This window comes from Jaculus jaculus, chromosome 16, assembly GCF_020740685.1.
Source record: "Jaculus jaculus isolate mJacJac1 chromosome 16, mJacJac1.mat.Y.cur, whole genome shotgun sequence".
In the NCBI taxonomy this organism is placed as follows: Eukaryota; Metazoa; Chordata; class Mammalia; order Rodentia; family Dipodidae; genus Jaculus; species Jaculus jaculus.
In genome coordinates this window covers 36,499,906-36,788,263 of record NC_059117.1, presented here as the reverse complement: position 1 = coordinate 36,788,263, position 288,358 = coordinate 36,499,906, and the positions used below count along the sequence as shown (strand labels likewise).

At 41.0% G+C, this 288,358-nt stretch overlaps 2 protein-coding genes and 1 pseudogene across 6 annotated transcripts; 1 reads left to right on the top strand and 2 right to left on the bottom strand.

The window, feature by feature from the left end:
• Positions 1 to 79,329: 79,329 nt before the first annotated feature.
• LOC101604325 lies at positions 79,330 to 82,234 on the top strand (annotated as a pseudogene).
• Positions 82,235 to 119,114: 36,880 nt separating this feature from the next.
• Positions 119,115 to 226,225, bottom strand: Stk31 (serine/threonine kinase 31). The gene is made up of 24 exons (XM_045135938.1): positions 226,176 to 226,225; positions 222,522 to 222,568; positions 222,390 to 222,442; positions 217,459 to 217,557; positions 205,547 to 205,621; positions 202,848 to 203,006; positions 201,424 to 201,782; positions 197,579 to 197,753; positions 194,415 to 194,530; positions 188,414 to 188,573; positions 183,640 to 183,762; positions 162,375 to 162,554; positions 161,567 to 161,683; positions 160,498 to 160,617; positions 159,068 to 159,199; positions 157,228 to 157,329; positions 155,080 to 155,160; positions 151,924 to 152,049; positions 151,188 to 151,313; positions 150,956 to 151,042; positions 149,754 to 149,903; positions 136,259 to 136,381; positions 121,711 to 121,779; positions 119,115 to 119,348 (listed from the first exon to the last, which is right to left on the bottom strand). The coding sequence occupies exons 1-24, from the start codon at positions 226,223 to 226,225 to the stop codon at positions 119,115 to 119,117; spliced, it is 3,063 nt and encodes a 1,020-aa protein (XP_044991873.1).
• A 3,591-nt stretch (positions 226,226 to 229,816) lies between these two features.
• On the bottom strand, positions 229,817 to 266,170 carry Fam221a (family with sequence similarity 221 member A). 5 transcript variants are annotated; one of them, XM_045135940.1, is made up of 7 exons: positions 266,088 to 266,170; positions 262,334 to 262,507; positions 257,269 to 257,459; positions 247,769 to 247,975; positions 242,335 to 242,442; positions 238,600 to 238,682; positions 229,817 to 229,841 (listed from the first exon to the last, which is right to left on the bottom strand). In XM_045135940.1, the coding sequence occupies exons 1-7, from the start codon at positions 266,150 to 266,152 to the stop codon at positions 229,833 to 229,835; spliced, it is 837 nt and encodes a 278-aa protein (XP_044991875.1). In that variant the 5' UTR covers positions 266,153 to 266,170; the 3' UTR covers positions 229,817 to 229,832. The 5 variants fall into 5 exon arrangements, with proteins under 5 accessions (XP_044991875.1, XP_004652866.2, XP_044991874.1 ...); XM_004652809.2 differs by lacking the exon at positions 229,817 to 229,841 and adding an exon at positions 235,347 to 235,561; XM_045135939.1 differs by lacking the exon at positions 229,817 to 229,841 and adding an exon at positions 235,347 to 235,561 and having other exon boundaries at positions 238,600 to 238,679.
• Between the last annotated feature and the right edge of the window lie 22,188 nt (positions 266,171 to 288,358).

Genomic DNA, 288,358 nt, shown 5'->3' with positions numbered 1-288,358 from the left:
AGACAATCCTCCCTACTATTTATTTAACATCAAACTATAAATCACCTTGACATGTCATTAGTGGACCAGTGTGCCTCGTTTTATTTCTCCATCGTAATTTGTCCCTATTCTTTTTTTTTTTAATTTTTTTTTTTTTTATTGGAGAGCGACAGACACAGAGAGAAAGACAGATAGAGGGAGAGAGAGAGAATGGGTGCGCCAGGGTTTCCAGCCTCTGCAAACGAACTCCAGATGCGTGCGCCCCCTTGTGCATCTGGCTAACGTGGGACCTGGGAAAGCGAGCCTCGAACCAGGGTCCTTAGGCTTCACAGGCAAGCGCTTAACCGCTAAGCCATCTCTCCAGCCCAATTTGTCCCTATTCTTATGTCACTCTTGACAAAGAAGACTGTAGTTCTCTCACACCATCTCGTTTTAAGGGATTCTATCTCACTCTCATCTCATTTCATTGTTACAGGCATCATTTAGAAGCTGTGTTTCTGTTGTTCTAAAAATAATCTATACAATAATATTCCTGTTACTAGATTTAAATTGTGGCACTGTCTCAATTCTGGTACCAATTACGCACGATGATGCAGAAAATTCTTTGAGAGTCATCTTTGCAGTTGCTGAACTCACCTCTTCTGTGCAAATGTGTGTACATACATGTGCATCTTTCACATCACACCTGTCTGACTACAGCTTCTTTCCCAAACTATCTTACACATCCTAGAAACATCCTTTTGTCACTTGTTCCTCTATTATTGAATACCTTAAATGTTTTTCCTTTAGCTATCAGATAAACCACAAACTCATTACCATCATACTTCACTCTTCTTCAAAATCAGATGGTAATCTACCTACGAATCCTTTCTAATTAAGCTAGTCTGCTCAGACTCCTTTATGCTTTTCTCTACCCTGAGCTTCTGCTCCTTGCCTAGAATACCTCCACTTCCCTTACTTGTCTGAATCCAGTCCTGAGTCCAAGGCCACATAAGGCCCTGGGCCCCATGAAACACAGTCTTCTCCCCACTCTCCATCACCAGCTCCACCACTCACTTAGCATGTGTCACAGCCTAGTATACCAGATTTCTTTTTCTCTGAGAACTAAATGACTTACTCAGCTTGTACTAAGTGCTCAAACAAACACATCTGGTAACAGATTGTTCATGTCATGATAGAGACATTGGGCATCTGACCATCCTAACCACAGAGGATGGCTTTTGAGCCACTATCACAACAAAGGTTCAAGGACCTCATGGCTGAACTTCCTCCCAGTAGCTGTGCAGGCAAAACTAACACATCCCACTCCTGGCTGAGCTGTTCACTTCATCTGACCACTGACCAGGCAGCTGGTGCTGACTGGTTGAGGCCTGAAGACAATGAACACAGTGCACATAACCTTAATTCAGGAGACTGTATTTAATCTAAAAAAGCAACTTCCATTTACTGTGAAACTGTATACAAATGGTAAATAATTGTGTTTTCATCATATGTCTGTATTACAGATACTACACCAATGAACTGGGAAATGGCTTAGCGGTTAGAGTCTTTGACTCTGAAGCCAAAGGACACCGGTTCGAACCCCCAGGATGCACGCAAGCCCAAGACACAGATACTACACCAAGAACTTCACAAACATTATTGACTTAATTCACATTGGCAGTCATTATGAGATGAGTCCACTTCTACAGGGAAGGAAACCAAGCTTCACAGAGGTCAGTTTGCTTAGCAGCACACGTATAGAAAATGTCATTTCAATGTCAAATTTCATACTATAGCTCACTTCATAATATTGCTTCTCAACTGTAGTTTGGTCTTCCTCTTCTCTCCCTTCCCAGAGAATTTATATCCCTGAAAAGACTTACAAGCTAATAGAGTCTTGCTTTATGTCACATGGCCTGACCAGAGGGCTGGGAATGAAGAGCTTCCCTGCAGGGTCACAACCACGCTCTCTAGTGGCACTTTCAACCCCATGCACTGGTGATCTGGAACTGAGGCACTTTACAGCCGCAGCATTGTGGAGACTCTCCGCGTTCTCTTCCCCTGTCTTTGTGTGGACATGAGTGATGGTGTTATGTTGGGAAAGTGTGGAACATATAGGAAGAGGATTGCCTGGCCCTGTAAGCGAGAACTTAGTAAAAGATTCATGTCTGCAGCAGTTTTAACCCAGGACATTGCTTGATTCCTATGGCTTAGAGTTGTCTGTGTAGCCAATAAAAATTGTTATGGGCCTACCAGGCCATTTCAGCCTCCTGATTCTTTTTCTTCTTATTATTATTATTTTCATCAAAGGACCTCAGAGACTGTCCATCCAGGTGTATTTTATAAGGCTGAGAAGAGAGGACTCCTGCTAGCTGTAAAAGAAATACAACCAAAGAATGATGTTTGTCCCAAGGCTGGCCCATGTGTCAGACTCCATGGGGTCTGTAATTTCACAACTCTCCATGCTTCCTGTGCTGCATGACAGTTGTGCTGATAATGAAACATGTAAACTCTGCACCCTCAGTGGTTTCTTGACCCTAGTGGCTTCTTTAGTTCTCCATGTTTTTTATGCAGATGGAATTTCTTCTAACCTCCTTGAAAGTTGCTTCCTCCTTTGGGTCACCAGTTGCTTTTAGGTTCACCCGAGTCCCCAGAGTGGGACTGTAGTACACATGAAAACTGCAAACAAACTCAGCGGGACTTCCTCACTTGGGTGAACAAATCACCCAACATTTCACTGACAGACACCTGGAAGGCCCATCTCCAGGATCACTGTCCTAACCAGGTTGCAGGACTTCATTATAGATGTCTTGGTGCTGACACTTAAGGTAAAGTGTGACTGGAAGGTGTCGCCTCTGCATCTACAGTGTGGGAGTTATATTGCCAGTCACCCATCTCCGACGGACAGAGTGAAGATTAACAAGGCACTCTTGGTAATTGGTCTCAGAGTTTAAAATGACAGTGAAGGGATAGAAAAAAATATTTCAGCAAACTCTTGTCATATACAAAATAAAATCTTAAATAAAATCTTCCAGGGGCTGGAGAGATTGTCTCCACAGTTAGGAATGCTTCCCACATAAGTAGAAGTACCTGAGACCACCTGAGTTCCACACAACAGCCTGGCATGGCCACACATGTCTGTGGCTCCTGTTCTGTTCTCTAGAGATCAGAGAATTGCTGGAGCTCATGAAAACAGCAAGTCCCAGAATTACTAAGAGTCTCCATCTCAAGGAAACACATGGATGAGCCATGAAGGAGGGATACTTGACATTGTCCTCCGGCCTCCCATGACTATATGGGATATACATATCTGCACACACATGCACACACCACCACACAACACACAGCACCTACTGGACACACGCACACATGCATTCACACACACACACACAAAAATCTTCTATAAGTCTAGGTCCTGAACTAGTTAAATCTTAAAACCCACTGGGCTTAGGAGAGCTGAATTCCTGAACAATTATCTAAATGTCCTAAGGCTATTTCCATGACAGTAATGGTAATAGTGCCCCTGGTGTCTGTCATTTTATATATTATTTCTCATTTCTTTCTTTCTTCCTTATCAAATTGGCCAGGGTTGATTTCATTATCAGTTTATTTTCTTACACAGTGTTGAAGTGCTTTGAACCATGACCAGGCCTTTGCAAACATCCGCCTCCCTTCACTGAACCCCTTTCATATACGGAAACACAGATGAAGCTTAAGGATGTCACATTAAGCAAAATAAATTAGGAACAGAAGGATAAAACACTGCCTGACTCCAATTATATGAGTTGTCAATAACGGTCAAGCTCGTAGAAGCAGAAAGATGAATGCTAGTTACCAGGGCAGAGGGAAGAGGGCAAGCTGTTGCCCAAAGGGTATAAAGTTTCAGGAATGCTAGATGAATAAGTGTAGAGATCTGCTGAACAACATTATGCCTGCAATTATCAATAACTGACTACCCTTAAGAATCTGTTCAGGATAGATTTCATGTTAATTGTTCTTACCAGAATTTTTTTTAAAGAGAACAGCCTGAGGCATAAAGCTAATAGTTAATCATAGCCGCAGATTTTATCTTTCCTCCTATAACCGTGGATAAACTGCATATTCCCATTTAAGAGTGGCTCCTCCCCCTATATCCTTGGCCTCCTCACTCCTCACTCCAGCCATTGTCATCTTTTTTTCTTTTCTCACACTGTTAATTTCTTCTTCCCAGTGGCGCATTTCCTAAGGATGTACCTAAGCTGCTATGGTGTCCTTAGGGTTTGAGTGTGCCTCTAAAGGTTCACATGCTGGAAGCTTGAGCCACAGTGTGGCAGTGTTGAGCTGGTGGCACCTTTAAGTGAAGTGTGGCTATTTCTCTGGGGAAACCACCCTTGGAAGAGATTTATGCAGTTATCACAGGACCACAGTTAAATCCTGCAACAAGTGAGTTGTTAGGAAAAGAATGGCCTGATCCCAGAATTCTTGGCTTCATTCTGGCCAAGCAATCTCTTCCGCCTGTGCCCCTGCCATTGTGACACCATGTGCCATGATGTTTTCACCAGAAGTCACATTGAGGAAGCCACCAATCACAGACTCTAACGTGGTGTACTAAACAACACTCTTGCTTTTAGAAAGTACTAACTTCAGTTATTTCGTAGTAGTAGCAGAACTGGACTAAAATATATCCCACTGCCATCCAAGCTTTGAAACAAAGAAAGCCCTCCCTTGATCCCCACAATCTTCTTTTAGCCATGACCTTGTTCTGCTAATTTTCATAGAAACATCCTTATAAAGGTTCTGAGCTTGTCTTCACTTTCTTTCAGCCCGCTCTCTGCTTAGCACACTTCAGTGTGGGTTTTATAATTTAAGTATGGTCTGATTTAAGTTTTATTAGTGATTTATTTTATACTTTTCAGTTTGATTTGCCTAGAATGGGGGATCATCACCACTCTGTGGTTTTCACAAAGCTCCACTAGAGATTCTGAGGAAAACATGGCATTCCAGCCAGGTGTGGTGGCACACGCCTTTAACCTCAGCACTCAAGAAACAGAGGTAGGAGGATTGCTGTGTGTTCAAGACCACCCAGAGACAACATAGTGAATTCTAGGTCAGCCTGGGCCAGAGTGAGAACCTACCTCAAAAAAACAAAAAACAGACATTCCACAATTCTTTCTGGTGTTATGGATTGCCAAACATTCCAATCCTGTATCTATCCAACAACACATTTGAAGGGCTGGAGAGAAGGTTCAGTGGTTAAGGCACTTGCCTACAAAGCCTAAGGAACTGGGTTCTATTCCCCAGTGCCAACGTAAAACCAGATGCACAATGTGGCACATGTGTCTGAAGTTCATTTACAGTAGCTAAAGGCCCTGGCATGCCCATTCTCCCTCCCTCCCTCTCTCTCTCTCTCTCTCTCCCTCTCCCTCTCAAATCAACCAATCCTTAATTGAGCTGGAGAGATTGCTTAGTGGTTAAGGCACTTGCCTGCAAAGTCAAAGGACCCTCGTTCAATTCCCCAGGACCCACGTAAGGCAGATACACAAGGTGACACATATATCTGGAGTTCCTTTACAGTGTCTGAAGGCCCTGGCATGCCCATATTCTCTCTCTCTCTCTCTCTCTCTCTCTCTCTCTCTCTCTCTCTCTCTCTCCCTCTCCCTCTCAAATCAACCAATCCTTAATTGAGCTGGAGAGATTGCTTAGTGGTTAAGGCACTTGCCTGCAAAGTCAAAGGACCCTCGTTCGATTCCCCAGGACCCACGTAAGGCAGATACACAAGGTGACACATATATCTGGAGTTCCTTTACAGTGTCTGAAGGCCCTGGCACGCCCATATTCTCTCTCTCTCCCTCTTTCTATCTCTCTCTCTCTCTCTCTCTCCCTCTCCCTCTCAAATCAACCAATCCTTAATTGAGCTGGAGAGATTGCTTAGTGGTTAAGGCACTTGCCTGCAAAGTCAAAGGACCCTCGTTCGATTCCCCAGGACCCATGTAAGGCAGATACACAAGGTGACACATATATCTGGAGTTCCTTTACAGTGTCTGAAGGCCCTGGCACGCCCATATTCTCTCTCTCTCCCTCTTTCTATCTCTCTCTCTCAAATAAATTAAATTTTAAAAAGATTAAAATCAATAAGTAAAATGTTTTATAAAAAAGAATATATTTTGGGCTGGAGAGATGGCTTAGTGGTTAAGCGCTTGCCTGTGAAGCCTAAGGACCCCGGTTCGAGGCTCGGTTCCCCAGGTCCCATGTTAGCCGGATGCACAAGGGGGCGCACGCGTCTGGAGTTCGTTTGCAGTGGCTGGAAGCCCTGGTGTGCCCATTCTCTCCCTCTCCCTCTATCTGTCTTTCTCTCTGTGTCTGTCGCTCTCAAATAAATAATTTTTTTAAAAAAAGAATATATTTGAATAGGTGTTGATTACAAATAATGATCACTAAGGAGAGGAGACAGCTGGCTCACTGTTTGCACTGGGGTGTAGTGCATCTCAGCCAGTTCAGGGGTGATCTCAGATTCCCAACAGGTTCATTGTTCAGAAAAAGGCTATGTTTAACTGCTTAAGACACACAGTGTCTGTGGAGTCTAGAAAATTCCCTATGCTTTCTTGCCACCATATTGCATTTGTATGAAATAGGAAAAATAGAAGAACCATCTTCCTTATCATATTGTTGAATAAAAGTATACTTATATTTTATACCATTCTCTAGAGAGTAAAAATATTTAGTATGTAGCACTTAAGAAAAGGTTAATAATTCTTATCCTTCATGAGTTTCAATAGGATATATCAAATCGTAGATTTCTGATTGCTTGCCTACAATGTAAGAAGTTTCATTTTATTTATTTACTTACTTTTGAATACTTGATTTTTTGAAACAGTATCTTACTCTGTAGCCTAGGTTGGCCTTGGCCTCATGGCAATTCTCCCACCTCCCTAGAGCTGGGATTATAGACATGTGCCACCACACCCAGCTTCACTCTTTATATTCGCTTATTTTCTTAAATAAGGGATTTTCTTCTATCACAACTTACATCTCCAATGGCATCTGCCTGAATCAGTCATGTATTCATCTATCAAAATGTACCATTCGTGGGCTAGATCCTTGCAGGCACTTTTCTGTATTTCCTACCTTCCCTCACCATTTTCAGTGATTTGCCAGGTAATCTGGGAAGTTCCTCTTCCATGTTAGTCTTAGGTATTTGCAGTGTTCTAAAGAAACATCAGCAGAAATTCTAGAGAACTCCCCCTCAGGACCCGTTGTTTGGACCAGAGGTAAAAGTGCAGTGGAGAGAAGCGGCGCCCGCTTTCCGACCTGAAGCCCTCCGTCACCAGCTTCCATGGTGAGGGAAAAGAGGTCCCACTCTTTAAAAGCACATGCCTTTAATCCTAGCACTCGGGAGGCAAAGGTAGGAGGATCGCCGAGATTTCAAGGCCACCCTGAGACTACAGAGTAAATTCAGACTGAACTAGCATGAGACCCTACCTCAAAAAACAAAACAAAACAAAAAAGCATCTCAAGACCACTGTTCTCCCTTGCTTATCTTGTTTTCTCTGCTGGTGAACTTGTTCTTTTCTACCTTCAGTATGGATTTTCATTTGTCTTTGCTTAAGCTTCTTCGGTACATTAATAAAAACTGTCAAGCACACTTTTCTCCTAGTTCCTATAGCAAATCTGATTTATGTTTCATGTTTCCCTCCTGTGTCTTGAAAACATCACTTCTCTTCTTCAGCGCTGTATGTAATATTTTTTTCAGCTAGATCCTTCTCCTTAATGAAGAAATATCCATGCCTCATACCACAGGATAGACTTGTAGTTGTGTTCTCCATAACCTATTTACTGACCCTTGTACAACTGGGGGAGTCATGCTCAGTTCTTCATAGATGGATGGACATGGGTCCTTGACCAAACCAAATGTGGGGTCCACCCAGTGATCCTCTGGTCATGAGGAAGAAATGTGGTTCCCAGAGATACTTAAGCCTTCTGTGGAGCATGCTCTTTGAAGGAAACAGTGATGACAGGAAAATGCTTACTTCTTAACATCAGTAGTCCTGAGAATTCTCAACTGTATCCTCCATTCCCTCCATCTCTAGGCATATTACATATGCAAACTTCAGCCTTAAAGGAAAGGCTGCTACTCAAAACAGAGACACCGCACCCACCCTCCTGTTTTGTGACTGATTTTGCACATACTCTACATTGCACATACATCTATCTACCTGTCATATGTGACCCAGCTATAAAATTCCACAGTATCCTCCAAATTTTTGTAGCATGGGTCCCCTCATCTAAAAACTTTTCCTCATTCAGTCAGAATAATCTCTACTATTTTTCTCCAAGGGCACACATCTGCTTGGTTTCTTAGTCTAAATGTCTGTCTCCCCTGTTAGACTGTCACTTGAAGCCAACAGACTCAACACCTAGCCGTGGATAACCACTGTGAAAGGCCATGGAACAGAGACACATTCTAGCCAACTCCAGAAGCAGTTTTTGTTCACACAGAAGTTGATGCCTGACTCTTCAGTTTCTAGCACTTTCATGGGGAAGACCCAGGAGAGGTAAAGGAAGGGGTCACCTCCAGGGACTGCCTGTGATGGTGTGCTAATGTAGGAGACAGAGCATCAGGAAGGAGGCAGCGGAATTCCTCAGAGACCATGGGAAATGGTCAGTTCTCAAGCCTTGGGTTTTAGAGCCATTTGATCATGATCAATTTAAGGCAAGGGACAGTGCTGAACATATGTACCCCTAAAATCAGGGGTGGGCATCGCACTTCACAAGAATATAGCTGCTCAGTGACTCAAACGACTATATTAACCATCTGTTTTCATGGGTGCTTAGCAAGTATTTGGAGGAAGTCCAGTCAGGATAAGTCAGATTGTAACATTTTTTCTTAAGACTTCAAACAGAAGGCTAATAGTACAGCTTTCATTAAAAGGCCATCTGGGCTGGGAGTGGTGGTGCACGCCTTTAATTCCAGCACTCAGGAGGCAGAGGTAGGAGGATCTCTGTGAGTTTGAGGCCACCATGAGATTCCATAGTGAATTTCAGGTCAGCCTGGACTAGAGTGAGACCCTTCCTAAAAAAAAAAAAAAAAAAGGCCATCTGAAGCCCTTTAGCACTAGCTCATGAACTATGTAAACTAGAAATTGAAAAATATGGTTGTTTTTGTTGTTGTTACTTTTCACATTAAAGTCCTTGCCAGTTAACCCTGGCTAACCAGCCAGTGCTTCAAATAGGAAAAATTCCAGATATGATATATGGCTATGGTGGTTTGAGTGTCAGGTGTCCCCCATTGCCTCATGTGTGTTGAATACTTGCACCCCAGCTGCTGGCAGTGTGGGAAGTGGAGACTTGTTGGGTGAGGTGGATTGCTGGGGGTGGACCTTGCCAATTCAAACTCAGCTCACTCTCTTACTGTTCTCTGCCCACTTCCATGGCAAGAAGTGATGCCCCGCCTCTGCACCACCATCCTTTCCTGCCATGATGAAACTTCCCCTCAAGAATATAAGCCAGAAGAAGCCCTTTCCTCTCACCATCTGTCTGTGGTCAGGTGCTTTGTCCCAGTAACACAAAGGTAACTCCAACAGGGACCCTGACTCTAAACCACTAGCCATCCAAATATTTCTAACCCAGTTCTCACTAAAGGCAAGATTTTACTATGAATATAGATCAAATTTATCCACATAAAAATCATTCTGTATGTTATTAATGTTCCATGTCATTTTTGAGAGCTTGTGAATTCATACTACAAATGCATCCATGCAGGACAAAGAGTAGAAACAAGGCTGACATTTATTAGTAGATCCTAACATGGTGCCAGTCCTGATCTTGCTTGGCCCAGCCCCACCCAATCAGCTTTTCTTACTACAGCTAGTTTAGGTCTGCTTTTCTTAATGATTAAGGTAGGGTCTTACTCTAGCCCAAGCTGACCTGGAACTCACCCTATAGTCCCAGGTTAGCCTCAAACTCACAGTGACCCTCCTACCTCTGCCTTCCAAGTACGAAGTCATGCCCAACCATGTATTTTCTAATCCTTGGTACACCCTGGTGATACTTGAAGCTCTGCTCAGCTTCCCTCTGGGTCCCTGGACTGGTTTTCATACTCTTGGAGGATGCCCTTAGAGATCTTTTCTTACTTCCTGAGGTTTTCTCTCATCCACGGCCCCCACAGACCAAGGAAGACTTACTTAAGGTGTATAAGAAAAGCAAAAGTCACTATCCTGCCCCACTTCCTTCTTACCACGAAGAAGCCAAACTCTCTAGCTGTCAGAGCTTCTAATGAAAGGGAGAGAGTCGTTGGTGGAGGGGTGGGGAGAGACTAAAATCATCAATGGGTAAGCTGGAGACTCAGGAGAGTTGATAATATACTGTAAGGTGTCCCCCAAAATCCAGCAGACTCAAAACAAAAGAAGAGCCAGTTGCTTTCCTCTGGGGGTAGGAAAAGTTGCTGCTCCAGCTCAAGGCAGTCAGGTAGGAGACTCATGAGTAAGCCAATCTGTTTATTCTATTCATTCCTAATAGGACAAGGGCCCACCCACGTTAGAGAAGGCCTCCTGCGTCCCTCAATCTGTCCATTCAACTGTCAATCTCATCCAAAACACCTTCTAGCCACACCCAAAATAATGTCTGACCCTGTCAGGCTGATACATCCAGTTACCCATCATAGAATTTATTGTCTCAGTTCAGGGAAAATACTGTACAAAGAGCCCTGTTTCCACTGACCCCTTCCCTAGTCCACCTTTCCTCAGAAAGCCAAACTCAAATAACATGACTGACACTCCACTTTCATCTTCACTTAGTAACCATGCCTCTTAAGTGGATTAAAACCCACAGTGAAGAATATTTTACACAGTTACGAAATCCCCACAAGCTATCTTCTTCCAAGCCCAAAAAGACAAATCACATCGTGCTCCATAACTTATATCGCTTTAATGTTTGCTTGGAAATAAGAAGATGTGGACTGAGTATGAGGTATGATACTAGATAGGCAAAACAAGAGGGGAACAAGAGATGATGAGAACCAGGGAAAGAACAAAAGGAAATGCAGTGTTAAAGCAGAAAGAAGGCTAAGTCAAGGTGGAAACAAGGGGACAGAGGTAAGGGGCAAGAGGAAAGGAAGGGAAACAAGAAAATCTGTTGGAACACACCATAATCAAACCTAATTCTTTGTATGACAATAACCAAAAAACTTAAAGATATGTATTTTTTCCAAGTTTTCTTTTTGTGAGGCAAGCCCAACAGACTGGCCTTTTTTTTTTTTTTTTTTTTTCATACAAGAGAGCAAGAGCGAGACAGAGAGAGAGAGAAAAGTGACATGCCGGGTCCTCCAGCCGACAATCAAACTCCAGCACTGCACCCCCTTGTGCACATGTGCGACCTTGTGCACTTGCATTGCCTTGTGCGTCTGGCTTGCATGGGATCTGAAGAGTTGAGCATGGGTCCTTAGCCTTCCCAGGCAAGCTTAACTGCTAAGTCATCTCTCCAGCCCTCCAAGTTTTGTTTTTTTTTTTTTTTTAATTCCTTCTTCTTTTCTATTTTGGGAACTCAAAGGAAAGCTTCCCTATTTTCTGACTTTCTCCTGATTTCCAGCCCAGTTTGCAACTTCTCCATCCATCCATGGCCCAGTGCAAATCCAGAATGTTTTCTGCAACTACAGTAAAGACAGACACCTGAACTCTGAATGGACTCTAGTGAGATTTCATGTCTGCCATTTTGCTTTTTAACCTGAGTTTAAAAGTAGACACTGGCTCCCACTTAATAGTTTTCTGTGCTAAAATGAGACTGATACCATAAAATATCTCTATGGCTTCAGGCACTGAATATATTCTCATTTCCCTTCAAAACCTTTAAAAAAGAAACTTAGACAAGCTAATGTGATAGAATGAAAATGCTCTACTTAATATTCTCACCTGAAGTCTCTAATCTGAATTAATTAGTCAATCCTGTAGGCTTAACTTCCTGTTTTCAGGAAATAAAATGGGCTAGAGAAACAAGTTAAATGATCCATGAGGAAACAGTCAAATCCAAAATCTGCAGGACAATCAAGGAGGATTCTTCAAAGAGCAGAGCTTCTGAAACACTAATAAGAAATAACAACCAAATGTGACTTGTGAGTTTAGCCTGAAACTTAGTTCAAAAAATGGAGGTGTGGGAGAGAATGATATGAAGGAGGTGGAGGAAGGAGCAGCTACAGGCTCGTCTATAGATTTTGTTTCAGAACAGCAATGGAAGTATAAGTCTAAGCTATAGCTTAATAATATTACAAAATTACTGTTTGCTTCCTAAAGATAACTGTAAAAATAAAATTCTTATTCTGAGGACTAATATAAAGACACATTTAGAGATGACATGTTATAAATCTGGTCAAACAACATTCCAAATTTATGCCAAACAGCATAGAAAGAGAAAGCAAATGTAACCAAATGTTAGTCAGCAATTGTTGGATCAATTCAAAACATTCTTTCAAAACATTCTTTCTTTCTTTTTTTTTTTTTTTTTTTTTTTTTTTTGAGGTAGGGTTTCACTTTAGCCCTCTAGCCCAGGCTGACCTGAAACTCACTATGTAGTCTCAGGGTGACCTCGAACTCATAGAGATCCTACCTACCTCTGCCTCCCAAGTGCTGAGATTAAAGGCATGCGCCACCACGCCCAGCCAAAACATTATTTCTTAAATTAAAAAATAAGTATTATTTATTTATTTTCAAGCAGAGGTAAACAGAAAGAGAGAGAGAATGGGCATGTCAGGGCCACTAGCCTTTGCAAATGAACTCCAAATGTATGCACCATGGTGCATCTGGCTTTGCGTGAGTACTAGGGAATTGAACTAGGGTTGTTAGGCTTTACAGGCAAACTCCTTGACCACTGACCCATCTCTCCAGCCTCATTTTTTAAATTTTTGTATGTTTACAAATTTTTATAATAAAAAGATGGGAAAATACTTGGGAGTCTAGGTTTTGTCTAGTTTTATCTAGTTTTGAATGCTCTGGCCTGTTACATTAATACATTAAACAAATCAGAGTTTAGCAGAATAGTGAGCTATAATAGCCCAAATACATGGTGTTTCCACACTCCACTCTAGGAAGCATCAGACATTTGTTCACTGTGGTCCTCCTTGGTCCATATCACACTGCTTCTACCCACTTCCCAGCTCTGACAGGACCTACCCCTACACCAGGAGTTGCTTGCTCCTATGCCTGAGTCCTCAGTGAATCTCCAGCCCTCTTCTGAGCGGAGACTCTCTCATTCATTTTTGACAGTCTCACAGCTTTGTTCATAATCAGAAGCAATAACCAGCTGTGAGAGACAGATCAATAGTATGTCTCCTCTCTTCAAATATCTTTAAGCACCAACTTCAAACAAGAACAGTGGCTCATTAGGACTTGGTAATATAATTTAGTCCCTTTCCAGAACTTTTGAATATGAAATTTATGAAGATCCTCATTTCAGAACCAACCCAGTGTTCCACTCTCTCTATCACCACCTTATCTATTTCTGTGGCCGCCTGGGGAATGGAGAGAGCAGAGCAGGGAACCTTGGAGGACATGTCATGACCCATGTTTTATGTTACTCCAGCTTTTCCATGTGGTCTGTCACATCCACAAACTGCCTCAGAGCAGTTTTACAAAGCGCAATCTCTATTAAAAATTTCACATTTGTCAGCCTTTTCCACTGTGTCATGGACCTACTCAGTTTGAAAAGAAATGTGGAAATTTATTTCCCTTGAGTCCCCAGAGGTGATTCTGTGAACACTGCCCAGCTCAGTAAGCACTTATTCTGGGTGATCACTCATGCACTGACACACATATATACCCACCACACACACTTTCCTCTTGGGTTGATTCTATTTGTTTTCCCCTTCCCAGCCCCATACTCCCTTCCTATCTCAGTTTTTTAAAAATATTTCATTTATATTTATTTATTTAAGAGAGAGAAGAAGAGCCAGATATGAGAGAGAGGATGGGCATGCCAGGGCCTCCAGCCACCATAAACAAACTCCAGACGTATGTGCCACCTTGTGCATCTGGCTGGTGTGTTCTGGGAAATTGAACCAGGGTCCTTAAGCTTTGCAGGCAAGTGCCTAAACCACTAAGCCATCTCTCCAGCCCACCTGGCTGAGTCACCCTACTTTGCCCATATTCAACATCACATCCCCTTATATACATGTATTTTGTTGACCTGTTGATTCAAAGTGAGTATATCATGGCAGGTTGGACTTAGGTACATGTGTACATTTGGTAGATTTTCTCATGTGTCTGTTCTTCTTCCAGGAACCTAGAACGTCTCACTCCAGCCTTCTTCACTCTTTAAAGCTAAGCAGGTCTCAAACACCCCTTTTCTATCCCAGGGAGGGAGGGAGAAAGAGAGAGAGTGTGTGTAAAACCTATCAACAGCCTTGCCAAACTGACGTTCTCCAGCACCGATACACTGGTTTTTGAGACCCAAGGGCCTCTCCCAATAGGACACAATCCCAGCTCTCTATTTCATTGTCATTATACAGGTGACACATGAACATAATTTCATCATAAAATAATAATAATAAATAAAACAGTACGGATAAGTTAGAGCTACAACAACTTATTCCTAGAGTCCCTCTCAGGAGTAACCAATAACAAATAAGTTTGGTGAACATTTTATCACATCTCTTTGCACTGACAGATAGCTAGTTAAATAAGCAGTTTTCCAGCTGGGATGATGGGATTTGGTTCCTTAAGTTACAATTGGTAATGTCAGAAGATGATTTTGGATGTCACTATTTGGAAGTAATACTAGCACCTATTGTGTAGAGGCCAGAGATGATGCTGAACGTCCTACAGTGCACAGAATAGCCCCTCCTACTCTAAGAGATATTTTCTCCAAATTATCAGTACTTCTATAGTTGAGAAGCCCTAAGTTCAACTCCATAAAATTGCCAATCACTGACCAATTTTGACCTTAAAAAAAAACAAGGCACACGCCTTTAATCACCCCAGCACTCTGGAGGCAGAGGTAGGAGGGTCACCGTGAGTTCGGGGTCACCCTGAGAATATAGATGAATTCCAGGTCAGCTTGGACTACAGTGAGACCCTACCTTGAAAAAAAAAAGGACAATTTCAGTCCTTTTAATGCCTTAAATCCCAGCATTTTGGAGGCAGAGGTAGGAAGATCACTGTGAGTTCGAGACCAGCCTTGAGCTACAGCGTGCCAGGTCAGCCTAGGCTAATGCGAGATCCTATCTCAAAAAGAAAAAACACAATAAAAAGGCTATTTCATATGGCACAGCCAAGTGTAATCTGGGCATGCATGGAAATATGATTTTTTTGTGGCTATCTTGAGTAAAGTATTCCTTGCGTCAGTGTCTGGTCTTCGATGACAGTCTATGACGGGATGGCTGCAAACCCTCCGTGTCAGGAGCCCGCGCTCCATGCCACCCTCTTCTAGCGGTTTTACGGTGTTTCCACTGAGAAACCTCCACGTGGCCCTTGGGCCACTCCCTGTTAGAGGATGCTGCCCACTTCCGGTACCCCACTGGCAGGCGCCAGGCGGCAAAGAGCAAGCACGCCTGACCCTTTATCCCGACGCCAGGCAGGCCTCTTTGGGGGCTGACGTTTGGGTCTCTGCGGAAGAGCTCGTACTTTGAGGCAGGTACGGAGTCCCGCTCTCCTGATGCGCTGCCTCTGTGTGCATCTTCAAGCACGGGTTGTGTATCAGTTGCCTTCTCATTACTGGGACAAAATACCCTTCCAGAAACAATTCTGGGTTTATTTCAGCTTACTGGTCCAAAAGGTAGAATCCAATGTGGCTGGGAAACCGTGGCAGGAGCAGGAAACCAGGGTCTCATTGCTACATGGACAGGGAGGAAACAAAGGGAAAGCAGCTAACAGGGCCTGACTGTAACACATAACGTCTATCCCCAGTGACACACTTCCTCCGGTAAGACCTCATCTCCTAACGGTTCCACATCCTTCCAGAACAGCACAACCGTCCGGGATTAGGCATTCAAACACATGAGCCGATGGAGGACATTTTAAATGCAAACCACCCCTGGGCTGGAGAGATGGCTTAGCGGTTAAGCGCTTGCCTGTGAAGCCTAAGGACCCCGGTTGGAGGCTCGCTTTCCCAGGTCCCACGTTAGCCAGATGCACAAGGTGGCGCACGCGTCTGGAGTTCGTTTGCAGAGGCTGGAAGCCCTGGCGCGCCCATTCTCTCTCTCTCTCCCTCTATCTGTCTTTCTCTCTGTGTCTGTCGCTCTCAAATAAATAAATAAATAAAAATTTTAAAAAAATAAAATAAAATAAATGCAAACCACCCCAGGCTGTCCCATAACTGCCTGCTATTCTGCACAGCAGAGGGCACCATTTACCACAGAGCAGTGCAAGCTCTGAAAACTCAGTGGTTAGATTTCCGACTGTGCTTTTCTCCAGGCGCACAGCAAGGGATGTACACCACTTGTCTGATAGACAGGCTCTCCTGGAGCTGCTGGGAGTTCCGTCACATTTCTTTGAAACCTACTCAAATATGGACAAAACAAATTCTGCAATCAAAACCCCCAGATATTTTCTGAGCGTGCATCCAAAGAAATCCAGTAGAAGAAACCTTTTCTTTTTCTAAATGGTTTAAGGGCTTTAATTATTGTGGAAACCTCAGGTACATTAATCTGAAACAAAAAAATAAAAGACACACCTCCCCACATGTTCCAGGAAAATAGCATATTGTCATCTGAAAGAGTAATTTATTTTCACATAATTGGCTCTATAAAGGGCATCTTCAGTGTCTAATTCCCTAAATAACTTGGGGCCCACTGTTGCCAGCACTGACCCCACAGGGGAAGGAGAGCTGTAATTAATTGACTCATTTATGATTAATGCAGCCCAGCTTTCCTTTACTGACACTCTCCGAAGAGAAAATTGCCTCACCCTCTGACTCTATTTCCAAGGAACCAATTCATTTAAAATAAATAAAGAAATCTGGATGACAAGCCAAAGAGAGTTGTTAATGAAAAAAAACCCCTGAGACCACACCTTCCCTGTGTGCCCCTGTCCATCTCAGGAACACGTGGGAGATAAGAAATTTGCTTGGCTCCCAGCAGTCGGCCCTTGACACATACTAGTAAATGCCTGGTTTTTAGGTGGATTTTTGGTTTGGTTTGGTTTTTAGATTCTTGATTTATTTAACCCATGTGGTATCTAAGGAGGTAAATAGGAATGGAAGAGGAAGGAGAAGGAGACAAAAAGGAAATTAAAAACAAATGCAAAAGCATTTTGTGTGGCTCTTCCTTACCTCTCTGCAGCATCACAACTGTCTTGGATCTACCCAGTCAATACATTTCAATGGAGGAAGACTGATGGAACATAATTTGCCAACAGCTGTTTTTCTGTACATTCGTGGTATTGAGCGAGCATATTGGGTCTGTGGGGAGGCAGTGTGTGTGCGTGGTGTGCATATGCACGTGCAGATATGCCGACAGGCTCATGGATATCAGAAGATAATAACAAGTGTCCTTCCTCTGATCCTCACTGAAGTATCTACTTGAGACAGAATCTCTCTCTCTCCCTCCCTCCCTCTCTCTCTGTCTGTCTGAATGTGGAACTAGGGTTTACATGAGCTCACACAATTCTATGGTCTCTGCTTCCTACCAAAGTGAGGTTATAAAGATATGTGGTCATGCGCTGCTATTTACATGAATCCTGGGGAACTGAACCCAAGAAGACCCTGGCCCTCTCAGGCCCTCATGCTTGCAGCAAGTGCTCTTATCTCCAAGCCATTTCCCCAGCCCTTTCTATATTTTTTTGACTGCTATTTGAGTACAGATTCATGCTAGGAAGTGACTTGAGAACCCAAACAGAGTTCTTTATCCATTGCCATTTTTTTTATTGTAAATCTCATTTTTGTTGTTTATTTATATGAGAGCAACAGACAGACAGAGAGAAAAAGAGGCAGACAGAGAGAGAGAGAGAGAGAGAGAGAGAATGGGAGCATCAGAGCCTCCAGCCACTGCAAATGAACTCTGAATGCATATGCCACCTTGTACATCTGGCTTACATGGGTACTGGGGAATGAAGCCTTGAACTGGGGTCCTTGGGCTTCATAGGCAAGCACTCAACCACTAAGCCATCTCTCCAGCCCCTCCATCATCATTTTTAAGCAAATCTGTATGCAAAGCACTCCCTCATCCCCCTCCCTTTATTCTTGGGTTTTTGTTTTGTTTTGTTTTGTTTTGTTTTTAATTACAACTAAGTCATCCTGTGTTCCCTCTTCGCTTTGTCTTACTAGATAATCAAATCCATATTTAGAAAATTGTGCTGCCCATACCTCCCACGCATGATTTATATTCCCCAGTTGCAAGTTATCTTATTCCAAGTGGATGACACTGGTTTCTTTAGCAGGGCCCCCTAACAAAGCCCCTGGACAGCCTGCTTTTCTGCTTTCAACTCTGTCTTTCTCAGGTTTCTGATGGTTAAGTTGCACTTTTAGCTTTAATGACTTCCTTCCACATCCTGGACCATCCTAACACAATCACAGGATTCTAGAAGCAACAGATTGGATTGCCCATGTAAAGGTTATTGTTGGGGCCTTTCAGGATCCCCTACAATAATGATTATCTCCAAGTGAATAGTGCATGCCTGCAGTAACCATTGAGGACCACATCAGTGGACAGTATCTTGGTCAGTTCCAGTTTGCTAGGATGAACATCCAAATCAGACACGCTTTATGGGAGAAAGGGATTTATTATTACAGATGCAGGAGAAGTTTCATCAATGGTGAAAGAAGCTGCTTACTTCTGTACATCTATACAGCAAGCAAAACGGCAGCACCAGCACACAGGTGAGAGCCCAGACCTGCTCTCTACACCCTTAGGCTGGAGTCAGATCCGCCCCCAGTGACACCTTCCAGCCGCACTCCAGGATCCATCCCCAGTGACACCTCCGCAAGCCAGGCTGCTGGAGTTCCAAGTTCCAAGTTTAATAAAACACCTGAATCTATGGGGAACATACATTCAAAAACCACCATAGACAGATAATCCACAGCCTCTTTTAAGGAACATATTTTGAATGTAGGGATCCATTTTCATTAACCCCACCAATGGCACAAATACATTAATCATTAGTCATGAAATCAGTAATTTTTAATGATGATTGAGTAAAACGAAAATTCTAACATGCATTTTGAGAAACAGAGGAAGGAAAGTGATCAGACGTGAGCTGTACCTCTGCACATATTTCTAAACAGATGAGGTTGTGAAAACCCACTCGACCAGGCTCCAAGGGTCCTTATGTGCTTACCTTGGAAAATCTCCAGGACTCACAGTTTCAAAGATCTGGACTCCCAGTAGATGCTTTAAACTGATGGCAAAGCCACTGTCATCTTTCCATAATAAAACCTTGGCAGGCTGCCCAGGAGAATCACCAATGGAGCTTTTAACAAATATAAACTTTTAATTCTCAAGAGAATCTGACTTTGCCTGAGCTGAGGTCAGGCACCTGTATTAGGTGAAGCCTCTGGACATTCTCATGGTTATCAGGACTAAGGTCTTTGAGGCCCTCTACTACTATTAATGGTCAGGCATGCTGTTTATTCTCTCTTCTCCACCTGTCCTGGGGCCTAGCCTCTCGAGTTCCTTTTGACAATGCCTTCTGTGGAGTCCTTCCAAAATCACCTTCCCAATAGTTTTTCCAATCGGTAAATAATGAACTTTTGCACGGGAAGCACTGAGCAGATTGCGGACAAAGCGAGATTTTGCATCTAATATTGGAAATTTATTTAGCACACGGTGTGCTGAAATAAAGGATTTTAAGATCACCTTATCTGGCTTTCAGCTGCTATGAGCACAGTTGGCCATGCAGTTTTATATTCCTCTATTTAACTGTGTGTAAAGTTAATAGGTAGATGCAGGGCTGGGGTTGAGGTGGTTCAACTCTGAACTCAATATCCAACTTCTAAAGAAAAGAGCAATTTTCATCTCTAAGATTGCAAAAATCCAATTAAGTATCACTTTCCCCTGCTGTTAGATAGACTCAGACCCTGGAAGTCATGTTAACCAACACCGCATGTACATCCAGAAGAAGCGCCTGCCCCTTCTACGGAAATCACACCCCAGCCAGCAATTAAGCAGAAAGTGTAAGAATATTAATGCAGACCCCCCTGGCTTTTGGTTGTCAAACAAAATAATATGGAAGGCAGGGGGTGATGAGGCCCAGACAATAATTTAAAAAAGAAATATGCCCCATTATTCTGGTTATTTTTTTTTTTCTCAAAGAGGAAGTGTACACCGTCAGCACATCTATCACATAGATACTTTGCCACAGCTGCATCTCAGGGGACCCACTGCCCCAGCCCGGGTGCCTCTCCACGGTGATTGAGATGTGTGCTTCTCTGGGCTTTGGGAGCTGCTGACAGACAGTTCTGCCACCAACAAAGTGCGAGCAGCCAAAGGCAGATGCTCAAGTTAGACGGTGCCCCAGGCAATGCTGGGCTCTGCACTCCATCTGCGACCTATCCAGACTAGGAAGCAGGGTGTTGAATTAAACAGCTTCCAGACCCACAGGAACCCGCCGCTTGATTTCATCACCGCCTTTCCTTTAAGAGATGGGGATGAAAGGGCTTGGCCGAGATGCACCACCTTTGTCTGCCTGTCCTGTCAGGCCCAAGCTGTCAAACACCAACAAGATCCTCGGAGATCTCTTTTCTCCTGTGACTGCGGTCAAACAGCCCTGGTTTTCTTTCTGCTCCCAAAGGTGGGTCTGGCTCCTCTCGCTCTGGGTACTAGGAAACAAAGCATGTGGCAGGCAGAACTGTGTGCCCCCAAAGTTCAGGGGTTGAAGCTCTTAACCTCCAACAACCGCAAAACATGACTGTTTTGGAGGCAGGGTCTTTAAGGAGATGATTGCATTAAAGTGAGGCCACCTAGGTCCTAACCCAAACTGACGGGCGCCCTTAGAAGAGGAGGTAATTCACATATGCAAAACAGGCGTGGGGGAGGGGGGCACGGAGAACACAGTGAGAAAGCAGCCCTCTGTCCACAAACCAGGGAGAATGGCCTGCAGTCGCCTACCCACAGCTCTGACTTCCAGTCTCCATAACCGTGAAGGAAGTGCCACTGCATAAAGCTACCAAGTTGATGCTACTGTGTGGTGACATTCCCAGCAAATGAACACAGGGGGCCAGCCTTTTATCATAATGGAATATTGTATGAACATGCAAACTCAAGAACACCATTTTGTTTGTGTTGAGGAAGACTGAGAACTGTCCAGCACAGCCATTAGTCCTCCATAGCCAACAGCACTGCATGAGCAGACTCAACCACCCAGGGCACTGAATATATTCAGGGGGAAAAAAATACATCTGGGGCTGGAGAGATGGCTCAGCAGTTAAGGCACTTGCCTGTGAAGCCTAAGGACCTAGGTTCAATTCTCCAGTACCCACATATGCCAGATGTACAAGGTGGCACGTGCATCTGGAGTTCATTTGCACATCTATATTCATTCTCTCTCCTTCTCCCTCTCTCTCTCTCAAATAAATAAATAAATAATTTAAAAAATACATTTGCGGGCTGGAGAGATGGCTTAGCGGTTAAGCGCTTGCCTGTGAAGCCTAAGGACCCCGGTTCAAGGCCCAGTTCCCCAGGTCCCACATTAGCCAGATGCACAAGGAGGCGCACACGTCTGGAGTTCGTTTGCAGAGGCTGGAAGCCCTGGCGCGACCATTCTCTCCCTCTCCCTCTATCTGTCTTTCTGTGTCTGTCGCTCTCAAATAAATAAATAAAAAATGAACAAAAAAATATTTAAAAAAATACATTTGCATTAAACATGTACAAGGTTTTTTTGCCTTATCTATAACCACCATCTACAGAGCATTTACATTTTACAGGGTGGTATGAGCACTCGAGGGATGATTTAAAGTATACAGGAGGATGTGTATAATTTGTACATAAATACTGTGTCACCATTTGATACAAGAGACTTGAGCCTGCAGAGATTTGTGAATTCTCGGGATTCTAAACTATTCCTTGGCAGATATGGGTTGGCTTTCCTATACAAACTACATTGTGTTTTAACATCTAAGCTACATCTCACTGCAACCACTCTGAGGAGGGGATCATGGGACACCTTCTTAGCCCCCCACCAGCTCCAATGGAGCCTTGACCTGGTCTGTCAAGGGCTGTCATGCTCTTAAGGTTGGATCCTTCAGGGTCTGTTGAACACCCAGAAGCGCTTTTCAAGGCTTGCTGGGATTCCATACATATTTATGAGCAGGTATGTCTCAAGAGGTCATTGAGGGAAGACCAGCTCTCCTCAGTAGTGGTTGCCGTGCGATGTAGCTGATGATATCTTGGCGCGTTGAGGTGAATCCTAAGAGTCTGTGATCACCCTTGCTCAAGAGCCACTTTGGGATGTGGGCGCCTGCGTTGTCAAGCCAGCATTGTGGAGTACGAACCTACAGCGTGCAGGAATGTGCCCAGGAGGTCTGAGGGAGAAGCCACCCAGAGTCAAGCCTGTCCAGACCCTATCTGCTGAAGGGTCTCACTTCTCAGACCCTCAGGTCAGTATGGTAACACTAAAAGTTTCTCACAAACTTTATTATCTAGTAGGACAAGGTGTAGGGGATAAGAGGCATCATCTAATTCAAACTTGTTAATATTTACCAAGAAGAAAATACATACCAGACAAGCATAAGTTCTAGAAGACCTTTGCCCCAGTGGCAAAAAGGGATGAGGCAGCAGGGGCAAGGAGAGAATCCTATATCAGTTCACAGAGAACATCACCGCCTTTATGCTCCCAAAATATTGCTTCATTAAATTCACACATACAAAAACTTCCCCTAGTGACTTTCACTGTTGTAAGTCACAAGACCAAGAACTCACTAGGTCACCATCTGGTCCAGTGTCCTGCCTATCCTAGTCTATGCAGAATGCTGAAACTAAAGAGCATAGGCCAGGCATGGTGGTGCAGGCCTATAACCACAACATTTGGAATACAACAGCAAAAGGATCTCAAGTTCAAGGCCTACCAAGATTACATGGCAAGACTCTGTCTTTAAAAAAAACTAAAGAGAAAAAAAACATAAAGAACATAATATTAACAACACAAATTAATTATTCATGTTTGGGAGACTGAGAAGTCCAAAACTGGCAGAGCTTGTGTCTAGTAAGTGCTACTTTGTGGTTCATATTTTCTCACTGTGTCCTCGTGTGGGGAAAGGTGAACTCCCCCTTTTATAAGGGTACTGGCCCTATGTATGAAGGTTCTACTTCATGTTCACTTTCCCAAGCCTCCACTCCTAATACTACCATCATGGGACAGCTAGGATTTCAACACTTGAAAGAAGGGAGAAGGGCAAATACAGATTTTCAGACCATTGCATTTCATTTCACCTATGGCCCCCCAAATTCATGTTCACACATGCAAAAAAAAAAAAAAACATTCATTTCATCCCAAGAGTTCTAAATTATTCCAGCATCAATTTTAAAAACTAAGTCCAAAGTCTAATCTAAATATCATATAAGTGAGATTTGGGTAAGAGTGCTGAAGCAAGTTTCTCTCCAGCTGGGAACATGTGAAAGCAAGCACATAAGTGCTTCCGAACCATGATGTTGGGGTAGAAAGAGGATAGATCTTTCCATTTCAAAAAGGAAAAACAGGGAAGATGAAAAGAGGAAGTTCTCATATGTGTCTGAAATCCAGCAGGACAATAAATATTCCATCTTAACGTTCAATATTCTAGTTTCCAGGCCCACTGGGATGAAGGTCCTACCTTCTAGATGCTGGGGTTACAAGCACATACAAGTGAGCATGTGCTCTGCTGGGCAAGGCTCCATGAGGCCCCACACCCATGACTTTTCTGGGAAAGGCCCACACCACGACTCTCACGGCTCCAGTCCTGGATCTGCAGCTCTCTGTAGCTGTAACTGGATGCTAGTGGTTCTTCTTTTCCAGGATCTCATAATGACCCTGCTGCCACAGCTCCACTGAACACCATTCTTATCAGGGCTCTTTGCCTGGGTGTCATGGCACTTGGGAACATTCTTTGAAATCTAGGTTTTTTTCCTTTTGTGCTTTCTACCAACATGCTCTTCATGACATAAGGCATTCTCTCAAGTATTCCTCCTTCCCAATCCCTCACAAAATTGTCCTTAATGCTGTTTGCTTCAATGTAGGTTTTTTTTTTTTCCTCAAATGTATTTCCAAACTTATCCTCAGCCTGTTACCCATTTCTCAAGATAATTCCACATGTTTAGCTCTTTGGTATAAGAATACTCCTACTTCTCAGTACCAATTTATAGTCTCAATCCATTAGGGCTACTATAACAAATCACCATTAGCTGAGCAGTTAATAAACAACAGAAAAGTATCGTTCATAGTTATGGAGGCTGAAAAGTCCAAGATTAAGTCACAACAGATTCAGTGTCTGGTGAGGACCAAACTTTCTGGTTCCTAGGCGATGTCTTCACACTGTGTCCTCAAATGGTAGAAAGGGCCAATGTGCTCCTGCTTTGTAAGGGTAGAGCCCTCCTGACATCGCCACCTCCAGAAGGCCTCTAGTTCTAACGCCATCACCCTGTGGGGGAGGACTTCAATACATGGATTTAAAAGGGACATCCAGGCTTAGATGAGGGCATTGTCATTAACATTCCCAACCAGGTCTCTTTCCTGAGCTCCTCCAGGTCCTCAAGCTGCCAAGTGGATTCTCAACTTCATTACCAATGTCAACTAAAGTACTTCTATTGCTCAATTTTCTTTTTTTTTTTTAAAGATGAGCATGATGATGCGCACCTTTAATTTTTTTTTTGTATTTGAGAGCAACAGACACAGAGAGAAAGACAGATAGAGGGAGAAAGAGAAAATGGGCGCGCCAGGGCTTCCAGCCTCTGCAAACGAACTCCAGACGCGTGCGCCCCCTTGCACATCTGGCTAACGTGGGATCTGGGGAACCGAGCCTCGAACCGGGGTCCTTAGGCTTCACAGGCAAACGCTTAACCGCTAAGCCATCTCTCCAGCCCTATTGCTCAATTTTCTACACCAAATCGCATTAAAATTTAAGTTGGTCTTGTTTTTTACAATAATTTCTCCCTTTTTCTTGCATCCCAACTTTAACTGCAAATATTACTACTCTTGGTTTTAGTCAATCTCTCTGTCGCTTCTAAGTTTCAGTTTTCAGTTCTAAACTCTACAATAATGCCTACTCCTTAAGTGAGAGGAAAACAAACTTCTAAAAACATGGAAGAGGTCCTAGCCAACGAGTCCTTGTGACTCACATTCAAGTACTTGAGCTGCATTTTGCAGATCTCAAAAGTTGGCTTTTCTGTATTCAAGGTGTGATGGTGAATCATTGTTGTCAACTCAACTGGATTTGGAATTCCTTGTAGACATACCTCTGGCATAACTGTGAAAACATTTCTAGAGAGGTTCCACTAAGAAAGATACACCCTAACTGCAGATGGCACCATCCCATGGATTGAGGGTCCAGATTAAATTTAAAAAAGGGGAAAAGGCTGGGTGTGGTGTTACACACCTTTAAGCCCAGTACTTGGGAGGCATAACTAGGAGGATCACTATGAGTTCAAGGTCAGCCTGGGACTACAGAGAGAGTTCTAGGACAGCATGGGCTAGAGTGAGACCCTACCTCAAAATTAAAAAGGGGGTATCCAGGTGAGCACTGGCATCACCTTTCTTGCTTCCACGTGACCGCAGTCCCATGCTTTCCTACCCTGTCAAACTAGACCCTCAAACTGTGAGTCAAAGTAGCTGCTTTGTTCCTCCAGATTGCTTTCTTGAGTATTTTGTGAGAGCAATGAGAAAAGTAACCCACATACGAAGAATCCTTAATGTGGGGCTGTGGTCCTTTTCCATCCTTCTCAGAAACCCATTTTTCTGGGAACACTTTATCTGGAGTTGTTAGGGTTTATATTTCAAATGTTCACAAAAACCTCTATGCTTAAGACTTGGTCACCAGCTTGTGATGCTCTTAGAAAGTGGCAGAACCTTAGGAGGTGAATCCCAAGAGAAGAAAAGGTCTCTGGGAGTGTGCCCTTGAAGGTGACACTGGGTCAGCAGCCCCTTCCTCTCTTTCTTTGCTTCTGAACTGACACGAAATGAACATCTCTGCTCCTCCACTGGCCTGCCGCAATACACTGTCTCCCCATGGGCCAAACACCAATGGAGCCAGCTGACCATGAACTTAAATCTCCAAAGCCATAAGCCAAAATAAGTCTTTCCCTTCTAAGGCTTAGGTACTATTACAGAAGAGGTGGCAGGAAGAATGTAAAGAGCCAAAGGAAGGGGAAGAGTGCTCACAATACTATCTTCCAGATACAAAGTGGCCTTGACATTCATAACCTCAGAGTGGCTGATGCTACCTACACAAGACATGCATAATAAGAGGGAGGGAAATGATGACATCAAAATAGAAGAGCAAGGAGTTAGAAAGATGGGATTCAGTACAGAAGGACTCAGGAAGAAGATAAAAGAAGGTGGTAGGGGCTGGAGAAATGGCTTAGCGGTTAAGACTCTTACTTGCCAAGCTTAAGAACCCACATTCAATTCTCCAGATTCCATGGGAGCCAGATGTACAAGATGAAGCAAGCACAAGGTCACACTTACCAACTAGATGTCGCAAGCATCTGGAGTGCAATTGCAGTGGCAAAGGCCCTGGCACACTAATTTTCTCTCTCTGTCTCTCTTGGTCTCTATCTCTAAAATTTAAAAAAAAATTCTTTTTTAAAGAAAAAGAGAGGGTGGTGGGAGGGACTTATAATCACATTATATTGTCTATATTTATGGAAGTTATCAATAAAAAGTGAAAAATAACATAAATCTTTCCTTCTTGTCTGAGGCAATTTACTAGAGCAATGGACAGCTGATAATCGTCCACAAGACATAAGTTCCTTGAGAAACTGCTTGACTGGATTAGAATTTCTTTTTATTTAAGTTCTGTTTGTTTGCTGTGGAATCACAGGGTGACATCTGGCTCCTCATCACTTCACAGTTTCATCATTACTGACACATGCTCTGATGGCAATAAGAGAGATGTCTATACAAACTGTCACACAACACTCTCTCATCATTCACTTGATCTGATTTATTTCTTCCTCTCTTTGCAAGGATCCTGAAAAGACTTTTCAGAGTTACGTGGCTTTTTCCTAACAGATGTGTCTTCCATGTCTGAAGCTCTCTGTCCTTGATTCCCCACCCAAATCCATCTTTCATCTCAAGCCAAAACTGCATCACCCATAGCATTCCTTGTCACTGTTTTATATATATATATATATTTTTTTTTTAATTTAGTGAACTTTATCATGTAGTGCTGAGACATACAGAAGGACCCACCTCTCTCTAAAGACAAATACCGAGGAGTTACTCTTTGTTTTTTAGTAGCATTTTGATTTGATTTTTTTAATATAAAAAAGTTGTACTCAGCCGGGTGTGGTGGCTCACGCCTTTAATCCCAGCACTCAGGAGGCAGAGGTAGGAGGATCACCGTGAGTGCAAGGCCACCCTGAGAGTACATAGTTAATTCTAGATCAGCCTGGACCAAAGTGACACCCTACCTAGAAAAAACAAGAAAAAAAAAGTTGTACTCTTAGACATCCCCTCACACCAGCCCCAAATCTGCTGAGGGTCTTCTTCGGTGGGGTTACTTGGATTCATTGTGGGAACCAAGAGACCTCAGTCAGTCTCCATGGGGAGGGCAGGGAATACCATGTCTCAGGCTGTTCCCACCCACCCTTTCACCCTTATACTCTTTTCACCCTGTCTTCCATAATGTTCCCTGAGCAAGGAAAGATAGGGATCTGATTTAGTGTTGTTTTCTCTGTAGCCTCTGGATCTCTGTTTATTTATTTATTACTACTTATTTGAGAGAGAGAGGCAGATAAAGAGGGAGAATGTAGCCAGTGGTGCATGCCTTTAATCCCAGCACTTGGGAGGCAGAGGTAGGAGGATTTCCATGAACTCGAGGCCAGTCTGAGACTACAAAGTGAATTCCAGGTCAGCCTGGGCTAGAGTGAGACCCTACCTTGAAAAAGAAAAAAAGAGAGAGAGAGAGAGAATGGGCACACCAAGGCCTCTAGCCACTGCAAACGAACTCCATTTGCATGCACCACCTTGTGCATCTGGCTTTATGTGGGTACTAGGGAATTGAACCTGGATCCTTTGGCTTTTCAAGCAAGTGCCTTAACCACTAAGCTATCTCTCCAGCCCTGAATCTCTGTTTTGATGAAGTCTGAGTGACCACAGTGTCTGTCACCATCTCCCTGGAACTAACTGGTTTTCAGACCAGCCTTGAGAGCAGTTTTCATGTCACTGTTTCCTCTGTAGTGACTTCTGGCCCTGGACAGATGAGATAGAGGTGACCCATCTCATGGTAGACAGTCAGCTCTGCATTCTTGATGAACTGATATATCCTGATTCTCCACAGTATTATCCAGCATCTGCAAGATAGAACAGTTTCTCCAACCAAAAGTGAGAGCAGTTTGAGTTAAGCCTAGTTATTAGAGAGACTTATTGATATATATGTCCACTCTTCTTAAAGCACAGTGGAGGTTTTCTCTGGAGTCATAGATTGCCTGTCCTAGGGAATCTGGCTTGGTTCTAAGAGCCAGAGAAGAGTTCTTCCCCCACTAAGTGAGTCTTATTTCCAATTTGTGAGCAGTTGGTTACCAGCATCGGCTATGTGTGCTACTATTGCACAAGTGCATACTTCTTGCTCAGCTGGTTGATTTTGTGTCTGGCAATATCTCCTGCTCATTCAATCTGTTGGTAACCATTATTCTTGAGCCGCTCTCATTGCACTTTCCAACACTATGTGGGATAGATGGGAGGGAACAGGATTCCCTCTCAGTTCTAGCATGGTCAAGCCCTCTTAAATACTATCAAGTGTGTTATTGTTTAACCAAGTTTGGTGCATACCTGTAATACCAGTACTTGGGAGACTAAACCAGAGGATTATGAATTTGAAGTCAGTCTGGGCTACATAGCACAATCTAGGTTATCTAGGGGAATAAAGTCAATGCTAATAATAGTTCTATAAGAAAAAAAGAAAAGAAAACTTCATTTGGGCTGGAGAGATGGCTTAGCAGTTAAGGCACATACCTGTGAACCCTAAGGACCCAGGTTCAATTCTCCAGGTCCCATGTAAGCCAGATGTACATGGTGGTACATGCATCTGGAGTTTGTTTGCAGTGGCTGGAGGCCCTGGCTCTCGCTCGCGCTCACTCTCTCTCTCTCTCTCTGTCTCAAATAAATAATAAAAATAATATCTTTTAAAAAAATGTTAAAACCTCATTTATAAATTCCTATCAACATGATGTTTAAAATAATGGATTTCATTATAACATTCCTGAGCATATAGCTAATGCATTTTAACTATATTCAGACAACCATTACGTTTTATTTTTTAATATTTGTTTATTTGACGGAGAAAAAGAGAGAGAGAGTGAGAGAAGGGGTGTGCCGGGGCCTCCAGCCACTGCAAATGAACTCCAGATGTGTGCACCCCTTGTGCATCTGGCTAATGTGGGTCCTGGGGAGTCAAACTTGGATCCTTTGGCCTTGCAGGCAAATACCTTAACTGCCAAACCATCCCTCCAGAACCCCCCCCCCACTACCTTTTCTTATTCTCCCGCCCCACCCACCAACTGGTCCTTCTCCCTTGCCAAACTACCTTTCCACTTTCATCTTTTTTTGTTAAATCTAGATTCTCTATGACAGAAAATATGTGGTATGCATCTTCCTACCCCATTTGTAATAGCTGTCCTCAGCAGGGTTGAGGAGGTGGAAAAGCATTTGCCTGTGACTCATCAGAAAGCTTGTGATTGACAGAAAGCATGCTGTGCCTAGTGAGGCTTCTGTTTGATCCTTCTGTGAGGCTTGCAGCCAGTATAACTGGAAACCATGATTATGCACAAGTGCTCCCTGCCCCTCTTCTGGGTAAAAAGCCCGTTGTTTTCCACTCTTGCAGGGTTAGTCTGGGAGGTTTTGCCCTTAAGTACTACCACCTGATGTCCAACATTAGGCCCAATAAGGGTTTCTTCTGAATGGAATCTTTGTGGCTTTTGTTCTCTGTCATAGATAGAACGGGATAGGCTGGTTGCACAAAAATCAGTTGAGACTCCAGGTTTCCATCAGTGGCATCTAGAGCAATAAGGCTCTGGTTTTGAAGGCACAGAACCTCTAGTACATAGTCTCACATCACTGGGATGAACCTCCAGACCAGACACAGTTTATGGGAGGAAGAAGGGATTTATTGAATCTTACAGATCCAGAGGAAGTTCAGTAATGGCAGAAGAAGTTGAGTGCCCTTCCACAGATCCAAGCAGACAGAAAAGCCTCCATCAACACCCTAAGCAAGCACAATTCAGGAAGTCAGGCAGAGCTCAAAAAATCTGCATATTGTTAGCTTGAAATTCCAGATCTGTCCCCAAACACCTTAGAGCTGGACCTAAGGATCCACCCACTATGACACCCCCTCCAGCCACATGGCTGGAAACCCAAGAAACTAAGAAAACTCCAGAATCTTATTGGAGAACATCCATTAAAACTACCACAGAGCCATAAGCTTCTGGATTTGGAAACTATACTTACAAGCTTCTGGAACTCAGACCCTCAACACTAAAAGAGTTGTCATTGGCCCATCTGTGATTCCTCTCTGGACAGAGCCCCAGCCATCTGTGACAGTAGGAACAGCTATTCTATTTATCTGAGAGATAAAGTCTTTAGCCTGATTTTCCTAAACATTGCCCAGTTGTAATAATTGAGACAAATGGTATTGAAAAATGGAAGAAGTACCGTGTGATCATTCTAGATTGAGCAACTGAGGCTCTCAAAAGGGAACTCACTTCCCATGTTAGTGAAGCCAAATTTCAAATCCAGGCAGAGGTGGCCAAACCTGCACTCTGCACCCCCAAGCCTGAATGCTGTGCCCAGGGAGAAGGGATGTTTATGTGATCAGATCAATATGAGCCTAGAAACTGTCTAAACATAATGATATAACTTTCACTCAAAGTGATCCCAGGGAGGCAGACTGGATGGGACCCGGACAAAGGAACTGCATGGAGCTTTGTGGAAAAAGAATGTACAGACAGAAAATGGGTTGTTACATCTGCTTGTTGTTTATTTTTAAAGTCCTAAAGAAAAACATCAATGTGCAGCCAGGGCTGCTGCAAAGAGATGCTCAGCCCCAGACCCACAAGTGCGTCTGAACAGGGATGTGGGAGGCTATGGTGGAAATACATGCAGATGCTTCTGTGCTGGCCTGAGGGTACTTCAGACCGGGTCTGACTACTGTACTACTGGCTCAGAAATAAACAGGGCTGCTGTGAGAGTCCCCAGAAATCAAAACAAGGAGCAAAAGATGAGTATACCAAGTACTCTGAAAAGCATGTACCATGTGCTATCTCAACATAGACATACCTCTTCAGAGCAGTCATTTCATACTAACTATGAATGTTACTGTCCCCAAATTGAGGTGTAATTACCTAAGCTCAATTTGGTGATTTGATTCAGGTGTCCCCCATAAACTTATATGTGCTGAATGCCAGGCCTCCAGCTGGTGGCAGTTTGGGAATTGGATCCTCCTGGAGGCATTGTTTTGTTGGGGGCGGGCTTATGAGTGTTTTAGCCAGCTTCCCCCTGCCAGTGTTTGGCACACTCTCCCGCTGCTGTTGTCCACCTGATGTTGGCCAGGAGGTGATGTCCACCCTCTGCTCATGCCGTCGTTTTTTGCCGCCATCATGGAGCTTCCCTTTGGGATTGTAAGCCAAAATAAACACTTTCTCCCACAAGCTGCTCTTGGTCTGGTGTTTTCTGCCAGCAACATGAAGCTGATTGAAACGCTCACACAGAAATAGAAGAAATGGGGCTGGAAAGGTGGCTTAGTGGTTAAAGCACTTGCCTGTGAGACCTAAGGACCCATGTTCTACTCTCCAGGTCCCACGTAAGTGACACAAGTGTGGTAGGCCGCACATGCACACAGGATGGTGCACACATCTGGAGCTCGGCTGCAGTGGCTGGAGACCCTGGCATGCCAGTGTTCTCTCTCTCTCTCTCACACACACACATCTCATAAAAAATACAAAAACAAAACAAAAGAAAGAGAAGAAATTAATATGAAGTCAACGTGGTTCCCCCCACCCCAGTACTGAGGATTGAACCAAAGCCTTGACCATGCTGTGTAAGCATTCTAACACCCAGCTCCATCCTCAGCCCTGTGCCTGTTTTTTTACACCATGAGTACTATAGCTTTTGAGGGAAATTAGTGCATCAATAGTTTTATGAAAAGTTTTGCACCTCAGTCTGGGCATGTTGGTGCATGACAGTAAGTTCAGCCCTTGGCAGGTAGAGGAGAGAGCATCAGTTCAAGGTTAGCCTCAACTATATAGTGGATTCAAATTCAAAGCCAGCCTGAGATACAAGACACCCTTCCTCAAAAAAAAAAAAAAAAAAAAAAAAAAAAAAAAAAGCAAATAAAATGCAAAGGTTTTCATCTTTGACATGACTTTTACAATCATCTGTACTCCACCATCTACTCCACATCAGTCCAATTTTGGGGTTTTTTGGGGGGGATTATAAGTCATATGAGCTTGGTCTGACTGCACATTAATCACCCATAGAAAGGAGCACAGACCCTGAGCTGTTTCCCAGATACTGTGGAATTGTCTGAAACAAAGCAAGTTTAGGGGCTCAAGATTCCCCATCTCTTTGCCACAATTACACAGATAAAAACAATGTCAACACGTGCCATAGCACCTTATTTCAGTAGGACTGAACATCCTGACATTCCAGCACCCACTAAGAGCATGAGCTCTGGAGTCTGGTTGAATTCTGTGTCTTAGTTCCCTAAATTGTGAAGTCACATTGAGAAGAAAAGTTACCCCAGCAGAAAGACGAAGAGCCACAGTGACTGAGTGGGCTTCCGTCCTTGCTCTGCACCAGAGCCATATGATCAGAGAGAGACCTCCGCCTCTCCGCACTCCCACTTCCTGCCAATGCAAGGAGGGCAATCAGAAGAAAGCTGCCCTCTGCATTGACTGTGAGGACCAACCAAGAGAAAACTCCAAGGGGAATGCAAATAGCAGTTCTTATTTTTACACAAGCCTCTATTTCATTCTGCCTTTCCTGATCCCGTTCATTTCCAGTGACTGTACGGCAGCCAACAGAATTGCACTGCCTCATTTTGGGGGAAGCAGAGATCCAGAGCCTCTGACTACCCTTGTCACTGTCAAAACAAAAGAGTGCCTTTGGCAGCGTTTCAGCCCTGTGGTGTGTGCTGAGCCCAGGAACCTGGCAAGCCACAGCCATCTGGGCATGCCCCTGCGGTGACTGCTGAACTCTGTAGCTTTTAAATAGAAACACACGCAGCTCTGCCCAGACGATCAGGCTGCCAGCATGCTCATGGATATAACTCTGTGACACTTGAGAGTTTCGAAATGTCAAATTTCTACAGCTCTCTGAATCCAAGAGAAACTGCGCTTAACATTCACCACCAAGTACACACAAGAAGTTCAATCTCCATTACTATAGCGACACCCTCCTTCCCTCCACTGGTCTCACGAGCTTCCTGCATTGTTCGAGGACCATGCACAGGCTGTGGGCCTCAATGCAAAGTAACCCCAGTTCCCCCAAAGCTGCCATCAACACTGCCTTCTGCTCTGGGTGAACTCAGAGCACCACCCCCCAGCCCGGGTGTCAAACATAACCCCATGGACTCAGCACTGTGAACAAGCTTTGCTCTCAAGCACCTGTGTGGAATGACACATGCATTTGAAAGAGGATAAAGTATTGGTCCACCAAGATGTTCAGAAGCCATTTAATTGAGACTGAATTTTTTCAGTTGTCACACACCTAGAGCTTTTTATCTATTTAGGTGGCATGGTGGTTTGATTCAGGTGTTCCCCCATAAACTTAGGTGTTCTGAATGCTACATTCCCAGCTGATGGAGATTTGGGGATTAACACCTCCAGGAGGCAGTGTATTGTTGGGGGAGGGCTTATGGATGTTATAGCCAGCTTCCCCTTGCCAGTGTTTGGCACACTTTCCTATTCCTGTTGTCCACCTTATGTGGGCCAGGAAGTGAGGTCCACCCTCTGCTCATGCCATTGTTTTCTCCTGCCATCATGGAATTTCCTCTGGAGCCTATAAGCCAAAATAAGCCTCTTTTTTTCTCACAAGCTGCTCTTGGTTAGGTGATTTTTACCAGCAATGTGAACATGATTGCAACAGTAAAGTGGTACCGAGGAGTGGGATTACTGCTAGACCCCTGACTGTGTGGTTTTGGCCTTTTGGAGCTGATTTTCAAGAGGAATGTGGAAGGATTTGAAACGTTGGCCTAAGAGATGCCTTGCAGTGCTGTAAGTACAGTTTGATGGACTATTCTGGTCAGAGTTGAAAGGCCTGACTGCAGTAAGAACTATGGACTGTGAGGTTTGACTTATGAGGGTGAGAAAGAGCTTTGCTTAGACTGGGCTAGCAGTTTGTGTGGGAAGCTTGCTGTTATGCCCGTATCCTGAGAAGTTGTGCAGGGTTGCTTTGCACAGAAATGGACTGGTGTGAATGAGGGATATGGCACAGAAAGAAAAATCTTTGGGTTAATTGTTGCCTATTCAGCTGCAATTGAGAGATTACAACCTTTGAGATTGGGCCAGCTGACCTGCACTGGGGCAACAAGAAGAATGTAGACTCTTTTAAAGAGGCCTGAGTGCTCAAGGAGTGTCCTATTCTTCAAAGTCTGCTTTATTCCCCTGTGGATTAACAAATTGGCATCCTGGTATTGTGGAGCATAAGAAATGCAGTAAAGAGAGGGTCATTGAGTTTGCAACACGGTCTTGTGTTTTAGAAATGGCCATGGGCAGTGTGAAGCAGGTTTGCTGGTTGCCTGTATGGAGACCCCCTGGGGCCATGAGGATGACCCTTGGTTGCAGTGGAGACCCAGTAGAGATGCCGGGAACACAGGCTGGATGCCAAGGAGAGCTGCCGGCCCTGATGAAGTTTTCCAGGACTGTAAGTAGCCTAGCTGGAGAGGCAGAATTAGAACTCCAGAGAGTTGTTGCTGGTTAGAATTAATGGACTTGGAGATTTGTCACTGGCTAGAGTTGTTAGACTTGAAGCTACAGAGTTTGATGTTTGCCCTGGTTGTTTTAAATCTTGTATTGGTTGAGTATTTCTTTGCAATGCCCTATGCCATCTTTTGCAGTATGAATGTTTATTTTGTGTCATTATGGATGTTTTGGGGATTTTTTTTATCATGGCTCAGTTAAAAGACTGTGGACTATGGGATGTTTGAACATCATTGAAATTGATAAAAACTATGGGGACTTTTAAAGTTGGACTGAATGCATTGTATTTTACATCTTGTATGTTTATCAGTTTATGGGGGCCAGGGGCAGAATGTGGTGGTTTGAGTCAAGTGTCCCCCATAAACTTAGGTGTTCTAAATGCTAGGTTCCCAGCTGATGGAGACTTGGGAATTAACACCTCCACAAGGTAGTGTATTGTTGGGGGAGGGCTTATGGGTGTTATATCAGTTTCCCCTTACCAGTGTTTGGCAGACTCTCCTGTTCCTGTTGTCTACCTTATGTGGGCCAGAGGGTGATGTCCACCCTCTGCTCATGCCATCATTTTCCCCTGCCATCATGGAGTTTCCTCTCAAGGCTGTAAGCCAAAATAAACCTCTTTTTTCCCAGAAACTGCTCTTGGTTGGGTGATTTCTACCAGCAATGTGAACCTGACTGTAACAGGTAGTGTAGAGATCACCTTAAAGTGTGAAAACAGTTTCCCTAATATCCCTGAACTGACAAGAAAGTAATCTTTCCAGATTTAAAGATCATAATTACATTGGTCTAAAATGGAAATTTAAGTTATATGCAAGTCTCCTATCTCCTTGTATTACTCTCTGAGCCATCTTCCCTAAGTGGTGACCATGTCAACCCCCTACTTTAAAGTCTCAATAGACTTTCACACTATTAGCAGAAAATTGAGATCCTTTCCACAGGTCGCCCTCTTGCTAACTTCATCTCTGATTGCTTCCCTAACCAAGTGCCAAACATTGCTCTACACATTCTGGTTTCCTTTGCTGTTCCACCAACCTAGGCACTCTCCGGCCCCAGGGCCTTTGTCCTTACTATTTCTACTGCCTGAAATGCTTTTCCTGTAAGTGGCTGCATGCTTTCTATTTTATTTCCATCAGGTCTCAAGCCTCCTTCACCCCTCTTCCTAAAATATCAACCAAAGCACACATACAGATGCATGTGTGCACATACGTGTGCATGCGTGCACACACAAACACACTTGGCATTTATCACTGACTAATATTACATATCTTATGCACTGTGCCTTGTTTGTTACCAGGCATGATGGTGCATTCCTATAAAAGATATGTAGCTTTTTTTTTTTTTTTGTTCACTACTGTCTACTGTCTACCACAGCTCCTAGCAGATAGCAGTTACTCAACAAATAGTAAATGAGAGGCTGGAGAGATGTCTCAGAGGGTAAAGGTACTTGCTTGCAAAGCCCTATGGCCTGGGTTTGATTTGCCAGTAATCACATAAAGCCAGAAGCACAAAGACAGCCATGTGTTTTGGATTCATGGCATGCCTATACTCTCCCTCTTTCTCTCTCTCCCTCTCCCTCCCCCCCCCTCTGTCTGTCTGCCTTTCTCTCTCAAATAAATAAATAAAGCTGATTTTTAAAATAAATAGTAGGAGAGATGTGGTTAAGTGCTTACCTGTGAAGCCTAAGGACTCTGGTTCAAGGCTCGATTCTCTAGGACCCATGTTAGCCAGATGCACAAGGGGGCACATGCATCTGGAGTTTGTTTGCAGTGGCTAGAGGCCCTGGTACACCCATTCTCGCTTTCTATCTGCCTCTTTCTCTGTCCGCCACTCTCAAATAAATAAACAAAAAAATAGTAAGGGGGACCTAGGAACACGGCTTAGCATGTCTGTGAAGCCTAAGGACTCACATTCGACTCTCCAGGTCCTGTGTAAGCCAGGCTCACAGTGACACAAGGATGGAAGGTCTCTCATGTGCACAAGAAGGTGCACACATCTGGAGTTCAATTGCAGTGGCTAGAGGCCCTGCTGTGCCTGTTCTCTCTCTCTCTCTCTCCCCCCTCTCTCTCCCCCTCTTGCTCTCTCTCTGACTCTCTCTCAAATAAATAAATAAAACTACAATATATTTTAAAAATTAGTAAAGGGGGCTGGAGAGATGGCTTAGAAGTTAAGGCACTTGCCTGAGAAGCCTAAGGACTTGGGTTTAATCCCCCAGAACCCAAGCAAGCCAGATACACATGGAGTTGCATGCATCTGGAGTTTGTTTGTACTGGGTAGAGGCCCTGGAGTGCCCATTCTCTCTCTCCCAAATTAACTAATTAATTACTTTTAAAAAATAGTAATGAAGGCTTTCATTTGACTGCCTCCTCAGTCAGGTCTTAAACACCACCTTCTCTAGAAAGTCTTGCCCTTCATGTCTAGTTAAAGCAGATGCGCAGCTTCCCCCCATGCTCTCTATTCGTTCAGCACTTACAGTACTTGCTTTGTACTGTCTGCCTGCTTATAGATGTTTTAATTTAATTTAATTTTTTTTTTATTTTAGAGATAGCAAGAGAGAGGCACGCCAGGGTCTCAGTCACCACAATCAAACTCCAGACGCTTGTGCCACCTAGGGGGCATGCACAACTTTATGTTTGCCCCACCTTTCTGCGCCTGGCTTACATGGGATCTGGAGAGTCGAACATGGGTCCTCAGGCTTTGCAGGCAAGTGGTTTAGGCCCTTGTCTGCAAAGCCTAAGGACCCATGTTTGACCCCCCAGATCCCACATAAACCAGACACAAGGGGATACAAGTGCCAGGACGTACATGCACACAGGTGGTGCACATGTCTGGAGCTCCATTGCAATGGCTAGAGGCCCTGGCTCACCAATTCTCTCCCTCCCTCTCTCTCTCTCTCTCTCTATCTATCTATCTCTCATTAAAAAAAAAAAAAACAGTTCAACTCTGAACTGGGTAGAAAATATATACATTTAAAAAAAGATTCTAGAGCTAGTACTAACCTAGTAGGATAGTCAGTGATGTGACTTTTAATTCAAGGTATGACATGCCAAAAGCAAAGAGACTTAAGGGCAATAGCAGGTCACTCCATGTGCCTAATGACAACCAATGAGATATGTATGTATGTATGTATGTATGTATATATGTATGTATGTATGTGTGTGTGTGTATATGTATATGGCCTGGCCTCTCTAGTGGGGGAAAAATGCCTTATTAAACCAAATGCCCAAGGTTGGTTGGGGAATTAAGTTATGGTAGTCTTCCTCATCTGCAGTCTTACCTTCTGTGTTTTCAGTTATCTGGTGATTAGTTGTGATCTGAACATAGCAAATGGAAAATTCTAGAAATAAACAATTCATAAGTAAATTCCATGTAACCCTAAGTATAAGATTGAGATCTCATGCTATAGATATGCACTAGTCCCAACCAGGATGTGAAGGTCTCCTGGTCTAGCATATTGACACTTAATATACTACCTTTTAATTAGTCATTTAGTAGTCATCTTGGTTCTTACACTGTCACAGTATTAAAGTATTCATGTTAAAGTGACCTTTATTTTATTTAATTATGGCCCCAAAGCACAAGACTAATGATAGTGGCAATTTTAATACTCCAAATAGAAAACAAAGGGTTTCCTTTAAGTAAAAGAAAAAGGTCTTAAATTAATAAGTAAAAAGAAAAGAAAAGAAAAAATCATGCATTTGAAGTTATATAATACATTAAGAACAAATCCTCTACCCATAAAATCAGTATCTCAAATTACAAAAGCCATACTGAACCTAAGTGATTAGTAGTATAGGAAAAGCATGAATTTTGTATATGTGTGTAGTATATATAGGGGTCAGTGAAATCTATGACTTCTGGCATCCACACTGAGTGTATTTGAATGTACTCAACATGGATAAGGGGGAGCTACTGGATACCAGCTACTATATAGCGAGTCAATAATAAGGAAGAGCCCTGTGCCTGGTCCATCATCTGTAGTATGAGGGTAGTCATTGTAAGTAGTTGTTCAGATGGCCTTCAGTTCAAGTCACCAATTTTGTTATTATGATCTGTGATCTCACTTAATCCTCAAAATAGTTCTGTGAGGTAGATATGGTGAGCACTCCACTATGTACATAAACAAACCAAGTTTCAGGAGTGTGAAGCATTCTCCCAAGATCATTGGGGGATAGTGTGCCATGATGCAGACTAGGCCCATTTAGCTCCAATGCCTCATTTCTAATCTCCAGGCAACAAGTTTGCAGGAAGTTAGCACAACAGATGGGCTGCTTCTTTCCCTGGGGTTTAGGAAACAACTTCCAAGGCAAAACAACTAATCGCTTTGGTAGGCCTCCAATTATCCTGCCAATACTGTCAACTTGTACTAAGAGACAGGGTCTAGAGAAACACCATTAACAGAAAAAGGCCTACTTTATAGTTAGAGGGTAGACTTGCCAAAAATCAAATCTCTCCAGCCCACTATAGCATATGGTCCTGCGGAGCCCAAGTCCAAAACCACATCCATATGGCTCATTTTTCAAACCTGCCCACACCTAGGAGCACTGTTGGCCAACAGACAACATGAATGGGAGCATATCTCTTCCTCGTTATGTGACACTGGGTAAATGACTTGACTTGAACTTTGTTTTCGTCATGTGTTTAGTGAGTTAATAGTCTACTGCTCTTCGTGTCAATAATGGCTGCCATATAGGATTTACTATCGACTGGGAATAGCTCTACAGGTAGCGTTCATTTCCTCCATCCCATGCCCCCATGGGAACTATTATTGTCCCTATTTTACAGATCAGTAAATGAGAAGTCAAATAGCTAGGAATGACAGCACTGAGACTCAAACCCAAGCATTCTGAGAATGACTCACCACCAAACCACACAGCTTCCCCATGAAGTGAAGATTAAATGAGATGATGTGCGCACAGCCTGGCGGCACAGGAAGTGCTTAGCTAGTACTCTGCCATTATTTTATTATAGTTATCGTTAGCTAAACATTGAAGGAGATGGTGGCATTTAAAATAAAAGCATAGCAGCACAACTCCAGAGAGTAGACTTCCAACCTGCTTAGAACTATCTTCTTAAAAAGAAAAAGAAAAAGAAAAAGAAAAGAAACTATTTACAAGACAGGATCTTAAAACTCACCCTAGGGGGGTGGTGCCTTTTTAAACACCCCATTTATGCAAGCAGTTCAGTCAGTGCCAAGGGAGCTGAGAGGTTCTACAGATCAGCTGCTAAGGGAATTCCCCATGAAAGTTCCCTCACCATTTGGACACCATCTTCAGGGGACCATCAGTGCACCCATCCTGAGGTCCCTGCCATCATAGAAAAAAAAATCTTTGAGAGATTGATGCATCCTTTTGTAAAAGAGAAGAAAATAAAACTAATTAGAAAAGTCTCACAATGCAAGGGGAAGCCTACTTGCTAATGCTAAACACAATCAGTAAAGGTAAGACATGGCTGGGGGCTGAGTGGAGTTTCTGATGCTCATCCCACAGAGAGCCCTCTGCAAAGGTAATGACATCATCTCAGAGGAATTTTCCCTGATGACCTCCATCACACAATACAATCCCAGATTATCATCTCTATAACTCATTCCTTGTCTACCCACACACCCATAGCACCTCTGTGTGGAACAGCAAGTGTCTCAGTAAGTTTGGGATGTTAGACTATGATTGACCAGGAGAATCAATAAGCCATGGGAATTGTTTCTCATGGTTCTGAAGGTTGAGAAATCCAAGACCAAAACATTGGCAGAGTCCTGGTGAGGGGCGTGTTTCCCAGAGTTCCTACTTGGCCCTCTTCTCTCCCTCAAGACGAGTACAAAGGAGCTCTCAGAGGTTTTTTAGGGTATAATCTCTACCACCTAATACTATCACATTGGAGATTAGGATTTCAGTATATGAATTATGAGGACATAGGCATTTCATCTATAGTAGCAAGAATTCATCTTATTTATTAAAATATTACCACCACCAGGATATTCAACAAATGTTGTTTGAATAAAAGGGAAAATTATTTACCTCTCCCCATATCCTTGAAAATCATTTAGAGGTATCCGGTTGGACCACTGTCATTTCAAATGCTCGGTACTCCTAGGTGGTCAGTAGCTGCCATATTGAAACAGCCTAGCTCTAACCTAAACTCCCAAGAGCATCTCTCTTTTTTATCTGTGAAAAGCTTACTCTATGCCCCTTGCTGTTCCCTCTGCCATGACCACGCCATGACTTCTTCCTCAAGAGGCACCTTCTCATTGTTCAGGTCCCAAGCTTGCCTTGTGAGTTACCTATCTGTTACAAATCGTTATTATCCATTAACATAGAACCACAGGGCCCCAGTGTCATATATAGTGTCTGACATATTGTGGTCATCAGTTGGCATTGTGAATAAATGAATGAATGCATTGAATCCCAGCTCTTCCCTTCTTTGCACCTACCCTCCTACTGGATGCAAACAGACTCTACCAAGAGCAGACGATCTGGAGAATGTGAATCATCTTGAGTCCCCGTTGCTTTTGTGCAGGGTTTTAATCATTCTTTGGCCATAAATTCCTTTGAAAGTCTGTGGTATCTGTGGAACCCTCCTCAAAATAATGTTTGCAATGCCTAAAATAAAATCATAGAAGCTGCTTAATTATGTGTAATTTGTTCTTAAAATCATGGCATGCTGATAGGATGCTTCTCGTAACACATAAAGTAACAGAGTCTAGCAATGAGTCTAATAACCCCAAATTCTGTAGTAGTGGTGACAATACATGATGATAATCCAGACATCTATCAAACTATGGGATATGGGAACATTGTTAAATCTCATGAATGGTAATTTGACGTGCTGCTAACGGACTCTTTGAAGGAAATGCTACACTTCATCAAGAAACATAAGAGGTTCACCCAAGAAAGTTCACAGGTACCCTTGGATTCTGTCCTTCTTGGGATGCCTAAACTCTAGGTTAAGAATGCCTTCTCTAATGTAAGAATCTACCTTCTCAACTTTGCTATTTTTCTTTTATTTAATTTTTATTTTACTTTATTTTCTTTAATTTTTTTAAATTTTTTTATTTATTTGAGAGCGACAGACACAGAAAGAAAGACAGAGAGAGAGAGAGAGAGAGGAGAGAGAGAATGGGCGCACCAGGGCTTCCAGCCTCTGCAAACAAACTCCAGATGTGTGCACCCCCTTGTGCATCTGGCTAACGTGGGACCTGGGGAACCAAGCCTTGAACCGGGGTCCTTAGGCTTCACAGGCAAGCGCTTAACCACTAAGCCATCTCTCCAGCCCTAATTTTTTATTTTTATTTATTTATTTGAGAGGGAAAGAGGCAGAGAGAGAAAGCATCTGGCTTATGTGGGTCCTAAGGAATCGAACCTGGGTCCTTTGGCTTTGCAGACAAGTGCCTTAATCACTAAGCCATTTCTCCAGCCCAACTTTGCTATTTGTCTACTCACAGTAAAAGTCTGAGAGTAGAAGTAGAAGATGCCTCCATATTCCTTTCCAATTGCAGTCTGATATGGGATGATACCTTAAAAATATAGACTTTCAGGTTGAACAGACGGCTTAGTGGTTAACATGCTTGCCTGAAAAGCCTAAAGACACATGTTCAACTCCCCAGACCCCACATAAGCCAGACACACAAGGTGATACAAGCATGCAAGGTGGCACACAGGTCTGGAGTTTGATTGCAGTGGCTGGAGGCCCTAGCATGCCAATTCTCTCTCCCTCTCCCTCTCCCTCTCTCTCTCTCTCTCTCTCTCTCTCTCTCTCTCCCTCTCCACACAATATGTGTGTGTGTGTATATATATATATTTTTTTTTTCTACCCAGGCATCATTCATATTTGTCAAAAGCATGAGCTTCTATCCTTTCCTCTCTGAACCACAGTTGCCTCTCCTATAAGATGAGTACACAAGAGAAGTATAACAAGGTAAGAAATAATCATCAGGGCTGGAGAGATGGCTTAGTGATTAAGGAAGGCACTTATCTGCAAAGCCTAAAGACCCATGTTAGTTAGATCTCTCCAGACCCCACGTAAGCCAGACACACAAAGGTGAGGCAAGTGCAAGGTCACACATGCCACTAGGTGACACAAGTGTATGGAGTTCGATTTCAGTGGCTGAGGCCCTGGCACACCAATTCTGTCTCTGTTTCTCTCTCTCTCTCCCTCTTGCTCTCTCTAAAATAAAAATAAAAAAATTAGCCAAGCATAATGGCATATGCCTTTAACCCCAGCACTTTGGAGGCAGAGGTAGAAGGATTGCTGTGCATTTTAGGCCACCCTGAGATTACACAGTGAATTCCAGGTCAGCTTGGACTAGAGTGAGACCCTACTTTGAAAAACAAACAAAAAAAAAATTTTTTTTAAAGAAATAATAATGAGCTTACCCAAAGCTGGGAGCCACATATTCATGTCCTGGGTTCACCCAGTGTTACTGCTGCTTCTACTGGCCCATCCCTATCTCGACCCCTTTTTCTAATTACAGCACCAGCATCCACCAGGTCATCTACACTGAAGTCCCCAGTATTGTCTACTGTTAGCATCTACTACCTTTGCTCGGCCCTTGGTTCCTTCCTCGACTCGTTGGCTCAGGCCAGCCTTCAGGCACTAATGAGTTGGAGTTACCCAGGTGTGAACCAGAGTCCTGAAAATCTATAGACAGGGGGGGGGGCTGGTGGAGCTGTCCTCCCCTTCAGGGCTTCACGGTAATACTAGACAAGCCTCTCTGACAGCGCCACAGTGAAGACCAAGTGAACGCATCCTTTTGTGTGATGGCTGTTGGTTATCTTCCTCAGACATTTCTTCAAGTGAAAGTAAATTACTAAGGAAGCCATTCAGAAATAGCAAACACTGTGAGAGAGGAAAACAGAGCAAGAAAGCAAGCTTTGTCACCAAATGTTCATTTTATTCCTTTCTTGGCTTTGTTTTCCAGCCACAAACCTCCAGTCAAATAATCACACTTGAAAAGATGAGACTTCCCAAGAACATGATAAGACATGCCCCATCTCACTCACCCACCGCAACAGCCTTCAGCTCTTCCTCATCCCACTCACTGCAATATCCATCACCTATTAATAACATTACCCAGCCACTGCAACAGCCTTCAGCTCTGGGTCGCCTCACTCAGCAACTCTACAACAGCTCATCACTGCCGACCTCACTCTTCATCTCTACATCATCTCACTAACCCACTGCGAGACCCTTCAGCTCTATGTCCTGTCATTCGCCCGCTGCAACCTCCTTCAGCTCACCCTCAACTCACTAACACACCGCAACATCTTTCAGTTCTACATCCTCTCACTCACCCACTGCAACCTCCTTCTGCTCTACGCCATCTCACTAACTCCCTGCAACCTCCTTGGGCTCTGCATGTTCTCACTCACCTGCTGCGACACCATTAAGACTCTCTGACGTCGTTGTGTCCTGGTGCAACTCATTTCCATCTTGGTTTCCGTGGGTATGTGTTCTATTACCTGGCATTGGAAAGCATGGGATTTTCAAGCCACACTTTTACCAAATTTTTTTATTTAATTTTTTTTATATTAATTAGTTTTGTATTCAGCAAATACAGTCAGTTTGAAACCATTATTAGGCTCATCCATGACCTACCCCCTCCCCATTGACCCCTCCTTGTTGAGGTATATGGGTTGTGCGTTGTGGACTTAGCCTGCAGTTATGGGTAAGATAAATGTCTCTGCATATCATGACCCAACATGTGGCTCTGACATTCCTTCCGCCCCCTCTTCTGCAAAATTTCCCTGAGCCATGTTGGGTTCATTTTTGGTCCGCTTCAGTGCTGAGGTGTTGGGGGCCTCTGAGGCTCTGGCTCTCTGATTTGGTAGGAGTTGATTTTTCTCTGTGTTGGTCTCCTTCCCCCTTGTGCTAGTATCTGGTTCATCAGGAAAAGAGCACCCTTGCTTGTTTTGCCAATTTTTCTTAGTTTCAGCTGGGGCCCTTCTGAGGTATGATGAGGTGGCTCTCTCCTTAGGATCTACATCTATCTGAAAAAGAGAAGCAGATTCTCCAATGGAGAGTAAGTTAGCACCAGGGCAAATGAGATAACCCTTCCTTTTTTATAGAGCATTTGATAGGTATAGGCCCTCTTGTAGCCCATGATTGATGGTAGCTTGATATTGGAGAGTGGGCTTATGTTTGGATATGGTTCTGACTTGTTTCCCAGCTCCAGCTATGGGTCCCATATCACTGAGGGGATCAGCTAGCCAAATCAAGAGCAGTTGGTTCCCTACCATGGCTGTGTGCCACTATTGCACTTGTATAGGCATCACAACAGGTTATTTGCTGCTAAGTAGGTTAGACCATGAGTTGCTTGTCAGATATTGGTCATTTTCCCCCAGTCGCCCATGTAGCACCTTCTGGCACTAGATGCGCTGACTGTCTGGGGACTGACTCTCTTCTAGCTTCCAGCCATGCCATTCTATTTTACATGTCAAATGCATATGGTGTCTTCAGCAGTAGGGTCTTACCACTAACCTTTGGTGGGTCATCAAGTACTCTGATAGAAATCTGTCTGTCTTCTAGGAAACCTTGTAGGTCTCTCTGATCAAACGCTCATTGTGGATGATAGCCCCATGCTGGTACTGGGAGTTACAGGCCAGTGCCCACTAAGAAAATGAGGAAAAAGATGGCTAATAGAGAGAAGAGAGAGGGAGAGGGAGGGAGGGAAGATGTAGAAGATTAAGGTTAGCCTTGATCCTACCCTCTCCAGTGTCTTGTGGTTCAGGTGTTCCCTGTAAGGGCCTGGTGAAGGTTCAGCCATTTGGCCTGCCTTTTAGGAAGTAGAATTTTATGGTGCCATTGCCGTTTGAGTCTAGATTTGCGTTTCCCACCCCTTCAATGCCCTCCCTTCCCTCCCCAAATTTTTATCTCAACTTAAGTACTATAAACACTGATTCACAATAGCCAATAAATGTAAGCAACACAAATATCTATCGATGTTTATTGATCCATAAACAAAATATGCCCTTTATATACATCATATAATATTCAGACATTGAAAGGAATGCAATTCAGATGCCTGGTTGAACGTTGAGAATGTTACTCTAAGTGAAATAATCCAAATATAGCAGCTGAGCATGCTATGATTCCATTTATATGAACACTTAAAGTGACAATTGCCGAGGCAGAAAGTGGAGTAGAGTTTAACAGGGATGAGGGGAGGGGAGAATACTGTGGGTACAGTTTCTGCTCATGATTATGAAACAGACTGGTGATGGTTATACAATAGAGTACACATAACTGCTGTCACTGAGTGTAGACTTAAATGGCAAAAATGTTAAATACTATCTTACAAAATGTCTCATAGGACTCCTAAGATTTTCTGGAGGGGAGTGAAAAAGAAGAAAAGAGCTTGAAACCAAACTCCCAAAGAGACTGGGTGGCTTCACTAGGGGAAGCTGTATATAGTATCTCAGCACCACCCAGGTGACTCTGTCCACTTCATTACTTTGACCAATACCTATAAATAAATTCTGGAAGTTCTCCCTCTTTTCCTGTTCCACACCCACAAGTGAAAGACAAACACAAATTTAAAGATCACCAGGAATCCAGTGCGAAACTCAAGCCTATGCAATTCACCAACTCTTCACCAACACCTAGCATTGGCACTGGCCATGGTGAGGGTATCTTCAATTTTTATATTTTGGGGGATTTTAGAATTAAATGATAATGCGGCAGCCCCACTCAATCTCAATAGGTACAGAAATTTCCACTGACACTCAGAAAATGACACATTACAGATGTGATGGCTGAAGCAATCATCTCTTTGTTACTCTGAAATGGCCCCACAACATATTTTAGCCAATTCTTAACAGCTCAAGGGAAATGAGGCTGTCATCTCATTGTTTCATCTCCTTTATCTGAGTAGCTGCCTGAATTCTGGATCTTCCCTTTGTCCACAGAAATAGAATGTGGCTGGAGAAGTTATATATAACAAGAACGAATGCAAAAAAATTTCATAAAACTGCCTGAATCTTCTCTGTTGCTAACACCTCTTCATTCCTCTTCAGATTATAGCCCTTAGATCCACATCGTAGTTTCACCCAGGCGGCCCACCCTGTCAAGACGTACAGCAATATCTATGGCTCCTCTCAGACCCACTGAGTCAGAATCTCGGCTGTACCCCTGCCCTAGGTGATTCCTGCATTCTTTTCCTGTCACTGCTGTAACAGGTTGCTACAGACTTGGTGGGAGTTCAACCCCTGCAGCTCTGGAGGTAAGGTATCCAAGGTCTGGCTCACTAAGCCTGAATCAGCCTATTGGTCAAGCCGTGCTCTCTGATTTGGCTTGAAGGGAGAAGCTGTTCTTTCCGGCCGCCAGACTCCAAGGGCTGCTGAGGCCCCATGGCTGTGGCCAGCCTCTGCCCTCAGCCTCACCACATCTCTCCCCATCCCAAGATGGCCCTCTGCTCTCTCATATTAGTGAAAGCATTCAGGGCTCATGTGATTAATCCAAAATGATCTCCTTATGGGGGTCTTTAAATCACATCAGCAAAGACCCTTTTTAAATAAAGTAATGTTACAGGCTCCAGAGATTAGAAGGGGTGATCTTCCCAGGACTCATGTTTTTGCCTATCTTGGCCCTCCCTCTAAAGGAAAAGGAAGCTTGCTTTCACATGCCAATCAGGCTGTAAGCAGACCATGTAAATAACTCCATCTCCAAGTATAAATTTTACCAAAAAACTGTCCCTCAAGACCCCTTTCAACAAATTAGCACTAGAAGCCAGCCATGGTGGTGCACACCTTTACTCCCGCACATGGGAGGCTGAGGTAGGAGAATTTCTGTGAGTTCAAGACCAGCCTGAGACTACATAGTGAATTCCAGGTCAACCTGGGCTAGAGTGAGACCCTTCCTGGAAAAAAAAAAAAAAATTAGCACTAGAGGTTCAGACTGCTCTGTGAAGCAAGGCCCACTTGCTATAAAGTTTTGTCCCACCAGTGACTCATAGACATGGTTCCTTCCCGGGAGTGCCTAACATTCTGATTTCTGAGCCTTACCCCACACATGCCCATTTAAGTCACCAAGGAAGGGTTTAGGGATCTGTATCTTTAAAAAGCAGTTAGTTCAGTGATTCTAACCATCAGCCACATTTCAGAAACTTAGAACAATTCTCCTCCCCCAGTGTACATTGAAATAATTTAGAGATATTTAAAAACAATACTCAAGCCGGGCGTGGTGGCGCACGCCGTTAATCCTAGCACTCGGGAGGCAGAGGTAGGAGGATCGCCGAGAGTTCGAGGCCACCCTGAGACTACATAGTGAATTCCAGGTCAGCCTGAGCCAGAGTGAGACCCTACCTCAAAAAAACCAAAAAAAATAAAAAATAAAAATAAAAACAATACTCAGACCGAGATCCACCCAGACTAATCTAATCGGGGTGGTTATTTACCAAAGCTCCTCAGTGATTCTAATGAACAGCCAGGCCTGAGAACTTCTGCATTAGCCTCTCTGCTCAGTGAAGTGAGGGAAAGGGGATTCCACAGAGCCAGGTCAGCCACCCACTAAACTAAGTCCATCCAGGCTCCTGCCCTGTTCAGAGTGGTGCTGAAGAGCCTCTCTTCATAGGACAAGCCTGCCTGTGAAGCAGGAGGCAATTACAAAAGTGCTGTGGGAGATCAGCTTCTAAGGAGTTCCACCCCAGCTGTGAGAGCCCATACTCAGACTACATCACCGCCCCTGAGCCTCTGTAAAAGAATACAGACATGCCTGAGAGATCATGTCACCCACCCCAAAGCCCATCCTGCTTTCTGGGGAGGAACTTACTTTTTTTTCCTACTCCACCTCCCTCACTAATCTCCATCAGCACTCACACATTTTTGGGGGGAAGGGGGGCAGCCCCATAAAGGTAATAAAGAAAAATGCCTAATGTATTTAATAAATTGAAATATTCATTATTTCTGTGGCTTTAAGTATTGAAAGATTTACATCTTTGATCTTTCTCACAGTGATTTATTGCTCAGCCAGAGATGGAGAAAGAACAAGTCAACAGTTCTGTGAAAAAAAAAACATAATAAGGGTCGGGGTACCAGCCGAGAAAGGGGCTGCTCAGAGGAGCAATGCTTGCTGGAAAGCCACATGATCTGTAGCTCCCTCTTCTGCATATATGATTCTGAGACTATGCAAGCTCTTCTTCAGCTCTGCAAGTTGTAGCTAATTGAGAGCAATGGAAAATAACCCTTGTCTCTGGGCAAGCAAATTCTGTCCTACCAGAAAAGATTCAAATTACTCTCTTTCCCACTCTATAGCAAACAGATTAACTTTACTCTATATAAATTTATGCTTTTTACTTATTACAAGCAGAAAGAGATAGAGGAGAGACAGACAGAGGGCATGGGCACACCAAGGCCTCCAGCTACTGCAAATGAACTCCAGACACATGCACCACTTTGTGCATAGGGCTTTATGTGGATATTTGGGAATTGAATATGGGTCATCAGGCTTTGCAAACAAGTGCCTTTAACTACTGAGCCATCTCTCCAGCCCAATTTTATGCTTTTTAATTTGTTTTTTTCTGAACCAGTTATGACATCACAACAAAATAATCAATGTATTATTTTTGAATTAATTATTATTTTGTTTGTTTGTTTGCTTCTTGGTTTTACGAGATAGGGTCCCACTCTAGCGCTGGAATTCATCTGTAGTCTCAGGGTGGCCTCAGACTCACAGAGATCCTCCTACGTCTGCCTCCTAAGTGCTGGGATTAAAGGCATGCATCACCACGCCTGGCTAATTATTATTTTTAAATACTTTTAAAAATACCCAATGTTTCCTGCCTATCTTTTTTTAAAAATTTTTTCAATTTATTTGAAAGAGCAAGAGAGAAAGAGGCAGAGAGGGAGGTTAGAGAATGGGCACAACAGGGCCTCCAGCCACTGCAAATGAACTCCAAACACATGCGCCACCTTGTGCCTCTGGCTTCTGGGGAATCCAACCAAGGTCCTTTGGCTTTGCAGGCAAGTGCCTTAACCACTAAGCCATCTCTCCATCCCTCCTGCCCTTATATCTTTAAATCATACTTGTCTGACAAAATTCACAACTCAGATGAATTCTCTATCTGTCTGTCTCTTTCTTTCTGTCTGTCTGTCTGTCTCTCTCTCAAATAAATAAATAAAAATATGTTTAAGCCGGGCATGGTAGTGCATGCCTTTAATCCCAGCACTCGGGAGGCAGAGGTAGGAGGATCACTGTGAGTTCGAGGCCACCCTGAAACTACATAGTGAATTCCAGGTCAGCCTGGGCCCAAGTGAAACCCTACCTCAAAAAACCAAAAAATATATTAAAAAAAAAAACACATAATCTAGAAGGTGGTGGGAACATTCAGTCAATAGCAATCATGTGAAGCAGGAGATAAAATCCTGTAATCATAATGCTTGGGCTGAGAAGATGACAGATGCAGTCCAAAGAGAAGAGAAAGCTCATTAGGTTAGGTATCTAGGAAAAGCTCATGAAAATGGTGCCAAGATATGAAAGCAGAAGATCTCAGCTATAAGTGCATGCTGGGTAAAGAGGTAAAAGCCAGAAAGTGCAGGAAAAAATCCTACCCTGTTAGTCATGAGCTAGCAAGAAGCCACTACATGGAAGGTTTGTTAGAAGTCTACTGGGAGAAATCTCCTGGAACATGGGAATACCTTCAAATACAGGAATCCTCTTCCTACAGTGCTTCAATATATTTGTAACTTACTTGTAATGTGTTTGCTCCCCTAAGGCTTCATGTGTTGAAATTTACTCCTCTTTGTGAAGCATTAAGGGAGAGGACATAACAGACACCAGTGAAATTGGAAGACACATCAGGGCATATTTCCAAAACCTCTATTCCACAGAATTGGATAACCCAGAAGAAATGGATGAATTCCTAGACACATGCCACCTACCAAAAGTAAATCCAGAGCAGATAAATCTCCTGAACAAACTTATTACATCCATCAAGAATGAAAATGCAGAGACTTCAGGGTAAGATGGCAACATAGTAGCCATACTAAAGCAACCTAGGGAGATAAAGTAGAAAAATAGCAAAATACAATTTTCTGCTGAAAACTGAAGGTGTATAAGGAATTATCAGCCACAGCAGAGAAGCAGGAAAGACCCAGAGCTTCCAGAAAGCCAGAAACCAGTCAGAATCCCATTGAGGCCCCAGCGGCTCCAGTCTGTGGACATGCACCCACCCACATGGCCCAGCACAGAGCTGCAGGAGAAGCCATGTGAAGGGATTTTCCACTCACACCAGCCTCCTCACAAAGCCAAAGGGGAAGACAGCAGGGTCCAGCCAAGCAGCTGTTGAAAGAGAACAAAAACAGAACCAACTGAGTAGCTCTGATACAACTCCAGGCATCCTGCACAGCCTCCCTTCCCACAACCGCCAGTGCAACAAACTGCAAGAGAACTCACCCTCCCCCTGGGCACACAGCATCCAGCACAGCTGATCAGAACACCAGGTCCAGTGGCCCAAGCAGCCTAACCAAGTCCACAGTGCAACAGAGAGGGATAAAGGTAGGCAATCAGCATAGATAAGATTAGAAGCCATCCCAAAAGGTATCAGGGTCCACTTAGACAAAGTCAAGTACATAGGCCTGCACTTGAAGTGCTAATCTCTCTTTCCATGTCAAAGCAGGTTATATGTTAGATTTGATTCATGCATTCTTGGTCAGCTTTACCATTATCAAATAAGCTGTATTTTGGTATTGACTATTGTTGCCTTTGACATTTCCTAATTTATAGTGCCTTTGTCTTTTTCTTCTGTCATTATTGGGGGCAGGGTCTCACTTGGACCCAGGCTAACCTGGAACCTATTTCAGACCAGAAATCTCAGCCTCCCAGGTGCCAGGAATAAGGGTGTGGGGCAAAATATACCCTTAAAGATTTTGGCTTTATTACATTATCTGTTTGTTTTAATCCTCACTATTGCATTAATACTCTGTGCTGGCTTGATTGAATGAGTATATTGCTCAGTTGAATTTTAAAATTTGCCAGTAATTTGCTCTACCCAGCCTACTAGAATACTTGCATAGCAGACACACTTAACACCTAAAGTCACTTCTGCTGTTACTCTGGAAGTAATATAAAAGCCATATCTGGCAGCTAAAACTCCTACCCTGAAGCTATACAAAGTTGGATTTACATAGCTAAGAACACTGCAGATATTAGAAAACCCAAGCATTAAGTTAAATCAAGATGTAAAAATCTCTACATTGTAATACAAGCAACACACAAAACCAAGACAATACAATCCCTCCAAAAATTATAAATCTATCAGAAATGATCTCCAGTGGGACTGATTTAGATGAAGTGCCTGACAATTTTTTAAATGATTATGTGTGTGTGTGTGTGTGTGTGTGTGTGTGTGTGTGTGTGTATAATATGTATGTGTGTGTGTGTGTGTGTGTGTGTGTATATCTCCAAAGAAATCAAAGAATAAATAAAGGAAATCAAAGAAGAAAATAAACTGAATGAATCCCAAGAAAATACAGGAAACCCAACTTAATGAAATAAGGAGGTCAATACAAGACCTGAATAATGAAATAGAAATAATGAAAAAATACCAATCTGAAATACTAGAAACAAAAAAGAGAGTAAGTCAAATAGAAAACTCTGTAGAAAGTCTCACCAGTAAAATGTATCAAGGACAGGACAGAATTTCTAAACTAGAAGACCAGGTGGCAGATCTAATACAGTCATTATAACAGAGAGAAAGGTAAACTAATTAGAAGGCATGAATGGGAATTTCAAGACACTATGAAGAGATCAAACATAAAAATTCAGGTTATAGTAGAAGGAGAAGAATTTCATTCCAAAGGCATAGTAGGTATTTTTCAATAAAATCATAAAAGAAAATTTCTCCCAAATAGTGAAAGTGATGCCAATCCAGATAAAGGAAGCCTTTAGAACACCAAACAGACAAAAATCAGGAAAGAACCTTTCACTGCCATACTGTAATTAAACCACAAAACACACAAACCAAAGAAAATATATTGAAAGCAATTAGAGAGAAAATTAAAGTCCCATATAAAGGCAAGTTCCTCAGGAAAATAGCAGATTACTCAACATAAACTTTAAAAGCCAGAAGAGTTTGGAATGATGTAGTCAAAGTTCTGAAAGACAACAACTGTCAACCAAGATTACTTTACCCAGCAAAGCTATCCACCCAGGTAGATGGAGGAATAAGGACATTACATAACAAAAACAGGCTAAAAGAATATATGACAACCAAACCAACTCTATAGAAAATATTTGAAGTAGCCAGGCGTGGCAATGCATGCCTTTAATCACACCACTCAAGAGACAGAGGTAGGTGGCTTGCTGTGATTTTGAGGTCACACTGAGACTACATAGTGAAGTCAAGGTCAGCCAGGGCTAGAGAGCAAGACACTACCTCAAAAAAGTTAAAAAAAAAAAAAAAAAGAAATACTTGAATAGATCCTTCATGCTGAAGAGAAAGAAAAGCACACACATGAGGAAACAGAAAAAAAATAAACCATATTCAAATAATAGTTAATACAAGAGAGTAAAGGATAAACAGGAAGAACTACAAAACAAGAAGAATGACAAGAATAATTGCCAATGGACACAATAGTGGTATGTCTGTTATGGGGGAAACCAACTGCTCTCTAATTTAACTGGAAACCCACTCTATGGGAGGGAATATATGCCTGGTACTGAAAACCTCTCTTCAGCCGCCCCCCCCCATTTTTTAATCCAGTAGTTTGAGAGTTTAAGGTCTTATATTGAGGTCTTTAATCCATTTGGAGTTGACTTTTATGCATGGTGAGAGGAGTGGGCCTAATTTCATTTTCTACATATGGTTGTTCAATTTTTCCAGCACCATTTGCTGAAGATGCTATCTTTTCTCCAGTGTATGTTGTTGGCTCCTTTGTCAAAGATCAAGTAGCTGTAGTTACTTGAACAAAGGGCTGGGTCTTCATTTCTGTTCCATTGATCTACATGTCTGTTTTTTTTATAGCAGTACCATGCTTTTTTTTTTTTTTTTTTTTTACTATGACTTTGCAGTATAGCTTTAGATTGGGTATGGTGATACCTCCAGAGGTGTTTCTTTTGCTGAGTATATTTTTGCATATTTGTAGTCTTCTGCCATTCGATATAAATTTTGAGATTATTTTTTCTATCTCTGTAGAGAATGATGCTGGGACTTTTATTGGTATTGCATTGAACCCCATAGGTCTCTGATCAATAGCTCAATGTGGGTTGCAGCCAACTTCTGGTACTTGGAGTTACAAACCAGGGCAAAATATTTTAGGGTTAGGCTTTATTCCACCTGTAGTAGTTTGAATGAATGTCCCCCAATCCATTCTGGAGTTTTATTCAAGCTTGTGATGATGTCACTGTAGGCGAAGCCTACCCCGGGTCAAAGCTCGACTCCCCAGTACCCACGGAAGCCAGATGCACAAGGTGGTGCATGCATCTGGAGTTCATTTGCAGTGGCTGGAGGCCCTGGTGCGCCCATTTCCTCTCCCCAACCCCCAATCCACTCAAAAAATGTGACAGAAATCTTCAGACACAAAATGGCCTCACAATACCTGGTACTGCCTACATAAGACCCTCATAATGGGAGGAAAAGATGATGACATCAAAATTGAAAAGAGAATTTGAGAAGTGGAGAGAATATCATGGAGAATGGATTCATGAAGAGGAAAGTGTGGGGGGGATTATCATGGTCTATTGTCTATAATTATGGAACTTGTCAATAAAAACAAAGGTTAAAAAATGGGGCAAAGTCAGGGCTCTTGGTTTCCCACCAGGAATGGATAATAAGACCCTATTGCTGAAGACTCCACATGCCTGGGATGCAAGGTCACCAAGAAATCAAACTGGGGCTGAGCTGAAAACCTCCTCTGTGTAGGCCAGCTGACAGAAAGCTGGGAAAAGCTGCATTGCATGCAGCCCTATAGGAGACAGAAGCCATCAGTGGTGAAAACAGTAAACACTGTAAGCCTCAAGTTTGGCCAGGCAGGCCAAATTAGCCAATGGACTGAAAACCTAATCAAAAGCCTATGGAGGGGGAGGTCATGAGAATTAGGAGTATAACTCCTACTCTTGTCTGGCTAAATGCATATATTATGCCTAACAAACTGCCCTGTAAACACTTTACTTAATGTTAATACTCATATTAATACTATTCTCACTTTTGGTTAGAGAAACTTCTCTTTTTAGATGGTGGTGACCCAAAAGGCACCATAGTGCTGAGAAGATGTGACAGAAGAATGTTCAGCACTGAGACATCTCTATCACACCTTCCAAGGTTCCTGGTCCATTTTGGAAGAGGTGGCAGAAAGAATGTAAAGATGAAGGAAGTGTAGGAGTGCTTACAATGCAATCATCCAGACAGAAATTGGCCTCACATATCCATGACCTTGCAGTGCCCAGCACAACCTTCACAAGACCCTCATAATAGGAGGAAAAGATGATAACATCAAAATAAAAGAGTGACTAATGGAGAGAAGGAGGGGATATAATGGAGTGTGGATTTGTGAAGGGGAAAGTGGGGGAGGGGAGGGAATTATCATGGTTTATTGTCTATAAGTATGGAAGCTGTCAATAAAAGAAAAAAAATTTAAGTCTAAAAATGAGGCAAAGAATTGAATAGGGAATCCTCAAAGGTAAAAAATACAAATGACTAATACTTACCTAAGAAAATATTCAGCATCCTTAACCATCAGAAAAATGGAAATTAAAATAACTATGAGATTCCACTTTACTCCAGAAAGGATGGAAATCATTAAAAAATCAAACTGTGGGGCTGGAGAGATGGCTTAGCGGTTAAGCGCTTACCTGTGAAGCCTAAGGACCCTGGTTCAAGGCTCAATTCCCCAGGACCCACGTTAGCCAGATGCACAAGGAGGCACACGCGTCTGGAGTTCATTTGCAGTGGCTGGAGGCCCTGGTGTGCCCATTCTCTCTCTCTCTCTCTCTCTCTCTCTCTCTCCCTCCCTCCCTCCTTCTCCCTCTTTCTCTCTGTCTGTTGCTCTCAAATAAATAAATAAATAAAATAAATTTAAAAAATCAAACAGCAATAAATGTTGGCACAGTTGTGGAGAAAGTGGAACCCTCATTCACTGCTGGTGGGAGTGCATACTTATACAACCACTATGGAAATCAACAAGGAGACTCCTGAAATAGATGAAAACAGAGCTACAAATGACCCAGCATTCCTTTATTGGGCATCTATCCTAAAGGCTACACTCTTCACTGCAGAGATATTTGCTCAAAAAATGTTTATAGCTGCTCAGTTCACAATAGCTAAAATCTGGAGTCAACCCAGATGCCCATCGTTTGATGACTGGATAATGAAGAAGTGATACATATGCACAATGGAATTATATTCAGCAGTAAGGAAAAATGACACAATGTAATTTGAAGGGAAATGGATGGACTTGGAACAGATCATTCTAAGCAAACTCACACTGCACAGAAAGACAAATGCTGCATGGTCTCTCTCATCTGTGGTTCCTAAATTGGAAAGTGTGAGTTGCAGACATACCTGACAGATAAGAGGGATGGAAGTGTTTGGTGGGGAGGGGAAAAGAAGGGTAGGGGAAGATATACACAAAACATAATCCAAAATGAATTGATACCATAGAAACCTTCCTCCTGGATAGCAGACTAAAAGATAGAAACCTCAAAGGCGGGCTGAAGAGATGGCTTAGCAGTTAAGCACTCGCCTGTGAGGCCTAAGGACCCCGGTTCGAGGCTTGATTCCCCAGGACCCACATTAGCCAGATGCACAAGGGGGCACATACATCTGGAGTTTGTTTGCAGTGGCTGGAGGCCCTGGCGCACCCATTCTCTCCCTCTCTCTCTCTCTCTCTCTCTCTCTCACTGTTTCTCTGTCACTCTCAAATAAATAAAAATAAACAAAAAAAATTTAGAATAAAAAAAGAAGCCTCAATAGGAGCATGGAAGGATTGTCTGGTAAGAAGTTCCCTGAAGAGGGTGGTATCACAATCAGCTCATGTTGCTGGGATGAACTTCCAAATCAGACACAGTTTATAGGTGGAACAGAATTTATTTGAAGTTTACAGATCCAGGGGAAGTTCCATGATGGCAGAAGAAACGGGCCCCCTTCCACAGGTCCCTATGCAGAGAGAAATACCACCAGCTGTACCACAAAGCAAGCCCACTCCAAGAACCCCAGCCAGAGCTCAAGTATTCTGCATGCCTTTGACTGGAATTCCAGATCTGCCCCCAAACACCAAAGATGCCTTAGGGATGGACCCTAGGATCCACCTACAGTGACATCATCACAAGCTTAAATAAAACTCCAGAATGGATTGGGGGACATTCATTCAAACTACCACAGGTGGAATAAAGCCTAACCCTAAAATATTTTGCCCTGGTTTGTAACTCCAAGTACCAGAAGTTGGCTGCAACCCACATTGAGCTATTGATCAGAGACCTATGGGGTTCACCAAACAAGATTGTCAAAGCACTTGATTACCCACCTGAGGTGAAAGGAAAGACCCTACTGCCTTCAGTGGAGTGGGGCAAAGAGGAGGGAATTGATGGTACCAACATATGAGATGACAATACAAATTTTCTACTTAATAAAAAAGAAAACAATTCATATGATTAAAATCACTTCTGAGTATTAATTTTATATGACTCTTTTTGCATTTTGGGATGATGCAGGAGCAATGGATGTTCTGTACAGATGAGGCCCTCCTAAGCTAATGAAGCCCAAGAACATCTTAAAAGCACAATTTAACTAGATGCTCTGAGGGTTTTCTCAGCAACCTGGAGCTCAGTGTCATTAAAAGGGAAATGGAAGCCGAGCATGGTGGTTCACACCTTTAATCCCAGCACTCGGGAGGCAGAGGCAGGAGGATTGCTGAGAGTTCAAGGCTACCCTGGGAGTACATAGCAAATTTCAGGTCAGCCTAAGCTAGAGTGACACCCTACCTCAAAAATCCAAAAATAAAATAAAATAAAAGGGGAATGGAATGTCAATGTCCTGCATAGAGAGCAGCGTTAGGAAGGAACCAAGAGCATTCAAGCAGCAACACTGTGAGCCCAGGTGGAACACAGCTTCTTGCCATATTAGTCTGTGATGTGGAAAATGAATTACAGGGGAAACTGTGGAAGATACACTGGTTTGGTAGACTACTAGAAAAATCCAGAAGCCAAAATAAAAATGGTAGCTTTCATGGGGCAGTGAGAGAGAGGAGTGACTGTATCAGAGATTATTTTAGAAGGAGAATTAATCCGACTTAATAATGGATCAAATGCAGGAGAAAACTAGATGGAAGAAATTGAGAGTAGCTCTGTTTTTTGGAACAACTAGAGAGGGGAGCAGTGGCATTTATTGAAAAGGAAGGAAAGTGGGGCTGAATCCACAGCAGTGTTTTGAGCTCTGAGAGATGAGCTTTCTTCTAACACCAAATACATGTCATGCTTTCCAAATCACATCTCCAAGTGTCCAACCGCAGCTAAGTGTCCTATGATTGAATCCAATTCTGACATAACAACCTGGACTCTGACTCCATTGATTTAAGGGCTTTAATCCCAAGAGATTACCTCCACTTCAGATGTAAGTCATAAGTGATATGTCACCAATATTTCTATTGAATTGGCTATAAATCAGGGATTCCCATGACTGGCTATCCACGGATTCAATAATTTGCTAGAATGGCTCCAAGAACTCAAAGACACTTTACTTACATTTTTTCGATTATTATAAAGGACACAAATGGTCCAATAAAAGGGCATATAGAGTGAGGTCTAAAAGGATCTTCTTCCCACCATGCAGTCAGGTCTGCCATCCTCCTGGTACATGGATACTTTCACCCATTAAACTCTAGAATTCAGGGGATTTTATGAAAGTTTCACTGGGTAAGTTTGACATTAAATCACTAGTCACTGGTAATTAACCCATCTCTAGGCCTTATGTATACTCTATAAGCTAGATGTATAGAAAAATGTTCTAAACTTCTAACCAAGGCTTGGTCTTTCTCAGGACCAGCCCCATCCTAAAATTACCCAGGGACCTACCAACAGTCATACATCAGAACAGAGATGTTCTAAAACCACTGTGACCCAAGACACTGTAAGGGTTTGAAGAGCTCTGTGCCAGGAGCCAAAAACAAAGACCAAGTATCTTTTAAGGATATCATAGACACATAACCTGCAGAAGTTGTCCCCACATCTCTTCAAACAGGCCATTGCATTTGAATCTGGGGCGCAGAGTGTACCTAGGGGTGTGATTCAAATGTTGTCTTTGCCACTATTGAACTTCTTTGACAGATGGGTATGTAACCCCCCTTGATCTTAGCTGCTTTGTCTCTCAAATGCATGTACGAATTGACTTTTAGACTCTGTGAAAATAAAGAGAGAGCAAGTAAAGCCACCCTTTGTTCAACAAATGTCTATTAAGTCCCTGCTGTGTGCCAGAAAAATGGGGACAAAAGCATCAGACAAAAGAAACAAAAATCTAGACTTTAGAAATCAACAAGCCACCGGATAAGACAGAAAAAAAATGCAAATGAGGGAAATATATGCTTTACAGCTAATGGGAAGGGTGATCAAAACATCCAGGAGGAAAGAAAAATGGGACATGTTGTCATCTTAAGTAGAATGGCCAAAGAAAGCTTTACTAAGCCATCAGCACACAAGCAGAGGCAAGGTGCAGGAGACACCATGCTGTAAAAATTACCAACCAGGTAGTAAGAATATATGTATATATGTAAATATGTATATATGTGTATGTGTATACATATATATATGTATGTATGTATGTATGTATGTATTGGTTTTTCAAGATAGGGTCTCACTGTAGCTCAGGCTGACCTGGAATTCACTATGTAGTCTCAGGCCTTGAACTCACAGCAATCCTCCTACCTCTGCCTCCCAAGTGCTGGGATTAAAGGCGTGCGCCACCATGCCTGGCTCTAGTAAAAATATTTAGAGCAAAACTCCCTGGGGTGGAAGTATCTTGGCTGTGTGTCAGATCCAGCAATGAGGCCCAGTGTGGCCAGAGATGAGCTCTGCTGCATGGTTTTTCCCGGGAGATGTGCACAAGTATGTATTCATATTAATATGCATTCATGAGATAGGCCACTGACAACAGGCCAAGAAGCTATTCCACCTAGGTCTAGCTTGGCTCATGAGTTTATTGGGGTCACTTAAAAGATCATGGGTGACTCTTGAGCAGCAGTATTACAAAAAGCCCACCTTAAAAATGAATTAAGCTGAGTGTGGTGGGGCACACCTTTAATCCCAGCACTGAGGAGGCAAAGGTAGGAGGATTGCCATGAGTTCAAGGCCACCCTGAGACTCCATAGTGAATTCCAGCTCAGTCCGGGCTAGAACAAGACCCTACCTTGAAAAACCAAAAAGAAATAAATCAAACAAATGAAATAAAAATGGATGGCAACTTGTCACAGCTGCATTCCTGGTGCTCCCAACTAGCTTGCGGGCAGCTCTGCCTCTCCCCTGCAACTGTCATACTGCATATGTAACTCCAGGAATTGTGCAAATCTCACAAGTTTACTAATTTTTATTTGAGAGACAGAACAAGAATGGGTGTGCTAAGACCTCCTACCACTGTGAACAAGCTCTGGATACATGTACTCTGCTGCGCATCTGGCATCACGTGGACACTGGGAGGGCACCGTTGGCCACAAGCCATCTCCCCAGCCCAAAGTCTTACCAGCTTTGAAGGTTTCTTTGTGAGCCTCTTTCTCTCCTCCAAGAGGGAATGTTTCAATTCAGAGAAAATAGCTACAGAGCACCTGCTGAGAAGTGAGACTCACGATCGCAGTGGTGCCCATGGTCAAGATGGCTGTATCCCATGTAGCTATATCCAGTGCCTCTGCTTTTCGGATACACGTTGTTTTAACTCACCAACTTCATGCATATTTTGTTAGTGAGTTAGTAACTCTTTTCATTATTTATTTATTTGAGAGCGACAGACAGAGAGAGAAAGAGTGGGAGAGAGATAGAGAATGGGCGTGCCAGGGCCTCCAGCCACTGCAAAGGAACTCCAGATGAGTGCGCCCCCTTGTGCATCTGGCTAACGTGGGTCCTAGGGAGTCGAGCCTCGGACCGGGGTGCTTAGGCTTCACAGGCAAGTGCTTAACTGTTAAGCCATCTCTCCAGCCCTTCATGCATATTTTTATAAATAATCCATTAGTAGAAAAGTCTAGAATACTTTTGAACTGTTATTCCTGTCCCCCAACCAAGTGCTTCAGATATGGGAGAGTCCTTGTCAGCTAGAACTTTACCACATATGCATGTACACACACACACACACACACACACACATAAATCATAACTCATCCTACTTGCTGAAATATTTGTCTCTTTTCTGAAGTTTCCTCATCTCACAGTGGATTAAATAATTTTATTTTGTTTTTATTAAGGAGCACTAATTTTGGGGGAGTTACTTTAAACATAGAAATTTAGAATGAAACTTAGCTTTTCTGAAATCTTTCAACAAGGATACTGTTTCTATTAGCTGCATCAATAGTTGACCTAACCCTAGACAGAATGAATGTATACACCTAAAGGCATTAGCAACACATTTTCTCTGCTTATTACAAACATCTGCTGTCCCAAAGAATGTAATTAAAGGAGAAAGCTTCTAGAAGGCCAGAAATGCATGTGGAGAAAGAGTTAAAAAAAAAAACAAAAAAAAAAAAACCAGAATCAGCCTTCATAATTGCTCTATAAGTAGAGCAGAGGCACTCCTGGAGGAAATGATCACCATCCATGAACACTCACATCCGTATGTTCTATGCTAAAACCTTCACCTATCGAAGCAAATCAAGTTAAACTTTCACAGTACCCTGCAAGGTAGATATCTGCCCCACGTTGCCAATGAAAGAAATTCTGTCTGAGAGGGGTTAAGTCATTGACCCAATATCACACTGCTACTAAGGGACAGAGCGAAACTTTGAGCCCAGATCAGCCAGTTCTAAAAGCAGCACACACTGTTTGTGCAACAACTACCCTCACCCTGAGAGTCAAGCAAGTTCCTTTTGCAGAAATAGAAGGCTTGTCCTCACCGGTGGTCATGAAAAGCTAGAGCTGAATACCTGCCCCTATTGTGCCCTGTCCCCAGAAAGTTAAGGAGAGGCATGCTAAGGGTCTGGCTCATTGCACAGGAGAAAATGGACAGACAAATCAGACTTTAGTCCAAAACACTTAAGCCTTTCCCTACGAATTAGCTGCGGGTGCTCCATGTTGATGACTGAGACCAATTCTAATGCTCTTGACAGATGGGAACGTATGGTGCCAGCCAAAATGAATCAGTGTGTCGCAGCAGCAAGGTTCATGGATAAGATTTAGGAAATGTTGTCAAACAATGATTGTGATATTAGTGGAGGAACAGAGCTAGAAATTAACATAAGTCAATCGTAACATATTTTGGTAAACCCTTTATTTGATGGCCTTTGCCACAGCTATGCTTTCTAGATAAAGAAATAGAGTGTTAAGGCTTGGGTGTGAAATGTCCCTCACAGATTCATGCAATGAAACGCATAGACCCAGCTGGTCGTGCTGCTTTAGGAGGCTTGGAACCATGGGGGCAGGAGGCCCAGGTGTCATTAGTGAGTCACTATGGATGGAACAGCCCCACTTCCAGCCCAAACAAGCTCTTTTTGTCCTGTACACCAAGATGTGAATAAGCCAGGCTACACTTCCAGCACTGGGGGCCCAGCCTCATCAGCTGCCAAGTGCTCCCTGCCATGGAACTGTGAGTCAAACGTAACCTCTTCTCCCTTAAGTTGCTTCTGTCATGTATTTTTGTCACAGTGATAAGAAAAGCAATTAACAGAAAATTAGCTTTAAAAATGTGGTCATTGTTGCGGTAAGCCTGACCACATGGTCTAGAGAGCTGGCTTGTAGGAAGAATGTGGGAAAGTTTGGAGCCACAGACTAGACAAATAATTGAATACCACCAGAAGAGAAATGGAGCCAGACTGCTGGGGGATCGGAAGACCAGACTTTAAAAATGCAATATTGACAGCCCAACTCATAGGTTTCAGAGAACAAGGACTTTGGGGGGAATTAGGTGAGAGGCCATTCATGTTTATGTTCTGCCCATGTCCTGAATATCTTAGTGAGGCTGAAATCAAAAGTAGATTAATTTGTTCGGCACAGGAACTTTCGAAGCAGCCAAACATCCAGGCTGTGGCATGGTTACTGCTCACTGCTCTAAGAGTTTAGTGAGAATTGGTGGTGGGGGGATGTAGAGGAGGAACATGTGAAAATGGGCAGGTTGGTAAAGAAAGTATGAAAACATTTCAAGATGTATACAAGGTAGGCTCAGACAAAGCAGCTTTAATTGTTATAACCTGGTGCCATTGAAGAGAAACCCAGCACTGGTTACTGGAACAACAGGAAAGGTGCTTGAGGGTAACCCACAAAAGCTCCAGGGTGTAAAAGCAAAAATCAATTTGAAAAACTTTCCGTAAATAATACCTGAGAAGATGGAGGCACCAGGGTCCCCTGTTCAAGCAGACGTGTCCAGAGAAGTGCAAACCCCTGCCTAGTTCAGCAGTCTCCAGGGTCCCCTGTTCAAACAGAGCCACCCAGGAAAGAGTAAACACCTGCCTCATTCAGTTTTGTGGGTGCTTTGAGACCACTGCAGCTATAGTAAAAGAAGGGCATGCAGCCCTGCACGCTGGCAAGAGAAATTGGCGTCACCCATGCAATGCAGGTTTTGCAGGCCTGCCGCATACAAGATGCATGGAGTCATGGAGGCTTGCACCAAGATTGCAGGAGAAGCCAGAGAAGGTCAGCAGGGTCCATCAGATTTCCTGTCTGGAGCTCCTGGGTGAGCTGGGAGAGTGAAGCCTAATTGCCATGAAGCCCCAGGACTGTGGAGATCTCCAGTACGTGGGATGTCTGCTGAGGAACGCTACAGGCATCAGGTAGATATGACCCAAGAGACACAGCATGTGCTGGAGGTGACAAAGCTATAAGGGTCCAGATATCCAAGCCCATTGGAGCCCAGATAATACCACTCCAGATGCTGACCACATTCAAACCATTGTACTTCATACCAACCAAAAATACTCAGCTCTCGTGCCCACCTAAAGACAACCTTCACGGTTTACTAAGGGCACTTAACTTCAAAGAGAAGCAGCTTAGCTTCTGGTTGCATGAAACCTTTCTGCTCACTCCAGAATAGTTCCCTGCCTTTATCTTTACATAAGCAGAAGGCCTATTGAAGTGTGGCTTCTGTTGTTAAAGAAGGAATCTGCCCTTCAAAGTCAAGGCTGACTTCCATCTCTGGGAAAACAGAAAAGCTGCTGGTAATTTTAAGTAGCTATTTCCCATCTCTACCCCAGCCTCTGCTTCCAGCCTTCAAGGTTTCAAAACATGCTAAGGGTTCTATCTAGTCCCCCTGCATAAGTTCTATTTTTATCTCAAAACAGAGAACAGACAAACATTTCCCTGCTCCCTTCTGACATTGACTGAATCTATGGTTCTGACAATAGTTTTTCTACTCCACTGTATAAGGAGGATAAGAACTTATGTTGGCAAGAGTGTCTCATGAATTCCACCACAGAGTCTCGTTTTCGAAGGAAAAAATATCTGAAGGACACCAACCTTATAGACACATGCAGAATCTTTGAGATAAGAGCATGTGTAAATTTGAAACACTTATTTTACCTTAACTATTTCTATTTACTTGTGAGCAGAAAGAGAGAGCGAGCAAGCATGGGCTCACCAAATCCTCTTTCTGCTACAAACAAACTCCAGACACATGTACCACTTTGTGCATCTGGCTTTACATAGGTAGTAGAAAATTCGAACCCAGGCAGTCAGGTTTTGCAAGCAAGCAATTTTAGCCATTGAACCATCTCCCCAGCCTCTGAAACAGTAATTATGATGTACCTTATCTTAGTCCATTTTGGCTGCTATAAGAAAATAGACTGGGTAATTTATAAATAACAGAAATTTATTGTTTACAATTCTTGGAAGTCCAGGATCAATACACCAGTAGATGCAATGTCTAGGAAGGTCATGTCCCTCATAATTGCACTTTCTCTGCCTCTTTGCAAGGTGGAAAAGATTAATAAGGCCCCTTGGGCCTCTTTCATAAGAGTTCTAATCCCTAATCACCTCCTCAAGGCCCCACCTCTAAGAACTAGTGCATTACAGATTAGGTCTCAACATGAACTTGAGGAAAACACAAACGTTTGGACCAAAACACCCTTCCACTTTCAACCACCAACCCCGAATAAGAATACACTCTTTGGGCTGGAGGAATGGTTTAGCAGTTAAGGCATTTGCCTGCAAAGCCAAAGAACCCAGGTTTGATTCCACAGGAGTCACATTAGCCAGATGCACAAAGGAGGTCATGCATATGGAATTCGTCTATAGTGGCTGGAGGCCCTGGCATGCCCATTCTCTCTCTCTCTCTCTCTCTCTCTCTCTCTCTCTCTCTCTCTCTCTGCCCTTTTCTCTGTCAAATAAATAGATTAAAAAATTAAAAAGAATACACTCTTTGAGGGCTGGTGAGAGACTGTTTAGTGGTTAAACATTTGCCTGCAAAGCCAAGGGACCCAGGTTCAACTTCCCCAATACCCATGTAAGCCAGATGCACAAGGCGGCACATGCATCTGGAGATCGTTTGCAGTGGCTGGAGCCCCTGGCACACTCATTCTCCCTCTTTCTCTCTCTCTCTCTCTCTCTCTCAAATAAATAAATAAAATTATTTTTTAAAAATTTAAAGAGGGTCTGGAGGGATGGTTTAGCAGTTAAGGTATTTGCCTGCAAAGCCAAAAGACCCAGGTTCAATTCCCCAGGACCCACGTTAGCCAGATGCGCAAGAGGGCGCACGCATCTGGAGTTCATTTGCAGTAGCTGGAGGCCCTGGCATTCCCATCCTCTCTCCTTCTTTCTCTGTCAAATAAATAAATAAATATAAATAAAAATATTTTTTAAATGACAAAGAATACACTCTTTGGGGTCTAGACAGATGGCTTAGCAGTTAAGGCACTTGCCTGCAAAGCAAAAGAACCCTAGGACCCACGAAATGCGCAAGATGGCGTGTGTGTCTGGAGTTCTTTTGCAGTGGCTAAAGGTCCTGGTGCACCCATCCTGTATCTACCTCTTTCTCTCTCTCTCTCAAATAAAATAAATAAAGTACTTTAAAAAAATACACTCTGAAAACTTGCCTACTCTTTTTTAAATTGTTATTCAATTTAGTTACATGTATTTGTTTTAAACCTGGGTGTTCCTGTTAAATTAATGTTGGCTTTCACTTTTTTCTTTTGTATTCTCTGTTCAAATTGTTACTATCTAAAGTTTGAGAAGAGCAAAATAAATAAATAAATAAACAAACAAACAATGCTCATTGCTGTAGAATGGAACTTATATCTGTAAAGGGCAGAAATATTGCCTCCAGCCACAGTAAGCTATGATTCCTGCTACAGTCTCCTTAGCTCTCCACAGTTTTGGGGGCCTCACCTTGTGTTGTAAGGTGAGGCATCGTTATGCCATATAGGAAGTTCACTGACCCCTCTTTATATGGTCTACACAACCTTCAGTCATAACCATGCATAGCCTAGTGGAGGGAGAATATGAAAACTGTACAGATTCAGCCTCTGGCTGTTATCTGGATGCCAGCTACAACAAAACCCCACTTTCCTGAAATATTACATTCCAAAAGACTGTGCTGAAATGTCAGTCTTCAGAATAAACACCTTCCAGTGTCTTTTTTGATGAGTTAGGAGTTAGCATAGGTACCCAAAGGTCTTGCCTTGTCTTATCCTACTAAGAGAAAGCAGCTACGTTGAATCATGGGGAGGGAGAAGAAAAATCCCTCAGTTCTCAAATTAAGTTAGTCGCTGGCATCGTAGCGGTGTTCACTTCTGACAGCCTTGATAGACAAGCATTTTAGGGGAGACTATGGAAAGGAAATCCACTGCCATTTGGCACTTTTCATGCCTAGCATCCTCAAAAACCCCATCCTTATTCTGCACACGGCACTTCCTGCTGCTTTGTTCTTTATTTAGTTCTCTTTAAAGTTCAGCAGCATTCTAATTTTTTCTCAAATTCTCCAAACTTCTAAACCACTCCATACGTGACAGAATTTTGAATCAACGCTCAAGTTCTCCAAACACGAAGCCTCACGTCACAGCTGCAAGCACAGCCAGTAGCTTTGGTCAGGTACCCTTTTCCTCTGGCTGTCATCGGAATGAGAACTGATCCCAGAGCCAGTCTACTGAAGCCACCAGGGTCACTGGGTGTAATGGCACACACCTATAATCGCAGTTCTTGGCAGACATAGCAATATAGAGGACCACTGGTTCTAGGCCAATCCTAAATACATAGCAAGATCCTGTCTCAAAAGAAAAAAAAAAAAAATGCCAAGAAGTCTAAGATCTACAAGAAGCCTCCCACAACCACTTCACAGGGTTGATGCAATGATGTGGAAATTTAACAGCTGCCATCATTTCAAATTATTTATATTTATTAGAGTGACTGAACACAACAAAAGGTCTGGCATTGCTTGTCTAAACTAAACATTCTTATCACTATGCACAGCAAGCACACTTCTTTAGGGTAGAAATAAAAGGCCATAATGGGCTGGAGAGATGGCTTAGCAGTTAAGCGCTTGCCTGTGAAGCCTAAGGACCCCGGTTCGAGACTCGGTTCCCCAGGTCCCACGTTAGCCAGATGCACAAGGGGGCGCACGCGTCTGGAGTTCGTTTGCAGAGGCTGGAAGCCCTGGCGCGCCCCATTCTCTCTTCCTCTATCTGTCTTTCTCTCTGTGTCTAAATAAATTAAAAAAAAATTTTTAAAAAAGGCCATAGTGATAACCTTTAAGTGAAACCTGAGATACTTTTAGGATATGAATGGGACTTCCTCATGTACCTACAGCTGGGGACTGGCTATCTAAGCAGTGATATCTCTCCAGAGGCTCAAAGTGTAAGCTCAGGAGCTGGAGAGATGGCTCAGTGGTTAAAGGCACTTCTTATAAAACCTGCTGGCCTAAGTTCATTTCCCCAGTACTCACACAAAGCCAGATGCACAAAGTGGTACATGCTTCTGGAGTTCATTTGCAGTAGCAGGAGACCCTGGCACATCCATCCTTCATCCCCCATGTGTTGTGTGTGTGTGTGTGTCCTTGCAAATAAATAAATAAAATATTTAAAAACAAAAGTCCAAGCTCATGGCAGGGACACAAATATGTGCCTCTGCCAAAGGAGCAAATAGCATGGTACTTTGAAGTTTCAGATATTATCACTGTTGGATACCAATATAGATCATCTTACATACTATTTCTAGTTCCCAAACCAAATGGTTGTAACTCTCCTATATATTGAAATTAAGTAGTCCTAAGTATTAGTTTCAGCTATAGTTTTATGTCTAAGCAGATTAGGCAGCTCTGTCCATGCTGGACTTGGTTGAGTATAGTTCCAGAAGACATTCCTTTGATTTCCCTCTCCAGCTGGCTGGAGTTTCACATATGGGAGCTAGGCAAATTCTTATATATTTTCCAAATAAAATGTAATGCTTTCTTTCACTGGACACTAGCAGCTCTTGTAGTCTGGCAAGACAAGGTACTAAAACCAGATCTAGATTTTAGAATTTCAATTCCCACAAGCATGGGGAACTCTACCCTACATTATATCATTTCCTTCTTTTAAACAGAAGTACTGGTATGACCTATCTTGTCCTGCTCATAAGAGGCCTAAAAGGAGATAAAAGAGTTCTTGTGGTTCCTTCCCAGGTCTGCAACACCTCACAGAGGTTCTGACTAATGCTGTTTCCTTTCTAGGATTTCCTAATGGAATGAAGGGTGTGGGCTAGGGATAGAAAGAAAGGGTTTCCCAATGTCAAGCTCTGTTCCCATGATATGAGTTCCCTACTCTGAACCACCAAAAACTTACACTTGATCCAATTTCTCTTCTTGGTGATATATGAGAAAAGAAAGGAAATTATTTTAAAAAGAAGAAAAAATTGCAGGTCAGCAGGTTGACATGAAAGCATTGCAGCTGGAGGTGTGGCCCGGTGGCAGAATGCTTGTCTAGCATGTGTGAGGCCCGTGGGGGGAAATCCTGGCACTGCAAAAGCATTCCACGTCCTATGTGAAAGAACAGCTTTGAAAGAAAACAAAATGAATATTGATGCAACCAATCCATAGCTACACAACAGGACTCCAAAGCAAAGGTGTAGATTTCTCAAGATTCCCTGAGGCCTATTATTTCACTTCTATACTTGTACCTCACAACAGAAGTCCCCAGCAGGAAGAACCAGTCACCTGGAGGCACCACTCCCTCAGTTTTCAAATACTCACGTACCTGCATGTACTACGGCAGGAAGGCATCCCATGTGCTAGACATCCTAGGCCCGACCTCCAGAGCCAGAGCAGGAGTGAGAACCAAGTCAAGGTACAAACATGGTGCCATGGTGCCTCTTTCCAAAACGCATTTTACTCAGACTAATAGGGATAAACAAAGTGAAAAATGAGAAGTGGGTTAAAACATAATTTGGTATCAAAACAAAATTGAGTAGCTCAACTGAGGTGGTAGAACATAGCACAGAGGAGGCTCTCCACCCGACCCCTTGTATCACCACCAAAAATATCCAAGTTGAACACATTATGAGGCTTAATGTGATTTAATAATTTGTGTATGTGTGGTGTGTGCATATGCAGTAGGTTTATATGTGGGTGGACACGTATGTGCAGGTACACATTCATGTGTGTGCTTATGCTTATGGAAGCCAGAGGTCCACACCTGGTGTCTTCCTCAGTGCTGGGATCAAAGGTACCAGCCACCACACCCAGCTTTTATATGGATGCTGGGGATGTGAAGTTGGGACCTGATGCTTGCACAGCAAGTTTGTTACCTACTAAGTCATCTCCTCAGCCACCTAATGCAATTTTTTCAAATTAAAGGAAAAAACTTCAGCATTTGGGAGGCCAACGCAGAAACTGTCACTGAGTTCAAGGCCAGCCTAGGCCACAGTGTAAAACTCTGTCTCAAAAAAAAAAAAAAAAAAAAAAAAAAAAAAAAAAAAAAAAAACCAGCTGGAGGGATGGTTCAGCAATTAAGGCACTTGCCTGCAAAACCTAAGGACCCAGGTTTGATTTCCCAGTATTCACGTAAGCCCAACGTACAGTAGCGTGCACATCTGGAGTTCATTTGCAGTGACTAGAGGCCCTGGCATGCCCATTCATTCTCTCTCTCTCTTGTTCTTTCTTTCTCTCAAATAAATAAAAATATTTTTTTTTAAATCTGGGTCTGGGAAGATAGCCCAGTAGTGGTTCAAGAGGCTTGCTTACAAAGCCTGCCAGACTAGGTTCAATCCTCCAGTTCCTAAGTAAAGCCAATTGCAAAAAGTGATGTATGCATCTGGACTTCATTTGCAGTGACATTCCCATGTTCTCTCTCTCTCTCTCTCTCTCTCTCTCCTCACAAATAAATAAAAATATAAAGAGAAATATAAAAATTCTTTTTATATATGTGCGGTATGCATGTGTGTTTGTGTCTTGTGTGCTTGCTTGTGGATGCTGGAAGTTGATATCAGATGTCTTCCTCAATCACTCTCCACCTTTCTTATTAGACAGGATTTCTCATCAAGTCCCAAGCTCACCATTTCATCTAGTAGAACTAGCCAAGTTATGCCAGCTGCCTCTACGTCCTCCTGGATGTTCATGGGATTGGGGGTCCAACTTCAGGTCCTCATGCCTGGGGAGCAAGTGCTCCCCCAAGTGAGCATCTCCACAGCTCCCCGAAAAACTTCATTAAACATGAGTTGGGCCACAAGGCAGTTTTAGGATCTGGCCTCAGTTCTCATTGCTCTTAACCCCAACTGGACTAGTAGGCCATTCTACTGTGCCTTGGGGTAGTTTTCCGGTGGAAAACTGTAAGAAGCACTGAATACTGTTGCAGTCAGGTTCACATTGCTGGTAGAAATCACCCAACCTAGAGCAGCCTGTGAGAAAAAGAGGTTTATTTTGGCTTACAGGCTCGAGGGGAAGCTCCATGATGGTAGGGGGAAATGATGGCATGAGAAGAGGGTGGACATCAGCCCTTGGCCAACATCAGGTGGACAATAACATCAGGAGAGTGTGCCAAACACCAGCATGGGGAAACTGGCTATAACACCCATAAGCCCGCCTCCAACAATACATGCCCTTCAGGAGACATTAATTCCCAAATCTCCATCACTTGGGAATCTAGCACCTAGAACACCTAAGTTAATGGGGGAACAGCTGAATCAAACCACCACAAATACCAATAGCTTTTCATAAATGCGGAAGGCTGAAACAAGAGATGTTTGTGTGTTGGGTTAAATATATAAAAAGTCCAACTCACCAAACATAGCTACAGTCTATTCCCGGCACACTACTAACCCGGTTCCTCCCTGCCAACACACCTGGCGAGAAGGAACCCGCACACAAACCCCCACCACCTGCAAGCACGCTCGTCATCAGAGCTTCGCGCGCTGACAACAGTGTGCATTACCCACAGACACATCCTTCTGTTTCTGGCATCACTGCACCCGGCACGTCTAAGGATATTAAGATAAGTGTGATTATCCCTCCCTAGAGAAATTCACAGGCAGGTGAGGGCTCTACATATCAATTCCAAATGACTTTGTAATGTGATCAAAGCATTTATATAGCCTCAGAGTGCTACAGGAGCAGAGAGAGAAAAGGGATTCCCTGCTCCTCTAGGGAAGGGTGGTTGAGGAAGATATCACAGAGGAAGCAGCGTTCAGGTCCACTCTCAGGATCTGTCTAGTATGGATGTTCTCTGGACACTTCCTAACCCTCATGGCTCCTTCCCCACACTCTTTCCATGTCCCGAACCAAGTTCCCCTGTTGCCTGCCTCCCACTTGCAGCCCAAAGACACTTTCTTATTTGAAAACTTATTTTATCATGACACCAAACATTTGTTGAATAAGTCTTGTGAAAGTTTGCCCCTGCAGGACTCTTAGAAAGAATCATATTTTATGACTCCTACATTACCCACTGAGGACCAAAGAAGACAGGGCCCTGGCCCGAGTCACAGATGCTTCTAGGCTGGGTCAGTCTATCTGTCCACTGTACCTAGGCCCCTCTGTTATGAAGCTGCCCAGCTGCCAGTATTTACTGTGCCTTTCTTAGAAGCTGAGTGTTGGCCTCAGTGTGGCTAATAACATGATCAAGAAGAGGCCTATTTCTTTTTTATTTATTTATTTATGCTTTTCTAATTTCCTAGCTTTTCAAAATGATCTCCTCGGCCCTGATCCTATAACGCAGGGGCTCCTCCTCAGCAGAGTCATGAAGGCCTCAGTGGGTGCCTGTGGGGTAGCGGGGGACCATGCCTCATAGTGTTTCTACCCACTCTGTGGCTCTTGCAATCTTTCTGTCCCCTCTTCCGCAATGTTCCCTGAGCCATGGCAGGCCTGTTGGCAGTCTGATTTAGTGTTGAGTTCTCTGTAGCCTCTGGAATTTTGCTTTCACAGGTTGTGATTGATCACCATCACCCAGGAGCTGGTTTTCAGGCTAGCATGTCACATTCATGTCGCAGCTTCCCCCTTCAATTTCTCCTGGGCTCTGGCAGATGAGGTAAAGGTGGCACATCTTATCGTAGGCAGTCAACTATCTTCTTGCCTTATCGATGGATCTTAGTTCTTCTCCAGTTTCTCTACCATCTGTAAAATAAAACTGATTCTTGGGCTGGAGAGATGGCTTAGCAGTTAAGCGCTTGCCTGTGAAGCCTAAGGACCCCGGTTCGAGGCTTGGTTCCCCAGGTCCCACGTTAGCCAGATGCACAAGGGGGCGCACATGTCTGGAGTTCGTTTGCAGAGGCTGGAAGCCCTGGCGCGCCCATTCTCTCTCTCCCCCTCTATCTGACTTTCTCTCTGTGTCTGTCGCTCTCAAATAAATAAATAAATAATTTTTAAAAAATAAAATAAAACTGATTCTTCAAGCAAGAGTGAGAGTAGCTTGGGTCAAGGGGGGGTGGGTGTGCAAAGTTATTTGAGAGACATTTTGGTGTGCAAGCCCACTCTTCCTCTCCAGAGAGCAGTGGGGGCTTCTCTCTGAAGTCTGAGTTTATAGGCCATAGAATTCTGACTTGGTTTCCAGTAGCAGATATGAGTTCTCTCCCAGTGAGTGGGCCTCATGTCCAATCAGAGAACAGTTACTTACCTGCAGAGGCTGTGTGCCACTATTGCACAAGTGGGTACTTCTTGTCCGGCAGGTTGATTTCATAGACTGCACGCTCATTCATGCAGTTGGTGACCATTGTCCTCCAGCAGCTCCCACAGGGTTTTCCAGCACTATGAGGGCTAAGAGGACCATTACTTGATAACGGACTTATGGGTTTGAATACATTTTCCTTCCACTTTTGCATGTTTGAAAATCATTTTAGTCTGAACATTTATTATTTATAAAATGGAAATTGCATTATTTATTTGTCTATGTATTGATTTCTACTGAAAAAAGCATAAATAAGAACATTTAACTTGGGAGGCAGAGGTAGGAGAATCGCCGTGAGTTCAAGGCCACCCTGAGACTACAGAGTTAATTCCAGGTCAGCCTGGACCAGAGTGAGACCCTACCTCAAAAAACCAAAAAAAAAAAGAAAAAAAAAAGAATATTTAAATCATATAGGACATACATGAGAAAGCAGTGGAGAAACCCAAATTCAGAGATAGCCAAGAGGAGGGAACAGGAGGAAGAAAAGAGCAGAAGGAAACATGAAGCAAGGCAGCTTGGAGGCAAATGTCACACAACCCAGTCTCAATGTCCTCCAAAATTTGAAAGGTCTAGAAACTGTTTGCCCCTCCCCAGCCCCACCATTAAAAAAAAAAAAAAAAAAAAAATCTGATCTAAATGCAGGCAGCTCAACTGCAAACCACACCTGGGAAATATCAGTGACATGAGGAACTCAAGGCCAGCCCTGGAGAAGGGGCTCTGAGTTCCCAATGCTCGCACGGTGACCAGGAAGGCAGCTGACAGGAGACATGCATGGCCTGCAGTAGACAGAGATCTTTCACTGTATCCCAGGCGTTGTCATTTAGGGGCATGGCTGCAGAGTTGACCTAAGCATTGTCTGCCCCACCTGCACCCCAAGACCCAGAGCAAGATTAACACTGCCAGTCTTGCAGAGCTGGGTTGTAAGTCAAAACCAAAGTAAGGTGTCATAAACCAATCAGCCTGGGGGCATGGGGGAGGGGAAATATAAAATCGTCTGCCTCTGGTCACTTCCCTGCTCTCCATGGCATGTCCTGAGGCTCACAGGAGGCAGCCTCTCCATGACTTCCTGCCACTTTGTCCCAGTGCACTTCTCAGCGAGAGGTTGTCACAGCTCCCTGCGGAATTCTCTTCCTCCTATCAGGCTGTAAGAAGTCATCTCAAGCTACCCATCAGCAGAAAACGCCATTTGACATTTTCAACTCCTCTTTGATTTCCACTCTAGTTCTGTGAGGTCTTTTTTCAAAATTCATGCGAGTTCATTAAATGTTCCTCGGCCTATTAAAAGTTGAAAAGGGGAAAAAAAAAATCAGTAAAGGGAGCAGGCTGCATCGTTGATTCTTCCTCTGGCTGCCACTTCAAAGAGCCGAGGGATGTGGTCTTCCTCACCGGTTTCCCGGAGACTGGTTATCCTAAAGAAAAAGGATTTTATTTAAGGTGGAAAGAAAAATAAATAAAAGCCAGTACACAGACCAATTTATGTTTCTAGGAAGTGGTAAATGCCAGGCCCTGGGTGCAGATAAGATTATCTGAAGCGGAAAGCGGGCAAGTCAACCTCTCTCCCAAGCCACTTGCAATATTCCATTTGCAGATAAAGAACTGCTGGTCACAGAGGACCTCACCTTATACCCCTGCAAAACGGAGAGTCACTAGTGACACTGACTGCAGGTGACAGGGTATAGGTGACATTCCAGGAAGCGAGTTGAGAGGAAAAGAAAGCTTTATGTCCTTAGACACGCTGGCAGGGGTACTACAGCTGGTAGAACAGCCAACCAGGGCTGGGGAGGGAAGGCCAGCTCCCTGGACCTACGCTCTGCAGACTGCTGCTGCTCCAAGCCCCCAGGCTGTGGGGGGGGGGGGTGAGGGCGGAGGTCACAATGGGTCTCCTGAGCCCCCTTCCTTGAGATGATGTGTGTAGGAAAGAAGACATATCACTGGAAGGAGGGTCAGAACACATGGTCACCTGTCCTCTCCTCTGCCATCAGTCACAGAGGTTTCTAGAAACTTTTTTTTTTTTTTTTTTTGGCTTCAAAGGTGAAATAGATCCTTCACAAGCCCTGAGAAAATAAACCTGAGCCATTAAGGCTGCTGGTGAACTAGAGCTTATGGGGACCTTCCGTACTGTCATTCTGCATGCTCTGCGGTCCCACACAGGAAGGGCATCTCTTCCTCCGGTTCCCAGTGACTCTCTCCCTAATCATAACTGCTCCTAGCCTCCCTTGGGTTCTTGTTTTCTGATGCTCCTGCTGCGTGTCCTTCCCTCCCCCATCTCTCAGTGATGCTGAACAGGAAAGTAACAATGTGAATAAACCTCAGGGCCATGCTGTTTCCCCAAGAAGTAGCTGTCCCCGGGGAGAGAGGGCAGGGTATGATGCCTGCCCAGCATCGTTTCACAAATGGACCTGTGTTGACTCAAAGTGGCTCAGTGTCTGAAATCTGCCATTAGTCATGATTTCTCCAGGGGGACATAGCCAAATGTGCCCTTTATAAAACAAAATAAAATTCCTCAGCTAGAGAACACTTAAGGTAGTTGCTGAGTGATGCAGCTTATCTCCCAGTTATGCTGGGTGACTACGTGAGGATTCAGCAGAGGGCTAAGCAAGGAAATACTGAGAATTTCTGCTGCAATGGGGGAGACCTCCCAGCCCGCCAGTGCTGGTGCCCAGAGATCCGTGCGAGGGAGCTGGGAGGATCCTTTCCACAGTGTGAACATTTCGCAAGTCTTGTAGTGAATTACCGCACTAAACTCCTCAGCCTTGCACACCCACGGCCCCTCATTTCTGGCCTTTGGCTCCCAGCCTTCGAGGAAAACATCATTCCCCTAGCCATTCCCTCTCTGCTTGCCTTCTTCCTTTTACTTCCAGTTGACAACCCCCCACCCCTTTGACAGATCCAGGATGAATTATACTGTCAAGTACATCAGACGATGCGTCATCACAATTGGATTTCAGGGGAAAAAAATGTGTGTAAATAACATTTCCTGTGTTTCCACTGAGCTTATTAAAGCCCAGACTTAAAAAAAAAAATCTGATTTATTGATCCGTGTGTCTGCGTGTACGTGTTCGTGTGAGCATGACACACATGTGGAGACAGAGCACATTATTCAGGTCAGTCCTCGTCTGCCTCCCTCACTTGAGTCAGCGTGTCTCACTCTGGACTCTAGCTCTGCCCTTCTTTGCTGTGCTTCCAGTAAATTCTTCTGTCCTGACTGCCTATCTTGCCATCAGTGTCAGCATGTTGGGATTATAGAAGTCTGCCAAGGTTTCGTGCTTTTTATATGGGGTCTGGATATTGAACCTGAGTACTCTAGCCATATCCCCGGCCCCAAAGCCTAGATTTTTTTTTTAAGTGTGAAAACATGGCAGACAGTAAGTCTATAGGAACTTGCTGGCAGCATCTAATGAATCAAGAGACCATGGAAAGAGGGAATCTTGAGGCTGTTGGACTTGGGAGTTCAAAACAATTGGACTCAAATATTGGTTCTGTCCCTTAAAAGCTAAGCAACTTTGGACAAGTTGTTGGATCTTTCTCAGCTTCTGTTTTCTCATCTCTAAAATGGGAGTCATATCTCTGTTACACTTATACTAAATGAAGCAATAAGTAATCTAAACTGAGCCTCCTGGAACCTTGCTCAGAAGGGTGACTTACTGTGTGAGTTTCTCAGGCTATAGTAAGATGAAATCATGCCTGGTAAAAGGTACAAAATCAAGTGAAAATCCCCAGTCAGACGCTCTGTATCACGCTAGTAGGGCAGTTTCCTCCACCTTGAAACATTTCATCCTGGAGGAAAGTTCACTAAGGCTGGGGATACTGAGGAGGTCCACAAGTCTAGAAAAGCTGAAACTTATAAGTCTGCACGACCTCTCTCTACGGACAGATACAGAGTAAACAGAGAGAGGCTCTCGGAGCCCGAGCTGCCTGCCAGTCTTGAAGTGTGTTTCCCAGACGCAGTTTCCATGAGTTGTCACCTACGCTGGGGTGGGTTTGTCGGTGTTGCAGCGCTTTTGAGTCACCTATGGGACTCATGTAAGCCACCTCCCATCCCACTCTGTAAGTAACCCCATTAAATTCACTGGCTCACCCAAACGGGTTTCAGAGCAATTGTGCTTTTGTCCATGCCCTGTCTGAGGTGAATGGACATGAGTTCTCCTCAAGGAAGAAGTTTCACATGACACACACCTCTTGCTATCTTTATTTCTAGAAAGGTCTACTCGAGTGGTTGAAACCAACTACAAATCACCTTCTCTCTGAAGCCACATATGATCCATCTTCCCCTCTTATGAGTCATTCATTCAAAAATAGTAATTAAATGCCCCATTAGACAATGACAGTGAAATGGTGAGGAAAGAGTTATGAGCCTGCCCCCCAGGATTAATTACATATTTATAGATGTGCCTCCTCCTTTAGACACCAGAGGCAGGGCAAAGTGTCATTCATCTCAAGTTTGGCATGCAGGTGCCAAACAAAAACATTAAGTGCATGAAGGGAATGAGTGGTTGATTTCAAAACTTTATAAAAGTCATGTTTTTCTAAGAAGGACAAATCAGGTCTAGCTTAATGAGAATTTTTACTTTTAAAAGCTAGGCATGTTGGGTGTGGTGGTGCACGCCTTTAATCCTAGCACTTGGGAGGCAGAGGTAGGAGAATCACTGTGAGTTCAAGGCCACCCTAAGACTACATAGTGAATTGCCAGGTCAGCCTTGACTAGAGTGAAACCCTACCTTGGGAGTGGGCGGGGGAGGAAGCTAGGCACATTAACATGCTTACTATTCATACATCTACTGTCTTATGCTGTGGAGGCTGCCATAACAAAACACTACACACTGGATGGATTAGACTACAGGACTTTCTCACCACATTGAAGGCCAAGAAATCCCAAATCCAAGTGTTCTGCCCCCTTGGTTTACCAGTAGTGGGTTCTCTTACCAATTCAGACAGCACCATTCTCAATGTTTCTTCTTACTGTGGAGAGAGGATGATCTGTATCTCTCCTTTTTTTAAGGACACTAATTTCATCATTAGTAAGTACTAGTCCTCTGTCATCTCATCTGAATTTAATTATCTTCCAAAGATCCAGTATCCAAACACTATCACAATGGAAGCTAGGGCTTTATATGAGTTTGAGTGGACTCAAGCTGCCATTCCACAGCATAATCATTAATTACCCAATAAACAAACTAGAAACTTCTAGGGAAGTTTTTTACTTTTTTCTTCAATGATTACATTGCTTGAAATAAATCAGAAAAGAAAGTTCTGGGGTGTGTGTGTGTTGGAGGGGGGTTGATTCAGATACTCTGCATAAACTTAGGTATTCTGAAGGCTAAGTTTCCAGCTGACAGTGATTTAGGAATTAACACCTCCTAGAGGCAGCATATTGTTGGGGGTGGCCTTATGGGTGTTACAGCCACTGTCCTCTTGCCAGTGTTTGTCACACTCTCCTGCTGTTGTTGTACACCTGATGTTAGCCAGAAGGTGATGTCCACCCTCTGCTCATGCCATCATTTTCCCCTGCCATCATGGAGCTTCCCCTCAAGTCTGTAAACCAAAATAAACCTTTATTCCCAAAAGCTGTTCTTTGGTTGGGTGTTTTCTATCAGCAATGTAAACCTGATTCCAACAGTAAAGTTGGTGCAGAGAAGTTGGAATCATTGCTACTAGGAACCTGCCTGTGTGACTTTTGGCCCTTTGAAGCTGATTTTCAAGAGAAATGTGGACAGATTTGAAACTCTGGCCTGAGATACACCCTGCAGTGCTGTAGGTACATGTCCTGAGAACTTGTGCAGGGTTGTACTGCATAGAAATGGACTGGTGTGAGCAAAGGGATATGGCACAAGAAGAAATTACATTTTTGGGCTGAAACTTCTGCCCATTCTGATGCAATGGTTTGAGAGATTACAACCACTGAGATTGGGCTGGCTGACCTGCACTGGGAAAACAGGAAGAATGCAGACTCTTTGGAAAGGGTCTGAATGGTGAAGGAGTGTCCTGTTCTTCAAAGTTAGCTTTATTCCCCCTGGATTAACAAGTTAGAAGGCCATCTGCTATTATGGAGTATAACAAATGCAGGAAAGAGAGAGTCATTGAATTTGCAACATGGTTGTGTATTTTGGAAGTGGCCATGGGCAGTGTAAAGCCGGCTTGTTGGATTACCTGCATGGAGACCCCATGGAGTCATGAGGATAAACCATGGAGACCCAGTGGAGATGCTAGGACTATGGGATGACTGCCGAGGAGAGCTGCCAGCACCAGATGAAGTTTCTGGGACCGTGAGTAGCCTCTCTGGGGGAATGGAATTGGAACTCCAGAGACTTGTCGTTGGTTAGAATTATCAGACTTGGAGATTTGTCACTGATTAGAGTTGTTGGACTTGGACCTAGAGTTTTATGTCTGCCCAGGTTAAATCTTGTATTGGTTGACTATTTCTTTGCTATGCCCAATGTCATCTTTTGAAAGTGCAAATGTTTACTCTGTGCCATTATGGTTTTTTTTTGAGAGGGGTAGTATTATGGCTCAATTAAAAGATCTTGGACTATGGGAATGTCTGAATATCTGACTGATTAAAAACTATGGGGACTTTTAAAGTAGGATGAATGCATTGCATTTTACATCATGTATGGTTATCAGTTTATAGGGGCCAAGGGCAAAATATGGTGGTTTGATTGAGGTGTCCCCCATAAACGTAGGTATTCTGAATGCTAGATTCCCAGATGATTTGGGAATTAACACCTCCTGGAGTCAGTGTATTGTTGGGGGCGGGCTTATGAGTTATTATAGCCAGCTTCCTCTTGCCAGTGTTTGGCACACTCTCCCTTTACTGTTGCCCATCTGATGTTGGCCAGGAGGTGATGTCCACCCTCTGCTTATGCTGTCATTTTCCCCTGCCATCATGGAGTTTCCCTTCAATTCTGTAAGCTAAAATAAACCCTTTTTCTCCACAAACTGCTCTTGGTCAGGTGTTTTCTGCCAACAATGCAAACCTGAATGCAACGGGGTGGGGGGCAGGGAGGGAGAATGTTTCATGGAAAAAAAAAGTCAGAGACAGGAATGGTAGATCCTAACACTAACTCTGCAACAAACAATGTTGAGCTTTTGGTTTACTTCCCTTCCTTATTTCAAAAGGGGAGGCACTGGTCAGAATAACCCTTGGGCTCCTCTCCATTTCTACCACACCAGTATTCCTCATGCTCATAAACTACTGCTGGCATTGTGTGTGTGTGTGTGTGTGTGCGTGCGTGTGTGCGCGTGTGTGTGTTTTAATTTGAGGGTCCATATTGTCACCTTTCCTCAACTGCCCTGATACAGACTGATCAGAATCATGCAAACAGAATTCATAGTTGTCACTCACAGCTGCCCCATTCCCAGAGTGAAGCAATTGTCCTCCCTCTGTTGCCCCCTCTGCCACCGCTTCTGTCCTTTCCAACTTGTGTGGGCAGCTCTCTGATGAAAGCTCACAGAATGCAAGCAATCTGCACTCACCTTACTTAATGAAAAGATGAAGACAGAAACCAAATTCAAGCTCTTTTAGAGGGCACCGTGAGCTTGGAAAAAATGCTTCACATACACCAGAGAAGCTCCCAGAGCCTACAGACATGTATATTTGAGACTACTATGGGGCAGGAAGGTGAGCCTCGAAACTAAATAATGTATTTCTCACTTTTAAAAAAGACCAAGGCCAGTGCAGTGCCACTGTTAATATGCTGTGTGTTTTCTACTTCGAATTCTGCAACTGTGTGATTGTAGTCAAGATGATGTGCCTACAGAACCCTCAAAGAACACAGCCCCTGGTTGTATTAAATGTGATGTTGCCAGTTCAGATTTCTTCCCTGTGTTTCTTGCAGATAGCTTTGATCTCAACTGGGGTTTGAATAGAGGTAGACTAGTAATAAAATGTTTAAAAAAAAAAGACTCCTCTCTTCCCCTGCTGTTTTCTATTAGCAGTGCATTGTGTTTTATTATTTTCCAATGTTTACTTAAAAGGGCTCATAAATGTTCACTGGGGAACTACACTAGCAAGAATGGTGACCACAAAATAACAAATTGTTGAAGATTAGGCACGTGAACAGAAAAAGTACACCGAAGCCTGTTCAGGTGCATGCACGCAGCCCAGCCCCCATCCTCTGCGTATACCGGGAACTATATAAAGAAAACTTTATTCTCTTTTGCTCTTACCTCTACTTGTTTCCTTCTTGCTGGCAAATGGTAAACCTGCACTTATAAGTGGAAACTGTGGAGTCAATGTTCTTTACCACCTGGCTGACCCACGGCCAGAGTCTCCACATTCCTGGCCTTCTACAATTCTCTCTCCACAAAAAAAGGGCAGTTTTTAGTTATTTATTTACTTATTTGAGAGGGAAAGATGCAGAGAGTGAAAGAGAATAGACTACCAAGGACTTCAGCTGCTGCAAATGAACTCCAGATATGTGTGCCACCTTGTGTATCTGGTTTACATGGGTCCTGGGGAATCAAACCTTGGTCCTTTGGCTTTGCAGGCAAGCACCTTAACCACTAAGCCATTTCTCCAGATCGAAAGGTAGTTTTAATTCCAGCTTACAGGCAAGAAAACTGAGAGGTTAAACAACTTCTCTAAGTTCACTCAGTAGGGTTATGACAGACACTCAGTTCTAACCTCACAGCTGTTTCTTATTTTAAAAATTTATTTATTTGGCCTTCCTCAGAGGCTGCCAAGGTGCTCGGTTCTTCCGAGGAAGCTAAGGCTTCCTTGGGGTGAGACCCTCACTTCACCCGGTGGCCAGCACCACGTCAGGCAGTCCGCACCTTGGCCTCCATCCCTGAGCTCGCCTGCATCTACTCGGCCCTCGTCCTGCATGACAGTGAAGTGACCGTCTCGGGGGATAAGATCAATGCCCTCGTTAAAGCAACTGGTGTGAGCATTGAACCTTTCTGGCCTAGCTTGTTTGCAAAGGCCCCGGCCAATGTCAACATTGGAAGCCTCATCTGCAACGTAGAGACTGGTGGCCCGCTCCCACAGCTGGTACTGCGCCCACAGGAGGCCCTGCCCCTGCTGCCGCTGCTGCTGCCCCAGCTGAGGAGAAGAAAGTGGAAGCAAAGAAAGAAAGAGTTTGAGGAGTCTGATGATGACGTGGGCTTTGGTCTTTTTGACTAAACCTCTAGTGTGTTGAAGTTTGTTGTTGATCAAAAAATGTATATATTTATTTGCAAGGATAGAGAGAAGAGGAACAGATAGAATGGGCACACCAAGGCCTCCATCCACTGCAAACTAACTCCAGGTGAACGCACCACTTTGAGTAGCCGTCTTTACGTGAATACTGGGGAATCAAACCTGGGTCATTGGGCTTTGCAGGCAAGCACCTTAACCAGTGAGACATCTCTCCAGCCCCAGTTGTTTCTCCTTCTAAACGTGGAGCACTGGTGACAGCACAGACACTGAGAGGTGAGGAAACATCCCTTGCTAGATTCTGATTTCTGTAACCCCCAAATTTCATATGTTGAAGCTCCAACCTCCAATGTACTTATATGTAGAGATTGGGCTTTTGTGGAGGCAGTTCCGGTTAAATGAAGTTATAGGGTGTGGCCCTGCTCCAATAGGATTAGTGTCCTCAACATGAAGAAACACCAGAGAGTTTATGTTCTCTCTCCCCCTACATAAACACAAAGAATAGGTCACAGGAGCGCAGAGAAATGAAGACCATTAGCAAGCAGAAAGATAGTTTTCAGCAGGGGGAAAACCAGACAGACCATTGATCAACCATTGATCATCAGCTTCTGGCTTCCAGAACTGCAAGAAAATTAACTCCTGTTAAGCCATTCATGTGCAGTAATTTGTTCGGCAGTCTGAGACCCTCCCTATCCAGTCAACCGCTCACCTTTCTAAGCACATCATCTCTTCCCACTGGCTGCACTGCCCTGGCTGCACACTGTCCTGCTACCAACATGGTCTTCCTAAGACAAACCTTACCCCATTCTCACTGAAATACCCCAGTCATTCCTTAGCTGTCACTAATTAATTTACTGTCATTAAGTGTTTAAGCAGTTGGTGGGGGTGGGCAATCAAACCAGAAAAGATGTAAAACCCAAACTCCTGCTGTCTTCCGTCTGCTAAAGGAGGGCTCAGGTCATAGACCTAGGGGTGGCTTTGTTCCTGATCTGTGCCACTCAGGTAAATTTGTGAGAAAAGTAGCTCCTATAGTATTAAAACCATTTTACGGGGATACATTATGTAACCCAGCCTATCTACAACTGGCTTATGAGCGACTCTAATGAGTAACACTCTGGATTCTCTTCCCTCAGAAGTTTATAAATAGTGAATAGCAGAACTATAACAAGACACCAATAACAAATGGCCAGTGTGATGCTCCATGGAGAGAGTGATGTAGCTGAGCTATAAAACACAAGTGATGCAAAGACCATTGACTATAATCAAATGGTTAAAAAAAGAAGAGTAAAATGCTCCTGAGGGCACCATCCACCTTGAAGCATAGGTGGTGTTTGATGGACCCTTCACAGAAATACTAAACTATGATTACTCTGTTCTTTTATTTAAAAAAAAAAAGGCAGAAAATAAGAATAACCACAGTAGTGTTTTGAAGAGCCAGAGGATAAGATGAGGAGTGCTGTAGAATGCCGTCTGATAGACATAACATAGGTGTTGCATTTATGACCTCATAGTGACTGTCATTACCTCCAAAAGACCTGTACAATATTAGCCTATCAACGTTCCATCAAGGATGATGGGGCGGGCCTGAGGCCCCATCACCCCCTGAGGAGTTGTTGGCAGTGAATGGTGGCTGAGGGAACACAGAACATTTTCTGAAGTTACATAGCCACTGGGAAGTTGTGTATGCTGATAAATCACCCCCTACCCATTCCCATTCAGGCAACCCTAATTAAACTCAAAGAGCCACACAAAGACACACATACAAAAAAAAAAAAAAAAAAAAAAGGAGAAGAATAGCTCATTAGGAAAAAGAAAGTGATGCAGGACTTAGGGGCTCAGAGGGCTGCCCCAATGTATGAACCTCAAGTTTTGGGTTTTGTCCTACCTTTACCAAAGAAGTGATAAAGATGGATTCAAATGATAAATCATAAATTATTAAGTTTATTTAGGAAGAAATCACAAATTGTGGAATTAAGGAAACACTCTCATGCAAAATCACTGCATAGTTTATAAGGTTTGTTTAAAAGAAATTGAGGTCTTCGAGGGGAAAAACTGGAGTAGAGCCGCAAACAAGAACTTAAGAGAAACTGGGGCTTTTTAAGACAGGTTAGAGTAAAACTGTGGGCACGTGGGAAGTATAATCTAGGAGGTTGTATAGGGAAACTTGGGAAAAATACTCATATGGTAGATTCAGAAACTAGAGGAAAATCATGCATGTAATCAAAGAGAGAAGGTACCCCAAGCTATAAAGCAAAGACAGGCAGGAAAGACAACCAAACCAACAAACAGTCTTGCACTATCCTCCCACACCAGCCAGGCTGCGCAAGGGGGAAGCCAGACTTGTGCATATCCTTGTGGCCTGAATGAACAGAGCAGAGCCAGAAAAGCAGAGCTGAGCTGACCAGAGGAGAGGCAGTCGGGCTCCATGAGACAAGAAGGCGGCAGGAGCCTTTATAGGCAAGGGGAAAACCGGATTGATTGGTTGGTGGATTTAGAGGGCCAGCCCATCCAGGACTGTCTAGGTAGCATGCTAGACTGGGCAGCAGGGGGCGCCGTAGATCAGTCTAGATTAGACACGAAATTCATTTTTGTGTCAGGGTGAAATGGCATGTTGGGTGGTTGCTCTTGCTTCTCTCTGGGCCTCAATCTCTAACTAAAACTCCCGATATAGAAAGCTAGCTTTCTCCTATCCTTCAAGAGGATTAAGTGGAGAGTAAAGAAAGAGAGAACAAGTAATGGGAAGGGATTGTGATCAAATACAGTTTACACATGTATAAAATTGTCAATAAAAATTAAAATTTAGGCCAAAGCCTGCTGACTAGTATTTGCTTCCCCAGTACCCACATAAAACCAGATACACAAAGTAACCTATGCATCTGTAGTTCATCTGTGGTGGCAAAAGGCCCCAATGTGGCCATATCCTCTCTCTCTCTCTCACTCATAAACAAATATTTTTGATGAAGTGTTTAAAAGCAGTGTTTTGTTTCTTGAGCCATGGTCTCACTGTATAGCGAAGGATCTCCTAGAACTCACAATATTTCTGCCTGAGCAACCCAGTCCTGTGATAACAGGCATACCACAACCATGTTTTGTCTACATTTGAACAGATGGAGAATATTTGGCAAAGGACTTTATCGCATCTTATTTAAGCCAGTCATTTTGTGCTAGGCATTATCACTCTGAGATGCAGAGAATTTCAGTAATTTGCCCAAAGTAACCCAGCTGATCAAAGTCAGGCCTAAAAGATTCAGAAGTTCCCATCTTGCACACCAGAACACATATTGTCTCTCTTGCCATATTCACTGCTCTGTTGTGGATTGAACTGCCAAGTGCCAAGTGAGGAACCTAATTCCTATTTATAACGTTGTTTCTACAGGAAGAATAAGTAGCCCGTGTCCTGTGTGGGAATCTTTAAAACCCAGTCCATTCATTCCTTTGGGTTTTCCTTTGATAAAATTGCTCCTTCTTAGTGTCTATTTATTGGAAGTGCTGAGGAATGAACCCAAGACCTTGCATATGGTAAGCAAGTGCCATATGCCTGAGCCATATCTCCAACCCTTTGCTAATTCAGCTAAGACCCACTTACCACCATGCAAATTAAGATGAAAGGTTCTATGAGGATTTGTTGTATTTTTGCTAATTTTTCATGTGTTATTACCCTCCACTTTGACTCCTGTTTTGAGTAGGTCCTTATAATTTTCTAATATTTAGAGGAGCCAGTCTATTTTATAGAAACAACATATCTTTGTCATTTGTATATCATATCCAGTGGGAAAAAAAGGCATTTTCTTCCTATTGGCAGAAGTTTCTCCTCCAAAACTGCTAGACACACAGAAAGTACCTAAAAATTTACCAGTGAATAGATGCACAAATTAATGAATGTGGAATGTAGCTTACAGAAAAGACCACTAGGTTTTGGCAAATCCACTTGCCTGAGGAAATTTTGAAAATTAATTCACTCAATGAGCAGTTTGCCAATGTTATGGTAAAGCTAAAGCAAATTAGTGAATTGATCATCTGACAAATTAATCATTTGGTAAACTGGCGTTAGTAAACTGATTATAAGGTAAATTGATCATTTGAAAAAAATCCGTCATTGTTTTGAAAGCCTTTTTTGAGCAACAGCAGACTTGCATTCTGACGGCAAGCATCTAGCCTAGGCTGCCTGTGTGGCAGTGTCTCTGATTATGTGTCAAAATCCATCTGTTCAAGTTCTTCTTGCCTCCACCTAGGTGACCCTTCTCTTTCCTTTCTCATGTCCCTCCACTCCTCTGGCTTCTCCTGTCATGACAAATCTCCCTTTTTCTTAACTCTGGTTTATGTCTCTATCATTCCTGTCAGGTCTATAGCTCAGGGCACAAAATATTGAATATTTATGTGCTTTCTGCTGTCACCACTTCTCACCCTAGTTCTACCCTCAGCTACCTTCCACATCATAGATTATTTGGGACAAACAATTGTGGAAAAAGGAAAAATGCATATTTCAATATAAAATAATGCATTATCTAGAGGAGCTCCCTCAGGTCATCTGATTCAACCTTTCAATGTTGAATGCTGTGTGCATCTGGCACACTTTCAGATCAGCTGTTTCTAGCTCTCGCCATTATCTTTGAATTGTTTTACAACCATGTATGTGTTTCCTTTGAATTCTCTTTGGACAAGTCATAACATCTGCCAATTTCTCTCACTGAATGAATTAAATTAAATCTTCAACACATGTTCATTTTCATATTTGCAAGAGAATTGTGATTCCACTCCTTTTTATTTAAAAAAAAACTTATTTTTAACACATTCCTTTTGCTATAGCTTCATTGCAATGCACTGTTATTTACCAGAGAAATGGGAGCACCTAGGTGCTATTACCATGGTCTTGAAATGCTATTAAAAGTTATTGTAGGGGTGGAGAGATGGCTAAGTAGTCAAGGTGCTTGCTTGCAATGCCTAGCAACCTGGATTCAATTCCCCAGTACCCATGTAAAGCCAGATGCCTAAAGTGATGCATGTGTCTGGAGTTCATTTGCAGTGGCTACAGGCCCTGGTGCACCCATTCTCTCTCTCCCCTTGCAAATAAATATTTTTAAAAGCTATTGGTCTTGGACCAATTAATCTTAGAGCTCATGTTTTTTTTTATTTTTTCTTACTTATTATATTAGTAAGATGTGTGTTTGCAAATAGTTGAACTGGGAGCTATTCTAATAATTTTGTGACACACAACTTAATATATAAATTCACCTATTCAAATATAAAACTCACTGGTTTTTAGCATGGTCACAGAGTTGTACAATCGTCACCAGAGCCAATTTTAGAAGGTTTTCATCACCTCCAAAATAAAATTCATTCCAAATAATCCCTTTGTGATTTATTTATGCCCAGCCTCTGGAAAGAGCTAATTTACTTTCTGTCTATGGATTTGTTGTATGGCGTTTTTCCTCTGAGCCTAACACAATGCCATCTTGGAGTAGAGAATGCTTTGGCCAGGTAGCCATGGCAACATTGGAGTAGAACAATACAGTGACAGCCAGGTCTGTGGCATGGTGAAAGGGCTCATGACACTGGCTAGTAGAAAGAAAAGGGGTCATAAGGACCCTCAATTAGGAGTCTGACTATTGTTTCCTCCTGCACTCCCACCAGCTGCAAGTGATTTGGGGAGATGCTAATTATCTAGGAGGTGGAAGGTTCACAAGAAGGACACCTCCATGATGCAGCTTCCATGAGGTCACCAGCCAGGACCGAGTGGCACTTTACAGGGATGCACCTGCCTTTGAGTCACCCACACTCCTCTAAGTAACCCCTCACCCATGCTCTATAAGTAACCCCAATAAACTCATTGTTTCACCAAAATTAGATTTTGGTGTAATCTTTACTTTGGTTTGTCACCTGTGCCCTATCTAGTGTGAATACATCTAGGTGTGTTCCTGCCTCCTGGGATGGGGGAAGGGGAAGAGATTGTTCACCAGGGTATTTTTGTTATAGATATATAAACTAAATCATACACTATGTGGGCTTTTGTAACCAGTTTCTTTCACTTAGCATGATTTTAAGGTTATCAAACAGCTCTTCATTTTTTTGGTGGGGGGGAGTTTCAAGGTAGGTTCTCATTCCAGCCCAAGCTGATCTGGAATTCACTATGTAGTGTCAGGGTGGCCTCAAACTTTTGCAGCTTCTCCTACCTCTGCATCCCAAGTGCTGGGATTAAAGGTGTGTACCACCATACTCAGCCAAGTTCATTTCTTTTCATAACCAAATTATATTCCATTGTGTGGACATACCAGATTCACTTATCCATTAATGGACATTTCCATATCTTAGCTATTATGAATAATGCTGATATAAACATCCATACACAAATTCTTCTGCATGTGTTTTTATCCATCTTGGGTATATACCTTCAGCTAAACTATACAACACCTGTACATTTAAGCACTGTTAAGAACTGTAAGACTGTTTCTAAGGCTTCTGTTTACTTTATATTTGTACCACAAAAAAATATAAGAGTTCTAATTTCTCCCTATCTTTGCCATCAATTGTAATGATCTTTTTAAAAAAGTTTTTATTTTATTTATATGAGATAGAGAAAGAGGAAGATGAAGAGAGAAAATGGGCATGCCAGGGCCTTCAGCTGCTGCAAATGAACTAGAGGTGTATGTGCCACCTTGTGCAACTGGCTCACGTGGGTCCTGGGGAATTAGACCTGAGTCCTTTGGCTTCGTAGGCAAATGCCTTAATCACTAAGCCATCTCTCCTGCCCAGTGATCTGCCTTTTTGATTGTAGACATTTTGGTAGGTTTGTCATGACTTACACTTTCTAGTTTACATGACCAACTTAAATTTTTGTGACTGTTATTTTACTTATGGCCACAATTTAAAAAAATATGCTTTCCAAATTCTTTGAAAGCGAAAAGCCCTGAAGGAAGAATGCTGGAGGAAGTCCCTATTTCCTAAGTTCAGCACACAGAGGTTGATACAGCTCTGGTCCAAGGCCAGACTTCATCTCAAGCTGGTAGATCTTGGCAGCATCAATAACATGGCACTGGTTTTGGAAGAATGAAGATGCAAGGTTGAGGTCAGAGAGTATTGCACCAGCATCCCAGAGAGCCAATGAGGTCACTATATGAAGCTGTGAAGGTGAGCCCTCAGTTGCAATGGAAACTTCAATATATTAACAATGCCACAACCAAACATGGAACATCAATCAGCCAAGAAAAGTTGTGGGTTCAGGGCAGATCTGGCCCACAACAGAGGCTACAGGGAGCACACCTGTAGTGTGGAGCTACCTAAGTCTTTTTTTTTTTTTTTTTTTAAGGCATCACTATTGTAGCTGCTTCTAAATTTCTGTGGAAACACATCTAGCTAAGCAGATTAATTGGCTGGCTATTTGTTTACAAACAGAGAGAGACACAGCAAAATAGACACAGAGAGGCTGGGTATGCCAGGGCCTCTAGCTACGAAAAACAAACTCCAGATGCATGTGCCACTTTGTGCATCTGGCTTTACGGGGTCACTGGGAAGTTGAGCTCCGTTAGGCTTTGTTGGCAAGTGCCTTAACCACTGAACCATCTCTTCAGCCCTCCTTCAGCCCTTTTAAGCCCAAAGGATTTCATCATGAGTCCCAGATACCAGGCACAGAGCAGCATGATTCAGTATTTTCTCTGCTGGGTTTCAGTCTTGGTTTCATCCAATCTTTCCTTGATATGTCCCTATTCCTCCATTTTGGAATAGAAATGTTCATTCTGTGCCATTATATGATGGGACTATGGAATTTGTATTTTGATGTAGAAACTCACAGAGAAGAGATTGCCTGAGCCTCAAGGGACATTGCACTTACACTTTTGAGTAGTATTTTGAGTGATACAGACTGGGGACTTTTGTTGGGCTGAATGTATTTTGTATTATGAAATGGCCAGAAGCCTTTGGGGCAATGGGGTGGAAGGTTATGGCTTGAAAGTGTTGAGTGTCAAGTTAATAAGGGGTGGACTTCTGATAATTAATCCCTGGTTGTCAATTTAACAGGTTTTAGAATCAACATGGAAACAAATCTCTAGTCATGTCTATCAGGGATTTTCTCAACAGGGTGAGGTGAGAAGACCTATCTCTAACTGTGAAGTACCAACCCCTGAGCTGTGGTGGCTGTTAGAATGTATAAACAGGAGAAAGCTAGCTGAAACATTCAGCACTCATCTCTCTCTCTCTCTCTCTCACACACACACACACACACACACACACACACCTTCCTTCCTTCCTGCTGTTGTGATAATGTGATGTTGGCTTCCTGCTCCTCCCATGCTTTCCCTGCCATAGTGGATTTCCCCTCAAAACCATGAGCCTACTACATAATATATTTCTAGTGAAGTAAAGCCACTCCCAACCAGCAATGTATGCTGTGATTGTCAAGGGGACTTGTTGCAGGACTTCCAAAGATATAAAATCTGAAGTCCAGTTGCTTATATAAAATCATAGATAGTTTGCATCGGAAATAAAAAAGAAACACTTTAAGCTAAAATAAACCCTTTCCTCCCATAAGCTGCTTCTGTGCTGATATTTTGTTCCAGTAGTAAGAAGTTAACTAAACCCCTTGTTCCTGGATCACTTCCAAACTCCATCCATTGCTCACCATTCCATCCTTTGTAGACATCTTTAATGATATCATACTCAGATTGATTGGGCCCTCACATTCAAAATCAGATTTTTATTATTTTTTACTTATAATAAATTTCAAGGTAAATTTTCTTCCTTATCTCTTTATTTTAAAACTTATTTTACTTATTGACAATTTTCATTCATGCCAGGGTCTTGCTATAGCCTTGGCTAGCCTCGTTCTTTCTGCGTTACCCTGATATAGTAAAGAACTCATGGCAATCTTCCCATGTCAGCCTCCTGAGTACTAGGTTAGAGACATGACTCACCATAAGCAGCCCTTGAAGGCCATTTATCTTTATTTTTATTTATTTACTTGCAAGGAGAGAAACAGAGAAAAGAGAAACAGGCACAGAGAGAGAATGGGTGCACCAGAGCCTCTAGCAACTGCAAACCAACTCCTGATGCATGCAACACTTTGTGCATCTGGCTTTACATGGGTAATGGGGAATCAAATGTAGGTCATTAGGCTTTTCAGGCAAGCACCTTAACTGCTAAGCCAGCTGTCCAGCCCTGTAAGGCCATTTTAAAGGTTTATACAGAATGTATTATAATACAAAAATATCTATTTATTTAATTTTAACCAGAAAAAGTTATAGGTATGATGTAATAAATGTTTCAAAGCTTGTGCTTGGAATAAAAACGGAAAAGAAAATACTGAAATATAACAATATTTTTAGCTCCTCTTAGATATATTTTCTCCATTTCAGGTTTTTCTGAAAAATGAGAAAGTCAAAGGTATACTTTTAAACTTCTCATTGATAAAGTTGTAAAAAGCAACTCATAAATAAATTTTCTGTGTTGATTGAGTCAGAATCATAACATTGTCAAAAATTCTACCTAGAAAGCTGGACATGATAGCTCACACCTTTAATCCCAGCACTCAGGAGACAGAGGTAGGAGGATCGCTGTGAGTTCAAGGCTACCCTGAGACTACATAGTGAATTTGACAGCCTGGACTAGAGAGAAACTCTACTTCAAAAAAAAAAAAAAATCTACCTACAGGCACATGCCTTTAATCCCAGCACTTGGGAGGCAGAGGTAGGAGGATCACCATAAGTTCAAGGCAACCCTAGGACTAAATAGTGAATTTCAGGTCATCCTGGACTACAGTTAAACCCTATCTTGAAACACCAAAAATAAAAATAAGGCTAGAGAGATGGCTTAGTGGTTAAGGCACTTACCTGCAAAGCCTAAGGACTCAGGTTCAATTCCTCAGGACCCACATAAGCCAGATGACCAAAGTGGCACATGCATCTGGAATTTGTTTGCAGTGGCTAGAGGCCCTAGAGTGCCAATTGTTTCTCTCTCTCTCTCTTTATCTGCCTCTTTCTGTCTCAAATAAGTAAATAAAGTTAAAATAGTTTTTAAAATTCTACCTAGGAGTTAACTCTCAATTTCTAAGATGCCATGGTCTTCAAAAGCCTCAGCTTCCCAGTTACCAGAAGTCAATGACCTCTAGTCTTCTTCCAAAATACCAATTGGTCTCCTTACTCTTTACTGTATTGGTTATGTTAATAAAGGCCACAGCTCATTAGTGTACCAAACCCCTCACAGTGAGCAGCCATGCGTACAAAACCTATCCTTGCTACAAGACATCAGGAGACATACTATTATCATAATGCAAATTAGACCTATGGGTGATATGAGAGATTCAAAAAGATACAACTTGCTATAAATAAGATACAAAAGATATGATGCCAGCACTTGGGAGACTGAGATAGGAGGATCCCCATGAGTTCAAGGCCAGCCTGGAGCTATAGAGTGAGTTCTAGGTCAGCTTGAGCTAGAGTGGGACCCTGCCTCAGAAGAATAAACAAAGAGATATGATTAAGTATCTACCTAGTGACAAAAATAATAGTTCATAATTTGCTAGAACATGTGGTAACTACCTGCTTTGAGTATGTAGATAGGCATGAGTATGTATAAGGTAGACAAACTGTCAATAGTCTCAAACTGAAAAAAAAATATGGTAAGTATGATATATATTTTCTACTTTCATAAACTTTTATTTAACTAGATCATCTTCTAAATTCCTTGAATGATCTGTTAAAAATTCCTTTCAAGCCGGGAATAGTGGTACACACCTTTAATCCCAGCACTCAAGAGGCAGAAGTAGGAGGATCCCGTGAGTTCAAGGCAACCCTAAGACTATAGAGTGAATTCTAGGTCAGACCCTACCTCAAAAAAAAACAGTGTATGACAAGCACAAGCAGTTGGGGATCACCTGGGTTAACACTTCCTTTTAACCTCACATACAGCAACCCTCTGTCAGTAACAACATTTCCCTTTTACTCAAATTCTGAAAGTGAGGAGTGAAAGAGAATACTAACTTCCAATGATTATGTCAGTTTTCTCTTACATTGGTGTTGAGTTAATTAGTTCACGTGAGTCTCTTACTCAAACCAGAAGTGGCAATTTTGTATTCTATATTAAATTTACTTACTAGCACTAGAGAAATGGCCTAGTAATGGATTTAACCTGAAAAAAAACAAAAACCCTTCATTTGGAAACTACTTTTATTAAATAGACTATATCACCTACAATTTTAGCTTTTTGAAAAATTAAACATGCACAGAAATTTACATTTCCCAATGTGAGAAATTAATATTTTCTCAAATATATAGTAAATGCCAGGAGTTCAAGAAAATGTTCATTATACCTAAAAAGCCACAGTTTCTAATGAACTACAGTAGTCAAGTAATACATGGCTTTATATCTCAGATAAAAATCCTTGTTTTGGACACAGAAACTATCCTTCCACACCATTTTAAGAAGCAGAAGAAATGGTCTACCTTTTAATCCTCCCAATAATGTAAGGGCAGTGAACAAGTTCATACAAAAAGAGTGGTGTTGTGCTTCATTGTGGACTCCTTTAACAAGATAGAAAGCCTCAGGGAGGTTTGATAATTCCAAAATCAATTCACTATTTCTGGGAAGATACCACTTGAGTATTAGTGGTACTTAGAAAGTAATTCTCATCTACTTTTGTTACAGACATGTATTGCCTAACAATCACAGCGAAGACTTTCTAGGACAAAGATTCATGAGTCTTAAGGCCTACCATACCTATCCTCATCCACCACATAATTTCAACTACGATAAAGGTGGTCCTTGGCAAGAACCTAGTATTTCATGTCTCATTCTCCTTCATCCTGCACATTTGATGAATAACTGTTGCACATTACTGGGTTATTGTGAAGATTAGATGAGATATCATAGGTGAAATACCTAGTATTCAGCCTACCTTAGGACTCAATCCTACAGCCTTTAATTAGATAATCAAGAACATTTATGGACTTAATAAAGTTGTAACACAAATAGAGGTAAGATTTGAAATCCATAGAGGTTAGGACAGTTAAAATCAAGGTGCCTTAGCTGGGTGTGGTGGTGCACACCTTTAATCCCAGCACTCTGGAGGCAGAAGTAGGAGGATTGCTGTGAGTTGGAGTCCACCCTGAGACTACATAGTGAATTCCAGGTCAGCCTGGGCTATAGATAGACGCCACCTCGAAAAAAAAAAAAAAAATCAAGTTGCCTTGTCCTCAACTCCATCACAGAGAAAAAACAAGGCAACAAAAGAAAAACTGAATTCTAAACAAAGAGATGGGGGGGGGGGTCCCTCAACATCCTTCAGCTCCAGGACCTGAAGCTACCATTGCCGTGAGCCTGTTCTTATCCAGTGAGAATTGTCTTCCCCACCTACTGCCTTGTGACTATAGCTACTATTGCAAAGTCCAAGTTTCATCCATGTCTATCTGTTAAGAGCTAGGTAAGGGTTCTGTGTCCTGTAGCTCTAAGAATGTGGATATTACCCCAATACCACAACTACTGGCTCCAGAGTGACTTAGAGACATTCAGACCCACACCCTGTAGTTACAGGTTCACAGATGCCAGAGCCACGAGCCACAGCACCACACGTGTTCAACCCATGGGATCTACTCAGACTCTATGCCCTACACATGCAGGAGCAACCACATAACACCACAATTCCAAATGCTGTCTGGATGTGTTCTGAGGGACTTAGGGAAAGGTGTTGAACAGCCCACAGACCAAAAACCCTGATGCAACTGGTTTTATCCCTTGGGACCTGAAAGTGTTGACATCTGGGTCTCTTCCCACCAGGAAAGTGTCCTCCAGTGCGATAAGCCACAATGCCATCTGCAGTCATCCGCATAGGATTTAGTTAAGGTCCATTCTACAGTCTATAACCTCAAGTTCATGATTAATAGTACCACAGATGCCAGTATCACTTATGCTCATCCCATGGGAGCTGGTCCCAATCCAACCTGTGACTGCTGGACTTTGAATTCTGATACCACCAGTGCAAGCATCTTTAGCATTCATCCCAAGGGCCCTGGAGAAGCTTTCCTTCACATTCTGTGGCTTGGGGACCACTGTTGATAGTGTCCCAATAATTACAGCCAACTATTCTTGCCCTAAGAGACCCGAGAGCAGTTTTTTTCACATCCTGTACTACCAAAATTGTGGCAGCTGATATCAGTACCTTTGTCACAGAACTCTATAGAACCTAAGTATATGCACTTTTGGAATTCAGGTATCCACCATAAAATATAGAAATGTCTTCATAAATCACTAAAGTTTAGAAGCATAAGACACTCAAAGATACTGTTGACAATTAAAAATTAAGAAATCTCAGAGACTACAATTTTGAATTTCCTTATAACCAAAACCAAAGCACCTACCCAACTGATATCATATAGCCCATCTAAACAACAAGCAAATCTTTTTCCATAACACTGGAGTCAAATGCTATACAAGATAAGGATATATCAAGTAGGGACATAAGAAATATGAAACAAGACATCTCAAAAAGAAAATAATAATTCTCTACAAATAGACTTAAAATTGAATAAAATTGCTAAAATGCATGAAAATAGGAAAAAAATAATTACACTCAGTAAATAAGATGCAAGAGAATACAGATAGACAATACAAATAAATAAAAACAATGCAGGAAATGAGCTAGAAATTCACCAGTCATAAAAACTATTTTTTAAAATGACCAATCAGAAATCTTGGAGCTAAAACTTCCAAAATAGACTGCAACAAGCAAGCAAGAGAATTTCTGAATGAAAATAGGTCTTTCAAGTTAACCTCATCAGAAAAAGAAAGGAATTTTAAAAAGAATGAAGAAAGCACATGATCTTTATGGAACATCATTAAGTACACAAATATTATAAGAAATCCAGAATGTGAAGAAAAGGAGAAAAGCTTTAAGAACCTATTTTCATAAAATTATACCCAAAATCTTCCCAAGCCTTCAAGTAGGTATACACTCCCAGGTACAAGAAGTCGATATAGGGCTGGAGAGATAGCCTAGCGGTTAAGCACTTGCCTGTGAAGCCTAAGGACCCCAGTTCAAGGCTCAATTCCCCAGGACCCACATTAGCCAGATGCCCAAGGGGGCACATGCGTCTGGAGTTTGTTTGCAGTGGCTGGAGGCCCTGGTGCGCCCATTCTCTCTGTCTCTCTGTGTCTCTCTCTCTCTCTCTCATCTGCCTTTCTGTCTGTCACTCTCAAATAAAAATAAACAATTTTTTTTAAAAAGAAGTAGGTATACACTCCCAGGTACAAGAAGTTCAAAGGACTCCTATAGTGGAGTCAATCAAAGTAGAGTTCAACCAAGGTACATAATAATAAAAATATCAACAATACAATAACATAATGTTAAAACTAGCAAGAAAATAGCACCAAGTCACATGTAAAGAAATACACATTGGACTTACAGCAAATTTTTCAACAGGAAAAAATAAAAGAATACATGATACAGTAAGATTGCTGAAAGAAAATCATACTCAGTAAAATTATCCATCAAGAATAAAAGAAGAAGCCAGACATGGTGGTTCACACCTTTAATCCCAGCACTTGGGAGGCAGAGGTAGGAAGATCACTGTGAGTTCGAGGCCACTCTGCAACTAGAGTTAATTCCAGGTCAGTCTGAGCTACAGTAAAACCCTCCCTCAAAAAAAAAAAAAAATTATATAAATAAATAACACAAACGAAAACCCCAAAATCAGGAATAGCTATACTCACATTGCAGCAGCTACTTTCTCATTGCTGGGCCAAAACACTTGACCAGCAGCAGCTCATGGGGGAAAAAAATAAGTGCTTATTTCAGGTTACAGTTTTGAGGGTGTGGCAGTTTGAATGTGATGTGTCCCCCATAGCCTTATGTGTGTGTGAATAATTCTCATACTTGATCCCCACCTGGTGGATGGAGCCTTTGGAAGGCAGAGGTGTGGGATGAGGTGTGTTACTGGTGCATTACTGGGAGTATCCCTTGGGGATTTTATCATTCACACCTCTTGCCAGTGTGAGCTCAGCTCACCCTCTCTACTACCTTATGATATATGACAATGTGAGTTAGCTTCTTGCTCATGCCATATGTTCCCTACCCTAAGGAAAATTCCCCTCAGAACTATAAGCTGAAACAATCCCTTTCCTTCCATCAGCTGCTTCTGATTGGGTGCTCTGTTCCAGCAACAAGAGTGTAACTGCTATAGAGCGGAAGGTGCGTCATGGTGGGAAAGCATAGCAGGAGCAGACTGCTGGACATCACATCTTCACAAATACAGGGAGAAAATAGTAAGAGTAAGCTGTTGTGAATACCCAGTGAGACTAGACTAATAAAGCTCAAGGCCTGCCCCTAGTGACACATTTCCTCCATCAAGGTTCCACCATCTGGGAATTAAGTATAAGGCTTGATCACAAATACATAGGAAAAGTTATTAAGGGACATTTGAAATTCAAGCCACCATATTCAACCCATGGCTCCCAATAGACTCATGATGCAAAATGCATGCAGTCTGACTTTTAAAATCTTCATAGTCTTTTCCAGTTCCAATATTGCTCAAAAGTACAAAATTTCACCTGAGACTCAATGCTCTTACCTGTGAACCCTGCAAAATCAAAACACAAGGTGCCAACACACAGTGGCACAGAGAAAACATTCTAATTACAAAAAGGGGGTAGGGTCATAGCAAGGAAAGAATGGACCAATGCCAGATCATAAATCTACAAGGAAAATATTAAATCTTACAGCTCCATGCCTGGCACCTGGGACTGGCGATTAAAGCCTCTGAGCTTCAAGAGTATTGTGCAACTCCACCTCTTCAGCTGAGCTGCTTCCTTCCTGGGCAAAATTCACCCTGAGCCAGTAGCTTTATTTGACCAGCCGTCCCATAGTCCTGGAATCTCCAACATCCTAGGGTTTCCACTGCAACCTAGAGTTCATCTTCACAGCTCCATGCTATTGGTCTCTATTCAGGCACTATGACCCTGCTTCACACTGCCTAACTTCAATGGCCATCTTCAGAACCATGTTGGAGTCCAATAACCCTCTGTTTCCTGAATTTGTCACACTTCCAAAACCAATACCAAATGGATGGTACTGTCAAATTTGTTTATTCAAGGGTGTGGGGGGGAATTGCATGGAAATTAAGCTTGAATTTGAGGAGCAGGAAATGTTTTCAGCATTCTTCCTTAAGGCCCCTTCCTTTCAAAAGAACCAGTGCTCCTATTGTCCTAATGCAGAGAAACTGGCCCATCAACAATGGTAGTAATTTTTCAAACAACTGTAGCTAAAACAGCTATGGTCTCTGGGCCTGGAACTTAAAATCCATCCACATTACATTTTTCTAATCTTTCTGCTCTGTATTTTCCTCTACCAAACGTATCAGTCCGTCACCTCTAAATTCAAATCTGTCCAAGTTCTCAAGACACAGGCAGAACAGAACATAGTCAGGCTCCTTGCCAGAATATTACATAAACTGCTTCTAGCCAAGTTCCCGACAAAGTTTTTTTTTCCCCTCTCTTCAATCTCACAATACAAGTCTCTAGTCCACACTTTTCTCTGCAGATTGGTCTTTCAAACTCTCATAAGAATGGCCAAACAACCTATGCTTATAGCACTGTAAAACTCCTCTACTCCAAAATTCCAAATCTTCCCATATTCCTCCTGCAAATAAATTCCAAAAAAAAACTAAAACCCAGGCTTATTGCAGTAATGATTCCTCTTCTCAGTACCAATTTTCTGTATGAGTTATCTTCTCATTGTTAGCACAAAACATCCGAGTAGAAGCACCTTATGGAAGCAAAGAATTTATTTTGTGCTTAGAGATTTAAGAAGTTTCATTGTGGCAGAGACAGCATGGCAGGAATAGATAGCTGGGCATTGCCACTTCGTAACAGCAGAGAGAAATTATCAAGAATGAGCTGCTATGAACAGCCAGTGGGGCTGGGTTATAACACCCCAAGACCTACCCCTACTGCCAGACTTCCTTAGGCAAGGATCCACATCCCAAAGGCTCCTGCAGCTGGGGATTAAGTATAAGACATAATCATAAGCACATGAGGCTATTGGGAACATTTTACATTCATACAACTACACATATTCAATAAACCAAACTTCTAAAGCAAAAACTATTAGATGCAGAGGACTATTACATATTGGAAAAAGGGAGAATTTAGCAAGAAGATCTATTTTACATATGTGTACCCAACATGGTACCACTTAAACCTATAATTCTTCTTAAGTGCTCAAAAAACAATGAAATAAAAGGAACACTTATAAACTCTTTTATGAAGAGTCTCCTCAATACCAAAACTAGACAAAGACAGAATAACAATAATAAATTATGGACCTATATTCCTGTGGAACATATGCAAAAAGTCTTCAAAAGGATACTGGCAAACCATATAGTGGCATGTCTAATTGGACTGGAGGCCTGCTCTGCTACAGGGAATATATTCCTGATACTAAAAACCTATGACAAGAGAGGTCATGAGCTCTAGTGGCATAATGTCTGCTGGTATCTAGCTAAATGGATATATTATGCTCACCAAATTGCCTGGGGAACACTTCTTCAATGTTCATACTCATATATTAATGCTACTCTCACTTTTGGTTAGAGAAGCTTCTCTTTTCAGATGGCAGTGACCTTGGGATGACTCAAAAGGCACCACAGTGCTGAGAAGAAGTGACAGAAGAGTGCTCACTGAAACATCTCTATCACACCTTCCAAGGCTCAGGGACCATTGCATAAGAGGTGGTAGAAAGAAAGAGCTAAAGGAAGGACTCTTTATAACGCACTCTCCCAGACACAAAATAGCCTAGCTATCCATGACCTGACTGGCACTACCTACATAAGACCAATATAATAGGAGGAAAAGATGGTAACATCAAAATAAAAGAGAAACTGATTGAGAAGGGGAGATGATATGATGGATAGTGTAGTTGTAAAGGGAAAACTGAAGGTGGAGGGAATTATCACGGTTTATTGTCTATAATGATGGAATTTTTCAAGAATAAAATAAATTAGAAAAAAGATACTAGCAAACCAAATTCAGTTACACATCACTAGCGGTGGATCTGAATTCTAGCCCAAGGTGTAGAAGAGCAAGTCTGTGCTCTGAAGGGGGTGGGGGAGGATGCTGGTGTTGGTGTTTTGCTTGCTGCAGGATTTTCTCTCTGCTTGGATCTATGAAAGTAAACAGCCGGTTTTTGTTGTTGTTGTTGTTTGTTTGTGGTAGGGTCTCACTGTAGCCCAGGCTGTCCTGGAATTTACTATGTAGTCTCAGGGTGGCCTCAAACACACAGCAATCCTCCTAACTCTGCTTCTCAAGTGCTGGGATTAAAGGCATGGGCCACCATGCCCAGTAAACAGTTTCTTTAGCCATTGATGGAACTTCTCCCTGTATCTGTAAGCTGAAATAAATTCTATTATACCCATAAATAAACTGTATGGTTGGATGTTCATCCCATCATTGTGGAGCTCTCTACTACATATATACATCACATATACATACATTCACACAGATATACATATACATGCATGCAATATATGTAATTTGCTACATATAAGGTATAGGTAATTTAATATAGGTAAGTTGCTACATGCAAGCATGTATTGCATGCATGTAGCAAATCACCAAATAATATAACCCATAAAGGTGTACAAATACTATCTTACTTTAAAAGATTGATTTAAGAGACTGGGGAGATGGCTTAGTGGCTAAAGTGCTTGATTGCAATCCTAATGATCCAAGTTCAATTCCCCAGCAGTCACATAAAACCAGATGCAAAGTTACTCACAGGTTTGTAATCCCAATACACTTATAGAAATGGAAGACAGAGCCAGGAGAATCCAGAAGCTCATGGGTCAGTTGCATGGACAACCACACAGTGGCAATAAATAAATAAATAAATAAATAAATAAATAAATAAATAAATAGGGGAGCTCTTGTCTCACACAAGTGGATGGAGAGGACAAACACTCCAAGGTTGTCCTCAGACCTCCACCCATGCACCATGGCATGCATGTGCCCATACACATCATATACACGCCCATACAAACACACATGGCATTGCTACACTATTGTTAAAATGTTTAAATAGAATACACTAGGACTGGGCTCAGCAGTTAAAAGCACTTACTGCCAAGCCTGTCAACCTGGGTTCAGTCCCACCATACCCATGTAAAGCCAGATGCACTAAGTGGCACATATGTCTTGAGTGTGTTTGCAGCAGCAAGAGGCCCTGGTGCACCCATATTCACTCATTCTCAAATTAATAAAGTAGATTAAACTAATAGCCAAAGTACATTTTGGTTTGGTTTGGTTTGGTGGTACTGAAGAACAAACCTAGGGCTGGAGAGATTGCTTAGTGGTTAAGGTGCTTCCCTGTGAAGCCTAAGGACTCAGGTTCGATTCCCCAGGACCAACATAAGCCAGATGCACAAGGTAGCACATGAGTCTGGAGTTTGTTTACAGTGGCTAGAGGCCCTAGCATGCCCATTATCTCCCTCTTTCTCTCTCTGCAAATAAATAAATAAATAAATATCTTTTTTAAAAAATGATCAAACCTAGTCCTTGAGCTTGCTGGGTATACTACCACTGAGCTGTATATCCTTGGCCACAGAAGTCCTTTTTCTTTCTTTCTGTCAAGCTGACCTCAAACTCACCATGATCCTCCTACCTCAGCCTCCCGAGTGCTAGGATTAAAGGTGTGTACCATTTCGCCTGGAAGAGAGAAAGAGAGAATGGGTGCATAAGGGCCTCCAGCTGTGAACACCAGATGCATGTGCCACTTTGTGTGTCTGGCTTTACATGAGTACTGGGGAATCAAACTCTGGTCATTAGGCTTTACAGGGAGACACCTGAACTGCTGAGCCATCTCTCCTGCCCAAAGTCCATTCTTTTGGGGTTTGTTTTGTTGTTGTTGTTTTTTGATTTTTGTTTTGAGATAGGGTCTCACTCTAGCCCAGGCTGACCTGGAAACCAAATTCCATTCTTAAATCAACAATATATTAGAGTCTGAGGGCTTACTGAATTGAGCAAAAACCATCCATGACTATTCAGGCCTAGGTTTCTTCCTCTGAATGTGCTAATATCAATGTTGTGACACTGCATCCCTTCTCAACCTACAAAAATTCAATGACATTTGTCAAGCTAATTAGTAATCAATTTCATAATCCTATAAGCGTGACTTTAAACAAATTATGAAACAGGGAAAAGAAGTGATTATTTAATGTGGATAAGCCTGTTTATTTTGGAATCTTTGGAAAGATTTTGTAACAGCTCATAAGAAATTACCTAGGTTTTTCTATTAAAACCAAGTGTCATCATTTATCTACTACAGTGAAGCTTATGTGAGGGCTGAAAGGATGTAGTAGAAATAAAATTCTGTGAATCATAAATCATATGGCAGATGATGATGCAAGCCATGACTCAGGCATCATGACACAACTGTGCTTGCATTTTTCATACGCAGCTTATCATAGCAATTGAAATTTGGAGATATCAGTTGATTGCCCTAAATGGAGCTGGTATCAGATAAGAATGAATCATGATGCTCAAGGAAAAGCAAACAAATGTCAAAGCATTAAAACCTGGAAACTATGAAGCCCTGATGGAGCTTTTTCAAGAAATATTTTATGTTCCCAGGATATCTGTTATAACCAGCAATTTTATTCCTTCTGCAGTAATTTTCACTATACTAACTAGAAATCAAAAAAAAAAAAAAAGATGGAAGGCAAATAGAAGAGAAGAAGTGAGGAAAGAGTACAGAAGCATGAGGGAAATGATAAATCATGGAAGACAGGTTCACAACATGGGTATCACACATCTTAGAAGGAAATCAAGGGCATAAAAAGCTTTCAGAGTCACAGCCCTTCGAGCTACAGGACATGATTCCTCCTTGTCAGCAAGTTGCACTTGGAATACTACATGTAAAAATAGAGCACAATAATAAAACAGAAATCTTATGTCAATAATTCTTGAGCTAATTTTTGTGGTCAAATTTCTCTGGAATTTCCTTTCTATAAAACAAGTCCTGAAAGCAATGGCACTACTCTTTGTTCTTGTCATCTCTCCTAGTGAAACTTTCTATCAAATAGTTATTCTTCTTCATAACTAAAAGCAAAAAGTAATTCTTGTAGGACCTACTTTAAAACCGTGAAATTGGTTTAAAGTTAAGGCTATACCACTGAAAGAAAATAACAAAAGAAGCAGTCTTAAGATTTACCAATTGTTACAAAACAGCCTTGCAGCTGGGTGTGGTAGCACCTGGGAGGCAGAGGTAGGAGTATCACCAAGTTCAAAACCACCCTGAGACTACATAGTGAATTTTAGGTCAGGCTGGGCTAGAGTGAAACCCTACCTAAAAAAAAAAAAAAAAAAGCCTTGCATAGAAGTTTCAAACTATTCATCCCACTTGTTTATTCAAACAAATTTTAACTGACTAAATGCCTGTGGTAAATGCAGTATCAAAACTATGGAGTTTAAATTTATACTAATAATATAGTAACATTAATAAAATTACTTGCAATGAGTTTTGGGTATAGAAAAAAGTGTATTTCCATGTCCATCACTGACCTAAATCTTTCTGAAAGTTCTTTAAATCATTACAGCCACTAACGTAAATATATCTACCATGTAACTTAAAACTTTTTAACTTGAAGGCTATGTAATAAGAAAGTAAAGTTTATGAAAAACTATGGTAGAGACTGAACAATAAAGAAATATAAATAGGGGCTGGAGAGATGGCGTAGCAGTTAAGCGCTTGCCTGTGAAGCCTATGGACCCTGGTTCGAGGCTCGGTTCCCCAGGTCCCACGTTAGCCAGATACACAAGGGGGCGCACGCGTCTGGAGTTCGTTTGCAGAGGCTGGAAGCCCTGGCGTGCCCATTCTCTCTCTCTCCCTCTACCTGTCTTTCTCTCTGTGTCTGTCGCTCTCAAATAAATAAATAAAATTAAAAAAAAAAAAGAAATATAAAAAGTATATAAGTCCTTGAATCTTTCAAAGCAGTTTTTTATTCTGGACCAGGGATATTGTAATTACTTTAGATGTTAATGATGGGCCAATTTACTGTGTTCCTTCTCACTCAAATAAGTAAAATGAGTCTCATTTCATTCAGAAGCTGACCTTTAAAACATTCATTTCCAGGATCCATCACAGGATGCTATGAGTCTGGAGCTACACCTGGTGGCCACATTGAAACTTACAGGAACCATTCCAGACATCATTTTTATATTTTTTATTCACAACTTCCATACATATTGACAGTATACCATGACCCTTCCCACCACGCTTTCTTCCTCCCTCTTAAGTCCCCCTCCAATAAATGCTTTCATCTTTCCAACTAGTCTATCTTCTATTTCAATATTACCATTTTTCCCTTCTATTTTGAAGGTCTTGTGTAGTTCGAGATCACGAATATCAAAACCATTTTAGGAGCTGCAGGAAAAGCCAGGTGAGGGGATTTTCCACTTACACCAGAGCTCTCCACAAACTCAAGAAACGTGAAGGGAGAGCGGCAGTGAACAACGGAGGAGCAGATCACAAGGTAGAAGAACGTGTGGAAGAGCGAGAGAACTAGAGCAGCATCGGCAGCCTCCCCTCTCCCCCCGCCAGTGCCCAGTTCCAACAACGGAGCAGCGGTCCAGGGACTCAGTCACACCAACTTGAACCAACAGCAGGACCCAAGCAGGAGCATAAATAACTGGGATTACACCAGGGAAGGTTCACACCTGGTCAAACTGACTTGGAACCCTCAACAGATTAGAAATCTTAACCTCCTTGTTGTCAGGATTAAGGGTGTGGGTGGGGCACCACACACCCTAAGGGACAGTTAAAGGATCTGGTTATCATAATACCTACTCTTGGATAAATACTCTGAGCTGTTTTTCCTTGAAAGTGTACATTGCTTAGTTAAATTTTAGAATCTGCCTGTGTTTTGTCCCACTCAGCCTACTTGAATACTCTCATAGCAGGCAAACCCAACACCTAGTGTCACTTTTGTAGATACTCTGGGAGTTTTGAGAGCCACACCTAATGCCTTAAGCTCCTACCCTGAAGTTATATAACATCAGATTGTCTGATACATCTAATAATACTAGAAAATCCAATCATTAAATAATCCAGGATGCAAAAATATATACATAACACAAGAAACACCAAAAATCAAGACAATATAAATCCACCAAAAGTATTAATGTATCAGAAATGACCTCCAGTGAGAATGAGTTAGAGGAAATGCCTGAGAAAGATTTCAAAACAATGATTATAAATCTGTTCAAAGAAGTCAAAGAAGAAATCAAAGGAATGAAAGAGGAAATCAAAGGAATCAAAGAAAACACAGAATACCAATTTAATGAAATAAAGAGGTCAATACTAGACATAAATAAGGAAACAGAAATAATAAAGAAAAACTAGTCAGAATTACTAGCAATGAAGAACACAGTTAATGAAATAAAAAACTCTGTAGAAAATCTCACCAGTAGAATGAAGGAGAGGACAGAATATCTAAGCTAGAAGACCAGGTGGCAGATCTAATACAGTCCAACAAAGAGAAAGACAAACTAATAGAAAAGTATGAGTAGGAATTTCAAGATATTCCGGACACGATGAAAAGATCAAACATAAGAATTTAGGGTATAATAGAAGGAGAAGAATTTCACTTCAAAGGCATAGTAGGCCTCTTCAACAAAATCATAGAAGAAAACTTCCCCCACATTGGGAAAGAGGTGCCAATGCACATACAGGAATCCTTTAGAACACCAGCCAGCCAAAAACTGGAAAGAACCTCTCCTTGCCATATTATAATCAAACTACCAAACACACAAACCAAAACCACTTTTATATCTGGGAAACAGTATTGTCAGCATGCTTCCCCTTCCTTTGGCTCTTACATTCTTTCCATCTCCTTGGCAACACTCCCTGCAGCATGGTATGATAAAGATGTGACGTTTATTGCTGAAAAATCCACCATCAATTCTCAGCACTTTGGTGAGTTTTAAGTTACCCCAGTTTCTCTAACCAAAAATGAGAGTATCATTAATATATGGACATAAACAGGAATATTAGAGGGTAGTTTGGTAGGTATAAAATATCCAATTAGTCAGACAACAATTTTTCTCCCTAGGGCTTATGACATCACAAGCTTTTCATTGTGTTTTCAGTATCAGGTATGAATTCCCTCTTGTGGAGTGGGTCTCAAGTCCAATCAGAAAGCAGTTATTTTCCTCCATAACAGACATGCCACCATTGCACCAGTTGGTACATCTGGCCTAGCCAGCCAATCATAGAGCATGAAGAGTCGACTACTAGTTAACATCATTAATGACTTTTCCTCTCAATAGACCACATAGGTCTTTTTGGCATCCTGGTAATAGTTAACAGGTAAGAGGCTTCCAGCTCACCTCCAGCTTGATTTCTCCATGTTCTCTGTGTTGTATATTTTCATACTGTTGAGTTCTTTGTCTACTGACCATGAAAAACTAAGTGCATGGACAATGAGGCATGAGTGAGGCAAAAGAAATGCATTGAGGAAAAGGTGGGAAAGACCCAAAGTGTTAGGGCAACTGTGCTAGTACCTCAGCTGGTATCCAAAGAAGAAAAACGAAGCAGGAAAATACAGTTGGACTTCCTGAGTTAGCACTCAGAAAAGGAGGCAGGCTCCATGATGATCTGTGAGCTGCACTGAGAGAAGGGCTTCCAGGGCTGTAGCATATCATCTCATTAAGAGGATATTTATTCCTCCCCTTCTTTAGCATGTGCTGGGTAAAGGGTGATCTCTTGACCAGATGAGTGACAGAGTCCATTCAGTACTAGAAGACCTTACTGCTCTGGTCAGGAGGAAGTGGGTCACCCCTTTTTTATTAATATATTATTTTTAATTTTTATAATTATTAATGTTATTATTATATTATACTTATACATGTTATATTTATGTTAGAATTATTAATATTATTTTATTATATATTATTTAATATTAATATTGAATTATCACTTTTAATAATTATTATTATTACCAGGGAAACAGGAGCTGGGGAAGTCCATCCTTCAAGCCTAATGTCTGTCTACCAACATTTCTCTCTTGAGAATTAAAACTTTAAAAATCAGTTAGGATGGCTGGAGGGATGCTTAGAAGTTAAGGCGTTTGCCTGAAAAGCCTAAGGACCCAGGTTCAATTCCCCAGGACCCATGTTAGCCAGATGCACAAGGGGGTGCACGCATCTGGAGTGGCCATTCTCTGTCAAATAAGTTAATAATAAATAAAAATAAAATATTAAAATCAGTTAGGAGATGGGCATTGATTCAATCTAGTTAATTCAGGCTAGAGTGGGGTATAGAGGGGTTTTCAGACTCATGTTGACTTTCAAGCCTTGGAGGACAATCAAAGGGACCCAGATAGATGGAGTGACTGTTATAGGACCATCTGAAGATGGATAGACTGTAAAGAATAGGAGATATATGGTATCGGGACTATAAAAGTTGGACTGAATGCATTTTGCATCATGAGAGTGATCCAAGCAGGGTTCAATATATACAAAACAATAAATGTGATTTTGCATAGCAACAGAATAAAGAACAAAAGCCATATGGTCAGCCACTCAATAGATGCAGAAAAGGTCCTCTGATAAAATCCAGTATCTCTTCATGATAAAAATGCTAAACAAACCATGTATAAAAATGTGTCTTGCCAGGCATGGTGGCACATGCCTTTAATCCCAGCACTTGGGAGGCAGAGGTAGGAGGATCGCCGTGAGTTTGAGGCCACCCTGAGACTGAATTCCAGGTCAGCCTGAGCTAGAGTGAGACTCTACCTTGAAAAACCAAAAAAAAAAAAAAAAAAGTGTCTCAACTAAAAACCCATTTATAGTAACACATTTTAAGTCAACAGTTAACATACTGAATGAGGAAATGCTGAACACTTTCTAACTAAGATCCGAAGTAAAATAAACATCCACTTTCACCACTTTTACTCAACACAGACCAATCAAGCAAGAGAAAGAAATAAAGCATATATAACTTTAAAAAGATATCAAACTTAGGCTGGAGAGATGGTTCAGTGTTTAAGGTGCTTGCCTTCAAAGCCTAAGGACCCAGGTTCCATTCTCAAGACCCATGTAAGCCAGATGCACAAGGGGGTGCATGTGTCTGGAGTTCATTTGCAGTGGCTAGATGACCTGGCATACCCATTCTATCTGCCTCTCTCTCACTCTCTGTCAAAAAGGATAAATAAAATAGTGAATACCAGGTCAGCCAGAGCTAGAGTGAGACCCTACCATGAAAAACAAAACAAAGAAAAAAAGTTATCAAACTATCACTGTTTGTGGATGACCTGATTTTACATGCAGAAAAGCCAAAAAATTATTAGCATCAATTAATTCAAGAAGGATGTGAGATACAAAGTCAACATACAAAATGAGTATCCCTACTCTATCGGCCAATAGCAAATTTCCTGAAAAAAAAAAAGACTCAAGAAAGCAACTCCATTCACAATAGCCATCAAAATATAAATCTCTGAAAATTAATTTAACAAAAGGTTACAAAAATCTCTACAATTAAATCTACTGATGTTGGGAGCTATGAACCAAACCTCGGCCATGTTAACAGAGACTGCCATATAGCAAGTTAAGTGTTTACTTCCTCACCTGATACTCAACTACCAGAAACAAAGACTGCCATATAGCAAGTTAACTTTCTACTTCCTCACCTAATATTCAACTACCAGAAACAATGGGATCATACACCTGGCCAAACACTCCCCCATCCTGCTGGTAGCTAATGAAGAAACAAAGACATTGCAGTTTAACCAGTAACTCTGTGATCTTTGCCCTAACTATGTCCCCTTCCCCCATAACTCCTTGCCCTGACCACGTCCCCTTCCCCCTAAACCCTACATAAACCTGCATGTAAGAATAAACTCTCGAGGACGTGACAAACACCTAGCATGGTCTCCTTCTTGTGTCTGTTTGCCTTTCACCCAGGTTAGCTTCTCCCTGAGTCCTTGTTCAACTCCCCGCTGGCCGGGGCATACTAAACATATATGAAAGAAATTTGACTTCTTATGTGAAAGTTATTAAAGATGTTAAAGAACTGGAAGAATCAATAGTTAAAATATTCAGGGCTGGGCTGGAGAGATGGCTTAGCAGTTAAGGCACTTGCCTGCTACACCAAAGGACCCAGGCTTGATTACCCAGGACCCACATAAGCCAGATGCACAAGGTGGTACATGCATCTGGAGTTCATTTGCAGGGCTGGAGGCCACGTGTGCCATTCTCTCTATCTGCCTCTTTCTCTCCTTCTCTCTCTCTCTCTCACTCACTCAAATAAATGAATAAATAATTTAAAAGAATATCCAGGCCTGGAGAGATGGCTCAGTGGTTAAAGCGTTTGCCTGCAAAGCATAAGAACCAGAGTTCAATTCCCCTGTACCCACATAGTGCCAGATGTACAAAGCGGCACATGCATCTGGAATTTGTTTGCAGTGGCTGGAGACCCTAGCGCACACTCATTCTGTCTGCCTCTTTCTCTATCTCACTCAAATAAATTATTTTTTAAAAATATCCTTACTATTCAAAGTAATTGGTAGGTTTAGCACAATTCATGACAAAATACCAGTGTTATTTACAGATGCTGTGGTTTGAATGCAAAATGTCTCCTCATAGACCCATGTGTTTGAATACTTGTTGCCTAGCTAGTGGCACTGTTTTGGCAAGATGCAGAATCCTCAGGAGGTATAACCTCTCTGAAGGAAATGGGTCACTGGGGTGGACCTTGAGATTTCATAGCCAGTCTCATTTCCAGTTCATCCTCTGCTTCCTGCCTAACAATATGATGGGATTCTGCCACACCCTTCCTGCCAGGATCAACTGTACCCTCTGCATTTATAAGCCAAAATAAGCCCCTCTCTTTGTTAAGCTGCTTCTTCACAGCGTGAAAAAAAGCAACTGATAGACAAAAGCAGACAAAGTAAAATGTATATGGAACCACAAAAATAGAATAGTTAAAGCCCTCTAAATCAAAAAGAACAAAATTGGAAGTGTCACCCAACTTCAAAGCATACTATAAAGCTTTAGTAATCCAAATAGCACAATATTGCCATAAAAAGACACATAAAACAATGGAACAGAATATACAGCCTAGAAGTAGACAAAACTATAGTAAACTCATTCTCAACAAAATTGCTAAGATCAGGTATTGGAGAAAGAACAGTAATTTCAATATTTTGGAATAGAATAGTGAGTATTTACATGCAAGATTTAAACTAGACCCATATCTCTCACCAGTTACAAAAATAAATTGAAAAAACTGGGTTAAAGATTTATAAATATAAGACCTAAAACTATGAGAAAAATGCAGAAAATAACTCAGTTTACTGGAATGGGTAAAGATTTTTAAGGGGAAGACAAATCTCAAAAGCACAGGAAATAAAAGGAAAAGTTAACAAATAAAATTAGCCCAAATTAAAAATCTGCACATCAAAGAAAATAATAGAGAGACAATCTATACAACGAGAGAAAATACTTCCAACTTGTATCTGATTAGATGTTAATGTACAAGTCGCCACTAGTATATGAAAAAAATGTTGAGCATCACACTAACCTAACCACAGAAATCCAAGGCTAATCCACAATGAGTTATCATCTCACTGTAATAAAAATGGACATTATTAAAAAATATATACTGAAGACAAACACTAGCAAGGAGGTAGGGAAAAGGGAATCCTTTATGGAAAATAGTGCAGAAGTTCAAGAAATTAAAAATATAATTGTCATATGATAAATCAGTCTCACTAAGTATATATCCAAAGGAAATAAAATCTGTATGTCAAAGATACATCTGCACTCCCAAGTTCATTGATTGCACCATTACTCACAATAGCAAAGAAATAGGAACAATTTGTCTTATCAACCAATGAATGGATAAACAAAATGTGATACACACAAACACAGTGAAATATTATTCAGCCATAAAAAGAATGAAATTCTGCGGCTTTTAAAAATATTTTATTTATTTGAGAGAAAGAGAATATGAGCATGCCAGGGCCTCATGACACTACAAATAAAAACTCCAGGCAGGGGACTTCCGGTTAAGATGGCGGCATAGGCACCACGCCAAAGCAGCCTAGGGGGGAAAAAGACCAAAAAAACTCAGCAAAATACACACTTTTACTAAAAAGTGAGGTGTATAAGAAATTGAGGCGGCAGCGGAGAAGTAGAAGAGTTCCAGAGCATCCAGAGCCTGCACAGGCGGGAACAGCGGCTCCGGGGCGGCTCGGCCACCCGCCGCAGCCGCGGAGCGGCAGAAAGCCGCCGGACTCTCGGCTCGAGCCGCAGGACAAGCCAGGTGCGGGATTTTCCCCCCACACCGCGCTCTCCGCAACTCGGGAAACGTGAGGGGAGAGCGGCAGCGAGCACCGGAGGGAAGAGCAGACCGCGAGGTAGAAGCACACGTGGAACAGCGATACAACCAGAGCAGCCCCGGTTCCCTCCCCTCCCCCACCACCTGAACCCAGCTCCAGCGAACACAGCAGCGGCCCGGGACCCGGCCACGCCAACTTGGGCTGACAGCGGGACCCAAGCAGGAGCAGAGTTCGGCAGCAACTTCAGCGGCTCCAGCACCGGTACCAGTGGCCTCAGCAGCAGCGGACCCAGGAGCGGCAGCGGCGGCAGATCCCGCAGCAGCGGCTTCGGGGCAGCAGCAGCGGCTCAGTTTGCCCCGTAGGAAAAGCAAGTGCCCAGCTCCAGAAATCAGAACAGCAGCCCGACGACCCAGGCAGCAACTTGACTGAGACCACAATCACCCAAGATAACTGGGACTGCACCAGGGAAGGGTCTCACTTGGTCACAAGCTGACTTGGATACCTCAACAGACCAGAAATATAAACCTCTTTGTTGATAGAGGATCTGGTCATTATAATAACTACTTTGCATACATACTCGGGGCTGTTTTTGATTGAATGTGTACAGTGTTTAGTTAAATTTTAGAATCTACCAGTATTTTATTCCACTCAGCCTGCTTGAATACTCCTATAGCAGGGAAACTCAACCCCTAAGAACATCTTTGTAGATACTCTGAGAGTCTTAAGAGCCACACCTAATACCTTAAGGTCCTACCCTGAAAATATATTACATCAAATCAATTGATACAGCTAAGAATACACAGCTAGCTAGAAAATCCAAGCATTAACTTAATCCAAGATGCAAAAATATATACATTATAACACAAGAAACACTAAAAAGCAAGACGATATAAATCCACCTAAAAGTATTAATGCATCAGAAATGTCCTCCAGTGAGAAAGAGTTAGAGGAAATGCCTGAGAAAGAGTTCAAAAGAATAATTATAAATATGTTCAAAGAGGTCAAAGAACACATGAAAACAATCAAAGAAGAAATCAAAGAGGAAATCAAAGGAATCAAAGAAGAGGCAGGACACCAATTTAATGAAATAAAGAAGGCAATACAAGACATAAATAGGGAAATAGAAATAATAAAGAAAAACCAGTCAGAATTACTAGCAATGAAGAACACAGTTAATGAAATAAAAAACTCTGTAGAAAATCTCACCAGTAGGATGGATGAGGGAGAGGACAGAATATCTAAGCTAGAAGATCAGGTGGCAGACCTAATGCAGTCCAACAAAGAGAAAGACAAACTTATAGAAAAGTATGAGTGGGAATTTCAAGATATTCGGGACACTATGAAAAGATCCAATATAAGAATTCAGGGCATAGTAGAAGGAGAAGAACTCCACTCCAGAGGCATAGTAGGCATCTTCAACAAAATCATAGAGGAAAATTTCCCCCAAATTGGGAAAGAGGTGCCAATACAGGTACAAGAAGCCTTTAGAACCCCAGCCAGACAAAACCCAGAAAGAACCTCTCCTCGCCATATTATAATCAAACTTCCAAACACACACACCAAAGAAAAAATATTGAAAGCAGTTAGAGAGAAAAATCAAGTTACCTACAAAAGCAAGCCCATCAGGATTACAGCAGATTATTCAACACAAACTTTTAAAGCCAGAAGGGCTTGGAGTGATATATTCCAAGTTCTGAAAGATAACAACTGTCAACCAAGGTTACTTTATCCTGCAAAGTTATCCATTCAAATAGATGGAGAAATAAAGACATTCCATGACAAAAGCAGGTTAAAGGAGTATTTGAAGACAAAACCAGCTCTACAGAAAATACTTGATAGAATCCTCCATGCTGAACAAAAGGAAAAGCACACATATAAGGAACCTAGAAAAAACAAGCTATACTCAAATACCAGTTAACAGAAGAGAGCACAGGTAGAACCAGAAACACACACACACACAAAAAAATGGCAAACATAAATACACACCTTTCAATAATATCTCTTAATATCAACGGTCTCAATGCCCCAACGAAAAGACATAGATTTGCAGACTGGGTTAAAAAGCAGGATCCTACAATTTGTTGTCTCCAAGAAACTCACCTTTCTACAAAGGATAGACATTATCTTAGGGTGAAAGGTTGGAAGACGGTGTTTCAAGCAAATGGGCCTAGAAAACAAGCAGGGGTTGCTATCCTAATATCAGACAGGGTAGACGTTAGTCCGACATTGGTCAAGAAAGATAAGGAAGGTCACTTTATATTGATTAAGGGCACACTCCAACAGGAGGACATTACAATCCTAAACATATATGCACCTAACATGGGGGCTCCCAAATTCGTCAAACAAACACTATTAGAACTAAGGTCACAGATAACACCAAACACAGTGGTGGTGGGTGACTTTAACACCCCACTCTCATCAATTGACAGGTCATCCAGGGAAAGAATAAACAGAGAGGCATCTGGACTAAATGAGGTCATAGAAGGAATGGACCTAACAGATATATACAGGACATTTCATCCAAAGGCTGCAGAATATACATTCTTTTCAGCAGCACATGGAACATTCTCTAAAATAGACCATATATTAGGACACAAAGCAAATCTTAACAAATTCAGGAAAATTGAAATAATTCCTTGCATTCTATCTGACCACAATGGAATTAAACTACAAATCAGTAGCAAGAAAGGCTATAGAGCATACACAAAATCATGGAAACTAAACAATACACTACTAAATGATGAGTGGGTCAATGAAGAAATCAAAAAGGAAATCAAAAAATTTATAGAGTCAAATGATAATGAGAACACAACATACCAAAATCTCTGGGACACAATGAAGGCAGTTCTAAGAGGTAAATTTATAGCCTTAAGTGCCTATATTAAGAAATTAGAAAGGTCGCAAGTAAACGACCTAATGCTTCACCTTAAAGCCTTGGAAAAAGAAGAACAAGGCAAACCAAAAAGTAGTAGACGGGAAGAAATAATAAAGATTAGGGCAGAAATTAATGAAATAGAAACAAAAAGAACAATCCAAAGAATTAATGAAACAAAGAGTTGGTTCTTTGAAAGGATAAACAAGATTGATAAACCCTTAGCAAATCTGACCAAAAGAAAGAGAGAAGAGACACAAATTAATAAAATCAGAGATGAACAAGGTAACATCACAACAGATTCCAGAGAAATTCAAAAAATCATAGGGACATACTATAAAAGCATATACTCCACAAAGTATGAAAATCTGAAAGAAATGGATGATTTCCTTGATCTATATGACCTACCTAAATTAAATCAAAATGAGATTAATCACTTAAATAGACCTATAACAAACATGGAGATCCGAGCAGTTATCAATAATCTCCCAACTAAAAAAAGTCCAGGCCCGGATGGATTCACTGCTGAATTTTACCAGACTTTTAAGGAAGAGCTAACACCATTGCTTCTTAAGCTTTTCCAGGAAATAGAAAAAGAAGGAATTCTACCAAACTCCTTCTATGAGGCCAGCATCACCCTGATACCAAAACCAGGCAAAGATAGAACAAAAAAAGAAAATTACAGACCAATCTCCCTCATGAACATAGATGCAAAAATTCTCAACAAAATATTGGCAAACAGAATACAAGAGTATATCAAAAAGATCATTCACCCTGACCAAGTAGGCTTTATCCCAGAGATGCAGGGATGGTTCAACATACGCAAATCTATAAATGTAATACATTACATAAATGGGTTGAAGGACAAAAATCACATGATCATCTCATTAGATGCAGAGAAAGCATTTGACAAAATCCAACATCCCTTCATGATAAAAGTCCTACAGAGACTGGGAATAGAAGGAACATATCTCAATATAATAAAGGCTATTTATGACAAGCCTACAGCCAACATATTACTAAATGGGGAAAAACTGGAAGCTTTTCCACTAAAATCAGGAACAAGACAAAGGTGTCCACTGTCTCCACTTCTATTTAATATAGTTTTGGAAGTCTTAGCCATAGCAATAAGGCAAGAGACACACATAAAAGGGATACAAATTGGAAAGGAAGAAATCAAGTTATCATTATTTGCAGATGACATGATTCTATACATAAAGGACCCTAAAGACTCTACTAGCAAGCTGTTAGAGCTGATCAAAACCTACAGCAATGTAGCAGGATACAAAATAAATACACAGAAATCAGTAGCCTTCGTATATGCTAACAACAAACACACAGAGGATGAAATCAGAGAATCACTCCCATTCACAATTGCATCAAAAAAAATAAAATACCTTGGAATAAACCTAACCAAGGAAGTAAAGAATCTATACAATGAGAACTTTAAAACACTCAAGCGAGAAATTGCATAAGACACTAGAAAGTGGAGAAACATCCCTTGTTCCTGGCTTGGAAGAATCAATATCGTGAAAATGGCAATCTTACCAAAAGCAATCTACACATTTAATGCAATCCCTATCAAAATTCCAAAGGCTTTCTTCATGGAAATAGAAAAAACAACCCAAAAATTCATCTGGAATCACAAAAAACCTCGAATATCTAAAATAATACTGAGCAACAAAAAAGAGGCTGGTGGTATCACCATACCTGATTTTAACCTATACTACAGAGCCATAGTAACAAAAACAGCATGGTACTGGCACAAAAACAGACATGTAGATCAGTGGAACAGAATAGAGGACCCAGATGTAAGCCCAAGTAGCTATAGCCACCTGATATTCGATAAAAATGCCAAAAATACTCATTGGAGAAGAGACAGCCTCTTCAGCAAATGGTGTTTTGAAAACTGGATAAATATCTGCAGAAGGATGAAAATAGATTCTTCTCTCTCGCCATGCACAACAATTAAGTCCAAATGGATTAAAGACCTTAACATCAGACCGGAAATTTGAAACTGCTAGAGGAAAAAGTAGGGGAAACCCTTCAACATATTGGTCTTGGCAAAGACTTTCTGAATACAACCCCAACTGCTCAGGCAATAAAACCACAGATTAACCACTGGGACCTAATGAAATTACAAAGATTTTGCACCGCAAAGGACACAGTGAAAAAAGCAAAGAGGCAACCTACAGAATGGGAAAAAAATCTTCGCCAGCTATATATCTGATAGAGGATTAATATCTAGGATATACAAAGAACTCAAAAAGTTAACCAATAAGGAATCAAACAAGCCAATCAAAAAATGGGCTAAGGAGCTAAATAGAGAGTTCTCAAAGGAAGAAATACGAATGGCATATAAGCACCTAAAAAAATGTTCTACGTCACTAGTCATCAGGGAAATGCAGATTAAAACTACATTGAGATTCCATCTCACTCCTGTCAGATTGGCCACCATCATGAAAACAAATGATCATAAATGTTGGCGGGGATGTGGAAAAAAAGGAACCCTTCTGCACTGCTGGTGGGAATGCAATCTGGTCCAGCCATTGTGGAAAACAGTGTGGAGGTTCCTAAAGCAGCTAGAGATTGATCTACCATATGACCCAGCTATAGCACTCCTAGGCATATATCCAAAGGACTCATCTCATTTCCTTAGAAGTACATGCTCAACCATGTTTATTGCTGCTCAATTTATAATAGCTGGGAAATGGAACCAGCCTAGATGTCCCTCAACAGATGAGTGGATAATGAAGATGTGGTACATTTATACAATGGAGTTCTACTCAGCGGTAAAGAAAAATGAAGTTATGAAATTTGCAGAAAAATGGATGGACCTGGAAAGTATTATACTAAGTCAGGTAACCCAGGCCCAGAAAGCCAAGCGCCACATGTTCTCTCTCATATGGGGATCCTAGCTACAGATGACTGGGCTTCTGTGTGAGAATGAAAATACTTAGTAGCAGAGGCCAGTAAGTTGAAAAGGAGACATAAAGGGTGGAGAAAGGAAGGGAGGAGGCTACTTAATAGGTTGATATTGTATATATGTAATTACAATGATTGTAATGGGGAGGTAATATGATTGAGAATGGAATTTCAAACGGGAAAGTGTGGGGGTGGGGAGGGAGGGAATTACCATGGGATATATTTTATAATCATGGAAAATGTTAATAAAAATTAAAAAAAAAAAACTCCAGGCACATGTACCACATTGTGTATGTGGCTTTAGATGAGTATTAGAGAATAGAACCTGAGCCAACATGCTGTGTAAGCAAGTGCCTTTAGCTGCTGAGCCATCTCCTCAGCTCAAATCCTGATGTTTCTGAGAACATAGACGGAACTAAAGATAATTATGGGAAGGAAAAGAAGCCAGGCACAGAAAGGCAAGTACTGCATGATCTTGCTCACTGTGGAAACTAAAACAGCTGATCTCACAGACATTCGAGTCAAAGAGTGGTTACCAAAACCTAGAAGAGTAGGAAGAGTAGAAGGGATGGGAAAGATTCATAAACACATGCTATTGCCATTAGGAGTAAGTACCACTGTGCTCTAGGATGACTACAGACAATAATAATGACTGTACATAAAATGAAATGTAAATGTTTGAGCAGATAAATTTTTTTAACTAAGTTAAACCTTATACAATGTATACAAATATGAAAACATTATGTGGTACTTTATTAATATGTGTAATTCTTTTTTTTTTTCTAGTCCTGGAGACTATACCCAGGGCCTTGTGTGTGTAAGGCAAGAAATCTTATCACTGAGCTATATCCCTAATCCTATTTTTCTGTCTTATGTCAATAATGAAAGAATAAATTTAAAACAACTTGATGCTGGAGAGATGTCTCAGAAGTTAAGGGTTCTTCCTTTATAAGCACAAGGGCCTAAGAGACCCAAGAATGGCCATAGCTCATGAGAAAAATAGCAAGCTCAAGAAGGTATCAGTCAGAGACTCTAGCTCAAGTAACAATGGGTGAAAGAGCAAATCCCACTCCAGCCAGCGCAGGTGAGCACACTGCACTGCAAGTGAGCACGTGGGTGCTGCATGGAAACATGCATATGCATACACCCCCCCCACACATACACACAGTAATCACAAACTTCAAAAACAATGTGTTAGTATGTTAACTAAGGTATCATCTCCTCCAAGTGGTACATTTTCTATGACACCACTCCTCCTCAGAACAAGTACCCCTTCGGAATAATCCCAGGAAGCCCAGAACTATGTTGCATTATGAAGATTTGTTTTTATATCTGAGCTTTTCAAGCTGTGGGCCTCATTGGTGCAAGGATTATGCTTTAATTTATCTTTATATTGCTGGATACAAAGTAGATGGATACTATCATTTGTTGAATAAAATCATCAGCCTTCATCACCAGCAGGCAACATACCAAAAACTAATTTGGACTAGTGTCTAGCAACTTAATCATCTGTCCTATAGTAATACAGTCCTTTTACTTAATTCTTATAAGGATAGTAAGAAATTCCTTCCATAATAACTCTAAGTTGAACAATAATCCAAACTATATGAACAATTTTCAAGGCATAACCAAACATTTTTTATTTTTCACAACCTGAATACAAAGATGCAATCCAAATAGCTTCAGATCACTTAAAGATGTATCTACTAACCAAACGAAACGTTTTTAAAAGAACAGTTACAATAGAATACTGATTTATCTATCAATCAATGTCAGCTTGATCACTTCTTGTCTTTTCTTTATATTTATCCAAGCTCTCCATCTTGAGCTCATCTTCTTTGTTAGATTGAGAATATTCATATTCAGCTTCCTTTTCTGGGTTTGGATTTGATTTTCCCTTTGCTAGCATGAAACATTCAGCATTCAAAACTTGCTCAGCAGTCATTGAGCTTCTACAATATATCAAGCTACAGAGGAGGGATTTGACATTATCATCCTGCAAGCAAAAAGAAATATTAAAAAATAAGCTCAAAATAAAAACTAATAAATGAGGGACAAACCTGGAATAACACAGTATCTGACTCAAAAACTTTTTTAGTTACTGATAACAGCTAACCTCAAAGTTTTCCATTCAGAAATTTTTTTGAGACAAGCCCAACAGACAGGCCTTATATTTATTTTTGATGCTAGAGAGCAAAAGTGAGAGAGAGAGAACTGGCATGCCAGTACCTCCAGCCACTGTACTTGAACTCTAGATGCATGCACCACCTTGTGCACATGTGCAACCTTGCACACTTGTGTCACCTATGTGAGTCTGGCTTATACCTGGAGAGTTGAACATGGGTCCTTAGGCTTTGTAGCCAAGTGCCTTAACCACTAAGACATTTCTCTTGTCCTGTTTAGATTGTTAAAGATTCCTATACCAAGTTCATGTACATTTCATTGAAAAGGGATCCCTCCTCTAATAAGAGAATTGATTTTATAAGGGAAAGTAATGTAAAAGCAAAGATAGTAACAGCTGAAATATCTCAAAAACAAGTGAAATTCCAACAAAGGACATTTTCTTATTTCTTTTATGGGGGCTGGGTCAGAGTTTCACATTATGAAAAATATACATCACTTCTATTCAGCATTATACGAAAGACTCTAGCCACTTGGACAGGAAAATAAAAGGTATCCAGGGCTAGAGCGATTTCTCAGTGGGTAAAGCCTTTTGACACACAAGCCTGATGACACCAGTTAGATCCCCAGAACCCACATAAAGTCAAAGGATGGGGAAGAGTATTTTGGAATGCTATCTTCCAGACCCAAAGTATATCCACTGTCTTCATGACTCAAAGTGGCTGCTGTTATCTGCAAAACATTGGACCCCATCAACATTTTGTCACAGATAATGGCTAACAGGAACTATTAAGATATCAAAGTAATACAGGAACTAGTAGGAAAAAGGGGTTTCAATGAAAGGGGTTGAGAGACAAAAGAAGGTAATGAGAGGGGATTATGAGCAAAATACATTATGCAAATTACAAAAAAATATCAAAAAAGGAGTTTTCTCTAAAAGTTGGTATCAATAGGGCTGGGGAAACTGCTTAGTTGGTTAAAGGTGCTTTTTGTTCTATTCCCCAGAACCCATGTTATGCCGTATGTACCAAGTAGTGCATCCAGTTGGAGTTCACTTGGAGTAACAAGTGCACCCAACCCATTCACTCTTTCTCTGAAATAAATTAGTAAAAATATTTTTATAAGTTGACATGAAATTGTATAGAATAGTCTCCAAAACAGGTAAAGTCCCCAAAACAGATAAAGCGAAACTGGAGAAAAATGGAAGGGAAGAAACCCAAAGCCCTTTATATAGTGTTTACAATAACATAATTCTGGTATATGTATCCCTATGTTCTTCATGCTTTATTTAGAGATCTCATTTATTTGTTAGTATTTCTAAATTATTAATTTCATTTTCAATACTGCAATGCTTAAAAAGCCTAAGCACCTAGCTCCTGGGAGAGAATAAGTACTCAAAATATGTTGGCTAAAAAGATATATAAATGACAAGGCAATCTCAACGATGTTGATGAGTTGTACCAAAAAAGATAGTTAGGTACTTACAAAAAAACTAATAGTCATACATTAATTTTAATACAGATGACTTTGGAACATACAGTAGACACTATTTCCTGATTATTTAAATGACTTATATGATTTGTAGTGAACACACACACACAAACAGTAACATTAAATTAATTATCTGGCCTGGATATGACAGACATCACATCTGTGAGAAGGCATACCAAGTTGAGGCTAAAACCCTGAGCACCTGAATTTTCAATACTTCTTTATTTCTAACACTAGCTTTAATTCTTATGAAAATTAGAGGTCAGGCTGGAGAGATGGCTTAGCAGTTAAGGTACTTGCCTGCAAAGCCTAAGGACCCATGTTTGACTCCAGATCCCACATAAGCCAGATGCACAAGTGAGGTAAGTGCATGGTCGCACAATCCCACCAGGTGGCACAAGCATCTGGAGTTTGATTGCAGTGGCTGAGGCCCTAGTGCACCAATTCTCTCTCCTCTCTCTCTCTCTCTTTAATGTAAAACAAATTAGAACCAGGCGTGGTGACGCACACCTTTAATCCCAGCACTCTGGAGGTAGAGGTAGGAGGATCACTGTGAGTTCAAGGCCACCCTGAGACTACAGAATTAATTCCTGGTCAGCCTGAGCCAGACTGAGATCCTACCTCAGAAAAACCAAAAAATTAAAAAATAATAATAATAATAATAAATTAGAGGTCATTTTCAGTCAAGTACTCTAATTTGTATTATTATATCCTTCAAACCAATAAATGGCAAAAAGGAAGCTTACCAAATGAAATTGACCCACTTTTGGAATTCCATCTTCATTTGTCTCAAACTCCTGATTTTGAACATAAAGCTGTGAAGAAAGGTAAGAGTAAGAATACTCCCAAGGTATCAAATACTAATGCTATGTTAAGGGACATATTTGGAAATCTAATTGAGTAAGAAAAAGCTCATTTAAGAAAGCACATTAGAGGATGGAGAGATTGCTTAGTGGTTAAAGTGCTTGTCTGCAGAGCTGAAGGACCCAGGTTCAATTCCCCAATAACCACGTTAGGCTGATACACAAGGTGGCACATGCATGTGGAATTCATTTGTAAGGGATGGAGGTCCTGCCATGCTTGCTTGCTCGTGCCCCCCCCCCTCAAGTAAATTAATTAATTAAAATATTTTTAGGGCTGGAGAGATAGCTTAGCGGTTGAGCGCTTGCCTATGAAGCCCAAGGACCCCGGTTCAAGGCTCGATTCCCCAGGACCCACATTAGCCAGATGCACAAGGGGGCACATGCGTCTGGAGTTCGTTTGCAGTGGCAGGAGGCCCTGGCGTGCCCATTCTCTCTCTATATCTGCCTTCCCCTCTCTGTCTGTTTGTCACTCTCAAATAAATAAATGAAAAATAAACAAAAAAATTAAAAAATATATTTTTAAAAAGAAAGCACATTAGAAAATAAGGGATTCAGTGGAGGGGGGATTCAAAAGGAGGGAAAAGGAGGGTGGGCGGGGATTATTATTACAGTATATTGTCTATATTTACAAAGGTCATTAGTAAAGTTTTTTTAAAGAAAGTACATTAGTTCTTACAGGACAAAAGTACATTGATAATAAATACTTTCTCACTATCAAAGGGCTTCCAAGGCCCCTAAAATATCACAGAGTACATACTATAAACACTTTAATGCTTACTTCTGAAGAAAACATGCTAGAACTTAGTAATCTATATTGGTTTCATCAATACTAGGTACAATATTAGGTACCAAGAAAATGAATCAGACAAGTTTTGTTTGTCCTACTCTAACGCCTAACTTCTGTTTATAAAATTTAAGCTAAGGGGCTACAGAGATGGCTTAGAGGTTAAGGTGCTCACCTGCAAAGCCTAAGGACCCAGGTTTGATTCCCCAGTACCCACATAAGCCAGATGCACAGGTGGTGCATGCACCTGAAGTTCGTTTGCAGTGGCTGGAAGCCTGGGTGCACCCATTCTCTCTATCTGCCTCTTTCTCTCTCTCAAATAAATAAACAAAAATATTTTTTTTAAAATTTAAGCTAAACTTCAAGAAACATTACATACAGTGAATTTCTTGCAAAGGCATTATGAGTCCAATGTATTTCACCCAACCCTAACATTCATCAATCAATAACCACACTCTTATCCTAGGCACAAACCCAAATTTTTCATTTTTGAGACAAACCATGTGCTGTTCATAGTTCCATTAAAAAAAAAGTCCCCTGCTGAATTGACAGCTTGATGTCCCCAAGGCCCTCTACAAACCACACTTTCAGGAAGCTCTAAGCAAGTATCACAGTGCTATATGCTGAAAGCTGGCAAGCTTGTCTTTAGGGAAGAAACTGAAGCAGAAACTTGTGGTATTCAGTGAGGTGGAAACCTAGTCAGAAATAGTCTGCAAGGAACACAGACAAGTGGCATGACCAGCAATGGGAAAGATAGACCAAGGTCAGGGCCAGCATTCAGGTGGACTCCTGAAGAACAACCTGTAGGAGTGACCAACACCTGTGACCTGACCTGACACAACACAACCACAGGAGTGATAGGGATCTGGGAGAAGGACAACAAACTGAGGCTAAAAGCAGCAATCAGGAAAACTGCATTCAGACTCTTACTCCCACCAAGCTCTCTCTTTCACATTTATTCCTCCTTTATTTATACCTTTTTTCTCTACTCTTTCCTATTTCGTATTCCTTTTGATAAGCCTTTCCCAGAGAACACAGGCTGTCCTAGTTTGTAGGGCTACCATGTCTCATACTCTGAGAGCTGGCACTCGCTTTGGGTTGTCTGACTGCATTCTTTTTTACCTCTCTTTTCTTTCTTTCTTTCCTTTAGCCAAAACAATCTCATCCTTACTTGTCCCTACTGTTCCCCTTCTATTTACTTTTCCTCCTCTATTCATCCCTATCATTTGCCTTACACTATGTCTTCCCTTTTCATTCATCCTCACAGTAGCTAATATATTACTGCACATCATGCACTCATTTCCTAACATGATTCAAGTTTAAAGGATATTAGTATATGTTCACAGTGGGCCTATGTGTTAATAGTGACTGTTTCTGCGGATAGTATTCTACTTTCAAGGAGTCCTGGAGACTAGGTCTGGTATCCAGAACACTAGCCAGAAAGAATGACACTGCAACAGCATGGTACTGGCTCAAAAACATAGACATGCAGATCAATGAAACAGAACAGAGAACACAAGAAACTCATGCAGCTACAGCCAAAATTAACATTAGAGAAAAGAAAGCCTCTTCAACAAATGATGGTATCATGCAGGAGAATGAAACTATAATCCCTTATCTCTCACCTTGTACAAATATCAACTCCAAATGGATTAAACCAAGACCTGAAACTCTAATAAAACTACTTGAGGAAAAAGTAAGGAAAAACATTTCAAGATATAGGCAGAGGAAAGCCTCTCTGGATAGGACTCCAGTCACTCAGGAAATACATCAATCAACAAATGTGATCGTGTGAAATTAAAAAGCTGTCTGTACAGCAAAGAAAACAGTTAATCAAGTTAAGACACAGCCTACAGAACAGGAGAAATGCTTCTTAAGTTATACATTTGACAGAGGATTAAGATCTAGACTACAAAAAGACCTCAAACAGCAAGAAATCAAACAAATGAATAAAAATAGGCTACTGAAATAAAGACACAGTTAAAAAGACAAAAACAGGTCTGGAGATATGGCTCAGGAGTTAAGGCGGTTGCCTGCAAAGCCTAACAAGCCAGGTACGATCCCCCAGTATCCACATAAGCCAGATGCACAAAGTGGTACATGCCTCTGGAGTTTTTTTGCAGTGGATGGAGGCCTTGGCATACATGTACTCTATCTATCTCTTGGTTTGCAAATAAATACAATTTTTAAAAATATGGAAAGCATCTGGCCAGTAAACACATTTGAAAACCACTACTCAATCTTACTAGTCATCCTGCATTTAGATTACATATCACTAAAAAACAACAACAAATGCTGGTGTGGATCAAAGAGAACCTTTATACACTGCTAGTGGGAATGCAAACTAGTACAGCTCTTGTTGAAATCAGTATGGGGTCCTAAAAAACTAAAATCTGTATCTTCTATGAGACTCTGCTATACCATTTACCCAAAGGACTCTAACATATCATAGATATATGCATATCAATGTTTACTATCCAACAACACAGTAATGAATAAAGAAAATGTCACACACACACACACACACAGAGTTATGTAACAAGTTTCATGTATAGTATACACAATGAAATTTTATTTATTTATTTGCAAGAAGAAACAGGGTGGTTGGGGGGAGAGAATAGGAACACCAGGGCCTTTTGCTGCTACAAATGAATGCCAGTGACATGTGCTACCTTTTGTGCTTCTGGCTTTACGTGGGTATTGGGGAATTGAACCCACACCAACAGACTTTGCAACCAAGTGCCTTTAACCCCTGAACCATCTCCCTAGCCCAGTAATTTAAAAATCTGTGTGTGGGGGGGGTATGTATAATCTGGTGTGTGTATGGTATAGTGTATGCACATACATGTATGTGCACATGAATGTGCACTAGGGCCAAAGGAGATGCCGGGTGTCTTCTACTGCTTGTCTACATGTTTCCTTCAAAATTATTGAACTTTAGAATAGGTTAACAGAATTTTCTGATTAGAGAGAAAAAAAAAAGACTGGAAAAAATAAATACAGCCCTCTAAATGTTTAAGCTTATGCTCATAGATTAGTACTACTCTCTACCTGGTCAGAAAAACCTCTTTGTGTAGTTGGCAGCAGTTACTGCAATGACTCATAAACTGCTCATCAAAGTGCTAAGAATAAGTTACTGTTGAGGGTTAAGCTCCTGAATGAAATGTTAATATCACCCCTTCAAAGGTCAGGGGCTTCGAAGAAGAGGGAGCAGAAAGAATTTAAGAGCCAGAGGATGGGAAGGAGTACTGTGGAACACAGGCTTCTGGAATAACACAACACTGCACTCATGAATTCAGTAGCTGCGGTGACCTACATAAGACTGGGCCCATCAACATTCCGTCATGAATGGCATATGAGTTCATGAGATTTCATCACTCCCTGTGGAGCTACTGGAGGTAATTAATGGCTTCTGGAGGAGGATTAGACATTTTCTTCAGTGGTACAGTCACTGACTGGTAAACTGTCCATGTTCTAGTAAACTAAGTAACTCCAATTAAACTCCGGGCAGGGGGGAGGCACTAGATACAAAAGTAGGAGGGAGGGTGGCTGGAAAGAAGAAAGGGTTCAAACTTCCAGGTAAAATGACACAACAGCCACACCAAAGCAGCCTGGGTGGAAAATAAGCAGAAAAACAGCAAAGTACACTCTTCTGACTAAAAGTGAAAGCAAGACAAACAGGAGACTCAGATCTTCTAGAGAGGAGGAAACCCCCCAAGTCTGTGCAGCCAGCCACCAGGCCAGCACAGGGCTGCAGGAGCAGAAACCAGGTGGAGGGATTTTCCACTCACATCAGCCTCCTCCTAAAGGCAAGAAACCTGAAGTGGAAGACAGCAGAGACCAGCTGAGCAGTTCCAATACAATTCTAGGCAACTTGCACAGCTTCCCATCCCCCAACTGTCAGGGCCCTGAACCTCCGGAGAACTCAATCACCCCATGGCATCCAGCACAGGCTACCAGAACACCAGACCCAAAGCACAACACAGAGGGATCAAGGTGGGCACTCAGCATTGGTGAGAATGGAAGCCGTTCAAAAAAAATAACACAGGGTCTACTTAGACAAAGGCAGGTACGTAGGCCTGCACTGGAAGTGCTAATCTCTTTCCATGTCAGGCAAGTTATGTTACATATTCTTTATTGGCCTTACCATTCTCAAATAAACTGTACTTTAGTGTTAACTATTGTTGCCTTTGTTTCCTGATTTATAGGACCTTTGTCTTTTTCTCCTGTCATTATTGGGGACAGGGTCTGACTTGTCCCTAGGCTGACTTGGAAATCTCAACCCCCTGCCCTCAGTTGACAGGATTAAGGGTGTGGGGCAACACACACCCTTAGGGACTTTGGTTTTATTAGATCATCTGTTTGTTTTAATCCCCACTCTTGCATAAATACTCTATCCTGGTTTTGATTGAATGTGTATACTGCTCAGTTAAATTTTAGAATTTGCCAGTAAACTGTTCCACCCAGCCTACTAGGATACTTGAATATCAGGCAAACTCAACACCTAGGGTCATTTCTGCTGTTTCTCTTGGAGTGTAAGAGGTACACATGGCACCTTAAACTCCTACCCTGAAGGTGAATAAAGTCAGATTGACATGGCGAAGAACACTGCAGACAATTGGAAAACCCAAGCATCAAATTAACTCAATACACAAAAATCTCTACATTATAATACAAGAAACAACAACAAAAAAAGACAATACAATCCTACCCAAAATTATAAATCCATCAGAAATGACCTCCAGTGAGACTGTTTTAGATGAAATAGCTGATAAAGATTTCAAAAACAAAAAGATTACATCATGTCCGAAAAAAAATCAAAGAATAAAATGAATCGAAGAAGGAAGGAAACAAATCAAAAAAGAAAACAAACTCCTGAAGAACAAAGGAAACCAACTTAAATAAGGAGGTCAATACAAGAGATGAGAAAGGAAACAGAAATAATGAAAAAATATCAATCAGAAATACTAGAAATGCAAAACAGAGTAAGTCAAGTAGAAAACCCTATAGAAAATCTCACCAGTAGAATGGATCAGGGAGATGACACAGTATCTACACTAAAAGACTAAGTGGCAGATCTAATACAGTCCAACAAAGAGAAAGAAAAACTAATAGGAAGGCATGGATGGGAATTTCAAGACATTTGGGATACTATGAAGGGATCAAACTAAGAATTCGGGGAATAGTAGAAGAATTTCACTCCAAAGGCATAGCAGGTATTTTCAACAAATTCATAGAAGAAAACTTCCCCCAAATACAGAAAGTGATTCCAATACAGATAGTGGAAGCCTTTAGAACAAATGCCAGACAGACAAAATCAGGAAAGAACCTTTCACCATATTATAAACTGCAAAAACTACATATAAGCTACAAAACACACAAACCAGGGAAAATATATTGAAAGCAGTTAGAGAGAAAAATTAAGTCACATACAAAGGTAAGCCTATCAGGATAACAGCAGGTTACTCAACACAAATTTTAAAAGCCAGAAGGGCTTGGAATGATATATTCCAAGTTCTGAAAGGTAATAGATATAAATCAAAACTACTTTATCCAGCAAAGCTATTGTGATGGTCAAGTTTTGTGTCAACTTGATCCGTTTACAAATCAACACCAAGAAAAACTATAGAGCATGCACAAAATTGTAGAGACTAAACAATACAGTACTAAACGATGAATGTGTCAATGAAAAAAATCAAGAAGAAAATCAAGCCAAGCGTGGTGTGTACACCTTTAATCCCAGCACTCAGGAGGAAGTGTAGGAGAGTTGCCATGAGTTTGAGGCCATCCTGAGAAGACTACATAGTGAAATCCAGGTCAACCTGTACAACAGTGAGACCCTACCTCAAAAAAAAAAAAGGAAATCAAAAAATTTAGACTCAAATGATAATGAGAATACAAAATCTTTGGGACACAATGAAGGCAGTCCTATCAGGGAAATGGAAAGGACACATGTGAACAACTTAATGTATTACTTTAAAACCTTGGGGAAGAAAAGAACAAAGCAAACCAAAAATCAGGAGACAGGAAGAAATAATAAAGATTAGGGCAGAAATTAATGAAATAGAAACAAAAAAAAATGAATAATCAAAACAATAAACAAGATTGATAAAACCTTAGCAAATCTGACCAAAAGAAAGAGAGAAAAGGCAAAAATTAATAATATTGTAGGTGAAAAGGGCATCAGTACAACAGATACCAAAGTAATTCAGAAAGTCATAAGGACATACTTTAAGAATACATACTCCAGTTAAGTTTGAAAATCTGAAAGAAATGGATGATTTTCTTGATTTATATGCCCTACCAAAATTAAATCAAAATAAGATTAACTACTTTGGGCTGGAGAGATGGGTTAGTGATTAAGGCACATACCTGCAAAGACAAAGGACCTAGGTTCGACTCTCCAGGACCCATGTAAGCCAGATGCACAAGCAGGCGCATGCATCTGGAGTTCATTTGCAGTGGCTGGAGACCCTGGCATGCCCATTCTCTCTCTCTACCTGCCTATTTCTCTCTCTCTCTCTCTCTCAAATAAATAAATAATAAAATAAAAAAGATTAAGTACTTAAACAGACCTATATAATAAGTATAGAGATCCAAGTATAAAATCTCTCCCAACTAAAATAAAAGTCCAGCCCCAGATGGATAGATGGCAAGTTTTACCAGACTTTCACAGAAAAAATACCAATGCTTCTCAAACTTGTCCATAAAATAGAAGAGGAAGGAAATCTACCAAACTCCTTCCATGAAGCCAGCATCACTCTGATATCAAAACCAGACAAAAACAGAACAAAAAAAAAAGTTACAGACCAATCTCCCTCATGAACATAGATACAAAAATTCTCAACAAAATACTGGCAAACACAAAACAAAAATATATCAAAAGATCATTCACTCGGACCAAGTAGGCTCTATCCCAGAGATGCACGGATGGTTCAACATATGCAATCGATAAATGTAATCCATTATATAAATGAACTGAAGACTGACAAAAATCACATGATCATCTCAATAGATGCAGAAGGAGCACTTAACAAAAATCAAACATCTTTTCAATATAAAAGTCCTAAAGAAACTGGGAATAGAAGGAACATGTCTCAATATAATAAAGGCTATTTATGACAAACCTACAACCAACATGCTAAGTGGGGAAAAATTTGAAGCTTTTCCACTAAAATCAGGAACAAGACAAGGGTATCCACTGTCCCAACTTTTAGTTAATATAGCACTGGAAGTGTCAGTTATGGCAATAAGGCAAGAAACACTCATAAAAGGGACACATATTGGAAAGAAGAGATGAAATTATCATTATTTGCAGATGATATGATTTTATATATAAAGAATCCTTAAGACTCTACCAGCAAACTGTTACAGCTGATTTTAAACACCTAGCAATGTAGCAGGATACAAAATAAACACAGAAATCAGTAGCCTTCCTATATGCTAACAAAAATGCTGAGGATAAAATCAGGTAATCATTCCCATTCACAATTGCGTAAAAAAAAGAAAAAAATAAGTACCTTGGAATAAACATAACCAAGCAGTGAAGGATCTCTCTATCTACAAAAAAAAAAAAAAAAAAAAAAGCTTATTTTATTTTACTTATTTGAGGGGGGGCTGCAGGGGAAGAGAGAGAGAGAGAGAGAATGGGCAAACCAGGGCCTCTAACTACTGCAAACAAACTCCAGACTCATGTACCACCTTGTACATCTGGTTTACGTGGGGAACTGAACCAAGGTTCTTTGGCTTTACAGGCAAATGCCTCAACTGCTAAGGCACCTCTCCAGCCCATACAATGAAAACTTTAAAACACTCAAGTGAGAAATTGCATAAGAGAGTAGGAAATGGAAAGACATTACATGTTCTTGGATTGAAAGCATCAATATTGTGAAAATGTTAATCTTACAGAAAGCAATCTACACATTTGATGCAATTGCCATCAAAATTTCAATTGCAGGACTTGAAGGATGGCTTAGTGGTAAGGCATTTGCCTGCAAAGCCAAAGGACCCTGGTTCAATTCCCCAGGACCCACATCAGCCAGATGCACAAGTGCGCACGTGTGTCCGGAGTTTGTTTGCAGTGGCTGGAGGCCCTGGTGCACCCATTCTCATCCTCCCCGTCTCTCCCCCACCCCTTCCTCTCCCTCTTTCTGTCAAATAAATAAATAAAAATATTTTTTAAGTTCCAAATGTATTCTTCACAGAAATTGAAATTGTCAAAAATATAAAGAAAAGACCAGGTGTAATGGCACGTGCCTTTAATCCTAGCACTTGGGAGGCACAGGTAGGAGAATCACCATGAGGTCAAGGCCACTCTGAGTCCAGATCAGCCTGGGCTAGAGTGAGACACTACCTAAAAAAAAAAAAAAAAAAAAAAAAACTCATCAGAAGGTATAAGAAAAGGTCATTGCATACTAAATAAGGGGGAAAATCCATCAAGATAACCTAACAATGCCTCTGGATAAAATAGTCAACTGTGAGCAATAAAAGGGCATAATAGGGCTGGAGAGATGGCGTAGCAGTTAAGCGCTTGCCTGTGAAGCCTAAGGACCCCGGTTCGAGGCTCGGTTCCCCAGGTCCCACGTTAGCCAGATGCACAAGGGGGTGCATGCGTCTGGAGTTCGTTTGCAGTGGCTGGAAGCCCTGGCGCGCCCATTCTCTCTCTCTCTCCCTCTACGTGTCTTTCTCTCTGTGTCTGTAGCTCTCAAATAAATAAATAAAAATGAACAAAAAAATATTTTTAAAAGGGCATAATAAGAAAGGCTAGACACAAGGGCTAAAATTAGCTCAGCTTGTTTGCAAAGCCTAAGGGCCCAAGTTCAATTCCCCATGTAGATTCAGATGCACAAAGTGGTGGGTACATGCATCTGGAGTATGTTTGTGGTAGTAAGAGACCCTGATGTGCCCATGTTTGTGTTAGCACTCACTTGCTTTCTCTACCCTCTCTTTCTCTCGAATTAAATATTTTAAAAATATATAAAAACTAAAAGAGAAATCAAAGCTAGACTTTCTTCTAAAGACAGGAAGGGAGGAAAAACTTTGGAAATCCATTAAGAAGTGAAAGGTTATGTTAAAACAGCAAAGAAAAGTTGGAACACATGGAGAAGCAAGCTGAACATAGCTTCAGAACCTCTTCCAAAAGGTAAGCCAGGCAAGAAAAGGGCAGTCCGATGCTCAGGATAAGCCTCAAGTCCAGTTGTGGGTTTTGGTGAGGGCAACTCCCACTAGTGGATGAGTCAGTAGTAGAAAAAAAATCCTATTATGTCATACTTAAAAGCCTTGAAGATGCAGCCAGGTGCAACCTTGAGAGTTTCTTTCTTCTTCATCCCTCTACTTTATTTTATATTGTTTTGTTGTTGTTCTTTCTCCTTACATTTAATCTGGTTTTGTTTGTGACCTTTATTATACTTAGAAAATCTTTGTGGAATTGTTGTTCCACTTATATTACTTTCATTAATAAATATGAATTCTGAGCAGGGCGTGGTGGTGCACACCTTTAATCCCAGCACTTGGCAGGCAGAGGTAGGAGGATTGCCTTGAATTCAAGGCCACCCTGAGACTATATAGTTAATTCTAGCTCAGCCTGGACTGTAGTGAGACCCTACCTCAAAAAACCAAAAAATATAATGTTTAAATCTGTTTGCAACATATCTTAGCCAATACCTGGTATGATCAGTCATTTTAATTTGGGGCATTTTGAGAGTACTTCGTCCCAGGTTGGCCTCAACTCATGTTGATTCTCCCACCTCTGTCACCCAAGTCATAGGATTAAAGGCATGTATCACCATAGCTACCTATCCATTTTTTAATTGAGCTGTCTTCTTAGTATTGAGTCATTAAAGTTCTCAAAGTATATAAATTTTTTGTCAGACACAATGATTTCAAGTATTTTTCCCAGTCAGCTTACATTTCATTTTTGTAAATAATGTCTTTTGAAGATAAAACTTACATGTTTCCTTTTCTTTTTTTGTATTTTGTTACTGTTTTTGAGATAGATTATCATACAGTAGTCTAGGCTGATCTAGAACTCTGGATAAAGCTCAGGCCTCTAATTTGAGATGCCTCTCCTGCCTCAGGCTCCTAAGTGCTGGTGGGATTACGGGTGTGAGCCATGCTTCCAATTTAAATTTATAATTTTTGATTTTAATGAAACCCAAATTAGTGATTTTTTTTCAGTTGATGCTTTTTATTAATTTTTTGTTTATTTTTATTTATTTATTTGAGAGAGGCAGACACAGAAAGAGGCAGAGAGAGAAAGAGAGAGAGAGAGGGAGAGGGAGAGGGAGAAAAAGGGCACGCCAGGGCGTCCAGCCACTGTAAATGAACTCCAGATGCATGAGACCCCTTGTGCATCTGGCTTACATGGGGCCTGGGGTATTGAGCCTCAAACCGGGGTCCTTACACGTACTTCAAAGGCAAGCTCTTAACCACTAAGCCATCTCTCCAGCCCCTCAGTTGATGATTTTTGATTCTATTTAAATAATATTTTCTAAATTCAATATAAGTAAAGACTTCCTCCTGCATTTTTTTCTTAAAGCTTTAGAAACTTTAGTTTCACATTTTATTATAAAATACATCTATGGCTTAGCAGTTAAGGTATTTGACTGCAAAGCCTAAGGAACCTGGTTCGATTCCTCAGGACCCATAAGCCAGATGCACAAAGGGGAGCATGCATTTGTTTGCAGTGGCTACAGGCCCTGGAGTGCCCATTCTCTCTTTCTCAAATAAATAAATAAACTTTAAAATACATTTCTAGTATGTATCAGTTTATTCTTTGTATATGGATATCCAGCTGTTCCAGTATCTCTTTAACTCAAATAATTGCTTCATCAAATATCAATTGACCATACATATGTCAATATATTTCTACTAATTTCCATATAATTCAAAAGGATAAAAGTGGATAATTTACCGGAGTATCTAACCTTTTGAATTGCAATGTTACACTGTCATCTACAAATGTGCTGACCACATTTCATAGCTTTCCTGAGATGTTTGCAGCCTGTCAGCCACAGATTCAACACACCTGAATCTGATTTCAAGACTTAATTAAAAAAAAAAAAACAGAAAAGTTTTTTGCATAAATTCCTTGTAGTTTCCTATGTGTAGGTCTTATATAACTTTTATTAACCTTGCCAAAAATTCCATACATTGATACTTTTGTGATTTTTAAATTTCCTATTTTCCACTAATATATAAAACATAATTATAATGAAATTAAAACAGCTACTTTGCTAATGCACACTAGTTCTAGTAGTTTTTAATGTACATTCCTAAAAACACTGTCCACAGGTCTGGGGAGATGGCTCAGGGGATAAAGGCACTTGCTTGCAAAGCCTGCCAATTGAGGTTTATGTTGGTCCCAGCACCAACACAAAGCCAGATACACAACATGGTACATACATCTGGAATTTTTTTTTTTTTTTTTTTGCAGCCTCAAGAGGTTCGGAGATGCCCATTCTACTAACCCCTCTCTCAAATAAGCAAATATATGTATTAAAAATATTCTACATAATTAACCATGTCACCTACAAATAAAGTCAGCTTTATTTCTTCACTTTTACACTGTTTGACTTTTATTTCTTTTTGTCCATTTGTACTGGATAGACCAGAAATAAGCAAACTATCGTCTCTGTACCATATATTAATGGCACTACTTAATTTTTATGAACTCTACAATTCAAGGATGGTCTTTGTGTTTTCAAACATTTAAAAGAAAATTAAAGAAATACTATTTAAGTATACTTGACAAAAACATAAAATTCAAATTTTAATACCTATAAACTGCTATTGAAACAGAGTTATAGTCATTCATTTATATATGTATATGGCTGCTTTTATGCTGCAGCAATAGAATTCAGTCCAGTCCTTGCAACACATATACTATATTATGCACAGAGCCCAAAAATAGTTACCAGCTGTCCCTTTATAGGAAAGGTTTGTAGCCAGGTGTGGTGGTGCATGCCTTTAATCCCAGCACTCAACTCAGGAGGCAAAGGTAATAAGATTGCTGAGAGTTTGAGGCAAACCTGGGAGTACATAGTGAATTTCATGTCAGCCTGGGCTAGAGCATAACCCTACCCAGAAAAAGCAAAGAGAGACAGAGAGAGATTGAGAGAGAGAGGGCTGGAGAGATGGCTTAGCGGTTAAGTGCTTGCCTATGAAGCCTAAGGACCCCGATTCAAAGCTCAATTCCCCAGGACCCACATTAGCCAGATGCCCAAGGGGGTACACGTGTCTGGAGTTCGTTTGCAGTGGCTGGAAGCCCTGGTGCACCCACTCTCTCTCTCATTCTCTGCCTGCCTCCCTCGCCCCTCTCTCTCTGTCACTCTCAAATAAACAAATAAAAAATAAACAAAAAAAACTTTTTTAGAGAGAGAGAGGGAGGAAGGGAGGGAGGTAGTTCTAGAAAGAAGGGAAGAAGGAAGGGAAGAAGGAAGGGAAGGAGGGAGGGAGGGAAAGAAAAGATAATGTATGTTTGTAAATTTCAGTGTCACGAGTGCAATACCTTCCAGTGAGTTGTTGGTCATTCGACTACTGCTAAGGCTCTTGGCTGCCTACCAGATCTAATACTGACATGTCTGTTATGGGGGAAGACAACTGCTCCTTGACTGGATTTGAGGCACATTTCTTGGGAGCAAAGTCATGACTGGTACTGAAAACTTGGGGAGGTCATAAGCCCTATGGGGTAAACTACTACGGTTGTCTAGCTAAATGGGTATATTATGCCCACCAAACTGCCCACTAAATACTTATTTTATGCCCATAAATAAATGTTACTCTCATTTTTGGTTAGAGAAGCTTCTCTTTTCAGATGGTGAAGACTAATGAGAAGACAAACTCACCAAAATGATAAAGTGCAGTGTTCAGCACTAACACTCCAAGGCCCAGGGACTATTGTGGAAGACATGGTTTAAAAAAAATGTATTATAGCCAAAGGAAGGAAAGGGGTGCTTTGCAATACTGACTTCCAGATATCAATCAGTCATGATATTCATAAGCTTAGTGGCTGATGCTATTACCTACACAAGACATGCATAATAGAAGAGGGGAAAACGATGACATCAAATAATAGGAGAGAGACTAGTTGGAAAGAAGGGATTCACTGAAGAAGGAATGTAAGGAAAAAGGGAAGGGATTATAATCATAGTATATTATCTATATGTACAGAGGCTATCAATAAAACTTTTTTATAAAAGCAAATATATATATATGTTCCCTGGGCTACAACTTCTATTATAATGCTGATTAGAAGAACAGATATCCTTCTCTTTTGATACTCAATCACTCAAAGTCATAAGCCATGGGTAAGAAATATCCACTGGTTTACACTGGAGGTAACAATATTTACTTAGGGCACAGTTAGCATTGTTTTTCATACCCACAAACTTCTTTCATATTAATATAGAACAAAACCATCTTTATCAGTCTTAAGACAACATAATACCTACAATAAATAACCATGCCAAATAACAAAGTACATAACAGGTAGTGAGAAAGATATCAAGTTTATGATAAAACTAAAAAAATATATTTTAAAAAGTATACCACTACACTTTATCCAGAACAATAATTAAGAAGAAGCACTATAAGCATCGTTTTATATTCTGAAATATATGTAAATGACTGAAGATTAAAAATACATACCCACAATAAAAGGCAGCCATAAGCATACAAGTCTGAACTTGGAGATGGAGGTTTTCCAATTTTTAATTCAGGTGATATCAAATTCAAGCCACCAACCATCATGTTCACTGAGGCTCGCTGACTCTAAAAAAAAAAATGTATTTTAGACACAAAATAGTTGAGGCAGTTTTGTGTGAAGTCTGCATTTAATTAAAATGTCATTTGAAATATTTCTTATCTTGCTCTCAAATATTTCCCAATTTCTACTCTTATAAATTGCACTTTTATTACACTGAAACATAGGCTTGAACTGAAAACTAATTCTTTCATTATTGGTACTGCTCTGTTTTAATAAATTCACAAGGGTAAGCAGTAGTATATTTTCCAATTCTGAACATTCTAAGTAAGTTTTTCTACAATACTAAATTTCTATTAAGTACTTTCCTTCATGTCCATTTTCTAGCAGGTCAAAGGATGGTCAGTGACACAGCATGCCCACCTAAATTCAGACAAACATTGGTTGCACATTTATTTGCTATGTGTGGTGGTTTGAAAGTAAGATTCACCCCATGAGCTCTTATGTTTGAATACCTGGTCCCCAGCTGGTGGCATTGTTTGGAAATGATGGGGAACCTTTAAGAGGTAGCACTTTCCTGGAGGAAGTGGGTCACTAGGAGTGGGCACCGAGGTATTACAGCTCAACCCCACATCACATTCACCCTCTGCTTCCTAACTGACCTGAAATATGACAACCAGCACCCCACTCCCGCCAAGCTTTCTATACCATGATGGACTGTATACAACCTCTGGATTTGTAAGCCAAAATAAACTCACCTTCCATAAGAGGCTTCTGACCAGGTATTTGTTTAGAGCAATGAGAAAGAAACTGATACACTGTGTAGCCTTGGGTTTTAATATCTGTAAGCCTCAATTAATTTATGAAGTGGGAATACCTACATTATAGTTATTGTAAATATAACAGCAATTAGCAAAATGTTCAGCACATAACACTAAATTAGATTTTCCACCTACTATTTTTATCCCAGCTTCTCTAAGTATACTCTAGAATCCAGCAACTAAGGCATTAACTGAGAACTTGTTAGTAATACAGAATCTGGGCTGGAGAAATGGCTTAGCAGTTAAGGCATTTGCCTATGAAGCCAAAGGACCCAGGTTCAATTCCCCAGGACTCATGTAAGCCAGATGCACAATGTAGCACATGTGAATGGAGTTTGTTTACAGTGACTGAAGACTCTGGTGTGCTCATTCTCCCCATCTCCCTCTTTCACGCTGTCAAATAGATAAAATAAATAATGCACAATCTTCACCCCAAAATGTGGTGAAAGATAATTTACAATTAGACATGATTCCCAGTTGCTTCCTATGCAGTATGAAATTTGAAATCAATCATCTTAATTACAGACTACACAAAGTAAATCATTTTAACTGAAGATTAAAATAATAATCTGGGGCCTTGAGAGATGGCTTACCAGTTAAGGCACTTGCGGGCAAAGCCAAAGGACCTAGGTTGGAGTCCCCAGGACCCATGTAAGCCAGATGCACAAGGTGGTACATGCATTTTAGAGTCTATCTGTGGGGGCTGGAAACCCTGGTACACACATGCACATTCATTCATTCTCTCTCTCTCTCTCTCTCTCTCTCTCAAATAAATCAATAAAATTTTAATAATACTCTAGGAAATAATATCAGATGACAAATAAGTATAAAAGGGGGGAAAGTTACCATATCTACAACTGTACTGATGATGCTCCAAAGTAAACTAACTTCCAAGGATCCCTAAAAATTGAGCGTAAAATTCCTAAGTTAGTTATTTTCTTATGTTCGCTTTTTTAAATTGTGTTATTTATTTATCTTTGTGTGTATGTTTGAGTAGCCAGGGTCTCTTGCCACTGCAAAGGAACTCTAGATGCATGTAACACTTCTTGCATCTGGCTCTTCAAGGGCACTAGGGAACTAGCCCAAGCCAGCATGCTTTGCAAGCAAGTGCCTTTAACCACTGGACCATCACCCTAGTCCCTTCTTCTATTTTCATAATTCTCAGATAAACTGATATGATAAAAATACATATTTCAGAAAGAGAGAGAGAAAGGGAAAGGAAAGGAAAGGAAAGGAAAGGAAAGGAAAGGAAAAGGAAAAGGAAAAGGAAAAGGAAAAGGAAAAGGAAAAGGAAAGGAAAGGAATCAGAGCCACTACAAGACTTAGTAATTCCATTCCCAAAAGAAATGAAAAACTTGTACACTAATGTTCACAGCAATATTACCCATAATAACTTAAAAAAATAGAAATCCATTGCTGGATTTAGTGGCACACACTTGCAACACCAGCACGAAGAAGGCTAGGATAGGAGAATTCCTAGGAGTTCAAGAACAGCCTGAGCTACAAAAGAAGTTTCAACGACAGCATGGGCTACATAATACAATTCTATCTCAAGAATAAAAAGTACAGGGCTGAGGAAATGGATCTGTGGATAAAACGCACAAGCCTCAGTACTCCCATTTGATCCCCAGACCTCACAGAAATGCTTGAAGCCATGAGTGGGCTCTGTAATTCCAGCAGACTGCAAGGTTAGGGCAGAGATAGAAGAATTTATCAAAAGCTCACAGACTAGATAGCCTGGTAAATGGAGAGGTGAACACAAATGAGAGACCCTGCCTCAGACAAGGTGGAAGATGGGGACCAAACTCGCAAAAGTTGTCTTCTGACCATACATGTACCATGTTACACACATGCCCACACTCACACATCACATACTTAAAAACATTTTGGTGTCTATGTGTGTATTAACACAAATAACCATCCTTTTATGAATGAATAAACAAAATATCATTCACACATATATTTGACCATAAAAAGTGGTATCTCAATGCATTCTAAAATATGAACTTAGAACATGTCATGCTAAGAAGCATACATAACTCACAACAGATTATATATGATTTCAGTTACATGAAAAGTCCAAAATAGGTAAATCCAAAATCAGAAAGCATATTATTGGTTTCAAGGCCTGAATACAAGGAGAAAATGGACAGTGACAACAAGTCAGCGGAGGGCTACTTTTGAGGACCGATAAAAATGTTCTAGAGTTGGGACTTCTGGTTAAGACAGAGGTGTGGGAACTACGCCAGAGCAGCCTAGGAGAGAAAAAGAAAAGAAAAAAAAACAGCAAAATACACTCTTCTACTTAAAGGTGAAGGTGTATAAGAAATTACTCAGTACTTCTGTATGCCATGCCATGGTGAAAAATCAGTCATATTTTGAAAAAAAAAAATCTCAAAATCATAGTTAAAGAGATTTTGTTCTAATTTAGAATTTCCCTCAAATTTGAGGGACTTTTAAGAAATGTTGTCATATTTTTTGCAAGAAATTTAGACAAAACAATGTCATTTGACAGACTATTTCAATAAACACTACATGGGATTTCACTCTACTATCCCATCCTTTACAAATCATTGAAACGTTTCACCAAATGGTTAAGTAAACCACTGGTTTCTTAGTGAAATGTTTTCAGGATTAATTCACTCAATTATCAAATACACTTAGTCTTAATGCACTTAGGTTTGAGCAGATTATTCTGAACATTGAATTTAAATCCGTTCTTAATAACTTAAAACTTCTGTGTTAAGAAAAACTGCCAGTTTGTATGTTTGAAAAGTCGGTTTTGACATCAGTCTACTAAACAGTATTGACAGTGTGTAAATACTGCCAGTATGTAAGGACTGCTCCTGGAAGCTTTATAAACAATTACAAATGTGAAGTTCTCAAGGAAGGATTTCCTAAAAACATTTCAAGGGATTTGTCTACATGTCTGCATGTGTGTATGTATATTCAAACACAGGTGCATATGTGTATATGTATTACAAATTATGTTGGTGTAGTTCTGTATTTTAAAGTGATTAGGATTCATTAGACTAAATATTTTGTTGTAATAAAATATTCCAAATTACATCAATAAATTACAGTTTCCATGGACAACAAGGACGAATTCAGGGGCACCGTATAACTTCCTAAGTTATCCAGTTAGAAAATTAGAGTACTTCATGTAAAATACAGTACAGTAGACTCATTGAATAAGTTTCAGTGGCAGAGAATGTATACAGGTTTTCATGCATCTTAATCAAACTGGATACAATTATTTTTAGTGAAGCAGTACTGTTTGCTGCATACATGTTACTAAATTCATTGAGGTTAGAGATCATTTTAATTCAGAATTTTAAGAAAATGGAGTAACTGATTTTGTAAAAGATTTTGCTACATACAGCATCATTCCATTTATTGCAGGCTTCAGAACATTTAAGGTGGGGAGACAGAAATGTCATGCTCAGTAAACAATAGTGTGTGTGAAGTTTTTAAGTGGGTAACAGGGTATGGAGTGAGTGCTGCTATCCTGAGATGTGCACATATACAATTGTTTATTTTTTTTAAGGTTTTTAGTTTTTCCATTCAAGAAAACATCATTGTGGGCTATAGGAACAAAATGTCATACATCAAATCTATGTATATAAAAATATTTAAATATTAATATATTTTAATATTTAAAAATAATATTAAATATGAGGAGGGTAATTTGTCTGAAATAATTGTAAGAAGCTTTTCAGTTTTAAAAATCCATTACTGGGCTGGAGAGATGGCTTAGCGGTTAAGCGCTTGCCTGTGAAGCCTAAGGACCCTGGTTTCAAGGCTCAATTCCCCAGGACCCACATTAGCCAGATGCACAAGGGGGCGCATGCATCTGGAGTTTGTTTGCAGTGGCTGGAGGCCCTGGTGTGCCCATTCTCTCTCTTGTTCTCTGCCTCTGCCTCTCTCTCTCTCTCTCTCTCTCTCTCTCTCTCTAGCTCTCAAATAAGTAAAAATAAAAAAAAAATAAAACAAAAATAAAATAAAACAAAAATCCATCACTTACACTTAACACTAGACACAAGGATAAATTTTTTTTCAAGGTTATAATACTCTAAAACACAAACTCAGCAATTCTTAGAAATGCTAACTAGTATTGAAGCTATTTCTACTTCATTTTTGCTGAATTTTGATGATTCCAATGCCAAATTACTTTAGTCCTAATCATTGTAATAACATGGAACTAATTCTGCAATGGTAATTGAGTTCATTGTTTCATAGATAAAGAATTTGGTGAGTTCATAGAGGATATTGGTGTTGGGTTGATCAGTAACAGTTAATTAAATCAAATATCTATTTGTTGCATAGTTAGCTTTGTAATTTAGGTTTCCTTTCACATTCTTTGTATATTTCTTTTCAACATTACATGTTTTTTTAAGACTTTGGAAATAATTTAAAGATTTGAGCTCTGGTGGATGATCATCTACAAAGTTTGAAGCTGTACTATTTTGATAATACTGTACTATAAATGTCAAACAAACGCTTTTCTGATGTTTTAACACTGCTGATTACAGTTGCTGCTTTGTACAGAGGTTACTGCAATAAAGGAAGAGAATTCATGAAAACTAAAAAAAGAAAACAAAAAATTATAAACCACAGCTGAGAAGTAGGAGAGATCCAGAATGACTAGGGACCACAAGAGGCAGAAATGACTCCAGCAGCAGCAGCACCAGGCTCAGCCTAAGCAGCAGGAAAAGCCAGGAGAGGGGATTTTCCATTCATAGCAGCCTCCTCACAAACTCAAGACACGTGAAGGGGAGGACAGCAAGGACCAGCAGAGCGGTTTGTGAGGAAGAGGATCACTAGGACCAGCAGGAGAACTTCTGCCACCATACATAGCCTCCCCTCCCCCCACTGGCACAAGCGCCGGCAAGCACCAGAAACCTGGGGAAGGGAACTCACCTACACAACACCTGGCACAGGCAATTGACAGCAAAGACCCAGTGACCCAGCCAGTCTAAATGAGCCCACAGAGAAGTAAGGAGGGACCCAAGGAGACACGGAGCATACATAACTGAGACCAAAGCCATCGCAAAAGTGCCTGGGATTATACCAGGTCAGTACCTGCCAAATAAACCTGGTATATAGGCTTGCATCGAAGTGCCAAGTACACCTTCCATGTCAGGATAAATTATATGCTACATTTGAAGGAGGTCAGATTTGCCATTTTATTTTTAGGCTTAAAAGGATTTTGGTCACTTTTATTTATTTACCCAACATGGCTCAGGGAAATTTTGCAGAAGAGGGGGCGGAAAGAATGTCAGAGTCACATATTGGGTCATGATATGCAAAGACATTTATCATACCAATAACTGGGGGCTAACTCCACAATGCACGACCCATTTACATCAACAAGGAAGGTCCAATGGGAGGGGGTAGATCACAGATGAGCCTAAACAATGGTACCAAACTGCCTGTATTTACTGAAAAGAAAACTAATAAAATAAATTAAAAAAAAAACACTCTATAGAAAATCTCACCAGTAGAATGAAGGAAGGAGAGAACAGAATATCTAAACTAGAATACTGGGTGGCAGATCTAATACAGTCCAATAAGAAAAAAGACAAACTAACAGGAAGGTATGAATGGGAATTTCAAGTATTGGGGACATTTACATAAAGATCAAACATAAAAATTCAGGGCATAGGAGAAGTAGTAGTTCACTCCAAAGTAGGTGTTTTCAACAAAATCATACAAGAAAATTTCCCCCAAATTGAGAAAGAGATGCCAGCGCAGATACAGGAAGCCTTTAGAACACCAAACAGACAAAACCTGGAAAGAATCTCTCCTCGCCGTATTATAATTAAATTAAACTACCAAACATACAAACCAAACACAAAATATTGAAAGCAGTTATAGAGAGAAAAATCAAGTCACATACAAAGGCAAGCCCATCAGGATTACAACAGATTACTCAACACAAACTTTAAAAGCCAGAAGGGTTTAGGATGATGTTTTCCAAGTTCTGAAAGATAACAACTATCAACCAATGTTACTTTATCCTGCAAAGCTATCCATTCAAATAGACAGAGCAATAAGGACATTCCACAACAAAAGCAGGCTAAACAAAGTTTGAAGAGAAAACCAGCTCTACAGAAATTACTTGAGAGGATCCTCCATGCTGAAGAGGAAGGACAGCACACATATAAGGAATCTGGAAAAAACAAACCATACTCACATAGTAGTTAATACAAGAAAGCAAAGGTAAAACTGGAAGAATTACAAAACAAGGAATATGGCAAAAATAAATACACACCTTTCAATAATAACTCTTAGTATCAACGGCCTCAATGACACAACCAAAAGACATGGGCTTGCAAACTGTGTTAAAAAGAAGGATCCTTCAATTTGATGCCTCCAAGAAACTCACCTTTCTATAAAGGATGGATACTATCTTAAGGTGAAAGGTTGGAAAAACAGTGTTTGAAGCAAATGGACCTAGAAAAAAAGCAGGGGTCACTATCCTAATATATGATAGGGTAGACTTCAGACCAGTATTAGTTAGGAAAGATAAGAAACATCACTTTATATTTATTAAAGAACACTCCAACAGAAGGACATTACAATCCTAAACATATATGCACCTAACATGGGGGCTCCCAGTTTCATCAAACAAACACTACTAGAACTAAAGCCACAGATAACACCAAACACAGTTATAGTGGGTGACTTCAACACCCCACTCTCATCAACTCACAGGTCATCCTGACAAAACATTTAACAGAGATGCCTCTGGATTAAATAAGGTCATAGAACAAATGGAAATAACAAATAAAATAAAACTACAGGACATTTCATCCAAATGCTGCAGAATATACATTCTTTCCAGCAGCACAGGGAACATTCTCTAAAACAGACCATATATTAGAACACAAAGCAAATCTTAACAAATAAGAGAAAGGGAAATAATCTCTTACACTCTATCTGACCACAATGGGATCAAACTACAAATCAATAGCCAGAAAAGGTATAGAGCATATACAAAATCATGGAAACTAAACAATACATTACTAAATGATGAATGGGTCAATGAAGAAATCAAAAAGGAAATTTTTAAAATTCATAGAATGAAATAATGAGAACACAACATACTAAAACCACTGGGACAAAATGAAGGCAGTCCTTAGAGAGAAATTCATAGCTTTAAGTGCCTATATTAAAAAATTAGAAAGGTTGCACATAAACAACTTAATGCTTCATCTTAAGGCCTTGGAAAGAGAAGAACGAGGCAATCCAAAAATCAGTAGATGGGAAGAAATAATAAAGGTTGGGGCAGTAATTAATGAAACAGATACAAAAAAAAAAAATCCAAAGAATCAATGAAAAAAAGAGTTGGTTCTTTGAAAGAATAAACAAGCTTGATAAACCCTTAGCAAATGTGACCAAAAGAGAGATGAAAAAGGCATCACTACCCCAAAACCAGAGAAATTCAAAAAATCACAGGGACAAACTATAAGCACATTTACCATACTAAGTTTGAAAATCTCTAAGAAATGGATCATTTCCTTGATTTATATGACCTACCTAAATTAAATCAAGATGAGATTAACCACTTACATAGACCCATAACAAATATGGATGTCTAAGCACTTATAAAAAACAATCTCACAACTGACAGGCTTAGGAGAAGTCACTGGTGAATTTTACCAGACCTTCATGGAAGAACTAACACCACTGCTTCTAGAACTTCTCCATAAAATAGAAAAGGAAGGAATCCTACCAAACTCCTTCTACGAAGCCAGCATCACCCTGATACCAAGACCAGAAAAAGACAGAACAAAAAAAATTACAAACCAATCTCCCTCATGAACAAAAATATAAAAATTCTCAACAAAAAATTGGCAAACAATACAAAATATCAGAAAGATCATTCACCCCAACCAAGTAGACTTTACCCCAAGGATGCAGGAATGGTTTAACATACGCTAATCAGTAAATGTACATTATATAAATGGACTGAGGACAAAATCACATGATCATCTCATTAGATGCAGAAAAAGCACTTGACAAAAATTCAACGGCCCTTCATAATAAAAGTCCTACAGAGAATGAGAAGAGAAGGAACATATCTCAACATAATAAAAGATATTTGTGACAAACCTACAGTCAACATAAATGTGAAGCTTTTCCACTAAGATGAGGAACAAGACAAGGGTGTCCACAGTCTCAACTTTTATTTAACATAGTACTGGAAGTCTTAAACATAGCAATAAGGCAAGAGACATACATAAAAGGGATACAAACTAGAAAGGAAGAAATCAAGTTGTTATCTGCAGATGACATAATTCTATATATAAAGGACCTAAAGACTAACAGCTGTTAGAACTGATAAATACCTATAGCCATGTAGCAGGATATAAAATAAACACACAGAAATCAGTAGTCTTCCTATATGCTAACAGCAAAGACACAGAGGATGAAATCAGAGAATCACTCCTACTCACAAGTGCATAAAAAAAAAAAAAAACCCACCTTGGAATAACCTAACTCTCTATTAAAAAAAAAAAAAAAAAAAACAACTTTAAAACAAGCAAGAAATTGCAGAAGACACTAGGAAATGGAAGACATCCTTTGTTCTTGGATCAGAAGAATCAGTATTGTGAAAATGGCAATCTTACCAAAAAACAATCTACAAATTTAATGCAATCCCCACCAAAAGTTCAATGGCATTCTTCACAGAAATAAGAAAAACAATCCCAAAATCCATTTGGAAGCACAAAAAAACTTGAATATCTAAAACAATTTTGAACAACAAAAATAAGCTGGTGATACCACCATGCCTGATTTTAACCTATACTACAGAGCCATAGTAACAAAAACAGCATGATACTGGCACAAAAGCAGACTTGTAGATCAATGGAACAGAAGAGAGGACCCACATGTAAGTCCAGGTAGCTATAGCCACCTGATCTTTGACAAAAATGCCCAACATACACATTGGAGAAAAAAATAGCTTCTTCAGCAAATGGTGCTGGGAAAACTAGATATATATCAGTAGAAGGATGAAAATACACCCTTATTTCCCTCCATGTACAATAATTAAGTCCAAGTGGATCAAAGACCTTAATATCAAACCCAAAACTCAAACTGCTAGAGGAAAAAGGGAAAACCATTCAACATATTGGTCTTGGCAAAGACTTTCTGAATATAACCCCAGTTGCTCAGGAAATAAAACCACAAATCAACCAATGGGACCTCATGAAATTACAAAGCTATTGTATGGGAAAGGACACTGTGTAATAGAGCAAAGAGGCAACCTAAAGAATGGGAAAAATTCTTTATCAGCTATACATCTGTCAGAGGATTAATATCCAAAACATACAAAGAACTAGGCTGGAAAGATGGCGTAGTGGCTAAGGCATCTGCCTGCAAAACCAAAGGATCTCAGTTCAACTGTCCAGGACCCACATAAGCCAGATGAACAAGGGGGCACATGCATCTGGAGATCCTTTGCAGTGGTTGGAGGCCCTGGAGCGCCCATTCTCTCCCTCTCTGCCTCTTTCTCTCTCAAATCAATAAAATATCTTTTAAAACTGTGTGTGTGTGTGTGTGTGTACTCAAAAAAGTAATCAACTCAATTAAAAAGTGGGTATGGAACTAAGTAGATAGCACTCAAAAGAATAAATACAGATACAGATGGAATATAAACATCAAAAAGAATGTTCTATACCCCTAGTCATCAGGGAAATGCAGATTAAAACTACACTAAGATTCCATCTCACTCCTGTCAGAATTGGCTACCATCATGAAAACAAATGACAATAAATGCTGGTGAGGGTGCTGAAAGAAGAACCCTTCTACACTGTTGGTGGGAATGCAATCTGGTCCAGTCATTGTGGAAGTCAGCGTGGAGGTTCCTGAGACACATTTACCATATGGCCCAGCTATACCATTCCCAGGCATATATCCTAAGGATTCATCTCACTACCTTAGAGATACCTTCTCGGTCACGTTTATTGCCACTGTATTCACAAACCTAGGCAATGGAACCAGCCTAGAAGTTCCTCAGCTGATCAGTGGAGAATGAAGATGTGGCACATTTACACAATTGGACTCAGCAGCAAAGAAAAATGAAATTTGCAGGAAAATGTATGGATCTGGAAAGGATTATACTTAGTGAGGCCCAGAAAGCTAAACGTCACATGTTCTCTTTCATGTGTGGATCCTAACTACAAATATTTGGACTTGTATGTGAGTTGGAATAGAGCTTGGTAGTAGAGGCCAGTAAGCTAGAAAGGGGATATAAAGGGAACAGAAAGGGAATGAGGGGGGACTTAATAGGATGGTATTGTATATATGTAAGTAGAAGAACATATCAATGGGGTGGAAAGACCTAAATGAGGTCAAGGGAAGAGATTGAGTAAAGGAAAGGTGGATAGAAGGCTAATCAAAATCCAAGAGGATATAAATAAGTCACATGGAAACCTACTTTCTTGGACAATGGAACACCCAGAAGCCATAGATTGTTACTAGAAAATTGTCAATGCCAAGAATGGGATACCTTCCAGTGAGTTGTTGGCTGGGGAGGTCATTGATATCCCCAAAACATTACAAGCCATTGCTGAGGCTCTTGGTTTCTCACCAGGAATAGATGGTAAGACCTTATTGCTGAAGACTCCACATACTTGGGCTGCAAGGTCATGGAGAAATCCTGCTGGAGCTGAGCTGAAAACCTCCTCCATGTAGACCACCTGTCAGAAAGCTAGAAAAAGCTATGCTGCATGCAGTTTAATGGCAGAGAGAGAAATCCCCATTGTAGATAAACAACAGTGGACACTGCAAGCCTTAAATTTGGCCAGCCAGTCCAAACGAGTCAATGGGTACAATAGTGGTATGTCTGTTATGGGGAAAACAACTGCTCTCTAATTGGACTGGAGGCCCACTCCATGGGAGGTAATACATCCCTGATACAGAAAACCTATAAAAGGGGTAGCTATGAGCCCTACAGGTATCTGGTGTCTGGCTATATGTATATACTATGCTCACCAACTGCCCAATAAGCACTTCTCTTAAAGTTCAAACCTATATATTAATGCTACTCTCACTTTTGGTAGAGAACCTTTTCTTTTCAGATGGCAGTAACTTTGGGATGACTCAGAAAGCACCATGGTGCTGAGAAGAAGTGATATTGGAGTTCTCAGCACTGAAATATGACCCTCTATCACATCTTCTAAGACTCAGGGTCCATTGCAGAAGAGGTGGCGGAAAGAATGTAAGAACCAAAGGAAGAGTAGGACTCCATACAACATGCTCCTCCAGACACAAAATGGCCTGGATATCCATGACCTCACAGTGCCTGGCACTATGTACACAAGACCATCATAATAGGAGGAAAAGATCATGATATCAAAGTAAAAGAGACACTGACTGAGGGAGAAGGGGATATGATGGAAAGTGAAATTTCAAAGGGGAAAGTGGGGGTAGGGAAGGAACCACCATGGGTTTTTTTCTATTATTATGGAAGTTGTCAAAAAAATAAAAATTTTTAAAGAAAAATAGAGGAAACATTAAAAAATGTTCTAGAGGTAAATAATGGCTGGTAATCAAGGCAGTTTTATGAATAAAATGTACTGAATTGTACACATATGATTATGTGAATTATATCTCAACTCAGCTGCTAGTTTTCTAATGGTAATTATTGCCTCCGCTTCCTGAGTGTTTTCATAACAAGTATGTGCCACCAAGCCCAGACCTAGGTTTATCATATACTTTTTGGTTATTATGAATGACAATACTATGAAATTAGTTATTTTACATTATATCCATTTTTCAATTTAGCATGTAAAATATGTCTATATTAGGTTTTGTCAATTACATCAAAGAAGAAACAGCTGTCATGCTCATATATATTCTGAAATAACCTAATCTACCGAAAAAATCACAAGCTCTTATTAATTGTCTAGACTTTTGTTATCTCTACAAAGTACCTATTTGGAGGTAATATGGCAGCAAATTAATAGCCACCACAGTTGTACAAAGACTTAAACTAAATAAAAATGTCCAAGGTTACCAGATTTCTAAAAATGTACATTATTAATCAAAAACAGCCACATGTAAGTTTAGTCTATGTAAATAGAGAAAAGCACCCACAGAAGGAGTTTTCCTAACAACTGAACATATCCTGATGATAATAAAACGAATGATCAGGGCAGGAAGGAGGGCTCAGTGGTTAAAGTACTTGCTTGCAAAACCTAATGGCATGGGTTTGATTCCCTAGTCCCCACATAAAGCCAGGTGAACAAAATGAAGCATGCATCTAGAATTAATTTGCAGTGGCAGGAGATCTTGGCACACGCATCCCCCCTCTCTGTCTCTCTTTCTCTATGCTTGCAAATAAATATTTTTAACAAATGAATAATCAATGTCAGTGTCACTCTGTATATCAGGTTGTTTTGTGGTTAATGTTTAAATACACATACTTTTCTATGTGCTTGTTTACCACCTAGTGGACAGCAGATAACTGCTTATACTACATAACACACCTTAACTGAAAAGGACAAATCCTGTAATAAATCACTAGATTGTGTGTTGAAGTACTGAACTACTGCCTAATAAGATTAAATGGAGTCTATAACCTACTTGTAGTACCAATGAATATTACCTCAGATCTAGTGAAGTCAAAATCTCCAACGATTCCTTGTTCACGATTCAAAGCAAACACATTGTTCTGATGAAGTGATCCATGAACTATGTTGGCATTGTGCAGTGTACGCAGGCCTTGGGCAATGCCTTTCATAACTTTTAAAGCTTCCTGCAGATTAAGTACACAGAAAAAACAGACATTTTTGTACATGAATATTTCTCTATTGAATGCCTATTCAGAATTGAGTGAAGCTTCCTTCAAGTAAGCCTTTACTAAGAATATAGCACAGCTGGGTATGATGGTACAGGCCTTTAATCCCAGCACACAAGAGGCAGTGGTAGTAGGATTGCTTGGGTTCAAGACCACCCTAAGATCACATAATGACTTCCAAGTCAGCCTGTGCTAGAGTGAGACCCTACCTCAAAATACATACAAAAACAATATAGTGTAGAGAAAGGATTAAAGAAGGCTAAAAGAAGACTTAATTATGTATCTGATAACCATCATGAGTAGCATGTGCACTCATATCAGCACATCACTTACACTCTCACACACACGTGTATCTCTAATACAACTTAGAATATAAATAACTACCACATGAAGCAGCTACAAAAGAAGAGAATGAAATGGTGTTTCTAAGTAGGAAGAATCAAGGGCCTCATTTATTATCTAAACTGACAATGATAAAAATTAAAGTTGCCACTTAAGCACTTACAAAACCAAATATTATACGAGGTAATTTACATATACAGCATAGCAGAATAGCTGTAAGCTTTGGTTTGGAGCTAGAATGAATGTTCAAGTCCCAACTCTCTCTCTCTCAGGCTATGGGACTCAGTGTAAGTCAACCCTAACCCCTCTCAACCTCTTTTTTTGTTTTGTTTTGTTTTTCAAGGTAGGGTCTCACTCTAGCCCAGGCTGACCTGGAATTCACTATGTATTCTCAGGGTAGCCTCAAACTCACTGTGATACCTTTACCTCTGTCTCCCAAGTGCTGGGATTAAAGGTGTGCACCACTATGCTTGGCTTCAACCTCATTTTTTTTCATCTGTATAATTAATTAGATAATCTACACCAAAGAGCTGATGAAACAATGGAATAAAATAACCTATCAAAATTTCATACAACATAACATGCTATATGACTTAAATTAATAACAAGTGTTAAATATGGTGCTATTTTGTCATTTAACACATCCATGAAACAGTGTTTTTACTCACTTCTGAAGTTAATGGCATACTGGCTTGAACTGCACTCAGGCTTGCCTTAGGATAGTATGGGACCATCAGATAGGCTATGGGATCAGACTAAGAAGCAAAACAAAGACTATAATCAAAAATTAAAAATTCTTCAACATATTTGTAACATACACTGATTCTATAAAGTAACTATTGCTTTATAGCAAAAAGAATGAATACTTACTACTCTAAAACATGAACATAAAACCTTTACCTTACACAGAAATAAGAACATCAAAGGCAGTAACCCAGACTCTTCCTTAGCTTCTCTCCAAGCTCTGTGATAACTAGCTGCTCTCTGAATCACCCTGGCTTCTGTATCAACATCCACAGAATAGCCCTTGAACCAAAAAATAATAAGAACCACTGGTTAATTTCAACATTAAAAAAATCCCACTGTTTATATGTTACTCCAACTTAAACAGAATAAATTACTTTATGTAAGTAATATCACATCTAATTTTATATTTTAATTTTATAAGTATGTTTCTATATACTTTGAATGCTTCCATTTGGGGGAAGAACAATTCTACCTGTAGCTTACTACACATCCTGAAATGTGTAGCACCTATAGCAAATACCATCAATTTAAAGACCTTCGGATAATCATTACCCGTGTTCCAGATCATAAGATAAAACTCAGCAGTACAAGAGACTGTATTGTCAACACAGCTGAGTTTTCAAATAAACACCTAAGAAAACTAATAATTTTAAAAGGCTATTGGACAAAATAATAAATTAAAAGTTAAATTTATTAAAGTAAATTCTAATGAAGTCAGTACAGTAGGGAAATGAGAAACTTCAAAGATAAAAAAAAAGTTTTAGCACAATCTTCATGCCCGTTAATATACTTTAGAAAACAAGGGTTATTTTTTCTTTTCCTGGCAGCCAGTTTTGCCACCACACCCTTTCTACTTCTGAATATTTCATAGATCAGAACTTATAAGTACCTTTAAAAGAACTGCCTGCCCATTAACTTCAGAGCATACCAAAGGACGCTTGCTGCTGAGTTCCTTCATGGGTGCAGCATCAAGAAGATCTCGTTCCAAGCTCATAGTGAGGAGACCACCAGAGTTCTAGGCACAAGTTGTTATTATAGTAGGACAATCAAAAATAAAAACTCTCTTAGTTAACTAATGTCATTAGATGGAAAAACTAATAAACATTATCATAGCTTTATTTTTTTTCTAATTTCTGATTTTTTTTAACTCCTTCCACCCATGGTATGATTACCATACATGCAATCACTACTATAATTTTAGAACACATTATAGAGATGGCTGAGATTAATCAGACATGATTCCAAGGAAATCTGTTTATCTGAAAAAAAAAACACGTTTATTAAAATAATGATAAAAATCTAGTTGAAGAATTGTAGTAAGAAATCTATTACTATGAAATAAATTTTTTGTTTGTTTTGAGCTCGGGTCTCACTCCTACAAAGGATTTCTGGGCATACACTTCAAAATTATGTAAACATCTTAAAAGTCATTGAAGGCATCCATGAACATTAGTTAGTCGAGTGATTTGTCTGGTTAATTCCAATAACGAATGAGACTCTGGCATGCTAACTAGTTACGAGACCCCCGAGGATTCAAATTTTTATAGCCATCTACAATAAACAAAATTATCATATTTTAAAAATTAATTATGCCATATAGACTTACTATACTACATGAGATACAGTGAGATAAAACCATAATATATGACTTGGAAACTCTAATCTAGATTTAAACAGCTGTTAAGAAACAAATATACAAGTGTTTTTCAGTGGTATTTTTAAAAATATTTTTGTTTTTATTTGAGAGAGAAAGGGGGGGGGGAGAGAATGGGTGTGCCAGGGCCTTCAGCTGCTACAAACTCCAGAAGCATGCGCTACCTTGTGCCATCTGGCTTACCTGGGTCCTGATGAATTGAACCTGGGACCTTTAGGTTTGCTGGCTAGCACCCAAAACTTCTAAGCCATCCCTCCAGCCCAGTGTTTGATTTTTTGAGACAAATTCTCTCACTTTATTCTAGGATGTCCTGGAACTCAGTACATTGCACCCAGGCTAGCAATGGAAATCCTCTTACTTCAGCCTCTCAAGTGCTCATATTATACAAGTAAGCTATCATGCACAACTCACACACCATTTTTAAATCTTTTCTGGAAATACTTAATAATGATTGTTTATAGTTTTTGTTGTGTGGGGTTTTTTTGCAGTGCTAGAAGTGGAGCCTCAAAATCGATACTGCCACCCCCAATTAAAAAAAATTAATCTTGCCTATTTATAGGGATAAACTCACATATTTATACAAACATCCCTTCTATACTATATTTAAGGTATTATCAAAGTCTCATGTAATTCAGGCCAACACAGAATTCTTCTGCCTCTACCTCACAAGTGCAGAATTACAGATGTGTATCCTGAAGTCCAGTTTATGTGGTACTGAGAACTAAACTCAGAGCTTATATATGTTAAGCAAGCATTCTATCAACTAAGCTATATTCTCAGCCCTATCTTAATGACAATCTTTTTCTCTGTATGTGTGTATGTGTGTACATGCACGTGTATGTGTATGTGTGTGGGCCACGTGTGCATATGTGTATGCAAGAGGTTGATATAGGATGCCTCAATCACTCCCCAGATTTTACTTACTGAGACAAGGTCTCTCACTTGAACCTAATGATTAAGCTAGTCTACCTTGCCAGCATTTCCCAGAGACCCCATCTCCACCTCACAAATGTTGGGGCTTTAGACAGGCCACCATACCCACCCAACATCTACTTGAGTGTAGAGATCCAAACTCATGGCCCATGCTTGTGCAGCAAACATGCTTTATGCACTGAGTCATCTCTTGATTACAATCTTAATGAACAAGCAGAGTTGGCTCACTGTAAGTATGAATTCTGTTCCCAAGGATCCAAGCAGCTGGGAAGTAAAAATAAACAAAATTGCCTGCACTGGATGTGTACAGAGATTCTGTGTCATGAATTCCCTAAACATTATATGATAACTAACTTACATAACATTTGTATTTTCCTGGGTATTATCAAAATTCTAGAGATAATTTAAATTATGATATGGGGGCTGAAGAGATGACTCAGTGGCTAAGGTGCTTGCCTGCAAAGTTTCTAAGGACCCAAGTTTGAGTCCCCAGTAAGCATATAAAGCCAGATGCACAAGATGGTGCATACATCTGAACTTCATCTGCGGTGGCTGGAGGCCCTGGCGTGTCTACTCTATTGCCTCTTACTTTTTCTGTCTCAAAAAAATAAATTATATATTTTTAATTATGATATGGGGAAAGCAGAGCATGGTTCTGTACACCTGTAATGCAGGAGGACTGTGGAAGAAGGATCACGAGTTCTAGGACAGCCTTAGTTACATAACAAGACAACACTGTCTCAAAAAAAACCCGAGAACCAGCCAGGCGTGGTGGTGCACACCCTTAATCCCAGCATTTGGCAGGAAGAAGGAGGAGGACTGCAGGGAGTTCAAGGCCAACCTAAGACTACATAGTGAATTCCAGGTCAGCCTGGGCTACACCAAGACCCTACCTCGAAGACCCAAAAGAAAAAAAAGAACCAAAACCGTCTGTGGGAAACTACACATGACCTACATTCAAATGCTGAACTGATAAAGAACTTGTACATCTCAGATTTTTGTATTCCAGGTGAATCCAGGAACCAATTCTATGTGGAACACTGCACCACATCTGATTCTTCATCCCTACCAGGCAATAGACTCTGCACTGAAAGCCAGTTTCTCAAAATTATGCCCTACTCCTCTTCTAATATGCTCATCTCCCTGTTGAACAGGAGCTAAAATTTGGAAATGAGCTAAATTTTCTCATTTCAAAAAAACAAGTAACTATTAAGTGTGATGCAATATCCTAACTAAAACTGAGAAAAAGACAAAATAAAGGAAACCAAGGAAATTAATATAAAAATTGAAATGTATACTATTCAACAGTTTGAGATAGTCTTGAAGAGACTTTAATAACAACTTATCAGAAGCATTGTTATAAAAAGAATACTACAATTAACATGGACACATAAACCCAGCATGGTCACTTGCTTACATTCTCTGCATCACAGTAGTCCACAGGGCTTCAAAGCTTACCATATATTTAAGTAATTCTATTTCAGGATGGAGCAGAGGCAGTTCAGGGAACCATCTTTGGGTCAGGCTACTCAGCTTCTCCTAAAGTTAAAAATATTTTTATTGCCTATCAATGTACATTCAATTGGAACATGTTGCTCTTCGGGAAAATATGCCAGGATATGCCCTTTTATAAATTATAATATATAATTGTTAATTTTGACTTCTACTTTAAGAAATACCAAGAAAGAAACAATCACATCAAAATGAACAGGTATGAAAATATAATTTTAATAATAAAACTTCCATCATTCTTAAAATATTAGAAATATAGTAATACTTTAAAACAGTGACCTATTTTACTTAAATCATAAAAAGTTTGAAAGCTTGAGATATCTTAAAAGTATGTTGCCCTACATAAATCACTTAAAAATGTTTTTGTTTATTTTTATCTATTTATTTGAGAGTGACAGACAGAGAGAGAAAGAGAGAATAGGCACACCAGGGCTTCTAGCCATGGCAAACAAACTCTAGATGCTTCCCCACCCTTGTGCATCTGGCTAACGTGGGTCCTAGGGAATCCAGCCTCGAACCAGGGTCCTTAGGCTTCACAGGCAAGCACTTAACTGCAAAGCCATCTCTCCAGCCCATAAGTCACTTTCAAACAAATGAAAAAAGTGAAAAATGAAAGGCACACATCACATTTTTACTAAGTAAAACTTTTACATGTTTACCAAATTTTATCCAAAGATTTATAAAATATTATATGGTCATATGAATTTGGTAAATAAAGCATGACATTTAAAATGCCTGTTATTTACATAGCAATTTTTTTTTTCAATTTTTACTTTCAAAGTACTCTTTTAAGTTTTTCCTCATAATATTCCTCAGACATAAATTGCAATATTCTGCCAAGTGTCATGGCACACACCTTTAATCCCAGCACTCAGGAGGCTGAGGAAGGAGGATCAGTGTGAGTTTGAGACCACCCTGATACTACATAGTGAATTTCAGGTCAGCCTGGGCTAGAATAAGACTCTACCTCAGAAAAACAACAATAAGAGGCTGGAGGAATAGCTTGGCAATTAAGGCACTTGCCTACAAAGTCAAAGGACCCAGGTTCAATTCCCCAGGACCCATGTGAGCCAGATGCACATGGCACATGCATCTGGAGTTCATTTGCAGTGGCTAGATGAGCTGGCATGCCCATTTCTCTCTCTCTCTCTCTCTCTCTCCCCCTCTTTGTCTTAAATAAATATTTTTTTAAAAACAATAATAATAAAATAGTATTTCTCTTTAAAGAAAAATACACTGGGCTGGAGAGATGGCTTAGCAGTTAAGGCGCTTGCCTGCAAAGCCTAAGAATCCATGCTCAATTCTCCAGGTCCCATGTAAACCAGATTCACATGTTGGCACATGTGTCTGGAGTTTGTTTGCAGTGGCTAGAGGCCCTGGCAACCCATTCTCTCACTTTCTCTCTCTCTAATAAAAAAAAAAGTAAAAAGAAAAATATACCAGCTGATTTTCCTAAGGACACAGAAATTATAAGTACAGTGCAGACAAAGATATAGCTTCATCCTAAAACAAGATACCAGGACACTTTTATTGTATTCTTAAGTAAATTTTGCTGCTAAATTAATGTTTTATTGCAATATTATACTAAAATAATGTTTATGTAAGAGTATATGAGGAAGTTATTTCTGACTTGTGTTTAAAACAAAAGTATGTATACTATAATCTCAACTCTAAAAACAAAACAAACATAAAAAAGGGCTAAAGAGAAGTCAAATTGTAACTATTGTATTATCACTAAGTAAGAAAGTTACAAATGTTTTCTTTTGTAATAATCTGCAACTTCACATTGGTCAAGTATTAGTATGACAGTACAACAAGCCCATAGGACTTATGATTATAATATCCTATCTCAATTAATTTTTTATTTGTTTTTGTTTTTGAGGTAGGTTTTCACTATAGCTCAGGCTAACCTGGAATTCTCTATGTAATCTCAGGGTAGCCTTGAACTCAAGGTGATCCTCCTACTTCTGCCTCCCAAGTGCTGGGATTAGAGGCATGTGCTACCATGCCTGGATTAAATTCAATTTTTAAGTAAAATTTAATTTAAAAAAATTTAATACCCCCATAAAGTTTTTTTAAAAATCAAATACTTACATATTCCTCCCTTTCATGATAAATTTCTTGAAAGACACTACTGCGAAGCTGTATAATTTCTTGTTTTATTTTCTCAATTTCAGATCCATCATGATCATCAGACTATGACAAAGAAAAATGTTTTCATATGCTTTTTAAGCCAGACTGAAAACAAATCCTCCACTATGAATTAATACAATTTCTATAGTAAATCATTCTGTGTTTCTATGTATCTTTTAGAACCTAGCACATATCCTCACAGTTGTTGAATTAACTTACAGTTTATCCTAATACTAACTATATAAAACGGACAAAATTTGCAGCATATATTTTTTAATTTGCTCTAGATTTTCTCACAGTTAAAATAAATTAGGTTAAAATATACACAAAGAAGGATGGGTGAATGCATAAATTATCTACTGCTGGAAAGATTATGCAGGATATAGAAATCTTACATATTATTCCAATTAACTTAAAAAAATTGTTATTTTTATTTTTTGAGAGGAAGAGGCAAAGAGAATGTGTGTGCCAGGACCTTCAGCCTGCTGTGAACAAACTCCAGACAAGTGCACCCCCTTGTGCACATGTGCAACATTGCACATTTGCATCGTTGTGCATCTGGCTAAGTGGGACCTAGAGATCTGAACATGAGTTCTCAGGCTTCACAGGTAAGTGAATGCCTTAACCTCAAAGCCATCTTTCTAGCCTTCCAACTAACTTTTAATCAAAAAGTCACCTTAAAAGTTATAATAACTGGGTTGCTGGTGCACACCTCTAATCCCAGCACATAGGAGGATCATTGTGAGTTCCAGACCACCCTGAAATTACATAGTGAATTCCAGGTCAGCTTGGTCTACAGTAACACCCTACCTCAAAAAAACAAAAAAATAAAAAGGTTGAATATGTTTTTTCATATTTACAACCATCCTATCCTGAATGTGTCCCATGTCATCAGATATATTTTTCCAGAAGCTGAAAGTTCAGACTAAAAACGCCTTCCTCATGTCCCAGAATATAGTAAAATTGGAAAATCCTTAAAACACAATTAGTTCTACAGTATCTCACACTCTGCTCTCAGTTAAGTACTCAGAAGAGGAAGAGAGCCAATCAAGTTGGATTAAGACATAATATAGATCCTTTCTGCAAATGAATCAAATCCTCCAAAGTACACAGAGAATTTCCTGATCATTCAAAGTTTCAAGCCTAAAGAAGGAAGGTAATCAAAATTAGTAGCAGCCTAATCCCTGTTGTTTTATTATCAAGTAAAAAAACTGAAAGGATAGGATGAAAAAATATTCAGCTATAAAATAAGAGGTAACAAAAGAGAACCATGATTTTCAAAACATTTTATGGGTGCATAGAATCCCAGGAGGCTGAGGCTAGAGGACTGTTGAGTTCAAGGCTAACCTAGGCTATAGAATGAGGTTCATATCAGCATGGAATAGAGTGAGACCCTGCCTCAAAAAATATGTGCATACACACACATATGTATGCATATATTTGAGACAAAATTCTATCTTTAGGAAAATACTATATCATGTATATATAGTAGTTGTATTACAAGAGATAGTCTAACAGTTCAAATAAAAGTTTTAAATATTATTTTAAAATATTCATGCTACTAAACCAAAATGGCATATAAAATGCTTCCAAAGAATATTTAATTACATGGGAAAATGTTAACACTACCATCAATGTAATCTTGACTTTATTTACATATACAGAGATATGCACATAAAACAGAAAGTAAATATAATGCTCTCTGAAATTAAAGAGTGTGTTTATGCATGACCTGTATCAACAGAGCCAAGATAAAATGAGTACAAAGAGAGACTTCAGTTAGAAGTAGCTCATCCCTTACTTCTTCCAAATTATTCTTCTCAACCAATTTCCATCTCAGTTGAGCTTTCAAGCCTTTGAGAATCTTCTTAATGGAGAGCAAGCGATCCACACTGGGGCTCTTATTTAAACAGTCAATGATCTGATTTTTAAACTAAGTGAGAGAAAGTGTTAGCATATTTTCCAGCACATGGGGCAGTAACATTTACTGAATAGTCACTGAGTAATCATTTATTATTTTTCTAAGACTCAACTGAGTTCAGAATGAAATATGAAGAAGATTCTATAATTTTCTACAAGATACTGCTACCAACTGATATCCTAATTATCTGCAATTCTGTTTAGAAGAACATCCATTTCAGCACTCACAGCAGCAAAGGAAAAACTGAGCATTTCAACTGAAGCAACCTTTGCTGAGATAAATACTGACTGAGATTGCTTGTGAGAACATAAATTAAAATACTCTTTCCCAAAGTGGTTCAATGCTATGTATCAAGATTGAATAATGTTCACTTTTTTAAATGTAGTGTTATTTATGATAAAAACAAAATAGGGGCTGGGAAATGGATCAGTCAGTAAAGCACTATAGGGCAAATGTGAGGCCCTGAGTTTGGACCCCCAGTATGTATGTAAATGCCAGCCAGGCATAGCAGCCATTTGTAATCTCAGGAAGTGGAGTGGGATCACCAGGTCAAGCTGGCTACATAGACTAGTTGAATCAGCAAGATCTAGGCTTAAGTAAAAGACCCTAACTCAATAAACAAGATGGACAGCCATCACAGAAGATACCTAACATCAACCTCTAGCCTCCAAACACAGATGTGTGCACACAAGTATGCAAATGCACCTGAACACACATGCTCACATGCACATATATGTGCAAAACAATAGAAGTTACCTCAATGTCCAACATGTAATAGGGTTAAATAATGCTATACACTTACAAAGAAATAATAACTCAGTCACTCCCAAGGACAGCACAGAAGAATCATTTATCATGTATTCATAATATACTATAAAATGAAAAAATATCTTCAAAAATAGCTTACAAGACAATCGAAATTTTGCATGTGTGCAGCTGTGGATACATGTACCCATTCAAAAAGGAAGTACTATGAAACTCTTAATGTAACAGGATAAAAAGTAAACCTTTTATTTCTTATCTGTATATAGCAAATTTTCTACAATGAATCTGTATAAACAGTGTATGACAAGGATTCTTCCACATACATTTAGAAAACGCAGATTTAAGACAACTACAACACATACAATCAAAAAATACCATTCATACATTACAGTGGATTCATTTATATACCAGTTAACAATGGTTATACCATCTTTCTAACAATGCTAATTAACTAATAAACACACTATCAAACCACTTGAGAAATTTTTAATTAATAAAAAATAGAAAGTACCACTTTATAAGAATAACAGAAAGCAAAATCCAACCTCAATACTATCTTTGTACTTGGACAGCACGGTGGTAATGAACCTTTCCTCAGAACGGATCTTCTGCAGTACTTGACTATATGTATTTAAAATGATCTCCTTGTCTATAACACCTTGCTCCTAAATGAAATCACATGAACAGTGAAAATAGTTTAAAACTTTGTAACAATAAACTTCAAAATGGTATCTCTGAAAATTGCTACTTTCATTTCAATTTCTTGAAGATAATTTTCCTAGACAAAAGACCAATATTAAATATGTTCATATGCAAATTATTATTCTTATTATAATACATATAACTGTATTTCTGAAACTTGCTGGAGTGAAATATTAACGGAATCAGGGAAACAAGTATTCTAAATAGATAAACCAAAAAATACATGAAACTTTAACACTCTAAGTTACTTTTAGAAATCGAAACAAGCACTTCTAATATCAAGTCTGGCAAAAACCTACTAATTTTCCTAAAAATAGAGAAGTCATATAAATCATAATATATTTTATTGCACTATTAAATAATATTGCAAAGAAGAAAAGAAATAGCATTACCACTAAGAAAGTAAACTGAATAACTAACTAGGTAAAAGTATCCATAAGTAAGTTTTACAAACTTTGGAAAGCAGTAGTAGACTCCTGAAAAAGATGACTATAGATATAACAACAGACCCAGTTATTCCCTTACTGGGTATCTACCCTAAAACCATTAAACCACAGGCCAGAGAGATTTGCTCAACCATGTTTGTAGTGGCTCAATTCATAATAGCTAAGAGCTGGAATCAACCCAGATGTCCATCACTAGAAGAATGGATAACTAAGATGTGGTATATCTACACAATGGAATTCTATACAACAGTAAGAAAAAATGACACAATGAAATTTGAGGAAAAATGGTTGAACCTGGAAATGATCATTCTCAGTGATTCTCAATTTGATACAGCAATACAGATTATATGCAATGAAGGCCAGTCTTTATGCTGTCTAGCAAGAGAAATCATATTACTAATACTTTCCAAGTAGTACAAGACATTCCATTGCTTAGAAGGAAGCAATAATAAATATCAATACTCACAATTAGAGATATCTCCAGCTCTTTGCAGACACTTGACTCCGTCCTCTCTAGAATTTCATCAATATTATCAACTGTGCCTTCTAAAGTCAATGATTCTTCCAAAGACAGATCAAACATCTTATTTACAAAAATAAAAACATGTTGTAAATCAATTAATTTTCAATTAGCAGCCCTTACACCTGAAGCAGAGCAACAGACTGCATCTTTGACAGTGAAAAAGTATGATTACAGGAAAAAAAAAAAGTACTCATCTTCATCAATTTGTATCCCAAAGGGGAAATGGACATATTCATAATATACCTAAGGAAAATCAATGGTTTAAGACAACGGGTCAATCCAAATAAAAAGAAATAAAAATCGGGGCTGGAGAGATGGCTTAGTGGTTAAGCGCTTGCCTGTGAAGCCTAAGGACCCCGGTTCGAGGCTCGATTCGCCAGGTCCCACTTTAGCCAGATGCACAAGGGGGTGCACGCGTCTGGAGTTCCTTTGCAGAGGCTGGAAGCCCTGGCACGCCCATTCTCTCTCTCTCCCTCTATCTGTCTTTCTCTCTGTGTCTCTCGCTCTCAAATAAATAAATAAATAAAAATTTAAAAAAAAAAAATAAAAATCGGGATTTTTTGTTCAAGCGAGCATTTTTTTTTTTTTTGACAATGAAAGGAATAGTCAGACTAAAACCTTCACTGTTCCATGACAATTTTAAATCTAAGGTAGCAGCAGATGTCCGTCCTTGGACAAGAAAGAATATAATTACAATACACACACTTCCTGTTTTGTTTTCCTCTAAGAACTCTACTGAGCAAGACCTTACCTTTTGACTGTTCTGGAACCATGCCACAAGAAGCTGCAGAGAAGTCTCTGTTTCTCTCCTAACATTGGTAAACTCCTCTCTTTTACTACACTGCCAATCATAAAATGTTCCAAGTATGTCTTCAGAATTTGTTCCTTCTTTGGCCTGTCCATATACTGCTTCTAAAGAGGCTGATAAGTCCTACAGAGAGAAATATTTATTAAAGTTTATTAACTGTATGTTAGCTAGGTTTTGAGCACTGTTGGGATCTGAGATAGAAATACCAATATATTGAATCCCTACTCTTTAGAGTCCTGTAATTAAAACTTAAAACCTAATAGAGATGAAAATACAAATCTGAAAGGTGATTGAATTTGAACTATAATAAAGTTTTTAAGTGAATTCACCATAAGTTTTATATTCTGAAGTTTTTAAGTAAGTGGAAATTATCCTCTTTTTTTCTGGCTTTAAATAAATATCACTGCTGTTTGTCCTAACATGGAAGTTTCCAAGACAGCCTTCTAGGTGAACATAAACTACACAACAAAACAAGCAAGAGATTCCAAGTACATATATATGAATTATTAAGAGACTAGAAGAGACAAGGTAGTCAGCCAATAGTCTGCTGGCCCTTTCCATGAATCAAACCCCAGGAATGATAACAGGACCATGAGGAAGGCTTAACAGATACAAGAAACTTTTATCACAAAACTCTGAGAACCCTCTTGGAAAAGAAAGGGTAATTGGTACTTAGCACTAAATGAATACAGTGTATGAATGTGGATGAAGGGCTGTACCTCAGTATCATCAAATAGCTTATAGGTAAAGAAAATTTCCTTCACATGACTACTCTTGTTCTTTCATTAAATGGGAAAGGAGCTACACCACAAAGAGGCAAAGCAGTCATAATGAAGACCACAATAGAACACAGATGAAATAAAAATTGACAATCAGAGAAATCACAAGTTGCTAAGAGCTAGACTTATAACACACCTACCAAGGCTTAGGGAACATTGTTGAAGAGGGAGCAAAATATTCTAAGAGCCATAGAGTGGAAAGGAACATCCAGAGGACTGCCCCCCACCCATAAGTGACTGACTGCTACATTCATAACCTATAACCCTATGGTGAATACCAGAAACCCCACTAAGGAGGGTCCTTGGTGAAATGGGGGCAGGGAGCAGAGAATATAATAGGATAATACAAAGGGAATAGAACCAACACAGGAATTGTACATACAACAAAGTATAGAACCAACACAGGAATTGTACATACAACAAAGTATCTAATTAACAAAAAATTTGAAAAATGCTAATAAGGACAGAAAAGCTGGCCAATCTATGTATATTCTCTTTCCTTCTCTTAGCTCCTGAATATATGGCAACATTCAAGGCAGTTATCCCTGGAAAAAATGACTGAGGTAATGGGAAGGGGAGATTTACTGAACATTAAAACCATCTAGGAAGAGGCTGGAGAGATAGCTTAGTGGTTAAGTGCTTGCCTATGAAGCCTAAGGATCCCGGTTCCAGGCTCAATTCCCTAGGACCCACATAAGCAGATGAACAAGGTGGCACATGCATCTGGAGTTCGTTTGCAGTGGCTGGGGGCCCTGGTGCACCCATTCTCTCTATATCTGCCCCTTTCTCTACCTATCTGTCTGTCGCTCTCAAAAAAATAAATAAAAATAAACAAAACCATCTAGGAAGCCAGATGTGGTGGAGCACGCCTTCAATACGGACACTCAGAAGGCAGAGGTAGGAGGATCACTGTGAGTTCAAGGTCACCCTGAGACTGCATAGTGAATTCCAGGTCAGCCTGGACTAAAGTGAGACTCTACACTGAAAAAACAAAAAACATCTAGGAGAGAAGCAAGCAGGAAACAGCAAAATCCAGGTTACAACAACAATACAGAAGTTCTACACCCTGAAAAAGAGCCCCATTCTATTCCTCAAATACATCTTAAATATTAAAACAATGTTCTAGGTTTTCATTCTTCCCCAGGTCCCTCTATCACATTATCTCACTTACACACAGAACTAATGTAGTTTATATTCCCAAGAGAATATGGGAGCATCAGAAAAAGGGGAGGATTAAATGTCTAAGTAACATAAGTAGTATGAAAGAAACACAATAACCTAAGACAAACTAAATAAGCTACCTTTAAAAAGGAACAAATCAGTAACAGACTCCCAGGTAATAGTTAAAACTCAAAATAAGCATAAAATGTTTTCAACAACAAAAAAAAGAACATTGGAAACACAATCAGATACTTACAAATAGTATTTTTAGTATTGTTTATTTATTTGCAAGCAGAAGGAAAGAGACACAGAGAGAATGGACATGCCACAGCACTTAGCCACTGCAAAGGAACCACAAATGCATGCACCACTTTGTGATTCCGGCTTTACGTGACCACTGGGGAATTGAACCTGGGTCATTAGGCTTTGTAGGTAAGTGCCTTAAGTGCTAAGCCATCTCTCCATCCCAGTATTTGTAAATAATAATAACCAACTAAAGACATAAGCTATGAAAGAAATAATCTTAGAAATAACACAATAGATTAAATGACAGAAATGATACCACTGGAGAATCAGGTGGTGAGCTAGATGGTTAAGTAAAGGCCTGCTCCATAAAGATAACAACAGGGACTTCAAGATAAAAAAAAGAAAAAATAGATTAGGGCTGGAGAGATGGCTTAGCGGTTAAGTGCTTGCCTGTGAAGCCTAAGGACCCCGGGTCAAGGCTTGATTCCCCAGGACCCACGTTAGCCAGATGCACAAGTGGGTGACACATATGGAGTTCGTTTTCAGTGGCTGAAAGCCCTGGCGTGCTCATTCTCTCTCTCTCTGCCTCCCTCTCTCTCTCTCTCTCTCTCTCTCTCTCTCTCTCTCTCTCTCTCTCTCTCTCCCCCTGTTGCTCTCAAAAAATAAATAAATAAAAATGAACAAAAAAATTAAAAAATAGATTAATATAAAGAAGTAGCCAGACATGGTGAATCATGCCTTAAATCCCAGCACTCAGGAGACAGAGAAAGGAGGATTGCTATGAGTGTGCAGAGAGCCTAGGACTACACAGTAGAGTTCCAAGTCAACCTGGGATAGAGTGAGAACCTACCCCAGAAAAAAAAAAAAAGAAAAGAAAAAAATATAAACACATAGTTTGGATGAGTGGATGGATGGATGGATAGATATAAGTTTAAATCTGACATCCTAGAATGAAAACTGGATGGAGGAAAAAGGCAGTATTTATCAAAATGCTTATGAAATATTGCCTAGGATTAAAGAACAATAATAAACCTCAAACTACAGGCTAGAAGGATGGCTTAGTGCTTAAGGCACTTGCCTGCAAAGCCAAAGGACTCAGGTTTGATTCCCCAGGACCTATGTAAGTCAGATGCACAAGGTGGCACATGTGTCTGGAGTTCATCTGCAGTGACTGGAGACCCTGGTGTGCCCATTCTCTCTCTCTTTCTCTCAAATAAATAAATAAAATAGAATATATTTTAAAAATTTTTTTATTTATTTATATATTTGAGAGTGACAGAGATAAGGAGGCAGAAGAGAGAGAAAAGAGAATGGGTGCGCCAGAGCTTCCAGCCTCTGTAAACGAACTCCAGACATGTGTGCCCCCTTGTGCATCTGGCTAATGTGGGTCCTGGGGAATTGAGCCTCGACCCGGGGTCTTTAGGCTTCACAGGCAAGCGCTTAACCGCTAAGCCATCTCTCCTGCCCATAAAATATATTTTAAAAGCTTAAGCTAAACCAGTAGTGGTGAACGCCTTTAATCCCAGCACTCAGTAGGCAGAGGTAGGAGGATCACTGTGAGTTCAAGGCCACCCTGAGACTACATAGTGGATTCCAGGTCAGCCTGGGCTAGAGTGAAACCCTACCTCGAAAAACCAAAATAAGTAAATAAATAAATAAATAAATGAAAAATAATAGGGACTAGAGCGGCTAAGGTACTTGCCTGAAAAGTTAAAAGAACCCAGGTTCAATCCCCAGGAACCACATATACCACATGCACAAGGGGGAGCATGCAACTAGAGTTCATTTGCAGTGGCTAGAGGCTCTGGTGCGTCCATTCTCCCTCTCTCTCTTCCTGCCTATTTCTGTATCTCTCTCTCTCAAATAAAATAAAATAAAAAAATAAAATAATAAAATAAAATAAAATAAATAAAATCTCAAACAGACTTGGATTAAGTCAAAAGATTTTAGTACACTTTAAGAACAAAATCAAGAGAATTTTTTTAAGCATCCAGGTGGAAATCACAGAATAATAAAAATTAAACTAGTCCCAATACTTGTAAAAAATAAGATGAGCATAAGTAATTATTGTCAAAGGAATAAAGGAAAAATAGCCTTCGGAGTTAACATTTTAAAGGAAGTTCAACAACTGGTTACATGACAGCTTGAAGAAAAGACACCATTGTAGGGAGCCAATGCAGACGCCATTACAAAATGGCGCTGGCTTCCTGCCAGTCTTTAAGTAAACAACTCCACTGCAGGGGGCTAATGCAGATGCCATTACAAAATGGCGCTAGCTTCCTGCCAGTCTTGAGGTAAACAATTCCTTATTTGGGCAGCACCTTGTCCTGAGCCTATCCCGTGGCTCCTGTTTGGGTGGGTGAGCCTATGGCAGCCAATCAGCAGGCGCCCCATAGTATTCTGCCCTATAAAAGCAGCTACACTCCTGCACCCCTTGCCCCTCGCCATCAGCTTTCCTGTTAACCAAGAGGCTCTCCAATAAAGTGTGATCAAGAAGGATCTTCGTTTGCTGGTCGTTCTTCTCCTGCTGGTCAGGGGGTTCGCCGCACACCATGAAACACTGGATACCTTATATAGAAAACTATATAAAGGCCTCTTTAAAAGCATTCCTATATGAAGAAAGCTAAGAAACATCAAGAAAATTCTGAATTGCAAATGAGAAAATATATCATATTTAATTAAGCTATCATATATAATGTAAATTTCATATAACCTAAGTATAGAGTGATCATAAAGTCTACAGAAATGTACAAAAGTAGTATAAGCCTTAACATCCACTTCCCACTCATATAAAGACTCACCCCAGGCAACTTACTGTATTACAAGATCTATTCTTCATTAAGCATCTTATAAAGGTGTACCATTTTTTACGTGTTGCAACATATTTGTACCTTTTCAATGTTTACACAAATACTTTTGTGTTCTGAATGCCTACAGTATTTACAATAAGATGTAAGCACTTGTAGCAGCCTATGAGCAACAGTCTATCCTATATAGGCCTAGGAGTGTACTGAGCTATATCATTTGTGTACAGGTACTCTGTAATGTTTGCACAAGAATTAAATTGCCTGACAATATTTCTCAAAATACTGCAGGTTTCAAAACAAGAAAAAATATTTTAGAAAGGAAAAAGGGAAAAGAACAATATATATGTTAATATGTATACTCCTCAAAATATATCCCTTTCATTAAATGCTGTGTGACAGTATACAGCTAGAACCACATACCAAGAAAACTAAGAATATGTTTATTTTTTGAACTTATAAGGAACAGTGACATATGTGTGGGTCACAAAAGAAGCATGAATATATGTGTAAGAAATCAGAAATCATGAGTTTTAACTTGGCTGACCTTCATTTTAGAAATGTTTCTTAAGTACCTGAAAAACATAAGCTACTTCTCAGCAAAATAGTTTAATATTCTGGTAAGCTAGGAGCACAGCAAAAATAAAAGACACAAAGGTAAAAACTCTCTAAAGACAGGTTAAGCATCCTTCTTTATGTCCTAAGATAATGGAAACCACAAGTGTTTACGATGTTGGAAACCTGCAAATACATAATGTGAGATATGTTAGGAACAGAATCCAAGTCTCAACCTTAAATTCATTTATGTTTTATAAAACATCTTATACCCATAGGCTGAAAGTAATTTCAAACAGTACTTTTACTAATTGTGAACATGAAAACTTTATCTGCAATGAACCATCAGAAAGAAAGAGAGTCATGATCTCAGCCAAAATGTAAGAGCAATCTGTGGTTATGGGGAGTCACAATCATCCTGAAGTGTGGATTTATAAGTTACTGATAAGCTACCATTTTCTTTTATTTATTCACACATCAGTATTTAACAGTATTACAACATACCATTTATACCATGAGTAGCAGCATGTTAGGGTGACAAGGCAGCATGGGAACATCACCACAACCCTGCAACAGCTATGAAGAAATCCTTCACTGTGATGCCATGCTAAAATCAGAAACGAATGAGACAGCAGGAAGTGGGTCATCTAAGGATAAGAGGGCACTCTGCTGGATGACTTATTTTTAAAGATATTTCCTCCTGGCACCTGTCTCTCCCTGATTTTATAAGCTGACAGGATTTCTTGTGTAAAAACAATACATAGGAGCCATGCCACACCAGCTTAGGGAGGGATTTAAGCAAAACCACAGCAAAATACACTCTTCTTCTGAAAAATGAAAGAGAATAGGTTATTCTTAAAACACTGGGGGGGAAACAGGAGAGACCAAGATCCACCAGAAAGGAGGAAAATGGTCAGAATCCTACTGAGGCGCTTGTGGCCCACCTATCCTCACACCCACTGAGCACCGCCCCAGCAGACACACTAAGCAGCAGCAGCAGAGACCAAACGAGGCGATTTTTCAACCCCATAAGCCTCCTTGCAAAGTCAAGAAATCTGAAGTTAAGACAAAGGAGATCAACTAAGGAGCCTCAGAAAGGTAAACAGGTGGGACTGCATGAGCAATCCAGGCTTCTGCACTCTCCCATCCCCCAACCATAAGAACCCTGAACCTCCGGCATTCAGGCCCCGGTGGCAGCTCATCCACCAACACAGCTGATCAGAACTTCAGCTCCACAGCACAACATGGAGGGATAGAGGTTGGCACTCAGCATTGGTAAGATTAGAAGCCACCCCAAAAGGTAACAAGCCCGCCTGACCAAAAAAATAAATAAAAACAGGTACATAGGCCTACATTGAAAGAGCTAAGTCTTTCTTTTCCATCTCAACACAGGTTATAGGTAACACAGGTTATAGGTTACATATTCTTGGCTGGCTTTACCACTTTCAAGTAAACTGTATTTGGGGTTGAATATTATTACCTTTGATGCTTTCAGATTTATAGGGCCTTTGTCTTTTGCTTCTGTCACTACTGGGGGAGACAGGGTCTGATTTCGATCCAGGCTGACTTGGAACCCAATTCAGAACAGAAATCTCTACCCAACAGCTGACAAGATTAAGGGTGTAGAACAATGCACACCCTTGGGAAATTGGACTTATAAGACTATCTGTTTGTTTTAATCCCCACAATGGCATACTCTGTGCTGGTTTTTATTGAATGTTTATATTGCTCAGCTGAAGTTTAGAATTTGTCAGTAAATTGTTCCACCCAGTAAACTAGAATACTTGCAAACTCAACACCTAGGATTACTTCTGTGGCTGGATTGGGGTACAAGAGCTACACCTGGCACCGTGAACCCATATGCTGAGGGTATATAGAGGTGAACTGCCACCTCTGAGAACACTGCAGATAAGTAGAAAACCCAAGCATCAAATCAATTCAGGATGCAAAAGTCACTATATGATAATATAAGAAACTAAAGAATCAAGACAGTCCCACCAAAAATTATAAATACATCAGAAATGATCACCATGACACTGTTTTAGATGAAATGCCTGACAAAGATTTCAAAGATAATAATGGTATCTCTGCTCAAAGAAATCAAAGAAATGAGGGGAATCAAAGAAGAAAACAAAGGATTTAAGGACGAAAACAAACTTCTGAAAGAGAACACAGGAAACCACCTTAATGAAGTAAGGAAGACATTACAAGACACAAGTAAGGAAATAGAAATACTGAAGAAAAACCAGCTCTGAAGAAGACAGTCAATGAAATTTAAAAATAAATAAATAAATAAATAACCTCTGTGAAAAGTCTCACCAGTAGCACGGATGAAGGAGAGAACAGAATATCTAAGCTAGAAGATTAGGTGGCATATCTAATACAGTCCAACAAAGAGAAAGACAAGCTAATAGCAAGGTTTGAATAGGAATTTCAAGATATACGAGACACTAAGAAAAGATCAAACATAAGAATTCAGGGCATACCAGAAAGCCAAACATCATATATTCTCTCTCATATGTGGATCCTAGCTACAAATGATTGGACTTCTGTGTGAGTAGGAAGAAAACTCAGTAGCAAAGGCCAATAAACTAGAAAAGAGATAGAAAGGGAAGAGAAAGGAAGGGAGGGGATATTTAATAGGATGGTATTGCATATATGTAAGTAGAAGAATAGAGTAATGGGGCTGAAAAGGCCCAAAGAGAGAGGTCAGGGGAAGAGATTGGAGGAAAGGAAAGGTGAAGGGAGGGCTAATCAAAATTTAAGAGGATATAAATAAATCATATGGAAACCTACTTTTTTATACAATGGAACACTCAGGAGTCATAGATTGTTACTAGAAAGTTTTCAGTGCCAGGGATGAGATACCTTCCAGTGAGTTGTTGGCCAGGGAGGTCCCTGATGCCCCCAAAACATTATAGGCCATTGCTGAGGCCCTTGGTTTCCCACTGGGAATAGATGGTAAGACCCTACTGCTGAAGACTCAACATACTTGAGCTGAAAGACCACTGAGAAATCCTGCTGGAAATGAGCTGATAACCTCCTCCATGTAGACAAGCTGACAGAAAGCTAGAAGAAGCCATTCTGTATGCAGTTCAATGGGAGAAAGAGAAATCACCAGTGAAGATACTCAACAGTGGACACTGCAAGCCTTATGTTTGGCCAGCCACACCAAATGAACCAATGGGTACAATAGTGGCACGTCTGCCATGGTGAAAACTAACTGCCCTCTAACTGGATTGGAGGCCGGCTCCATGGGAGGGAATACATTCCTGATACTAAAAACTTAAAACAGGGCTAGTCATGAGCCCTATGGGTGTAACATCTGCTGCTGTCTGACTAAATGTATATACTATACTTATCAAACTGCCCAGTAAGCACTTCTCTTAATGTTCATACTCTTATATTAATGGTACTCTCACTTTTGGTAGAGAATCTTCTCTTTTCAGATGGCAGTGACCTTGGAATGATTCAGAAGGCATCATGGTGCAGAGAAAAATGACAAAGGAATGCTGAGCACTGAAACATCTCTATCACACACACCTTCCAAGGCTCAGGGTCCTTTGTGGAAGAGGTGGCAGAGAGAACGAAAGGAAGGGTAGGACTCCTTACAACATGCTCCCCCCAGACACAAAATGGCCTGGATATCCATGAACTCACAGTGCCAGATACGACCTACACAAGACCATCATAAGAGGAGGAAAAGATCATGACATCATAATAAAAGAGACTGAGATGGGGAGGGGATATGATGGAGAATGGCGTTTCAAAGGGGAAAGTGGGGGGAGGGTATTACCATGGGATATTTTTTATAATCATGGAAGTTGTTAATAAAAATTTGAAAAAAAAAAAAAAAGAATTCAGGACACAAATAGAAGGGAGAAGAATTTCAACCCAGAGGTTTAGTAGGTGTTTTCAATGAAATCATAGAAGAAAAATTTCCACAAATTGGGAAAGAAATGCCAATGCATATACAAGCAGCTTTTAGAACACCAAACAGACAAAATCTGGAAAGAACCTCTCCTTGCCATGTTATAGTACTATACACACAAACCAAAGAAAAATATACTAAAAGCAGTTAGAGAGGAAAAGAAAATCACCTACAAAGGCAAGTCCGTCAGAATAACTGCAGATTCTCAACACAAACTTTAAAAGCCAGAAAGGGGGGGCTGGAGAGATGGCTTAGCGGTTAAGTGCTTGCCTGTGAAGCCTAAGGACCCTGGTTCGAGGCTCGATTCCCCAGGTCCCACGTTAGCCAGATGCACAAGGGGGCGCACGCGTCTGGAGTTCATTTGCAGAGGCTGGAAGCCCTAGCGCGCCCATTCTCTCTCTCTCCCTCTATCTGTCTTTCTCTCTGTGTCTGTCGCTCTCAAATAAATAAATTAATTAATTAATTAATTAAAATAATATAAAAAAAAAGCCAGAAGGGCTTGGAATGATGTATTCCAAGTTCTGAAAGATAACAACTGTCAACCAAGATTACTTTATCCTACAAAGCTATCTATCCAAATTGATGGAAAAATAAAGATATTCCACAATAAAAACAGGCTAAAGGAATTTATCACAACTAAACCAGCTCTACAGAAAATACTTCAAGAATTCTTTGTGGTGAAGAGAAAACAAAATACACACAAGAGGAAATAGGAAAAAATAACCACACTCAAATACTAGTTAAAACAAAAGAATGAAGGGAAAACAAGAAACACTACAAAGTATGAAAAATGGCAAGAATAAATACATACCTTTCAACAATAACTCTTAATATCAATGGTCTCAATTCACCAACCAAGACACGGCCTTACAGACTGGATTAAAAGGCAAGTATGCAGAAAAAGGGGAACCCTTCTACATTGTTGGTGGTAATGTAATCTGGTACAGCCATTGTAGCAATCAGTGTGGAGGTTCTTGAGACAGCTAAAAATAGATTTGCCATATGATCCAACTATGGCACTCCTAGGCATATGACTCTTCTCATTACCTTAGATATACTTGCTCAACCATGTTTATTTCTGCTCTATCCACAATAGCTAGGAAATGAACCACCCTAGATGCCATCCACAGATGAAAGAATAAACAGATGGTACATTTACACAATAGAGTTTTGTTCAGCAGTAAAGAAAAATGAAATTATGAAACTTGCAGGGAAATAGATGGATCTGGAAAGGATTATACTAAGTGAAGTAATCCAGGCCCAGAAATCTAAATGTCACAAGTTCTCACTCATTTGTGGATCCTAGCTACAAATGTTTAGACTTGTGTGAGAGCTGAAACCAAAAATCAGTAGCAGAGGCCAATAAGCTAAAAAATGCTATGAGGGGGCTGGAGAGATGGCTTAGCGGTTAAGTGCTTGCCTGTGAAGCCTAAGGACCCCGGTTCGAGGCTCGGTTCCCCAGGTCCCACGTTAGCCAGATGCACAAGGGGGCGCACGCGTCTGGAGTTCGTTTGCAGTGGCTGGAAGCCCTGGCTCGCCCATTCTCTCTCTCTCCCTCTATCTGTCTTTCTCTCTGTCACTCTCAAATAAATAAATAAAAAATTTAAAAAAAAAATGCTATGAGGGAGGGGAGGAGAGGGAAGGACTTAAGGGGGATGGTATTGTATATATGTAAGTAGAAGAGATTACAGGAAGGGGAAAAGCCTAAGTGAGGCCAGGGGAAGAGATTGTGTAAAAGAAGGGTTGGGGGAAGGTTCAATCAAAATTCAAGATATTCTGAATAAGACATACGAAAACATACTTTTTTTTTTTTTTTTTTTTTTGGTTTTTCAAGGTAGGGTCTCACTCTGGTCCAGGCTGACCTGGAATTAACTCTGTAGTCTCAGGGTGGCCTCGAACTCATGGCGATCCTCCTACCTCTGCCTCCCGAGTGCTGGGATTAAAGGCGTGCACCACCACGCCCAGCTGAAAACCTACTTTTTTGAATGGCACATCCAGAAGGCATAGACTGTTACTAGAAATTTTTCAGTGCTACAGGTGGGATCTCTTCCAGTGAGATGTTGGCCAAGGATGTCCCTGTTCTATCAAGCCAGTTGCTTCAGGATGGTGGGGCACATGGTAAGACCATTATCATGAGCCCACTGCCATATTTCCTTGGCAGTGAAGTGAGTTCCTTGGTCAGAAGCAATGCTATGTGGAAAGCCATGATGGTGGATAAAGCATTCTGCAAGCCCGCAATGGTAGTTTTGGCAGAAGCACTACATGCAGGAAAGGCAAATGCATACCCAGAATAAGTGTCTAGTCCAATAAGGACAAAACTCTGCCCTTTCCATGATGCAAGTGGTCCAAAACAGTCAACCTGCCACCAGGTTGCTGGCTGGTCACCCAGAGGAATACTACCATATTGGGGGTTCAGAGTTGGTCTCTGCTGTTGGCAAATTTGGCATTCAGCAGTAGCCGTGCATCTCTGCCAGCATGGCCACTTTGTTCATGGGCCCATTTGGGTAATGACAGGGGTGGCTGAGGAAAGAAGCTGACCACTATCCACAGAACAGGTCAGCTTATTACTTGATTATAAAAGTCATCCTCTGATGAGGTCACCTTCTGATGAGCATTAACACGGGACACAAGTATCTTTATATCCTTTGCCCAAAGAGTTCTATCCACGTACAACTGCCCCAAATGTCCTTCTCACCAACTGTGCTCCTTCCAAGTCCCAGACCATCCAGCCAAACCATTGGCCAAAGCCCATGAATCTGTGTGCAACTGCACATCTGGACATTTTTCCCTTCTAAGCAAAATGCACAACCAGGTGCACTGCCAGAAGTTCTGCCCATTGTGAAGACTTCCCTTCACCACAGTCCTTCAGAGTTGTCCCAGAAAGAGGCTATTATGCTGTAGCTGTCCACTTCTGGGAGGAACCCACATAATGTAAACCATGCCCTAGTCCTCTCCTCCTCAGTCAACTGTTCATAGAGCACACCTCATGATGACATAGGTGCATGCTTGGGAACAGAAGGCATTATACAGGAGTAGCAACAATAGACATTTGGGCACCTTCCTCATGTAACTTACTCATACCTTCAGGATCTGCTCCAGCTGATCCCGTATATACAACTTCCACTTAATGATGGACTGCTGCTGTGCTGTGTGCAGGTTCAACCAGGGCCTGGTGGGTCAGATAACACCCAGCTCATAAAGGGCAGCTCAGGTCGCACAGCCCTTCATAGCCCATTGTCAAAAGTTCAGTTTCCACTAAGGCCAATGGAAGACCAAGAGCTGTCTCTCAAAGGGAGACTAACTGTCTGCAGATGATGACAAGGCCTTGCTCCAAAATCCTAAGGGCCTCTGCTGTGATTCACCTATGGGGGCCTGCCAAAGGCTCCAAACAGCATCTCTATCTGCCACTGATACCTCAAGTACCATCGGATCTGCTGGATCATACCGCCCCAGGGGCAGAGCAGCCTGCACAGCAGCCTGGACCTGTTGAAGAGCCTTCTCTTGTTCTGGGACCCACTGAAAACTAGTAGCTTTCTGAGTCACTTGGTATACAGGACCGAGTTAAGACACCAAGTGAAGAATGTGCTGTCTCCAAAATCCAAATAGGCCCACTAGACATTGTGCTCCTTTCTTGGTGGTAGGAGGGGCCAAATTAAACAACTAATCCTTCACCTTAGAAGGAATATCTCTGCATGCCCCACACCACTGAACTAGAAATTTCATTGAGGTAGAAGGTCCTTGAATTTTGGATGGATTTATTTCCCATCCCCTAATGCACATATGCTGCACCAGCAAGTTCAAAGTGGTTGCCACCTCCTGCTCACTTGATCCAATCAGCATTATGTCACCAATATAATGGACCAACATAACACCCTGGGGAAGGGACAGGCCATCAAGATCCCTGCAAACTCAAGGTTATTATTAACTCTCAAGCCCTGTGTCATAGGATTCACTATTTTCCCGGGTGGTAGGAGCCTCAATGGCTTCCATTTGGCCTTCCCAATCATAATAGCCCTCACTCCACAAGTCAGGGAACCAATGTAGGAGTTCTGCCAACTCCTAATTATATCCCCCAATTATGCATTCTGGGACTGGAAAAATAACCACCAAGTGAGTTCGGAGACCCACTGTCAGTCTAACATTCCACTGATCACCTGACCTCCATAAGCATGTACTTAAACTGGAGGGCCAATGTGCTGTTTGGGGTCCCCTGGAATCAATGTCAATTCAAAGCCAATGTCCAATAGGCCCTGGAAGGACTGATTATTTCTTTTCCCCCAGTGTAGTTACCCTAGCAAAAGGCTGCAGATCCCTCTGAGGAAGGATAGGTGTAAGCTTAATACTTAAACTTTTGGGGGCTGTAGGAAGGTCCTTCTTTGAGGGGACCCAGCCACCCCTTCAATCAAGGGGCTCAGGATCTGTAAACTGGCTCAAATCCAGAAACTGATTAAGAGGTCTTGATTCTCTGTTGCTATAATTCCAAGTGGCTTTTGCTCTGGAACTTTTCTGCTTATACAGATCAAGAAGGAACTCAGTAGGCTTATCTATTTGACTTCTGGGAACACCATGACTAATCAGCCAATTCCAAAGGTCCATACAAGTCATACCTTTATGTGCATACTTTTGCCGATGCTGTCTATTGCGAAAACATGTTCACCCCACCTTTAGCGATTCAGCGCTGCCACTTGGCCCTTGTTAACTTGAGATCCAGTTATACCCACTGCATCGAAATCACCTAATGCAGCAACTGCAGCTCCCACTGTGAGGTCTTCTTTACATAAGGGACCAATGATAGGGAACTTTAAGTATGCTGGTGCTCCCCTCACAAATCTGTTTCTTATAGTCTTAGTGAAGGGCACATCTTCTGGATGCTCCCATTGTGGGGGCAAAGATGAATTTACATGGCAAATCCACTGCAGCATTCCAAGTTCTCTGAGCTTTTTAATCCCTTCATCAACATTAAGCCAAGGTATACCAGGCAGCTCAACTTCATTCAAGCAGGCCATCTTTGGATCCATACTTCAGCCAACCAATCAAATAAACTCTTGACACCCCTTTCCAACTGCACGAGCTGCAGTGTTAAATCTAAAATCTCTGCTCAATGGGCCCATTTCAGTAAATTCAGCCTGATCTAATCTTATATTTCTTCCTCCATCATCCCACGCCCTTAAAATCCATTCCCACACATATTTCCCATGCTTCTACCTGTGCAAGTTATAAAAACTCTGAAGTTCTTTAGGGGTGCCCCCCACCTCCTCTTGTGTCCCACTTTCTATATCACCATTAGGGCCTGCCTAGCCTTCGTCTGGTTATAGGCCTAGAAGCAAAGGTGGGTTGGAACTGAGAAGTAATAGCCCCTCCTGTTGATTCCTCAGACAAAGAGGGATTAATTCCCTTGGCAATGGTGGGGAGGGTAATATTTCAGGTCGTGGAGGTGGGTATACAACTGCTGCTAGCTTCATCCAAAACAACATCTTCAGAATCTGACACTTCGATGTCCCTAGGTTCTTGAGTGTCTTCCCACACATCACCATCCCAAGTCACAGTATCCCACTCTTTTCCAATCAGTGCCCTCACTTTGACTTCTGGTAGCTGGTGAGGCTGAGGGTTGAGTTTACATTGCAAGTTAGCCAATCTCACAATGAGAGCTTGGGTTTGGTTTTCTGTTAACCTGTTCTGGCTAGAGAGGAGACTCTCCTCCAGGGCACCCTTAGAAACCTTGAGATCATGTACATGGGTCTTAAGCTTGGAAATTTCCTTTTTGGGCTCCTGCTGTTCCCTCACTAGTTTGTCCAGAGATGCTAAAAGCAACCAACCAGTCTCATAATTTGTCTTACTTTTCCACATTTTTTTTTTTGTTTTTTCAAGGGAGGGTCTCACTCTAGCCCAGGCTGACCTGGAATTCACTATTTAGTCTCAGGCTGGCCTTGAACTCACAGTGACCCTCCTACCTCTGCCTCCCTCCCAAGTGCTGGGATTAAAGGCGTGCACCACCACACCTGGTTTCACTGAGTTCTGTAAATAGTGCACACCATGGATTATTAGTGCCCTCCTTATTTCCAGTAAAAGTGCTCTCCTTATCACCAATAGGGCCTTTAGTAATACTGAAGTTGGAAAGCTGACCCCAGATGGCACCAAGCCCACTAGAGAAATCCATCTTTACAATTTTGTTTCTCTAGAACCACTTCTGGTACCAAAATCTGTATTATTCAGGTTCTCTGGAGGAACAGAACTTCTAGAATGAATTATTTTAAAAGGGGAATGTATTAGATTATCTTACAGTATTCCAATAGCAGTTGCCGGCCTGAGAATCAAGGAACCTGTTAGCTGCTCAGTCCACATGGCCAGATGATTCAACAGTCCTGATCCAACACTGAAGGCCTGGACGTTTCTGAGGAGCCGCTGGGTTTACTGCTCTATCCTTTAAATACATTTTCACTGTATCACCTACAGGTATTTTTTCTACAGTACCAACGTCATCAATACTACTATTCATAATCATTTCAATTCAGAACAATTTGTCATTTCACCATCAGCCAATAAATGAGTAATATTGAGCCTCATTGTCTATGTCAAAAAGCCAGGCGTGGTAGCATACGCCTTTAATCCCAGTTCTCGGGAGACAGAGGTAGGAGGATCTCCATGAGTTCAAGGCCACCCTGAGACTACAAAGTGAATTCTAGGTCAGCCTGGGCTAGAATGAAACCCTACCTCAAAAAATCCAAAAAAAAAAATTACTTCAGTATTTAGTTCTAGTTTATTTATGGATTCTAAAGGTATTGCTTTTTGTGTATGTAAACACATCAGACATCACTTTTTCTTCCTTAGCATATGGAATCCTTCACCTTGTTCACTATCACTGCTGAATATAATCGCAGACTATGCCAGGCAAACACAGTATGTCTTTGGGTCACTATGATGGTTTGAACATGTGGCCCCACAGACTCAGGCATTTTTCACTAAGATTAAGCTTGCAACTTCAGTCTTCAGCAGCCTGCTGGAGGATGCGTCACTAAGAATGGACCTTAAGTCCAGTCCTAAGGTATACTTAGAGCAATTTGAGCTTTGGCTGTTGGTGTTTGCTGGTTGCTGGTGCTTGCCAGTGTGTTGGTTTTTCTCTCTGCTGCTGAATCATCTATGGAAATGAGACAGCCTTTGATGGAACGTTTCATGGACTCTACAAGCCTAAAAATCCACCCTTTTCTCCCATAAGCTGCTTCTGGCTGGTTGTTTGTCCAGAAACGTGAAGGTAACTGCGGCAGTTACTGTGTTCTAAGCACTGATATAAGGACATATGGCACTCTTTGTCATGAACTCCTACTGAAAACCTTCCATGCCCATGCCTCTGTTCACTACTGATAACTCATTCTTTTTATTTATTCTTCATTGACCTAAGTAAACGACATGGCTAAATTAATAAAGTCACATTAAAAGTGATGTGACACACAACCAACATTTTTTATGAGAATGCTGGCTAAAAGAGAAAAGTTGCAAGAACAAAATCTGACACTAGTTCAAAATTTTTGTGAAACAAACAGAAGAGTTCCATGGCAACCCATGCCCTTGTGTCAGCACAATACTACTAAGAGATTTTCTTCAGTAAAGCAACAAGGATGAAAGCATTTGACTCTCACAAGAAGTTGACACTGATGCCCACCTTCTACATTAACACCTCCCAGCACAGATGCTCTGCTGTTGGCACTTTCAATTCCTGTAGGGGCTGTCTCAACAGCAACAGTCAATATCTTTCTGTGGTAATAATGCCAAAATGGTCATGTTTAATCACCATATGGACTTGTTCTGGTGTTAAGATTTTTCTGTCAACAATGACTTTAACAAACTCATTGATGAGTTGCTCTGTAACAGATGCTCTATTGCTGAAATTCTTTAAAAATTAATGCTATACCTTTTCTTAAATTCTTGCAAAGAGCCTATTTAATTTTAATGGCTTCTTTCAATTTTTGTTTTTTTTTTAATTTTTTTTTGAGAGCGACAGACACAGAGAGAAAGAGAGAGACAGAGAGAGAGAGAGAGAGGGAGGGAGGGAGGGAGGAAGGGAGAGAATGGGCGCAGCAGGGCCTCCAGCCTCTACAAACGAACTCCAGACACGTGCACCCCCTTGTGCATCTGGCTAACGTGGGACCTGGGGAACCGAGCCTTGAACCGGGGTCCTTAGGCTTCACAGGCAAGTGCTTAACCACTAAGCCTTCTCTCCAGCCCCTTCTTTCAATTTTTAATTCATTCTTTTCTTATTTCATGATCAATGTACTACTACATGGCATGAAACCATTTCTATGCTGAAGGACTGACTCCTAAGTATACAGTCAGAATCAATATATTTAGCTTTATGTACAGTTCTATTTTTCACTAACTTCTACTTATCTCTTTTGTACAGAATAACATTCTATCCTTCTGTTTCTTCAGGTCACATATGGTGGTCATTCTAAACCTACACTCTTTACACTGCTGTGAATCAGTAGCTTGACTTTCAGTACTTTAAAACATAGATGCTTCCCCTTGTACTTATCAATTTACTATTACCCACAGCAGTGTCTGCAGACTTCTTTTCTGGCATTTTCAACTATAGCTTTAGACCACAGCATAGAAGACAAACCAAGTGAGTGATGAATGCATGCAGGAGTTGGCCATTCTTGAGGCATTGTGAAAATCTACCACAAGCACACAAGTTTACATATGTAACATTTTATAACCTTCATGGTATACATGAATAGGGGAATCTGGGTGTTTACACAAAAATATCTATTTATATAAATATATCTAAATAAATTTATATAAATATAAAAATAAATAAATAATAATAAATAAATTTATATAAATATATCTAAATAACTATTATATCTGGGTGTTACACAAAAATATGCATTGTATGACTGGAGAGATGGCTTAGTGGTTAAGCGCTTGCCTGTGAAGCCTAAGGACCCCAGTTAGAGGCCCGATTCCCCAGGACCCACGTTAGCCAGATGCACAAGGGGGCACATGTGCCTGGAGTTTGTTTGCAGTGGCTGGAGGTCCTGCGCCCATTCTCTCTCTCTTTCTCTCTCTCTCTCTCTGCCTCTTTCTCTGTCGCTCTCAAATAAGTAAATAAATAAAAATTTAAAAAGTTTTTAAATATGTATTGTAGCTGCAGGGATCTAGGAGACTTTTATTCCTTGGGGACACTAAATAATTTGTTAATTATATGTCTACATTTTGACTGTGATCTGTACATGTAGTAGAAATTTCCATTACAGACATCATGTCCGTACTCAAACTTTTCAAATTTTAGAGTACTGCAACTTTTGGATTTTCAGCTTAGGAATGCTCAACTTATATTAAACTTTAAAAGGAAAGCATTTAAAGTGATCTTGGTTGCATAGCCTCAACGCATGTTGAAGAAATAACCTTTTCAGGGTTGCACTATGGAAAGATAAATTCTTACTATCCTTTATATATAAAACTTCCTTCTCCATTCTGGAATAACTTGTATTACTTACGTAATTGCATTTAAGCAAACGATTCCTGAACCATAAATATCATCAAAACTAAATCTTTATCCAGGGAAATAAAAACAAATTTTATAAAGTTTCCCTTTAATATCTTCTCCAAATATCATCAAGCTCATTTTCCTTGCAGTCCAAAACAAGCAACATACCAACTACTGTTCAAATGAGCACTAAAGATATTGACCAAAGGAATATAACTTTTCAGAAACATAAGTTAAAAGAACATGTACAACACTAAGTGGAATGACTTAACCTTGTCAAGCTCATTTGCCAAAATCAAAGGTAATGCTGAACTGGTAGGACATAGCTAAAGACAAAATTCTGCCACATCATCACATCAGTGTATTTCATCTCTATCAATGATTCAACCCTTACAAATGTCCCCACTTAATTTCCTGCTGGAAAGCAATAGTCTACAGGACTCCTCATACCTGCTACTGCTCTTGTCTGCAGTTTTACCAATAAATGCTGCCTGCATTTTTGAAGTATATACAACACATATACATTTAAATAACAAACATGTTAATATAACTTTTAATACATTTAAATAATAAACATGTTAATATAACTTTTAATCCCATTAAAAACTACAAAACTTAGCCTGCAAAGTCACTAAGAAATCCTGCTGGAACTGAGATGAAAACCAACTCTGTGTAAACCAGCTGACAGAAAGCTGGAAAAAGCTACACTGCCTATAATTCCATGGAAGGGACAGAAATCACCAGCAGAGATACTCAACAATGGACACTGCAGGCTTTAACTCTCGCCAGCCAGGCCAAATGAGCCAGCGGGTGCAATAGTGGCATGTTTGTTATGGGCGAAAACAGCTGCTCTCTAATTGGACCAGAGGCCTGCTCCATGGGAGGGAATACATGCCTGATACAGAAAACCTACAACAGGGGTAGTCTTGAGCCCTAGGGGTGTAACATCTGCTGCTGTTGGCTAAATGTATATACTATGCTCACCAAATTGCCCAGTAAGCCCTTCTCTTAATATATATTAATGCTACTATATATTAATGCTACTCTCACTTTTTCACTAGTGAACTTTCTCTTTTCAGATGGCAGTGACCTTGGGATGACTCAGAAGGCACCACTGTGCAGAGAAAAAGTGACAGAGGAATGCTCAGCACTGAAACATCCCTATCACACACACCTTTCAAGGCTCACGGTGCACTGCAGAAGAGGTGACAGAAAGAATCAGAGCTGAAGGAAGGGTAGGCGTGCTTACAAGGTGCTCCTCTAGACACAAAATGGCCTGGATATCTATGACCTCATAATGTCTGACACTACCTACACAAGACCATCATAACAGAAGGAAAGATGATGACATCAAAAGAAAAGAGAGACTGACTGAGATGGGGAAGAGGTATGATGGAGAGTGGAGTTGCAAAGGGGAAAGTGGGGGGATGAAGGGAATTACCATGGGTTATTGTCTATAATTATGTAAGTTGTTAATAAAAAAAAATAAATTAGCCAGGTGTGGTGGCACATGCCTTTAATCCCAGTACTTGGGAGACAGAGGTAGAAGGATCACCATGAGTTTGAGGCCACCCTGAGACTACAGAGAATTCCAGGTCAGCCTGAGCTAAAGTGAGACCCTACCTCAAAAAATGAATATTAATTAACTAATTTTTTTAATTTTTTATTTATTTATTTGAGAGCGACAGACACAGAGAGAAAGACAGATAGAGGGAGAGAGAGAATGGGCACGCCAGGGCTTCCAGCCGCTGCAAACGAACTCCAGACGCGTGCGCCCCCTTGTGCATCTGGCTAACGTAGGACCTGGGGAACCGAGCCTCGAACCGGGGTCCTTAGGCTTCACAGGCAAGCGCTTAACCGCTAAGCCATCTCTCCAGCCCCAAACTAACTAATTTAAAAACTACAATTCACAGGTCAGCCTGGACTAAAGCAAGAGCATACCTTAAAAAAAAAAAAACAAAAAAAACAAATCAAGCCAGGCATGGTGCACACCTTTAATCCAAGTACTTGGGAGGGGAGGTAGGTATATAGAAGGATCGCCAGGAGTTCAAGGCCACTCTAGAGACTACATACTGAATTCTAGGTCAGCCTGGGCTACAGTGAAACCCTACCTCGAAAAAGCAATTAAAAAAAAAAAACTACAATTAAGCAACTAAAATGTTTTACAATTATCATTAAAATCTCAAGATAAATATTTATTAATATTTAAAGAATAAACTTAGTATATTTAATAGTCTTTAATCCAAACCTGCAATGTCTTTAAGCGTTCATTAAGTGGCAACTCATCTACTTCCAAAATAAAAGCTTCTACTGCCACAAATAGCTTCTGTTGTACTTCATTTCTTTTGGCAATCAAAATATGCCCTTCATCCTAGAAAAAGGAAAACAGAATAACTACCATTAACACATCAGATACTCTCATACACTTAGTCATATGGACAGAAGTGATTTCTATAATTTAACATCACATTTTCCAACCATACTAGCATTTATGACCGCTATATAGACCATCAAAATGACCATTTCTTCTCCTTAATTAAAAATAAAACATTTAGGGACTGGAGAGATGGCTTAACAGGTAAGGCGTTTGCTTGCAAAGCCGAAGGATCCTGGCTTGACTCTCCAGGACCCACATAATCCAGATGTGTAAGGAGGCGAACGCATCTGGAGTTCATCTACAGTGGCTGGAGGTCCTGGTGTGCCCATTCTCTCTCTCCCTCTCTGCCTCTTTCTCTCTCTCAAATAAATAAAAATATATTTTAAAAAATTAAAACATTTAGCCGGGCATGGTGGCACATACCTTTATTCCCAGCATTCGGGGGAGGCAGAGATAGGAGGATTGTGGACCCCTCCTGGGAGGAAGGTCTTTCATGGGATTTAAATATTGTGGTTGATCAAGTTCAGCCCCCAGAACTTGGTGCCAGAGCTAACCTATTCCTGTGACAGCCCTTGCCATAACCAGCTGGCCCTCTTGTTCACCTGAGGTGGAAGACAGCCCACCACTGTAAGGTTATAAATATCTTTGCAAGAGGAGGGCAGTCTCTCTCTACACCCCTCCCTTCCCTGATCACTTGGGAACTTCCAGCTATGTGTGAATTTTTCCCTTGGCTCCCCCATGGCCCACCCCCACTTGCGAGGTCTCCCCAGCCATTACTCTCTGCATGGTTTCTTTATCCCCTCCAGCTTCCCATGTGGCTGGAACTCCTTGAACTTTCTTTTCTCTTTCTTTCCATGCTTTTTTCCAGGCCCTCCACATGGCATCTTATAGCCACATGGGTGCCTTTTCTTGGCTCTACTTCCCTTAATAAAGTAATTTAATAATTATTCTTCTCAGGTTTCTTTTGTATTCAATGTTTGACTAAAATTAGAAACACACCTAGGGTTTGGGGTACATGGACTTTTCTGGGCCCTTAGCACCTCATTACAAAATAAAAATATTTTTTAAAACATTTGAGCTCAACAGTCCTTCCTACTAATCTTTTTTTTATTATTTCTACAACAATGAACTTTTTCTTTGAAAAAATTACACAAATTTCTATTATTTATTACCTACGGTTCTCTTGTTCCTATCCCATTCTCAACTTATTCATCTTTCAAGAGTTATTTAAAATCCACCAGAAGAGCTGGAGGGATGGCTTAGCAGTTAAGGAGTTTGCCTGCAAAGCCAAAGGACCCAGGTTCAATTCCCCAGGACCCACATTAGCCAGATGCACAAGGGAGCACACATGTCTGGAGTGAGTTTGTAGTGGCTGGAGGCCTTGGCATGCCTATTCTCTCTCTCTCTCTTCCCTGTTAAATAAAATCCACCGGGAGAAAACCTCCCATTCACCCAAAAGATTATTTGGAAGTATGTAAATATATTTAAGAATTCTAGGCATTATCTCTTATTGTAGCATTTGCCATACTATATTAAAATCATCTATAAATATATCCATCCTAAACCCAAGAAAGAGAAAAAAAAACATGTCTTTAAATTTTTTGTTTCCCCATTATCTATAAAATATGGCTCATGTACTTCAAAAGCTTGAGTTTATTGCTATTTTTCTTAATCATGTAATTTTATAATGATAATGTAAAAAAGAATCTCAAGTTCCCTTTTTGCAAAGAAAATGGCAATCGCCAAGTTAAGAAAATATGCAAAATCATAAATCAAAGTAGTAAATCAAAGACTTATATTGCCAGACATGGCAGTGCACACCTTTAATATCAGCACTCGGGAGGCAGAGATAGAGGATTGCTGTTGAGTTTATTTGATAATTTACTCTTCAGTTTATCAGATGCATTTTAATTCCTAAAATATCAGGAATGGTAGAAATAAGAATTTAATTTCAAAGAAAAGGATCTGTACTACAAAAATACCAAGTCCTGGTCTGGAGGTATAACTGACTGGTAGGTACATCACTTGCCAGACATTTGACCTCAATCCTCAGCACCACAAGAAAATAACAAAAGCCGGGCGTGGTGGCGCACACCTTTAATCCCAGCACTCAGTAAGCAGAGGTAGGAGGATCACAGTGAGTTCAAGGCCACACTGAGGCTACATAGTAAATTCCAGGTCAGCCTGGGCTAGAGTGAGACACTACATTGAGCCAAAAAAAAAAAAAAAAGAAAAAAGAAAAAGAAAATAACAAAAACAAGAGTATAAAAATTAGCAAGTCCCAAAGCTATGTAAAGCCCTCCCCCTCTCTGCCCTGAGCTACATTCTAATATGCAAACCATATAAACAAGACCAAGCTATAAAAAGTAGTTCTTTTTCAATTTTCCATCTTATTATATGAAAACATATTAATAAATATTTAAATATTCACTGTGCAGTTTAAACGGAGAGCATACCTTTAAGTCAGTTATGCCTGAGTTTATAGTCCATACCAACATTCAGCACTAGAATTCTGACCACTTTTCTCAAACCTTGAATATTATATTTCCTCATTTGTAAAACTGGAGCAAAAATAATCACTTTACAAGTTAGTGGATATAAAAGTATATCAAGTACCTATACAACACTGCTTGTGTTTCACAGTTTCAGAAAACTAACCCTGCTGTCACCTTCTATAGTAAAGAGTGGCCTATTAAGACATACTACATAAAACTATCTACTAATCTTCTCCAAACTAGACATTACTGCCATTTGGAAAAACTTAGTGACTGTTCACATTCCTCATTCAAAGGCCATTAGGTGCTAACTAGTAAATTAAGTATGAACAGACAGTAAGATTTGTGGGGTATAAACCACTAACACGTGAGAGAGGAAAGATCCAACCACAAAAGAGAGCTCATAAGTACTACAGAAAACTACTTTTAGTTATAGGAAATATATTTTTAAGTAAAGCAAGGAGTTATGCTCAGACCAAAATAAAAAAGTAAATACTATAAGCATTAATGACAATGTCCTTGTACCTAAGCTAATAAAAAGTTCATATAAAATATTTCAGTCTTCCTACCCTGACTCCCTTCACACAAACCTTTCAACATTAGATGGATCAGAGAGTATTTTACCAGCATGCAAAGTCCAGAACTAGAACAAAAAGCATACCGTGCAACCACATGGACAAGACGCACTTTAGCAGGTTTAGAAGCTGCATTAGGTTCACAAACCTCATATAACCTCCTCAAAAACCAAGATTTCTTATAATAACTCTATAGGTTTAGCCTCGAATGTCCCTCAAGGGGCATGCCCACTTGCAAGAATCTCCACTGAGGAGGAGGAGATAGTTAGCCAAAACTATAGATGTGTGTGAAAAAGCCAGATGGAAACCTACTACTTTGTAAGCTAATTTAAGGAGTTTGAGCAGAGATACCCTGCATGAATGGCCAATGCTGTTCCCAGAAGCTATAGGTTATTAAATGAAAACCCCAGTACCAGAAATGAGATACTTTCCAATATATTGTTGGTTAGGGAAGCCCCTGAAACCAACTACTTTCTAAATTGATTCAGGGCCCACTCCACAGGAAGGATCTTATGCCTGTTACTATAAACCTAATCACAAGTCTGTGGCTGGGGAGGTCACAGGCCCTAATGGGGAAGACTACTACATTTTGCTAAATGGACCTACTGTACCCATCTAACTGCCTTCCAAATAATTACATTAAAAAAACAGTAATTACATTTATGCCAATAGATTAATGACACTTTAAGACTTAGCCAAAAGCCTGTTTTTGCAATAGGTGGTAGTTAATATAGACTAGTCAAAGTGGTGAGACTTAAGTGACCACTGAGTGCTCACCACCTCAGAGACCATCACTATCAACCCCTTCAAAGATTAGGGAACATTTCAGAAGTAGTAGTAAAAAGAATGTAAGAGCAAGAAGACGGTGAGGTGTGCTACAAAATGCTGTTTTCAGGCATGACATGACTACTACATTCATGATATCTGAACAGCTGTTGTTACCTGCGCAAACACTGCACATCAACATTCTATCAGGGATGGGAGGGCCCTCCCTGAGGAGCTACTGAGAAACCAGGGAAATAGACACTATTAAGTTGACCATGTGCCAATAAATTATCCCGCACACACCAACCATACAAGAACCCCTAATTTAACTTGGTGAGTCACACACACACACACACACACACACACACACACACACACACACACAAACCACGAACATCAAAGTAAAAGGAAGATGAGCTAGAAAGAAGAAAAGGTTCAACCAGAGGGGGAGGGGGGGACAAGAATTTAAAAATGGTCAAATAAATAAGAATCCCTATCAAGTATTTTAATGTCTAGATACAATTTGCCATTCAGAAACAAACTTGCCTATTAACATGGTTGAAATATTTTATCAGATATCCAAAGGAATACTTAATCAACTATCAAATACTCGTGCAAAAAAAAAAATATATTTTCTTCCTTATTGGTCCAGTCACCACTTACCCACCCCACTTTTATTAAAATATAAAACATTCTTACATGGCAAACTTCACTTATTTTAGGTAAGCTATCAGTACAGTATGTGAAAATCCTGCTTTCTCAAAATATATTCAAAGATAGAAATCATAAGGAAAAAAATTTTCAACCCACTTCATTATAACAAGCTTGGATCTTCTCCTGAGCCATATTGTATTCTGCCCATATTTGTTCTAATTCATCCAGAGAGACTAGAGTAGTAAAGTGCCCATCTTCTAACACTTTAATAGCATCTGAAAGGTCATTTCCAAAACGAACTCTGATGTTGATGTGCCTATTTTAAAAACAGCAAAAAGGAAAATATCAAGAAATTACAAAGCTGGTGTAAAAAAAACTCACTTAAATAGTAATGGTTTAAATGTTACTGTTTACAAAACTGGCTAGAATTAGTTACTTTTTCAAAACTTGATAGAAAATCATATTTAGCTTTATACAAACTTCTTTTTTTAAATTTTTTATTTATTTATTTGAGAGCGACAGACACAGAAAGACAGATAGAGGGAAAGAGAGAGAATGGGTGCGCCAGGGCTTCCAGCCTCTGCAAATGAACTCCAGATGCATGTGCCCCCTTGTGCATCTGGCTACCGTGGGACCTGGGGAACTGAGCCTCGAACCAGGGTCCTTAGGCTTCACAGGCAAGCGCTTAACCACTAAGCCATCTCTCCAGCCCTATACAAACTTCTTAAAACATATCTTTATTTACTTGCAGGCAGAGATAGACAGGGATAGAAGGGTGTGCCAGTGCCTCCTGCCACTGCAAAGAAACTCCAGATGCATGTGCCACTTTGTGTACCTGGCTTTACATGAATACTGGGGATTCAAACCTTGGTCACCAGGCTTTACAAACAAGTACCTTTAACCAGTGAGCCACCTTTCTATCCCCAAATGAATTTTTAATACAAAATTTGTGGGGAAAAAATATTTTTATAATTCTTTTTCAAGGTAGGGTCTCAGGCTAGTCCAGACTGGCCTGAAACTCATTGTGTAGCCCCAGGCTGCAACTGAACTCACAGTGATCCTCCTGCCTCAGCCTTCCAAGTGCTGGGATTAGAAGCATGTGATAGCACAGCAGGCAATTTTTATACAGTCATTTTTATTTTAATTTTACAGAGAACAGAACTGGCGCACCAGGGCCTCACCACTGCAATGGAACTCCAGATGCTTATGCCACCTAGTGGGCATGTGCAACTTTGCATCAGCCTCACCTTTGTGCATCTATGTGCATCTCTGGCTTATGTGGGATAAGAGTCAAACACGTGTCCTTAGGCTCTGCAAGCAAGCACCTTAACCACTAAGCCATCTCTCCAGCCCACAATCAATTTTTGAGACAGGATACTGCTATATTGCCTCAGAATTCTTTTTTTAATTATTTATTTATTTATTTGAAAGCGACAGACACAGAGAGAAAGACAGATAGAGGGAGAGAGAGAGAGAATGGGCGTGCCAGGGCTTCCAGCCTCTGCAAACGAACTCCAGACGCGTGCGCCCCCTTGTGCATCTGGCTAACGTGGGATCTGGGGAACCGAGCCTCGAACCGGGGTCCTTAGGCTTCACAGGCAAGCGCTTAACCGCTAAGCCATCTCTCCAGCCCTGCCTCAGAATTCTTGAGTTCAAGCATCCTCCTGCTTCAGCCTCCAGATCGCTAGAACTATGTGCTCCCATATCTAGCTGAAATAAATCAGTTTTTAAAAACTTCACATAGAAAGATGACTTTACACAGAAAGAGAACCATCACTGCATGATCTTACTCATCTGCAGTGCCTATCCTGGATCAGCCCAAGTTGCTGACATAACTGAATAGCATCTTGAGGCTTAAACAATAGGGAGAGTACAGCTTGGGGGAAGGGAAAGGATGAGGGGGCACACAAAAATGAACCCAAATTGAAGTGGTTCAATAGAATGCTATATCATGGACGTCAGACTAAAAGGTGGAACCATCAAGAGGACCTTAGAGGGAGCACTTGAATCATAGGGCCCTGGAGAGAGTGACATGAAACCTAACCTCAAATTTATCCTGTTTCTCTTTCTTCTCTGGCCTTTTCTTTTTTCTTTTCCTTTGGCATGGGCCTTTAATTCCCTATATCAGGATGTGTTCTACATCCACAATGAGCTGTTGATCAGAGACCTACTAGATCTCCCAAAACAAGACAGACTTCTGTCAGAGTACTTTATTACCCACCAGAGGTTAATGGTAAGACACTATTGCTGAAGACACCGAACACTGTTGGCATGGACCATGGAGAGACCTGGTTGGAATCCAGAGGAGAGCCAGTCTTCAGATAATTAGCCCATCTAGGGCTGGAAGGTGTTTCATGAGCTACCAGGGGAAAGTGGCCAACATCTGTCCAAGCAACTCAAAGACTAAGTAACTCAGAAGCAAACAACTTGATGTGATGATGCTCACACAAGTCCAACAGTGGCACATAGCCATGATGGGTAACCAAATGCTCTTGTATTGGCTAATAGAAAGCAAACCATATCTGGAACTGGGAAACAAGTCAGAATCATATCCAGATAATGATTCTGCTTTCCACTGTCAAGCTCCCACCAACCTTAGACTATACAAGTATCTAAACCCTTTTAATCCTCTCTAAATTAATAATGGTTATCCCATTTAACTGGTAATGAATTCACTCTCCATTGGAAAAGCTGCTTCTCTTTTTTTAGATGGAAACTGGACCTGAGGAGATAAACAATCTAGTACACCCCACCATGGCCCCAGCTGAAACCAGAGGAACTGGGGAAATGAGCAAGAATGCTTCACTCTCAGTTAATCTGGTATCAGCACAAGGGTGATGGAGAAAGATACTGAGGACACTAACCACCTACCAAACCAGAGATCCAGATGCTCCTAAGTGCCCATCACTGAAGTAGGCTTAAAATACTCCCAGCATGGCTCAGGGAATTTTGTGGAAGAGGAGGCAGAAAGATTATTAGAGCCACAAGTTGCGACATTTTGCACAGAGACACTGACTCTCTCCCATAACTGACTGCTGCTCCCATAATGCATGACCTGCACCCCCAATGAGGAAGGCCTCTTCAGAAAAGGGGCGGGAAAGGGGGGAAGGATGGTACCAACATGTGATATTTACATACAAAATATGTCCATATCTAATAACAAAAGTTTAAAATAGTTTCAGTGGGAAGGGAAAGGGGGAAAAAGAGAAGCCAATGATCACTATGATCAAAATATATTATGTATATGTATTAAAACTGTTAATTAAAAAAATTGTTGGGCTGGAGAGATGGCTTAGCAGTTAAACGCTTGCCTGTGAAGCCTAAGGACCCCGGTTCAAGGCTCGATTCTCCAGGACCCACATTAGCCAGATGCACAAGGGGGTGCACGTGTCTGGAATTCATTTGCAGTGGCTGGAGGCCCTGGCACGCCCATTCTCTATCTGCCTCTTTCTCTCTCTGTCTGTTGTTAAATAAATAAAAAAAATAATTGTTAATACTGTTTTTATTTGAAAAAAAAGAAACCTTCAAAAATCTTTAAAATGTAAATATAATTTTAATTTCTGTTCTATAATTAGACTATAAATTTTAGACACAGTCAATCTTGAGGAGATGAATAAAGTCCTTGTATGCTAATAAGCAAAACAGCATATTTTGAGTTTAGAAGAAAATCTAAAAACAAAGCAGAATGGCAATCTAATAATAATAAACAAACAAGTCTATTATTTTTCTCTAGATCCCAAATAGATTGTCATTATTCTAATAAGAGCATTGCCTCCAATATGATCTGAAGCATACAGTCATTTTGGTTCAAAGTCTGGCTTAGAGCTTTGCCACCTTAACTACTGGAATTTTAGTCATATATTCACAGTTAACTAGAAAGGCCTGGGGAGATAAGATGAGTCAGTCAGTAAAGTATCTGCTTCATTGTAAGCATGAGAACCTGAGTTTGATGTCTAGAACCCACATACAAAAGATATGGTGGTATAATTTGTAATGTTGGAAGGTGAAGACACGATGATTTCTGAGGCTCACTGGCCAATCAGTCTAGCCTAACTGGAAAGCTCCAGGCCAATGAGATATCCTATCTCAAAAAGTAAACCCATTCCTACACAAGGTTGTCCTCTGATTTCCACATCCATACACATATACACACAGCACATAAAGAAAAGTTAATTAATTAGCCTCTACAGGGACTATATTCCCTAACTCTTAAAAGACTTAAAAATTGCGGGCGTGGTGGCACACGCCTTTAATCCCAGCACTCGGGAGGCAGAGGTAGGAGGATTGCCATGAGTTCAAGGCCACCCTGAGATGACAGAGTTAATTCCAGGTCAGCCTGGACCAGAGTGAGACCCTACCTCAAAAAACCAAAACAAAACAAAACAAAAAGATTTAAAAATCACATGCAGGGCTGGAGAGATGTCTTAGCGATTAAGCACTTGCCTGTGAAGCCTAAGGACTCCGGTTCAAGGCTTGATTCCCCAGGACCCACATTAGCCAGATGCACAGGCAGGTGCATGCGTCTGGAGTTCGTTTGCAATGGCTGGAGGCCATAGGGTGCCCATTCTCTCTCTCTCTCTCTCTCTCTCTCTCTCTCTCTGCCTCTTTCTATCTCTGTCTGTCACTCTCAAATAAATAAATTAAAATAAACAAAAATTAAAAAACAATCACATGCAATGTGAGGGATTTCTACTGGAGAAAATAAATTTTCTACTAGAGAACAAAATCAACATGCAATATTCAGTCATGGAAACATCTTCTCAGTGTTTTAATGTATAGGTAAAAAATTAATTACTGGTTATAAGTCCAGCATGTGGCGTGAATGAGAATTAGATAGTTTACAGAACAATTTAATCAATACTTCAGAAATAAGTGACAAATTATGTCTAACCAACAATAAAGCAACTTTCTATTAAGATAAACTATACAATTCTAAATAGACATGATATGCTGAATAAACTGCATAAAATTTGGTAACCAATTCTCTTTTCTTCTGACATTGTACAAATAACATATGCTTTCTTTAGACAGAGTATAAATAAAAAAATTTAAAGCCGGGCATAGTGGCACATGCCTTTGATCCTAGCACTCAGGAGGCAGAGGTAAGAGGATTGCCGTGAGTTTGAGGACACCCTGATACTACATAGAGAATTCCAGGTCAGTCTGGACTAGAGTGAAACACTACCTCCAGAGGGGAAAGAAGGGGGAGAGGGAGGAGAAAAAGGGAGGGGGAAAAGGGAGAAAGAGAGAAAGGGAAAGAAGTTAATTTAGGGCTGGAGGAATTGCTTAGTGGTTAAGGTACTTGCCTGCAAAGCCAAAGGACCCAGGTTCGAGTTCCCAGGACCCATGTAAGTCAGATGCACAAGGTGGCGCATGCGTCTGGAGTTCATTTGCAGTGGCTAGAGGCCCTGCCATAAACATTCTCTCTCTCTTTCCCCCACTTTCTCTATTAAGTAAGTAAAAGTAAATATATATAAAAAAGAAATTTAGGGCTAGAGAGATGGCTTAGCAGTTAAGCCCTTGCCTATGAAGCCCAAGGACCCCGGTTCAAGGCTCAATTCCCCAGGACCCACGTTAGCCAGATGCACAAGGGGGCACATGTGTCTGGAGTTCATTTGCACTGGCTAGAAACCCTGGTGTGCCCATTCTCTCTCTCTCTCTCTGTCTGTCTGTCTCACTCTCGCTCTCAAATACAAATAAACAAAAAGAAATTTAGATTACTAAAACTTTCAGTTGCAGGAAACTCCTGAAAATAACCCCAAACTATATAACTAAACACAGTAGTTTCCCATCAAACTGCCACGTAGAAGGTGGTTGGGGGATATTAACTTCAATTTCACAGATGACCTTAGGCACAAGAACTCCAAATGAGAACCGAAAACTAACAAAACTTTCTATAAAATTAGCCTCAGAAATTACTGCAATCATTCTCTGAAATCATAAAGAAACCCACAAAGATTAAATTTTTCAACACAAAAATAGTGAAGATAAAATATAAACAAAGAACCAACTAACTGACGATTCTTTTAAATTATCCTTCTAAAAATATTATTTGGGTCTGGAATCACTGCTGAATGGCAAAGCAACTGCCTAGCATAACAAAATCCTGGGTTCAATAAAAACAAACAAAAAGACACATAATTATGTTTTAATGTACCTAATTTCTTTCAATAGCTTCACCTTGGCTGCCAGACTTTTCATCCTGCTACCCATGTGGGTCTTCAAAGTGCTCTCTAAATGTGTGGTCAAATCCTTGGTAGCTGCTTTCTCTTGCTGCAACAAAGAACATACACCTACTAAGAACCAAAGAGAACACCGTAATTCTGCTAGCATTCAAGTCACGTTTAGGTATACTTAAACAAAACTTTAGATGTAAAAGGATGTTAGGCTGGGGAGATGGCTCAGCATGTAAAACCACTTGCTGCACAAACATGACAATCTGAGTGCAGATCCCAAAATCCACATAAAATCAGAAGGTGCTTTAGCATTTTTGGCACAAAGCACCCAACCAAGAGCCTGTTATGGGAAGAAAAGGTTTATTTTTGGCTTACAGACTCCGAGCAAAGTTCCATGATGGCAGGGGAAAATGGCATGAACAGAGGCAGTGGCATGGCCAACATGAGGTGGACAACAGCAGCAGAACAGTGTGTCAAACACTGGCAAGAGAAAGCTGACTATAACATCCACCAGTCTGTTCCCCACAAGACTCCAGTGTCACCAGCTGGTAACCTAGCATTCAGAACACACAGGTTTATGGGGGACACCTGACTCAAACAATCACAGAAATCATAACATGAGTGTCTGTCATCCCTGTGCCCCTGTGAGGAAAGGGAAAGCAGAGACAGGAGGGACCTCAGAAGCTTGTATACTAGCTAGCTACATGTTGCAGTCAGCTTCATGTTGATGGCAGAAAACATCTGACCAAGAGCAGCTTGTAGGAGGAAAGGGTTTATTTTGGCTTACAGACTCGGGATAGGGGTGACAGAAGCTCCATGATGGCAAGGAAAAATGATGGTATGAGCAGAGGGTGGACATCATGTCTTTAGCCAACATTAGCAGGAGTGTGTGCCAAACACTGGCAAGGGGAAGCTGGCTATAACACCCATAAGCCCATCTCCAATAATATATCACCTCCAGGATGCTCCAATTCCCAAACTGCCACTAGCTGGGGACCTAGCATTCAGAACACTTAAGTTTATGGGGGAGACCTGAATCAAAGCACCACACTAGGTGAATGTACTGACAAGCAAGAGACTGTTTCAAACAAGGTAGAAGGCAAGGACCAACAATCTAGGTTGTCCTATGACCTCCACACAAGACATGGCATACACATGGGTAAAGTGCTTGTCTTGTAAACATGAGGACTAAAGTTCAATCCCCAGGACCCAAACAGAAAAACTGGGTGTTCTGGGCATGGTGGAACATACCTACAGCTACTCGAGCGGCTAAGACAGGAGCATCTCTTAAGTCCAGGACTCCTGGGCTGTAGTATACTATGCTAGTATGGTGTCTGCACTAATTTTAGCACCAAAATGATGACCTCTTGGAGGTGGAGGCCATTAAGTGGGGTGAACCAAACTTGGAATGGTAGCAGGTTTGTAATCCTATTGCTGAGGAGTTGAGACAGGCAGATCTCTGGGGCTCACTGGCCAGCCAGTCTAGCCTAATTAGGTAAGTTCCAAGTCAATAAAATTTCATCTCAAAAAAGGTCATCAGTGCCTGAGGAAACCAAGATTGTCCTTTTAGCTTACACACACACATCCATGTGCATCTGCATTTACATAGTCAAGCACACATAAACAAAGAGTTAGTGTCCAAACTAAAGTGAGCTGTTGGATATCCAGGGGATACTGAAAAAGTGGGATTCCAAGTGGAGGGAATCAGTTTAAAAAACTGTTTCCTCAGCAAGATGGCAAACATATTGTCTGGATAGTACCTGGTATTGTCCAGTTATTTTTAGTAGGACTCTTACAATGGCTATGGTTTGATGGAGTTTGATGGGGAGAAGAAATGGATACAGGGTCTGAGATTTAAACCGCAGGACTTATACATAGCAAGCGTCCAGTTTACCACTTTTACCACTTAGCAATTTTACCACCAGTCCTTGGTTATAGTTTCTTTAAAATCCTTTCCTACTAGCAATAGCTACATGCCTAAGAATATGAAATATTGGGCTCAAGAGATGGCTTAGCAGTTAAGCGCTTTCCTGTGAAGCCTAAGGACCCCAGTTCAAGGCTCGATTCCCCAGGACCCACATTAACCAGATGCACAAGGGGGCACATGCGTCTGGAGTTCATTTGCAGTGGCTGGAAGCCCCGGTGTGTCCATTCTCTCTCTCTATCTGCCTCTTTCTCTCTGTTGCTCTCAAATAAATAAATAAAAACAAACAAACAAAAAAAGAGTATGAAATATTATGAAATTTGTTTTAGAACAGTATATGAGATGCTGGGTGTGGTGGCACATGCCTTTAATCCCAGCACTCAGGAGGTAGAGATAGGAGGCTTGCTGTGAGTTTGAGACCACCCTGAGACTACATAATGAATTCCAGGTCAGCCTGGGCTAGAGCAAGACCCTACTTCGAAAAAAAAAAAAAAAAAAAAAGAATAGCCTATGAAATACAGATTTAACAAAAGACTGAAATAGGATATGAGGGTGATCCGGCTGTGGTATTTGTTACCCCACTGATCGTCAGGGATTCGGCTGATCTGGCTGGCTAAGTGGGTGTCCCCTTCCTCCCTCACAGCTCCATGGACGTCCCTCCTGAAGCTAAGTGCTGGTTGAAGAGGATGACCTTCCCTGAATAGAGGACTGGTCTTTGGTCAAGGGTATACAAACAGCTGCGCTCCCCTGGTAGAACCTCCAAACAAGCTATCAAGACTAAAACAATCCAAGACTGTCAAAACTGGTGCTAAGGAATGCAAGGAGTAATTATTCAGTTCTCTCTCTTAGGAGTATTTGAAATTTTTCCATAAGTAAGTTTTTAAAGAACACAAGGGAAGTGTAAATAGAAAACATCATTAGCCAGGTGTGGTGGTGCACGCCTTTAAGCCCAGCACTCGGGAGGCAGGAGTAGGAGGATCACCATGAGTTCGAGGCCACCCTGAGACAACATAGTAAATTCCAAGTTAGCCTGGGCTAGAGTGAGACCCTACTTCAAAAAAAAAAAAAAAATCATTAAATTTCAAACACCCAGTAAAATTGAAACACAATGAGCTTGAAGTATAGGACAATAATTCACCCATACACAAATATAGAGCAGGACAGTAACAAAAGGAAAAGCGGATGAATGTGCAGGTTTCTTCCCACAGCCACTGAGCATACCTGCAGCTCCTGAGCAGTCTGTTCAATTTTCAACTCTAATGCCTTGTAATTTTCAAGTAGAGCCTCCTTCTCCGTTTTAAGCTTTTCATTCTCTTCAATAAGTTTCTGGTCCTGCTTAATTTTTGCCAGACTAACATTAGACCCTAAATTAAAGTCACCAACAGCCAAACTGTCCCTGTTAAAGACAAATTCACCCATTTAAAAAAACCTGCAAAGGCTGTAAGATTTCATAAATTCAAATTAACTTGAGTATTTTATATAATGCCTTACAGTTAATTTTGGAAAATAAAATCACTGCCTAATATAACATAAAAAAATACTTGAAGTACAGCACACTGGCACAAGCTTATAATCCTAGCACTCAAAAGATTCAAGAAGATTCCAAGTATGATAGTCAATTTCCACTACATAGTGAGTTTAAGGGAAGCCTGTGATACATACCAAAACTCTGTATTGAAACAGAAATTTAAAAAATAAATTAATACAAACTATGATAACTGAGAAATACTTCAAAAGCAATGCCTCGCCAGGTGTGGTGGCACATGCCTTTAATCTCAGCACACAGCAGAGGTAGGAGGATCACTGTGAGTTCAGGGTCACGCTGAGACTACATAGTGAATTCCACGTCAGCCTAGGCTAGAGTGAGACCCTACTGGGGGGGGGGGGGGCGGCGGGAGAATGCCTCCAACTCTCTTGTTCCCAAACTCCTCATAATACCATCAATTCCAAAGAACAACGTAACACTTCCTTGTCAGTTCCTTCGAATTGAACCTTCCCAGCACCCCTGACCTTACTGTATAGCTTAGTTCTCAAGCACTGCAAAGACTGTCGTCATTTAAGACACTGACATCATGACTCGGATCACCACAGATGAGGTTATTTCAAGTCGGTGATTCAAAATTATCTAAAAGGGCAACTTTTATCTGAGGTGACAAATATGCCAATTCAGTTTTGTGACCACATTACACACATGAGGTGAAGCATTGTACCATACCTCGTAAGTATGCACGGGCCAATTAATTAAAAATGTATTTTAAAAGACATGAACTTTTGGAGTAATCAAACTGCTTCATAAGTTTTCACAAAAAGAATAAAGAGTCTTTCTTTTGTTAAAAAGGAAAAGACAATTCCCTGAAGCACACAAAAATGTTTTCAGAGCCAGAGGAAGCATCAAATGTTTTTCCCTCCAAGGGGTTGGAGATTAAACCTAGGGCTTTATGTACATATGCACTCTACCATTAAGCTAAACTCCCAGACCTAACTTCAAATCTTACTTGAAATCCTGGCTTTGCCTGAATAATTCAAATATAGGGATAGATTTCTATTTATTTAAAAATTTTCTTATCTATATATCTGAGAGAGAGAGAATATGAGCACACCAAGACCTCCTACCACTGCAAACGAACTCGATACATGTGTCACTTTGTGCATCTGGATTCTCATGGGTACTAAGGAACCAAATCAGGCCATCAGGCTTTGCAAGCACCTTTAACAGCTGAGCACTCACTCAGCATCTATTTTCATTTATGATAAAGGTGTGACAAAGGCCTTGTTGGGCACAGTTATGGACCCCAGGCCACTGGAGGCTAAAGTAGGCCTGAGCTGGCAGACAGAGCTAAGGGCTTCAGGCCTCAGGAGGTTGCAGCAGGCCTAGACCCCGAGTCTTATGAGAGTAGGGTAGCTCCCTCCCTTCGCCTGGGTCACCTGGATGTCCTGATAAGACTTAGGTTTCGGTTTACAGGTGGCCATGTGGCCTTTTACAGCTCAAGTGGAAGGTCTCTATATATAAATGAAGTATCAGCCAGCAGCCTTCACATAGCTAAGTACCTTTTCCTGCCACCACATGAACACTTATAAGCCCATTCCCCCAACAAATAAATGAGCTGTCCTCTGACACAGCTTCCCAGATGTTTCTTCTCATCGCACTCACAGACACTCAAGACCCTATTCAGATGTTGTCTGCAGCGGCCCCAGGGCAGCCAGGAACCACAGGGCCTAAGCTGGAGAAGGACGTAAGTGACTTCATATTGTGAACTTATACAAATTCAGCTGGAGACTGGAGAGATGGCTTAGTGGTTAAGCGCTTGCCTGTGAAGCCTAAGGACCCCGGTTCAAGGCTCAATTCCCCAGGACTCACATTAGCCAGATGCACAATGGGGTGCATGTGTCTGGAGTTCGTTTGCAGTAGCTGGAGGCCCTGGTGCACCCATTCTCTCTCTCTCTCTCTCTCTCTCTTTCTGTCTCTGTCACTCTCAAATAAATAAAAATGAACAAAAAAAGAAGTTCAGCTTGGTTGGTGCCTCTGGATGAGGTTTCACCTACACTTGAACTTTATGCTTGGCTTGCTTTAACACAAAGGGTTACCACAAGTCAAAATGTTTCTCTCACTACTGCTAAATGCAATCTTGAGCTTCTGTATTAACTGCTGCTTGCTGGCAGTTGCAGGAGAGGGAAAATGCGGGGAGGGGAGATTATGGAAACACTTTTGTTTTTTTTCTAAAATGAGGTGAAATTAACTCCTGGTTTTGTAAGATTATGATTACTGAACTTCTGAACTGTAAAGCTAAGATATGAAATCTTATGTATTTCTCCTATAAAAGGAGCCCTGAAGTACAGCCTGGTACTGTATTCAGGCTCCCAGAGTCCTAGATGTAGTTCCTTTCCTAGGCCAGGCATGGTGGCACACGCCTTAAATCCCAGCATTTGGGAGGCAGAGGTAGGAATACCACGAGTTCAAGGCCACCCTGAAACTACATAGTGAATTCCAGGTCAGCCTGAGCTAGAGTGAGACCCTATTTCGGAAAATGGAATAAAAAAGATTCCTTTCCTACTACTTGGTGTCCATGTGGTCTTCCCTCGTGTTCCTCACCATAACAAAGGTACTCAAAAGAACTAGAATTAGTTAAGTTGGAAAATGAACTTTAAAAAATTCAGGAATTCTACACTGCCTTAATGGGTAACAAATAGCTTTCAGATTGGCTAAGAGATCTGCTCAATGTAAAGAAAGGCATATGTGGAATTGGGAACCAGATTAGAATCCTATGGAAACAAAGATTATGCTTTCTGGTGTCAAGCTCTCATTAGGTTTTGGCTAAGAGGGATTAAATACATCAAATTCTTCCTAAATTGATAATTCTTATCTCATTTAAACTATGCTGACTTCACTTTCCCTTGAAGAATCTGTTCTTTTTCAGAAGGTAGTGAGACCAGAGGAAATAAACTACCCCTCACACTTCAACCAAGTCACAGCTAAATCCAAAGAGGAATGAGGAAACAAGCAAGAGTGCTGCTTCCATAGTGAACATGATACAGTGCCAGAGTGAAGAAGACAAATCCTGAGGATACTCAACACCCACCAAAGCAGAGATCCAGAGGTTTCTACTTCATCACTGAAGTAGACTTAAAACTCACCCACCACAGCTCAGAGAATTTTATGGAGGGGGGGGGGCAGAAAGACTGTATGAGACACAGGTTGAGACATCATGCCTACAGGCATTCCCTCCCCCCAAAACTGTCTGCAGCTCCCACAATGCACAACCTACAATCACATAGGGAATACCTGTAAGGGGGCCCCAGAGGAATGGAGGCAACAATGAGGGAAAAGAAGGTAACCAACACATGATGTATCCATACAAAATGTTGTTAATAATAAACAGTAATCATAAAAATATCCCACTTAGAGGAGTGTTTTGAAAAAAAATCAGAAATTATCAGCCATCCCTCAAGATCACTAGACAAAATCACAGACATTGTTAAGGGTTCCACAAGCCTAAGAACTAATTCTACCAGGGCCACTACCATAAATTTGAAGTCAGTTTAAAGAAAAGACTCTACTTTAGTCTTACTTTGGAAATGTCACATGGTTTCCTGCAGTATTTTCATCCTTCAAGTGGAGGCTCAGTCTCCCGTGTAAATGCCCCTTTGGCCTGCTAAAGGCTGACTGGCTTGATCTGTGCCCCCACAAGGGAATGGGGTTCTTGAGGTTTCTGAGAGCAAGCTGGCTTGGATCTGATTTGTTTTCCTCACAGATGTCAGGACTAGAAGTAAGTCTGCACTTCTCTGCAAATCCTTTTTTAGCCACTTCTTCCCCTATATCAACAGTGCCATACTCAGCCTGAGCAATAACTGTTCCATCTTGATAGGCTGCTTTAATTCTCATTTTTATTTCCTTTTCAAAAATCAAGCTTCCCAAAAAGGTTCTGCCCTATGAAAGATAAAGGAAAAAAAGACAATAACCAGCTACACCAGTATATTTCTCTTCATTTACTGTTTCTCCCAATATTTTCCAATCTTATTTTTTCATCCAAGAATCTCTATACAAGGTATCTTAGCTTGTTGACTATATAAAATATAAAACTGAAAAAAAAAGCCAGGTGTGGTGATGCACGCTTTTAATCTCAGCACTTGGGAGGCGGAGGTAAGAGGATCACCGTAAGTTTGAGGCTACCCTGAGACTACACAGTGAGTTCCAAATCAGCCTGGACTAGAATGAAATCCTACCTCTAGAAACTTAAAAAAAAAAAAAAGAAAGAAAATATATAACTACATGTATAAGAATGTATTTCCAATTATGTTTAAGGAAATCTTCCTTTCCAGAAGTAAAACTAATACCTGAAATAGGTAGCCATATTATATATTTTAAATGAATACTAATATCCTAGAATAACTTTTGTTCCTCTTTTTAAAATTTTTATTTTTTGTGAGAGAGGCAGAGGAGGAGAGAGAATGGGTGCCCCAGGGCCTCCAGCCATTGCAAACAAACTCCAGACACATACACCTCCTTGTGCATCTGGCTTACGAGGGTCCTGGGGAATGGAATTGGGGTCTTTTGGCTTTGCAGGCAAATGCCTTAACTACTAAGCCATCTGTCCAGCCCAAAAATAATTTTTTAACCCAGCAGACTACATTAACTACTCTGGCCCTAACTAAATATAATGGTGTTCTGAGGAGTTATAAGGCATAAAAATGAGCTTTTGATACCTTTAAAAGGTGCTCAATTTTAACAAGGCATAAAAATTATTTTAAAGATGAAGCCAGGAATTTTGAGTTCAAAGTAGGGCAACAGCAAACAAGAAACTGAAAGCACGAATTATCAACATGAAGCTGCAAACTCAATTTTAATAAAACACCTGAGAGTCTATGAGACTATGAGTCTGTGGTGCTATATTCCAGAAACAAGAGGTAAAACTACAAGATTTAACTGCACATATTTTTTTCAAGCACATAGTTTTACTACCATTGACAAAAGTATTTAAAACCTGTGACTTGCCTGATCAAACTGGGTAACTTCTTGGCCAGAAGGAATTTGTAGTCCCCAAAGTCTATACTTTTTGGCAACACTAGAAAATTGCAGATCCGAAGGAATTTCTACTATATCACAACGGTTTAGAATTTCAGTATTTCCATAGTCAATGTACCTCACCAGACACTAGAAAAAATAAGGGGCAAATACTAATACTGAACCTAAATAAAAAAATCTCCAACTGTGAGACCAAAAATTATACCACAAATTTACAAAACATTCAGAAACAAAGCTCTAATAATATCCTCAAAATAAGAAAATCTAAAAAGTCACAGACGTTTCTACAATTAGAAAATTGTAATAAATAAATATCATATAAGTATCATTTCTCATTTTCATTTTTTTTTTGAACCATTTGGTGACTTGGGAGATGACTCAGCAGTTAAAAGGCACTTGTTTGCAAAGACTGACAGACCAGGTTCAATTCCCAGTACCCACGTAAAGTCAGATGCACAAGTGGCACGTGTCTGGAATTCCTTTGCAGTGGCAAGAGGCCCTGGAACACCTATACACATTCCCTTTCTCTCCCTCTACCTTCCCTTAAATAAATAAATACCAACAATAAATCAATAAAATAAAGCCATCAGTATTTTTATCAACATTAATCTGTAACATTTATAAGCCTCTGTAATCTCTAATATTAGCATTTTAGGTTCAAGTTGGAAACAAATTTTTTTTACAAAAGTAAAATTAAAACTATACTATCTAGACACTGAAACTGATCAAATTCATCCTTCCTTCCAGCTCTTTATCGGTTTTAAAAAAATACTGGGGGTCAGGTGTGGTAGGGCACACCTTTAATCCCAGCATCCAGAGGCTGTGAAAAGGATCACCATGAGTCTGAGGCCAGCCTTGGACTACAGAGTTCCAAAGCCTGTTGGCCAGGGTTAAACTCCCCAGTATCCACATAAAGCCAGATGCACAAAATGGCACCATGTCTAGAGTTTGTTTGCAGAAGCAAGAGATACTGTTATGCCTATTCTCTCTCTCTCTCCCCCCCTCCTTCCTTCCTTCCTTTCTCTTTCTCAAATAAATAAGTAGCTTAGTAGGCCTCATCCTTCTGCTGTTTAAAAAAATGCTTGTAAATTTTTTAGTTTGTTACAAAATCAAGTATTTCACTTCTTCAAAATTTAAAGCCAATCCAAAACCGAGTGCAAAGCATATTCTATAGTTGTTCAAATTATGGAAAAGTTGTATTAGAAAAGTCAGCCTCACTAAGATAAACTACTACCTATGACAATAATAATGAATTTTAAAAAGACAGCATTCCAACCTTTCAGTTTATCAAGAAAAATATTTGTAGGCTAGAGGAATGGCTTAGTGGTCAAGGCATTTGCCTACAAAGCCAAAGGACCCAGGTTTGATTCCCCAGGACCCACGTTAGCCAGATGCACAAGGGGGCGCATGTGTCTGACATTCGTTTGTAGTGGCTGGAGGCCCTGGAGTGGCCATTCTCTCCCTCCCTTCCTCCCTCCCTCCCTCTTTCTCTCCCCTCCCTTTCTCTGTCAAATAAATAAGTAAATACATGGGCTGGAGAGATGGCTTAGCGGTTAAGCGCTTGCCTGTGAAGCCTAAGGACCCCGGTTCGAGGCTCGGTTCCCCAGGTCCCACGTTAGCCAGATGCACAAGGGGGCGCACGCGTCTGGAGTTCGTTTGCAGAGGCTGGAAGCCCTGGCGCGCCCATTCTCTCTCTCTCCCTCTATCTGTCCTTCTCTCTATGTCTGTCGCTCTCAAAAAAAAAAAAAATTAAAAAAAAAAGTAAATACAAATAAAATATTTTTAAAAATAAAAATCTTTGTGAACATATATACTACAAAATACTTTTTTAATTTATTTGAGAGAGTGGGGACAGAGAGAGAGAATGGGCATGCCAGCACCTCCAGCCACTTCAAAGAACTCCAGATACATGCACCACATTGTGCATCTATCTGGCTTACAGAGTGCCATGAAATCAATGTGTAATTGACACCAGCAATTCAGAACATGTGTCCCCAGTACCTTCAAAATAAAAAAAAAAAAAAATTTTCCAAGTTCTCAATGCAAAAAGTAAAACAGCTTCACACACACACACACACACACACACACACACACACACCCCTAACTAATCAAGTTTAAATTAGGAATGAGAAAAAATGGCAAGCCAACTGTAATAATACAATTAAATAAAAAAGCACGTCTACCTTCAAGCTCAAACAAATGTTCTTTTCTACCTTATTTAACCTTAACAAAATGAACTTTAAATGTTGTTAGTAAAAACCAAAAGTTAAGAAATGAAGTGCAGGGCTGGGGATGTGGCTCAATGGTACAGCCCTTGGCTGGTATGTACAAGGCCCTCAGTTCAATCTCCAGTACCATAAAAGAAAGATGAGGTTAAAATAATGAAACAGAAGTAATCAATAAATATATATCATCTAATTTTAGGTAACCTGATGATTATATAGCAACTTAAATTCAAAAGAATATTTCTGAATCTATTTGCTTTTAAGAAATTAAATTCTTTCATATTCACTAGGAAGAAAAATATGTTTTTATCTATTTATAAGCTCATTAATCCAGACTTTATTACTACTAACAATAAGCACACAGTGAGTTAAATAAGCATCAAATTTTGGGAACCAAAATAAATATGTCTTAAGGCCAAAAATAATCAAACATGTATTTCCTGCCTTTTCTTCGCTGATGATTTTCAGTACTTTGCATCTGTACCAACACTTATCTTCAGAAAACAATCCGCCATAAATCTAAAGTATAAAAAGAAATATTTGGCATGTTAATGGAAAGTACACTAAGTAGGATCAGAATAGAAGCTAGCATTAAGCATTTTACTGTATGTCAATAAATACATGCAACAACTTATTACATACATATATACATTACCTCCAGTAAGTTATTCTTCAATTATTCATTCTCAATTTTGTGAGGCAGCTACTTCATTTTCACCACTATATACCTGAAGTCATAAGCTACTATGCAGTAGAATCAAGACTCAAAATTCTGACTACAGTCTACCATGCTACTCTCTCTCCAAAAATAAAATGGCATGAGAGGATATAAAAAACAGTAAGCATTTTTTAAAATGTAAAAGAGTATAAGCATTAAAGATATGTATCGTATGGTTTGTTAATTTGTATACATACATGTGTGTATGATGTGCATATGTATAATGTAAGTAAGAGCATGTGCATGCTTGTGGAAGTCAGAGAACAACCTTAGAATGTTGGTCCTCTCCTTCCATGTTGCTTTAGACAGGATCTCTTCTGTTATTTTGCCACTGGGAAAATGAGATTAATTGGCCTGAAAGCTTTAAGATTCACATGACTTTGATTCCTATTATGTTGAGATTATAGATGTTTTGTGTTTGGCCAAGTATTGGGGAACTAAGCCCCAGTTGACAGCCTTGTGGAGCAAGTACCTTTAACCACTGAGCCTTCTCTCCAACCCTATTTTATAGTTTCAAAGTCTGAAAACACAAGGGGTACAATTATATTTATACTTAGGCATTCCAAGAACATTCTATGTGAGTCTAATTCTCTACCATGGTGGAATTCATGTCCTACCAGTCAAGAAGGATTTTTATACTTTTTTACTTTATATAATACATTAGAACTATTTTTACCAAGGGGAAAAAAAAACTTAAAACCCTCTGGCTTCATGTGCTCTTAGTTCACTTAAAACCATTAATTTTGGAGGTTACACAACTAGGCAATGCATTATTAGTCTCCCATTATCATTGCTATAGATAACATCTCTGTTGTGTAGGTTCTAATAGTTGCCTAAGGCTACTTTTCAGGGACATGATAAATAAATCAGATGTGCAGAGAAAAGTTTTCACTAATATTCCGATCACTTCAGATTTCAAGGTCTTCATATATGCAAACATTACTTTCCACTTTCTTCCTCCACTTTGCAGACCCCTCCCTCCCTTTGCATTTAGGACAAGAGCCCTGTCCTCTGAAAGACATTTCCTCATTGCCACCCTGTAAAGTCAACTCCTGGGCACCATCTATTGGAGAATTTAGCTCATTACATCATATGTACTATTTTCAGCCCTGTAGGTGGTGACATTTCTATAAGTAGAATTCTTTCTTTGGAAAGCTTCTGTCTCCCCATTTGTATATTGATAGTAATTAAGCACCTCTCTTTTTAAAAATATTTTTTATTTATTTATTTTCGGGAAATTTAAAGAGAAAAAGAGGCAGATAGAGAATGAATGTGCTAGGGCCTCTAGCCACTGCAAACGAACTGCAGATGCATGTGCCACCTTGTGTATCTGGCATTTATGGAGATACTGGGGAATCAAACTCTGGTCCTCAGGCTTTGTAGGCAAGTGCCTTAATCACTGAACCATCTCTCTAGCCCCTGAAGTACTTCTCTTATGGGAACAAAGCAAGATCACCCCTTGATACTTGTTAGCACTCACAATAGGACAGCTGCTATAAAATTGTCATTTTAAAACTTTGGATGGTTGCCACAGTGTTACATAAACATACAGTTAGTGAATATTTGATAAACTGGTAAATTTGATATCAAGGAACCCTATCAGGAAGATACTCTGAAAACCTCAATTAAGTCTTTAATATAATATTAGCCCTGATCTGTCAGCACTGCCTGTTGACATTTCACAATCTTAACCATTAAGTACCATGTTCATGTTATGTTAGTTTTGAAAGGAATGCTGTGCTCAAGACTTTGAAAATTAACACAGAAAAAGTAAACAGATATGAAAAAGATCTCCTTGCTTTTAACTTATTTCATTAGTATATGGAGATGTTGTTACTTTACCCTCTGCTATAACCAAATACCTGACAGTTAGTTGAAGGAAGCAGTTTGAGAAGAAAAGGGTTTATTCTGGCTGACAGTTTTGTGGGGATACATTTCATCATGGGGGAAGGCTTGGTGACAGGAGCAGGAGCCACAGCCAGGGACAGAAGGCAAAGAGAAAGCAGCTATCCAAGCTCAAAGCCTGTCCCCAGCAAGCCACTTCAGCGAGGCTCCACCTCCTAAAGGTCCCACTACCTTCCCTAACAATGCCACACAGCCAGGGACCAAGCCTGCACACATAGGAGCCTGGGGACATTTCACATTCAAGCCACCACAGACCTCTTACGTTTCAAAGTTAAGACAAAAGGATAAAAATAGGTTTCTTTCCTTTTTCCTCTCTCTCTTTAAATTCTCTCCCTTGCTTCATAGTACTGAGGTAGGATAGGAAGATAGAAAGACATAGAAAAGAGAAAAGCCCCTCACCCTCTGGACCTGACTTAAGTCTCTGAGTGTCAAAGCGCAATTCTGGGGAGCCTGACTACATCCACAAGGACCACAGTCTCTTCCTGATATCATAAACAGGGTTATTCAGATGAGCAGGGAGCCATGCTTGGGACCAAAACATGTCCTACCTCCTTTGTATGGTATAACTATAGCAGGTTGGTTTTTTTTTTGTTGTTGTTGTTTTGATAGAGTCTTGCTCTAGTCCAGGCTGTCGTGGAATTCACTATGTAGTCTTTGGGTGGCATCAAACTCTAGGCAACCCACCTAACTCTGCCTCCCTCCCAAGTGCTGGGATTAAAGGCGTGTGCCACTACGTCCACTTTTTTTTTTAATCAATATCTAAACTACATTTCTTTCTCCCATTTAAATCTGCTAGTACCTTTATAAGTGATCTTACAGTTTTATTCATTTTTAAAACTTCTCACACTAAGGAAAGGAATAGACAGACTGCTTTTTTTTCCTCCCTCCATCTTGTAGGCTACCTACTTTAGGCACTGTAATTCCAAAACTCCTCAGATCACTGTAGCAGCTGTTGCTGAAGCACTGGGGTGTATTCCTGTCATCAAGTCTGCACCTGGCTCTCTTCAGGTATGTCTGTCCTTCTGTTTAGTCCATGCTCACTACCTTTGCTTGACTCTGATTCATCCAGGTCATGTTCCCTGTTCAACCCTTCAGGGGCCCCTCAGCCTGTGCAGCTGGCAATGCCAGCTGCCTCCCCCACTGCCATGACCATGTGAGTTTTAAATGAAGGATGATGATTATTTCATAAACAGAACAAGTTTTGTTACCATTATCTGCATCACAAGAAATCTCAGTGAAGGGACTAAGAAAATGGCTTAGTGGTTAAAGGTGATTGCTTACAAAGTCTGTTGGCCCAGGATCAATTCCCCACACTACACAAAGCTGAATGCAAAATGGTGCATGTGTGGCATATGTGCTCCCATAAAAAAAAAAAAAATTAACTTTTAGGGGCTAGTATCCAAAAAATGTCTAAGCTTCTTATAAAAAATGAAGGGACAAAATAATTTGGAGAATTTAGGCTAGAGAAATTGCTGAGCAGTTAAGGTGTTTGCCTGCAAAAGCAAAGGACACAGGTTCAAGTCCCTGGGGCCCACATAAGCCAGATGCACAAGATGGCATATGTGTCTATGTGTCTGAAGTTCATTTACAGTGGTTGAATGATTTGGCATGCCCATTCTTTCTCTCAAGTAAATAAAATTAAATTTAAAAAAATATTTGGAGAATTTCTTTGACAGATGAGGTTTTTTTTACTTTTTGTTTTGTTTTGGTTTTTGAGGTAGGGTCTCATTCTGGTCCATGCTGACCTGGAATTAACTATGTAGTCTCAGGATGACATCAAACTCTTGGCAATCCTATTTCTGCCTCCCAAGTGCTGGGGTTAAAAGGTATGCACCACCATGTCCGGCCGAGATTTTTTCACTTATTACATAAAAGACATCTATGACTCTTAAACTTCATCTGTATTTTATTTCCTTCTTCAATTCCTCATACCTCTAATACTCCTAGTTGATTAGCTGTTAAATCATTTACCTTAACTCCTTCTAAAGAAATAAAGTAGCCAATTTATCTCATATAAGAAAATACTTGTTTTCTTATATAAAGGATTTCATGTAGTTATAATTACAAATTATTTCACCCTAAAAACTTTCACTCTTTATATGCTTAGGAAAACTAAATGGCAAATCTTGAACTTGAAATCAGTATTTCCTCATTCTTGAGCCAATCATCCACAAATGTTACCATATACCTGTTCTGTATTACAATGGCAGGATTATTCTAGGTGTTCAGACTATAGAAAGATGAAGGAACAAAACAGAAGTCTTTAGCTGTGGTGTGACTGTGTCCCCTAAAGGCTCATGTACTGGAAGCCTGGCCCCCTCTGTGGCAGAGCTGAGGTTGTAGAATCTTTAATAAATGTTAGAGATTGGACCTAGTCATTCAGGGTGCTGCTCTCAGATGACATTAACAAAGTTCTCATGGAACCAAGAGAAAATGGCAAGCCGGCTCCATCTCCAGCTTCCAGGAGTGCTATATGAGCTCTCCTTCTCACATGCCCTCCACTCATGTTACTTTTTTCCCATGATATAGTACAGCCAAGGGAGCCCTCACCAGAATCAAACATATACCAACCCCATACCCTCAAAACTCCAAAACTAACAAAGCTTCTATTCAAAGAACCTAACCTCAAGTACTTTATTATACCCATTACTAATGAAAAGTATCATAAAGAGTAAGAAAGCAAGCTTTATGGGTGGCAGCCAGGCCAAATGTACCAACCAGTTTAATGGTGGCAGGTCTGTTATGGGGGAAGCCAAGTGCTCTCTGACTGAACTTATGCCCACTCCAAAGAAGAGAATTACCATCTGGTACAGAAAACCTAATCAAAGGCCTATAGCTGAGCTGGACATTGTAGCGCAAGCAGAGTTAGGAGGATCACCAAGAGTTTGATGTCATCCTGAGACTACATAGTTAATTCCAGGTCATTATGGACCAGAGTGAGACCCTACCTTGGAAAGAAAAAAAAAAAGCCTACAGCTGGAGATGTCATAAGCCTTATGGGGGAAATTACTAGTGTTGTCTGGCTAAATGGATATATGATGCCCACCATACTACCCGCTAAATACTTAGGCTTATGCCCATATAATAATGCTACTTTTTTCTGGGGGAGGAGAGGGTAAAGGTAGGTTCTCACTCTAGTCCAGGCTGACTTGGAATTCACTACGTTGTTTCAGGCTGGCCACAAACTCCTAGCGATCCTACCTCTGCCTCCCAACTGCTAGGATTAAAGGCATGCACCACAACACCTGGCTTACTTTATTTATTTATTTTTAATTTGGGAAGAGAGAAAAAGACAGATAGGGAGAATGGGTGTGCCAGGGCCTCTAGCCACTGCACATAAACTCCAGACACATGCACCACCTTGTAATCTGGCTTATGTAAGCACTGGGGAACTGAACCTGGGTCCTTAGGCTTCGCAGGCAAGCGCCTTTACTGCTAAGCCATCTCTCCAACCCTATTAATGCTACTTTCACATTCAGCTGAAGAAGCTTCTCTTCTCTTTTCCTATGGTAGTGACCACTGGGGTGACTCAAAACTCACTAAGTGCTGGCAGGAAGTGACAGTGGACTGTTCAGCACTGAGATAGTGCTCTCATACCCTCCAAGGCTCAGGGACCATAGAGTAAGAGGTGGCAAAAAAGAATTTAACAGCCAAAGAAAGGGGAGGAGTGCTTACAATACTGTCTTTCAGACACAAAGTGTCTCGATATGCATGACCTCACAGTAGATGATGCTACTTACACAAGACCTACAAAATATTGTATCAAACTAGAAATCAGAAAGAATTCAGTGGAGGGGGAAATTGGAAGGGAGAAAAGGGAGAGTGGTGGGAGGGGATTATGATCATTGTTTATGCTTTATATTTATAGAAGTTGTCAATAAAAAAAAAAAAAGGAAGTTGGGCATAGTGGCACATGCATTAATCCCAACACTTGGAGGCAGGGTAGGAGAATTCACTCTAACTTTGAAGTCACCCTGAGACTACATAGTGAATCCAGGTCAGCCTAGGCTAGAGTAAGACCCTACATCAGAAAACTGAAAAAACACACACAAAAAAACCATAGATAGCTGGGCACAGAGGCACACGCCTTTAATTCCAGCACTAGGGAGGCAGAGATAGGAGAATCACCATGAGTTTGAGGCCACCATGAGATTACACAATGAATTCCAGGTCAGCCTGGGCTAAAGTAGGACCCTACCTCGAAAAAACCAAAGGGGGAAAAAAAAAGAGAAAGAGAAAGAAAGATTATAAGGAACAGAGTGAAATTGATCGTGATGTTTAATACTAATATCCAACTTACCTTGATATACAATCATCCAAGAGACAAATCTCTGGCCATATTTTTGAGAGGAAGTTTCTAGACTAAGTTAATTGAGATGGAATGAGCAGCACCATTCCATGGGCTTAAGTTCCAGTGTGAACAAAAAGGAGAAAGTGACGAGCTAGAGAAGATGGCTTGGCAGTTAAGCACTTACCTGTGAAGCCTTAAGAACCCCGGTTTGAGGCTTGCTTTCCCAGTACCCATGTAAGCCAGATGCACAATGTGGCACATGCATTTAAAGTTCATCTGCAGTAGCTGGAGGGTCTAGTGTACCCATTCTCTCTTCTCTCTGCCTCTTTCTCTCTTTCCCTTTGTCTGTTGCTCTCAAATGAATAAAAATAAACAATTTTTTTAAGGAGAAAGTAAGATACTTATGTGAGATCACATAAGTAAGTTCGAGGCCACCTGGAGAATACAGAGTGAAGTCCAGGTCAGCCTGGATAGAGCAAGACCCTACCTCAAAAAAAAAAAAAAAAAAGGGGGAGTAAGTGAGCTGAGCCCAGCATTCATCTCCTTCCCTCCCTTCCTCCCTCCCTTTCTCTCTCTCCGTGCCCACTAAGATTAAGTATGATTCGCTTTCTTATGCTGCTGCTACCATGTCTTCCCTGCCATGATGGACTGAATTCCCCCAGACTGTAGAGCAGTTACCTTCTCATTACTGGAACAAAACACCAGACCAAAAGGAGCTTATGGGAGAAAAGGGTTTATTTCAGGTACACAGTTTCCAGGGGAAGTTTCATCATGGTGGAGAAAACAGGGCAGAGCAGACAACAGTTCACACTTTCACACATCAGCAGCAGGAAGGGAGAAGTCTGAATGAGCCAACTCTGAACATCTGGTGGGCCGGGCTAATAAACCCCAAAGCCTGTTCCCAGTGAACACTTCCCCCAGCAAGGCGCCACCTCCCAAAGGTTACAACAGCTGAGGATCAAATAGGAAGTTTAATCACAAACACTTGAGACTATGGGGAACATTTTACACTCAAACCACCACAAACTGTGCTCCCTTAAAGTTGCTTCGTATTAGGTATTCTGTCACAGAAACAAAGAAAACAACTAATACAGTGATGAAGTGTTACATAGGTCAAGGAAGTGTCTCTAATAAAGGTAGTGGCTTGAGCAAAATCCTAAAGAATGTGACAGGATGAGCCATTTAAGCAATAAAGAAGAGCATTTTGAGGCTAACAAGTAGAAATCACTTGAGGCAGATATTTTTCCTGTTCTAAACAAAGAAGCTATATGGTTGGAATAGTATGAACAAGAGATCATATGGGGCTGGAGAGATGGCTTAGCAGCTAAGCAGTTGAGTTCTGAAGCCTAAGAACCCAGGCTCAATTCCTCAGTACCCATGTAAGCCAGATGCATGAGGTGGCTCATGGTCTGTAGTTTGTTTGCAGTGGCTAAAGGCCCTGGAATGCCCATTCTTTCTCTTTCAAATAAATAAAAGTTGGTTTTTTTTGGGGGGGGGTGCTCTTTTTAAAAAAGGAAGAGCAGCTAGGTGTGGTGGAGCATGCCTTTAATCCCACTTGGGAAGCAGAGGTAGGAGATCACCTTGAATTCGAGGCCACCCTGAGACAACATAGTGAATTCCAGGTCAGCCTGAGCTAGAGCGAGTCCCTACCTCCGGGGGGTGAGGGGGGGGAAGAGACCACAGTAAGTAATGAAACCAGAGAAAAAGCAGAACTCAGATCACAAAGGTTCTGATTGAGCCAAACAGAAAGAAGACACGAATCATGGGTGTCATTTTAAGTTTTCAAATAACCATACTTAAAAAGTAAAAAGAACCAAGTAAATTTTAATGACTGTGGTGGTTTGAATTATGTGCCCCATAAAGTCATGAGTTCCGAATACTTGATTCCTGGCTGATGGCAATTTGGGAATTGGAGGCTTGCTGGAAGAGGTGTGTTGTTGGGGGGCCGGCTTATGAGCGTCATAGCCAGCTTCTCCTTGCCCTTGTTCAGCACGCTCTCCTGCTGCTACTACCCACCTGATATTGGTCAGGAGGTGATGGCCAGCTGCTGTGCATGCCATCTTTCCTCTGCCTGCATGGAGCTCCCCTTTGAGTTTGTATGCTAATATTAACCCTTTCCTTCCACAAGCTGCTTTTTTTGTTTGGTTTAGCTTTTGCTCTAGCCTAGACTGACCTGTAATGCACTATATAGTTTTAGGGTGGCCTCAAACTCGTGGCAATTCCCCTACTTCTGCCTCCTGAGTGCTTACCAAAGGACTAAATGTCTCAAATTCAACTCAAGAAGTCTCATCCCATCTTGGATGACGACCTCTCCATAGCTGCTTCAACTCGAAGGCAACTGCATTAGCAGAAAGCCCACCTCAGCAGAGATGATGAGTCACAGAAGCTGCATCTCTGGAACTCATTACACACACTGCAGGCAGCTCCATCAGAGCCTTCGGGCGGGGTCTCACAACTCTTTCCTCTCTATCATGCTTTTGCGTTGTATCACTGAGATGGAGTCTCACCAACTCAGAGCTAGAAGAACACATTAGCAGTACATATAAGACAAAGGACTCAGATCAAGAAATACATGTGGCCGGGCGTGGTGGCGTACACCTTTAATCCCAGCACTCAGGAGGCAAAGGTAGGAGGCCTGCCTTGAGTTCAAGGCCACCCTAGGACTCCATAGTGAATTCCAGGTCAGCCTGGGTTAGAGTGAGACCCTAGCTCGAAAAACAAACAAAAAAAAAAAAAAAAGAAAAAGAAAAAGAAAAATATATATATACATGTAAGGCTGGAAAGATGGCTTAGCAGTTAAGGCACTTGTCTGCAAAGCCAAAGAACCCACTTAAACCACATGCACAAGGTGGTGCATGTTTCTGGAGTTCATTTGCAGTGGCTGGATGCCCTGGCGCACCCATTCTCTCTCACTCTCCTTCCCTCTCTGCCTTTCTTTCTCTCCCTTTCAAATAAATAAAAGAAAAATAAAGAGCATACATAGAATTCAAAAAACCAATGAAGGCAAGCTCTTTTAAAATATGAGAGAAAACTAGGCATGATGGTGCATGCTTGCAATCTCAGCACTTGGGTTCAAAGTCAGCCTCAGCTACACAGCAAGTTCCAGGCCAGAACTGCTCACAGCAAGGCCCTACCCAACTAAAATAGAAATAGAAAAGATCTTAATAGGTATTTGTGATGGTTTGAATCAGGTGTCTCCCATAAACTCATGTGTTTTGAATGCTTGGTCCCAAGCTGATGGCAATTTGGAAGGTGGAGCCTTGCTGGAGGAGGTATGTTACTGGGGTTGGGTTTACGGGTGTAACAGCCAGTTTCCCTGAGCCAGACCTGGGCTCAATCTCTTGCTACTATTTTCTGCCGGCTGTGACAGGTGATGTCCAGCCTCTGCTCATGCCGTGCTTTCCCCTGCCATCGTGAAGCTTCCCTTTCCTTTATAAGACAAAAAATCTTTTCTCCTATCAGCTGCTTCTGGCTGGGTGCTTTGTTCCAGCAATGAGAAGGTAACTACAACAGTACTACTTAGTTGGTACCTTTTAGAAATGAGGATATAGCTGTTAAGAATGTTGAAATGTGCTTAACAGTATTTATCAGAGGAAATGAAAACTACAAGATAGCATTACTTACCCACCAGAATATTAAAAAGACTAACGCAGGTCAGTGAAAACATGAAAGAAGTGAAATTCTTACATAAAGGAAGTGAAATTCTGATGCAATATATGTACTGTATGTTATAGATGAAAGCTGGCTAATTTCTGCAAAACTGTCTTGTAGACCATATTATAATGAAACACGCCTGCCCTACAACTTAGAACTCTGCTTATAAGTATATGAACAAAACAAATGATTTAATATATCCAGTAGACTTGCAAAAGGATTCAAAGCAGAAGACTTCCATACAAACTCAAAGCAGTTTTATACTCAGTACCCCAAAATTGAAAATAGTCCAAGTGCTCAACAAAGGAGAAAGAAAAAAAAAGTTACCTATGCACACAAATACCACGCTGCTTAGAAAAAGAAATAATAAACTACCAATACACTAACACACACCACAATATGAGTAACTCAGAAATTATGTTAAACAAAGTAAACATACATATGGTTTGTGTGTATATACATATATATACACACATATACACACACACAATGAGGTACATACTACAGATTTAATCTAAGGAAAAAAAATCAAAGTGCTAGCCACCTCTCTCCAATTTTTTCAGTGGTCAAATACACACAAAATAAAATTTGCCATCTTTCTTTTTTCAAGGTAGGGGTCTTGCTCTAGCCTAGGCTGACTTGGAATTCACTATATAGTCTCAGGCTGGCCTCGAACTGAGTGATCCTCATACCTCTGCCTCCCAAGTGCTGGGAGTAAAGGTGTCCATCACCATGCCCAGCTAAAATTTACTATCTTAACAAATTTTAGGTGCACAATTCAACTGCACAGTTGTTCATCCACTACCATCTCTTGCTGTAACTTTTCATCTTGTATAACTAAAACTATATCCATTAAATAACTCCCCTCCAGCCGGGCGTGGTGGCGCACGCCTTTAATCCCAACACACGGGAGGCAGAGGTAGGAGGAATGCTGTTGAGCTCGAGGCCACCCTGAGACTTCATAGCGAATTCCAGGTCAGCCTGGGCTAGAGTGAGACCCTACCTCAAAAAAAAAAAAAAAAAACTCCTCTCCATCCCTACTTTCCCCTCCCCCCTTCCTAAATAAATACATTTTACTTGTGTCTCTATGATTTTTGACTACTCTGTAAATGAAGTTTGTGAATGAGTTTTATGGTCATATAAGTGGAATCATAGTGTTTGTCTTTGTGTGACTGGTTTATTTTACTCACCATAGTGTCTTCAATATTCATTAGTACTTTAGCTCATTGTCAGACTTCTTTTCTATTAAGGTCAAGTAATTTAACTAATACTGAAGCCTACCTGGGCTTCAAAATGGTGACCGTGTCTCAAAAAAAAAAAAAGTCAACCCACCAGGCATAGTGGTGCACACCTTTAATCCCAGCACTCAGAAGGCTGAGATAGGAGAATTGCTGTGAGTCCAATATCACCCTGAGACTACATAGTGAATTATAGGTCTTGGGCTAGAGCAGACCCCACCTCAAAAAAAAAATTTTTTAAGTAATCCATAGGCCAGGCATGGTGGCACACACCCTTAATCCCAGCACTCAGGAGACAGTGGTAGGGATCACTGTGAGTTTGAGGCCACCCTGAGATTACATAGTGAATTCTAGCTCAGCCTGAGCTAGAGTGAGACCCTACCTCAAAAAAAAAAAGTCATCCATGACTATTTTTAATAAATAAATTTATAAATCCTAAAAAAAAAATCTGCCTTTTCCTTTCAAACAGGCCCCAATTCCAAAAGTTATAAAATCCAAGATGAAGAAAAACAGGAAGGATAAAATGATTGTATCCAAGGATATGTCTCACCTTCTTTGGATCAAGATTCCCAAAAACTGAATTGGCATGGGGACAAACTTCAGACAGTGAGCAGCCAATCTTCATAATATCCTTATTTCTATTGACATTCTAAAAAGTAAACATAGTAAATGTGAAAAATCATTTGACAGTGTTCTACAGTAACTGAGAGTTATACTAAAGATAACATTTGAAAATTTTGAATAGAAATTGGGATATAAAATGAAATCTAAATCATTTTCAACAGTCAAGGCTGGACAGACAGCTCCATGGCTCTAAGCATAAAACAACAGAAAGCCTGACACTGTGGTACTATCGTCTGTAATCCCAGTGTGACTGCAGCAAGAGGAGAAGCAGAGAGAGAACCCCCTGAAGTTTGGGGGCCAGCTAGCTAGGCCCATACAGCATAGTGAACAATGAGACTCTACCTCAAACCAGGCAGAAGGTGAAGACTGACACCCAAAATTATTCTCTGATCTTCGCACATGCCATAGCACATATGTGCCTGTGCTCACACATGTATCCCCAAAAAATTCTTATAGCACTATTTTTTCATAATTCAAATTAATCCTCTTATTTTGAGACAGAGAGAGGGGGAGAGAGAATGGGCACACCAGGGCCTCTCCAGATGCATATGCCACCATGTGCATATGACTTACGTGGGACATGGAGAATCAAATCTGGGTCTTTTTGCTTTGTAGGCAAGCATCTTAACCACTAAGCCATCTCTCCAGCCCTCAAATAAATCTCTTAAATAATACTAGGCTATAGAAAAATTTTACTAGCCAATGGGCTTCAATTGTTTAGAATTCACATAAAATATGAAATATTATTCAATTATATGAAGCAGGTTCTTTGAAAACCAGCTAATTGCAGGGGTGGTGGTGACAGACTTAGTTGTATCTATGTCTAAGCACAGTATGTGTAAGGTTCAGAAGTGACGGAGATCACTCTGAAGCAAAGATGGAAGTTTTATGCGGGGGAGGGGGGGTAAGGGGGAGGGACACGAGCTACCAGGACTGACTCTCAAGACCAGAGTGGTCAGCTTGGGGTTACGGATAGTGGGTTTTATAGGCTCTCCAGTTGTGAGAAGGTGAGGAAGGGAAGAAATTTTTTTGTTGGGGCAGTAAATCTCTGTTCTCTACATTAGCCATAGGGTGGGACCAGAAGTGACCTAGTGAGAGATAAGGGGGCAGTAAATCTAGACCTAGGGCATTGTTAATGGCTGGGCAATTAATTGAGGAATGTGGATGACCCATTTCCTTATCTCTGTTGCCCTCCTGCTGCAACTCCAGTTTATCCTTACCTAACAGTATGAACCCACAATATGATGCCCTCTGGATTCATTATCATTTCTGTGGATTTTTGCCAATCTATGTATAAGAAATCATCAAACAAACCAAAAGGGATATGCTATAAAATGACTAGCAATCATCAAAATAAGAAGTTATAAGAGACAAGGAAAACTTGAAAAAGTATCAAAGGTTGGAGAAGATTAAGGATGTAAGGGAGAATCATAGACTATATCCTGGAACAGGGGAGGGTGGGGGAGAGAAGAAAGACCTGGTAAAATCTGAAAATTGTTAATGAGTATTTTACTAGGCCTGGAGCGATGGCTTAGCAGTTCCCCAACACACATGTAAGCCAGATGCACAAGGTGGCACATGCATCTGGCGTTCACTTGCAGTAGCTGAAGGCTCTCTCACCCCCTCTCAAATAAATAAAAAATAAAATATTTTTTTAAAAGAGTATTTTACCAGTTTTAACTTCCTGGCTTTAAACATGAATTTATTTCAAAGTAAAAACTACCAGCTGAGAGTGGTGGTACATACATGTAATACCAGCACTTGGGAGACTGAGGTAGGAATATCATGAGGTCAGAGCCAGCTTCATCCCTGTATTGAGACCCTACCTCAATAAGGCAAAACAAAATCAAATAAAAGTATACACACAAAGCTGGATGTGGTGATGCACACCTTTAATCCCAGTATTTGGGAGGCAGATGTAGGAGGATCACCAGGAGTCCAAGGCCAGCCTGAGACTGCATAGTAAATTCCAGGTCAGCCTGGGATAGAGAGATATTCTACCTCAAAAAAAAACAAATAATTAATTTAATAAATATACAAACATCAGACTTAACAGAAATATGCTAACAAAATAGTTAAGCCTAGAAAAAAATGACTTTCTGTAATGATTCAAAATCTCTGAAAGAGCAGCTTCAAGATATGATGATGAATATCAATGTCACCAAACCCCTCCCCCCCCCAAAAAAAAACAGGGCTAGGGATACAGCCCTGTTGACAGTATGTGTTTGTCTTGCATGCATGAGGTTCTGAGTTCAATTCCCAACACCACAAAAAAGGAAATGGCCTTAAAACTGATTCCAAGAAACATGAAAAGCAGCATTTGGGATAAAGTTCACAATATATAAAAATATCCCATACAGTCATACGCTGTCAACATGGATACTAAGTAAATGGAAGCTCCTTTCAAAAAACAAAAAAAGAAATAAATGGAAGAAAAATATTCAAGATTCCTTCAATTACCATTCATCACACTAGGTATACTAACGATCCTACAGTGTTGTCTTATAACTAGCAACTTTGGCAGAAATCCACAAGGGATGCGAAACAACGAAGAACATCTCCATTCTACCCTACCTCTAGGCAACCCCATGTCTCTCTATGCAACACAGGAGTACCACAGGAGTACACCTCTGTTCTGCCCTGCCTCGATGCAGCTCCAAGTCTCTCTTTACTCTCCTTTGCTCATTAGCTGAATCTCAAATTGCACAACTTGTTTTTTGAGATTAGAGTTATAGAGATACCAGTAGCAGCTTTAATTGTTGAATCTCTTCATTCATCTAAGGAATGTTTCCTCATGTTTTGAACTGTTCACATTTCTAGAGCAGTCTCAAATTCATGTTTTAAATCAGGTGGGCAAAGTTTATTGGATAACAGCTACATATTCCTTCACATATGTCTATGGCTGCTTTTGCACTAAAATCTTGATTTTGAATCTTTAAAACAGAAACTGTATGGCTCATCAATTGTGTAGTATTTACTACTTGATCACTTAACAGTTTGCTGACTTCCAGTTTAAACCATGTATTTTGAGTCATAACTGTTGAATCAGTAGCTTCACAAATAAGAATGACTGAATCAAAGTCTAGACCTGAATGAACAAATATATAGCCAACACTCACTTGAAACGTTACTAGTCTGGCTTTATACTTTATACTTGTTACCTCTCTTCATTTGTGATGGGATACAAGGTAGTGACTAGCATCTTCTAAGAGGGAAAAAAAACAGACATGCAGGCACTCAAAGAGAATGTCTTATAGTAACAAGAGAAGGGACAGGAGAAACATGCCTGCAAGGGATGGAGTATCAAGGATTGTTTGCAACCACCAGAACAAGAGGCACAAACAGGCTCTTCCACAGGGACTCTACAAGACCAACCCTCGCTCAAGGGTTATGTGTGCTTCTTGCACAAGCAAGAGGGCTTAAAGGGACCTGAAATTACCTTAGTTCAAATCAGCAAAACGCATCATTAACAGCTGGGTTGGCCATGCACACCTGTAACCCCAGTACCTCAGGAATAGAGACCTGAGAATATGTGAGACCACACAAGCTCCAGAATCAGAAAATAGACTAGCTCAAAACAAGACCAAACATGACAGTGACAGAGTCAGGCATCCGATATTCTGCTATGGCCACCATGGAGGAGAACCCCCATCCCAGGGGTACCATACCATAAACAAAAAAGAAAAAAAGACCAAAAAAAACTTTGGGAAGGAGTGATGTCGTAGCAGTTAAGGCATTTGCCTGCTAAGCCTAGGGATCCAGGTTCAATTCCCCAGAACCCACATAAACCAGCACATGGTTGTACATGCATTTTGAGTTTGTCTGGAGTGGCTAGACATCATGGTGTGCCCATTCTCCCTCTCCTCCTGTTAGGCTTGCCTCAAAAAAAAAAAAACCACAGGTGGGTTTATGATGGAAGGAAATACCACAAGGGAACACATAAGGTGCTGCATCACCAAACCACACAAACTACGCACATATAAATTTCTAAAAATCTCAGCCGGGCATGGTGGTGCACACCTTTAATCCCAACACTTGGGTGGCAGAGGTAGGGCGATTGCCATGAGTTCAAGGACAGCCTGAAATTACATAGTGAATTCCAGGTCAGCCTGGGCTAGAGAGAGACCTTAGCTAGGGAAAAAAGGAGAGGGTTAAAATCTTATCTGTAGGAATCTTATAAAAGACCCCTAGATGGGGCTATAACTTCACAAATACATTAATAGCCTCTCAGTTTATGCAACCTAAGATGATGGTTTAGTGTAATTTTGAAGTCACAATCTTGCTGATTTTCTTATTGAAATATAAGCATACCAGTCATAACTTAGAAAAAGTTCTAGTTGTAGCCATTTGTCTTTTAATTATGTATTTGTGCTAGGTAATAAAAGTTAGGTACCGAGGATGACAATAAAAAAATGTGTATTCCTTGGTTTGGGTTTATTTATCTATTATTTATTTTGGTTTTATGAGGTAGGGTCTCACTCAAGCTCAGGCTGGCCTGGAATTCACTATGCAGTCACAGGTGGCCTCAAACTCATGGCAAACCTCCTACTTCTGCCTCCTAAGTGCTAGGATTAAAGGTGTGCACTGCCACACCTAGAGGTTTGTTTTTTTAAAATATTTTATTTATTTATTTGTAAAAGAATGACAATACAGGCACACCAGAGCCTCCTGCCACTGCAAATGAACTACAAATACATGCCCTCACCACTTTGGGTACTGGGAAACTGAACCCATGCCATCAGGCTTTGCAAGCAAGTGCCTTTAACCACTGAGTCATCTCCCCAGCCCAGGTTTTTGGTTTTGTTGGGTTAGGGAAGGGGAAGGTAGGAAAGGGAAACCAACCAAGTTTTGATTTACCTGGGCCCAAAATGTTACTGCATCTTCTACATGACTTCCAACCACATCTTCAACTAAAACCAAGTAACAGGACAAATAAAATTAGAAATTAATCAGTATCACTTAGCCCCCAAGATAATTTAATGTCATTACCTTTATTGTACTGTACATCTTCATCCATTTGGACAATTTCTGAAAAACTAACAATTTAATACTTTGAATTAGGTTCCAATAATGCACCTACTAACAACAAATAAAGGCAGCCACATAATGTACAAATTCTTCAAGTATTTGTCCTCATGAAGTTACCAAAATTTAAACTCTATAGTAAAATGACCACACATGTATTTTTCCCACAACTAATTTTTAATTTGTGTCGGGAGCCATAGAGCAAAAGCCTCTCCATTTTGCCTGGGCCTGCTCATAAGCTGACTCATTATTCAGAAAGTTGGTCCATCCAGCTTTCTGTTAGGTACTTCTGGAACGTTGGTCAGCAGACTGCTTACAGAATCTTATCGTTTGCAAAAGGCCTGTTTATGGTCAGGATGTGAAGCCATTGAGGCAAGATTAGATGAACACCTAATTAAATCCCCTCTTGGTTTCCTGAAATTCCAAAGCCCTAAATCACATCAGCCAGCTTATTCCCCCACTTTTCTTCCCCTATATAACCACTGTGTAAAAAATAGACTCTAGCCGGGCGTGGTGGCGCACGCCTTTAATCCCAGCACTCGGGAGGCAGAGGAGGATCGCCATGAGTTCGAGGCCACCCTGAGACTCCATAATTAATTCCAGGTCAGCCTGGGCTAGAGTGAGACCCTACCTCAAAAAACCAAAAAAAAAAAAAAAAAAATAGACTCTAAGGCCTTGACAAACACCTAGCATGGTCTCCTTTTTGGGTCTGTTTGCCTTTTTACACCCAGGTTAGCTTCTCCTCGAGTCCTTGTTCAACTCCCCGCTGGCAGGGACAAATTTGTTCTAAACACATTTTAAATTTGAAATTTCAAAATCATTTCTATTTCTAACATCTTTAGCCGAACTTTTACATATTTACACTGAAGATAATTCACATACACACAAATTTTTGATCACTTACATAAGGGACTACTTAAGAAAAATGTGCATATTCTCAAAAAAAAAAAATAGTACCCTCTCAAACAAGAGAAAGAGTTCCATAATGGAGACAAAAAGAAACACTGTAAATGCTTAAGAGTGGTAACTTATTTTATTTAAAAGGTACTCCTAGAATTAAAAACACTAAGGAATATCAAATTTCACCTATTACCTCAAAAATCATCTTATTATATGATACACCTTAACTGAAAAACATTTCAAAGAAAACATCTACAACTTTACAATTTTATTCTCAACATACTGGAATGGAATATCAGTTTCTATTCATACATCTTAAAGGAATATAAAAATGGAAGGCTTATTTCAGGTTTTCAGTTCCAAATAATTTTATTTCCTTATCATAAAAAGTTATTTGCAAAGTCTGGCATGATGGCTCATGCCTTTAATCCCAGCACTCAGGAGGCAGAGGTAGGAGGATCGATGTGAGTTCAAGGCCACCCTGAGACTATACAGAGTCAATTCCAGGTCAGCCTCAGCTAGAGTGAGACCCTACCTCAAAAAAGTTATCTGCAGAAGATGTGTAATAACAATCTGACATGCAGTGAAATTGACATCATTAGCTAATATGACTTTTTCTTTCCTCCCTTTCCCCCTAACACTGTTCTATACACCAGAGTGCACAAAAATAGGGGGAAAAAATAAGCAAAAACCTTCACAGAACTGCCATTTTAAAAAGCAAACATTCTAGCTAGTGCATATTTTGTTTTTCAAAGATGTAGACTTTTTTTTTTTCCTCGGGGCTGGGGATTGAACCCAGGGCTTTGTACATGCTAGACAGGCACTCAACACTGAGCAGCATCCCCAACCAAAATACAGACTTTATTTTATGCATTTATTTGAGTAAGAGACAGAGAATGGTGTGCCAGGGCCTCCTGCCGATGGAAAGGAACTTCAAACACAGGTACCACTTTGGGTCTGGCTTTAAGTGGATACTAGGGAATCAAATGCCAGCTGTCAAAGTTTACAAGTGCCTTTACCCACTGAATCATCTCTCCAACCCCAAAATGTGGACTTTTGTTTTACAGCTTTTAAATAACCTAGGGATTAAAGGATACCAAAGTTTCAAATGCACTCAACTATGGAAAAGTTACCAACTCAACATGGAAAGGGGTAGAACTTATAAATATTTTAAACATTCTTATTTTTATTCACCTTAAAGGTTGCTTTTTTTTTTCAAATACACTGTCATCAAAATGTCTTCAAAACAAGAATTATTCAACATAGGTCAAAAGGCAGTTTTAAAACTGCACTGAGATACATGGAGAGATGGCTCAACAGCTAAAGGCACTTGCTGTGACATCTGGGGTTCAATTCCTCAGTATCCATTAAGTAGCATTAAGCAGCAAATGTGTCTGGCATACCTTTGCAGCTGCAGAAGGTACTGACTGGTCCTCTGCCTCTTTCTCAAGTAAATAAATGAAGATTTTCTTAATTTTCTGTTTATTTTTATTTATTTATTTGAGAGCAACAGACAGAGTAAGAGGCAGAGAGAGAGAGAAAATGGGCACGCCAGGGCTTTCAGCCACTGCAAGAGAACTCCAGATGCGTGCGCCCCCTTGTGCATCTGGCTAACGTGGGTCCTGGGGAATGGAGCCTTGAACCGGGGTCGTTAGGCTTCACAGGCAAGCGCTTAACCACTAAGCCATCTCTCCAGCCCAGATATTTTTTTAAAAAAAGTAAAACCATGTAGGAATTTGTTTGGGGAGACTATTTCTCTGGAATGCATTGGATCTTATACTTGGAAAGTGTTAGGTGGAAGAGGCATGGGAGACTCCAGCCCAGATATTTTTTTAAAAAAAGTAAAACCATGTAGGAATTTGTTTGGGGAGACTATTTCTCTGGAATGCATTGGATCTTATACTTGGAAAGTGTTAGGTGGAAGAGGCATGGGAGAGTGGCAAGGAAAATAGTATTAAAGGTGTGTGTCACCGCGCCCGTTTTTTTTTTTGTTTTTTTTTTAAGGTTCACAAGTTATTCTTGAAAAGTAGTTTTTGCTGAGCATAGCACGCCTTTAATCCCAGCACTCGGGAGGCAGAGGTAGGAGGACTGCCGTGAGCTCGAGGCCACCCTGAGACTAGAGTGAATTCCAGGTCAGCCTGGGCTAGAGCGAGACCCTACCTCGAAAAACCAAAAAAAAAAAAAAAAAAAAAAATTGTTAGATAGGAACTGTTCCTTTACCCACATTTTGCAAATAAGGATTACCAAATGGTGAGAATTTGAAATAGGAGACACGGGAGTCAGTGGACGGGGGTGGGGGGACGTGGGAGGGGATTTTGCTCCTGGAATAGTGTCTATACCTGGAAAGGTTGTCAATGAAAAGACAAGACACAATAAGCAGGAGAATTTGGAAGAAGTCGGCATCATGAAGCTCCTTCGCACTTGCTTTATGCGTGGTTTTGAAGGCTAAATGGGCAAAAGTTGCTGGAAAGCGAAGACACAACTCCACCCAAGGCGGCCTTAGTTATCGGCAAACGTCTAGACTGTGCCTCCTGGCACCGCACCCAGAAAGGGGTTCGGTGTCCCCCCGGCTGGGGGCGGCGGAGCGCAGCAGCGGCCTGCACGCAGGCCTCACCCCGCGCCGCCGCGCCGGGCCGGAACCCCGCGGCCAGCCACGACCGCGTCCCCGAGGCACCCCACGGCGCCCGCCCGCCCGCCAGCCACCGGACCGCCACTAACCTCACGCTCTCCGCCACACGCGCTCTAGCAAAGAGCCCCTGGCCCCACATGCCAAGCCCCGAGCCCGCCGCCGCCGCCCGCCGCGGCCCGCCGCCGAGCCCTGCCTTCGGCCAGCCGTCGCGCACGCTCGCTCTCTCGCTCGCCCGTCGCGTCGACGCTTACCACGCGGGCTTCCAGGGCCCGGAACCCGCTCTGCGCTTGCGCGCCAGCCGCTGCGCCATCGCGAGTCACGTGCGCCCGAGGCCGCCGCCCCGCCCAGAGTCCCGCTCTGCGCGCGCACAGCACGTCGCGGGCGGTGGGGGGGGGAGGGAGGGAGGCGGTGATGGGGATTTGTAGGCGGGCCCCGCACCTCTCGGCCAATGGCTAGTCCTTCTACAAGCCGTGCAGCGATGACGAAGACGAAGACGTAAGGTAAGGCGGTAAACGTGAGGTGGGCGTCGGCTGTTCTAATTTGTTCACACAGATTTAAAAGCGGAAATACTTGGCGGGCCAGGGCCTCAGCCGCTGCAGTCGAACTCCAAGCCCTCGCGCTACCTGGTGGCCGTGTGCGACCTTGCGCTTGCCTCACCTTTCTACGTCTGGCTTATGTGGCATCTGGAGCGAGATCTAACGTGGGTCCTTAGGTTTCACAGGCAAACACCTTAAACGCTAAGCCATCTCACCAGCCCCTACCATTCTTTTCTTACAGGCAGAGAGAAGAAAAATAATTGGGTAAGTGAAAACGACCCTCTTGGGTAGGAGAGATGGCTCAACCGTTTAAGACACTTGCTGGCAAAGCCTGATGAAGGGTTCAATTCCCCAGTGCCACTTGAAGCCAGATGTCCAAAGCAGTGCATGTGCCTGGAGTTCATTTGCAGTGACTAGAGGCCCTTGTGTGTCCATAGTACTTCCCCCCCCTCCCCTTTTCTTTCTCTTATGAATAAATAAAAAATATTACAAAAAGCCGGGCGTGGTGGTACACGCCTTTAATCCCAGCACTCGGGAGGCAGAGGTAGGAGGATTGCCATGAGTTCAAGGCCACCCTGACATGACAGAGTTAATTCCAGGTCAGCCTGGACCAGAGTGACACCCTACCTCGAAAAACCAAAATATATATATATATATATATATATATTAGAATAAAAAGAAAATGGGGCTGGAGAGATGACTTAGCACTTAAGACGCTTGCCTGCAAACTCACTCCCTCTCTCTAAAAGAAAATGGCTTTCTTTTAGATCAATAGCTTACACTCATTTTGCAACCCAACCGTAGCATCCTCATTTCTCAACATTGACAGGTGTTTATTTTTCTCATGGCATTAGGGGAAGGGCTTGGAAGTGTAGCTTAGCTCTTGGTCATGCACAACTGAAAATTATCCCTAATTAATTTTGTTGTTTTGCAATGCTGGTAATTGAACCTAGGGCCTCTTGCAGGAGTTAGTTTGCAGTGGCTGAAGGCTGTGGCATGCACTCACACACACTCTCTCAAATAAATAAATAAGAATATACACCCACATTAATTTGTAACAATTTTAAATATAATTTACATAAACCACATAACAAAAGTGTACACTAAATTAATTTTTCAAATTTGTAGTTGTGTATGTATAGGTGTGCCAGGATCTCTTTTACTTAGCTACAAAGAAGTAGGTTTCCATATGGCTTATTCACAATAGCTTTAATTTTTTTTTTTTTTTCAAGCTAGGGTTTCACTCTAGCCCAGGCTGTCCTGGAGTTCACTCTGTATTCTCAGGATGGCCTCAAACTCAAGGTGATCCTCCTATCTCTGCCTCCCAATATATCTTTAATTTTGATTAACCCTCCTCCCACTTCCTCCTCTCCTCCATCCCTTGCCCTGACCCCACTCAGACCATTTTGCCTGGTATTCTGCCCTCTACTTACATAGCTACTGTAACCTCCCTTAAATCCTCCCCCTCCTTCCTCCCTCATAGTGTCTTCAGTGTTGTTTTTTAGTTTTGTTGCATTAACTCTCTGGAAAGATCATTCCAATTTTATTTACTTGGGGGCCAAAAATGCTTGAGATAGCTCTCCAAAGAAGCTCTGACCCTGAGCTGAGATTTTGTTTCAATTTTATAGTTTTCAAAGGCGAGGGGACTGGTGAGTGAACAAACAAGATGTGGCAATTTCCATATCAGTGATTTATGTAGTCAGGCCACCCTAACAATGGACTTCGTCTTACTTTATTTTAGCCTAAACTGTCTTTCCTTTTTATCATCCTTCTGGGCCATTCTGGACACTTCTCTCTTTGGGATTTTCCATCTGCTGGCAAAGATAAATTGAGCTCCTCAGCAATTAATTTTTTTTATTTTTTTATTTTTTAGTTTTGAGAGAGGCAAAAAGAGAAAGAGGCAGAGGCCGAGACAGAGAAAGGACACTCCAGGGCCTTTCACCCACTGTGAACGAACTTCAGAATATGTGCACCCTCTTGTGTGCATGTGCAACATTGCATGCTTGCGTCACTGCACATCTGGCTACATGGGACCTGGAGATTTGCACATGCATTCTTAGGTTTCGCAGGCAAGTGCCTTAACCACTAAGCCATCTCTCCAGCCCAGAAGTTCTTACAGCAACTCAGTGAATCGGTTCAATTTTTAGCTTCTTTTCTACCACAGTTTAAACATTTAGATGTAGTGACAGGCTTAAATGGGTTTTTAAAAATATTTCTATTGGTCTGTTTATCTGAGAGGGAGAGAATGGGTGTGTCCTGAGCCTCTAGCTAATGCAAACAAACTCCAGATGCATGCCATCACCTTGTCTATCTGATTCATGTGGGTACTGGGGAGTTGAACCTAAGTACTCAGGCTTCACAGCCAAGAGCTTTAACTGCTAAGCCATCTCTCCAACCCTTCACTGTGGTTTTTATTCACATTTAATCATCTACTGAATAAAAATGTTGAGCGTCTTTGATGCATTTTTATTTTCTATACATGTATCCCTTTCTTTCGATACATATATCTTCTTTGCTGGAGTGCCTGTTCAAACTTTCTTCCATTTTTAAATTGGATTTTCCTATCATTGGCTTTTGTTCTTTGTAATCCATGAATATAACTCCTTCAGATTTTCAAATATTTTCTCCCACATTATGGCTGTCTTCTCATTCTCTAGCAGAGTATTTTAAAGAACAAAAGCTCAGGGACTGGAAGTACAGCTCAGTTAAAGCACCTGCTTAATATGAGTGAGGGCTGGAGAGGGCCTTGGACTGGGTAAGTTCAACTCCCAGCACCCATGTGAAAAGTTGGCTGTGGCCACACATGCCTGTCACCCCAATCCTGTGGGAAGCAGATACAAGAGAATCACGGGGCTCACTGGTCAGTCACAGGGCCCACTGGTCACTCAGTCTGACCACAAAACAGAATCTGCAGGTTCATTGAGTGACTCCATCTCATGGACACGGGAATAGAGAGGACAACAGTTAACATTCTTCTCTAGCTTTGTGTGCATGCACACATCTCTGCACGCACACAGCTATACATGTCGCAGAAAACTTTTCTTCTGAATTGATGAAAACCCACATCATCATCCCAGATAGGGCACAGACACAGAAGTAGTTACACCAAAACAAGTTGGTGAGTCAATGAGTTTATTAGGATTACTTACAGAGCAGGGTGAGGGATGGCCTACAGGGGCAATGTAAATCCCAGAGCACTGTTGAGCAGTTTCATCCCATCTAGGACGAGGGTACGGAAAGTATAAGAGAAAAGCAAAAGAGAACATCAGACTTGATCTCTACAGGCAGACTGTTTAATGAGAGAAACAGCGAGGGGCCTCAACTTTCCTGTGGGATGAAGGCTGAAACACTGGGCCAGGATGGGGTGCAAGCTTAGGAGGAGGATACTAAGAAAAAACAGGCTGGACCTGTGGTTTCTGGTCCCTCAAGGCTTCCTGAGCTGAGGGAAGTTTAATTTATCATCTGGGAGTGGACAGGCCTCTCAAAGCCATGCTTCTCAAGTTCTTTTATTGCTTGCTGGTCTTAGGGACAGGTAATAACTCTTTAGTTTCCTCTAGTTTTCATTTTAACCCTTTCATATTAACCCTTCAATGAGAACCTCCCCAAAGCCACTTAGGTGGAGCTCCCTAAGTCAGGATTACCCCTGAAGATGTTCTTCCCTCAGCCTCAGAGTGAGGGCACACTTACAGACATGAAAACCCCTAAGCAGCCACACCATGGAGAAGACTCATCCCATCCTGGATGGCAACTGCCCTCCCCACAGCCACTTCAACTCAAAAGCAGCTGCATCACGGCAAAGCCCATCCAGCATAGGTGACACAGAAGTCTGGAGCACACTTCCTGAAGTAGCCTGTCATCCCCAAGCAGTTGTTCTCCCTTTACAATAAATAGCCTTAGGGTGAGGTCAACAACCTTGACAGACTTGTTGACTTCCTGAGTCTCCTGAGTTTCCTTCCCTCCAACCAAGGAGTATTTCAATTGCTACATAACACTGGTGAAAGTCTGTCCCTCAACAGTTATTTATGACTCCAATAACCTTGGAGAGTGATCTGTGACCTTTTAAACTTTAGTAACCCCTCTCTCAAACTTCTTGACCTCATGACTCCTTCCTCCCTTCAGGAGGGAATAATTTAATTTAGAGGAAGTTTGATCTGCTTATTTATTTATTTATTTGTTATTTTGGTTTTTATAGGTAGGGTCTCACTCTACCTGAGGCTGACCTGGAATTTACCATATAGTCTCAGGGTGGCCTCGAACTCTCAGCTATCCTCCTACCTCTGCCTCCCAAGTGTTGGGATTAAAGGTGTGTGCCACCACACCCAGCTACTCTGCTTTTAAAAAATATATATATATATTTATTTGAGAGAGAAAGAAAGAAAGGAAGAAAGAAGGGGTGCATCAGGGCCTCCAGCCACTGCAAACAAACTCCAGACGCATGCACCACCTTGTACATCTGGCTTACATGGGTCCTAAGGAATTAAATCTGGGTCCTTTGGCTTTGCAGGTAAGCAACTTAACCACTAAGTCATCTCTTCAGCCCTTGCTCTGCTTTTTCTTTTTCTTTTTTGTGCTGGGAATTCAAACCAGGCCAAATAAGTTTCTGGTTAATTTTATTTATTTGAGAGAGAAAATAGGCACTCCAAGACCTCCAGCTGTTGGAAACAAACTCCAGACATATGTGCCACCTTATGCATCTGGCTTATGTGGGTCCTGGGGAATCAAACTTGGGTCCTTTGGCTTTACAGGCAAGTGCCTTATCTGCTAAGCCATCTCTCCAACCCATGCAGTTAATTTTTATAAGACGTGAAACATGAACCAAAGGTCATTTTTTATATATGAATATCCAGTTTTTGATCATCATTTATTGAAAACACTATCATTTCTCTAGCGAATTGTCTTTGCAACATTGTCAATGATCAATGGACCATCTAGGGGCAAGACCATTTCTGAATTTTCAGTTATGCTGAACTCTGCTTTTTTTTTAAACTTCTGCAAGTCTTAAGTTTTGTAAGTCTTTAAGATACTATTAAGCTGCATTCCAACAGTATTGTTTTTCAAAATGGTTTAAGTTTTATAGTTCCATAAAAATTGTAGCCATTTGTCAATGACCACACATGTGCACACATGCACACATGCACGCACATACACATACAATTCTGCTGACTTTTTAAAATTAATGTAATGGGTGTCTGAGAGTGATACAGCCTTATCTCAATTCTTTTTTTCTTTTTTTTTTTAAATTTTTTATTTATTTATTTCAGAGAAAGAAGCAGAAAGAGAGAAACAGACAGAGAGATAATGGGCATGCCAGGGCCTCCAGCCACTGGAAACAAACTCCAGACGCATGGGCCACTTTGTGCATCTGGCTTACATGGGTCCTGGGGAATCGAATCTATATCCTTTGGCTTTGCAGGCAAGCGCCTTAACAGCTAAGCCATCTCCCCAGCCCCCTTATCTCAATTCTTATGTGGGCTTAACTCGGGAAGTGCCAGACTCCCAATGGTTACCAAAGCTCTATTGAGTCAACGACTCCAGGTTCTTTATCTCTTGGACAGTGAAGGATGAGTTACAAAGAAAGCAAGTTTAGAGAAAAAGTTTAATATTGAGTTTATTGAGAAACAAAAATTAAAAGCTGTCTGTAGCAGAGAGGGGTCCCACAGCGTAGGTTGCTTCTGGATGACTGTTGTCTTGGGGTTTATAAGCCTTTCTGACAAGGAATTAAGTTGATCTTTAAAACGACTCCACTGAGTTATAAAGATGTGTAGTTCTGACTCAATCACTGATTCCCATGAGGTGTTCACAAGTCTCCTTTCTAATCAGAGAAATGGCCATAGTTCCTCTGTCTCATTGACTGGGCAGGGGAGGGCTTTGGGCACACACCTGCAAGCTTTGCAAGGGAGAGGCAGAACAGGATCAAGGATGGCAAAGCAAGGGGCCCTTCACAGGGGCCGGCTGGCACTGTGCCCAGATCTCTGTCCTTCCTCTTAACTTAAAGGCGTGCACCACCACACTCAGTGTTATTTACATTCTTTAGTATCTTTTTAATATCTACAGAATCTATGGTAATATCAAGTCTCGTTCTCAACATTCACAATTTGTACCATCCTCCCTCCCCCACCCCTTCTCCACACACTTATCAGTCATGGTACAGGTTCACTGGTTGGAAAACAAAACAAAACAAAAACCTTTGGGCATTGACCTTTTTTTTTCTGCCAATTTCAATTTATGATTTGGTATTTACTATTTAATCTTTCCTATCTAGTTCTCTTTGCTCTTCCTTTTATTGGCAAATAATAATTAAACAGAATTGCTTTGGTTGTGACATTGTTATACATGCCTATCATGTACTTTGATCATATTCACCATAATTGTCCCTTACTTCACCCCTCCCCCATGTCCTTCTTGTTCCTGATAATCTTTTCTAGATTCTACACAAGAAAACGTCTCTCTGAATAAACCTATTTCACTTAATATCATGACCTCCCATTCTATCCATTTTTCTTGCACTTAAAATTCATCTTCAGTGTGTTATTTTTCTAGTTCCATAAGATACTGGTTGCAGTCACTAATTTGAGAGCTTTCTTTTTTATTGATTAAGGCATTTGGTGCTATACATTTCCCTGTAAACACTGCTTTAGCTACAGTACAATACTGTTTTCATGCTCATTCAAAAAAGTACTTTTAGGGATGGGGAGATGGCTCAGTGCTTAAGGCACTTGCCTGCAAAGCCTAACGACCCAGGTTCATTTCCCCAGTACCCACTTAAAGCCAGATGCACAAGATGGCACATGCATCTGGAGTTTGTTTTCAGTGATTAAAGGCCCTGGTACATCCATTCCCTCCCCCTCCCTCTTCTTGCAAATAAATAAAAAATTTTTGCCGGGCATGGTGGTACACACCTTTAATCCCAGCACTCAGGAGACAGAGGTAGGAGGATTGCCATGAGTTCAAGGCCACCCTGAGACTACATAATGAATTCCAGGTCGGCCTGAGCTACAGTGAGACCCTAACTCGAGACACCAAAAAAAAAAAGAAAAAAATCACGTAATTTTAATACCCTTTTGATTATTTTCTTTGACCCATGCACTATTTAGACATATGCTTTATAATCTTTAAACATTTGGAAATGCTTCAGATGTTGTTATAGATTTCTGATTAATTTCACTGTGGTCAGAGGACATAATATTTATTACCTAAATCATTTTAAAAACATGGATAGGCAGAGATTGCTCAGTGGTTAAAGGCTGTTGCTTGCAAATCCTGTTAGCCAGAGTTCAGTTTTTCCCAGCAACCACATAAAACCCAATGCAGGGCTGCAGAGATGGCTGAGCAGTTAAACGCTTGCCTGTGAAGCCTAAGGACCCTGGTTCGAAGCTCGATTCCCCAGGACCCACGTTAGCCAGATGCATAAGGGGGCGCACACATCTGGAGTTTGTTTGCAGTGGCTGGAAGCCCTGACGCGCCCATTCTCTCTATATATATATGCCTCTTTCTCTCCCTCTCTCTCTGTCACTCTCAAAGAAATAAATAGAAATGAACCAAAAAATTTAAAAAAAAAAAAACAATGCAAAGTGGCACGTGTATCTGTGATCCCACAATGTACCCTTGAGTTGACCAGGTGCTCAATCACACAGGATTTCCTGAAGAAGCTTATGAAATGTATCCCAAAATTTCCTAATCAGCTCATAGAAGGGGGAACATTTATATATTGGCTTCCACCACCCATCATTGGTCAAGAATAGGTCATCAGATCCTCTATATCTTTGAGATGCACATGTATGATGCAATGTGGTTCTTAGATGGGACAAGCCTGAGAGCCAGAGGATCCAAGCGGAAGACAGCCATCTCATAGGCCCAATTCAAGCTGTGACTACATGGTAAGGGGCTTTCAATGTAAAATGTCCCCCATAGCCTCATGTGTTCTGATACTTAGTCCCCAGCTGATGGTAACTTGGGAAAGTTGTACAGCCTTTGGGAGGTTGGGGCATAGTGGAGGAGCTCTATCACTGGGGCAGACCCTTCAGGTTTATTAGTCTAGCCAACTGGGAGTGGAGTCACCTCACTCAGACAAAATTTTCCCTTCCTGCTGCTGAGATGTGGTGGTGTCAGCCAGCTTCCTGCTCGTGCCAGGCTCTCCTTGCCATGATTAAACTGCCCCTCAAAACTGCAAGCTGAAATAAATCCTTTCCTCCCGTAAGCTGTTTCTGGTCGGGTGTTCTGTCCCAGACACAAGAAGGTGAGTGAACACGTGGTTTCCCGTATGAAGTTGTCAGAAGCCTGCTTGGCGAGTTTTACAGCAGCACTAGTGCACAGGAGGAAGGCTGAGAGGATTTAAAGTGCTATATAACAGGTGTCCAATACACTTATATACAGTGGGCAAGGTTGCAAAACAATGTAAAACTTAGCTGAAGTCACTAGGGAAAAGATGCATAAAATAGTTTTTATTGAAAACATAAATCAATATTCTAAAGCTTGAAAACAAAATTTAATATCATAACTTATTGTTTTCTGTGAAAAAATACCCTTACATTTTGTTTAAAGCCTTTAATGACATCCTTAATTTTTTTAATACCCTATAAAAGTTATATGATGATAAACTAAAACTATTTACTGTATTTTCAGGGTTCAGCTCATGAAAATAACATACTTAAATTTTTAAGAACTTTTTAAGAAATACTATACTTGCATATATACACACACATATAATGTGAATTTTTACAAAAATAATATGTAATTTCATTTATTTCAATAAGTTAAGTAAATATTCAAAAAGACATATTTATACAGTAAGAAAGTATATAAACTGAGAAGAAATGAACCATATTATTACATTTGACTAAGCAGGAAAAGATATATCTGTATGGCAGACTTCATGAAGGCTTTGTTGCTGATGGCAATGGAGCTTTTCCTTTCTGCTTGGAAGCTTTTTCCATTTTGATCTGTAAATTTAAAACACTTATTGGTATAACTGATAAATCATTCTAAAGATTGCACATGTTTCATTTGGATGCATGCCTTATTTAATGTTCTGTTTTGTTTGTTTGTTTTTTTCAAGATAGGGTCTCACTCTGGTCCAGGCTGACTTGGAAATCACTCTGTAGTCTAAGGCTGGCCTTGAACTCATGGTGATGCTCCTACCTCTGCCTCCTGAGTGCTGGGATCAGCATGCCCAGCTTGGACACATGCCTTATTGACTAGCACAGCCATGACAGTTATGAAGCTGCTGAATCCTGAAGCCCAAACCTGATCAATAACAGGACAGGACTGCTTATATTCAAACGGTCTGATTTTGCCTTCACAGAAGCTAAATAAAAGTAATCCACAAGTGAATATTGCCTTAGAGAAGGAAATAAGTTACCTTATGTTGTCACTAAAATATATTGCTTAAAAGCCTTGCCATACATCCCACCTATGCCCATTTCCTGTGGAATTACAGAGTACACAACCCACTTGGACCATGGCTAGCACAGGGACTGCTTGAAGGGTATTTATTGTCCTATGATTCTCTTTCTATAATCCCCGTTTCCTTCCTGAAGATCTCCTCCTCCATTAGAGTTAAAATTGAAGAAGCACACATATCCTAAACAGTGGCTGTCTAACGTTATAGATACTTATGAACCTTTTCCATGACATGAAAGACCTCAGCTAGCCCAAGCCCACCCACTGCTCAGCACCACTCTGCAGAAGCAGCACCAGCATGTGAAACCGGGCCTTCTAGCTTTTAAAGTGGCAGAAATATGATCAAGAAACAAGGAAGATGGATATGCTACCTCCTGGCTGTAATGACAGCACTCAAGGTAGAGGCAGGAGAATTACTACAAATTTGAGACCAGTCTGATCACACACCAAGTTCCAGGCCAGCCAAGCTACACAGACCCTGTCTCAAAAAAAAAAAAAAAATTAGGGATGGAGAGGTGGTTAAGGCACTTGCTTGTGAAGCCTAAGGACCCAGATTTGATTCCCCAGTACCCTTGCTAAGTCAGATGCATAGATTGACACATGTGTCTAGAGTTTGTCTGCAGTGGCTAGAGGCCCTGGTACACCCATTCATTCTCTCTCTCTTTCTCCCCCCACCACTGCCTCTTAAATAAATAAATAAAATATTTTTTAATCAACTAACCAAACAAAAATAAATAATTTTTTTAAAAGAAAGAAACCCAGAGAAAGGCTGGAGGTGCAGATCAGAGAGAGAGTACCTACCTGACTAGTAAGTACAAGGCCATGGCCTGAAAGGAAAGGACAGAGGAGGAGGAGAAGGAAGGAGAATGAAGAGAATGGGAAGGGAATTAGGGGGAACCTGATAAAACCAGTTTATCCCATCCATCAAATTACAAGTTAAAAATTCCAAAATAAAGTCAGGTTAACCTCTGTCAACCATTTCTCTCCTCTTTGAGTTGGCAGACCACCTCATTCAGAACCAGACACTTCTACTACTCTCACACACTGCATCAGTCAACAGGTCACCTGGTGGACTCCAATTCTAAGGCAAACTCAATAGGATTTTTACAATCATCACACAAAGAAATGGATTTCATAATGGCATTTCCATGCACAGTTTGTTCTGCTGATCCTACCCACACACTCCCCTCTCTCATCCCATTGTCTTCTACCTGCTAGTCCTCCTTCTCACTCCAAAGCCCTCATTCGGGTTTTTTTTTTGTTGTGTTTTGTTTTGTTTTTAGTAGAAGAGCATTCAAATCCTACTTCTCTCAACAAATATTTGGGGCAAATTATTTACTTAATTTTTTTATTTTATAAAAACCAAACAAAAAAATAAGCCAGGCATGGTGGCGCATGTCTTTAATCCCAGCACTTGGGAGGCAGAGGTAGGTGGATCACCATGAGTTCAAGGCCACCCTGAGACTATGTAGTGAATTCCAGGTCAGCCTGGACTAGAGTGAAACCCTACCTCAAAAAACCAAAAATAAATAAATAAATAAATAAATAAACAGGGCTGTAGAGATGGCCTAGTAGTTAAGGTGTTTGCCTACAAAGCTAAAGGACCCAGATTAGATTCCCCAGGAGCCATGTAAACTAGAGGCACAAGGGAGCACATGCATCTGGAGTTTATTTCCAGTGGCTAAAAGCCTTGGCATACCCATTTTTCTCTCTCTCTCTACCTGCCTCTTTCTCTTTCTCTCTCTCTCAAATAAAATAAATAAAAAGAAATATTTTTTAAATTGTACTTATAAAAGACCAAACACAATATAATTACTTCTCATGATTGTTCTAAAAGCATACATCAGAAAATTATATATATATCATATCTATTGTATAAAGATATACATATTTAGTAAACATTCAACAGGTTGGGTATGGTGGCACATGCCTGTATTTGAGAAGTAGAAGCAAGAGGATCAGGAATTCAAGGTCAGCCTCACCTACATGCTGAGTTCAAAGTGAGCCTGGGTTACATAAGAACCTTTCCCAAAAGACATCAAAAAATGAAAAATAAATAAATAAATAAGGTACATGTAATTCAAGATTCATATAACTCATAAATATTGATTGTTGTTGATGTTTACTATTTTTTGAATTTAATACGTAATTTATAATTTATGAAAAAAATCAACTACTATATAATCCATTCATGATATCATATATATCATTCATTAGTCCTGTTTCTGCTTGAATTATCCTAAACAAGACTCAAGGCCTAATATCATCTATAGGAGAAACCTCTACAATTTTTTTAATGTTTAATTATTTATTTATTTGAGAAAGATTAGATAGAGAAAGAGAGAGAATGGGCACGCCAGGGCCTCTATCCATTGCAGATGAACTCCAGACACATGCACCACCTTATATATTTGGCTTACATGGGTACTGGGGAATCAAACCTGGGTCCTTAGACTTCACAGGCAAATGCCTTACCTACTAAGCCATCTCTCCAGCCCTATAAATTATTTTTAATGATGTTGCACATTCAAAGTCTAATCTTTCTGTAGTATTAAAGTGAATTTTCTCAAAAACTTACCCTTTCCTGGTATCGTCTTTCAAAGAAAGCCATGTCATCCTCTTCAGGTCTCCTTAAGGAAGACATTTGAGAACTTGTACCTACTGACATAGAAGAAAAAAATCTAAGTAATATATCTGTATTCCCTTCAAGAAATGAACAGAAATCACCTAACTGTCCCTAATATCTAATTCTTTCATAGAAAGAATGCCATCACAAGACAAAAGTAACTTTTAGCAGCAAGTATTCTCCACTCATCTGGCTCATATTAAATAACACCAAGTATATTCTACTTAAGAGTGTTCTTTCTCTCTCCTCCCTTGCAAATAAATAATAAAAGATATTTTTTAAAAAAAGAAAGAAAAAATGGGGCTGGAGAAATGGCTTAGCGGTTAAGGTGCTTGCTTGTGAAGCCTAAGGACACATGTTCTACTCCCCAGACCCCACATAAGCCAAAGGTGAGGCAAGCACAAGGTTGCACAGGCCCACTAGGTAACACAAGTGCCTGGAGTTCTATTGCAGAGGCTGAGGCCCTGGCATGCCAATTCTCCTCTTTCTCTCATTCACTCTCTCTAAAATAAAAAATAAATAAATAAATAAAAGAAAAGAAAAGGGGGCTGGAGAAAATGGCTTAGCAGTTAAGGCATTTGCCTGCAAAGCCAAAGGACCCATTTTGATTCCTCAGGTCCCACATAAGCCAGATGCACAAGGGGGCACATGCATCTGGAGTTCATTTGCAGTGACTGGAAGCCCTAGCATCCCCATCTCTATAAATAAATAAAATATATTTTTAAAAAAGAAAAAATGGGCTGGAGAGGTGGTTCAGCAGTTGAAAGTGCTTGCTTGCAAAGTCTGGTGGACCGGGTTTGTAAAGTCACATGCACAAAGTGAATTAGAGGGCACCCTAAAATGACATAGTGAATTCCAGGTAAGCCTAAGCTAGAGTGAGACCCTACCTCAAAAAAAAGCCAAGGAAGGGGCTGGAAAGATGGCTTAGCAGTTAAGGTGCTTGGCTACAAAGCCTATGGACCCATGTTTGACTCTCCAGATCCTAGTAAGCCAGATGTATAAAGGTGAGGCAAGCACAATGTCACACATGCCCACTAGGTGGTGCAAGCATCTGAAGTCTGATTACAATAGCTGAGGCCCTGGCACACCAATTCTCTCTCTCTCTCTAAAATAATAATTTTTGAAAAGCCAAGGGGGAAAAGTAGACACTTGTTGTATCCCACTATGTTATAATGCTGTGATTAGAAATCTATGCCATACTGCATGAGATTGCACAGCAGTACACACAGTTGAGGCTTTTCTATAGCTTTGTATAGGAAACCATAGTAATGATAATATCTGCTTTGAAAACTTCCCAAACTAAAGCAATTTTCGCCAGTTTTCATGTTCAATTTGTAAAAATAATCATTAACCTACATGCTGAAAGGAATTAAAATTGTTTCAGTAGCGAAGGCCTAGCTTTCTTTGTAGTTACTCTATAAACCTACGAAAACACGTTCATCTGAGTCAGTACAGGTGAATGCCTTCGTGAGTCTTGTCACTTACAAAGCAAAACCACCTGCGGCCATGTTCAAGTTTCCAAAGCAGGTGAGTTCACCCTCGGCCACCTAACTCCAGACAACCAGCAGAGCCTGCTATGTGATCACCCTGAATACTGGCAACTACATAAAAAAAAAAAAAAAACCCCATATGCTGTGTTTACTGAAAAGGAGCTCTTGAGGACTGTGGCCACTGCATCCTGGAGGCCACAGACCTTTCTTTGAAATTCAGGAAAAAAATAATTCTGCATTTGGGCAACATACTGGTGTTGAGAAATCAAACTTGCTCCTTTCTACTAAGGAAACTAACTACACCTGCCCCCACGTCTCAGCTGCCGTTACACTCACTCGGTCAAAACTGAAGCGTGATGCGGTAATTACATCAGTCTTAAAAGCTGCCACCATTGAGTGGTGGTTTTGTTTTCAATTTTTCTACAGTCTGCATTTTATTATTACCTCATTATTTTTGTAAGCAAACAAAATCCTTTGTGTGGGCTGGGGGCTCAGCAGTTAAAAGTGCTTGTGTGCAAAGCCTACTGGCCCAGGTTCAATCCCCCAGGACCCATGTAAAACCAGATGCACAAAGTGGTGCATATGTCTGGAGTTCTTCTACAGTGGCAGGATGCCTTGGCATGCCTGTTCATCTATTCATATTCTCTCTACTTCTCTCCCCCTTCCCCAATGAATATTTTTTTTTAATTCTATGTAGGGCTGGAGGAGATGGCACAGTGGTTAAGGTGTTTGCCTGCAAAGCTTAACAACCCAAGTTCAATTCCGCAGTACTTACATAAAACCAGATACACAGCAGCTGAAGTTATGGCATGCCCATATTCTTTCTCTCTCCTTCTCTCCCTTCCTCCCTCCCGCCCCCCCCCCCATTGCAAGTAACTAAATAAAAATAATTTTTATTAGTTTTATTTATTTGAGAGCAAGAGAGAGAGAAAGAGAGAATGGGCATGCCAGGGCCTCCAGCCACTGCAAACAAACTCCATTCACATATGCCCCCCTTGTGCATATGGCTAACGTGGGTTCTGGGGAATCAAGCCTCGAACTGGGGTCCTTAGGCTTCACAGGCAAGTGCTTAACCACTAAGCTATCTCTCCAGCCCATAAAAAATTTTAAATCCTCTGTGAAGAATGTAAATGTACATGAAAAACACAAATAAAACTCATTTTGAGGGGGAGTTTCAAGGTAGGGGTTCACTCAAGCCCAGGCTGGCCTCAAACTGACAGCAGTCCTACCTCTGCCTCCAAAGTGCTGGGATTAAAGACGTGTGTTCAAAGCTAAACCTCTCCTTTACAAATATTAAATGCCTGAGCTAGAGAGATTGTTCAACAGTTAATAGCACTTTCTCTGCAAGCTGAGGATATGAAAAGGCTTGAAAGACAACTGGAGTTTGAGTCCCAGGGCCCACATAAACAGCTGGCTGTGGCCATGCACATCTGCAACCCCAGTTCTGTAGGGAGCCCAGACTGGAAAATCACCAGGACTCACACACAGAAAAAAGGCAAGTAAGACACTCCAGCTCAAGTAAGAATGAGCAATCAATGGTGGGGGCGGGGGGACAAATCAACATTCCCCCTGAACACTGCAGGAAAGAGAACCCAAACATGGGTAAGCATGGGGGATACCAAATGTGCATATATATGTGTACACACCACACATGCACGCAATTAAATGCCTAGTAAGCCACACAGCTCAGCTGCACCACATCTGGCCAGCATGTATGAATCTCTGGGTTACATCCTCAGCACTACCAAGAAAAAAAAAAGTATCTGTCTTCAATGTTTTTATTCTATTTTGCAATAAAGGAAATATATAAAATTGTGTTTTAAAATAAGTTCTAGTTGCTCTTAAACTTTATCAGTGATACTTAGAATTTAAGACTCAGGAATAGACACCCTTGGGGAAAATCCAAAGTACCAAGAAAATCCGCCCACTAGAGGGCCCTCTGACTGAAACAACAAAACAGGGAAAACCAAATTACAATATTATCATATACCCATAATTTTCAGATTTAGTTATTTTACCAAGCCCAAAATGAAGCTGCTTGCTTTTTAGTAGTGCCTGACTAATATAAAAGAAGGTGAAATGACACTTAAATTGAAGTCGAATTGTGGTAATGGGGAAAGGAGAGAAGCCCAGAGCACTAATCTAAGCGCTACAGTATTGCTGCATCCACAGGTGTTTCTCGTTCTAAATGCATTACCATCTGCTAGTGTTCTTGCAGAAGAACTAGATGGTTCCCTCAATGCTTTCAGAAATGGGTGGTCCATGGCAGTAACTGGCGCGTCTAAAACTTCAACTGAAGGTGCACCTGCAAACAGAATATGTGGAGAATGAAAACTTTATGTATAAAGATACAAACAGATTATTTCTTTTTAAAATTTTTTTATTTTTGTTTATTTGAGAGTAACAGACAGAGGGAGAAAGAGGCAAAGAGAGAGAGCGAATGGGTGCACCAGGGCCTCCTGCCACTGCAAACGAACTCCAGATGCATGTGCTACCTTGTGTATCAGGCTTACATAGGTCCTGGGGAATCGAGCCTCAAACCAGGGTCCTTAGGCTTCAAAGGCAAGTGCTTAACTGCTAAGCCATCTCTCCAGCCCCATAGATTGTTATTTCTAATGGGAAACAAATTAAAATCTCAATAGAATCATTAGGAAAATCTTTTGTTTTTTATTTCTTTTTCTAGAAAAATCCTTTAAGATGGACATTTTTAGCTGGGTAGTGATGCAGCCTATAATCCCCTATGCCTGGGAAACTGAAACATTAGGGCAATACACTGGAACCCTATCTCAAAAAAAAAAAAAAAGAATACTAACTTTATTAACTTTATTTTATACAAGGGCAAATGGCTAAAGAAGAATTTCTGTATTTCTCAGAAACCTGTTCCACATGGAAAAAATATTCTGCAATAATATAACTGTGAGCAAAATACTAACACTGATCCAGTCACAATGCATCATCTCTGGCTGGCAGAGACAGAACAAGTGTATTATCAACCTATTCTTTACCAGAAAATCATCTAAAAACAAAGTGTGAAAAATAAAGACGAAAGGTCCTTCTTCAAAAACTTGGGGAAACATCTACTACCCCACACCACAAACTACAAAGTCCAACTGCTAAATGCACTGACTCTTAGACCAAAAGGCAAGAAGCTGCGGAGGAAATATAAAACTGCTCTATCTTCTTCACAAGCCGCTGCCACGGAAAACTTCTGAAAAAGAACTAATGATTTTGACAGCTAGTCCTCTCTCATCATATGCACAATCCAGGGACCACTGCTCAGTCTTCCCGCTCCCGTGCACACCACTCTCTCCTGTGGCAATGAAACAGAAGCAGCTCAGGTCTCATCGAGTATGGCTTGCTGCATGAGCTTTGGGTCTCTCATGCTCAGGACTTGCTTAATTCATTATTTGGTTTCCTGGTCCAGATTCTATTCTCTGCCAATGCTTGTCACTCCCCATATTGAATCCTCCATTGCTGGGGACCCATCTCTAACTCTGCTGTGGGGTCACCTGCCCCTCACTATGACAAATGCTGTGGCAGACCCATTATCTAGCAGCTCAGCTGTTTGCCAACCCTTCCCTGAGAGCTGGGAATCCCAGCCAGACATCACCACTGGCTAGAATTCCAAAATGGCTAAGAGAATAAGCCTGACCACCTCTGTGTCCCCTGCCCTGACACAGGACAGAAACTTATGTATCCCCTCTCCTCATTCAACTTTCCTCACCACCTGCCCTTCCCTCTGGGACCAAGATGGAAGGTTTTCTTTCTTTACCAAGTGAAGGTACTTAAGGGATAAAAATCCTAAAATCCCAAATAGGCAAAGACATTACAATTACTATCTAGAAATGATATGAAACTACTAGTCATTACATTAATCAAAAGAGAAAAGGGTCATAAATTTTGGAAAAGTAGATGCAAGAATGTCATTTTTATTATGTATATGTGTGTGGGTGGGTGTGCATGGCATATGTATGGAGATCAGAGGACAACCTTGGGGTGTGGATCCTCTTCTTCCACCTTAAATTTTTTTTAATATTTTACTTTTTTATTTATTTGAAAGAGGCAGAGAGAGAGGGAAAGAGACAGAAAGAGAGAAAGGGAGAGAATGGGCATGCCAGGGCCTCCAGCCACTGCAAATGAACTCTAGACACATGTACCACCTTGTGCATCTGGCTTACATGGGTCCTGGGGAATTAAACCTGGGTCCTGTGGCTTTGCAGGCAAGTGCCTTAACCACTAAGCCATGTCTCCAGCCCATTAATTTTTTTTTAAATCTGTGTGTGCGTGTGTGTGTGTGTCACATGTATGTCTGTGTATGGGTATGCCAAGGCTTTTGCCTCTGCAAATAGAATCCCAGACATTGCTGCTACTTTTGGGTTCAGGCTTTTCATGGTAGCTGAAGAACTGAACCTGGCTGGTAGGCTTAACAAGCAAGCATTGTTAGCCACTGAGCCATCTCTCCAGCACCTTCTTCCACCACTACTGGGACAGGGTCTCCCTTGCTGTTCTGCTGCTAGGAAGGCCAGTCTTGCTGGCCCTGGAGCTTTGGGATTCCCCTGGCCCTACCCTCTACTTCTACAGGTGTGTTAGGATCACAGATGTATGTACTACCTTGTGTCCAGCTTTAAATGAGTGCTGGGGATCAAACTCAGGTCAGCAGGCTTGCAAAACAAGTAAGTGCCTCAACCACCCAGCCATCTCCATGGCCCCCAAAATATTATTTGCAAACTAAACTGAAAATTTATCTAAAATATTAAGATTAAGTAATAACTATGTAATAAAAGAAGCAGAAAGCATTTGCTCTTTTATTAATAGCCACTAAAAACATATTAAAATACCAGTTCTGAAGGCGGGCATGGTGGCTCACACCTTTAATCCGAGCACTTGGGAGGCAGAGGTAGGAGGACTGCCATGAGTTTAAGGCCACTCTGAGACTGCATAGTGAGGTTCAGGTCAGCCTGGGCTAGACTGAGTGAGACCCTACCTCAAAAAACCAAAAATGATAAAAAAAAAAAATACCAGTTCTGTCTACATTCATCTACGTAGTCAATGTGATATCAATTAATGTAATGTCTTTATTACCATAAGATTATGTCACAGTTCTGAAAAAATAAACAGTAGTAATTCAGGAAAATTCTGAAGCAATCAAATTAAACCATAAGTCAATTATACATATTTAAGTATTTACTAGAAGCCAGCAATAATGAAAACAAAAAAGAACAGAAGAACAGAAATACTTGACAATGAGGGAGACTCAGGAGTTAATAGCAATGACTAAGTTAAACCCAATCCTACTAGCTGGTGAACGCAAGTTATTTTACTTCTCCACTCCTTGTGTGCAAAATAGGAGTAATAATGTAAGTCACAAATAGAAAAATATACATGAAGTGGCTGCAAAACTCTTGTCAGTACAAAGCTTCAATCATTATCAGTTTTGCACCTGTGTTTGGGTTTTCTGTCACTGTTACATGAACCTAAAATAACCATGTGCCATTAAAACTGCAGCAGAAGCCAGGCATGGTGGCGCACGCCTTTAATCCCAGCACTTGGGAGGCAGAGGTAGGAGCCAGCGTAGTGGCACATGCCTTTACTCCCAGGACTTGGGAAGCAGAGGCAGGAAGATTGCCATGAGTTCAAGGCCACCCTGAGACTACACAGTGAATTCCAGGTCAGCCTGGGCTAGAGTGAGACCCTACCTTGAAGAAAAAAAAAAAAGAAGAAGAAGTAAAAGAAAAAAGAAATAAAAAAATTCCAGATACATTTATAAAAATAAAAAAGTGGTCAGGCATGGTGGTGTACACCTTTAAGCCCAGCACTTGGGAGACACAGATAGGAGGATGGCTATGGGTTCAAGACCAGCCTGGAACTACATAGAGTGAGATCCAGGTCAGCCTGGGCTAGAATGAGACACTACCTAAAAAAAAAACAAAACTAAAAGGAAAACAGTACATTTATAAAATTAATTATAAAGCCAGGTGTGGTGGCGCATGCCTTTAATCCCAGCACTTGGGAGGCAGAGATAGGATGATTGCTGAGAGTTCAAGGCCACCCTGAGACTAGAGTGAATTCCAGGTCAGCCTGAGCTACAGTGAGACCCTACCTTAAAAAAATAAAAAATAAAAATAAAAATAAAAAATTATAAAATTTTTAAACTATATTTATAAAATCAGAATAAAAATTTTGAAGTATGGAAGACCTATCTATAAACTTTAAAAACCAGTATTTAAATGTTAATACTAAAAGGTAAGTGATAGATTGGAAGAAAATCACTACAAAATATGAAGTGGTTTACAGAATATGTATTTTTCAATTTTTTTATTTGAGAGAGAGAAAGAAACAGATACAAAGAGCATGAGTACACCGGGACCTTCAGCCACTCCAAACGAACTCCAGATACATGTGCCACCTGTGCATCTGGCTTACATAGGTCCTGAGGAATGGAACCTGTGTCTTTGACATTGCAGGTTAAGTGCCTTAACCACTAAGCCATCCCTCAGCCCAGAATATATGTATTTTGCCTGTTGCCTACAAAACATTAGAGGCTACTGCCAAGGCCCTTGGTTTCCATGGAGAAACAGATGGTAAGACCCTATTGCTGAAGACTTAATATGCCTGAGCAGCAAAATCACTGAAAAATCAAGCTGGTGTGAAGCAGAAAACCTTCTCCCTGTAGACCAGCCAACTTAAAGCTGGAAAAAACTGTACTGTATGCAGCCTTATGGAAGACATAAGTCATCAGCAGTGGAAACAGTGGACACCAGAAGCCTCAAGTTCAGCCACACAGGCCAAATGACCAAACAAGTGCAACAGTGGCATGTCAGCTCTGGGGAAAACCAACTGCTCTCTAATTGGATTGAAGGCCCGCTCTATGGGAGAGAATACATGCCTGGTACTGAAAACCTAATCAAAAGCCTATGGCAGGAGAGGTCATGAGCCTTAGGGGTATAAAGCCTGCTTTTGTCTGGATAAATGCAAATATTACACTCACCAAATTGTCAATAAAAAAATGTAAATTTAAAAAAAGAAAGAAAATGGAAAAAGAGGAGGCAATAGCTGGGGAAAGGATAGGATTACATAGCAAAAAACTGTACACAATAAAATAATAAACCATGCCATATTTTTAAAAAGAAGTAAGGCTGGAGAGATGGCCTAGCAGTTAAGGTGCTTGCCTGTGAAGCCTAAGGACCCATGTTTGACTCTCCAGATCCCACATAAGCCAGACACACAAAGGTGAGACAAGCACAAGGTCATACATGCCCACTTGGTAACAAAAGTATCTGGAGTTCGACTTCAGTGGCTGAGGCCCTGGCACACCAATTTTCTCTCTCTCTCAATTCCTCTCTAAAATTAAAAAAAATATATATATTATTCCATTCTTACAACTAATACTAACATGAATTGAGATTTGGGTATTAGTATTGTAAGTGGGCATAATAATATTTTCCCTCATGTTTTCTGAATTTTCCATAGTAGTAATATATTATATAATGGCAATACAGTCTAAAAAGTTTAAAAACTAAGTACAGGAATATTTTCGGGGGGGGGGGAACTTGATGAATATAAAGTGCTAAGCTACTGTCAGCACACATAAACCCATGCAACCAGCTCACGTTTCATGTATCATCACTTACCAATCCCACTGTCATCCAAGCGCATGTATCCTTCTGCCAGCGAGCTGAAGCCAGTCAGACCCCCCATTGCTGCATAAGGAACATCCCGGCCCACTGGCTTTCCCTGAGCCAACCTCTCTTGCTTTGTTTCCACCACTGTGTCGTGGGCATAGGCAGGCTGACCGCAGGCACAAGTATAGCAGCTGTGGAATCCTGAACACTTTGAGCCTTAATCAAGAGGGGAAGGGATGAAAAACGTTAAGCCCGGTTACTAAGTTGCCCACCCTATGACACTTTAACTTGGCCAAAGCCAGCTGAATCTAGTTCTTCTGACCCTGCATCTCCTATCTCTAGCCCATGACTTCCCTGCCAGCAACTGTTCTTACATCTAGAAGACCAACAAGTGGTTAAGGAGGTCTGATGGTTTGATTGTGAAATGACACCTATTGGCTCATGTGTTTGAACACTTGGTCCTCAGCAGGTGGTGCTGTTTGAGAAGGCTCTGGAACATTTAGGTGGTGAAGCCTTGCTGGAGGAAGTGGGTCATTGGGGGTGGGCCTTGAGATTCGAGTTCTTAGCTACACTTCCTGTTTGGTCTCTCTTCCTGATTTAAGGATGCTGTGTGACCAGTTGCTTCCTGTTCTAGCCCACATGCCTTCCCTGCCATGATGGTATACTTCCTGGAACTATAAGATGGAAAAAAAAAAAAACAAAAAACAAAAAACTTTCCTTCCTTAAGCTGCTTCTTATTTAAAAAAAAAAAAAAAAAATCAAAAACCAGTGCCAGGCATGGTGGCACACACCTTTAATCCCAGCATCCCAGAGGCAAAGGTAGGAGAATTGATGTAAGTTTGAGGCCAGCCTAAGACTACATAGTGAATTCCAGGTCAGCCTGGGCTAGAGGGAGACCCTAAAAAACAAAAATCAAAAACCAATGGGGCGAGCCTAAGACTACATAGTGAATTCCAGGTCAGCCTGGGCTACAGGGAGACCCTAAAAAACAAAATCAAAAACCAATGGGGGGGTTACTTAAGGATAGTATTGTATATATGTAAGTGGAAGAACAGATTACTGGGGGTGGAAAGGCCTAAGTGAGGTCAGAAGAAGAGATTGAGTAAAGGAAAGGTGGAGGGAGGGTTAATCAAAACCTAAGAGGAGAGCCGGGCATGGTGGCGCACGCCTTTAATCCCAGCACTCCAGAGGTAGAAGTAGGAGGATCTCCATAAGTTTGAGGCCACCCTGAGACTACATAGTGAATTCCAGGTCAGCCTGGGCTGGAGCAAGACCCTACCTCAAAAACAAAAATCTAACGGTATGAAAAAGTCATAAGGAAACCCTACTTTTTTATATAATGGCACATCCAGAAGCCATAGATTGTTACTAGGAAATTTTCAGTGTCAGGGCTAGGATAACTTCCAGTGAGTTGTTGGCCAAGGAGGTACCTGGTTCCCCAAAACATTACAGGCCATTGTCAAAGCTCTTGGTTTCTTACCAGGAATAAATAGTAAGACCCTATTGCTGAAGACTCCACATGCTTGGGTTTCAAAGTCACTAAGAAATCCAGCTGGATCTGAGCTGAAAACCTCCTCCATATAGACCAGATGACAGAAAGCTGGGAAAAGCCATGCTGCATGTAGTTCAATGGTAGAGAGTAAATTCACCAGTGGAGATAAACAGTGGACACTGAAAGCCTTAAATTTGGCCAACCAGGGGCAATAATGGCATGTCTGTTATAGGGGAAACAAAAAGCTCTCTAATTGGACTGGAGGACCACTCCACAACAGGGAATACATGCCTGATACTGAAAATCTATGATGAGGTAGTCATGAGCCCCAGGGGTGTAAAGTCTGCTGGTGTCTGGCTAAATGCATATATGGTGCTCACCAAACTGCCCAGTAAGCACTTGTCTTAATGTTCATACCCACATATTAATGCTACTCTCACTTTTGGGTAGAGAAGCTTCTCTTTTCAGATGGTGGTGTCCCTGGGATGACTCAGAAGGCACCATGGGGCTGAGAAGAAGTGACAGAGGACTTCTCAGCAATGAAACAACTCTATCACACCTTCCAAAGCTCAAGGTCCATTGCGGAAGAGGTGGCGGAAAGAATGGAAGAGCCAAAGGAAGGGTAGGATTCCTTACAATGTGCTCCTCTAGACACAAAATGGCCTGGATATCCATGATCTTACAGTTCCTCACACTACCTACACAAGACCATCAAAACAGGAGGAAAATATCATGACATCAAAATAAAAGAGGGATTGATTGAGGGGGGGAAGCATATGATGGAGAGTGGAATTGCAAAGGAGAAAGTGGGGAGAGGAAAGGAATTACGATGGGTTATTGTCTATATTTATGGAAATCATCAATAAAAAAGTTTAAAAATAAATAAAATATTTATATATATATATATTTATATTTATATCCATGACCTCACAGTGCCCAACACTACTTACACAAGACCATTATAATAGGAAGAAATGATGATGACATCAAAAAGAAAAGAGACTGATTGAGAAGGAAAGGGAATATGATAGAGAGTGGAGTTGCAAAGGAGAATGTGGGGGCAGGTGTGGGTCCCTAGGTCCTCGGGGCCATGGATTCCCCAAAGGCATCCAGGCAACTGTTGTGAGCACGATCAAAGAACCACTTTTTGGAGGCAGTCTCTGTGAACAGCTCGTTTATTCAATATGGAAATGGGTTTATAAGCAGTTGAGGGTGGGAAGAGGGTCCTAAGGGGATTGGTGGTCAAAGGTTGCTAGCTGATGCCTAGGGACGTTCATTCCAGCAGTAGGGAGGGAGTCAGGTGATCTCCATAGTGGCAGGAAGAGGGTCGCAGGGGGATGGGGTGTGTGAAGGCTGCTGGCTGATAAGAGTTTCCTAGGCAACTGGCCAAAGGTCACAGTGCTATGGGCCAAGCCTAAATTCAGGTGTGCCAGGCTTGGAGAGGGAGTGGCTTCTGTAGCCCAGGGGTCCTTAGCCATGCCTGGCAACTCAGGCCCGTCTCCTGAAGGCTCTAACTTGTGCCTGGCAGTGCCCAACAGGCAGGGAGGGAATTACCATGGTTTACTGTCTATAATTATGGATATTGTCAATAAAAAATAAAATTTTTTAAAAAACTGAACCTAAAGGAAAATAGATTGAACACTGGAGTGCCAAAAAATACAAATCCTCTCCTCAAAAACTGAGTTAAAGAGCCAGGCATGGTGGCGCATTCCTTTAATCCCAGCACTCAGGAGGCAGAGGTAGGAGGATCACTGTGAGTTTAAGACTACATAATGAATTCCAGGTTAGCCTGGACTAGAGTGAAACCCTACCTCGAAAAATAAAACACTGAGTTAAGGCTGGCCATAGTGCTATACTTCTGTAATACCAACACACAGGAGGCTAAGAGAGCAGGGTCATGAGTTCCTGGCCAGACTAGGCTTATTATCGACTGAATGTAAAATTCCCTTCAGACTTATGTGTTTCAGTACTTGGGCCCTAGTACTGGGTGATGGTAGTGAAGGTTGACAAAACTTGGGAGGTATGGTCTTGCTGGAAGAAGCTGTCACTAGGGGCTGACCTTGAACATTTTATAGCCCAGCCCAACTTCCTGTTCTCAGCCTGCTTCCTATCTGCCAATGTGATGACCAATCCTGCCTGGCTTCTACACCTTGCCCCCATGAAACTTCCCCTCCAAACAATAAGCCAAATTAACTCTTTCCTTTCTCTAAATTGCTTCTGGTCAAGTATTTGTTTACAGCAATGAGAAAGTAACTCATATAAAAATATACAGCCAGACCCTGTCTCAAAAAAAAAAAAAAACAGTTAAAGGCTAGAGAGATGACTTAGCAGTTAAGGCAATTGTTCATAAAGTCTAAGGAGCCAGGTTCAATTGCACAAAGTGGCCCATGTATCTGGAATTTGTTTGCAGTTGCTAAAGGTCCTGGCGTGCCCATTCTCTATCTGCCTCTTTCTCTTAAATAAATAAAAAATATATTTAAAAAAAAAAAACAACAGTTAAAAGCAGGCATGAAAGGGACAGCCCTGGTAGCCAGGACCAAGAGTTCAAGTAAGGATAGTATGTGGAAATGAATACCACAAAATCCATATTGGAAACTGACTATGGTGGTTTGATTCAGGTGTCCCTCATAAACTTAGATGGTCTAGGTGCTAGGTTCCCAGCTGATGGACATGTGGTAATTAACACCTCCTAGAGGGGGTGTATTGTTGGGGACAGGCTTAAGGGTATTATAGCAGGTGTCCCTTTGCCATTGTTTGGCACATTCTCTTGTTCCTGTTGTCCACCTAATGTTGGCCAGGACGTGATATCTCCCCTGTTCATGCCATCATTTTTCCCTGCCACAATGGAGCTTCCCCTCGAGCCTATAAGCCAAAATAAACCCTTTTTCCCACAAGCTGCTCTGTTGGTTGGGTAATTTCCACCAGCTATGCGAACCTGACGGCAACATTGACCTATACCCCCAGCAAGGAGGTAAAGGAAGAAAGGATTGACCCATGATATGCCACAAGGATAAAACACAATCAGTGAAAAAAACCTGCCACCAATGCATATTTTAATGATTCTATTCACAAGGAATGTCCAGAAGGAGTAAATCCAAAGACATAGAAAGTAGATTAGTGGTTGCCTACAGCCAAGAAGGAGGGAGCAACAAAAAATGACTAGTGAATATGAAGTTTCTAAGGTGATAAAAATGTTCTAAAATTCATTGTACTGTTGACTGTACACATGCACATTCACTCTGATTAATACACTTATGACTACTAAATCATATACATGAATGAATATGTGTATGCTATAAAAATTATATCTTAATAAAGTTGTTATATAAAAAGCAATCCATTATGCATCCATCTGAGTTCATCTGCAGTGGCTGGAAGCCCTGATGCACCCATTCTCTCTCTCTCTCTCCCCCCCCCCCGCCTGCCATTATTTAGTAAATGAATAAAAATAAACAAAAAAAAGGCAAGCCATAAACTAGGTGTGGTGGCGCACGCCTTTAATCCCAGTACTTGGGAGGCAGAGGTAGTGAAAGGCCCAAGAATTCAGAAGCTAAGAAATACTATCATGCTCCAAGGGGAGCTTAAGCGGGCTCCCTGCATACTTCAAACTCCAGGCTTTACTCTCTGTTGAAAGCAAGTGAAGAATCCCTCTTCTCATTATAACAGAGCCTGCTCCTAATATAAAACTAGGTGAAAGGGCATGAGATAGCCCTCAAGGATGGGGAATGAGTAATGAAGTGAACCACTTATTTGATTTCTGTAAATAGCCTTACACTATAAGCCTTAATAGCCCACACTGTAAGCCTTAGTAGCTCGCACCATAAGCTGTAGCAGCCTGCCTCAGACCACCAAGGTCATAGGAGGCTGATACCACACTCTGCTACCCCCACCTAAGGAATTGCGCAGAAGCTGACCTCCAAGGTCATAGGAGACTGGTACCACACTCTGCTACTCCCACCCAAGGACCTGCGCAAATGCCGACCACCAAGGTCATAAGAAAATGATTGGCCCACGAGGGGCTTGAACAAATTAAACTAATTGGCTTAGAAATTATGGAGTGGCACAAACTGACTGGCCAACACCCTGAGGGCTCCTAATATTAGAAAATGATTGGTCTAATGCACAGGCTTTGTTAGAAACCCTATAAAAACTGTCCTGTTCCTGCATTCGGGGCTCTGCAGTCCTCTACCCCTGTGAGGTGTACGACTGTGGGCCCCAGCACGCTTGGAATAAAATCCTCTTGCAGTTTGCATCAAGACCGCTTCTCGTGAGTGATTTGGGGTGTCGCCTTATCCAGGCAGAGCGTGGGGGGCCTCTGCGGGGGTTTTTTCCTACAGTAGGAGGACTGCCATGAGTTCAAGGATACCCTGAGACTACACAGTGAATTCCAGGTCAGCCTTGGCTAGTGTAAAACCCTACCTCAGAAAAAAAAAAGTAAGCCATGAGATGTGTGTAGGTAGCCCACCCAGAACCAGGAGGACCAGGCTGTCAGGCACAGGCCTGTGCCTCCATGAAGGCAAATACAGGAAGACTCATGAAAATGACAAGGAGAAATACCTGGCAATGGACCAGTCATTTCTATCACACCTACCAGGACTCAGGAAACACTGCAAAGGTTGTTGTAGAAAGAATTTAAATGCTGCTCTCACTGCTAGCCAAGAGAACCTTCACTGTGGAGATATCAGAAGACACTGAGGAGACTCAAAACTTATTAAAGCAGAAAACAAGAGGCTGTAAAGAACTTAATACTAAAAGAGACTCCTATCATGCCTGCTAGGCTTAAGAGAGAGCAAAAAGAATGTAAGAGCCAAAGGGTGGAAAGGCATACTGTCCTCCTTACATGAATCAACTGGTTCATTCATGACTCCACAGTGACTACTGATTCCCCAGTAGACCTGCACTGTTCTCAGCCCATCAACATTTTGACATAGAGGACAGGGGACAAACAAACAGGAAGGACTATCTTAAAGAGGAGAGTCCTCAGTGGAATGGAGTCAGGGGAGAGGGGAAGAGAGAGAATAACATGATAAGAATATGACCAAATTACAGTAGGTTCTTATTATACTTCTATGTTAAAATATAATCATATGTTAATAGTATATTAAAGTTCTCAATTTAAAGCCATATGAAGTGCTAGATTTGGTAAATAACTAAAATATTTTAATCATACACTATTTGGCTATAAAACAAGTATTTTACTAAATGGCTAGCTATTTCTTTAAAAATTGCATGATATTTCATTAAATCTTCATTATCTTCTAAGAAATGTGCATTTTCACTTAACCTTTGGATGTCCTAATACTATAAGCTTATATATTCAAATCATATTCAAATATGAAGTCCTTAATGAAGAGTCTGTTCTTGGACTCACGCAGATCCAGTATGCTTGTATATCTGACTCATAGTGCACAGTCACTGTTGAATAAATTTACAAAATAAAGCATCATATTACCTATCTAACAAAAAGTTAGTATATAAAAGCCAAATATGCTAGCTTGTTCTTTGCTTAATTTATACAATTGTCATTAATATTCTAGTATGTATGCCTATATAGAGACATTTTATAACAAATGTACCACATATAGCCAAATTAATCTTTTTTTTTTTTTTTCTGTTTTCTGAGGTAGAGTCTCACTCTAGCTCAGGCAGACCTGGAATTCACTATGTAATCTCAGGGTGGCCTCAAACTCTCAGCAATTCTCCTACCTCTCAAATTAATCTTTCTGCAAAAAATAATAATAATAATAATAATAATAATAATAATGATAATACAAAATAAGCTGGTTGTGGTGGTGTATACCTTTAATCCAAGCACCCTAGCACTTTGGAGGCAGAGGTAGGTGTATCACAGTGAGTTTGAGGCCACCCTGAGACTACCTAGTAAATTCCAAGTCAGCCTCGGCTAGAGTGACACTCTACCTCAACCCCCCCCCAAAAAAATAAAATGCAAAGTATATTGGAATGGAGGTCAGAATATATAATTGACAAATTCTTCACCAACTCATACCACAGACACCTGTGTATGGGAACCAACGTACATAAGTTTTATTCAACTAACTCTATACTTAGCCACTGAAACACATTTACTCCTGCTGAAAAACCCCTTGTTAAGCAAGCATGAGGACCTGAGCTTAGATTCCCAGAGTCCACTTCAAGCTGGATGCAGGGGCACGAGCATCTGTAATCCTGGTGCTCCTGCAGTGAAATGGGACGTGGAGACAGGAGACTGGAAGCTCTTTAGCTGGCTAGCCTGGAGAACACAATGATGAACAAGAGACCCTGCCTCAAGCAAGGTGGAAGGCAAGGACCAACAACTGAGGTTGTCCTCCAACCTCTATTGCCCACACAGAGAGAGAGGGAAAGATTTAAAAAAAAAAAAAAAAAAAAAACCAGGTTTCACAAATCAAGTATCCCTCACCAAAAATGCTTGTGTGTTAGAGTTTCCAGAATTGGAATATATGCATAGACTACTGCTGAGCATCCCTAATCTAAAAGTTTGAAACATTTTATGCCAAATTAGAAGAACCTTTTTTACTTAGAAAACCTGTTTGTTTGTTTGTTTTTTTAATTTTTTTTTTTTGAGGTAGGGTTTTGCTGTAGTCTCAGGGTGGCCTCAAACTCACAGCAATCCTCCTACCTTTGCCTCCTGAGTGCTGGCATTAAAGGCGTGTGCCGGGCTGGAGAGATGGCTTAGCGGTTAAGCGCTTGCCTGTGAAGCCTAAGGACCCCGGTTCGAGGCTCAGTTCCCCAGGTCCCACGTTAGCCAGATGCACAAGGGGGCACACGCGTCTGGAGTTCGTTTGCAGTGGCTGGAAGCCCTGGCACGCCCATTCTCTCTCTCTCCCTCTATCTGCCTTTCTCTCTATGTCTGTCGCTCTCAAATAAATAATAAAAAATGAACAAAAAAAAATTAAAGGTGTGTGCCACCACACCTAGCTAAAAAAATATTTTTATTTACTCACAAGAGAGAAAGAATGGGCACTACAGGGTCTCTCACTGCTACAAATGAATACCAGACACATGTACCATTTTGTGCATCTGGTTTTATGTGGATATTGGGGAATCGAACATGGGCCAGCAGGCTTTGTAAACAAATGCCTCTTACTGCTGAACCTTCTCTCCTCAGCCTTAAAATCCTTTAAAAGTATGTAAAGAATTTAGTTGAAGCTAGAGACATACCTCAGTTGTAGACGGTTTTCCTAGCATTCAAGAGGTTCTGGGCTCAATCCCCATCACCAAAACACCCCATAAAAACTCAAGTTGAGGGGTGGAGAGATTGTTCAGTGGTTAAAGAGGCTTTCTTGCAAAGCCTGATAGCCCATGTTCGATTCCCCATTACCCACATAAGCCTGATGCACAAAGTGACACAAGCATCTGGAGTTTGTTTGCAGTAGCAGGAGGCCCTGGCGTGCCCATTCCTCCATCTTTCTCTTGCTCTCACTATCTCTCTTTCTCTCTCTAACTGCAAATAAATGAATAAAAGATTCTTTTTTAAAATTTTTTTTTGTTCATTTTTATTTATTTATTTGAGTGTGACAGAAAGAGACAAAGAGAGAGAGAGAATGGGCGTTCCAGGGCTTCCACCCACTGCTAATGAACTCCAGACGCATGCGCCCCCTTGTACATCTGGCTAACGTGGGTCCTGGGGAATCGAGCCTCGAACCGGGGTCCTTAGGCTTCACAGGCAAGCGCTTAACCACTAAGCCATCTCTCCTGCCCGAATAAAAGATTCTTTAAAAAATCAAGTTGATTAAATTTCCACATTAAAATTTTTTTCACATTAAAATTTTGAATTAAATGATTCTAATAATTCTTTGGAATCTATCACTATTAACTAAATTATTTAAACTATGTGACATAGGTGTATATTATTATCAAGGAAACCAAGAACTGAGCATCTACCATTGAATTTTGCTTTGTTGTTTTAATATTAAGTTTGAACCTAAATAAACTGAAAATATGGTAAGTATTCAATAGATGAAGCATTTCCCTGTGTGTGCACCCTAGTGGAACTTACAGGTATTGCATGTGAAGCCAGGCGCAGCACTGTGCTGATCAGCAAAGTGTTTGCACCTGCAGCGGATGGGCTGGGTCCCGTTCAAAGGGACGTAATGGTAAGCCCTGCAGAGACACCCGCTCACTCGGCACGGCAGATCAATAGGGCGCTGCTGTGGGAGCACTTCAAAGTCTGTTTTATGTTGTTTATACCTAAAAACATAGAAGGAAAGAAACACAGATGTAATGCAGGTATTACCAAAAAATTGCAATTCCTTTTCTATTAAACTCAAATATGATTCTTTTTTACTTTTGTTATCATTAATAAGGCAAAAAAATGTCCACTATGAGCAATATTTAGTCAGAGGAAGTCTTTACCCTTTTAGAAATTAATTTTTCTGGGCTGAAGGGATGGCTAAGCAGTTAAGGCACTAGCCTGCAATGCTAAAGGACCCAGGTTCAATCCCCCAGGACCCACATAAACCAGATGCACAGGGTGGCACATGCTTCTGGAGTTCATTTGCAGCGGCTAAAGGCCCTGGCATGCCCATTCATTCTCTCTCCCTCCCTCCCTCTTTCTCAAATAAAAATAAAAAATAAAGTTTTTTAAAAAGAAATTAATTTTTCTAAATTTACTTTATTGGTATCTGTTTACTTTATTTCTTTCTGTCTATGAGTGCAGGAACACCAGGGTCTCTCCACAGCAAACATATGCCAGACACCTGTTCCACTTTTTGCATCCAGCTTACATGGTGGCTTGGGCACTGAATACAGGCTGGCAAGCAAGTGCCTTTAACTGCCGAACCATCTTCCCATACCCTCTTTTGGGTTGTTATGTTTAGTTATTTGAGAAGTTTCACAGCAAAATAAAGAAATATAATTCCCTTAAAATACTTGTCATTGGAGCCAGGCATGGTAGCGCACGCCTTTAATCCCAGCACTCGGAAGGCAGAGGTAGAGGATCGCAGTGAGTTCGAGGCCACCCTGAGATTGCATAGTGAATTCCAGGTCAGGCTGGGCAAGAGTAAGATCCTACCTTGAAAAAAAATACTTGTCATTGAAGTTCTTTAGTTTGTATACATATCTCAAGTGTATGGAAAAAAAAAGTTTACTTTTTTCAATGCAGGAGATCAAATCTCAGGGCCTCACACACTCTAAGCAAACACTTTACCACTGAGATACATCCCCCAACACCCCCCCCAACACTTTACCACAAAGCAACATACCCAGCCCCCCAAAAATTTCTTTCTAAAATTTTTTTTTTCTTATTTTGGTTTTTCGAAGTAGGCTCTTGCTCTAGTCCAGCTGACCTGGAATTCAGTATGTAGTCTCAGTCTGGCCTTGAACTCACAGTGATCCTCCTACCTCAGCCTCCCCAGTGCTAGGATTAAAGATGACCACCACACCAGGCTCTAAAAATGTTTTGTTGTTGTCATTGTTGTTTTATTTGTTTTCAGAGCAGCAGACAGAAAGAGAAAAAGGCAGGAAGAAAGAGAGAGAGAATGGGCACACCAAGGCCTTCAGCCACTGCAAACGAACTCCAGACGCGTTGTGCCCCCTTGTGCATCTGGCTAACGTGGATTCTGGGGAATCGAGCCTCAAATTGGGGTCCTTAGGCTTCACAGGCAAGCGCTTAACCACTAAGCCATCTCTCCAGTCCTCTAAAAATGTTTTAAATCAAGCCAGACATAGTGGTACCTGTTTGCAATCCCAGCACTTGGAAGGTAGAGGAAGGGAGATCACGATTTGAGGCCTTATCTCAAAAAATAAGGCTGGAGAATAGCTTAGTGTTTTTTTTGTAATTTCCTTGGCTACAATTTAATTTTCCACTTTCAACATCTAAATTTCTTAATGGCTCTGGTAAAAGATTTATGAATTGTTGTTTTTCTTCCCTTTTGCAGTACTGGGGTTAAACCCAGAGCCTCGTGCATGCTAGGCAAGCGCCCACTCTACCACTGAGTTATATACCCTGCCTGGCTTATAAGTGATTGCATAAAGTAGGTCACGTGCTTCCTTCTTACAGAGTACTAGGTAGTTAAAGAACATTAAATATGTTGCTTTTAATAGTGATCTAAAAAATGAAACTTAAACTATCAATGGCCAGTTTTCAACAGCAAAAAGAGCCAAAAGATATATAATTTACAGTTATATATAATGGTTGTGAATTGTGCTACCAGAAAACAACTCCATGTAATGATGCTTCAAGAAACCTTAAAAAGTCCATCCTTTAACCCAAGACATTCATCTCGTAAAATATATGCTAAGAAAACAGTTCCACATATATAATTGACTTCGTGTATAGACAGCATTTATTAGCAATAGCACAATATCAAATGTGTGTGTACAGACATAAACATACGGAAATGGATAAACTACTATAGGATAACTTTCAAAGATTTTTCAATGTCTACCACTCTTTTTAACTTTGTTATGTATTTATCCGTATGTGGGATGAGGGCATGTGTGCCACTTCAAGTTGTCTCTGCTCCACTTTCTTTGAGACAGGATCTCTGGATGTATGAGTGTGCTGGGGAATTGAACCTGGGCCTACCAGCTATGCAAGCAAGCACTTTTAATCAGTGAGCTATCTCCTCAACCCAGCTTTCAAACTTTCAGCAGTGAAACACTTTTTTTCAAATAACTTTCAAAGAACAAAAATACTATATGTAAAATGTATAAAAACAAATAGGTCAAAGCCAGGGGAAGGGCAGGAATTAGTTACTGCTTCCTATAACCTGCCTTTCTGCCTGGTGCACCCCTGAGTATTGCTCACAACTGCAGAGAACACACAATGAATGGGTCCACACTAGCTGGACTAGGGAGTAGTTATTGAAAATTCTGAGATTACTGATAAGCTGTGGTAACATATTTTTTTGTGATTTAGTCATGAAAGAATAATGCCCTACTTTATACATTTTATACAACTAAATAAACAATGCAAGTGAAAATAATACAGATAAGGTAAGAAGTAATAACAGCAGCAGGATTTGGGTGAGATGTTCTACTTTTCCATATATTCCCCATTTTCCTTAAGAACCATGTTTCACTTTTATAACAAGAAAAAAAACAAGTTTTGATAGAAATTTCATTAAGTGATGAGTACTACAGAAAATTTGAGAGTCAGTTCCACGCAGTACAAATTCCACATAATTAAGAAACTGGCATTAAATTTTCATGAGACAAAATTAAAAACTACCACAGCTCTCTCAAATCTCTCCTCAGTTCTGATAGACATCAACACATCCCCCTCCTCCACACTGTTTTCAGTTAAGGTTGCTAGATAAACTTCAGGCCGACCTGTACATAACATTACTCATCCTAGCAACTTCTTAGCACCCTTGAAAACTGCAAACGTAAACAGCAACTACACAGAGTCCCTCACGAAAGAGCCCCAAACATGGTTATTGAAATGGGTTGGTTCCCCTCCAACAGAAAAGAGAAATAGTCATCTTCCACCAGCACCCACCCAAACACGAGCACTGACACAGTGGGGCTGGAAGAAATAGCAGGCCCTTCCTCCTCCACTCTACCCAACCAGGGGGACCGGCAACAGTGCCCTTGCTGGGGTAGTGCCCTCCCACACACACACAGTTGGCTCTATGCATTCTTCATTGCTATAAGGACAGAGACTAGTCCCACAAGGGCCAGCAGCCCTGGATGGAGAAGCAGCTCAGTGACAGGTTAAAAGGGGGACAATGTGGTGCTGAGCAGATGGCTCTGTGGCTAAAGGCTCTTTATTTTTGTTTTTTTTTTGTTTTTTTTTTGAGGTAGGGTTTCACTCTAGCTCAGGCTCTCCTGGAATTCACTATGGAATCTTAGGCTGGCCTCGAACTCATGGCGATCCTCCGACCTCTGCCTCCCAAGTGCTGGGATTAAAGGCATGTGCCACCACACCCGGCTAAAGACTCTTGCTTAGAAAGCCCGCCAGCCTGGGTTTGATTCCCTAGTACTCATATAAGACCAGATGCACAAAGTGGCACATGCATCTGGAGTTTGTTTGCAGAGAGAAGAGGCTCTGGCATGCCCATACACATTCTCTCTCTCATAAATTAATAAAATATATTTTAAAGCAAACAATGCTGTTCAGCTTGAAGGATTGTTGCAAGAACTAAATAAACTAATACATGGGATAAAATGCCTACTGACCTGGGTTTGATTTCCCAGAACCCACGTAAAGCCAAATGCACAAAGTGGGCATGCATCTGGGGTTCATTTGCAGCAGCTGGAAGCCCTAGTGTACCCATTCTCTGTCTCTCTTCTACCTTTCTCTGCTTACAAATAAATAAAAGTATTTTTTAAGTTATAGAAAACTGCAAAACATGGGAGTGCAGAGACAGCTCAGTCAGCAAAGTGTCTACCTTCCAAACATATAGAGCTGGGCTCGATCCCCAGAACCCAGGGAAAAAAAGAAAGGCATGGTGGATGGCATTGCTGAGGCTGACATCTGAGAGTGTCCTCTGGCTTCCACATACACGTTCACTCATACACATGCAGATGCACATACAGGCACTGAAAAAATAACCCACAAGATAAAATTTCTTATATAAAGTGAATAAAATTGCTCTTATAAGTCATTCAAAAAAAAGAATGATTAGTCAGGCTGGAGAGATGCCTTAGTAGTTAAGGCCTATGAAGCCTAAGGACCCAGGTTCGATTCCCCGGTACCCGCATAAGCCAGATGCACAAGATGGCATATGTGTCTGGAGTTTGTTTGCAGTGGGTGGAGGCCCTGATGCATCCATTTTCTCTACCTGCCTCTTTCCTCTCTCTCCTTCCCTCTTTCTGTCTTTCTCTCTCAAATAAACAAAATATTTTTTAGAAACTCTCAGATGAGTGATAGAAGAGGACACATAACATTCTCCTGTGGCCTTTAAACAATGATCAATAAATTTGAGGAGAAATGTATCTATTTACAGATGGGCAGCATGACTTGTGTGGTTCATTTCAAGCTCCAAACCAACCACCCATCCTCTTACCTTATCTAACAGTGGGACTGGCAGTCTCTGCTCCCCACCAAAACTGGAGGAAAAAAAAACTAAAAAAGTTATCAATATCTTTCATCAGAAAACAGTAATAAAATATTTTACCTGTGAGTACAAAAACACAGTGTCTCTGGGCCCACAAGTTTGCAATCCATTCCTGTTGGTGACCGCCAACTCACAAATAATCTGTTCTGCAGACGCATAGGGACAACTTTTCTTTTATATTCTTCATATTCTTCAGGAGTAAACAGTTTCCCTCCATCATCATCCCCTACAATTCTACAACAAACAAAGAAAATTATCTTAAGCCTTGACTATCTTCCAGGTTAAAAATACTAAACTAGAGCTGAAGAGATCACTAAGCTGTTGAAGGCACTTGCTTGCAAAGCTTGATGGCATAGATTCGATTCCCCAGTACCTATGTAATGCCAGATACACAACGGACACAGAGATCTGGAGTTTGTATGTAGCAGCTGGAGGCCCTGGCACACCCACTATCTCTCTGTCTCCTTCTCTCCCCCTCCCTCCCTCCCTCCCTCCCTCTCTCTCTCTCTCTCTCTCTCTCTTTCTCTCTCTCCTTGCAAATATATTAATATTTTTAACTTTAAAAGTACTAAACTAAAATTAAGTTGTCCTTGTCTATTTAAAGGAAAGCCTGTTTTGACTTTGAACTTTAGTTTTCAACTATGGCTACCATTAATACCAGATCACAAACAATAACAATGAAACTTTTGCTTCTTATAAAGTCAGAACATACTACCCCAAAACTTGGCAGGCTCCTTAGCATTTGAGAAAACAACTAAAGGAGGACTGCTACTCTCTCCTTCCCCACATCCTTCTTCCTTGAAGCAGGTCATACAACCCTCATTCCAGAGGTACCTCCCTGTACGTGGAGGGAAGGAACATGCTTATCTCTGAAGAGAAGCACAGAGAAGAAACTAGACCAACAGGCCTTGCTAAGTACCCCAGTTTGTTGCCATGGGGCCATATCCTCTTGTCCTTCAACCACATTTCTCCACAACCAGCTCGTCCTTCATGAACCCTCATGTATAAACATACAGGACTTCTTGTTGCTTTAGAGGCTCTTTGTTTATTTGTGCCAAATAAAACTTAAACTTGCAAGCTTTTTTCTTATTAATCTGTCTTTTATTATAGAGACCTTAGCCATGAACCTAGTTTGGTGAGGAAAAAAATCTTTATCCCCTACTTGTCTCATATTATTTGTTACTTTTACAACAATTTTACCAGTCAAGATTTACCAATGAAGTATTACCACAGATTCATCTCAATTTCTCCTTTGATTCTAAAATAAACATTCATTCTTCTTATTAAAAGCTACAACTAAGCCAAGCATGGTGGCACTTGCCTGCCATCCCAGCACTGAGGAGGCTGAGGCAGGACGACTGTGAGTCTGCAGCCAGCTTTAGCAACGTAGCAAAACCCTGTCTCAAAAAAATCTGGAGCCTAGCTGTGTATGGTGGCACATGCCTTTAATCCCAGCACTTGGGAGGCAGAGGTAGGAGAATTGCCGTGAGTTCAAGGCCACCCTGAGACAACATAGTGAATTCTAGGTCAGCCTGGACTATAGCAAGACCCTATCTTGAAAAACCAAAACAATAAAAACAAAATAAAATGGATCCTAAACAACTAAAAATTCTGCCTTCATCCTTTAAAAATAGTACCATATAGCCAAGCATGGTGTTACATGCCTTTAATCCCAGAGTTCAGGAGTCTGAGGTAGGAGGATTGCAGTGAGTTTGAGGCCAGCCTGGGGCTACTACAGGGTAAGTTCCATGTAAGCCTGGGCTACAGTGAGACCCTGACTCAAAAAAATAGTACCATAAATACATACATATATGCACATATAAAGAGCCAACAATGTTGATTCCCATACCTGACCCCAAGTCCTGGTCAGAAGTTTCAACTCATATAGGCTCTGAAGACATGTTTGGATTGCACAGGCTCAAACTCATGTGTATGTATTGAGAAATCAAGGGCTTTAATATTTAATTTCAGACCCAAAAATTTTATGGAGAAAAAGTAAGCTGCTCCTATTTCTATGAAAAAAAATTAAATAACAATTTGTTCCCTTGTAGGAAAAGGAGATATAACTAAGTCATTAAAGGGGAAAAACTGCCCCCCTGGAAATTACTTCCCTTTAACTTCTGAAAAGTGCTGTTTGTAGAATGGTACATACTATTTTGAATAATACATATTTTTCCATGTTTTGAAATCATGAGTTAATGCAGAAATCTAATACATAGGCTACACGATCAATGCAATCTTCTCCCTTGATTGAGCAGTCCAAACATATAATAGTAAAATCTAAAGTGCATTTAATCTGAGTTAAGGTTTGGGCCAGTTTCACTTTATTCGAACTACCAAGAATACTAGCCAGTATGAGAAAGGTCTTAAATACAGATCTCTTAAATAAGAGATCACTGTTATTTAAATTCTAAATCAGTGCAGCTCAAACGTTTCTGAATTTCATCATCTCCAGTGTATTGTGTTCAAATGTGGATTTAAATTAACTTTATCTATGGGTGAGTTGATATTCTGCTTCTAATAAGCTCCCAGGTGATGCCTGTGCTACCGGATCATGCTTATAACACTTTTTTCACCATTTTATTTTATTTCAGACAGTTTCAAACATAATGTGTTTTGATCATTTTCACCCCTCCCCATTACCCTCTTATCCCACTCCTGCTAAGCCCTCTTTTTATTCTAAATTATTCTAGTTCCTACTGTCATGCCGTGTGTGTGTGTGTGTGTGTGTGTGTGTGTGTGTGTGTGTTCCATTGAGTTAAATTAAGGTTAAATTAAGGTTGCTTGTCCTAAGTGTGGGAGGGGGTTATTCATGAGAGCATGGACAACTTCCCAGTGGCTACACCACAGAAGAACATGTCTCCCCCTCCCTTGGCAACCATCCCTTACATTTTCTGGGCAAAAGATAACCGGGGACCCACAATCCACTTTTCTAACTAGCTAACACCAGGGTCCACAGACTCATTCCCAGCGGAAAACCAGAAAACCCAAAGCTAACAGAGCCAGCTCTGCTGTGGACGTGGGGGTGGTGACTGGGCGTGGAAGACAAGCTCCTGGGTCTCACTTGTGCTCGGAATTTTCAGAAAGTCCTAAGCGCTATCCCAAAACTACCCTGATGAGGCAGGATGCTGGGAAACCTGGCACCCAGAGAAGACTTGGCATGACCGCCTCAAAGCAGAGCGGCTGACGTCTTTCTTGGTACGCACACATACATCCTCCTGCCAACCCTCGTTTAACTCCCATTCTCCCACCTGTCAAAAAGGAATCTTTCTTTAGACGATGGGGACTTTGTCTCGGGTACCTTTGTCCTCAAGCCAAAGGAGCAGCTGCGTCCCCTACATCGGGATAAGAGGCTCCAAAGCCACCCAAGCTACATCTTGGGACCAGCACCCCGGCTTTGGAGGCCGCGTGGAAGATCACAGCTTAGCCAGCACGGAATTAACGCGTCAACTTCATGTCTACCTTCCGCAGGCCTCGAAGGGTAACCCTGCAAAACTCATTTATAAAGGAGGGCGGAAATGGAGCCGAGCAAAATAATGTGCTTAACCATCTCTCTTGGAAAGGGGAGGCGCTCGAGTGGTCTCGGAAGAGTCTCCTTAGCGAACCGACCTGCGTGTCGGCGTATTTAATTACCGAAAAAATTTAAAAAAAAAAATGAAACTTGAAATTAATCGAGGCCTCCCTCGACAGCGCGGGACGGACTCCCGGAGCCTCGGCGCGCCCGCCAGGGTCCCTGCTAGTCTCCCCCCCACACCCCGGCGCTGCCGAGTCCTCGCCCCGCGGTGCAGGCCCGGCGCCGAGCCCACGGCCTCACCTCCGGTACTCCAGGTACTCGTCCACCGCCGCCGCGCCGCCGGGAGGCAACGTCAGCCGCTCCATGAGCAGCGGGCAAGCGAAGGCAGTCCGCGCCCCGAGCCGGAGCGCGCCACGGGGGAGCCGCCCCAACGCGCCCGGCCCGCCCCGTCCCGCCCCGCCCCGCCCCGCCCCGCCCCGGCGCGCCACCTGCCCGCCAGCCCCGCCCCGCCCCGCCCCGCCCATCGCCCGCGCCGCTTCTGATTGGCCAGGCCCAAGACCCGCCGCGACCAATGGCTGCGCTGCAGGCCCGCTTCTACCCTAAAGGTCTCCCCTGTGTCTTGCAAAGAGCTGATGTCCTACGGGAGCCCCCCCCCCCTCCCGTGCTTCTCAAGCCCAGGGCCCCCGACGGCTGGCAGCGGATGCAGTTTGCAGCCCTTCACAAACTTGCCCTTGACACTGGGCCCTTCCCAAAGGTCTCCTGGATAAGTAACAAGGCAGTGCAATACCTGCGTACCACGCGTTCATAATGATTTAATTCTACTTGTTTGTTCATTTGAGGGAGACATAGAAAGAGGCAGAAAGGTGGGGGGGGGGGGGAAGGAATGAGGCTGGAGAGATGACTGCGTGGTTAAGGCGCTTGCCTGCAAAGCCAAAGGACCAGGTGCAATTCTCCAGGACCCACATAAGCCAGATGCACAAAGTAGCCCGCATCTTTGCAGGGGCTGGAGGCCCTGGCACGCCCATTCATTCATTCACATTCTTTCGCTCGCTCTCGCTCTCTCAAATAAACAAAAATTTTAAAATACAAAAGAGAGAGAATGGGCGTGCCAGGGCCTTCAGCCACTGTAAACCAACTCTAGATATATGGGCCACCTTGTATATCTGGCTTATGTGGGTTCTGGAGAATATAATGCCTTAACCACTAAGCCATCTCTCCACCCTACTATGACTTAATTTTTTGTACAACAAGTCTGTTGAAATCCAAGTGGCTTCAGGAAGGCTCTGGTTTGTCTGAGGCTGGCTTCACCATAACCACCTTTGTGTTTTCAAAATTAGCATTGAAAACCTGATGGTGGAACTGAGAGCGTAGTTCAGTGGTATACCGAGAATTTAGTATTCCGACCATGGGTTCAGCCTCAGTATCGCTAACAGCAACAACCAGAAATGGTTAGGAAATCAATAGTCCAGGGTGCCTGTGTCCTCTCTGGGGATAAGAAAACTGTTCAAAGATAGTAGAAAGTATTTTAAAGAAACGAGTACAAACAATTGAGTCAAGTTCATTGCTAAAATGGATGGAACCAAGGTACACAAGTGTTCTACTCCCACCCCAAACTGCATCGTTAGCTCCAAATTAAGTTTATTTTTACATTTGGAAAGAATCTCCCTGGGCTCATAAAAGGTAGATTTATCATCTTATTGGTAATTTAGCAGTAAGTTGGGTTAGCAAGCTGAAAGGAAGGTAGGAAATCCCTCATTACTCAGAAGAAAAGAATCTTTGAGGCTTAGTAGTTAAGGCACTTGCCTGTGAAACCTAAGGACCTAGATTCAATTCCCCAGAACCCATGTAAGCCAGATGCACAAGGTGGCCCAAGTGTCTGGGGTTCGTTTGTAGTGGCTGAAGCCCTGGTGCACCCATTCTTTCTCTATCTGCCTGTCTCTCTCTCTCTCTCTCTCTCTCTCTCTCAAATAAATTAAATATTTAAAAAATAATCCTTGAACACTGATGAGTTCTATCATCCTTTTATTTTTTAACATATTTTATTTATTTATTTGAGAAACAGAAAGAGGGAGGGAGAGAGAGAATGGGCATGGCAGGGCCTCCAGCCACTACAAATGAACTCCAGATCCATGTGCTCCCTTATGCATCTGGCTTATGTGGGTCATGGAGAGTCGAACCGGGAACTTTTGGCTTTGCAGGCAAAGGCCTTAACCATTAAGCCATCTCTCCAGACATTTATCATCCTTTTAAATCACTTTCATGCTCTTTGTTTCATTGCACTTGACAGATAAGTGCAAAGCCTAAGGACCTGAGTTCGATTCCCCACTACCCATATAACACCAGATATATGAGGTGGTGCATACATCTCGAGTTCATCTGCTGTGGCACACCCATTCTCTCTGTCTCTCAAATAAGTAAATAAATAAATAATGGATGTGGTACAGTGACTCAGAATCCTATGGGTATATTCATAGGAGTGGAATAGCTGGAACATATGGCAGATACATTTCTAAGTGTTTGAGTATCCTCCATACTGATTTCCTTAATGCTTGTACCAGTTTACAATCCTTCCAGCACTGAATGAGGGTTCCTTTATTGCCACTTTTTGGTGGTGACCAATTCTGAGTGGAGTGAAATGAAATCTAGCTATAATTTTGTTGTTGTTGCTTTGGGGGGTTGTTTTGTTTTAATTTATTTTGGATTTATTGTGTTTGGGGTTTTTTTTTTGTTTTTGTTTTTAGACAGGGTCTGGTGTAGCCCAGGCAAGCCTCGAACATGGTATGTAGCCAAGTATGATCTTGAGCTCTTCAACCTTCTGTCTCCGCCTCCCAAGTACTGGGCTTGTAGGCAGCATCACCACGCCTGGATTCAATGGAACTTTAACTTACATTGCCCTGGTAGCTTGGATATTGAAGACTTTTTCAAATATTTATCAGCCTTTTTATTTCTTCCTTTGGGAACTGTCTACTCCATTCATTAGCCCATTTATTGATGGGATCATGTGTGTCTCAGAGTGTTTAATTTTTGGAGTCTTGACAGATGCTACCCAGATTTTTCTCCCATTCTGTTCTTCACTCTGCTGATTGTTTCCTATGCTATATAGAAGCTTGTACATTTCATGCAATACCATTTGAAATTCTTGGAATTATTTCTTGTGCTATTGGAGTTGGTGGGTTTTTTTTCCCATGAAGTCTGTATCCTGAATAATTTTATCAATGTTTTACTTTAGCCATTTCAGAGTTTCAGGTCTCCCATTATGATCATTGATCTATTTTGAATTGATTTTTTTTCTGCAAGATGAGAGATAAGAATCTAGTTTCATTTTTAACATGTTTTATGCCATTTTCCTGGGACCATTTGTTAAAGAGGGTGTCTTTTTTCTTTCAATGTATGTTTTTTGATATCTTTGTTAAAAAAAAAAATAGGAGGACTTCCGGTTAAGATGGCGGCGTAGGTACCACGCCAAAACAGCCTGGGGGGGGAAGACCAAAAAAAACTCAGCAAAATACACACTTTTACTAAAAAGTGAGGTGTATAGGAAGTTGAGGCGGCAGCGGAGAAGTAGAAGAGTTCCAGAGCATCCAGAGCCTGCACAGGCGGGAACAGCGGCTCTGGGCCGCTCGGCTACCCGCCGCAACCGCGGAGCGGCAGAAAAACCGCAGGACTCTCGGCTCGAGCCGCAGGACAAGCCAGGTGCGGGATTTTCCCCTCACACCGCGCTCTCCGCAACTCGGGAAACGTGAGGGGAGAGCGGCAGCGAGCAACGGAGGGAGGAGCAGACCGCGAAGTAAAAGCACACGTGGAGAAACGATACAACCAGAACAGCGCGGCTCCCTCCCCTCCCCTGCCACCTGAACCCAGCTCCAGCGAACACAGCAGCGGCCCGGGACCCGGCCACGCCAACTTGGGCTGACGGCGGGACCCAAGCAGGAGCAGAATTTGGCAGCAACTTCAGCGGCTCCAGCACCGGTACCAGTGGCCCCAGCAGCAGCAGACCCAGGAGCGGCAGCGGTGACATATCCCGCAGCAGCGGCTTCGGGGTGAGCAGCAGCGGTGGACACGGCAACGGCAGCTTCAGCAGCGGTGGGGGCTCCGGGGGTGGCGCCTACAACAGCTGCAGAGGCGGCGGCAGCAGCTCAGTTTGCCCCGTAGGAAAAGCAAGTGCCCAGCTCCAGAAATCAGAACAGCAGCCCGACGACCCAGGCAGCAACTTGACTGAGACCACAATCACCCAAGGTAACGGGGATTGCACCAGGGAAGGGTCTCACTTGGTCACAAGCTGACTTGGATACCTCAACAGACCAGAAATCTAAACCTCTTTGTTGATAGAGGATCTGGTCATTATAATAACTACTCTTGCATACATACTCGGGGCTGTTTTTGATGGAATGGGTACAGTGTTTAGCTAAATTTTAGAATCTACCAGTATATTATTCCACTCAGCCTGCTTGAATACTCCTATAGCAGGGAAACTCAACCCCTAAGAACATCTTTGTAGATACTCTGAAAGTCTTAAGAGCCACACCTAATACCTTAAGGTCCTACCCTGAAAATATATTACACCAAATCAATTGATACAGCTAAGAATACACAGCTAGCTAGAAAATCCAAGCATTAACTTAATCCAAGATGCAAAAATATATACATTATAACACAAGAAACACTAAAAAGCAAGACGATATAAATCCACCTAAAAGTATTAATGCATCAGAAATGTCCTCCAGTGAGAAAGAGTTAGAGGAAATGCCTGAGAAAGAGTTCAAAAGAATAATTATAAATATGTTCAAAGAGGTCAAAGAACACATGAAAACAATCAAAGAAGAAATCAAAGAGGAAATCAAAGAGGAAATCAAAGGAATCAAAGAAGAGGCAGGACACCAATTTAATGAAATAAAGAAGGCAATACAAGACATAAATAGAGAAATAGAAATAATAAAGAAAAACCAGTCAGAATTACTAGCAATGAAGAACACAGTTAATGAAATAAAAAACTCTGTAGAAAATCTCACCAGTAGGATGGATGAGGGAGAAGACAGAATATCTAAGCTAGAAGATCAGGTGGCAGACCTAATGCAGTCCAACAAAGAGAAAGACAAACTTATACAAAAGTATGAGTGGGAATTTCAAGATATTCGGGACACTATGAAAAGATCCAATATAAGAATTCAGGGCATAGTAGAAGGAGAAGAATTCCACTCCAGAGGCATAGTAGGCATCTTCAACAAAATCATAGAGGAAAATTTTCCCCAAATTGGGAAAGAGGTGCCAATACAGATACAGGAAGCCTTTAGAACCCCAGCCAGACAAAACCCAGAAAGAAACTCTCCTCGCCACATTATACTCAAACTTCCAAACACACAAACCAAAGAAAAAATATTGAAAGCAGTTAGAGAGAAAAATCAAGTTACCTACAAAAGCAAGCCCATCAGGATTACAGCAGATTATTCAACACAAACTTTTAAAGCCAGAAGGGCCTGGAGTGATATATTCCAAGTTCTGAAAGATAACAACTGTCAACCAAGGTTACTTTATCCTGCAAAGTTATCCATCCAAATAGATGGAGAAATAAAGACATTCCATGACAAAAGCAGGTTAAAGGAATATCTGAAGACAAAACCAGCTCTACAGAAAATACTTGATAGAATCCTCCATGCTGAACAAAAGGAAAAGCACACATATAAGGAACCTAGAAAAAACCAGCCATACTCAAATACCAGTTAACAGAAGAGAGCACAGGTAGAACAAGTAACACACACACACACACACAAATGGCAAACATAAATACACACCTTTCAATAATATCTCTTAATATCAACGGTCTCAATGCCCCAACGAAAAGACATAGATTTGCAGACTGGGTTAAAAAGCAGGATCCTACAATTTGTTGTCTTCAAGAAACTCACCTTTCTACAAAGGATAGACATTATCTTAGGGTGAAAGGTTGGAAGACGGTGTTTCAAGCTAATGGGCCTAGAAAACAAGCAGGGGTTGCTATCCTAATATCAGACAGGGTGGACTTTAGTCCGAAGTTAGTCAAAAAAGATAAGGAAGGTCACTTTATATTGATTAAGGGCACACTCCAACAGGAGGACATTACAATCCTAAACATATATGCACCTAACATGGGGGCTCCCAAATTCGTCAAACAAACACTATTAGAACTAAGGTCACAGATAACACCAAACACGGTGGTGGTGGGTGACTTTAACACCCCACTCTCATCAATTGACAGGTCATCCAGGGAAAGAATAAACAGAGAGGCATCTGGACTAAATGAGGTCATAGAAGATATGGACCTAACAGATATATACAGGACATTTCATCCAAAGGCTGCAGAATATACATTCTTTTCAGCAGCACATGGAACATTCTCTAAAATAGACCATATATTAGGACACAAAGCAAATCTTAACAAATTCAGGAAAATTGAAATAATTCCTTGCATTCTATCTGACCACAATGGAATTAAACTACAAATCAGTAGCAAGAAAGGCTACAGAGCATACACAAAATCATGGAAGCTAAACAATACACTACTAAATGATGAGTGGGTCAATGAAGAAATCAAAAAGGAAATCAAAAAATTTATAGAGTCAAATGATAATGAGAACACAACATACCAAAATCTCTGGGACACAATGAAGGCAGTTCTAAGAGGTAAATTTATAGCCTTAAGTGCCTATATTAAGAAATTAGAAAGGTCGCAAGTAAACGACCTAATGCTTCGCCTTAAAGCCTTGGAAAAAGAAGAACAAGGCAAACCAAAAAGTAGTAGACGGGAAGAAATAATAAAGATTAGGGCAGAAATTAATGAAATAGAAACAAAAAGAACAATCCAAAGAATTAATGAAACAAAGAGTTGGTTCTTTGAAAGGATAAACAAGATTGATAAACCCTTAGCAAATCTGACCAAAAGAAAGAGAGAAGAGACACAAATTAATAAAATCAGAGATGAACAAGGTAACATCACAACAGATTCCAGAGAAATTCAAAAAATTATAGGGACATACTATAAAAGCATATACTCCACAAAGTATGAAAATCTGAAAGAAATGGATGATTTCCTTGATCTATATGACCTACCTAAATTAAATCAAAATGAGATTAATCACTTAAATAGACCTATAACAAACATGGAGATCCGAGCAGTTATCAATAATCTCCCAACTAAAAAAAGCCCAGGCCCGGATGGATTCACTGCTGAATTTTACCAGACTTTTAAGGAAGAGCTAACACCATTGCTTCTTAAGCTTTTCCAGGAAATAGAAAAAGAAGGAATCCTACCAAACTCCTTCTATGAGGCCAGCATCACCCTGATACCAAAACCAGGCAAAGATAGAACAAAAAAAGAAAATTACAGACCAATCTCCCTCATGAACATAGATGCAAAAATTCTCAACAAAATATTGGCAAACAGAATACAAGAGTATATCAAAAAGATCATTCACCCTGACCAAGTAGGCTTTATCCCAGAGATGCAGGGATGGTTCAACATACGCAAATCTATAAATGTAATACATTACATAAATGGGTTGAAGGACAAAAACCACATGATCATCTCATTAGATGCAGAGAAAGCATTTGACAAAATCCAACATCCCTTCATGATAAAAGTCCTACAGAGACTGGGAATAGAAGGAACATATCTCAATATAATAAAGGCTATTTATGACAAGCCTACAGCCAACATATTACTAAATGGGGAAAAACTGGAAGCTTTTCCACTAAAATCAGGAACAAGACAAGGGTGTCCACTGTCTCCACTTCTATTTAATATAGTTTTGGAAGTCTTAGCCATAGCAATAAGGCAAGAGACACACATAAAAGGGATACAAATTGGAAAGGAAGAAATCAAGTTATCACTATTTGCAGATGACATGATTCTATACATAAAGGACCCTAAAGACTCTACTAGCAAGCTGTTAGAGCTAATCAAAACCTACAGCAATGTAGCAGGATACAAAATAAATACACAGAAATCAGTAGCCTTCATATATGCTAACAACAAACACACAGAGGATGAAATCAGAGAATCACTCCCATTCACAATTGCATCAAAAAAAATAAAATACCTTGGAATAAACCTAACTAAGGAAGTAAAGAATCTATACAATGAGAACTTTAAGACACTCAAGCGAGAAATTGCAGAAGACACTAGAAAGTGGAGAAACATCCCTTGTTCCTGGCTTGGAAGAATCAATATCGTGAAAATGGCAATCTTACCTAAAGCAATCTACACATTTAATGCAATCCCTATCAAAATTCCAAAGGCTTTCTTCATGGAAATAGAAAAAACAATCCAAAAATTCATTTGGAATCATAAAAAACCTCGAATATCTAAAATAATACTGAGCAACAAAAAAGAGGCTGGTGGTATCACCATACCTGATTTTAACCTATACTACAGAGCCATAGTAACAAAAACAGCATGGTACTGGCACAAAAACAGACATGTAGATCAGTGGAACAGAATAGAGGACCCAGATGTAAGCCCAAGTAGCTATAGCCACCTGATATTCGATAAAAATGCCAAAAATACTCAATGGAGAAGAGACAGCCTCTTCAGCAAATGGTGTTTTGAAAACTGGATAAATATCTGCAGAAGGATGAAAATAGATTATTCTCTCTCGCCATGCACAAGAATTAAGTCCAAATGGATTAAAGACCTTAACATCAGACCGGAAACTTTGAAACTGCTAGAGGAAAAAGTAGGGGAAACCCTCCAACATATTGGTCTTGGCAAAGACTTTCTAAATACAACCCCAATTGCTCAGGCAATAAAACCACAGATTAACCACTGGGACCTAATGAAATTACAAAGATTTTGCACCGCAAAGAACACAGTGAAAAAAGCAAAGAGGCAACCTACAGAATGGGAAAAAATCTTCGCCAGCTATATATCTGATAAAGGATTAATATCTAGGATATACAAAGAACTCAAAAAGTTAACTAATAAGGAATCAAACAGGCCAATCAAAAAATGGGCTAAGGAGCTAAATAGAGAGTTCTCAAAGGAAGAAATACGAATGGCATATAAGCACCTAAAAAAATGTTCTACGTCACTAGTCATCAGGGAAATGCAGATTAAAACTACATTGAGATTCCATCTCACTCCTGTCAGATTGGCCACCATCATGAAAACAAATGATCATAAATGTTGGCGGGGATGTGGAAAAAAAGGAACCCTTCTGCACTGCTGGTGGGAATGCAATCTGGTCCAGCCATTGTGGAAAACAGTGTGGAGGTTCCTAAAGCAGCTAGAGATTGATCTACCATATGACCCAGCTATAGCACTCCTAGGCATATATCCAAAGGACTCATCTCATTTCCTTAGAAGTACATGCTCAACCATGTTTATTGCTGCTCAATTTATAATAGCTGGGAAATGGAACCAGCCTAGATGTCCCTCAACAGATGAGTGGATAATGAAGATGTGGTACATTTATACAATGGAGTTCTACTCAGCGGTAAAGAAAAATGAAGTTATGAAATTTGCAGAAAAATGGATGGACCTGGAAAGTATTATACTAAGTCAGGTAACCCAGGCCCAGAAAGCCAAGCGCCACATGTTCTCCCTCATATGGGGATCCTAGCTACAGATGACTGGGCTTCTGTGTGAGAATGAAAATACTTAGTAGCAGAGGCCAGTAAGTTGAAAAGGAGACATAAAGGGTGGAGAAAGGAAGGGAAGAGGATACTTAATAGGTTGATATTGTATATATGTAATTACAATGATTGTAATGGGGAGGTAATATGATTGAGAATGGAATTTCAAACGGGAAAGTGTGGGGGTGGGGAGGGAGGGAATTACCATGGGATATATTTTATAATCATGGAAAATGTTAATAAAAATTTAAAAAAAAAAAAAATAGGTGTCCTTACCTGATTTTAACCTATACTACAGAGCCATAATAACAAAAACAGCATGGTACTGGCACAGAAACAGACATGTAGATCAGTGGAACAGAATAGAGGACCAGATGTAAGCCTGAGTAGCTACAGCCACCTGATATTTGACAAAAATGCCAAAAATACTCATTGGAGAAAAGACAACCTCTTTAGAAAATTGTGCTGGGAAAACTGGATACATATCTGTAGAAGGATGAAAATAGATCCTTCTCTCTCTGCATGCACAATAATTAAATCCAACTGGATCAAAGAACTTAATATCAGACCTGAAACTCTGAAACTGCTAGAGGAAAAAGTAGGGGAAACCCTTCAACATATTGGCCTTGCAAAGAAAAGAAAAATATTGCCAAATAATGAATAAAACCTGTGGATAAATGTATAAGGGGGGCCGGGTGTGGTGGCATATGCCCTTAATCCCAGCACTGGGGAGGCAGAGGTAGGAGGATCACCATGAGTTCGAGGCCACCCTGAGACTACATAGAATTCCAGGTCAGCCTGAGCTAGAGTGACCCTGCCTCGAAAAACTTAAACTTAAAAATAAAAATAAAATAAATGTATATGGGGCTGGAGAGATGGCTTAGCGGTTAAGCGCTTGCCTGTGAAGCCTAAGGACCCCGGTTCGAGGCTCGGTTCCCCAGGTCCCACGTTAGCCAGATGCACAAGGGGGCGCACGCGTCTGGAGTTCGTTTGCAGAGGCTGGAAGCCCTGGCGCACCCATTCTCTCTCTCTCCCTCTATCTGTCTTTCTCTCTGTGTCTGTAGCTCTCAAATAAATAAATAAAAAATATTTAAAAATAAAAATAAAAAAATAAATGTATATGGGGGAATAAATAATAAAATCACAAAGATGTTTTAAAATATGCTAATTAAAACCCTAATAGAAGTGCAATCGAAAGAAAAAAGGGAAGCCCAAGGAGTTGGAGGTGGGCGGGGGAGGGTTAGAACAACTTATTAATTGGATCCTCAAAAAATAGAGGCGTCTGGGTAAATACATGGATGGGAGCATCAATTGAACTAGGGAACCCTTGTGTGTGTCCAGTGTCTGCCAGAGCTGGGTTCGCTTCCATAGCGTCCCTCCTCTGCATACCAGGGCCCTCTGCTGGCCACACTCAGCTTTGCAGCCTGGCTGGGCCGGTTCTCACCTTCCTAAGAATCCGTGCGTCACACCCCAGGGGATGGCCATGGTGCTAGCTTTGGAGTGTCTCTCAAGGGTGTCAGGAGCCGCGAAGGCAACCACGGCACTGACAGCCCTACGGGCAGAAGTTCTGTCTTCGTACCTTCAAAACCCACCAATCTCGAGTGGCCCTGCTGGAGGGATGCCGCTCAGACTCGGAGATACCTAAGTTCCAGAGTTAATTCTCTGTTGGTGAGGGCTGGCCTCACTGCGGAGGATGCTCTATGCAGCGCCCTGCCTGAGCCCAGCCTGCAGCTGCTCGAACTTTTCATTTTTCAGGATGCCTCCAGGGCTGTCTCGCCCTGTGGCTATTACCATTAAATTGGAGTTGCCTGACTTCTGTTTGTTCCCCGTTCTGGAGACTCCAGGGCAGCTCCGGTTTTAAGCAATAGAATCTGTCTCTGTACAGCTCTAGGCTAAGGCTCTTTGAATCTATATCTAGTAACAAATTGGATTCCTCTGCACTGCTGACCTGTCTGCAGATGGAATCGTGTCTCACCGAACTGCAACTGGATTTGAAGTTTACGAAAGGCTTGGGCTTGTCCTGGGAGTACGACTGCCAGTCTACTTCCCGAATTATCCCTTGGGTGAGGCTTCTGCCTCCGCCGCTCGTTTCTGACAGATAAACATGCAGGAGCTGTGTGTGGCTCGGCTTTCTTCCTTCTGGTGCATGACCCTTCATTTTCCCTGCACTTTCTGGCCATCCTGATGCCCGCTGTAGGAGTTTCTGGAACTATGCCTTTTGCTCTATACAATAGTCTATTTTTTAATAAGTTTGTTATCTTTTTAAAAGAGACAAGAGAGTGTGTGAGAGAGAATTGGTGCACCAGGGCCTCAGCCACTGTGATTGAACTCCAGACACTTGCGCCACCTAGTGGGCATGTGCGACCCTATGCTTGCCTCACCTTTGTATGTCTGGCCTACATGGGATCTGGAGAGTCGGACGTTGGTTCTTAGGCTTCACAGGCAAGAGCATTAACCACTAAGCCATCTCTCCAGCCCCTACAGTTTGTCTTATTTATTTATTTATTTTCGAGGTAGGGGCTCACTCTGCTTCAGGCTGACCTGGAATTCACTATGTAGTATCAGGGTGGCCTGGAACTCATGATGATCCTCCTACCTCTGCCTCCCGAGTGCTGGGATTAAAGGCGTGCACCACCATGCCCAGCCCCTAGAGTTTATTTTTATTCATCCTGACTCTTTTTCCTTGGGTCACATGGAGGCAGTATTAGTCTGCCATCTTACCCAGAAGTCAAAAGTGGGTTACTGGCATGGAATTTGTTCTAGGGAAGATGCCACAAACAGCGTTGAAATAACTAGGAAAAATTCCTGGCATTGCATACAGGCAACTGAGAAAGCCGTGGGAGTGTGAGGGCACTGTTGCCAACACTGAAAGAAGTTCTACGGCTGATGACATGTTTTCAAAATCCATTGCTTGCTACGAAGAAATATTTTGTGAAAGAAGCAGTCAATCATCAAAGCAAACTTCACTGTCTTGGTTTGGGAAATTGCCACAGCTACCACAGTGTTTAGCACCCACCATCCTGGATAGTCAGTGGCCATCCACGTAAAAGTAAGACCTTTCACCAGCAATAGGCTGAGCTAATCTTAGCATTTCTTTTTCCTGAGGTAGGGTCTCTCTGTAGCCCAAGCTAGCCTGGAACTCACTCTGTAGTCTCAGGGTGGCCTCGAACTAATGGTGATCCTCCTACCTCTGCCTCCCACATGCTGGGATTAAAGGCGTGCACCAACATTTTTAACAATATAGTATTTTAATTAAGGCAGGTACACTAGTATTTGACATATAATGCTTTTCTACATTTCATAAGCTCCAGTAGACTTTCATAAGCATTGGGAAACCATGTGACTTGCTTTATTGCAAAATTCACTTTATTGCAAAACTAAAACTGAATCTACAGCATCTCTAGGGTATGCCTGTTTAAGTTATATAATGGCTGGGAATATAGCTTAGTGGTAGAATACTTGCCAAGGCAAACAATAAAAAGAATAATCTGGGGCTGGGGAACTAGCCCACCAGATCAAGGCACTTGCCTGCGAAGCCTACAGTCTGTGTTGGATTTCAATGGAAATGTGGGAATACCCCCACTGAGGAGGGTCCTCAGTGGAGTGGGGGCAGGGACAAGGGAAAAGAGGGTACCAACACATGATGTATCCATACAAAATAGGTTGTTAATAATAATAATAAAGTATATACAGAGAAAAAAAGAAATGTAGAAGTAAACCAGGCATCGCAACTCATGCCTATAACCCCAGCACTCAAGAGGCTTAGATAGGAGGATTTCCATGAGTTTCAGGTTGGCCTGGGTTAGTGTGAGACAATGTCTCAAAACACAAAAAGCAGGGGTCTGGCTGGGCATGGTGGCACACACCTTTAATCCCAGCACTTGGGAGGCAGAGGTAGGAGGATTGCCATGAGTTCAAGGCCACCCTCAGACCACTTAGTGAATTTCAGGTCAGCCTAAGCTAGAGTGAGACCCTACCTCAAAATTTAAAAAAGCAGGGGTCTGGAGAGATTGCTCGGTGGCTAAGGCACTTTCCTGCAAAGCCTGACAACCTGGTTTCAATTCCCCAATATCCATATCAAATGAGATGCTCAAGGTAGCACATGCAGCTGGAGTTCATTTGCAGTAGCTAGAAGCCCTGGTGCACCCATTCATATTCTCTCACTCTCTCTTTCCCTCTCTGTGTCCTTGGAAATCAATAAATACTTTGAAAAAAAATAAGAAGAAAGAAAAACTGGGCATGAGGCACACACCTTTAATCCCAGCACTTGGGAGGCAGAGGTAGGAGGATCACCATGAGTTCAAGGCCACCCTGAAACTTCATAGCTCAACCTGGGCTATACTGAAACCCTACCTCGAAAAACAAAGCAAAGAAGAAGAAAAAAAAAAAAAAAGAAAGAAATGGGGCTGGAGAGATGGCTCAGCTGTCAAGGTACTTGCCTGCAGAGCCTAATGACTTAAGTTTAATATCCCAATGCCTAGGTAAAGTCAGTTGCACAAAATGGTGCATGCATCTAGAGTTCATTTACAGTGGCTGCAGGCCTGATGTGCCTATTCTCTCTCTTTTATCTCTCTCTGCTTGTAAATAAATAAATTTAAACATTTTAAAAAAGAAATAAAGAAAGAAAAAGCCATGCATGATGGTGCATGCCTTTCATCCCAGCACTTGGGAGGCAGAGGTAGGAGGAGTGCCCTGAGTTCAAGGCCAGCCTGAGACTATGTAGTGAATTCTAGGTCAACCTGGGCTGGAGCAACATCCTACCTTGAAACACCCCTGCACTCCCCCCCCCAAAAAAAGGAAAAAAGGATGGTATCGTATATATGTATGTAGAAGGATAGATTAATGGGGGTGAAAAGGCCTAAGTGAAATCAGGGGAAGAGATTGAATAAAGGAAAGGTGGAGGGAGGACTAAGCAAAATCTAAGAGGACATAAATAAATCATATAGAAACCTACTTTTCTGGACAATGGAACACCCAGAAGCCATAGATTGTTACTAGAAAATTTTCAGTGCCAGGGATGGGATACCTTCCAATGAGTTGTTGACCAGGGAGGTCCCTGATATCCCCAAAACATTACAGGCCATTGCCAAGGCTCTTGGGTTCCCACCAGGAATAGATGGTAAGACCCTATTGCTTAAGACTCCACATACGGACTGCAAGATCACTGAGAAATCCTGCTGGAACTGAGCTGAAAACCTCCTCCATGTAGACCAGCTGACAGAAAGTTGGGAAAAGCTATGCTGCATGCAATTCAATGGGAGAGAGAAATCACCAGTGAAGATACTCAACAGTGGACCCTGCAAGCCTTAAGTTTGGCCAGCCAGGCCAAATGAGCCAATGGGTGCAATAGTGGCATGTCTGTTATGGGGGAAACCAATCTAATTGGACTGGAGGCCCGCTCCATGGGAGGGAATACATCTCTGATACTAAAAACCTACAACAGGGATAGTTGTGAGCCCTAGAGGAGTAATATCTGCTGATGTCTGACTAAATGTAAATACTATGCTCACCGAACGGGCCAGTAAGCACTTCTCTTAATGTTCATACCATATATTAATGCTACTCTCACTTTTGGTTAGAGAAGCCTCTCTTCAGATGGCAGTGACCTTGGGATGACTCAGAAGGCACCATGGTGCTAAGAAGAAGTGACAGAGGAGTGCTTAGCACTGTAATATCTCTCTCACATCTTCCAAGGTTCAAGGTCCATTGAGGAAGAGGAGACAGAAAGAATGTAAGAGCTAAAGGAGGGGTAGGACTCCTTACAACATGCTCTTCCAGACACAAAATGGCCTGGCTATCCATGACCTCACAGTGCCTGGCACTACCTACACAAGACCATCATAATAGGAGGAAAAGATGATGATGTCAAAATAAAAGAGAAACTGATTGGGGGAGGGGAGAAGATATGATGGCGAGTGGAATTCCAAAGCAGAAAGTGGGGATAGGTAAGGGAGGGAATTACCATGGGATATTGTTTATAATTATGGAAATTGTCAATAAAAAGTTTTTTAATTCACAGAAAAAGAAAAATAGATAGAAAGAAAGGTATGGGGGCTGGAGAAATGGCTCAAAGGTTAAGGCACTTGCCTGCAAAGCCTAAGGACTGGGATTCAAATCCCAACACCTATGTAAAACCACATGCACAGAGTGACATGTGCATCTGGAGTTCATTTGCAGGGGTTGGAGGTCCAGGTGCACCCATTCTCTCTGTTAGTTTCTCTTCTCTCTAGCTCTCTCTGCTTGCACATAATAAATAAATATATTTTAAGAATGTAGGTAGGGCTGGGTGTGGTGGCACACACCTTTAATCCCAGTACTTGTTAGGCAGAGGTAGGAGGATCATTGTGAGTTTGAGGCCACCCTGAGACTACATAGTGAATTCCAGGTCAACCTGGGCTAGAGTGAGTCCATTCCTTGAAACATAAGCAGTTGCTACGATGATTCAAGGTACTTTTCCCATGACTACAAGAGCCATTAACATTCCAGAAACTATATCCAAATTCAAGGAAAGGAAAAAGAGGACTTCCAACATCAACTGTTCTTTTTATCAACCTAGATAGTTTCCTAAAGCACTCCCTGCAAAAGACCACCAGAACTGGGTCACGAGGTCACCTTAAGATATAAAGGTAGGACTTCCGGTTAAGATGGCGGCGTAGGTACCACGCCAAAGCAGCCTAGGGGGGAAAAAGACCAAAAAAACTCAGCAAAATACACACTTTTACTAAAAAGTGAGGTGTATAGGAAATTGAGGCGGCAGCGGAGAAGTAGAAGAGTTCCAGAGCATCCAGAGCCTGCACAGGCGGGAACAGCGGCTCCGGGGCGGCTCGGCCACCCGCTGCAGCCGCGGAGCGGCAGAAAGCCGCCGGTCTCTGCGCTCGAGCCGCAGGACAAGCCAGGTGCGGGATTTTCCCCTCACACCGCGCTCTCCGCAACTCGGGAAACGTGAGGGGAGAGCGGCGGCGAGCAACGGAGGGAAGAGCAGACCGCGAGGTAGAAGCACACGTGGAACAGCGATACAACCAGAGCAGCCGCGGCTCCCTCCCCTTCCCCACCGCCTGAACCCAGCTCCAGCGAACACAGCAGCGGCCCGGGACCCAGCCACACCAACTTGGGCTGACAGCAGGACCCAAGCAGGAGCAGAGTTCGGCAGCAACTTCAGCGGCTCCAGCACCGGTACCAGTGGCCCCAGCAGCAGCGGACCCAGGAGCGGCAGCAGCGGCAGATCCCGCAGCAGCGGTTTCGGGGGGAGCAGCGGCGGTGGACACGGCAGCGGCAGCTTTAGCAGCGGTGGTGGCTCCGGTGGTGGCAGCTACAACAGCAGCAGAGGCAGCAGCAGCGGCTCAGTTTGCCCCATAGGAAAAGCAAGTGCCCAGCTCCAGAAATCAGAACAGCAGCCCGACGACCCAGGCAGCAACTTGACTGAGACCAAAATCACCCAAGGTAACTGGGATTGCACCAGGGAAGGGTCTCACTTGGTCACAAGCTGACTTGGATCCCTCAACAGACCAGAAATCTAAACCTCTTTGTTGATAGAGGATCTGGTCATTATAATAACTACTCTTGCATACATACTCGGGGCTGTTTTTGATTGAATGTGTACAGTCTTTAGTTAAATTTTAGAATCTACCTGTATTTTATTCCACTCAGCCTGCTTGAATACTCCTATAGCAGGGAAACTCAACCCCTAAGAACATCTTTGTAGATACTCTGAGAGTCTTAAGAGCCACACCTAATACCTTAAGGTCCTACCCTGAAAATATATTACATCAAATCAATTGATACAGCTAAGAATACACAGCTAGCTAGAAAATCCAAGCATTAACTTAATCCATGATGCAAAAATATATACATTATAACACAAGAAACACTAAAAAGCAAGACGATATAAATCCACCTAAAAGTATTAATGCATCAGAAATGTCCTCCAGTGAGAAAGAGTTAGAGGAAATGCCTGAGAAAGAGTTCAAAAGAATAATTATAAATATGTTCAAAGAGGTCAAAGAACACATGAAAACAATCAAAGAAGAAATCAAAGAGGAAATCAAAGGAATCAAAGAAGAGGCAGGACACCAATTTAATGAAATAAAGAAGGCAATACAAGACATAAATAGGGAAATAGAAATAATAAAGAAAAACCAGTCAGAATTACTAGCAATGAAGAACACAGTTAATGAAATAAAAAACTCTGTAGAAAATCTCACCAGTAGGATGGATGAGGGAGAGGACAGAATATCTAAGCTAGAAGATCAGGTGGCAGACCTAACGCAGTCCAACAAAGAGAAAGACAAACTTATAGAAAAGTATGAGTGGGAATTTCAAGATATTCGGGACACTATGAAAAGATCCAATATAAGAATTCAGGGCATAGTAGAAGGAGAAGAACTCCACTCCAGAGGCATAGTAGGCATCTTCAACAAAATCATACAGGAAAATTTTCCCCAAATTGGGAAAGAGGTGCCAATACAGATACAGGAAGCCTTTAGAACCCCAGCCAGACAAAACCCAGAAAGAACCTCTCCTCGCCACATTATACTCAAACTTCCAAACACACAAACCAAAGAAAAAATATTGAAAGCAGTTAGAGAGAAAAATCAAGTTACCTACAAAAGCAAGCCCATCAGGATTACAGCAGATTATTCAACACAAACTTTTAAAGCCAGAAGGGCTTGGAGTGATATATTCCAAGTTCTGAAAGATAACAACTGTCAACCAAGGTTACTTTATCCTGCAAAGTTATCCATCCAAATAGATGGAGAAATAAAGACATTCCATGACAAAAGCAGGTTAAAGGAGTATCTGAAGACAAAACCAGCTCTACAGAAAATACTTGATAGAATCCTCCATACTGAACAAAAGGAAAAGCACACATATAAGGAACCTAGAAAAAGCAAGCTATACTCAAATACCAGTTAACAGAAGAGAGCACAGGTAGAACAAGTAACACACACACACACACACAAATGGCAAACATAAATACACACCTTTCAATAATATCTCTTAATATCAACGGTCTCAATGCCCCAACGAAAAGACATAGATTTGCAGACTGGGTTAAAAAGCAGGATCCTACAATTTGTTGTCTCCAAGAAACTCATCTTTCTACAAAGGATAGACATTATCTTAGGGTGAAAGGTTGGAAGACGGTGTTTCAAGCAAATGGGCCTAGAAAACAAGCAGGGGTTGCTATCCTAATATCAGACAGGGTAGACTTTAGTCCGACGTTAGTCAAAAAAGATAAGGAAGGTCACTTTATATTGATTAAGGGCACACTCCAACAGGAGGACATTACAATCCTAAACATATATGCACCTAACATGGGGGCTCCCAAATTCGTCAAACAAACACTATTAGAACTAAGGTCACAGATAACACCAAACACAGTGGTGGTGGGTGACTTTAACACCCCACTCTCATCAATTGACAGGTCATCACGGGAAAAAATAAACAGAGAGGCATCTGGACTAAATGAGGTCATAGAAGGAATGGACCTAATAGACATATACAGGACATTTCATCCAAAGGCTGCAGAATATACATTCTTTTCAGCAGCACATGGAACATTCTCTAAAATAGACCATATATTAGGACACAAAGCAAATCTTAACAAATTCAGGAAAATTGAAATAATTCCTTGCATTCTATCTGACCACAATGGAATTAAACTACAAATCAGTAGCAAGAAAGGCTATAGAGCATACACAAAATCATGGAAACTAAACAATCCACTACTAAATGATGAGTGGGTCAATGAAGAAATCAAAAAGGAAATCAAAAAATTTATAGAGTCAAATGATAATGAGAACACAACATACCAAAATCTCTGGGACACAATGAAGGCAGTTCTAAGAGGTAAATTTATAGCCTTAAGTGCCTATATTAAGAAATTAGAAAGGTCGCAAGTAAACGACCTAATGCTTCGCCTTAAAGCCTTGGAAAAAGAAGAACAAGGCAAACCAAAAAGTAGTAGACGGGAAGAAATAATAAAGATTAGGGCAGAAATTAATGAAATAGAAACAAAAAGAACAATCCAAAGAATTAATGAAACAAAGAGTTGGTTCTTTGAAAGGATAAACAAGATTGATAAACCCTTAGCAAATCTGACCAAAAGAAAGAGAGAAGAGACACAAATTAATAAAATCAGAGATGAACAAGGTAACATCACAACAGATTCCAGAGAAATTCAAAAAATTATAGGGACATACTATAAAAGCATATACGCCACAAAGTATGAAAATCTGAAAGAAATGGATGATTTCCTTGAACTATATGACCTACCTAAATTAAATCAAAATGAGATTAATCACTTAAATAGACCTATAACAAACATGGAGATCCGAGCAGTTATCAATAATCTCCCAACTAAAAAAAGCCCAGGCCCGGATGGATTCACTGCTGAATTTTACCAGACTTTTAAGGAAGAGCTAACACCATTGCTTCTTAAGCTTTTCCAGGAAATAGAAAAAGAAGGAATCCTACCAAACTCCTTCTATGAGGCCAGCATCACCCTGATACCAAAACCAGGCAAAGATAGAACAAAAAAAGAAAATTACAGACCAATCTCCCTCATGAACATAGATGCAAAAATTCTCAACAAAATATTGGCAAACAGAATACAAGAGTATATCAAAAAGATCATTCACCCTGACCAAGTAGGCTTTATCCCAGAGATGCAGGGATGGTTCAACATACGCAAATCTATAAATGTAATACATTACATAAATGGGTTGAAGGACAAAAACCACATGATCATCTCATTAGATGCAGAGAAAGCATTTGACAAAATCCAACATCCCTTCATGATAAAAGTCCTACAGAGACTGGGAATAGAAGGAACATATCTCAATATAATAAAGGCTATTTATGACAAGCCTACAGCCAACATATTACTAAATGGGGAAAAACTGGAAGCTTTTCCACTAAAATCAGGAACAAGACAAGGGTGTCCACTGTCTCCACTTCTATTTAATATAGTTTTGGAAGTCTTAGCCATAGCAATAAGGCAAGAGACACACATAAAAGGGATACAAATTGGAAAGGAAGAAATCAAGTTATCATTATTTGCAGATGACATGATTCTATACATAAAGGACCCTAAAGACTCTACTAGCAAGCTGTTAGAGCTGATCAAAACCTACAGCAATGTAGCAGGATACAAAATAAATACACAGAAATCAGTAGCCTTCGTATATGCTAACAACAAACACACAGAGGATGAAATCAGAGAATCACTCCCATTCACAATTGCATCAAAAAAAATAAAATACCTTGGAATAAACCTAACCAAGGAAGTAAAGAATCTATACAATGAGAACTTTAAAACACTCAAGCGAGAAATTGCAGAAGACACTAGAAAGTGGAGAAACATCCCTTGTTCCTGGCTTGGAAGAATCAATATCGTGAAAATGGCAATCTTACCTAAAGCAATCTACACATTTAATGCAATCCCTATCAAAATTCCAAAGGCTTTCTTCATGGAAATAGAAAAAACAATCCAAAAATTCATTTGGAATCACAAAAAACCTCGAATATCTAAAATAATACTGAGCAACAAAAAAGAGGCTGGTGGTATCACCATACCTGATTTTAACCTATACTACAGAGCCATAGTAACAAAAACAGCATGGTACTGGCACAAAAACAGACATGTAGATCAGTGGAACAGAATAGAGGACCCAGATGTAAGCCCAAGTAGCTATAGCCACCTGATATTCGATAAAAATGCCAAAAATACTCATTGGAGAAGAGACAGCCTCTTCAGCAAATGGTGTTTTGAAAACTGGATAAATATCTGCAGAAGGATGAAAATAGATTCTTCTCTCTCGCCATGCACAAGAATTAAGTCCAAATGGATTAAAGACCTTAACATCAGACCGGAAACTTTGAAACTGCTAGAGGAAAAAGTAGGGGAAACCCTTCAACATATTGGTTTTGGCAAAGACTTTCTGAATACAACCCCAATTGCTCAGGCAATAAAACCACAGATTAACCACTGGGACCTAATGAAATTACAAAGATTTTGCACCGCAAAGGACACAGTGAAAAAAGCAAAGAGGCAACCTACAGAATGGGAAAAAATCTTCGCCAGCTATATATCTGATAGAGGATTAATATCTAGGATATACAAAGAACTCAAAAAGTTAACCAATAAGGAATCAAACAAGCCAATCAAAAAATGGGCTAAGGAGCTAAATAGAGAGTTCTCAAAGGAAGAAATACGAATGGCATATAAGTATCTAAAAAAATGTTCTACGTCACTAGTCATCAGGGAAATGCAGATTAAAACTACATTGAGATTCCATCTCACTCCTGTCAGATTGGCCACCATCATGAAAACAAATGATCATAAATGTTGGCGGGGATGTGGAAAAAAAGGAACCCTTCTGCACTGCTGGTGGGAATGCAATCTGGTCCAGCCATTGTGGAAAACAGTGTGGAGGTTCCTAAAGCAGCTAGAGATTGATCTACCATATGACCCAGCTATAGCACTCCTAGGCATATATCCAAAGGACTCATCTCATTTCCTTAGAAGTACATGCTCAACCATGTTTATTGCTGCTCAATTTATAATAGCTGGGAAATGGAACCAGCCTAGATGTCCCTCAACAGATGAGTGGATAATGAAGATGTGGTACCTTTATACAATGGAGTTCTACTCAGCAGTAAAGAAAAATGAAGTTATGAAATTTGCAGAAAAATGGATGGACCTGGAAAGTATTATACTAAGTCAGGTAACCCAGGCCCAGAAAGCCAAGCGCCACATGTTCTCTCTCATATGGGGATCCTAGCTACAGATGACTGGGCTTCTGTGTGAGAATGAAAATACTTAGTAGCAGAGACCAGTAAGTTGAAAAGGAGACATAAAGGGTGGAGAAAGGAAGGGAGGAGGATACTTAATAGGTTGATATTGTATATATGTAATTACAATGATTGTAATGGGGAGGTAATATGATTGAGAATGGAATTTC

Coding starts and splice junctions, on each gene's coding strand:
- Stk31 (XM_045135938.1), bottom strand. CDS start 226,225: ATGTGGGGCCAGGGGCTCTTTGCTAGAGCGCGTGTGGCGGAGAGCGTG. Junction 155,161..157,227: donor ATCATGAAAGGGAGGAATAT/GTAAGTATTTGA, acceptor TTTTAACTTTAG/GAGAAGCTGAGTAGCCTGAC. Junction 151,314..151,923: donor GGCAGGCAGTTCTTTTAAAG/GTACTTATAAGT, acceptor TTTTGGTTCAAG/GGCTATTCTGTGGATGTTGA.
- Fam221a (XM_004652809.2), bottom strand. CDS start 266,152: ATGGAGCGGCTGACGTTGCCTCCCGGCGGCGCGGCGGCGGTGGACGAG. Junction 262,508..266,087: donor GAGTACCTGGAGTACCGGAG/GTGAGGCCGTGG, acceptor TGTTTGTTGTAG/AATTGTAGGGGATGATGATG. Junction 247,976..257,268: donor TGGCTTCACATGCAATACCT/GTAAGTTCCACT, acceptor CTCTTGATTAAG/GCTCAAAGTGTTCAGGATTC.